This window comes from Paralichthys olivaceus, chromosome 21, assembly GCF_024713975.1.
Source record: "Paralichthys olivaceus isolate ysfri-2021 chromosome 21, ASM2471397v2, whole genome shotgun sequence".
NCBI classification, from domain to species: Eukaryota; Metazoa; Chordata; class Actinopteri; order Pleuronectiformes; family Paralichthyidae; genus Paralichthys; species Paralichthys olivaceus.
Window position 1 is genome coordinate 11,315,947 of NC_091113.1, and position 235,343 is coordinate 11,551,289.

General features: G+C 41.5%; 16 protein-coding genes and 1 long non-coding RNA gene across 38 annotated transcripts; 8 read left to right on the plus strand and 9 right to left on the minus strand.

Annotated features, from left to right (window-relative positions):
* Window positions 1-5,304: 5,304 nt before the first annotated feature.
* dlx4b (distal-less homeobox 4b) lies at window positions 5,305-9,293 on the minus strand. Its single transcript, XM_020082924.2, has 3 exons — window positions 8,682-9,293; window positions 7,599-7,792; window positions 5,305-5,955 (listed from the first exon to the last, which is right to left on the minus strand). Exons 1-3 carry the CDS (start codon window positions 9,004-9,006, stop codon window positions 5,698-5,700), a joined length of 777 nt encoding a protein of 258 aa, XP_019938483.2. The 5' UTR covers window positions 9,007-9,293; the 3' UTR covers window positions 5,305-5,697.
* A 17,470-nt stretch (window positions 9,294-26,763) lies between these two features.
* Window positions 26,764-72,508, minus strand: kat7b (K(lysine) acetyltransferase 7b). Of its 6 annotated transcripts, none has more exons than XM_069517585.1 (14): window positions 72,301-72,508; window positions 71,220-71,370; window positions 70,880-71,128; window positions 70,695-70,777; window positions 70,406-70,489; window positions 69,539-69,637; window positions 69,324-69,413; window positions 68,907-69,098; window positions 68,584-68,673; window positions 68,318-68,458; window positions 68,127-68,220; window positions 67,088-67,234; window positions 66,809-66,915; window positions 26,764-27,076 (listed from the first exon to the last, which is right to left on the minus strand). In XM_069517585.1, exons 1-14 carry the CDS (start codon window positions 72,316-72,318, stop codon window positions 26,921-26,923), a joined length of 1,701 nt encoding a protein of 566 aa, XP_069373686.1. In that variant the 5' UTR covers window positions 72,319-72,508; the 3' UTR covers window positions 26,764-26,920. The 6 variants fall into 6 exon arrangements, with proteins under 6 accessions (XP_069373686.1, XP_069373685.1, XP_069373689.1 ...); XM_069517584.1 differs by having other exon boundaries at window positions 69,303-69,413; window positions 72,301-72,507; XM_069517588.1 differs by lacking the exon at window positions 26,764-27,076 and adding an exon at window positions 64,955-66,008 and having other exon boundaries at window positions 72,301-72,506.
* LOC138406050 (protachykinin-1-like) lies at window positions 64,052-65,552 on the plus strand. Its single transcript, XM_069517591.1, has 4 exons — window positions 64,052-64,332; window positions 64,493-64,598; window positions 64,733-64,762; window positions 64,876-65,552. Exons 1-4 carry the CDS (start codon window positions 64,219-64,221, stop codon window positions 64,980-64,982), a joined length of 357 nt encoding a protein of 118 aa, XP_069373692.1. The 5' UTR covers window positions 64,052-64,218; the 3' UTR covers window positions 64,983-65,552.
* Window positions 72,509-73,196: 688 nt separating the features above from the next.
* Window positions 73,197-79,468, plus strand: LOC109626899 (alanyl-tRNA editing protein Aarsd1). 2 transcript variants are annotated; one of them, XM_069517510.1, is made up of 17 exons: window positions 73,198-73,396; window positions 73,560-73,673; window positions 73,849-73,915; window positions 74,033-74,131; window positions 74,300-74,389; window positions 74,488-74,550; window positions 76,122-76,250; window positions 76,394-76,553; window positions 76,632-76,689; window positions 76,772-76,928; window positions 77,032-77,148; window positions 77,730-77,860; window positions 77,952-78,018; window positions 78,215-78,306; window positions 78,398-78,452; window positions 78,544-78,638; window positions 79,099-79,468. In XM_069517510.1, exons 1-17 carry the CDS (start codon window positions 73,362-73,364, stop codon window positions 79,235-79,237), a joined length of 1,668 nt encoding a protein of 555 aa, XP_069373611.1. In that variant the 5' UTR covers window positions 73,198-73,361; the 3' UTR covers window positions 79,238-79,468. The 2 variants fall into 2 exon arrangements, with proteins under 2 accessions (XP_019938685.1, XP_069373611.1); XM_020083126.2 differs by lacking the exons at window positions 76,122-76,250; window positions 76,394-76,553; window positions 76,632-76,689; ... (6 more) ...; window positions 78,544-78,638; window positions 79,099-79,468 and adding an exon at window positions 74,754-74,940 and having other exon boundaries at window positions 73,197-73,396.
* Window positions 79,469-79,678: 210 nt separating this feature from the next.
* On the minus strand, window positions 79,679-105,653 carry LOC109626898 (myoferlin-like). Of its 3 annotated transcripts, XM_020083121.2 has the most exons (54): window positions 105,397-105,653; window positions 104,515-104,570; window positions 104,057-104,148; window positions 98,475-98,583; window positions 98,269-98,362; window positions 98,016-98,179; window positions 97,312-97,440; window positions 97,070-97,132; window positions 96,930-96,980; window positions 96,796-96,826; window positions 96,340-96,455; window positions 96,090-96,216; window positions 95,825-95,928; window positions 95,643-95,711; window positions 95,500-95,543; window positions 94,887-94,969; window positions 94,390-94,428; window positions 93,938-94,062; window positions 93,494-93,607; window positions 93,106-93,283; window positions 92,893-93,017; window positions 92,609-92,718; window positions 92,235-92,427; window positions 91,745-91,900; window positions 91,518-91,649; window positions 91,196-91,359; window positions 89,730-89,844; window positions 89,305-89,407; window positions 88,743-88,885; window positions 88,238-88,408; window positions 87,775-87,868; window positions 87,611-87,688; window positions 87,291-87,472; window positions 87,006-87,164; window positions 86,682-86,783; window positions 86,441-86,602; window positions 86,157-86,322; window positions 86,001-86,077; window positions 84,873-84,884; window positions 84,686-84,784; window positions 84,429-84,557; window positions 84,002-84,157; window positions 83,813-83,904; window positions 83,544-83,714; window positions 83,297-83,445; window positions 82,647-82,786; window positions 82,453-82,541; window positions 82,282-82,377; window positions 81,894-82,035; window positions 81,566-81,665; window positions 81,290-81,483; window positions 80,772-80,881; window positions 80,456-80,603; window positions 79,679-80,330 (listed from the first exon to the last, which is right to left on the minus strand). In XM_020083121.2, exons 1-54 carry the CDS (start codon window positions 105,482-105,484, stop codon window positions 80,292-80,294), a joined length of 6,174 nt encoding a protein of 2,057 aa, XP_019938680.2. In that variant the 5' UTR covers window positions 105,485-105,653; the 3' UTR covers window positions 79,679-80,291. The 3 variants fall into 3 exon arrangements, with proteins under 3 accessions (XP_019938680.2, XP_069373610.1, XP_019938681.2); XM_069517509.1 differs by lacking the exon at window positions 94,390-94,428; XM_020083122.2 differs by lacking the exon at window positions 84,873-84,884.
* Window positions 105,654-107,142: 1,489 nt separating this feature from the next.
* Window positions 107,143-123,505, plus strand: LOC109626779 (cilia- and flagella-associated protein 337). Of its 3 annotated transcripts, none has more exons than XR_002202556.2 (19): window positions 107,143-107,574; window positions 108,958-109,210; window positions 109,353-109,499; window positions 110,211-110,333; window positions 110,416-110,587; window positions 110,683-110,729; window positions 111,097-111,234; window positions 111,394-111,582; window positions 112,556-112,747; window positions 112,830-113,297; window positions 113,422-113,571; window positions 115,048-115,232; window positions 115,934-116,073; window positions 116,793-116,941; window positions 117,025-117,236; window positions 119,781-119,887; window positions 120,543-120,595; window positions 120,776-120,852; window positions 122,319-123,505. XR_002202556.2 is itself a non-coding variant. In XM_020082939.2 (19 exons), the coding sequence occupies exons 1-18, from the start codon at window positions 107,456-107,458 to the stop codon at window positions 120,819-120,821; spliced, it is 2,934 nt and encodes a 977-aa protein (XP_019938498.2). In that variant the 5' UTR covers window positions 107,144-107,455; the 3' UTR covers window positions 120,822-120,852; window positions 122,319-123,505. The 3 variants fall into 3 exon arrangements, 2 of the variants coding, with proteins under 2 accessions (XP_019938501.2, XP_019938498.2); XM_020082939.2 differs by having other exon boundaries at window positions 107,144-107,574; window positions 120,732-120,852; XM_020082942.2 differs by lacking the exons at window positions 119,781-119,887; window positions 120,543-120,595; window positions 120,776-120,852; window positions 122,319-123,505 and having other exon boundaries at window positions 117,025-117,240.
* Window positions 116,015-119,063, minus strand: LOC109626780 (uncharacterized). The gene is made up of 3 exons (XR_002202557.2): window positions 118,851-119,063; window positions 118,531-118,579; window positions 116,015-116,145 (listed from the first exon to the last, which is right to left on the minus strand). It is a non-coding gene; the product is annotated as an uncharacterized lncRNA (long non-coding RNA).
* Window positions 123,506-125,025: 1,520 nt separating the features above from the next.
* On the plus strand, window positions 125,026-136,859 carry fam20a (FAM20A golgi associated secretory pathway pseudokinase). Its single transcript, XM_020082720.2, has 11 exons — window positions 125,026-125,734; window positions 127,466-127,659; window positions 127,904-127,954; window positions 129,733-129,811; window positions 131,036-131,128; window positions 132,573-132,688; window positions 134,009-134,189; window positions 135,172-135,281; window positions 135,393-135,474; window positions 135,559-135,618; window positions 135,716-136,859. Exons 1-11 carry the CDS (start codon window positions 125,370-125,372, stop codon window positions 135,984-135,986), a joined length of 1,602 nt encoding a protein of 533 aa, XP_019938279.1. The 5' UTR covers window positions 125,026-125,369; the 3' UTR covers window positions 135,987-136,859.
* A 1,397-nt stretch (window positions 136,860-138,256) lies between these two features.
* Window positions 138,257-147,981, minus strand: LOC109627048 (cAMP-dependent protein kinase type I-alpha regulatory subunit). The gene is made up of 11 exons (XM_020083406.2): window positions 147,702-147,981; window positions 145,896-146,111; window positions 144,468-144,638; window positions 143,879-143,970; window positions 143,727-143,788; window positions 143,596-143,642; window positions 143,311-143,469; window positions 143,012-143,072; window positions 142,694-142,815; window positions 141,241-141,322; window positions 138,257-140,856 (listed from the first exon to the last, which is right to left on the minus strand). Exons 2-11 carry the CDS (start codon window positions 146,067-146,069, stop codon window positions 140,684-140,686), a joined length of 1,143 nt encoding a protein of 380 aa, XP_019938965.1. The 5' UTR covers window positions 146,070-146,111; window positions 147,702-147,981; the 3' UTR covers window positions 138,257-140,683.
* An 807-nt stretch (window positions 147,982-148,788) lies between these two features.
* Window positions 148,789-157,492, plus strand: LOC109626866 (WD repeat domain phosphoinositide-interacting protein 1). Its single transcript, XM_020083052.2, has 12 exons — window positions 148,789-149,236; window positions 150,464-150,546; window positions 151,235-151,404; window positions 151,485-151,581; window positions 152,601-152,698; window positions 152,794-152,886; window positions 152,959-153,029; window positions 153,266-153,373; window positions 154,350-154,514; window positions 154,597-154,704; window positions 155,239-155,378; window positions 155,756-157,492. The coding sequence occupies exons 1-12, from the start codon at window positions 149,160-149,162 to the stop codon at window positions 155,875-155,877; spliced, it is 1,332 nt and encodes a 443-aa protein (XP_019938611.1). The 5' UTR covers window positions 148,789-149,159; the 3' UTR covers window positions 155,878-157,492.
* Window positions 157,146-169,441, minus strand: arsg (arylsulfatase G). 2 transcript variants are annotated; one of them, XM_020083050.2, is made up of 12 exons: window positions 169,310-169,441; window positions 168,333-168,451; window positions 166,372-166,611; window positions 166,010-166,245; window positions 164,853-164,967; window positions 163,781-163,927; window positions 161,019-161,230; window positions 160,852-160,932; window positions 159,455-159,563; window positions 159,216-159,336; window positions 158,585-158,675; window positions 157,146-158,237 (listed from the first exon to the last, which is right to left on the minus strand). In XM_020083050.2, exons 3-12 carry the CDS (start codon window positions 166,596-166,598, stop codon window positions 157,915-157,917), a joined length of 1,662 nt encoding a protein of 553 aa, XP_019938609.2. In that variant the 5' UTR covers window positions 166,599-166,611; window positions 168,333-168,451; window positions 169,310-169,441; the 3' UTR covers window positions 157,146-157,914. The 2 variants fall into 2 exon arrangements, with proteins under 2 accessions (XP_019938609.2, XP_019938610.2); XM_020083051.2 differs by having other exon boundaries at window positions 168,333-168,390; window positions 169,310-169,436.
* LOC109626863 (monocarboxylate transporter 7-like) lies at window positions 160,288-172,753 on the plus strand. Of its 2 annotated transcripts, XM_069517885.1 has the most exons (7): window positions 160,288-160,415; window positions 163,631-163,692; window positions 169,632-169,871; window positions 169,985-170,128; window positions 170,219-170,347; window positions 170,788-171,789; window positions 172,363-172,753. In XM_069517885.1, exons 2-7 carry the CDS (start codon window positions 163,635-163,637, stop codon window positions 172,659-172,661), a joined length of 1,872 nt encoding a protein of 623 aa, XP_069373986.1. In that variant the 5' UTR covers window positions 160,288-160,415; window positions 163,631-163,634; the 3' UTR covers window positions 172,662-172,753. The 2 variants fall into 2 exon arrangements, with proteins under 2 accessions (XP_069373986.1, XP_019938608.2); XM_020083049.2 differs by lacking the exons at window positions 160,288-160,415; window positions 163,631-163,692 and adding an exon at window positions 168,020-168,232.
* A 577-nt stretch (window positions 172,754-173,330) lies between these two features.
* Window positions 173,331-177,900, minus strand: LOC109626867 (archaemetzincin-2). 4 transcript variants are annotated; one of them, XR_002202567.2, is made up of 8 exons: window positions 177,765-177,900; window positions 176,549-176,834; window positions 176,246-176,419; window positions 175,957-176,085; window positions 175,148-175,311; window positions 174,783-174,959; window positions 174,085-174,299; window positions 173,331-173,819 (listed from the first exon to the last, which is right to left on the minus strand). XR_002202567.2 is itself a non-coding variant. In XM_069517887.1 (8 exons), the coding sequence occupies exons 1-7, from the start codon at window positions 177,864-177,866 to the stop codon at window positions 174,094-174,096; spliced, it is 1,107 nt and encodes a 368-aa protein (XP_069373988.1). In that variant the 5' UTR covers window positions 177,867-177,900; the 3' UTR covers window positions 173,681-173,819; window positions 174,085-174,093. The 4 variants fall into 4 exon arrangements, 3 of the variants coding, with proteins under 3 accessions (XP_069373987.1, XP_019938612.2, XP_069373988.1); XM_069517887.1 differs by having other exon boundaries at window positions 173,681-173,819; window positions 174,085-174,168; XM_069517886.1 differs by having other exon boundaries at window positions 173,331-174,168.
* si:dkey-21c1.1 (protein FAM104A-like) lies at window positions 177,865-180,762 on the plus strand. The gene is made up of 3 exons (XM_020083055.2): window positions 177,865-178,615; window positions 179,056-179,161; window positions 179,451-180,762. Exons 1-3 carry the CDS (start codon window positions 178,599-178,601, stop codon window positions 179,706-179,708), a joined length of 381 nt encoding a protein of 126 aa, XP_019938614.1. The 5' UTR covers window positions 177,865-178,598; the 3' UTR covers window positions 179,709-180,762.
* A 50-nt stretch (window positions 180,763-180,812) lies between these two features.
* tepsin (TEPSIN adaptor related protein complex 4 accessory protein) lies at window positions 180,813-186,919 on the minus strand. The gene is made up of 13 exons (XM_020083048.2): window positions 186,790-186,919; window positions 186,319-186,391; window positions 185,702-185,793; window positions 185,507-185,600; window positions 185,339-185,406; window positions 185,166-185,247; window positions 184,701-184,766; window positions 184,362-184,550; window positions 184,002-184,188; window positions 183,659-183,772; window positions 183,446-183,524; window positions 183,223-183,357; window positions 180,813-183,131 (listed from the first exon to the last, which is right to left on the minus strand). Exons 1-13 carry the CDS (start codon window positions 186,826-186,828, stop codon window positions 182,454-182,456), a joined length of 1,896 nt encoding a protein of 631 aa, XP_019938607.2. The 5' UTR covers window positions 186,829-186,919; the 3' UTR covers window positions 180,813-182,453.
* A 152-nt stretch (window positions 186,920-187,071) lies between these two features.
* On the plus strand, window positions 187,072-188,678 carry ndufaf8 (NADH:ubiquinone oxidoreductase complex assembly factor 8). The gene is made up of 3 exons (XM_020083288.2): window positions 187,072-187,357; window positions 188,153-188,263; window positions 188,349-188,678. Exons 1-3 carry the CDS (start codon window positions 187,277-187,279, stop codon window positions 188,367-188,369), a joined length of 213 nt encoding a protein of 70 aa, XP_019938847.2. The 5' UTR covers window positions 187,072-187,276; the 3' UTR covers window positions 188,370-188,678.
* Window positions 188,679-189,000: 322 nt separating this feature from the next.
* slc38a10 (solute carrier family 38 member 10) lies at window positions 189,001-208,295 on the minus strand. Of its 7 annotated transcripts, none has more exons than XM_069517884.1 (19): window positions 208,076-208,275; window positions 207,643-207,892; window positions 205,958-206,075; window positions 205,463-205,508; window positions 205,080-205,173; window positions 204,745-204,888; window positions 202,628-202,752; window positions 201,810-201,934; window positions 197,791-197,893; window positions 197,316-197,498; window positions 196,714-196,825; window positions 195,341-195,447; window positions 195,093-195,246; window positions 193,287-193,457; window positions 192,784-193,206; window positions 192,617-192,697; window positions 191,946-191,966; window positions 191,288-191,428; window positions 189,001-191,210 (listed from the first exon to the last, which is right to left on the minus strand). In XM_069517884.1, exons 8-19 carry the CDS (start codon window positions 201,932-201,934, stop codon window positions 189,955-189,957), a joined length of 2,877 nt encoding a protein of 958 aa, XP_069373985.1. In that variant the 5' UTR covers window positions 202,628-202,752; window positions 204,745-204,888; window positions 205,080-205,173; window positions 205,463-205,508; window positions 205,958-206,075; window positions 207,643-207,892; window positions 208,076-208,275; the 3' UTR covers window positions 189,001-189,954. The 7 variants fall into 7 exon arrangements, with proteins under 7 accessions (XP_069373985.1, XP_069373982.1, XP_019938844.2 ...); XM_069517881.1 differs by having other exon boundaries at window positions 202,628-203,055; window positions 208,076-208,270; XM_020083285.2 differs by lacking the exon at window positions 202,628-202,752 and having other exon boundaries at window positions 208,076-208,295.
* Window positions 208,296-235,343: the final 27,048 nt, after the last annotated feature.

Here is a 235,343-nt window from a genome sequence, read left to right on the forward strand (position 1 = left end):
GCAAGTTAAGTATTTAACTATAAGTCATCCACCTGAGCAGTGACAGTCATGACATACTGGGCAGTGGATGAGTCATGCGCATTAAATAAGTGATAGTGTCCACGTCTATTACATTTAATGTTCGTGCACCACTTAGTTCAATATTTTTATTTTAAGTGTGTCCCCATGTTTTGTTTTTAGCAAGATATCTCTTCATTTGATATCTCAAAGGCCTATTTTTAATTTATTATTATCATTTATGTCTTAGTCTCTAAAACCTATCCACTGCGCGCTCTGCCCAGTAACACAGGTTATAATGGCCGCAATGCACCGAGCTGTTGAGCTCACTGCGTGCAAAGCGCTGCAGTAGGAGGCGACACACATGCAGACATGTTGGAGTCTCTCGGTTTTATTACTGTTCTGTTGCCAGAAAACAAGAGGGAGAATTCAGCACGTTGCACAAAGACGCAGAGAGACAGAGACAGAGACTGAGAGGAGGGGGTTGGAGGGGGTTGACGGTGGTGGGTGGGGCTGGTCCGGGGGGGGGGGGGGGGTGAAGCAGTGGCCGGAGGCGATCTCACGCGCACACGCACGCGGACGCAGCAGGATGGATTAAAACAAGCTGCCAAATATTGAAGGTATAAGGAAACAAAACTCCTTTGTTTTTTTGAGCGTTTCACTTCAGACAACTTGGATAGAAGCCGGATGCATTTAGTGAAGTATTCCTCCTGAAAAAGAAAAACAAGAGTGAAGAAAAGCAGGTTTTTGCTCTTGGATTTCTTCACCTGACGACGCACATTTAATCCAACATTCAAGAACGTTGCATAATAAAAATTCACTTTGAAAATAGGGGGGGACATGTATTTCCAGTTCAAGTGAAACCTGGAGAATACTCTGGTAATAATGAAAGTTATGACAGCGACAATGACAAACTTCCTCTTTGAACCTCAGTTTGGCCACACAGCCGCATGGATTATTAAAAACTGTACACACACACACAAAATTACGCGATGGGGAAACCGCTAATGGCGATCTCATCCACATGGACCACCAAGGCGCCATTACGCACGGGGATAAAATGCACTCATGAGGGTTTTTATAACTCTTTTCTAGCACCTTTAGTAAGTGGAATGGTATGCGCCCGGGACCGGAGGTGTTACTGTATGAAACTTTATTGCAACTTTGCACCATAACAGTCAATTCAGAACATTACAGCGTGAGATTTTGAAATCAAGTCTCATAATGTCTCCTGAGATTTTTTTTTTTTCAATTATTCTTGAATTGGATAATTAATTACTGGATTAACGAGGAAAAAACATGTTGGAATAAAACTAAAACTAAAGCCAATTTTTGAATAATGAAATACAATTCGAGACATATTTGTCAGATTTGCATCAGAAATTATGACAACGGTTCAAAATATATCTTTAGTGTAAATAAAATGTACTTATATAATTAAATGATTTCTCTGGACGAATATTTTTACCTTAAATGACCACACTTCAACAGATGCATCACTGTTATTTTATTAAATACTAATAATGGGACATACATTTAGAGACTTTGAACACTAAAATAGAAATTTGGATCAAATAAACATTAAAATAAATTGACAATCCACAATTTCTTTTGGATCAATCGTTTGGACGTGTTATTAAACCATGATTTCAATAATTGGAAATTCATTTTAAATACACCTCTGGACAAATACCAACATATTTCACTAATAAAATAAACCATAAAGTTTTAGTGGACTTTATTGTTTCTTTGAAACCTGTGATTTTCAGCGAAGAAGATCTTCCACCTAACTTCAAACACATTCTCTCATCGTTTCCATAAGTACTGAAATGTGTCACAGCTCCTAATTCTATCTCCCTAATGTTTGTTTCCCTGAACTCAACACCAGTTGTCTACAGCATCTCTCACCACGTCAGTGCACAGTGCTGATCTGACAGAAGCAGCTTGATTACTATTGCATTCTAATATCAATGAAATCTCATCAAGGGCACATGTGACCTCCCCTTGGTGGCTCCCTCAGCATGTGTGGCCCTCGGCTGTGCGCTGTCAGGGGAAACATTTGTGCCGAAGAAAAACGTGTGTTTGCCACAGGCTGCACTTGCATGTGTGAGCTGTCAGACATGTCCATATATGTCATCTCTCAAACATGAACAAGTGTAAGTAGCCATGGAGGTGGAGGTGAACTGCTGAACTTGAATGTGATCCCTGCATGGCAGAGCATCCCAGCACCCTAAATAGAGATGGTGCCCGAGCCCCTATAAGACCACCCTTACCCCTGCAGAAGTCGACAGTGTGGTGTCAGCACTTGTCTCTGGGGTGCTGCGATATGGGGTTGAGATGGAGGTCGGGAACTGAAATGCATCCACGGAAAGACTTCAGCAGCTGTCCGACACTTAGTCCGGGCCTGGACCAAGTTCTCGGCTGCATTAGCATCACTCACTCTGTCCATTCTGCTGTAAACTGGGATGAAATGACGGAGGAAAGGCATCTTTGACAGCTGTGGACTTGTGAACCCTGGCTGACCTGCAGACCAGAGGCAGGACTGGCCTGCATGGGCTGCGTGCTGATTCCTCCCAGCCAGTCATCACATCCTGATAAAGCCTTCGCAGGCCTCGGTGCTGCTGCGGTACAAGCTCACCTTGACCTGGAGACTAAAAACTGGGCCTCCAGACATGGGTCTCAACAAAAAGATGGCGTAACTGTCAACACTGGGAATCAGACTTTGATTTGAACAGGAAAAACATTTGCTCAAGAACCATTCACAAAAACATTTGAGGATTGTCCTGCTTGAAATGGAGATTCTGAAACATTTTTGGGAAAGATAAATAAGATTAATACTGATTTCCTAAAATGAAAGCTCTGTTGTTGGCAGAAAGAGGAGTTACTAATTAAAGCTTGTTAGCACATGAATTGAGGTTAAGTCAGAAAATAATGTGTGAATTTGGTCTTTAAGATGATTTTTTTTTAATGGAAAATAGTAATAAGATTACTAAATGTAAAAGATTTCTCATTTGACCAGAACATTTTTACAAACCATTGTATGTGTGTGTGTGTGTGTGTGTGTGTGTGTGTGTGTGTGTGTGAAACTAAGTCAGGCCTTTCCATTCAGATGAGTCATGCAGCCACTCTTTCTCTAACAGCGATGTTGCTCACAATTACCAGAGATGTCAGATCACTCAAGCTAATAACAATAATCACCCCGGAGACCTGCTCCTGCTGCTCGTCCATTCACTGCAACTGGGATTTAATAACAAGCTATTTTCTCTCACATTGCTATCCTGCAATTAAAACCCATCAGACACCTTGTATCTGATAACCCCCGACTGTCCGCGTGCATTGATACAGCCAGACTTGCCTTTATCATCACCCTTCAACACATCTTCCCCAGCTTCTCCATTCCCTCCTCTCAGCTTGTCTATTTACGCGAGGAGCCTTTTCTCTTTCCCTTCAATCTGCCTATTTGATAATTGGCCCCCGGTTTGAAAGGTTCCACTATTGTCTGTCCAACTCCACGAGCCATTATTCTAATCTGGAGATGTGAAATTGCCTATAATTTTCCCTGATGCCCTGTCACTTAGTTCAGCAATGCTTGCCTCTTCTTCCCCTGTCCCACATGTTTAACAAGGCACATAATCATCAAGAATGAGGAAAAGGGCAGGGGGTGTGTATGTGTGCATTTATATACATATACATATATGTGTGTATATAAGGAGATGTTAATGTATCACAGTGCTTTTTATTATATGAGAAAATCAGCGTGGAGGATGAAGACACAGGACTCTGGTGTGGCTTTGCTCTTCAGTGGAACACAACCAGGCTCCACGCCTCCTGAACCTGCAGGCCCCAGTTCTCTGACTAAGGTAAGACAGGACACAATGTGTAGACATATGCTGTAGAGAGTCGCTTGGATGTTGTTAGTGCAAGATGGCACGTTCCATTCAAATGCAATAATATGTGACACTATGCAGAGTGGTTCTCCTTCTAAGATCCAAGACCTCCCTGTGAAAAATATGTGATTAAAGCTCAGTTAGTTTACTGCTGTTCAGTACAACCAGTTTGTGTGCATGTATTTTTCTGTTGAAGCATGAAGAGACCTGAAAACTAGTTGTGACGACCCTTTAAAATGTGATATAAACAACTGTATTCTAATAGATGTAATTCACATGTAAACATGGACGGTTAGTTATTTCTCTAATCCCTCAGTATGACATCATGTCAGACAAATTGTATCTAATGTTTGCCAGAGAGTCAGGACAGCATGCAGACGAAGTGATGGAGGAGAGAGGATAAAAAAGAAGCCACTAGATGATTCGTGAACGCACTAATCAGCTTCATTAACAAGAGCTTAACCCGCCATTTAATCAAGAGCACCAGCTCACACTGCGGCGAAGTGTCTGCGAAGATGTAAATATCTCGTTTTCTTTGTTTAAACAGTGTACAAGCCAGAATGTGCTGTAATCAGTGCGAACGACCATAAATCAGGCACAGTTCATTGGGGAGGATGGCGCAGCCGTTTGTCATTTTACCGCCGTAGAGTTTGAGCTCCGCTGGAGGAGAAAGAAGTTGAAAGTCTGGCTCGCTCGACCGATTTGCTCCCCTGCTCAGAGCATGTGTCCCCCTCTCTGGTGGAGAAAACAGGGATGTTCCTCGCTTCTCCAAACGCACAAAAATGTAACATTTGAAATATGGAATATATTTTTAAATTTCAAACTATGTTTTTGTTGTCAACCTGGATTCATAATTCAGGGAGACAGTTGGAAAGGCATGCGACGACATATTTTTCTGTTAAAGTTTGGCTGTGCGCAACCACTGTGCGTAAAATTCACTGCAACCCCTTGCGTAATCATACCAGGGACTACTTTTTCCCTCGAGTTAGACGCCCTATGTTGGCTTTAGTTTTAAACTCATAACCTTAAAACATAAAACCAAGACAAGCAAAGGTTATTATATATGCAACCGTTTATTTCTTTACTGGAATCTTTCAATGGATGTCTTAAAAATCACCTCTCGGGGTTTGGCGTTAGCTGTGATGATTTACCATCATTTGTGATATACTTATCACGCTGATGTTATCAAACTCTGCACACTGACACCGGAGATACTGTGTTTTTATCTCCAGATCAGTATCGAGAAGAGTCTCACAGTTGTATCCGGTTGTAATTAATCTACACCCGCTCTTTCCTTGATCTGTGAATGAAAAACAACACTCGCATGTATGCATTTTCAAATATTTCACAGTGGAAACAATACTTCACGGATGAAGGAGCAACCCAGACAAACGTGCCAAACAAGAAATCAATCATAACGTTACGTCAACAGGTATTTATTTGCATAACGCTCGTTTTCTTGGATCATGCAGCTGAAATTTTATGGCCTGTAAGTAATAAAGCACATGAGATATCTTTCACCAGTCTCTTACACCAAATCCACATTTTACACAGATGAGGCCGTGCAATCCAACCTGCAGCGACATTTAACAAATCTATAAAAAAAAAAAAGAAAAAAAAAAAGAAGCATTTAATGCCTGGTAAAATTTTGCAGTGAAATTATGATTCCAAACGCACAAGAAAACAGTGAAGGTCTAAGAAACACACATTTAAACACAGTCCTGTTCTGAGAGGAGGCCTTGAGAGAGACCAGTGAGTTCAGCTTCTCGTTTACAGGCCAGAGCACCGGTGGCATGCCCCAAAAATAATCCACTCACATCATCTGAGGCCTGGGCACCGCGTCCTGATGATGGGCATGGTGGTTTGGGTACCAGTGACCAAAACTGTTCATGTAATTGTTCGGGTGCATCGACGCGCCCTTGTTCGCCATGGATACCTCCCAGAGCTGGGGCATCCCGGGCGAGCAGGGGGAGATGGAGCTGGTGCTGTGGAGATGCTCCCCCTCTGATCCGCTGCCATGCTTCATGATCTTCTTGTATTTGGAGCGCTTGTTCTGAAACCATATTTTCACCTAGAAAAAAAGAGAGAAAATGCACATAAGCGTCACAACCATCAGCGACAAAATCAAGGTAATAACAGTGCGAAGGGTTTTATGAGCATATTTCCCCTTGGTAAACGTTTCAAAATTGGCCTGAAGTGAATGCAATAAAAAAAAAAAAAAAGAAAAAAGAAAAAGAAAACTCTGCATAACTTTAGTCGTCTGTGTTGCTTTGAGAAACTCCCACACAGGCCTGATCCTGGCGCATTGTTATCCATGGAGCTTCATGGTTCAGTGGTATTTGTAATCTTTTAAAAACGGAGCTCCCTTATTATTGTTTTTATGAGCTCAATGGTGCATGAGTGTGACAGCAACAAGCCGAGACGGAGAATGAAAACAGAGCGAGGAGAGCCTGGATGGTGGGACACTGACATTTCTGCTGATTCAGAAGAGCGTTTATATATGTTTTATTTTTATATAGTGTGAGAATCAAAGTGGCAGATGAATAAACATCTGAGCGACAGCAAGGAGAGAAGGACTGTGTGTCATCTGCAGATAATTGGCGAAGTAACCGTTGAGGGATTAAAGACAAAAATGCGCAGGAGGCAGCTCAGATGACAGATGACTGGATTCATCTGTTTATCTCTTGTTTCTAAAGAAGTGTGAAATAAAACCAGACAGAGAGAGAATGAGAGGAAATTAATTTAATATATTGAATACTGATATATGTTATTTTGTGTGTTATATATTCATATTCTCCACACACACACACACCTTCCGCTCACAGTGTTGGTAAAATTGATGTGTGGTCATTAGATATATGCATCTTTTTTATAATTTGTGTTATAATTATTGTATTTTCTTATTCACATATATTCCGTCCTATTAAACAGTAATAATGGTTAATTCGGTGATTTAATATTTTATATTCGAACATTTTGCATCAATCTAAATTAAAGTAGTTTGAAAACAATGTGACACACTGGATTATGTTGAAATAGAGGATATTAAAAAGGTAACTTCTTGGATCATAGTATTTCTGGAGATCAAGTGAAAAATCAAATTGTTGTGATTGTAACTCAATCCTTTAATCCATGCTTTATTTACTGTACTTATGTGAATGAGGCACGACCGCAGTTAATTTCTTTGCATTTTAAAATTTTTTCTTAGCATTAATTCATGATCCATAATTTATAATAAACTTTTGCAAAAACACGTAGAGCCTCTCAGTTTGCAGGCCAGTAATGACTTTATGAATTGAACTGCAGTCATGCCTCATTCACAGGGAACCTTTCATGGAGCAGGTCTGACAAAGGAAATGCAACCTGGAAATTAAGTACAGTAAATAAGGCATGCATTAAAGGATTAAAAAAGAAGTTTGCTTTTCAATTTGCCACAATTCAACAATACCCTTCATTACTCTGTGATATGTTTATGCAGAGTAAATAATAGTCCTTACATAATAACTATTGCAACCCTGATATATGCTGTTAAATAATTATTTACTTTGGCCACATTATTATAATTATTATTAATAAAATTATCAATATTACTATAATAGTTATAATACTACTACTAATAATAATAATACAAATATTTGTTATTATTATTATTATTATGATTATTATTATTACAAGATAATGTTTATAGGAGTGCAGGGGGAGTTAAAGGCCCACCTGAGTTTGGGTGAGCCCCAGTTTGGCCGCCAGGTCGGCGCGCTCAGGTAGGGCCAGGTACTGGGTCTGCTGGAAGCGCTGGTGCAGAGCCTGCAGCTGCAGACTGGAGTAGATGGTCCGGGGCTTCCGGATCTTCTTCCCCTTGCCATTTAGACGAATGTCCCTGTTCTCAATCACCGTGGACTTCTCGCGATCTTGTACATTAAGTCAAAAAGAGCAGAGTTTTGATTTCATTGTTTTAATCCTCAGGATCTGCTTAAGGACAAACAGCTTAAGACACAGACATTGACATTTAAAAAGGATTTAAACTGCTCTAGTCTCCTTAATGTTTTAGACAAACAATTCGTAGTCTGGCACCTCAAACACAAGGAGAACTGCATGGTGCCTGCACTGTAAAGCACGGGCCTTGCACTGCTTACTTTAATATTATCAGATCCCATAAATTATGTGAATATGGTTTTAATGAATTAATGAGGCTTAATGTTTTTGTGAAATATTTCCTAAGTGTTGACATCAAGTAGCCTATGTTGAGTCATGTTGACATTTTCACTCTACACAACACAAAATGCCAAAAATCGTGTTGAAAGTGGGACATCGGTGCACAGAGATGAAAAGGAGTCCTGCACCAACACTGAGGGTGAAATTTAGTTTTTGAGGTAACGTGGACTATAATTGGACTCACCCACAGAAAATTATGGTCAATAAAATTAATGGCGCCGTCTGCCTTCATTATATAACATGAGCGGTAAATAGGGAGCATCCATATGGGCCTTGTTTGGACTTATGAGTGAGAATCTGCCTGCTGCATGACGCGCATGCCTCAAATTAACTTTCAATATAAGGCAAGGGAAGGTACGTTTATTTATATATAGCACCATTCGGACACAAGGCATAATACACTAGAATTGACTTGTGTTTATTAACTTACCAAACCATGAAGTGAACTGTTTTTATCAACAGGGGGATTTCAGGGAAATTGCGCGACCCGTGCGTAATTGCGCACAAGCATGATTGCAAACAAGAATTGTATAGCCTTTAACAACACGATAATTTAGACCATTTATATTCGACTGTGTCACATACCTGTCTGCTCTAATCTGCTGTGGGCCAGGCTGCTGCTGTTGCTGTGATTGCTGTGCTGGTGGTAAGGCATGTACGCAGACGGGGGATGAGCGTTCACCGCGCCGGGGTAGGCGTAGCCCAGAGAGCGGCCATAGGACGAGCTGCCGGGGAAGGGAGTTTCGTGCTGGGAATGGCCGGCGGCATGCAAGCCATGGACTGGATAAATGTGAGAGAGTCCGGGGGAGTGCTGCTGGTGCGCCGGGTGTCCGTGGCCGAACTCTAGAAAGGCCGATTTGGAGGGATCTGAGGCATTCAGACTGTCAGGCATGAAACCCATAGACATCATTAGCTAATGTACGCGAGTCCATAAACCCGTCGCTCTGAAGAGGGTTTCATGAGTTCTGTCGGACAGCGAGGAAAACCACACGGAGCAAATCCACACTATAAGTCCAATTCAGTGTTGGCGAAAAGCCGTTGTGCGCAGTGATGGAAACGGTGTGCATGTTCACAGCTGCAAGGAGGCAGAAAAAAATCGGATTAAAAGCGAAAGGGATCCTTCTTTACATCATTGGAGGAGCTGACATGGTTCTGCCTGCAGAGCCTCACACACACTGCCTTCCATCTGCGAGCTCTGTGATTGGTCTTCAGCAGCCGGCTGTCACTGGAGCTCCACCATTAACTTCATTAACATATGATACAGGATGCAGGGACCTCCTTCTATACATACAACTAAATATAATACGAATCTTACTCCGATTTAGTTTACAGTGCCATGCAGACAATTATATCAAATTTATTCTGCTATGTCGTCCTGAAAATAAACCTGCAGGAGGACATTTAATAGGCAAGATCACGGAAACCTGGATATAATGAGAATAATTATAAAAGTGATACTAAAACTAAATGTTTCATTAGTTACTGTAAATTTTAGTTGTGGTTAAAGAAGCAAAACTCTATAATTACATTCGACGAATATATGCGTAAAGCTCTTTTATGAATATGATATAAAGGGAACTGACAAGTGCAGTGACTAATAAGTTATTAGCAAGTTATACTTAAAATTTAATTTGCTGTCAAGGTCCAAAAGGAAATTTAAATTCCATTTTTCATTTATAAAGTTTGTGTGGTCAAGTCACACCAATTCTTTATTTTCCTTTTATTATGAAAATCCTTTGAATAGAATAATTCTACGTTATTCTTTGAAATTCTTCAACGATGTCAAACACGATAATTTATTTATTATTTTCTGTGTATTAACAATGTACTAAAACAATATATTCTGATATAGCACCAGCTAATGAAAATCACAATACATTGTAAATGATTTATGTGGGCAAACACAACATCCAAAATCTTCATGATAATTTTATGATATTCTAAAAAAATGTAATTGCACAAAGGTTTAACAGTAAATTTCAAGATAATAATTTATCATCAACCAACAGAGGTTAGGTGTTTAACAGTTCACTCTACAAACCATTTAAAATATGTTTGTGGTTGCTCACCACGGTGCCTCAAGCTTGATTCATGTTACCAGATTTTACTGCTCATCCAACACTCAGGCCATGAGTCAACATGCAAATTAGTGACCTTAATTATGAAATTAGGCTGCATTGCATCAGCATTTATTAGTAGAAAAAAGTAGAGCAGGTCAAATACAAGTGCAGGTTGTTTATACTATTTGAATGAACTATTTTCACAGAGAATGACAAACTCTGTACCCCAAAGAATGTTTGATTTTGGTTTTATATACGAAAAACAAAAATACTCAGCCCACATGTCAGTCATATTATTTCTAACTAAACGTTGGGGTTTCATGAAATAAGGGGAAACACAAACTTGCCAGAGGAGGGTGGGATTGCGGTGCACACTGCAGAGTCAGCACAAGTCACAAAGGTACATGTGGATAAGTTGTGGGACGAGGGGGGAGAAAACTGGGCCTCAAAGAGCAACCCTGTCTCCATCTTGGCCCCTTATTGACTCAACCCTTGAGCAGGGAGTCAATCCACAGGTGCAGAGAAACAGTGAAAGGAGGAAGTGTGTGGATATCCTGAGATGTTTTCTGTAAAATCTATGAGCTGCAGAGCAGTTTGATACAGACTTCACCTTTCATCCACATGCATGCTGCAATCACATTAAAAACTGGGTGTTTGGTGGGTTCCAGCGTGGTGCCGAGCTGCAGTCCAACCCAATCATTTTGGTCATGTCCTACCCTGCCTGTGCAACAACTGGGAATCCAGCAGCACTGCAGGCCTGCTGGAGGTTGGACCGCTTCCCGATTCCTCACAGGCCTCAGCAAAGCAGTCGACCAGTACAAAGCCACAAATTGTTATCATAGTAAAATTTTAGTCACAATAAAAAAAAAAAATTTAAAAAGCATGTTCAGAGGCCGGATTCAAATTGTGGGCAAGAAGTTTCTGACTTCACACATGAGGCCTGTAAATCCTCTCTGGGGAAATTACAGATTGTGAAGCTGTGGCTATGTCTATTAGGAATTTACTGCAGCATTATTGGTGGTGGGATTATGGTGGCAATATTTCCAGCATGGCAACAAGTGAGTTGCTTTGGAAGCAGGTGTTTAGAGGCTGTGTTATCAGCAGGAAAACAACCTTTAGTTCACGGCAGAGTCAGATTTTGCTGAAGTGATGAATGGGAGCAGGGAGGCCCAACAGAGATAAACAGAAAATCCAAGCCTTTGAAGACAAAGAGGCCCATGGGCGTATATGAACAGAGCTGAATGCTGAGGATTGAGTCCTGGATGTTCATATCTGTCAGAGATAAGGTGTGGGCACGAGGGGTGTATGAGGCAGAGGAGGAGAGAGAAAGGAAGGTGAGGAGAAGGCTCTTTAAGGCTTGTAATTATGTGTGTATTATGGGTGAGGAACAAAGGCGGGCCCTGCAGTTATAGAGCAGGGATGGGTCCTTGCTGTGGCTCGCTGGATACACGCAAAGGGACGATGGGGAAACCAGGCATACTCCTGAATGAGGCAAAGACTCACTGGTGTCTCCTCTGTACATGTCTGCGGTGTCTTGGACATAGGTGTGTTTGGTCTGTCTTTCTCACACACACACACACACACACACACACACACACACACACACACACACACACACACACACACACACAAACACACACCAGTCGTGTTTGTCGATCATGCAGCTCTGATGCAGAGTGACAGCATTCTTTGTGTACAAACCAAGAGCACATTCCCAGGCAACTGACTCGGCTGTGATCTTCCCCACTTGCACGTCATGTTTTACAAGTAACACTCTGTTGCTGCATGGGACCATCCGAGGCCAAGACTCAGACTGACAGTCCATGACCCTGACAGGATGCCAGGATTTATTATGTTAGGCTCAGCTCCCCACATAATAGACAAGAATAAAGACCCACATGTCCCATTTCAGCTGCACAGTATGATGGCTGTGAGGCTGAGGTGTGGTTTGACAAACTTATGGAGCCCAAATGCATCGCAGAATTAACCTGGGGACAAAACATGAGGAACATGAAAATACAGAGTAAGCACAAAACCTATTTGTCTTTTACTGTGCAAATAACAAAGGGTGGTATAAAGGGTGGTCATGTATATTTACTTTTTTATGTGTTTTTATTTCATGAAATTAATGTTTTGTCCTTATGTATCATGTGCTTCCCTGTTTTGTTCTCATGCAAAAGTGAGCAGGTGTCTGTCACTAAAACACCAATACATTGTACACCTCAGATGTTTTCCAATTCATTTGCATCAAGATATATGCAAACAATAGAACTGACTTTTTTTCTGTCTTGTGTCTGCCTCAGGGAAGAGAGGGGCAGAGGAGGAGCCAGAGCAGTGCAGAGGATGAACGGCCTAATCTCTCCTGTAGGCGCCATCACAGGAACACTCATATCTCCACGAACAGCGTCTCATTCCTCAAGTGCAGCCATGTTGCTGCTGATGTGTGGGTGTGAGTGAGACGCCTGTGCTGGCAGCATCTGAGGGCCCAGAGAGTTCACCGGTGTTACATGATCAGCATCACTCCTGTGTGAAGTCTCAGGAGCAAACAGATCTAAGGTTTACACATTTGGTCATGGAAATATGTGATCGTATAATTCATTTATCTAATCCAGGTAGTGTCCTTTATTCCTACTGTATGAGCATCTACAAAATGGATTGAATTATTTATTGGTTATGGGATGGTGTACTGGAAATGTGTATATATAACATACTAATAACACACAACATACTATGAATTGATAGCTTTAAGAAATACAATTTTGTGTTATGTTATAATATTAATAATATTTGCTTTATTTATTTGTTTAATTTAATATTTGTTATTTGAGGCAATGACTTATTGTGTTGTATATTACACACATACATACATACATATACGTAAACATATATGCAAATGAATGCAAACTAATATTAATGTTATATTTTAATTAAACTTCCCCACTTTCTTACTTATTAATAAGTCTATTTGAATTTGAATTCAGTATTGTATTAAGATTAATGCATTTAGGTGTTTCTCTTTGTGTGTGTAAATATTAAACGTTTCAATACGTGTTATTTTGAAAAAGTAATTATTTGCCATTGGCTTGTTCTGTTTTTTATTTCTTTAAATTACTTTTTCTGTGTGAATTATGAAGTGAATTAATGAAACATTTTTATTTAAATTATTAATTTCCGGTTTTCAGTGAAATCAAGAAAGGAACATTTAAATAGTTTTTGTCACTGTGTCTCCGAAATAAGGAAGATTCATATTGTTCGTGTCATTTTACTGACCCTGTAATTGGGAGTAAAAACTGTTAACATTTTAAACCCAAATTAAATCCCATTTATTTATCGGAGATGATATTTGTCACCACTTTAAAAACAAGACGAGAAAAATTGTTAGAGCTGAAGGAGCTGTGGAAAGAAAACAGTAAAGTAGTAGAAGTAACAAGAAATTTTAAAATGAACTAACTCCCAACAGTAAAGTGAGTCAAATTGAATAGAATCGCGTGGGAAACGTCGGATTGTGTCTGATCTTTTTTGGTTTGAGCTTTGAATTCATTTCTGGTATAATTGTTGCCAGACAGATGGCGACAGCAGCATCGCCCACTGCCGCTGACTGTTGGACTTAAACTTTTAATTGATTGGTTGGATATAGAGGCCTTGGCAAGTCCGGAGAAATAAAAAACGTCTGGACTCCGTTAAGCGTAATACGCACAGAAACCATTCTGCATGATGGTGCTGGTGGTGCAACCTGAGCCCGGTGTCATACGGCGCATCTGATTTAAATGGATTCATTTGCGGTCATATGTCTAAATTACACACTGCTGATTTTTTTTTGAAAGTTCCCCAGTCTTCTCAGACTCAGTCTTCCAAATACGCATTTGGTACCAATTCTGACTGTGGGTGCTGGCGCGCGTAAACACTCGCACGCACACACACACGCACGCACACACACACACACACTCTGAGGATTCACACAGTAACCTGTCTATATGGATGCAGTGCGCGCCCAGCTGATGGACACGCAGTTGGACAGTGGTGGCAGTGTATTGGGTTACACTGGGTTACTTGGTTGGAGCTGCTCCAACAGTGTGTGTGCCTGCTGCACATCTGGAACAAAGAAGCCAGTCTGGGTCTACCCTCGTGTTTACAGCTCTGTTGTTTTTTCACACTCCTCGCAAAATCTTGCCCAAACACACATTCCAGACTCAACAGCTCAACATGGGGGGAAAATATACTATATTTTTCCACTGTAAATCTTGCCCCCACTACCAAAGAGAAGGCGGGTAGAAAAACAAAAGCTGGAAGCTGGCATGGATCAGTGGGGCGACAAGAAGGTGGCAGGGGTTGGAGGAGTGGCTGAGAGTGAGACAGTTGTTTTCTGTGTGGGAGAATCCTGCCAGGCCTGGTGGCTGAGATGGCATACAAGTTCATCAGAGGTCAAAAACATCTGGGGGAGTGGCATCAGCAGCCCTGCATCAGCATCTGCCAGGGCTGCTAATGCCAGTTGGTTAACTGCGTGTTTACAAGCAACTGAGATATCAGAGGAGCCATCTGACGTTACATTCCAGCTGTGTGTCAAAGAACATCTACTGAGGCCCTCTGTGAGGAAAATATATGGAGATGACAGCGACGATGTGTTCAGGCCACAAACCTCCACTGCAAACAATATTCAAATACGATTCCCAATTCCCACAATCTCACAAGAAAGGCCAACAGGTTTAACAAGCTGCAGATGTTTAGACAAGAAAACAATATGAGTACAGAACGGACAATGATTTGCCCAAGGGAGTCCCACATGCACACCCAATCAACACACAATGCCACATGGCTCAGGGTTGCCAAGCTTAGACTGTAGGTCCGTGTTAAAGACAGGTTCACCAGGTCCACGGATTATCCATCTGAAGTTACCTGTCCCTCTGGGTAACGTGAACCCCCTTTTGTGGTCTGTAGGGCAACAGTGTGCAGGGCAAGCGTCAGTTTAAAATGCCAGAGGTGACGCGGATGACAAGCATCAGTGGCCTGGGCAGCCGGAGGGGCCATCCACCATTACCATGCATAAAAAATTGGTCTTGTAAGAATTTCTCAAAAAATACACGTGACCTATACATACACGTCTATTATACATTATATATTTGAATGCAGAATTATTAAATGGTCTGATTTAGAGCTTGCACAGCCATGAGGGTCAATGCCCTTCCTTCATGGCTCTTCAGTGGGAACAACTTGACAGGATCAAGTTCAGCTCCTGACAACAAGCCCTGGCTCTGTCAAGTGTTAAGTTCCATTGTGACCTACAATGGGACACAATGGCCCTGCAGCACCCAGCCTGCACCACGCCACCTATCGAATGACAGCGTCACTCACAGAAAAACTTTGAGGGAGCCAACTGATATTAAGATATGTTTATTGCATGTATTATTTGTTCTTTTACATCGTGCAGCACAGGAGCATGTGAGAAAATGACTGTCATTGCACTGGAAATGCAAATGTGTAAAAAAGGAGCAGCCATTGGTAGAAATTTGCTGGAGCTAGATCGCAGGAAATTCAATTCGGACTGGAGGCAATAAAATTAGAATAATAAGAATAATTCATTATTCTTACTATTTCTTTTATTATTAACAAGGTGTTTTTTATAAAAAAATCACACAGATTTTATGAAGAAAATAATTATATTTATAAGAATTTTAGGGAACAAAATAAGGAGACTGTAGACAAAATACAGGTTACAAGCAATACATAATTATTTTTGCAAAGAGTTGCAACATTCAGCAGATACAAAGCAGAATTCGCATTAATTTGGAGATGAACCTAAGATGAACCTAAATCTAATAATCACTCTTTGTGGTCTCCAACAACTTCTTATGGAAAATCATCAGCTCTTTCGCTGCTATGTTCACAAAGTAGTTGCAAGGTTTGTCTGCCTGCTGTTGAGCAGGTAGTGTGCAGTGAGTTTATTAGAGCTTCCTGTGTGTGTAAAAACCAGGCTGAGCATGGTGGGAATGAACCGTGAACAGTAAAGGAAGAAAAGGAAAACAATGAGTTAAAGGAGGACATAAATCTTTCGAAAGCTGGGGGGAATGTAGATTTGACAATATTCTGTTATGACAAGCAATGCCTTTCTCACAGGAGTAGTTATGTGGCATAGAAATATTGATTATGGCAGCTTTAATTACTAAACAAATGAAGTTCAAGACAAACAACAAAGAGGAGAACGGCTGTGTAAAACATCCATGAATAAGTGAACAGTTATAGTAAACTACAGAGCTTACCGGCATTTAAAGTTGCACCCCTGACCCCAACTTTGTAGTGACCATTTTGCTGCAGTGCTTCAGGTGTTTAACCTTGTCATATTAAAGCTTTTGTCACTGGAGGGCGAGACAACTGGGGCCAGGATGGGCTGGAGATTCAAAAAGGCCTGCGCTCCCAGATCATCAGATTGTCATTGACTGTCTGAAGCCTGCCAAGAAACATCAAAGCCTCAGAGACTTGTTCATTTCATCTTTGAACCTCACCAAAACATGCCCTCTCTGCTCCCTCCCTGCCTGCATTCCTGTCGTACATCACCAGGTTCCTTCTGTCTTAATTAAAAACAAGTAAAATAGAACCTGTGCAAAGGAGGATAAATTCAGACCAAGTGGAAAATTAAAACAGAAACACCTTCAGAGCATTTGTTGTGGACTCATAGCTTTTTGTGATTGTCTGGCATGTCATGCCAGCACTCTGTCAAAGTCAGGAGACAGTCTCAGTCTGAGCAAGCCCGCTCAGAGAGGGAGCAGCCTCCCTTCAGTTCCTCGCCAAGATTGATGGCTACCTGAGGCAGAGATCAAAGTCAGACAGGATACATACGCCTCAGCGTTTAACTCTTTCATCTCCTACCTTTTCTACGTGAGTCATGACCCTTCACCTGAAGGTCTTTTTGACCTCTGACTGATGAATGGTATTGACACTCTATGAGGCAGACATTTTTCTTTATTAGAGCAAAAACTAAATGGGAAAAATTAAAATTCCAAATGTTTATTTATGTTATATGATTTTTCTTTTTACAATGGACCAATACAATGTTGATGAAATTACTAAAAGTGGTATAAGTGGAGGTGAGTCCATCTGCTTTTTTTGTTTACTTTTAATAGTTTTTTTATTCTTTACCACAATAAATAAGAGCTTGGTTTCACAATATGGGGCTCTCCTCATAGTGGAGGCCAGTGGTGGAGGGCTATTTGCATTCCAGCAGTGAGAGTGAGGACAATTAAGCCATTTCCCCTCCAATCTATCTCCCTCCAGCCAGCCATCCAGGCAGCCCGGTAGATCAATGGGAAGTGCAGCTGCACAGCCAATGTGTGCCAGGCTGTGAGACGAGAGAGGAGAAGATTGGGGTTAAAACCCTCCTGGCCCTCAGATTGGCTCCATACCTGAAGCACAGACAAACCAACAGCTGTTGCCCGACAGAGGTTCTCACCACATCTGTAAAAGCATTACATGGTTTCTCACTGCGGCTCACTGTTTATTTTCACATTGATTTGAGTAGAGGTGTTATATTTAGCATCAGTTCACACCTGAGAGGAGGAAGCTCTTGTAGCAGCAGGTTCATCAATGCTGTGCAGCATCAACTTCCATCACAGTCCATTCTTGTTCTCTTTGCCCCCCAGGCACTCCAGACTGGCCACTCCAAAATCAATTAGCCAAATCACATTTCACAAAAGTAGTTGGAGTTCTGCATTCAGTTGCCAGGCCCCTCAGGTGTCTTAGCGTCGGTTTAAAGGTGCGGACTGTGAGCCTCAGTTTAAACTGTGTGGGATTAGAGCAAACAAAGAGCCATAGATATCTAGCCACACCTGTGCAAGTTGCTCCTGAAGGACCGCTAATAGGGAAAGTCTCAGGTCCAGAACTTAATCTCCCGACTCTCGAGCCATTGCAGGTATCTGTTTCAACTGTACCCAGCAGCAGAAACCATCCTGGACTTGGACATAATCACAGAGCCATCACACAACAAGGACTTCCATTTCTGCTCACCCCTTCCAAGCCCAGGTGATCAATCATTTACATGTGTAATTAGGAACGAGTGTCAAAACAGAAACTGTACACTCGCTCGAGGACCCTCTGTGTAGTGGGCTGACATCAGACTTGGCAACCAGTGGGTAAACAGGGTCAGAGAGAGAGAGAGAGAAATGAGAAACTGAGATGTGCAGGTTTTTCTGACACATTCAACATCTTACCACCCAAGGGGTGAACTCCCACCTCAGAATATCAAGTTATGTAAGAGCATACTCCTGCATGTGTGGTGACTTACTTGTGTGGAGCTTTAACTGGATCTTAATCCCTGTCAATTGAGTACAACTAAAATCCTCTAAAAATGACAACAAGTTCAGCCAAGCCATGTTTATTTGAGAAGGCCTTACAGTCTCTAAAATAATCTTTATACAGTGGGAAACATCATGTGAAAAGTTTTGTTATGGATCAGCACTAACGGATCCCCTTCCCCAAACAAGTCAAACTTTTTGATTTACTCAAGTGGCTCAATGGTCTCCTGGGCAGCCAACCAGCCATTTGGTCAATTTGAAGTCATAACAAGGGATTACACTGCAACAACAAACATACTCGAGTGTGATGTGATGCTTTGAAAACAAGCAATAAAAATCAAAGGACGCTGTGGATTTGCTTTCATTTTTACGTTGGGTGTAGTCTGAGTTTGACACCTTAAAAATACTAAAAAAATCCCTGTACAGTAAAAGTTTCTGCAGCTCTTTTGCATCATTTTCCCGCAGTCAACAGGCTGCAAGATACTGGGCAAGAAAATGCAGAAATACCGATGCCCAATAATCCACCTGTTACCTGAGGGGGATAGGTGTGGTGCTGCAGGGCTAACGAGGGGGGATATGTGCAGGTCACCGTGACTTATGTGGACTCATCCAGCCACCACCTCAGTGCCCAGGGGGTGAGTGGGTGTTTAAAAAGGGCCTGTCTGGGGCCTAAGTTTAGAGTTTCCCGGCACAGAGTGGCTGAGCTTTGAAGAGGCAGGTCCAGTAATGAATTAGAGTATTGTCTGCTCGGAGGGAGAAGCCTCTGGGTGGGACATCACATCAAAGAAGGTCCTACTTTATTACTTACAGCGTCAGTTCAGGTATGCAAGTGGACCGAGCAAAAGGGCAAACATACTGATCCCTAAAGAAAGACTTTTGGGACATTTACACGCAGGAGGAAGCCTCAATTTAAGGTGGCTGGTAGAAATGATGACAGTATAGAATTATAAATTGTCGTTGTCTCAGCTCAAACCACAGTACACATTTTTGCTGACCAAGAAATGTATGTCTATCTATTTGATAGGAAGCAAGCTGTGTGATGTTTGTGGAAGTGGCAGCAGGAGCCGTGTACCAAGCATGAGGAGTGAGATGAATTTTCAAAGATGTCCAAAAGTGAAAATCAGGTCACTATTTGTGTTTTACACAAGTGAACACGTGTTTTTCTAAAGGGGACTGACTCGTTTCCCATCGCCAGTAGAGGTGTTTGCGTTTCTGTTTGTTTTCCAGAGTAAGTCATGTTTGATATCACGAATGCACAGGAAATTGATAAGCTCTCTCACCTTGCTATCTTGCCAGTGTTCTATCTTGCATGATATAAAGAAAGACAAAAAAGTGTGTTGAGCATTGTTCCAAAGATGTAAAAAAAAAACAGCATATAAACAAATGGTCATGACTACACACCAACCCCTCGGAAATTCAATAGGTGTCATAACCTTGTGCCAGAAAGCATGCAGCCTTAGCGTCTCGAATGCCAAAATAAAGAAGAAGAAGAAACTAGCGTGTTCACCCAGGTGTCATGTTTTACCTCACTGCTGATCAGAGCAAAAACCGATAAAAACCTGTGGGAGTGATTGCCAATTGTTTCCATTCACTTTGCAGACAAAGGCCAGATGTTAGTACGTTTTTTAACCAGTGGAAAAGTTAGAATGTTGAAAAGATATATTTTGCTTGTGTGTAACAATCATGACATGCTACTAACTGCTGTGGTGTTAATTGCAGTGTGACATCATTGATATCTCAGATGTAACTTTTTCACATGGACATGTGACAGCTTTCTTGACCTACCATCAGGCCACTCAAGCTTTACAGTGCAGACACACAAAGGAATGCACTGACCACACCTCTTAGGTGCATGGCTCTTCACATCGTCCTGAGGCCGGAGAAGCCTCTTGCTCACAGGGTCATTCTCCCATGACATCCTCCTCAGCGTGGAGAGGGAACAACACACCTCTGCTTTGATGTCAAAGTGGTCGTGCTTTAGAGGATGAAGCAATGACACGAGAGACACAAACACCTGGACTGAGTGGAACTAAAGAGGAATGCAGATTAGATGGTGATGGAGTAGATGTCATATCTGCAATTTAAAATATTTTTCTCACACTGTATGGTAATATGCAAATCAGCAAGATAATGTTTGGAGGAACTAGAATTTCAAATAAATTACCAAGGGGAATTAGTAATTGGCTCAAAAATTCACTACTCAAATTAACTACAGCATTGTACATGGTTGCTGGCACATTACAATAATTAAGAAGTAGGTCACTTCCTGTTAAATCTAGCACACACACACAAGGAGGCATGCACATAAGTATTATCTGGACCATGCACACACACACACACACACACACACACACTCGGCACACAGCCAGGTACTGTAGACCAATCCTTCCTGAAAGTTTTGTGGTGATTTGCCAAACACTTGGTGAATAAATCAGCCGAATTTACCTTCTCCACACATCTCATTTAGTTGTTATTGGTTCACATGTCTGGAAAATAGTACCCAAATATCTTCCTTGCGCTTCAAGCAGTTGTGGGAGAAATATTGCAGCACCGTCTCGGATATAACCTACAATGGTATTTGTATTTTACGATTCCTACTGGCATTTTGCATGGTTGAGCTCTTTAATTTGCATCATGGACCCATTGTTTTTTAATAATACCTAATAATACTGAACTCAGATAATGGGCAGAATGAGACAATCAATCTTTGCTCAGAAAACTGGAATCAAATGAAATCACTGTTGGATCAAAGTCGTTACCCCTCTGCTTCCAGAGGAGCGATCCAGCTTCATCGAAAACCCCTGATGAGGACTGAACATACTCTGTCTATGTGGTGGATTGCTTCCCATGCGGGAACAGTTGCTCTCTGGTTGCTCATTCCTTCCTCCAGTTTCTCACCAGCTGGGACTGCTGTTCAGCCACCCAGCAAAAATGTCATAATTGTCCTGTGCCTCTGCTCCTCTTCAGCCACTGGGACACAATGGATGGCATCTTACAGGAAGAGTGTGAATAGGGGCCCCGGCAAACTGGGAGGGTCCCAGATTATTTCCACACCTGCTGCTCACACCTTGGTAATGTCAATGGCTGTCCTGTGCCACAAGGACGAGTTTAAAAGTACTTTATTTTAAATTTTTTGTAGTAATCAGTCAAGTATTATGATATTATGATAGAATGTTGCATTAATGAAATAAGGTGTTATTCTTCATTTGAATGGTTTCCTGTGTGCTTTAATTAGAGTAATCTTCTCCATTGATAAAACATTCAACTGGGACCTGCACGACATCACCAAACCATTGCAAGCTAACATTGTCCTGCAGTGGAGCTCCCCAGGACTCAATTAGCCCTGATGACTTATCTAGTGGGAGCTTGTGTTTAAATCAACCGAGGAAATTATTGCTGGGGAGGTATAATAATTGATTGTGGGCGCCAGAACCACAAAACAATTACTCATTACTTATCTGTGTTTGTCAGCTATGACACAGGGGTGTCAATAAAACAACAGGTGGGGAAAACAAAACGGCTCACTGGGGATCACGCAGGCCTCACACTGGAAAAACTAGACTGGAAATCATCCTGTCAGATTTGTGGTGAATTTGTATTTATTATTTAGCAATCAGTCTTTTAAAATCCAAAATTGATCCTAAGATTTAATAAAACAAAGAGTACAAATGAGTACAATTTGTTATATCAAACATCACCACATCACCATCCCTTGTGAATAACATACAGTCTTGTTAAAACATGACAAACAAAAACAAAACTGACAACACAGGGGACCAGGGAACAGGTGTTTTGAAACCACACTACCATCTGCCATAATCACACGTATCATTTTGTAGGTGTAGTGATTCAAAAGCACAATAAAATAATTTCAGATCTAAAAACGCCTTTGGTGAGTTTAAAGGTCTCGTCTTCTTCAAGATTTCCTTATAAGTCACTGCAGCTCGTTTGTGGTGGACGTGACCGGCGTCAACAGTGGTGTACTTCCTGTGGGTTTGTCCTTCAGTCTAGCCCACAGTGAGATCTCCAGATAATGGTTTAAACTAGGGCTGGTTTCTCGCCAGCTGCCTCCTCTGGTCACATTAACTTGGACCTCATTAGTCATAATCTGCTCCCCAGGGCCAGCTACGAAAAAAACCTCTGCCTGGTAACTGCATAAAAAAGTACTCAGAGCAAAATGTTCCTCTCATGTGCCTCACTCAAAAATCTCTTATCTGATGGACAGAGCTTTGGCAGCTCTCCTGTTTGAATGAGGCAGAAAGGAAAGTCTCTTTCTTGCAAGATAACAGAAATAGCTTCTTCTGAAAATCTGCATGTGTAGACAAATACAGTAGGGCCTGTGGTGGGCAGGCTGAGGAGTAGCTGCACTGTTTCTCTTTTGTGTCGGAGCGCTTATCTAATTTATAACCACAAAATCTGCCAAAGCCATGCATCCAATGTAAATCTACTGTTCCCATATCTATTTGTGGCCACAGAAAGTTTTTCTTTAGAAGGCAGAGAGAGAAACTGGGGAGCAAGCAATAACCTGTGAATAGCAATCTTGGGCTGAGGAATTCAGCCAAGCTTTAGCAGACATTATGAAGTGTTGGTGATAATGCCAGCAGAATGAGTGATCCTGCTCACATACAAACTTGCAACCTCTTCATTGGTAGTGTATAGGGGTTAGCACTTCAAACACATCCATATTTCAGTGACAGGAGGCTCCGGGGTAAAACAATCCATTCACTTGTAATCTGTTTTGAAAACCACCCGAGGAGGAGCCAGACAGGTCTGCAACAATGGGAAACCTGATGGAGGAGATCTGCGTTAGGAGGCTGCGTTGAGATCTGACTGACAAGGTAGCTAGAACTTGGCTCCATTAGTTCTGGACACATCACTTCAGGCAAACTAAGGAATTGTCGTTTTGATGTAGGTCACCTGAAGGGAAGATTTGAAAGAACGTTTGACAAACCAAGCCTTTGAGATGAGCAGAAATGTGTGAACTATAGCAAGTGTGAATTTAAGATGGGCTGGAGAATGAATTATGAGAGGAGTGGGGTTGAAACATCCAAAGCAATAAGCAAACGTCTGAAATCCTGAGGAAGCAAATACATTAATGGTACAAGGTTAGATGCAGGATAAGACGATGACATAATTGAGCTGGAATCTTATATTATCCTTTGAAAACCAATAGTTGATTTCAGAAGTAAGTACATTCATGGGGCCATGTTTTCGCTGCTAGTTTACCATCTTTGTCATGCAGTTTTTTGCTCAAGGCCCTGAAGGCCACAAGGGCCCAAAATGGCTCAGGGGGGTTACCCTCTATTGTTTGCCATAAGATTTAAAAACCCATCTGTTTTGTCATCTTTCCCCCTTACTGCTACCTTTCTCCAGTACACACTCACTGGAGAGCCAGGAGGAATGTTAAGTCTGGCCAACAATGGCAACAAAAAACATCAACAAAAGCCAAAGGGCCAAACCCAACTAAGTTACCTCCCCTGGACATACAATGCCCCTGCTTACCTCTCCCTGCCCTTCCATTTCAACTCAACCCTTGCCCCCTGCCAAGCTAGGAATGCTGGTGACAGCGACCTTTTCACCCAGGTGTCCCACCTTGGTTTCTCAGGAAGATTAAGACATAGAGGAACTGGGAGTGTCTGGTGTTGATCCCACTTGGAGAGGGTTCCATGTGTAGGAGGACCAGATACTGGCTTTGAGAGGTCTTGAATTTCTTTTTCTGTATTGGTACTGAAACAATCACGTAGGCTTTTTCTGCTTCACTGGTTTGGCTATTATTCAAAAATGTGGAACCAGAGCAATGGTTTTTACTGAGCCTTCCATCATGAATAAATGAATGCAGTCTCATTAAAGAGGCCTCTCCTCGGTGGGAGCAGACTGTTAGCAAACATAAAAGTGTGATTAGTGATTTTATGAGCCCTGCCTTCAAACTTGGTTTCTGTTGAGTTCCGTGTTTTTGTTGGAGCGTTGCCCAAAACCGACGCTCCAGCCGTTTGCAAGGATCCTGAGAGGACAGAGCCTCAGGTGTGTTCATCATGCTGAGGCGCCCATCAGGTCGTCTGTTGCTCTACACCAGCTGTCTGGGTGGCAACAGTGGCCCACCAACTGCTGACATCACATGGTCCCCGCAGGGAGCAGGATAACCACAGCCTGTATACTCAAACACACACACAAATGATAAAATGTATAAAACGCCACTTTAGATATTATTTTCTAAGCCACAAACCTTTTTTCTGTACATATGATACATCTTAAAACCAGAATCCAATTTTATTGAATGATGCTGAATACTTTTTTGCTTCTGTGTGTGTGTGGGACTATAAATTATAAAAGAAGCTCTACTGCATGTCTTTACTGCATGTCGAGGATCGAATAATCATGTCTAGAGGAGTGACGCACGCCAAAACAAAATGTCTTCCAGCAAATAGCTAAAATGTGTTGTAACTAAATCTACTCTACATCTGCACGGCACATTTAAGGATTACCTCAACCGTATAAAGTCACTGCATGTTACGCAGGAGTGAAAAGACAAACAACAGCAACAGTGGCAAGAAAAGCTCCTGACGCACTTCAGATATTAGCATCTCTCAACCACAGCTGGGTTTTATCTTAGCAGACCAAACCAAAACCTCTGAGTTCTCCACAAGTAAGGCTTTCACAAATCAGAAAATTTGAAATTCCAACGTTGAGATAAAAGAGTAATCCACAGTGTTCACTCCTGATAGCCAGGGTAGCAGCCATTATTACAAAGTGTTGCCAGATGCCTTCACGACACGATCAGTCAGGTCTTCAGGTTATCAAATCACTGATCTTCAGTTTCTTTATATCACATTTTCCCCATTTTCTGATATATACAATAGTTTGCTTGTACAGATACAAACACATAAGGATCTCTCCAACAATATTCAAATAAACATAAATAAAATTGAACATATTATTAATTCATTATTTTACCTGAAACTAGAAACACCTGTAGTCTTGATACAGTCAGCATTTTATAGGAGCATATGTGAATGACCACAAGCAGTGAGGGAGAGGCTCTTGTTTCAGTCGAGCTGACCGGGCAGTTGGTGGATTAACGGAGGTGTACATGGGTAAGAACTTGCCTTATGGTTCCTACCAAGCTCCAAATACTGTCACCACTGTCTTAAACAGGTATATGGACAACTGAACAAAAGACTACAACAACCGCAACAACCAGAGCCAGAGTTATGAGCTGAATTTTACCACTAGCTGTAAGAAAAAGTTAGCTCGGTATTCTCTTTATGTACATCATGGCAGAGCCAGAGAAGGAACTGATTAGGACATAGTCAGTGGAATGGAAGAAGAGTTGCATTTAAGATTGGTAAAAACGTAAATTACACCTCCCACTTGTAGGGGCACCCCGAGTTGCACAGAGAGCAATTCTTCCATTGCGTTACTTTTAACGTTTCAGGAACTGAGGGGGATCTAATGACATTTACCAACTGTATGAATCAGCATAATTTAATGTATACAGTGAATCAAATATTTGCTCAGGTGCTCTTGTAAAGTCTAATTGTCTACTTACTTTTCTGCGGATGGTATATGGTAGAGGTGTGTAGGGGGGAAATTTTGCTCGTTTTTTTAAGTAAACAGTTTATGCATCCTTTAAAACAAAGGTTTGATTGTGTTGAAGATCTTGTTAGTTTTACTTACATAAGTATGATACAATTTGTCTCAAGAATCAAATGATGAAAATCCCATTGCTGGTCCATATATTCACTAACTACTGTATGTATGATCTTTAAGAAAATTGGCTGTAGTCATTTTGTGTCTGTCTGTGGTGGATGTGGTCATTCAATATCACTTTGTGGTTGTTTTGCCTCTTTTTTGTTCTTTTGTAGTATTTTTTGTCTCATTACCTCTCCTAAGGAGGTTATGCTTTAATTGCTGTTAGTTTGTTTGTTTGTCTGCACGATTACACAAAAACTACTGAGCAGACTTTATTAAGAAGAAACTATCAACTTCAAAGGGGGTGGATCCAGGAATTGTTTTATTATTTTGACATTTTCCCCAATTTCCCATTGAATAATTAAGGTTCTTGAAAAAATGATTGGATGCAATTTGGTGCAACCTGATTGAGTTAAAGGGGACTGTTGAAGGTATATGGTCTACTGAGTGTGTCAAAACAGGTTCATACCTTTCTAATATTACACTGTGTTCAATGGCCAAACAAACATGCATTTTCAAAGCACAACTATTCTGATGCAAATGAATTGCCAGTCATAATCAATACTTCCTAAACTTGCCAGATGCCAGCCATTCTCATTTTCCTTAGGATATTGACCATGACCAGGTCTGCTCAAGTTGACATTTCCAAAGTAATTTATTTGCTCAGGAAACATAACATCACATCATAGCTACCTAACAGGTCTAAGTAGTATAATGCATTGCTCTCCTGTGAATATCTGTTCTCTCCCATGCAGTGATTCATTTCGGCAGGAAGTTGCGGGTTTTTGTGAATCTAGGTGCGTCGGAAACCCAATCCATCAGAGCGGAGCGGGGTGGAGTGAGGCAGAGCCAGGCGGGTGGGCCTGTCCTGTCTGACAATATCCAGACACCTTCCTGACAGCTCCGGCTTCACTGCTGACACATGTGCTACCAGCAACATAAGCTGGCACTGGGTGAAGAGAAGTAAAGAAACAAGTAGATACATATCAGAAAATGCAGACATGACATAGCGAAAGTCAATGGACCTGTATCAAAACACAAACACTGGAAAAGTTACCAGGAAGTGTGGTCACCCATCAACATACTGGATATCTACAGTGTTAAACGTGGCCAAATTTTAAAACAATGAACGCATTACTTCAGACATTGAAGTTTCACCATAATATCCTACAGTATTTTAGTCATAGTTTGAAACAAAAGTGTTGAAATATGTTACTCACTGACATATTTCTGATTGTCATATAAAAATGTCTGCACCTAACAGCCTCCAAAACTAAACAGAAGCATCAATTCTCTCTGTGCAGACCCATCTGAGCTAATCCACACAACCAGCTTCCTACTGCAATCAAACCTTTGTAAACTTCAAATATCAGCAAGATGGCTGCCTCTGCTGCCTTATTTCAACTTCCATGTGACCACATAGGTCTAAATCAACCCAATTACTTAGTGCTTCCTTAAATGCTCAAACCAGATTTACTGATACTTGCCAGAAATGGCTCAGTGAGAGCTATACACTTCATCTGTTGTCTTTTTGTGTATCCTCTGAAATGACAGTGATCATCTTCGCTGTGACTCTGAGGAATTTTAGAACATGCGGCACAACATGACATGAACCGACGGAGGGTAACATGGCTCTGAGATGTACTTTGATTATGAACAAATCCACCCTGAAGATAGTGGTTTTAATGCTTATATTACACTAAATTGTCTCACTTAACAGATAGCTTTCCCAAAATAAAATGTCTACACAAATTTTAACTTGCACACTTGTAAGCCAGCAGACATTGCGATTAATATACAACTCCAGTAAAATGCCAGCATCTTGCAGTGCTACATAAACACCAAAACCACAGAGAGACAGTGAAGGTGACAGATGAGACTCTCCTCTTTGAGTGGTTAGCATATGGTAGCAATCATGAAAAGTGAGGGTCTGCTAGCCCAACAGTAATTAGTGGACGGCCTCATGTTCATGTTTCTTTTAATAGCTCAACACGGCCCAGTGTGGACTAAAAATAAACACGGCAATTAGGGGCGGCAAGGAAGGCCGTCATTTGAGGGGTCTGACCTCTGAACCCAGGTCAGAACCCATATAGAGTTGTCCATGTGGACCACCTGCACCCCTTTGGGTCAATGGGGAAGGGAGCCATGTTGTGTTTATGTTAGGGGTCAGGCATACAGATAGGCTATTGTAGGGTAAACAAGATGTGTGAGTAAATACTGTCTATTTATATCATAAGGAGTGCAAATGCTTGCTCAAGCTTTGGAGCAAAGATGCAACAGTTGCACCAGTTGTTTGAAAAGTTCAAACTTAGCCCAGTTGCTAGCTCCCTATGTGGAGATTTAAGCATCACTTTATTTAAAATGGATTGCTCAAATTAGTTTGTACATGGAAATTAGTTATAATTGAGTAGCTGCCAAGTAGCCTATAAAAGCAGTGTAGCTAAGTGAACCAACCAACAAAGCTAACATTAACTTGCCAATATGTAACCACTTAAGGCTGAAGTAAAATTAATTTAGCTTTGGGATAAAAGTATGGGGTTTATTTTCTATCTTTATCCTATCTTTATTTTAGTTTGAGAGAAGAACTAGTTGATTTCAGATTTTGTAATGTTTTTACTCAAACAGCCCTAGTTGTGTTAGATTCGCTCTGCTCAAAGACACAAAGACAAGTGATGCTTAACGGTTCAAACTTGAGGTGCTGGGCATTGGCAAATAGGAATAGCAGAGAATGAAGAATGTCAGTCCCAGGCAAATATGGATGAAACAAACAAACACTGGAAAATTGCACTATAAGACCCAGAAGTTACACTTGAAGACGTAGAAATTAGCATTTGCATTAGCATGGGTTGGCTACCACATAAGCAAAATTAACAGCCAGCAAATACTGGAGTGTATGGCTGGGGTCTTTATATTCTTGGCAGTGATTGGTAGATGGCCTTCCAGTGTGCAGGAGGAGGAAGCCAGTTTGCCACACACAAAGACAAACAAGAAACAAGTTAGGCCAGAAACACATGGAAATCAAACCTGATGATCGAACAAAATGGGGTTAAATATTGATGTAAATTTGAAGCATTTTAGTTTGCATTACAAAAAACACACAGTACACCTCAAATTACAAAATATTATGCTAATAATGTCTGTTATATTAGCATCATGTTTTGCATGATTTCATATTTCCTACTCTAAACGGAATGAAACTGAACACTATTAGCTCATGTACTTCTCTATGTATCAGTGGTGCTGATGAGTGAGTGAATGAGTTTAGAAGGATGAAGTGAATGAGTTAGTAGAATAAGGAGGTGGATCTTGCACTAGTGACATGTAATTAAATTACACGGCACATTTAATTACAAAAGACAAACAATCAAATTGAATGTATTACTCTGACCCAGTTTGGAAGCTGTTACAGCTTGTGATTATATATCCAGACTTCCTATTTACTGCTTTTGACTAGATGGAATGACACCTGATATACATGACAAACCTTTTCATGGACAAAGACATTCCATTAAAGATTTAAAGGGAAATCCCATTTTGCTGAAGAAAAATATAACCCTGTACTTTTATTTCCCAATCCCCCACCACACCCATGTGTGTGTTTTCTCTAATTGACCCATGTTTTTAGGAGGAATTCAAAGTCTTCAGCTTCTACATGACTATGTTTCTCTGCACTGGCAAGAGGTCCGGCGCAGATGTTCGCATCGTCCCAAGATCAACAACTAAAGCTTTTCACACCTGGCAACTCTCAAACAGAACTTGGCACCAAAGAACCTGCAAGGTTGTCCCAGATTCACCTTTCACCTCTCGTGATGTCAATGATCCTCTCGACCAATTAGATGCTGGAAGCTGCCCTTGGACTTGCCTGGCTCCAGACACAAAGACAAACTATTCTATCAGATTAAATGTTTTTTAATGGCAGGCAGAGAGGCCAAATGTGGGTGTTTCACTGGAGGCCATATGTGTATTTCTTAGGTTATCATTCCAAATGAAGCTCATTTGTAACCAATATGTGAATGAAAAGCTAAACCCTGGCAGAGAAGTGGAGGAAAATTTCTTGTTTGTTACCTCAGGGACAGCACACAAAAAAACAGCAGTGTAAGAGTTTATTTCCTTATGTCAATATCGCTCCATCATCGACATTTTCTCAGATTTGATTGACTATGAGAATAACTGGCAGGCTGTTGAGACTGGCAGTCATTGTATGTAGCAGTGCATATGAAGCAGATTATGGGCAATATGTTCTGACCTCAATCTGCCAAGAGAAACAGCATGAGCAAGCCACACATCCAGAGACCTTGTTATTTTTAAACCCACATTTGGACTCAACGCTCTGCGCCCACCACAGCAGAGGGCTGCTGGAGCCATCATCAAACCCAACACAAAGACATTGTCCCTGAGACTGGAGCTTCAAAGGAACAACAAGGTCAAACGCTATATTTTTAGTCTCATGGTTCTGGGCCACACTGTAGGGTGAACTGGACCTCATGTATTGGTCTTGATAATTTAATATACATGCACAGATGTATGATCACTCAGCCATCATCCTGGTATTCAGAGGATAGGTCATGGGGTACCTCACCTGGCTATGGGGTGACCTGGTCACTCCTGTGACCCCTTGTCATTGGATTAATCCCCCACCCCCTAAGAGAAGAAAGACCCCTGCACCACTTATAAAGCGTTTGTTCTTCCAGTCAGCCTTCAATTGAGGATAATTGTCTCTTTTAGATCTCAAGGGCCTGTGATCTGCCATCCATTGAGCCCAAAAGGAGGTTATGTTTCACCTCAGGTTGGGAGAGTGGGGGGGTTCAGGGGGTGGGGGGGTGTCAGTGTTGAAGACAGTCCCAGATTCAAGAAGTAAGGCCTTGATATTGATGTAAACACAAGGTTAGAACTGAATTTGTGAGAATAATGTGATGAAATATGTTGTGACAGCATTGAAGATATCAAACACATTTTAATGTGAGGTGAAGAATAGAGTGATTTATGCAGGTACTCATGTTGAAGATAGTTGTATCAGGTGTATGGTATTCAATAGAGATTGTATTTTACTGTCTTTCTTTCTGCACACACTTCGTCCCCTCTGGTCCTTCTTCAACCCACACATGCAGAAAAAGGCTCTGTGCACTCACAGCTTTGCTTCAACTTTTCCTCCCATATCCAGTGCTGCTGACATCAGAGAGGGTTTCCTTCGCTTCCTGCCTATACTCTTACACCTGCAGCTGCAGTCACATAATCAACTCCCAGTGGCGGTCCTTTAGCGCAACAGCTGTGCACCAGTGAGAGCATCATATGGGAAATTAGCATAAGCTGAGGCCCTTCAACAGATTGTTGCGTCTGCACAACATAACAACATAATCATTTTCAAACTCCAACAGCAGCTTGGATGTTGCCTCAGCTCTCAAGAGTCATGCACGCACCCACAACAAACATAAACACATTGGCCTCCCCCCTTCTTCCTCTTTATCACTCCATCTCTCTCTGTCTGACACACACACACACACACACACACACACACACTGTCTGAATTGTGGGTCAGTGCCTCATGTGGTGACAATGTGTGTGCTGTGCTGTGGTGGTGTAGGCAGCAGTCAGTCTGTAAAAAGAGGAAGTGGTGCTGTATACCCCGGAGGAGTAGGGTCCCAGGGAAGAATGTTTATCCTGTCCACTGCCTTTGATCTTTTACTGTTAATCACTTCCTGCACACTGTATATGAACTAAGCAGCTAAGCACTCTTCCCTGCCAGGCTGCCGGTGATAGTGGGAAAGGAAGAAAAGCCATTTTGGATTTTATCAACACAAAAAGAGAGACGGTTTAAAAAGTGAAATCATGCTCTCGCTGATGCTTTAATACGGTGGCCCTGAGAGCACAATGCACTGAAGAGAGATCATCAGAAAAAAATATTGCATTTTTTTGTCGCAAGATTATGGAGTACAACAACATCAGCCAGTGGAAAATCACACAATAAATTGAACATGTTTATTTTATACTAAGCACACTTGTTTTGCTGCAGATTGTGCTGTGATGCTCTGATCTTCATGGTTCCTGCTGCCCTCTGTCCCCTCGTCTCTCCGGTTAGTGACCATCGTTGTACACTATTTTTCATGATGCATTATGGGAAACAATGACTGTACATAGTGTATATAGTGCACTCATTGTTTCCCATAATACATAATGGTTATACAACCTTTACTAAACATTCGGACAACACTATAAAATGGTGAACACACTATTTAGAGGACTATATAGTAATTAGTAAGTAATTTCGGACACAGCCTTATTGTTGCCGTGGTTTTAGACATGTGAAATTACTAGTTGAAGTTGCCCATCCCTCAGTGTTGTTGGAAAATGAGATGAGTGCTTATTTTTTAACATTGTGAATTGCATGCTTTCAATATGCTAACTCAGTCTTCTTCTCAACTTAAATTAACAAATTGTATTTCGTCTGATTACTTGAATTGGTAGACTTAAGTGCCCCAGCCGTGTCCATCACCCTTTCAGTGTCCCCTGGAAACAATCAACAATTGATGAAGAAGTGGGGTAACCCATTTGCAGGTGTTTTCACTATTTGCACTAGTTTTCTTAAATCGCAGTGCGTTTAGCTCTCAGGGCCTCCATACTTTTCAATTACATTCAAATGAATGCACTGTCCACCGTAGATAAAATGCATTCAAGTTTAGAGCTGCATAATGGTCTTTTGACATGAAATAGTATTGAACACTTTGTGTGGACTTCCAGGAAGAGCGAGCACAGAGAGTTACAGTAAAGCTCCCATGCTCAAGACTTATGAGGCCATAATGTGCATCTGCTACACCGTGTGGTTTGAGTGGCGGTGACAGTAGTTTGTGGCCAATATAATTCAAAATCCCTGCCAGTTTTACAAAAGTTTCTAACCCTCAATACCACTGATCACATGAGGAGAGACTCTCTCACGTATAAACCATTCGCCTGGGTTTTGCTTTCTATCATTGTCTCTTTGTGTCTTGAACTCTCGCATGTGCACACCACCCTGCATTGGTGCAAGACCCCATGCAATCACACCTAACCCCTGCACACTTTAACCCCCCCCAGCATCTGAGAACATTTATATGGCTTTGGAATTCAGAGGGTCTAAACCCCACACCTGGCGACCAAAATTAAAATCTGCAACCAAGGACATTTGGACTTAAATAAGACAGTTCCTGACATCCACCCAAACCTTTACTCCATGTGTGACTGTGCATGTGCGTGCCGAAAAACACACAAAGGCTATCCACGCAGGGAGACAAAAGTCTGTGACATGTTGAATAGCAACCGCCGCCTGCATTGGCAGTTGACACTTGGTTGGCTCCTGTGTGACAGTGGGTGGATGCATCGCTGAAAAACAAAGAGTGAAAGCTTTTGTCCTCGTGTGAACATTGCGAATTATAGTTACTCCAGTAGGTTGCGTATATCTACTGCTATGATAAAAAAAAAGTCAACACAAGACGAGGAGATAGACAGGAAATGTTTGTGGAGATTCTGCTTTAAAGGGTAGTGAGTGTTTTTACGTGTCTTGTGAGTGGGTGTGTGTTTGTGTCCATGTAACATGCATGTGGGCGTATTAAGAGCTTTGTTATAAAGGTCTCTCCTATCAGTCATTCACCCTGAAGCCTATTCTGAAGCATACCTCCTGCTTGAATAGGTCATGTGCTCTCATGCTTTGAACACACACGCATGCACTCAGACATACACATACAAACCATTTAATAACCAAAGCAAAATCACAGTCATGGAGGATCATTTGCTGCTGTTTTCCTTTGTGAAACACTAGGAGCTGTGTTAACTGAATATGCCATTACAACATTGTTTAATTCTGTAATGCAAATACAAACTTCTCTAATAATGACAAAATGTCCTCACTGGTTCTCTAAGCTTAAAGCAACACAGATACTTCTAAATAAATAAATCAGGGCAGCATTTGTTTTGTGGATTCATTAGACTTTCGAATAACCACACAAACCACAAACAAAGCCTTGCACAACATCTGACTTTACAGTCCTAGGCTTCTCTGACTCATTTTAAGTATGAGGTTTTTGTCTGTGTGTTTTCCTCCTCTCTCTCTCTCTCTCTCTCTGTGTGTGTGTGTGTGTGTGTGTGTGTGTGTGTGTGTGTGTGTGTGTGTGTGTGTGAAACTCTGACAGGGCTTGCGTGACTAGTGTGGAGTGTGAGCAGAGAATGGAGTGGAAAGGTTCCTCTCCTGCCTAAGGGAAATAGCAGTGTGTTGTCTGCATCTAACCTCCTTTAATCCCACAGAAACTTTTAAAAGGCCATGTTAAACAGTAATCCCCTCAGGTGGCTGCACACGCAGGCATTATCATAAGGTTGAAATTGCATAAACTCTATAAATTGCCACAAAGCCTTTGAGCAACATCATGTCAATTAAGTGGAAAGGCAATATCCTTAGTTATCTATGAGATAGAAAATAGAATTTTATCATCTTAAAATTCGGTATAGCGAGTTAACCTTTTAAATAAGTTTTCTTCCTGCTCATCACAACAGTCTCAGCAGCCTTCTGCGTCATGGTGCAGTTGAGGTGAGTCAGACCTGGCCATGCAGGGTGCCTCATTGCTTGTCATCACTCTACCAAAACATTATTTATTATTTCAACCAGTATTTATTTAGTGACACCCTATCACGCATACATGCACTTTCCTAGCGGCTGCACATTGACACAGTAAGTCAAATTCCCACCTAGAGGCTGGCCTGTATAACCGCAGTCATCTGCTGTTGGCTGCATGGCAGCTTCACTGACGCAGCTAGGGGTTAAGTGTCCAGCTAGAAGGAACCACGAAGACTTAAAGGGAGGAGCAGGAGCAGACTGATTGATCAGTTTTTACAAAAGCAGGGCAGGAAATTTAAAGAAGCATGACTATATAATATACATGCTTTTTACTATGGCCAAAGTATTGCAGTTGATAAAGGTTGTTGAATGAATATCACTTCCTGCTTTCAGATCAAATCCCTAAGGATTTAATATAAACAGTCCCCTCTCTGACTGAAAAAAAGGTTAAAAAAAAAGCAACTCAACTTGTAAAAGATCTTTAGATAAATCTTTAAAATAAATGAACCAACACATTGCAAAATGAAAGCATTTCTTGCTATTTAAGTGATGCAGCTGATGATGATGGATGGGAATTAGAGCTAAATAAATCAGAGGCAAATAGGAGTCCACAGCAACACAAGTAGAGTTCCCACTAGTTGTACTCAGCCACTGTGGTTCTTTGAGGTGGATGCTAACATAATTTAATTAATATGTGTGTTAGCAAAACCAATTTTTGCCAGTAAGTACAAACACAAACAACTAGTCCTTTAATCTGAATGACCAAAATATAATTTGTTCCTAAACACTCACAAGACACCAGGTTGTTTTCTTCAAATAGCGGCCCCTATAGCTATAAGAATACCAGATGTAACATCATGGTCACAGTGGTGGTTGAGCTTATGGTGTGGTTTAGTTAGGTTAAGAAAAAAAAAAAAAAATCACGGTCTGGGTTAAAATAAGTACTTCCTTGAGGTAAGACAACCTTTGTCATTATGGTTACGATGATGAACATGCAGTTAAGGTTGTGGAACAGTTGTGGATAAAAGAAATCGGTTTCATCGGGAAACAAACATCAATCTCCTGTGTGAAAGTCACAACCTACTCATCACCTGACATCCTCCTTTGCTCCATCATTGTTATGGCCTCTCGAGTTCACCTGACAATAAAATGTAGCTGTGTTGATATAATGATAAAACAATAATAATCTGCTGCTCAGACAACCAATGAGCTTGTTATTTTTTTTTTTTTACAGGAAGGGATTTGCTTTACTGCAAAACTTTTGTTTAAATTCCACATTTAGAGCATTCTTTAGTACTTAGTAGTTGTGGTGTTGCAGTTCACATGTTAAACAAAGAGTGTGGGCAAAAATGTGGTAGTTTTTTACATTTTATGTTAATGTTTGAGTGGGATTTTCTGCAGATGTTGCTGCTCACGCTAACGGCTCTGCCACTGTTTTGAACGGCAAAAGAAAAGATCATGATGAACTGGGTCTTCATACGGTTGAATTCATATCAAATGTGATACAAACAAAGGGAACAGGTGAATTTTATCCAGAGATGTTACAAAGTGACAAGGAAAGAGGTAGAGCACAGGTAGCCTCAAGCTGATGGGATGGGACAGAAAAGAGGGGATGTAACAGACATGGAGGTGGGTGAAAGAGGGTGGGATGTATGAGGGGGAAACCTGCTGGTTCCCAGTCCAAGTAACAGGTGGAGGGGGCTGGCTCGTGTGTGTGTGTGTGTGTGTGTGTGTGTGTGTGTGTGTGTGTGTGTGTGTGTGTGTGTGTGTGTGTGTGTATGGACAAATGAGAGCAGGGCCTTGGGGACGGGGGTTCACCTGTTCTGCTCATGTCCTGACAGGTAGAACCCCCCTCCACTGCAAGCAACCCAACCCCCCCAGTTTAACCACTGCCACCCAGTCCCTATGCAGCACCCAACAGTTTCTTTTATTCCATCTCAGGCTTCAATCTGGTCGGTGCAGGCTCCTTATGCTCCCGTATGTGGGTGGATGTGTGGCAGCTTAAAGATTCCCATCTGCTGTCCTTGACATGGTGCCAGAGGAGTTGGGAATGGCTGTCTCTGATGCAGGAAGTACAGGGAATTGTTGTGGTTTTGCTTCCTAGTTGATTTTCACTCTCAGGGTTAGAGGATTACATGATATTTGTGTTGGAAGCAGTGAGAAGTATTGACACTTATACCATTGCAATTGAAACTACAAATGAACTCACTGAAAGTAATGGAAATGGGTGGGATAGTTTTTGCTTTGTGCAACTTATTTCTCTTAAAAATCATGGTAATATCAATAAAAATTTGTGTCCAATTAGTTTTAAAAGTGTCACCCAACTCCAGTTTTGAAAAAAACATACACTGTGCCCATAGACAACTGTAATTCTTCACCATTGTGAAGACAAATGTTCCTCAAGGATCTATTTTGGGACCAATGACACTTTTTAAGAGCCTTTGTCTTCATCTATTTAGAGAGAAAAAAATGCTGCATTGTGATTTATTATCACATTATTCAATCTCATATAAAATTGAATTCACTTTGCCCAAGGAGAAAAACACATATGTTATCTTTTACTATAAAGCTTTAGTGTGTAAATATCTCTGTAAGTATTTAGTTTGCTTAAATATTGTTCCAGTAGCACTCACTATTAGAGGAAATTCTCCTCAATTGTCTCCTTCGCTTTTTCCTTACGTGCACCACAAGCTTGGAATGACCTGCAAGGCACACTTAACTTGGAATCTTTATCCTCTCTTGACATTTCAAAAAAATATATTTAAATCACTTTTACAGAACAATACCATCACCCTTTACACTTCATTATTGTTTTATTTTTAACATGTGACACCTCTTCATTTGCTGTGTTCAAGTATGTTATTGTGTTGTTACCTGTTGTTGTACCATCATATCTCTTTTGTTTTACTAATTTTGCCATCAATCTTGATCAAGACTCTCTGGCAGAAAATATATTTTATGATACATATGCATAGACATAAAAAAGTAAGCAGCAATTTCACATTATTTTGCTGCAGCCAATCTATCATGTAGTTGTGTGTGTGTCTCTGTGTTTTCTGCCCACAGGAGACTGGGAAGTGGTGGCCTGTTGCAAGTAAACACAGAGCTTTTGTGGGAATCGGCCTCAGGTGCAGTTGACCCCTGACCCGTCGGCCTGCAGGTTGAACAAAGGGCCATTAAGTGGAGCTGGGCATGTCTCCACTCCAGAACGACTGAGACAGAGAGGTTTACAGAAAGTGTGCAAAGGGTCAGGACTTCAGACAGAGAAAGACATGGATATTTGGGATTAAATTTTAGACATTTTTATAAACAATACAAACACATTGTCTATCCTTAAAAAGCTCTACCTAAAAACGTGCTAAAATTATACCATACACATTTCTTTTGTCACTGATTTCTAATATTAATCAATTCACTGGTCTTTTTTGAGGACAGCCACCCATCAAAGAAGTGCTGACAGCCACTATCGACACTTGTGAATCCAGACCAGATCACTTTATCATCATCTGATCACTGAAACAAGGTTCCCTTGGAAGTATCCTCTTGTCCCCCAGTCACAGCCATAACAAAGTGGAGACAGAGGCTTGTCCTTTAGGCTATAGCTGGTGACAGGTAAGTCCCTCTGATTCTGCTGCAACCCACAATGCCCTCAGTCTCTCAGGGACCCCCGAGGGAACAATGGGGTCACTCAGTCAGAAAGGTTCGGGGTGTGTGGGGTGTCCTCTATACTGGTTGCCTTTACACCAGAAACTGACAGATGGGTGATGCTGAGGGAGTAACATATGAGCATGGGAACAACTTGAAAACATAAAACTCCAGGATTTGCATCCTATTGTTTGTGTTTAACATGTTAATCCAATCTGTTGTGGACATACTGTACTGCAAAGCCATGAAGCTGGAACATAGTCCTCCTCTAGTCTCCTCTAGCCTCCATCATCCTCCTTTCTGGCTCAACACTGCCACCAAGTGATCACACGCAGAGAAATAACATCACTCAGTCAGTCATCAGGCTTCAGTCCTGAGGTCTGCGGTTAGGTAGACAACATGACCTCATTGCCAGGGAAATACATAGGACAGGACGGGATTTTCCATTGCATCTTGGAAGGAGTATGCCCCCCACCCCCCCTTTCACACTGTCAGCTAACAAAGACAAGTGCGTGACATATACAGAAAAGGCTACAGTGGACGATGCCTGACAATATAAGATTTAGGGTTGAGATTCACTCTCTGTGTTGAAGCTGCTATGATTTTGTTAGCTGGTCATTGACAGGTTATCTTTTCTTTCATCATAAATGTCAAAATCAATGTAGGTAAAGCACAAGTCTTAAATTCTTTCCTAAGTAAAGATGGAGGGTAGTGTCTCTTCTTCTTCTGTTCGGTTTATTGGCCGATGGCGATCAACATCAAGGTGCCTTACTGCCATGTACTGGTTCAGCTTACTTCTTCTTAGTTCGGTTTATTGGCGGGCGTCAAGGTGTCTCTTGTGTTGTTTTTTGTAATAAATTATGCCATCACAGGATCACAGCATCAAAGTGGCACAGCGAGACAGTGAACTTGTACTTTATGGCTTTGGTGTGTCAAGAAAAAACAACAGTGTTCCAGCCAAGTGTGTTTAATGTAAGCTATGAATATGCAAATGATTGTTCCCTCGGATGACAGATAATAACAGGGGTTGTATCAATGGTTAGACATGCAAATTAGATTAGTCACGAAAGTCATTTAGAAGCCATTGCCAAAGTGTTTCTGTCTCCAAAGACTTGTTGTCGTGTTGAAGTTGATGATCATCTTCTATTAGCTTAACACTTCATTAGCGGTTCTCCTGAGGAGCAGGGTGGCCGTCTTAATGTATATGTAATTAGCGATGGAAGGAAACAGGAGCTGAGGAGGGTCAGCACACCTCCAGGAGATGTGAGATACTGTACTGTGTAAGTAAAGGTGGCTGAATAATTCACAGTGGATGGCTATAAAGCTGCTGCTGAGGATGGAGTCTGACACACGTGGCAGGCCTGGGCAGTATATCACACACTGTCACGAACAAAATGAACGATAAGGGGTACCTGAACTTCCGCCACTTCTTAAAGTTGCACTAATGAGTGTTTCTATGATTACATGAAAAGGGGTCACTCACAGTGATGAACCCAATGACAATTCAACCCTCAGAGCGTTAAGAGCTTTATAGCGGTTTTTATCTTGCTGTTCCAACTCCAAACTACCTTATCAGTGGACAGGCACAGTTCGCAATTGTGAAAGTACAAGTGAAGCATTTAGCGAATAAAAAGCTACAAGTTCATTTTTAGGAATTAACGGAGAGCACATTGGTGCTAAAATAAAGACTGATTATTATATTATTATATTTGTTCAGTGGTGAGAAATATGACTCCAAATGAATAGAGATGTTGCTCTGTATCTGCTGATTTATAAAGAGGTCAATTTTAATGTTAAAAGATGATTCTACAGCTTTTTTCTTTTCATACATTGTTGCCCAGTTATTGAGGGTTAACCTGTTTATAAATGATCTAAGAACATTACATTTCACTTTAGATTCCAATCAGGGTCAATTCTATTTTTTCAAACATAACATCATTCTATAATGCGCCTCCGCCGATTGGAAAGAAAATTGCAATAAATATACAGTAAATTACCAAAACAAAAAAAAATTGTGAATTATAATTTGAAAAATACTATCCAATGTCAATTTTACATTTTCTAATATCTTGTCATCACCATTTTAAATTCATGTTTTCTAACCTGACTTTTAGTTTGTCTTGGGTTTTCTATTAATTTTAACTGTTTATTTTTGCTGCATTTTATATTCCTTTTATATTTGATAAGTTTATTATTTTCTTCAATCCAACATTGACCCGATGTAAATGTGGAATGTTGGATCCTTTAAACAATAAAATAAATTCACACTAAATGTATACATATACTAACTACTTATCATTTTTAATGATGGTTATCAAACATGTTTTTGCATGAAACTGTGGCCATGTCACACATGTCTTTGCACGTGAGAGAACACACATCCCAAAAACACGCTTGGGTCTCAGGCAGTCTGATCCTCCGCTCCTCTGCACCTTGTAGGGATTACAGGTGTTGGTTTTCTTTCCACTGTGCAAGAGGAACCAGGGTCCCGCTCCAGTGTGCCTGAGCATTTGTATCTACACAAGAGCCCAGGAAACCTGATCATATTTAATAATTCATGGTGACTCCGAAACCCCTTCATCTGCATCCATTAGTTTCTCTAAGACCTCTGGCCTAACGCTACTTTGTAATGTCTTCAACACGAGAGAGCGTGACTGCCCCGTGGCCTCCGCTGAATAAAGTCAGCCTTACATGGACTCTAACTTTGTCTGAGAGACCACTGATCATTTATATCCTCATGTATTGGACATTTACTATGATTGTTTTAACCGGATCATCATGGGCGAGCAGCACACCCATATGAAGGAGGTGTCGGTGCTGTCTAGCTACACTTTGTCTCCATTTCCTTAATGAATGTGTGTTTCTCTTTCCTGCCAGCTCCACCAGAGCTATAAATCCTACTTAGCAGGGACAGCAGGGTGGCGTTAGGGGGGCTGGAAGTGACAAGAGAGCCTGCTGATAAATAATGCACACAGTACACCTCGGAGTGTGACTAATCCAAACTCCTTGACGTGTGATGGCCAGGGCTTACCCACGACATTAGCCTTGACACTTTCCATTCTTCAGTGCCTCTTGGCCTTGGATGTGCATGGAGTAAGTGTGACTGTTTGTTTGTTTTTGTATGTGAGTGTGTCCCAGACTGACAGAAAGCATCTCAACAATCATATAAACACCAGGACTGATCGTGTATCTTAACTGTTTTGCATCCCAAAAAAATGATTCTGGCAGCACAACAAAGAGAGACCTCTAATTGGACCATTGCCTTGAGCGGTCTGTGAACTGTGTGAGTAAGGTTCACCCAAGGTGAATATTTGATAACAATGTGTCGATGTGTTGGTCGTGATCCAACGTGCCACCCTGTTTTCTGTCAGTGGTGACGATGGTGTCGTTGGAAGAAGAACACACAAAATCACCACACCCAAAAAAGCATCGACTATTGAACATTTAATGAGTCTTAATCCCTATTTGTCCAAGGTTGTAACCTATCCTATATGTTAAAATAGCTAACACTCCTATTTAAAATCAACCGATAAAAATACCACTCCGCTCTCCTGTTACTCCAGCAACTGACAGAGATGAAATTGAGCTCCAGTTGTTTGTATTGTTGTAATCCAATGAGCAGCTAATGGCAAAGTTAATGTCATAACACTCAACAGAGCCCTGTTCATTCTACCACCTGCTGGAATGCGGGTTTCCCTTGATAATTGGGGCAATTAGAGTTTCCCCCCCTTCACTATCCCTGGCCATGGAGGAACTCTGCTATTACTATTACACAACTTGACCAGGAAGATTCACCTCAGGGTCTACAACAAGCTTATCTTAATTATCATATCAGCTTGCCTCACTTAAGCTTTCGCCTGAGTCAGTATGCAAGGGCTAAAAACACAGTGCTAATGTAAATTATTGACAAGAGAAAGTGAGTCGATTTAAACAAAGCTTCAGTGATTCAAATGGGCATGTGCATATGTGAAGCCAGTCGTCAGTTGACCAGGCATAACCCACACAGAGGAACATGTACACAAAGAGTATGTACCGACAAACACAAATATGTACACAGGCAGGCCAATGCACAGGCGCCACATAACTGAAAAAGAGAATGCGCTAGCACCTCTCTATTGTCACTTGAGCACACAAAGGCAAGAGTGACAACTGAGATCAAACATGAAACAAAGTGCTTAGGTGTGGCCATAGCAGAAAAGCAGCAGCAGAAGTTACTCACTTCATCTGCCTTGAGTAAATGTTTCATCTTGCGGCTCATGACAGCTGATGCCAATTACTTCTTTTGTTTGTCATGCAGTGACAGTCGTCACTTTAAGACCCCCCGTATACTCACACGCAAGGCTTGTCTCTTATCGAGAGGCCCATCTCTTGTCTCCAAACTGACAGAGTGAGATTAATACTCCTCACGCACCTTTAACTCGCATTTCGGGCCACCTTGTTGCTGCTTGGGCTTGGGAACGACTTCAGAGAAAAGGCTGGAAGATGATATTTGAGGGGAAAAATACAAGAGGAATATTGTGAGTAATACAGTATTGTTTCAACATGACCAAAACCGAAAACAAACAGGAGATATGTAACAAAAAGCTCAGGACTGTGTAGCAGCCCAGGGGTACCCCTTCGGATCCAGTGTCTCCACCAAAGCTCTTGTTTTCCAGTACACAGTGATGGAGACAGCAGACACAGTAGGTAAGTGTTTGTGTCGGGCCAGGCCTAAGCCCCTTAGACTCTGTTAGTCCCCTGACGTCTACTCAGGTTCCTCAGGTTCTCAGGGTTGGACCTGTGTTCTGTTCCCTGAGCGCTACCATGACACTGGCCCTCAGTGGCCACAAACACAAACAGTAATTGTGATAGACTCACGCAAACAGGCATAAATGCACACACACACACACGCTTGGTGTAACACCCATCGCTTTGCATAAAGAGCATCCCACTGGAATGTAGTGGTGTGTGTGTCTGACGCCACGCTAAGCCACCTCAGTCCTGCTGAGGAGTCTACTTTTGCAAGCCCTATCGTCTGCGTCTCGCCATCACAATCATGAGAAAATCACTAGGTGCCTGCAAGGCACATCTCCCAGGTTACAGGTATGCCTGTTGACACACGCTAAATCCCCCTCTTTCTCCCAGGTCTGTGGTGAACACGCTGGAACGCCCTGTCTAAACCACAGACATCATACAGGCCGCTGAGCAGGGCAAGACATGTTGGGTCATGTGATGGAACCACTGGCTACGTAGATGCCTTGTAAACATGCATGAGCACAAACCTGTATGTTGATCTGTACCTGTGCAGCACACACATAAACACACGCATACTAGCCGATTTACCAGGTAAGGCGCTGCTTCCCCGGGGCTCTTTGGGGCCTACAGCGGGCCACAGCCCTGCCTGTTCAAGTTGAGCTGCTGATGGATGGGAGTGCTGGCACATTCCTCTGACAGGTGATGGGAGCAGCCCCTATTTGATCTGCCACAGAGTGCAGAGAGAAGAGGAAGAAGTGCAGAAAATAAAATTGGCCTACATACGTCTCCAGTGAAAAGCCTGTGATATTCCAGCATGTCGGCCGACAAAGGCTGCCAATAATGCTGCTGCAAAGTATTTCTACTACATGTCAGTGATCAACAGTGAAAAATAATACATATACACTGATATAATAATAATAATAATAATATTAGTGTACTGTACTTAACTTACTACTTACTTACTCATCGTCGTATGCATTGCTATGTTATCATATATAAAGTTGTTTAAATAACCATTAACTCAACCCTACAACATAAATAAGCTGTGTTCATGTTAATGCAATGTCATTGTAAGATAATGTTATATAATTTAATATAGTAGCATTCACAGTTTGTTGCTAACCTTCTTTTAACTTTTTTAGGTAGATTTTCCAAACTCTTGCTGAGATTTAAGGACAGAGGATGTTACACCTTGTTAAACCCTATGAGAAAAACTGTGATTTGTGAATATGGGCTATATACAAATACAATTGTATTGATTGATTTTACTTAAGTAATGGTTTAAATATACTTTTACTTGGAATGGACTGGTCTGAAATACATAACAATTATTATATAGTTATAATAAAAGAGGATGCTGTACTTAAACTTCAAGTATGATGTTCCTCTTCATTGTATTCTGAGAAATCTACTGTCATTTCTGGCTTGACAATGACTTTGATTCAAAGAAAAACTCTTGAAAGACCCAAAACCAACATTCAGCCAAACGTGTTGGTCTGTCATATCATCTTACATAATCATTCACCGACTCAGCCAGCGGCATTTTTACATTTTACCGTGTACCTCTGACATCACAGAAATGTCCCATTTATTCCCTGTTACACTTGAAACCACACTGTGTACATCACAACACACCCTAAGACTACCAACCACAAATGCAAACAATGCCACAATACATTCGGTGCGCCTTAAAGCACCTTTGTCTCCACTCAGAAACCATGATATCCTTTAATGTGGGTAGAAAATGCAGGGTTTGTGATCGAAATGCTACTTAAGATGCAAGTATTTGTTTTGCCGCCATGGTGACTAAATCCAGGCGTAGGAAGAAAACAAGAAGAAACGCGGAACCAGGAACAAGAGGATTTAGATGGGCAGGTCAGCATTGTTTAAAACCAAAGGGAGAAAATTGCTAATTACCACACAGAACATACTGACACACAAATGTCACAAATGTCCTCTGTGCCAGTGGAGGAAATGTACTGTGTGTCAATAAAGTATGAGAAGACTATAGGTACTGTTTATCTATGAGCAGCAGCTCTGCTCTCATTTGCCAGAGACACAGTAAGCAGACTGATTGTTGTTGAGAACATTCACACCCCCTAAATAAGTATTACATTTCAAAGCCAGGCTTGACATATAGACAGGCAAGAGCAAGTCTGAAGCAATATAAAGTTCAGTGGTGAGGAAAAAAATAAAAATAAAAGAAGTCAACTATTGCTGCAGTCTGTTTTAAGAGGTGTTTAATTAATTCAACTCTCTTGTGGTACCAGTCTCTCTGGTGTGTGAAGCTGCTGAATCCAGCTCTGTCCTTGTAAACAAGGCCATCTTGTATTTCCTGTTGCCTGCCTTGCACGCTATATCTCCCCGGATCCACTGTGCTGCACTGACAAGCTTGAACCGAGTCTGGGGAGTTTTTGTGTACAATATGCACTCATGTGCTCATACGCTCCTGCTAAAATGTGCGCTCACATGTACATTATGTGCGTGTTTGGTGGGGAGTGGGGTGGATGTCGGCTTGTGGAGGGGGAAGGTGGTTCGGCCACCGCCCTGACTGACTTCCAGGCTCCCCTGCAGAACCGCAAACCCCCCCGCTCCACTTCCCCCCCTCTGCTCAGCCCTGAAGAGGCCGATGCCAGATTCAACACAGCATCCGCGAAACAAACACAAACTCCCACAGTTCTCCTCTACGTGGCCTGCAGCGGTTGTGCAACACGTATGGTAGAAAAATCCTTGTTTATATCGCAACCATAATACAGCAAATCTACAAAGAGAAACTCCGGCCCACGCCAGAACCACTCAAAACATTACTGACCACCTTCTAAACACAGAAATTGAGGCTCATTGCAATGTAAAGGTTTGGGGCTAAAGAGGTTTGGCTCAACTTGGATAAGATCTCTTGAAACTTTTAAATGCATAAAATAGATTTTCATATTGTCAAACCTACTTTTTAAGTGTCAGTGAAGTTTTGATGATGCTTGTACACTTGACTTTCCAAATGTGTGGTATCTGAGTCCGTACGTCAGGTTGTAAAGACTCAGGAGGACTGGTCCCCTCATGTCCCCGCTCCCTCATGTCCCCCTCCATAAACCTTCAGCACGCCTCCCAGTCTAAGCACTGCCACTCTGTAATTGTGAAGAAACCACAGCACACAGCCCCATATATAAATACCCTATTCTCCCAAGCCTTGTCAAAATAAAGGTTGTGTGGGGAGAAAGAAAAAAAAGGCTTTTTTGGTGGCCCTCTCCCCCACTTTGGAATTATTTTTGAGCAAACTAACTCTCTACCTTTGGGTGGATCTATGTAGATTTGAGAATGACACATGAAGATTTCCTTCATTGTCAAGAAATTCTTTTTTTTAGCACAGTTCAACATCAAGAAAGCTAAAAATAAAGCTGAGGCCCTGTGTTAAAGTTGTGAAACATCCAGAGCCGACTGGGAAAGGTTACTACATTTCATTATGTTGACACTGACGCTGTAGCATATTTACATGGCATTTTATTACAACATACTAGGTGAGCTGCCGTGACTTGGTAGAATAAGGCTTCAAACACACACGCACACACACACACACACACAGATCTGTAAAGAACTGTCTGAGATACATACAAACAGCAGCCTGTTGACATGCCGTCTGCTTTGATCTGTGTTTTCAGTGTGCAGAGACTTCCTTGTTGTCTTTGCAGTACACTCACCTGTCTGCTTCTGCAGCAGGTCTCGTCTCCTTTGAACATGTAAAAATGCTTTAAAAAAAAACATTTTCGTCGACCGCTGTGCAGCCAATGACCAGGTTATATAAATTAAAAACCTCATTACTGAACTTGCTCTAAGAATAATGTCCCACTTCCTCCTAAAAACTGGGCCAGAGCCTCATAAAATCAAGCTCATCTTATTTTGCCATATAGGGAGCTGCAAGAAGACAGAGAGCGGATTACAACTTGTAATTCTCTGAATACATTCTCAGCACCTCTTTTATTTCACTGCACAACACAAACAGTGCACTATGTATTTGTTAAAGAAGAAATACACACTCTAAACAGTGGTAGTCAATTAAAGTCTTAAATGTCGACAAGCATAGGCTCAATGTGCTTCGAGATAAAAAGCAAAGTTAAACGACAAATACATGTTAGTGCTCAACGGATCAGATCAGCATGCAACAACATAAGTATGCAAATCATTTAAGGTTATTACAATAATAACTGATTAATTAATTGAATATTTAATTGGGTCAAAGTTTGCATTATCAATAAGATAAGATAAGAAAATCATTTAGTCATAAATAGCACCATACACTTCTTTTCAGTGAACTTACACGGAAATATTTACAAGATTTAAAAAACCAAAACCAAAAAATTAAGTCTTACTAGTTCAAACAAACTTTTTTGTTGTTTCATTAAAAGACAACGTGTGTCAAGTGTAAAAAGTCTCAGAGAAGAATTTGAAGAAGTTTGATCTCATGCCCGCTCGTACTTGAATATAAATATCTCCTGTCTCTTTCAAGTGTGTGTTGTCCTGCTGCCAGTCTGTCTTGTCATTACAAAATAAACATCCACAGGGAAGAAACTTGAAAACATGGTAACTGAGTTTATATGAAGGTGAGTTCCAGAGCATAGGTTGGGTTCTCTATACAAACGTTCACTTATTGAGTAAAGCTTGGTTTTCAGAGAATCATTCTTGCCTCTAAAAGTCTCTTTGGAATTATCATATAATAGTAGAAGATCTGCTTTTCTGTCCTCTGCCTTCAGGACAAAGTGTTTCCTCAATCGGGAAAACATGAAACTGAGCCTTGCTCTGGTTTTTATGAGTCCACAAGATATTAGCTCTGCATGTCAAAATCATTCAAGAGTTACTTATATAAGTGTGCAAAAGAAATATGTCTGTTTGGTGAAAGCATTTTCATCAAGGACTTAACTTCTCAACTCTCAGCTCAGATATAATGATAGCTCTTCTTAGGAGAGATTCTGGAGAGATTGATGCTGTTTTTTTTTAGCATTGGTATATCCATACAGCCGGATGTAAAACATGCACACGTAATGTGTGCATGTCTTCGTGAACATGCGCGCACGCATTGCATCTTTCACTCATATTCCTCCCTCGCTCTGTGTCTCATACACATGCACACATACAGGCAGGCAGCCATGGGAGGAGGGAATGCGAGGAATGCTCCAAACCCCGGGCTGGTGTTCTGACTCGTCCCAGACTTCATGCCGTCACCACCGGGGTCTGTGGCCAGACCTCCCTGTGCCAGACCCACTGGCTCCAACACCCGCCCAGGCCAGCCGAGCTGCAGCTCGCGACCCATAATTAACCAGCAAGCCGCACTGCAGTGCACATCCCCTCCCCCTCCCCAAACTAGTACTGCAAGGGCCCCTTAGAAAACTCAATAGGAAAACTATCTAGCCTAGTACAGCAGTTTTGCAGGCAGATGAGGATGCTCTGGACGATTTCAAAGGAGGAAGAGGAGATATTGATGATGTGTATTGACAGCCTTCTCTCAGGCTAACAGCCATACTACTTCATTTTCGTTTGAAAATGGCACTTTCCATCTAAAACAGTCTCTGTCCACATTAGCATTTTGTATCAGTTTTAATTCACCGTCTATATAGGCACTCACCAGACCGCTCATGCACACTGGGCATTTGTTGGCTGATATACACAGATTGCCTATTACGTATGTTAGCAGTTTTATCATTGTAAAATGCAGAACTTAACTGCACAACAGCTATCAGCAAAGACAACAGGTCAGCAACACTTGTAATTGATTATCTATGTTACATTCTACACCGGTAGCTATTGCTGGTGTTTTTCTTCTGTAGGGGGGGTTATGCGATAGGAGCCTGACCAATCAGCAAAGGCTACATGGTGAAAACACCCGATCAGTAAGTGGTTGTGAGTGTCTACATCACTATTATCAAACGTCTCAGTTTTTGGCTGTCCAGACTGAAAAGTTGTGTTGGAGTTTTCAAACTAAAATGGGGTCAGCAGTGTTTCCAAACCCTTTAAGCAGCTTGAGTTAACTAACTGCTGTTAGTTAACTCAAGTAGTATGGATACCAGGCGTATATGCAGCAGAGTTGATGAGTTTTCAAACGAAAACGTAATATTGTGGATGTAGCCTTAGTCGCTATCCTTCAAAAATCATGAATTCTATGATTGCAAACTAACGTGTGATGTTTTACACATAATTACAGCCAGTGAAACACTTGGCAAAGATCAAAATGGTTTTTTCTCAGGAGTCTATGAATTTGAAGCACAAGATATATAGCACCTTTTGATAAAGAAGTGTTTGTGTATCTTAGTGTATTAAAAGTAATTCCAGGGTAGCTGTAATTCTCCCAGACTGGCATAATTATGGCTGAGACCTCTGAAGGAACACTTCAGGAGTAAGCAGTGATCATCTTCGTTCCTCTGAAGGCTGCTGTCTTGTTCAGGCAGGACAGATCTTTATTCAGGGTGAGGTTTCTTCACATCTGCCAGAGGGTCTTTTTCAGCAAATCTTATACCAGCCAAGTTCAGTATGCGGGAGCATTGCTCTGCTAAACGGTGACAGGAGTGCCCAAGGTGGATGATTTATCATTTTAGTTTCTTTGAAAAGCAGAGCCAAACTCAAATAACTTCTGATTACCTGCTCTAAATCTGACAAACACACACTTTAAGATGTTGAAAAACAGCAACGTAGCTCCATCAAGTGCCAGACATAAAGTTATAAAGCTGCATCCATGCCTCCTCTTCCCTGTCAGAGGAGCCTCCTTCCCGCTGATGTGGGGTCATGGCTTGTAAATTTAACAGGGCTTCCTCGAGGAATACCTCATCCTTTGAAAGAGAAACAGGAAAATTACACGGTGGACAGCCCACTTGGTTTTTCACCCCCTTTCTTGCACTGTAATTTGCCTCTGGAGCGGGTCGGCCTAAAATAACCTTAACCTAATATTCACAACATAGGGCGACTTTGAGAGATGCTGGAGGTCTCCCCTTGGGTGGCGGTGGACCGTTACCAGTCTGTAGGCGTTAAGAGATTGTTTACTTGCTTACCTCTCTTAGATAGATCAAGAAAAACACAGCACTTGAGCTCCTGTACAAGAAGCATATCTTACCGCAGCTTTTGATATGGCTGTAAATATGTATATCACGGTGTTTTGCCCAATTCAAATAGGACTCATGTTTGTACGCAGTTGGCGTGATGTGTTTTCATCACTGAAATACTGTGAATACACATCAGATCCTCGGCCTCAAATGGATCCACAGTCCTGTTTCAGCATTATTCCCCAAGTCTGCAGAGCTCGACCAGAAAACCACTAAACCCAACTGATGGGCATCAGAAGCGAAATGCCCATGATCTCACTTGAACCGCTTGAAGTTTCCTACAGGCAGGTTTCTCATTAATCTGAGGCTTCGCTCTTCTCCGTATCCTCATCGTATTTCCTCCATCAGCAACCATGACGCCCCAGATGTTTATTTAGGCAGCGTTAGAAAAGGGTCGCCTCGATCTCAGTGCCGGTATTAACTCTGTAGATACAATATCCACGAATCTGACAGTGATTTATGATTTGTGATTCATGGAATATGCATTTGTGGTTTTATGTTCTTATTGTGCAGCAGCGAGAGTAAGGGTGAGTCTGAGCCTGTAAAGGTTTTTTGTTTCTTTTGTTACAAATTATTCCACTTACTGCAGGTTATAATCAGTGTGTTTACATAAAGTGGCTACACTTTGATAATGACTGGATATATACTGATAATAGGATATAATAGGTTCTAATAAAGCATTTCATGCATTTGTATGCCAGGGCACACCATACGCCTGCAAGCATAAATGAGAAAACTGCATTTCCTCATAAAAGCACATGTATTCACATACACAAGCACACACAAACGTACCCCCTATACCTCCCCCACCCCCAACGCTCACACACACAAAACCACAGGCACCACACCAGTTCTCATATGGAATATCGTGGGTGGCGCTGGACCGGTAGAGGGCTCTGTAAATAGCTCGGGAGCAACCCCTCCATTTGAGCGACCCAAATTTCCTTTTCTGAGGTCGGCTGCCTGGGCTGGAAGTGCTGTGCAGCAAGCCTCCAGTCGCCACGGGAGACCGCAACGGCCACGCTGACAGCACTTCACAGGGACCTCGGCAAGGCAGGGGTGACCAGATGGCCCTCCACACACATCACACGGGAACACTGAGCCCTCACACACACACACACACACCTCATGCATTCATAAACTGTATGCACTGGTGCATGAATGCATGAATGCATGGCTCCACATCTAGATACAGTGTATAAATCTGTTGGGTTTTGAATATGCACTTTAACACACTCCCTGTGTCCATGTTCTTAAGCTTACGTGGAGATAAATTGGACACACTGCACACACAAACGTGAACACAAACCTACTGTACATTCTGTCAAAGACTTTGACTAGGAGCGAGTCAGAGGTGGAAAGATGAGCGGATGTGTGTGGTGCGTGTTTATGTTTAGCTTGTATCTGTGTATTTAGAAGGTGATTAGTTTGCATTACTCTCTGACTTTTTGTTTTTGTGAAGTTAGTTTGTATAGTAAATTAGTGTTTGTGTGTTTATTGGGGGAGGGGGGGAATCACCATGGAGCTGAGATGGAAAAACATTGAAAGGAAATAGGTCCTGCACCTCCACCACATATCACTTCAATTTCACGGATAGGCATTTACACTGCAGGTATTCTGTTCATTGGTTAAATTGTAGCAGTCATTTTCAGGTTTTGAATTACTGGCTCGTAAAAACTGACCTGGCAGTTTCTCAATGTTTTTATGTCTCTAACTGTGCTGATAGTTTACACAACACATTATGCCCCTGTGCAACAAGTAAGTTCATAACCACCACAGCAATACACAGTAGTAACTAAAGAAATAGTTTGACACTTTACGAAATAGACTTATTGGCTTTATTTCTGGGAGTGAGCTGAGAAGATTGATACCACTCTCACACATAACATCAATCTTCTCATTAAACTCTCTGCAATGGTGGATCAAGGATTTTTCTAAATCAGGGGCCGTAAAGGGGCCAAACTTTCCACAGAGGGGGAGGTGCACATTCAAGTCATTCCTCCATCCATCATTCCTCAATCCAGTCACTGTTAGCTCTATATCTTGAATTCAAAGCCACACATCATTGGATATATTTTATTTCTTGTTCAAGCACATTTAAAATAAAACAATCTTGAGGAATTGTCATATTTATTGTTAATAAGTGACAAGTTCATTCAAAAAAAGATTACTGTAAGGACAGGGGCTCCTCAGGGGCCAATCAGATTTCAGTTGTCCCCCTTGTCCCAACCCTGGATCTGCTTCTGACTCTCTCCACAAAACAGGACCCCTAACACAAAGTCTTATAAAAATGTGTAAATGTTCGTTATTTTTAATATATGAAACACTTTGGCACAATGTTGCCCACAAAGTAATTTCGACTTTTAGCAACCTAGTAGCTCCACTGGAGAAAGTTGAGGGTTTGGATGTCTTGCTCAAAGGCAAGTCCAAAGTATAAGCGTATCCCATCCTCTGAACTAAGATTTTCCCAGATGCTTTGTGGATTTGAGGCAGGGACGTTCCAGCCCCGCTTGACTGATATCAGATTAAACTGTGGTAGTTGAAATAGTATGTAACTAGAGTCATTGGTTGAGAAAATCATACTGACATATTATAACTAAACAAAGTATTTATTTCCAAGGGTTTAGAACCTGATCTGTATGTGTATTAGAAATGGCTCTATATGCAGGGATAGTGCTGACAATACTTATATTCAATGGTATTTCCAGGTCATTTGAAACCATAACTACGCCAATAAACAGTTAATGTACGGTTATTACACTTTATCATGAACCGTGTCTCTGCCAGGAAACACAAAGCACTTACTAGAAATACGAATGAACTATGAAAACCAGTAAAACACAAAGTTTTGGGCAACAAAGGGAGCAAAACCAGCAGTTACTACTGGTGTCTCTGCTTCAAAGGCCTTTTGTTTGCAGTGGAGGGACTGAATGTTGCCATTCACATTGGCCATTTTTACCCAGGACAATATTTTATAAGCCCTTCATAGAGGACCTTTCGCTTCCTTTTCCTGTGGTTTGGCCCGGGCTTAGCTGTCGGGAGAGGGGAACAGCCAAACCCAAATGTAGATGAACAACTTGGCAGGCTCTTGGATGAGTGTCCTGACCAGACAAAAGCAGAGAGAGAAATACAGCCATTTATTTATATTCGCTGTGGTTTTGCGTGTTGCGTCCTAGACTTCCAGACCCCGGGTGGATATTCCGTCTGAGGACGAAGACAGATGGATGGCTTTCCATTGACATACGTAAAGGAACCTTCAGGATTAATGTCAGATCCATATGTGTTAATCGCGTGTGAGGTTTTTGATGTGTGGTCCACCCCCATCCCCCAACACTTTTTTTTGGCTGAACGCTGTAGGTCCATCTTTCAGAACAAGTTATGGTTGATGACAGACTATCCTCCTGTGAAGACTTGACATTTTGTATGATGGTCTATAATGACAGCAACAGGGAAAATATGAAATTTGATCATTGTCAGAATCACCAGCTTCAGACTTTTTTTCTATGGGGGATGACCTCACCACTGTCAGCCAAGGAATGGAACCAATTTAGAAGAGCTCCCCTGAATTGCTTGTGTGTTCAGATTTGTCAAACTCCAGTACATCTGGACCCACCTCCACTTCGGTTACATGTATACATTACTATTGAAGGGCAGAGGATTGGGGGGTAAAACAAAAACTGACAAGTCTTCCAACAGAAACTTTGCTCAAGCCTTTTCTGACTCACACCTAGGTGCTCTTTTTTATGTGGGAGAACCCATAAATTAGACAACCCAAGCTATTTCTATATAGGTTTAGAAGTTGGGATGGGGGAGGGCTATATATGTTCACACACAAACACACACATACACAGTGGCTGTGGCTAGCTAGACCTCTCTGGTCAGGAGCTGGTGCCAAGAGCAAGCCGAACAGTGGAACACTGGGAGTCTTGTGCCTGATTTTGGAGCCTCTGGCTCTCTCCCGACCTTGCTTCAAAATACACTGCGGCTTCGAGGAACAGCACTCTCAGCAGTAGGGAGGCCAGGCATGGAAAATTTAGACGCAACAAGAAAGACAGAGGGGGAGAAAAAAAAAAGAGGCAGACGAAATTTATGTGCTCATTCACATTTGCGGCCGTGAGCATTTTCTTAATGCCTTTAACACACTCACTGTACTGTAAAGGGAAGAGTTCTCATTGAAAATTTAAAAAACCTGAAAGTGAAAGAGAAAAAAACTGCACTGTAGCAGTACTTTGTGACTTTAACCAAACAACAGTGTTGCAATGTGATGACAAGTTACACAACCAGGCATCGGAAAATGTCACGCTGTGTAAACGTAAATCAGGAACTTCAAACGGGAAAGCAGAAAATTAAAATCCCAACTTTCAGAAAAGATTTATAGGTCAGAGAGCTCTTTGTTAATGTGTTTGTCTTACTCACTTGTTACTGAGTATGCCTGCTGATCCAGCAATTGTAAGCATGACACAGACTAGCTGCTCTGACATCTCACCTGACACCAGAGGCATAATAACACCTTGTCTTGCTAATAGTGTGTGTTATTGCTGCAGCACCCTGTAATCTCTTCCCTTTCTGACGCTGGTAATGACTCGAAATATCAAACTGGCCTGCAGTGATACAATCCATACAAACAAATGCAAACACAAATAATGTGTCATACGGTGACAAACACAAAGGCACACACACATTTCAGCATCGACTGAGCTCATCTAAGCCAGAAAAGGCATCTTACTCTTACTATTGTTTTTATCTTCAGGCTATTTGCCTGCAACTGATCCTGTGCTGTCTGTTGATCTGAAAAGTTAAAAAATAAGACTTGAATAGCCCACACCCTCATTTGGGATAAAAATGAAAAGTGGTTCGGTGGCTCTTTGGGCTCTGATTGGTTTATCTTCTCTCTATACTTTGAAACGAACCATCTGAAAAGTCCCTGTTAACAGGATGTTTTACAATGTGCAACTTTAGTGCGATCACTTTGAAAGAACACAGGTGAGACGGCAGCCACATAAGAAACAGCAGGTACGGTTGAAGTGCCATCTGAGGCTCATATCAAAGTCAGTGGAAACTTTTTTTATACCCCAGTCGAGGCTTCTGTTTCCCTTTCATCATTTTATTTGCTTCACTGGGAGAAATCACCATCTTGTGTTTTCAGTGCGAGTCAAACAAACGATACTCTCAACAGGGCATATCTGAAGAGAGGATGTTTGATCGTTTCTGTGTGGCCCCGTCCGGTTTGCCTCAGTAATAATCCTGCTGCTCTGATACACAAATTAGTACACAACCACAGCATTCCTTCAGTGGAAATATAAACACCTGACAGCCCACAGTTCTAGGTATTTCATTAGGCTGTGTGTTCTACTGTTTTATTGAATGTTTGCAAGACCCATTTACAAGTAATTTTCACAACACAGGCCTGCTCATGTGAAATTGATCAACTTTGAATTTACATAGAAGCGACACTCTTGGAAAAATACTGGTGGATGAGTAATGGCTTAGGATCTAAAATCAAACATGTTTTGTCTGCCACTCACTCACAGTTTACACCTCCACACACCTCAGCAAACTTAACAGCCGAGTGAGTTATGATGCACAGGCACGCCTACAGGTGAGAGAGACAGAGGCATCGAAAGAAGGGGGGGGGGAATTACATACAACAGAAACTGCAGGGCCTGGAAAAGGGAAGAAGGAGTGTGAGTGAGTGGAGGGGTGGAAGGTGTGATGGAGAAGAGGAAAAAGGGGGTGGCAAAGCAGGGGATTCGTGTGGAGTGAGTGAGTGAGTGAAGAGTTGAAGGAGGCTAGGAGAGGATGAGGGGAAGGGGGGGATGACTTCCTGTCGCCATTCCTGCCTGCCCACATAGACGGTGCAAGAAAGAGAGAAAGAGAATATCTGGGCTGTACTGCAGGCCGCATGACATTCTCTCTGGGTCCCTTGCTTTTCCTCCGCGCCGAGTGATGTGCTGCTCCCTCCTTCTCTTCCCGTTCCCTCCCCCTCTCCCTCCCTTCCCCTGCCCTTCAAAGCTTTGACATGTCATCTCCCACCACAAAAACAGAGGTGGGAAGACTCGCTGGCGCTACCGCTGCCTCAGGGTGTCTGGCACTAAAGCTGCCTGCAAATACAGCAGGGAGGAGGAGGAGGAGGAGAGGTAGTGAGGAGACAGAGAGAGAGAGAGAAAGACAGAGAGAGGGAGAGAAGGAGGAAGAAGGAGGTAGAGACAGAAAAAGCAAAAGAGAGACGGAGAAAGAAGGAGCAAGCAGGACGGTGTGCATTAAACAGAACTCGTAAAGCCCTTGGCATCAAAGTGTGTGTGTGTCTGTGTGTAAGCTGTTATTAAGGTAGAGAGACTGAGGAGGATGAGTCCTGTCTGTTTTTTAAGGTGACACTGCTGCAACCACACTGTCTGCTTCTCATGTCTCTCACACAACAGCAGCTGACTGAAGCTTATGAAGAGGGATTGAAGGGGAAAAAAAATCTATAACTACGTGGGGGAAACCTCTGAGACGCAGAGTTCTCGCTGTGTGGCCTGTACCGCCATCAGAAACGCCAAAACACAATGATACACATAAAGGTTGAACAAATGGTACGGATTGTACTAGGATGAATGTGAAATGTATGTAAACCACAGGGCCATAATTCAATGTATCTTCCCTGACTCAAATATAATTTTCTCCAGGACACTCTCCCTGCGACTCTAAATACATACCATGTAGAGCCTTTCCTCGTGAATAAATGATTCCAGGCCAACTGTTTGCAGCTCGGATACCGCGAAATTTGCAGATTGATTTAAGGGGCAATTATGCACTTGGCTTTTGAACCTCTGAGGCTTTGGGAATGAATTGGTGATTGGCTCCTCTACAAAGTAAGCACATCTGACTGAGCGAGGCCTTACCATAGGCTGAGAGTGTCGAAGAAGCCACAAGAGCCCAGCAAACAAGAACATCACTAACGTGGCCAATTATGGGCCTCCAGGGACCCGTGGGTTCTGACCTAAGAACCAACAGATGAGCACTGTAGAGAGGCTATGAAAAGACAACAAACAATTATGCTGAAAAAAAGGGATCCAACATATCAATGACCCACTTAACGAATAAGGGATGAGATTTAAAGAAAACAGTCAACATTTCAGGAAATAATTACTTTTATTTGCTTGCTGAATGTTAGATAAAAAGATTGATACCACTCTCATGTGTGTACATCAAGGGTTAGGGCTCAATCGACAGTAACTTAGCTTAGCAAAATGAACTGAAACAGCGAGCGTGACTCTTTTTAAAGGAATGTATGAAATTAGCTTAAGGGCCTGATCATTTCAGGATTCACACAATGTTTGCAGAAAGGGGAAAAGCAACCCTCACTTTGATTTGGGAATGCTAACTAATTATAATGTTTTTTTATTATTGTATTTGTATCATGTATTTGTTGATTGTGTTAATATATCTTATCTATTTTCCAACTTCTTAAGTGGTAGATACCATCTGTGTTTCCCATTATCTTCCTCATTCCTTAATCTCCCCGTTGAAATAGCAAGTCAAAGACTAAGGTGAACATTTTTTGGCACTGCATGTAATTATGGTTTAAATGACTGATTTTTTGGTTGTGACCGGAGACATTTTGACTGGTCTCGATTTTTACAATTCAGTTTTTGTACATTTATTTTGGAAGATGCTGTAAGCCTTTGCCATCGCTACAAGCAAATGTTAGCATCAACAGCTGATCACTTACCAGTCAAGAAAAGGTTTTGTGAGTTCAGTGACAAATTCAAACCTTTCAAAACTTGTGAAGCATCTATTTCTATCACTTTATTGACAAATGTGGTTGCTTGTGCTCTGGGCAAGTCTTCATCCTCTCTTGAGAGCAGACTGGATAAAACATTAACTCATTATTGCCTCTTGAGGAACAAAGTGGTATTACAAGGTGTCATGGACCCGAGCTAGCTATTTAGCATGCTTATTGTAGTAGATATGTTCTCAACACAATCATAGACTGTATATGTAAATGGACGACATGATTGCACCTAAAAGTGAAGCCAAAGCCTCTCAATCGCCATCTGGTTGGCTGCAGTAGACTTCATAAACCCCCGCCTCCTCCATGTTAGTGATGGGAACTTGGACCAAACCAAACCTGTGTCCAAATGCAAAAGATGGTGGTGTTCATCCTCCGGAAGGTGGGAGGAATGGCGATACATTGTCAATCTTTATATACAGTCTATGGTAGTTACCTGCAACACAGTATGTGACATGAGTCAAATTTGTATTTCTTCACATTCTATTAATAATTTATTTTAATATATTTTAATGTTTTCAACTAAAATAATTACATGTAGCAGCTTTCAACACACGAGGAATGTGTTGTTGAACTTTAGAGCTTTTATATGGTGGATTTTGTCAACTTTGGAAAGAGCTGTTTCCCTTTTAAGTCTTTGTGTTCAGCTCAATTAGCAGGCTACTAGCTGTAACTCTTATTTAGAAATAGGAGTGGTTACAGTCTTCTCATCTATTACAATCAGCCAAAAGATATGTAGTCACTTTCCCAATTATTGCATTTGAAGTTACATAACTACTAAATGTCTCACATGAAAGTCATCCAATCACTTGGAAGTAAGTTAATTGCCAGCCAAAGAATAAAACAGGTCACTGCATACCAACATCCGGTGGTGACAAAATAATGATAGCTCAAACACCCAACCCGTAATGTGACGTTGTAAATGTTCAAATATGCAAATTCAAAATTACAATAATCCAGGTTAACGAGCATTCAGCAATGCAGGAAATGATGCCAGAATAGTAACAGAGGACATGGTGGCATTTCAGGGGACATCTCCTCAGTCATGAGATAACACTGAAACATGAAACCATGTTGTTTTTCATTAACTTCAGAGCAAACAATTGGCTCCTTCGAGAGTAGTAACAACAGCGAGGACATGTTGGTATTTTACAGAGCGCCTCTTCGAAGTCATGAGGTAACAACAAAACACGAACCCATCACAGAGATTTTTTGATAAGTTCAAAGCAAACAACTGGCTGGGTCTACAACAGGCCCCTCAGCGCAAGTGTGCTTGTTCCTGTTTGTGTTTGAGGAAGCTTCAGTGAACCTCTGCCACCTGACATCACCTCCAAAAGAGCGTGACCGCCACGATAAGACATCTGACACAAGCTGCCGATGCCTCTGTGTGCAGGCAGGGGGAATGCCTTTATCACCTGGCGCTCCTCAAGAGAAAGTTGACATAGCTCACACAAGATATATTCTCATGCTCCTCTTTATGATGCAGCCATGATACCCACACTGCTGGATACATAGAGACAGAACCACCACAGAACGAGCCCGAAGCCCCCAGTCTGAGCATGCAGAGACAGACAGTGGTATTTCATTCTCAGGGAGCCTTGAAGAGCCAAATTTATGCCTCTCTAGAAAAACCACACTAAAGTGCCACAGGGCACCAAACGGGAAAAACAACTCAAGGAGCAAGAGAGTGAGGAGCCATTCAGACTAAGAAACAAACAAAGTTAGTTGTATACCATTGTGGGGATGGACTCCTATTCATACAGTGTCTGATCCACTCTGGTATGCAAAGTTTTACATGAAAACAATTAGAAACTTTCCACTGAAGTTAATGTAGACGGATGAGTATCTGTTTAGAAAGTGTTTGTGTTGCACCTGATAGAAAGAAATGTATTGATTTGTTTTTGTTTCATGTCTCATCAATCTGTGCTGTAGATCTGAAATAATTTCACATCAGCATCATCTCCTATAATGATGGTATTGTGATGCTAATTTTGAAAGTTTTTCCCCCATTCTGCATTGTGTCTATTGTGGTCACAGAATATGTCATTAAGCCCCAAGTTTTTCTTTATTCACGCTAAACAAGAATTTTGCAGCAACAAGGTTTTCATCTTTTAATGGGGGTAATTTAATATAGTGAGAACTGTTTCAGTTCACTGTGAGCCACAACAAATATCCAGATTTCTTTGTGGTGGCAAAAAAAATAAATATTGCAAGCTGACAACTGAAAGTTTCAATTTTAAAACTTACAAAACAAAACACAAATGAACCACAAAAATCAAAAGACAAATCATAATGTGTGTCACATTGTCCCTAGCCAAGACAATGCGCATTTGTTCACTTTTGAATGTGTCGGCAGAGCAAACAGACAAAACAAGCAAACACGAAATAGATTCATCATGCGTGACTCCAGTGAGGTGGTGGCAGCATTTTTGGCAGAGCTTCAGGAGCACTGCAGGTTCTGCTGCTCTTAGTTCATTTGTTAGAGAGCACTGCCACCTCCTGTTTACGATGCAATGTGTCACTGACTGTACAGGTATATGTATTGCAGCAGATAGATTTATCTCACACATCTTACACATATGTTTAAACGTATATATTTACAGGGTTAGGGTTAACTTAAGCTCATTCATTGAGATGTACTGCATTTACTATAAAGTGAAGCCTCCAAATTTAGATCTGATGATGAAATGATTTTCATTGTTTCTACTTCTTTTTATTTATCAGAGTCTGTAGTTTATATTTCAACTGGGCACACGTTCAGGTGAAAATCCTTCAAGTATAAGCAGTAAAGTAGAAATATACATATGTCATGGTAATATAATATGAAAGATGCAGCATGGACATTACAAACTATTGACTATCAATGATATTTATATTAATAAACTGTATAGTATTTAATTTTACTTCCTCAAAGCATTTCATAAACATGTATTTAAAGTAATATAAATGTTTGTTATGCAGACTCTCTACTAATACCTTTATCATTTACTGTTTTTGTTCTTTTGTTCGGATTTCTTATTTATATATATATTTATGAAGATAAAATTGTTCTTTACTGGCTTTAGAAAATCCCACCACTAGAAAAGTTTTTCCACAGGATGTCGATAAAACGTTTTTCATTACTATTACTATTACACCTATGTAATTGAATGCTCTTTAATAGTCTCTATGGTGTGCTATAACTGCAGAGCACACAACACTTCCTCCACTGACCAGCTCCAGTTAAGCCCACTTAGTCCCATGAATGGACTCATTTGTCAGTGTTAAGACGGATTCTGATTGTGTGGAGATAGCAGGTCTAAGACTCGTCCTTAAAGCCGCTCTGTTAAGCTGAAAGCTGATGATATCAGGCATCCAGACTGAACTCACCACATTGGCTCATCTGATAACACGGTATCCGTCAACAGGAGATTATGGCCCTTGGCTCCAAAAATAAAGAGTCCTTGCTTGTTTTTGTCAGGTGTATCTATCTGTATCTACCTTCATTTCCTATAATGTGATGAAGACTAATAAATATAACAGTTGTTCAGTGTACTGTGGAATTGACAACACGGTTTTATTTAGGCCATATGAAAGCGGTTATAACACAGAAGCCGAGAATAGAAAAGATCATGGTTTCTATTAGTTGAGACCACAAAAAAATTGTTTGCAGATATTGAATTTGTATCTGTCATGTGCAATTTTCCTGTCTGCTGAAGATCAGTGTGATATAGTAGACTGCATTTCAGTTGCAGTGTAAGTGAATTAGTGTCTGTAAGTCAATGAAAGATGTTTGGACTCGTGTAATAAATCTTTGAGATGACGCAGATAAAATGTGTTTTCTTAAAAAGTACTGAACGCATCATTTGAAGCCTGCCTACTAGACTGATTTAGTATCATGCTTTATTAAGTTGTAAAATTGGGGACAGATTGTCTTCTGTGTGGGTCAAGTTACAGACACACTGTTGTTTCACACTTTACCTGCAGATTAACTCAAAATAATATTTCTTTAGAGCCACTCTGCCTCCTGAATGCTCAATACATTCAAAGTCTAAATCCTCAGCTTGTAATGCACTGCTACTGTTTAACATGCTAAAGCTACTGGAGAGCCCTGGTGACCCCGCAGTCCAGGCACCAACCATTCAACATCCCCGGTTTGTGTCCAGATAGGGATCTTTGCGGAATGTCTCTCACCTCGTTTCCTATCATCTGTCCATCTCAATAACATCATTACACTGGGAACCATGTACTGTTTCCCTGCCTGCATTCAAATATTTATCCGGATCTGCACCAAAATTTCATGGGTAAAATTTCATGGAAATTGCTTGAGTTGTTTAAGTGTGTAGAATGTAGTGACATCTAGTGGCGAAGTACAAAACATGGCCTCCTCCATAGACAGTAGGGCTCATTCTATGGTAAAGAAAACAACAATTCATAGAATTTAGATGAAACACACAAGTGAAAACATCACTAGGATTATTTTATGTTTAATTTCTGCCAATAGATCGCTTTCACCTAAATCTTACACACTAAACCTTTATGTCTAATCCTACTGAATAACCAACGATGATGAAAACATAATTGGCTGAGGTAACCATAGAAATACATTATACCAACACTTAATATTGTCTATGTGGATAAACCACTGCCAATAAAACGAAGCAAAGGCGACCTCTTCAATCATGCATGCCCCATGATGCACCTGTAAAGCTGTGATCCCCAGAAATCAAGTAGACATGTTTCTTGTCTCATCAGGATTGGAGGACAGCTACGTCTGTGACATGAATTTGCTGCAAACCTCTTGAAATGTCATATAAGATTAAAAATTCAACAAAAAAAACACTAGAAGAGTCACATAAGATGAAGGCGGAAAGGATCAGAGATTAACATCAGTCTCAACACCCTGCAGTGAATCACCAGCAGTGAGCACCCACACCCGGCCACTTCGCTCTGCTGCGTCACATGGAAATAATGTTCTGTCATTGTGGCAGCTCTTTGTGACTCAGCCATTTCATATGCAAATATTGTGCCTCTGATTTCTTTTGATTCTGCACTTTACGTTAGCCGTGGATTACACTGTGTGCACACGAGGGCTGTTCATGTGTAATTGCTTTTAATTGTCCTGGGCCTTTCTTGCTTTTTCCAAAGCACCTGTGCACGGATCAAAGCATGTGATGCGCGTGTCAGCTTTGTTTCGAGTGGGCATCCTTATGGCGCACACAGATTGTCAAGTAATTGCCTCTCCAGACATTTCTATAGCCAGTGTTGGGGAAAAGAGCTCAGCTTCCATTCAAACAGAACATTTAAATGGTTAAGTAAGCAAGTATCATGAAAAGGTTTAATAACACTGTAACTGTCTCAAGAGATGGAATATAAATAGTGCTGAATCAAAAAATTAAAATGTCAACTGATATATTACAGATGATGGTGTGCAACCAAATTCAGACAACACTTGTCTATTACCAGGTATTCATAAAGAATGAACACATTTTTCTTCACCCTCTGCTTCACTCCTGACCATCAGTGTCACAAACAACCTGTTCTTAATCTCAATTTGTTAATATACATCCAAAGGTCACATCTGTGTCGACCTGTCCAATAACTCCAGAGGTAGCAGTCAGGCACAGAGTCGCTTGCTCAACCAATAAAGCTGTACCTTCAAAGCAGATGGTTATATTTGCAAAGGCATTGCCCGGCACTCCCACACGTCCTGCCCCGCTCGTCTGCCATATCAAAGAAGCACGTACACATCACAAGGTCACAAATGAGTTATATTTTTAGACCAACAGCAGTGCAGCTGCCCAGTAAAAGTGGACATGAAAGGTGAATGCTTCCAATGTAAATATTTAAGCTTTAATTTTACAGAACATGAGGGTCTTGCTTTGAATTTGAGACGGTCGATAAAATCTTCAGAGGACAACTGAAGAAATACAGAACGTTCAAGCATCTTTAATTCACTGATATGTAAGTCAGGTTTTCATTTGTAATGGCTGCAAAGAACTTTATAGAGAAAACAGTGTTTAAAAATGCTGTGATATGACAAATCTGAGGGTTTTTGATGCGATGATGAAAAGTGTGTGATCATATTTAGTGGGGAGGGGTCTAGCAGCAGGGGTACAAATGTATAAATGCCCCCTGCTGCAGCTGGGATACACACAATAACACTGGACCACATCCTCCCAGCATCGTTTCGCATTCTTTTTTTTTTAGCTTTTACAGAAAATAGAGACATAAGAAATTATTTATCTATTCATTGCTTTGATTAAAGATAATCAGAAGCAACAGATTTTCTGTTCGATAAAGAAATGGATACCTGGAAGATGCAGCTTGTTGTTGTGACTTTTTGCACTTTGTTGCAAACCTGTCAGGGACTCACTGGTAGTGTGGAAGAGGAGAGAGGATTGTCTACAGACTGGCAGGTGAGCTTCAGTAATTTATATACAGTTATGGACAAAAATAACTTGATAAGACATGCATCAAATGTTCTGGGATTTCACAATGTAGGAAATATTTCTTAATTTAAAAAAGTGTTTATTTTATTTTTTATTTTATTAAATTAATAAATGTATCATCTGTTAGGACGATTCACAGACAGCGATGGAAACGGATGTGAGCCACCTGGTAGCCTCCCTGATGAAGAGATCTAAAGCCCTCCGCTTCTACGGACTTATGGGAAAACGCTCAGGTGGCATCCATAAAAAACATTACATGAAAATGATCTTTTGTGCTTTTTTTTCAATAAGATTTATATAAAAGATATAATAAAATTAAGATCAAATTATCCACTGGTAACCTTGGTCTTTTTTTTTTACCCCACAGGTGTTAAGAAACCTTTCAAAGTTAATCGACGTAAGTAGCTAAAAAATAAATACTTTCCCAAAAAAGTCATTTCTGGTTTCTTATGATGGCATCAAGTTTAGATTCTGACCATAAAACTGTTTTCACCTTCCTTACACTCTCAGGGAATAAAGGAGAGACATTCGTAGGCCTGATGGGAAGAAGCCTCTCCAGTGGAGGTAAAAACAAACCACATCTGATTCATTTCAAAATAACAATGCAGCTTTATTGATATTAAAAAATATCAAATCCATAATACACATATAACAGCTATGATCCAAAGTACAAGGCAAAGATAATCCCATTGATCCGTTTTCTGCTTTTGTTACAGAGTCTTTAACCAGAATAAATCCGTCTGCAACAACCACCGGGGTCGATGTTTCAGAGAAACCACACAAGCAAGGTATGATTGTATCCGTATATAAAAACCTGAGGTTGCATTATTTCTATGTGCATTCTCGCAGTGGTATTGTCATTATTTCCATTTGATTCTCATCAAATTAAAAATATCTGAATCCATTATTTGGCAGGTTCATCTGAGGAATGGATCCAAATCCTGTATTGATGGAGTCACGGGGGAAAATACACATTACTATGATCTATACAATTTTACACCAAAGAAGACGCTGCATATATCAGACTCCTTGAAATACACTCTGCTTGCAGCTCCAGTTCATGCTAACAATGACTGTATTAATCCCAAACTTAAGTAAAGACCATCTTCAAAATGCACATTTCTTAAAAGAAATAAAAAAATAACCATCTGCCAAATATAGGTATGTATTCTTTTTTTTTTTTGCAAGAATAAAGCAGAACATTCATGTTATCCACCACACTGGACAATTTATCATTTAACATTCAAAGCTTGGTTGACAGTTTTAAAACAAACAGGACAAACAGATTTTCTACCATTGACTGTTTGACAATATCTGAGTAAAGAATCATTCAACTTTGAACGTATGGTGCTTAAAATATGAATGAAAGTAAAATATAAAAGTTAAAAAAGGTTTCATGACAAAAAGAAGCAGATTTAAGCATGAGAATTTAAAAAAACTGAGAGAAAACACTGATCTTTATTGACAGTTCAGAGGTCGAGGCTACTTGTGGCTGGTGAGGCTGGAGGTGAGTTCATTCAGTAGCCTGAGGTTCTTAGTGCTCATGTCCCTTTGGGAGGGGTCCACTTTAGAGAGCTCGGGTCGATGGTTTTGTTGCTGTTGCCTCGCTTGATCTCCTTCGCTTTCCACTCGTCAATCAGGTCCTGAGAGGAAGAGAAGGTCACAGAGTGAGCCGTCAAAAACAGGGACCAAAAAACAAATTGTACTGTAATTATTGTTTTATCTTGTCATAAGGGCGAATAATTACTGATATATTTAAATCTACAATAGAAAAAATTCAACTCAGGTCCATTTTAGTTAAATGACCTGTTAATCTAAAAATAACTGCTTTTGATTTTCAATTTAAATGTGTGAATTTTGTAATATGAACTCACATTAACCACAGATATATAAAGCTGGACAATGTGTCTCCACTTCCTCCTGTTGTGCAAAAATGAAGCCAAAATATCTCGGATGCAGGAGCCACCATCTTGCGCTTTTGACACCATTTAGAGCCAGAGTCTAATCAGTGGTGAGCAAGGAGTGAAGTGAAGCCATGGCATCGAGGTCCCGCAAATATACGCGCGAGATCCACCGCGAGCCAGTCTCAGCTGTCAATCATGACATTTCACCTCATCTTCACAGCACGAAATGAATAATTAAAACCAAAGCTGCCAGGTTTTCAGCATTTGGACAAACTTCAATGTGATAAGAGCTATTTAAAATAAAAGAAACATCTTTAAGAAAATGTATTTTGACACTTTTTAAAAGCAGGCAGGTTTTATGATCTATACTAAAACCAGCCACCAGGGGGCAATCCAGATGATTTGGCTTAACTTTTGGGAACCTGTCAAGCTGTCTGTCTTTATATAAAGTCCACGATATTAACATTTTGTAACTATGGCATTACTTAAAGAGATGATAAACTTCAGGAACCACACGGGCTGATGAAGCAGCATCTTACCTGTCGCTTCAACACCAAGTGCTTTCCCTTCCAGTACTTGAGCATCTGAAGAGACTGCAGGGTGCTCACAATGTCCACCGGATTCACAGCAGTTTCCTGACTGATCTCTGTGCATCAAACAAATATTACAAGAGTAAATCGTTTTGAATGCGCGTGAATATGTATTAACCAATATCAATCTTTACATGCGGCAACAAAACTCCAGTTTAATTTTAAGCTGGAATGTTTTTGAGAAGGATCAGTACAAATAGAACGTCCACAGGAGTCCTGTGTTCTCACCTTTGATGGAGATCTCCTTGCCTTGAAAGTTGTACATGTATCTGAGTAACACTTCTTTCCAGTAGCTACGGTAGCTGATGAGGCCCAGATCAGACAGAGGCCTCTCTGGTGAGCCCACCTTCTCTTCCACTTTGGACAGCAGGTAGCCTAAACGACAAGAGCACTTGTAATGAATCCTGATGATATTAATCGATCTAATTGCTGTGGACTGTACATTAATATATAATCTCAACAAAACTAAAAAAAACGAGTTCAACTGAACAGGGTTCAACAATCTGCTTCAATCACATTCACGATGTTGAGATGTATGAGAGGAGGAAGGTTTTTTTTACTAAAAACAAATTAAATTTAAGACTTTCAATTACAGTTGAAATAGATTTTAAGCCTGAACTTGTGACGGAAATACACACCAAATGTGAAAATAAACTGTTAAACACAATGTTAAACTCCACCGCCTTGATCTCTACTGTCCCAAGTTTGAAACACACAGCAAAGTTTGCTCCAAAAGTTTTTCCCGTCAGTGGCTTTAACCAACATGAATACTGATCATTTTCAAACCACTCATTCTTAGACTTGCATTTCCCCACATCCATAAACTGACTATGCCGGCTAAAAAGGCATTTGTATAACATAAAAACTTTAACCAGGACAGACTAACGACGCCGCGCATAACTGAAGTTATAATTCCTGTTCTTAGGTCTGACAGACTAGAGACATTTTTAGGGGGCGGACATCTCATCTGAATTTAAGGACCTGTGGCCACCCTTAATTTAGCAAAGCCTCCAGCAGAACAAGACAGTCTCAGTTGCCATCTGAATTTACCTCAGCTTTCATTGTTTAGAACTCGGTTTCTCAGTCTTCACATTTTAAAAAATATGGTCTTTTCCTTGTAAATATTTTAAACAACACCATATCGAAACTGACTGAACAATATTCCCCATCACTGATTGAACCTATTGTTTGGGCTGTCTGTCTTCCTTCCAAATACTGGCAAAGTAAGCAACAGAAAAAATTTGGAATAAAAATATCATGTACATACTGAAGTCAATGAGCATTTTGCCAAAGCCCTGCCTCATGTACTGCGGCATCGTCAGGATACAGGACACGTTGTAATTCAGGAAAGAATTCTTCTCCTTGAAATGAAAAATGGAAAAACATTTTAGATTCTCCTGTTTATAAAAATGACAAACTATGATATACTGTAAATATGCATCATACATATGCATTCACCTTAGAAAAGTATCCCACTAAATGGCAGCCAGTGTTGTCGGCCTCGGTCATGACGTAAAAGAGAAACGGCTCCACATCGTAATACAGCGTTTTGTGGTCCAGGAAAAGTTTGGCAAGTAAACACAGGTTCTGGCAGTAGATCTGGGAATAAATGATTTCATTATAGTCACTTATTTGACTGTAGGTGTCACAGTGATACTTGCTTTACAAGACGTATACAATACAACACAAAGGTAACAGGCATTACTATGTCTGAGTTTTCCTACCTTGTTCTTTTTACCATCAACTTCAAACACAGATATTGCTCCCTTTCTGTAAACTTCATCTCCTGGAGGATGCTTCCACACACACTTTGCCTGAGAAAACACAATAAAAAAACACATCAGTATTATTCGAATAACTGTGACCAGATATGATAAATATATAAACATGAAGGGTAGAATGCAGCATCTATAGGCATGATATGTATACAGGATATGATATGTATCTTTAAATCAACTGTTTTTGGCTTTAATAATTATAAACAATCGTACAGCTGGTCAGACATCCGACTGTTCTCACGTCACAACAAAGAGAATGTTGTTCTTACCATGTGCCGCCTGAGGATGGTCTGGCTCTTCATGTACTTGAGGCAGAACTCGCAGACGTAGAGGCGACCCAGACGTGCGTACTCCTCAGGATAGGGTGAGTGGTACCAGGTGTCCAGCTCATAGCGGCCAAACAGGATGGTTTTGATCATGTTGCTGCCCTCTGTGATCTGACCCTGGATACGCAGCTTCTCCTGTCCGACGGTAGACGAGAAGGAAAACAGTGTAATTACTGATCTTAGAGTCAACTCTGCGTGTGCATTTAGATTTTTTTCCCTCGATGACAGATTTTTTCTGTTTCAAATTTACAAAGCAAAAAATTATATTTCTTATACATTAGTTGATATTAATTACACATTTTATTGCAGGAGCAATACTGATAGAAAACTGTCCATTACCAGGTCTTCAGATGCACGTGCCTGAGCTTTTCTGAAAAGTTCCAGATCATATTCACTGGTGATGTTCTCCAGCAGAGGTTCTCTGGTGTTGCCGTGTGTCTGCCGATGCTCCTGTGGGTCAGGAGGTGGTATAGAGGTGAGAGAACATACCAGCAACAGTATGTGATGCAAAACAGATAATAGTAAATTGTATAGTTGAAGCAAATGTACAACTGCAGTGAATGCCAGTGATGTACCATGTGCTTTTCTTTCTGCTCCTTCTGCAGCGCAGAGTTTCGCCCCTTCCTGATCTCGGCCACCTGCTCTTTGTATTTGCTCTGTTTCGATGTTGGTGTCTGAAAAGCAAGAGAGAAATGTGAGCTGGCCAATGACATCTAACACTGGGTGGATGAGAAAAGCTGTAGTGTACCAGGCCCTGATCAGACAGTGTGTGTTTTGTAGATATTAAAACGCAGGGAACACTGTGTTGCCTTTATTGTTGAAGCCTTCACTGCGGTGCAGGGTTGCTTTTTTTGCTGTTGCTAGGCAACCACTGAATCTGTGATTTTATTGTGCAGTAAACTCACAGATCTGTACATTTTTAAATATACACATTGCAGGTTGAGGACATTTGCTCTGGATCTGACGGTGAGAGACACAGACAAAGGGAGAAAAAAGAAAAAATCCTGTTGGAGTGCTAATTTGCCTCCAAGCCTGTTATCTGTTCAAATCATGGTAACTGCAGTTGGTCAGGTCATATTGCTCCAAGTACGTACAACAGCCACCACTAGTCTCTCCTGCACGATTGATGTTTCCAAGGGAAAACCTGCCTCTCAATTCATTGGATTGGACAATGAGGGATAACACATGTATTAGCACATGTGTTTTTCTGCTCCATGTTGAACTTGTTTCATCCTGAGGGATTCAGAGCCTTCCTGCAAAAACATCAGGCGTTCCAAGCCCCTAAAATGCATAAGCATTACACAGAATGCTAATTGCCTGGTAAAGAAGCATCTCACTGAAACACTGCAGACTGTCGGATCAGGGCTTATGTAAAATATGTAAGATTCCTGATAAAAGTAAACATAACTGATGTCACGCATATCTTTAAAAAAAGGAACTACCTGGTGACGAGTTGCATGGCGCGAGTGGTTTTCTTCCTGCGCTTTCACCTCCTCTTCTTGTTTCTCACGACTGACAGCTTTCACCTGAAATGACGAGGCAAGTGGGATTAGTTTGCGTAAAAAAAGGGAAAACTTATCTGCTGCCAGTTTCCTTACTTCTCCTTGAAAAGGGAAACGCTGCAAATGGCATAGTGTAAGATAGATGTATTAATATCACGTATCATATACTAACGTGATTCTATTGTGAAAGGATAACTGAAAGACAAATAACGTATTTCAAGATAATCACCTTGCATTCATCAGCAGAAAGATTGTGGTAAAGAGGACAACCTGATACAGCAAAATGGCGTTCATGTTTCCCTGTGAGGTGACCTGAGCAAACAGAAAAAAGGATGTTATAATATTGTGATAAAGGGGGATCTCCCAGAATACAATTCAAAATCAATACAATTTGTATAATGGCAGAAATTTTACCAAGTGAGTTACACCCCGGCGTAGGGCATTTCATGTTAAAGTTGTAGGTCTCGTGACAGCGGCGGCGCTTGGGTCGATGGGAGAGGTCTTTATCGGAGTCCCTGTTGGCTTGGTCTTTGGCCTGGCTCTCGTCGTGAGATGCATTGGGGCTGGAGATGTCCAGCTCAGATTCAGAGGACGGGGCATTTCCTGTGGGCGTCAATGGCGGAGATTCGTCATGGTCCGCAGCTCGTTTCAAGTCTGGAGCATCTGAAGCAAACAATCGCCACGTTTAAGAAACAGCTAAGATGAAGGAAGAAGATTGTGATTTATATTACATGAACAAGATATGTTAGCCCACCCTGAGAGCTTTGGCTAAGACGTGTGGAGGCTCTGGTGAGACGCTGTCTCTTGGGCATGTTTCCATCACTTTCTGAACTGTTGGTCTGCTCTCTTTCAGCAGAGGAGTCAGAGTCTTCAGTTCCATCTGAACCACTCCCAGGCATGTGTCTCTGTCAGAGGGGGGATATGAAATGAGAGTCATCCTACACTGATTCCTAATAATCAATGAGCAACAACATTAAAGCTGATGTAGATCTCACATGATAACACTGGGGTCTGTCACACAAATCAACGAGGATCAACGAGATTAGCTTAATTATAGCTGTTGATTATGCTCTTACAAAATCAGGTACACAAAAGCTTTTTCCACTGTTGTTCTCGAGCCATCTCATATCATGAAACACCACAGATATCTGACAGCTGCTTGATGTTAGCTATGTGTGTTGCGAGGTTAAGCTAAACTCAGCCGCGGCTAATGTTAACAAACATGTCCCTACAGTTAGCATTTGCTACTTTTGAAACAGCAACTGATGCTAGGTTCATCGGGTAATGCTACACTTCCAACAGATCAGTAGCTAGCATGGTCAGCACCTCAACAACCGGTTATTATCATCGTTAACGTAGCCGGTAGCATTAGCCCCGTTGTCCCATACGGCTAATGGGCTGTGGCACCAAACTGCCCTGACAAAACTGTGAATTTCAGGTGCAGTGCATTTTAACGAGAGTTTCTATCGGTGTTATTAATATTTTAATCATATAGGAGCAATTATTGGGGTGTTGTGCTCCGTTCGGCAAATGCAGCGCCAACAAAGCTTCGTTTTAATCCAATAATATACATGTTACATTTTGAGATTTGGTTGAGCTGCTTGTTACCGCCCAGCTGAAATTATTCATAAATTGTCAACAAAACGAAAGTATTTGAATATGACTGGTATCTATGACCAAACTCGTTCTGTGTGCACGACTAACGTTACCAACACCAGGCGTTCAGCGTGTTAAATTGTCGGATTATTGAATGGAATATGGCGGAACCCTCTCCCTGGACATCGGCGCTAACTCAGCTAACGTCTCCCTCCTCAGCGACCTACATTTGTTCTTACCTGTCGTCTGCGCGGCATTTTAACCTCGATGATCGCTAATCCCGGTGAACCTGAAGAAGAGAACGTGATAAATCTCCCAGCACTAAAGTTAAAAAAAAGGAAAGGAAACTAATTATTGATTTTTCATCTTTTTAGGGACAAGTTTGTGTGTACACAGCGTTGCCAGGATGTGATCGCGCCACATCCTTCACAGGCGGAGCAGAGAATTGTACTTCCGGTGTGAAAGGAGCTTCCAGAGCAGCAGGGGGCGATACTGTGCTGCTAGACGAGATTTGCATGGTGCTTCGTTTATATATTGTATTTATACTTGCAAAAATACACCACAGCAAATTTACTTGTATGTGTAAATAAAACCCTATTCTGTTTCTGATCAAAACTATTATCTTGTGTTTTGTCCCACTTCCCCTAATATCCCAAGTTAATTCACCTGAAGTGACATATGTTTGCACTGTGTAGTTTTACTGTGTTATATATTATATATATAAGTCCAGTGCTGCTTGATTATGACACCTCCATGTCAGCTGATTCACATAACTCCAATATAATGTGTCTCCGGATTTCTTTGGTATTATTAATTGCATTTTCCCAAAAATGACACCAAAATGTTGTATTAACTGTTACATGTATTGGTTTATTAGTGTAGTCAAAATAATACATAAGCTGAGCTCTTTATTTAGATTGTTTAATACATTTTTATTTATTTATTTTTATTACGTCAATGTCTCCAAATGCTCTTTCTTCATTCCCAAACCTCTCATTTGTTGCCATGTCCTTTTTGGTTCACTGTCTCCCTGCCCCCCTAGTCCCCTTCACGCTGTTAAGCCCCCTTGCAGTCGGGGGTGGCTGAGGTATTCGAGACCCCAGAAAATGCATCTGTTTTCTCGAGAGTTCCACTGACAGACCATAAAGGGCAGAGCAAGTCAGGCCAGCAGCTGATACCAAATGCTCTATAAATAGCTGGCAGGGCCTGGTCACTGCATCAGAGCGCACAGCCCGAACAAACTTTTACAGACAAAGGAGCAAGAAAGTAGTTTCTGTTTTAGTTTTGTGTAAGAATTAGAATGAACAAGCCCAAAATTGTCAGACCAGAGGAGAGGTAAGTACTGCCAGTCTCCTCTCTTTACTAACTACTCTTTATTAATCGTGAACAAAACATGCTTCTCTTTACAAGTCTTTTTGTTTATGAGGACTGCTAAAGGAAACTAACACAAATGGCCATATAACATATTCACAAGTTTTACTTTTCTGTGTGTTAACAGCCAGCCAGCGCATGTGCTGTGGTTTGACAGAAAGAAATATGTCACCCTCAACTTCAGGGTGCAAAAACCTAAAGACGTCCAGGTCGATATCCAGCCAGACAAACTGATTTTGTGGTGAGTTATTTGTTTTTTTATTTCTTCTTCTGTGTGATACTTATTGTAGCAGGGTTTTCTGAAAACCTTTTTAAAATCTATTTCTTCAAGGGTGTGAAATGATAAAATGATGCAAATTGTGTCCACGTTGTGCTGAATTGTTAACCTGAACACCCTGTCCTGTCTTTACAAACAGCTGCAAAAATGACACTGATGATGTGATATACAATGAGCTGCACTTCTACGACAAAATCCAAATCTATGTAATCGTCTCATTTTTAGGCATGATGCAATATACTCAATATTATATGCTGAAATATACATTCATTGTGATGTTGAATATAGACTTACCATGCTTCCAAATATTTGCCACTTGAAAGGATTCCAGAGAAAGAGTCTATGACCGCACCATCAACTTCTTGCTTAGGAAGGTGAAGCCTGATTATGCATGGCCGCGTCTCCAGAAGGATGATGCCAAGGTAAGTTTTACTTTGCCCCAAATTTACTTTTGAAAAATCCCATGATCTCAGCAGAGTTTGAAGTATTGACGGGTGTGTGAGAGTAAAAGCTATGACGTACTGTGCTCCTCTGTCAGCCTCTCCAGGCTAAATAAATGGAAGTGTGTATTCTTGCCTTGTTCTTTGCAGCCCAGTTGGATTTCTGTGGACTTTGATAACTGGAGGGACTGGGAGAATGAGGAAGATGATGGGAAGGAAGAGTACGACAGATACATGGACGTAAGCGACGTGATAAGATCATTCTGATAATGTTAAAGAGCTAGCATGCACAATATTCATGTTATTTTTCTGTGTGTCATTGATGTTGTTTTTTTCAGATGATCCAGGACATGGCTACAACTAATAAAGGAGAGACGCCAGACATGGGAGATCTTAGTGATGTAAGTACAGAGCTCTCATAGACCAGGAACTTATTTCTAAAAAAGTTCCAACAGACTCAGGGTTAAAACTATAATCTATGAAGCCATGCTGAACATATATTCATTCCAAGTTATATTTTTATGCTGTGATGTAAACCGGAAAAAGTCATAAAGTATCACTTTAAATGATGATATTGATCGAGTTCTTCTCTTCTCCTCCACAGTCTGACTGAGACTCACTGTCACTCCCCTGGGTTTGCTGAAGCTTGTAATATTTGTTGATGATGTGATTCCCCCAAAATACTGTTTTTACACAATGTGACGTTTTGTATGAGATAATTTATTGTTTTTGTCCACTGTACACTGACGATTCACTGTCACTTTGAATAAAATACTTTATATCAACTGTTATCTGGTGTTTGGGTGCTTGTTATCTTTCATGTTGAAGGGAAGCAAATAAAGAGCTTGATACTGGAGCGTGAAGATGAGAAACACAAAGAGGTAAAGCAATTTTTAAAACTAAATAGCTTCAATGAAAATGCATCTGCATAATCATGTATGTGAAAATATATTTTTAATTGACAAGCTTTCAGTCAGAGACTTTCTTTCATGCAGTGTGGTGCAGCTTTTTTTTTTTCATCTTTCACCTTCGGCAACACAGCCAAGCCTGATACTGGATGAGTGATCAAAAAAATATTTTAAATACAGATGATATGTATTTTTAGATCTCAGTTGGGAATGTGCAGGGACATTTTCAACCACTATTTTGGATGGAGATGTTTGGATGCACCCCAAGTTTTACGTTAGCCTATGTACAGTTGTTTTTTGTACACATTTATTATTTAATAATGTTTATAAGAAACGTGTATTGTTTGATATTTGACATTTCTTATATTGGTATAAAAAAAATTTTTAAACTATTTATTTAAACTATTCTTATTTATGTATTTATTTAATTGTTTTATTCTATTCAGGAAGAAAAATAACAGGTTAAACCTTAAACCTTAAAAAAAGAAAAAGGACCCTCTAACTCGATGTTACTAAGTTTGGACCTTGTTTGTAGCCGTACCCCCCTGACAGCTGATCGCTCATATTTGTACAGACTCGTGCTGCTGCAGTTTTACTCAGAAACTTTTCACTATGGCTTTTCAGTGTCAACGGGACTGTTACCTGCAGGAGGTGAGAGACTGTGGATCAGAGAGAAATCATTTCATTACAAAACATCAGGCGGTAGTTGTGTGCAGACGGGGTTAGCATGGTGGCTAATAACAGCCAGCTAACGCCGAAGCTAACTGAAATGCGGTGAAACCATAGATTTATGAAAGTGGACGCTTCTGTTATGCTACTAAACATATATACAGAATAGAAACAGCTGGATTGCCTGTAATGAGGCCGTCTAAATGTCATGGCTGATACACTGCAAACACCAGAGAGTCAAGTGTATGTACATGTTATGACTGCTTGATCTAGATAAAGCAGCGATAGACATACTTGTATATAAACAGGGCAACAAGGCTGCACAGTCACCTTTTGTCACAACACTCTTCCCAGAAAGAGGAAGGTTTTCATTGCATTTCTTATTTTCCCTGTAGTTTGTCACCTCCGTCGTTTCCTGCTGTCCCGCTGAGTTAAAGCAAGAAGTCAGTGGAAAGAAAGAAACTGTCAAGGGGTTCAACGTCAAGCTCCAAGACACCGTCTTGTTTCCTGAGGGAGGTGGACAAGTATGCTTCTAATATTTTTTTAATATCAATCATCTTTTCAAACTTATATGTTGACCCTTTTGGATATGCCTTGTCATCAACACCTAAAGTTATACAGTGTAGTATTACAGAAATGTTTCACAGTATGTTGTTTCTTCCTTCAGCCAGACGACCACGGACTGATCGGAGATGTCCCAGTCTTGAGGGTGACGAGGCAGGGACCAGAAGCCGTACACTTTGTGACTTCCCCCCTGGAGGTGAGCCAGGAGGTGCATGTGAAGGTGGACTGGGAGAGAAGGTTTGACCACATGCAGCAACACTCAGGTAAGAATCAATACAAAAGAGATTGTGACTGATCATATATTGTTTTAAGATACACGTCTTCTTCTTTCCTTCTCTTAGGTCAACATTTGATCACAGCATTGGCAGATTCGATGTTCGGATATAAGACCACATCTTGGTAACCACTGCACAGATTCTTTTCACTGTACATGTTAAAGACTTGTGAGTTTATTTGTCTCCTTTGGCTGTTTTCTCTTCAGGGAACTGGGGCGTCAGAGAAGCACCATTGAGCTAGACACTCCCTGTGTGAAGCCTGCGCAGCTCCAGGCTCTGGAGGAAGTTGTGAATGAGAAGATCAGAGCTCATGTTCCTGTCACTGTTCAGCTGCTCTCTATAGACGACCCTGCTGTAGAAAAGGTATGTATATTGCACTTATTTAGATTTGCTTATTCTGTTTCAACACTGTATCTATGAGAAGTATGATTTTACATGAAAATGTTGTGTGATGGGTTTGAACAAGGTGAGGAGTCGCGGGCTGCCAGAGGACCATGCCGGTCCGATTCGGATCATTGATATCGAGGGTGTCGATGCCAACATGTGCTGTGGGACGCACGTGTCTAACCTCAGTCACCTACAGGTAAAACATTACACACAGGCCAATACACAAACACAATGTTTGGATGGGGTGCTGTTTGCTACTATGTTGATATGTCGCTTTCTCAATCATCAGTTATTGCTCCTTCATTAATTTTTTTCACTTCCTATGTATCTCTCCTTTTTTCTCTGCTCTGTCTTATAATCTCAGGTTTACCTCATTGACTGTGCAATTCAGTGGCTCATGTGCAATCTGTTTAACTGTATATATTCTGTTTACAATGTCTTTATTATTTCCATTCTGTTTGTATTTTTTGTACTTCTTTGCAATTATATAGCAGTTATTATACTCATTGTTACTTTTAAGGATATTTCTATTTTGACCATCCTCTTTGCTCTTTGAAACTGCAAATTTGCCTGTTGTTGTACTGATAAAGGGTTTTCTTATCTTAAAAGCTTCCCAGTATTTAATCATGCAAAATGTAATTTTAAATGTAAGCAGTGATACACCACAGTTGGTAAATGGTCAGAACTAAAATGTCAGTTTAATACATTACTCAGTGATGGGAATAAAACTTGATTGAAAAAATGATTTTAGTAATCAAAACCTTATCTGTACTTTAGGTAATCAAGTTACTGGGAACTGAGAAAGGAAAGAAAAACAAAACCAACCTGATCTTCCTGGTAGGAAACAGAGTTTTGAAGTACGCTGAGAAAAGCTACAGCACAGAGCGCTCGCTGGTGTCTCTTCTGAAGTACGTGTAAAGGATAAATATCATCAGTATATAATCAAGCTGATACAGGAAGTTTAAAATGGAAAAAAATTATTTTGTCACTCTTCAACAGGACTGGACCTGATGAGCATGTTGAGGCAGTCGACAAGTTGCAGAAATCTGGAAAGCTGCTACAGAAAGTAAGAGAATCTTCATTAATGTTCCTTTACTGCTCATACTGATTCATGATTGATAACATAAAGACAATTATGTGGTATTGATGTTGTTGTAATTCCTGGTAATTGCCAGAAGAGGTCATTAACTTTTACAGGTTCCTTTAAATGACAAACACTGTATCATACGGCAGATCAACTCTAACCATCACGGCTTTTGCAGACGAACCTGTCCCTGCTTCGAGACATGGCCATCCTCATTGCACAGAATTTTAAAAACACCCCAGAGAGAGGAAACTTCTTCACCTTGCACAAGTAAGAAATTCATAAGGGCTGTTTTGTATGTATAGCAGAATACACCGGCCTCATACAACCACAGAGAAAATGTTTGTTTTTCTTTCTATAGGAAAGAGGGTGACAATGAGTTCATGAATATAATTGCCAATGAACTAAATACTGAGGTAAGATCATAACCCATCCTTTGTTGTTGGTATTTTTTTACATTCCCCAATGAAATATGTTTCATTGAAGCTTGTTTTTGTCTGCTTGTAGGAAACCTTGGTTTTCCTCACTGTTGGAGAAGAAAAGGGACCTGGTTTGTTTCTGCTGGCTGGACCCAGTGGACAAGTGACTGAGATGGGGCCGCGGTAAGAGACACCAACCAGTATTTATTTAGCTTCTACTGCCACAAATGATGTAGGTTGGTGCTGTATCGCTGCTTTTAGACATGTACTGAAGTACAGATGTTCTCCTGAAATTTCCAAGACATTTTCCAGAGGGGCTTTGTGACAACACAAATGTCCGACTCAGTTGCTCCTGACATTTTCCAGAACCTCTCCTAGGAGCCCCTCTGGTAAAATGTCAAAAAAATGTGTGAGCCCATGTGAGAATACAACAGAAAAATGTCAAAATTGACCACAAGCGAGTGGGTGTGTTGATGACATTTCCAGGCGTGTCGTGCACGCGCCTGAATGTTCTGTAACGAGTCTGACTGTCACTCTCCTGCTGCATTCTTCATATGTGAAATGCAAACTCTGGAAAAGGTCCAGACCCATTTTTCCAAGAGATCATGTCTGAAAACCGTGCACAATTCTCTGTGTTCTCCAGGGTGTTGGAGATGCTCCAAGGGAAGGGGGCGGGCAAGAATGGACGTTTCCAGGGTAAAGCCAACAGTCTGTCTCGGAGAGGAGAGGTGGAGGCTTTCCTGCAGCAACACTGCAAACATCACACATCAGAGGAAGAATAAAGCCGACAGTACCCCAATACAAATGTTATAGTTTAGGTGATTGTCCTAAATATTCATATTTTGCGCTAAACGCTAAAGGATGGGTATGAGATTAATCGTCCATGTGAAAATGTATATAACTGGGACTTTGGTATAAAACGTGCTGTACATATCTGAACGTTTAATGTCATTTGCTTTTCATATTCATTTAAAAGCTCATCCGTTTAATTAAAAGTCTTATCAGAGAAAATACCATTTGAGCTTTTTTTTTTCTCACCCCAATCAGGTTAACAATTACAAGTGGGAGCTGGATTTCCTTAACTGCCTGGCTCAAGAGCATCTCAATCTTGAATTTAAAGATAATGTAAAATCTCCAATGAAGGGTTTCAGAGTTCTGCGGCTCACCCTGCTGTTTGACACACACATGTACTTTCCCATGGATAAATAAATACCAACACCTGGTGAATATATAGTATATGATTTAACATGCAGAATATGGACATATTTGACATACTGTTAAAAAATCTTTGGCAGGATAACGTTGAGAGATAGAAACCCTGGTACACTGAAATGCTGCCTAATAGAACTGTCAGAATAAAGTAGTGAAACTGTCAATAGTTGTCACCTCATGTACAAACATGCATTAATATTAGAAACCTCTTATTTCATTGTGCAACCCAGTAAAAAATTACCACCAAATGCCAATAAAATCAGTCAAATCAAATACTTGTTGCATACAGTGTGCTTACATTTTTTAAAGTATGACAGGACTGTTGTATTAGATTGCATTGCAGTGTAGAGGAAGATTAAAAAATTGTGTGAGTGTGTTTAAAGCAGTGGTTTAGAAAACAAGTATGTCACAGTTCAGCGGTGTAGACAAAGTGTTCATGGTAAAATGTGTAGATCTAATAGTGTAACAGTGCAAATGTGCAAGCCCCCCCCCCCCTTCTCCATAAACAAAACACTTGAGGCATAATAAACTAAAAAGATATGGAGATGTTTTGTAACTGCTCAATGTGTTCCTGGAGACATTTCCATTGTCTTTTTCAGTTCCTGCTCCTCCTCCACAGTAAATCTATGCCAGAGGTTTCACTATCTTCATCGAGATGTAGTTCTGAAAAAGAAAAAATAGCACAATCAGACAAGCACACACCACAACCTCACAATATCCTCTGCCTCACAATGTTTACAGCCTTTAGATAAGTCTGACCAATATCACTGCCGTCTGTCTGTCCTTACCGGTAAAGAGTACAACAGGATGGCGATGAAGAGAAACACTATGGTGAGGATGATGAGTCCAATGAAGAGGCACCTGAACCGTCTCCAGACAATGAACTTCATGGTCTTACATGGGTTGGTGAACCAGAAGAAGGAGGTTTCTGGGCGTCTGGAGAATGACAGCGGAAAGAGGCATTAGAGTCTTGAGAGACACCTTTGTAATGAATCCAATCTGCACAATGTTTTCTAATAATCACCTTGACAGTCAAAATTTTCCTGCCAAAGTTTCTTAAGGAGCCAAAAGTTTAGTTTCACATTCATTCTAATGAGTCCTTACTTGGGAGGATCCAGTTTTGGGTTCATGTTGGGTTCGTCTCTGGCTTTTCCTGCAGGTCTCTCATCGGCATCTGCTTCAGGTATGATTTCCAGTGTCATCTCCACTTTACCCTACAAACACAGATAAATAAGCATGATACCACAAAACGTATAGCAATGAGGACGTCTGAAACACCAGGCCTCTTAGTGTAAGTAAGACTAATGAATATGAAACGCAGGATTCGGGGCAGAGTAACGTCCTTATTCCAGAAAAGGACAATTTTAAATTTTAGTTCAGTCACTTATCAAACTGAAGCAGGAGGCATGTCAATTATGTTGTTGATTTCCCTAGAAAATCTTTTAAATCAACAGTGTCTGTGATGTCATTCCAAAATTCTCGCAGCTAATTAAGTCGAACACTGAATATCCTTGTCATCCAAACCGGTTATTGCTCATTCATTTGCTCAACAGTTTAGGTTTGAATATACCCCCCCCCCCCCCAAAAATGCACCCACTTTTCTGTGGGTTGCTCATACTTACACCCAGCACCTTCTTTCCATCCTGTTCAATGGAGCAGGGCCACCAGCCGCGAACTGACTTCTGTGCAAACAGAGACTTGGCTTGCTCCGGCTTGCGTGGGTGTCCGATGTCCAGATTGTTCATCATCGCCAGAGAGCACTTCTCTGGCGTCTTCGCAGGAGCAACTACGTCACGCAAATCCAGCTCCAGAGTGCCTGGGATCACAGAGTATTATGTGGTCTGTGGTCAGGTTTTGTAATGTCTCCAGGTAAATACACCTTAAATGTAGTATCTTACCGAGGTAATCGTCCAATGAGAATTTGTCGTTATCCCATATTTGAACTATCAGCTTGGGAGGAATCCTGAACTCTGTTTGGTCAAGACTCCAGAAGTGCTCCTGTTGAAAAACATGTGAACACAGGTTTTAGATGATGCATTACAGCAATACAGATACTTTATTTTTACCTGTGTGAGGGATATTTTCATCTGTCTGTTTGTCAGAAGGATTACGCAAGTGGATTTCCCAGTGGAAAATCTGATGTATTTAGGGAACTGATATATGAGTCTTTGGCTAAAATGAATTTAAGTTTATTCTAAAATGGTCAATAGTTCAGACGAGCCTCACCTTCTTGGACACGAGGCAGAGTTGTTCAGCAGGCAGATAATCAAAGCCGAAGACGAACCTCCAGTTAAAGTTACCATCTCCGTCCAGAGACCTGTAGTGGACATCTGTCTTCTGCTTGTCCTCCTCCATGCCTGGCATCCAGCTGGGACAGGGAACAACAAGTCATTTTCCCTGTCCAGTTCCACAGTAATGTTCTACTACAGTTTTACTTAAAAAGTCACCAATATTGTGTACAATATAATATGAATATGAAGTAAATAACCAACGAGTACTATAATCAACGATTTAAGGTACCATTGTGAATTCTAAGGGAAGCACTGGTGTTATCTGTAGAGCAAACTTCCAGAACGTTACATGTAAAGATAACATGATGAATAATCAAAAATACCCTTTGACATAGATGTCGCTCATGTGTTCTCCGGTGATGCTCGTCTCATCTAAAGTCACATCGGTGGTGTTCCAGACGACAGCGCGCAGGAAATACCTGAACATCAGACAGAGTGGGTGTTAGTCCTCTGGAATCTGTACCTCACGTACCTCAGAGCTGCACAGCACTCACTTCTTAGGTTTGCGTGGTGTGATGTCAAACGGAGGACCAGGGGGGCCGATGCTTTTGGGGAAAACATCCACCCACATCTGAAGCTTTCCCTACAACAACACAACATGCGTGTTACACATAATAGCAGCATCGACAGTGTAGGTAGGTGGACGTGCATTGTGCAGATACAGTGTATGTAAGTTGTGACACTGAACCTGCGAGATATTCGGCTGGAAGGTGCTGTAAAGGGTCCGGGTCTCCACATGTTCATGGACAACTCCCTGCGTTCTGAGCACGTGCAGACAAAGTCGTTCTCGCGCTGGACCCAAGTGTTGGTGGACTTCCTTTGCGTTCTCTGGATGTGATGAGATTTACACCTTTATTATATTTAACAGCCAAGCTGAGTGTAGACTCAGTTATCACCTCCATGTTGGTCTTGTTTGTAGTCTAATTACAGTGGGCCAGTATCTGTATCGCTTTTTTTAAACCTAAAATTTAGATGATAGAGATTTTACATTTTTCAAACCCTGCAGAAGCCCTATATGACCAAAGTGAAGATATCAGGCTATTCAGCATTTTGTTCCTGACTGAAATCCATTAATATTTGTTCCTATTTTATTCCTGAGAGGATAAAGCCCAATGTCCTTGGTGAACTCTGGAGTTTTCGGTTTGTAAAAAGCTTCCTTTACCAATTTGACAAACAGGCACACAGAGTTGCAAACAGGTCCAAATAACTTCTTATTTCCTGCTCCTTTAAAAATAAAGTTCTGCAGAGAGCTGTGAACAAAACCAGTCTAACTGAAAGTGATTCATTCTAACTAACCCACAGTGCAATCAAAATCATCATATCACTTTAGTTCATTACCAAACTGAACCAGTGTGTAGTCTTTGCCATTGAAGGTCAGCGAGGTGCCGTTGTCTTCAGTCCTGGGTTTGGACAGGCCTTTTAGACGGGCCAGGTTCTCCAGGATCTGAGACGGCTTCAGCTGGTCCCTCCACTGGTTAATACCAGAACTGAGAGGGCAACAGAGATACATCCATAAGAGACTGATCATGATCGAACTCCTTTTTTGTTCCTCTTAATATCACCCTTGCCCCTGGATTTTCCTTACATGCAGTATGTTTGTGGCAGGCCGCAGTAGGAGTTATATCTGGACAGGAAACGGTTCTCCAGGTCGATCACCGTCTTGCCAACCTTCTCGTCACGGCTCAGGAGATCAAAGTCATAGACGGAGATCTTCAGGTCCTTGTCCTGGGGCAGGAAACATGTCATCTCAAACATCCTAAACCAAACCAAAGAAAAAGTGTTTGAATAGAATTCAACTTTATATTATCTATATTATTTCTTTATTATTTAAAAATGTTCATTCATAACATTTACCTGCCAAACACAGGGTTGATGGTGTTGGGTAAGTAATTGTCTCTGTCTTCAATCGTTTTCTTTCCCAGCGATATCTTTATGTATGGATCACACTGAACACAAGAGGGAAGACATGTTAAAGCAGCAGGTGGAGACTGGTGCGTTGAAGTATGTTGACTTTTAACACTAGCAACACAGATTCATTCTCACTCTGCCGTTATTATCTTTGGGCTGCAGGTCTATGGCCTGGACCACATAAATCCTGACCAGACACTCCTGAGGTCCACTGTCTGGCAGCTCTCTGAACTGTCGGGGGGGAGCAGTGACATTTGGGTCGTCTGGCAGAGGATACACCTTGAAGGAACCCTGCAGGGACAAGGAACACACGCAAAGAGGATTTGACTTTTCCTGCTTTGTACATTAACTGGATTTGGTCCTGAGCTGAGGAGACTCTGCATATTTTGGAGCTTTACAAACTACTATTCAAATTATTATTAGCAAATAAATCATCAGATACTGATGAATCTCTTACACTATTTTTGATAGCAGTATATCTACACATGTTAGGGCCCAGTCTTACATCTGGCACCAAGTAGCATGAAGCTAGTGTCTTTGGTTCTGAATGGTTTCAAACTACCTTGAACTCTCCAACCACTGTGGGGTCATGGTCTCCATTTTCATTCTTTCCCCGCTGCAGTTTGAAGGTGCTGCAGAAATCTGTCAGCCCTTTGAATTCTGGGACGTCTTCCAGTTCACAGTCATACACCTGAAAATGTCACGTTCATGTCATCAATAGCTAAGAGGAAAATCTGTACAATATACAGCACTTAGTGATGCTCACTATTTACACAATGATGATGTTCAGCACTGTGGGAACAAATGACGCTGACTTACTTTGAGGGTGTCGTATCCCTTCTTGATGTACGGGCCACATCTCTCCTGGTCTCCAGATGAAGCATAGAATTTGCTCCACCAATCAACTGTCTCTTTTTCCTGTTGATTGAATTGCACATGTTCAATATTCACATGTTTAATTTCCGGCATTTTGTGTGAGAAACTGAAATGTCCTGTTAACTCTCACCTTCTCTTCAAGCTTTGGAGGAAGAAAATGCAACGTGACACAAAACAGAAAAGTCACTTCTCATACAGCAGTAACACAAGCAAAAACACATATATACAGTATATACATACAAGGTACAAATATTGGAAAGAAAGTGAAACGGTGAATTATGGTGAAGGGTGGTGAACAGATCACAGCTGTAATTTCACATTGAACAAATTGGTGAAACAAGGGCGTAACACAGTGGATTACTGGGTTAAGGTCTCCAGGCCTGTAGGGGGGGTCACTGAATAACTCCACCTCTCCCTTAAAGTACAACATGGCAGCGGAGATTTCGTGGTATTCGTGCCTTTCATTAGTTTTTGCCTTGTCTGACAATTGGGAAAGTTGTGTTAAATTGGAGACCAAAACCGGACATTTGGCAAACCAGGCTAAAACTGGCTGTAGCTTCATATTTAAAAGGAGGAGCTGCAGCAACGACAGCATGACAATATGAGGAAAGTGATGTTTTCTGGTTAAGTTATAACCCAAATTAAAATCATGAACCTGGATATGAGCATATGTCAACACAAACAACCAGAGAGCTAATATCCCTCCTTCCCAAAATGTCAAACAGCTGTAAACAGAATAATACTTCCAGCCACAACATCAGTGATGATGTTTTAATAGCAATCTCTACTTCCATGTGTGTAACATGCCTGATGGCCTCTTTACATGTTACGCCCCTGCTTTGATCATTAAAATGTGCTCATTCAATTAGTGACAATTAAATTAGGTACAATTACAGTTGTTGTGACGATTCCGACATAACAGCAATGAGTCATTATTAGGATGCATACGCCGGCTTGCTGTAGCTCTGTGGATTAAGTGATCTCAGACTTCCAGTGTCATTGGTACCCAGCCACGTGAATTAGAAAGCTATAATAGGTAACCATACATACAAAGTGGGAGGTAGGAGAAGCCATTTTGTTGACAGCAGCAGACATGCTGTACATGAACTGTAAGAGTGATACAGTTTGAATTTGACTGAAAATTTCAGAGTCAAATTCTGGAGCTATTTAACTGATGTTTTTAGTGTTAAAAACAAATTATATATAAAATCAAAACAAGGAATTAGTGATAGGTTGTGGTAGAAGGTGGTGGAATTACCTGAGCTTCTAGCAGCGGTCTCTTCTCATCCATGTTAATCGAGAGATGTTTGCGAGGGGAAGACATCATCAGGGCCACTGTTGATGGTAAGAGGACATTACAGCAAGTCATCTTCTCTCAGAGGCATTTCTGATTTCTTTTTGGATGCTTCCTTACTTTTGGAAGACATGGCTCCTTCTGCAGTGATGACGTTTGGGTCACATCTGAACTCCTCCAGAGAACTGATGGTGCACTGACCAACCACCGGCTTCCTGCCAAATGGACGGTGATCGATCACCTTCAGGACAATGGGAGGTGTGTACATCTCATCCCTTGGAAGGAGCTGGATGGAGCAATTAGAGAAAATGGCAGGAAAGAAAACCGTAATGAAGTACTCCATCCTTGGGACTTCGCTTAATCCCCACAGACATACCCTGTGACTTGTGTAACCCCGACTTTACCACTTTGATGAAGAGAACAGAGCTGGGGAAGTTGGGGCTCTTTTTCATGTTCTTGATGACGGCTGACTCCACCCTCTGCCCCCCACACTCCACCACCAGGCTGGGGGATGTCACTGAGGCCAGCTGGTAAGATTTCATGTTCCTCAGACCCCATGCCAGAATCTGATCAGATACACAGAGGAGGATTTAGAGCCATTACATTTATCAGTTCATGGTAAGAGCATTTAAGGTAGCGTATTACCTCCACAGCGGTGAGCTGCACCACGGGCCGGATGCCCTGTGGAACCATGAACAGGTTCTCGGCTCTCTTTGGAGGAGCCAGAGGAAGATCTGACTCGCCTGACTACAGAGACAAGACAATGGATTTACCTTATGTTTTTTTTATTTCTCTACAATTATCAAGCTAATATTTCATGATGTGGAGGCATCATGAGATAATTGACTGGATATGAAAAACTAAAAACCAGCTGAAAAGTAAAATCATTGCTTTTGAAAATAAATGAGTAGAGTTGTTTTGTGTTAAATACTGTAAAATAACCTATCCTGGATTACTTTAACTGCTAACCTTGTCTTTAAGGATGAGTTCAGCAGCCAGCAGGGCCTCCCCTGCCCTCTGACCCTTCTGAGTGATGGGATGCCACAAGAGTTTAGGTGTCTGATCCATCCCTGGAGCCAGTTTCACCATTGGGACACAAACAGTGCGGCCCAGCAGCTCATCCTTCCCCTACACAGAGAGTAACACCATTATAATTTAAATTAATCTTCCAAGATTATAAGAATGAGGAGTGCTGAGTCAAAAGAAGAGAAATAACATAGATTGGTTGTATTTTATATCTCGTCCATGACCTACCACTTGATCGTGGTCGTAGAACTCCACCACGACATCTGGGGGGCATTGAACAACGTTCTGGGGGTCTCCATAAATCTCCACATCACTGAAAATCAGAGTTTGGTCCCAGGTTGGGTTCAACGTTGATCGTAGCTTCTCAGTCGTCTTACTGACGTGCAGGAAAGAGACATGTGCATAAGGATCTGTGAAGGAAAAAAATAGATGGTTTAATCTTCTTGAATTGGAGAGTTTGTAACAATTTTGCAATTAAATTCATCTATTTATTATTATCTACGTGCAATGCATTTATTTATATTTTTGACCATCAACTACAATCTTACCTGAAAAACTATCCTTGTCCATAGATGTCATGTTCCGTGCCTGATAGATGTAGACACGCAGATGGTAGATGTATGACCCTATAGTGGGGGAGGAATTGAATATTCATGCATATGTATGCAAGAGCATGTTGATTTGTATGTTCACCGGCATTTGCGTCACTCACTGTCAAAGGAGCAGGATACAGTAGGCGTGTTTGCACCAAACAGCTTGGAGACATCTACTTTTGAGCCTTTCTCCTTCTCCTCAGTATCAACTCCCTGCAGAGTAAAACAAGCAGACGTCTCAGAACTTCTACATGTACATGACTCTCACTCACACACACACACACACACACACACACACACACACACACACACACACACACACACACACACACACACACACACACACACAGTTAAATAAAAGCACACCATGGCACCCTAGATGAGTGTAATACATGAGTAAATATTTGAAAATATTAACTGACTCACTGACATCAGATCTGATTCATGCTTACATCATTTCTTATTTATTCAAGTATTGATACTCATGTCACTCTGAATTCTGTCCATTCATCAGTATCTCTGCCCGTGTGAAATCAGCTGTCGTCCACATCAGAGTATTTTTTTTTTCCTTTCTTAACTCACCAGTGCACCCTCGAGTTGAAAGATGGCAGATGCTCCGAGTCGGTCCTCTGGTCCCATCTTGCGCCTCCAGCGCCTTCGACGGAATGTGTCCGATGAGCGCTCCTTCCTGTGGAACTTCCAGCCAATCAGAGAAGAGAATTCCCATCCCTCGGGGTCACCCTGATCCTGCCTCTGTGATTACAGATAAACATGTAGCTCAAACACTTTTTCATGAGAATCTATTCGAATCATCAAATAACTCATTAAAACCAAACATGTAAACATGAACATTAATTTTACGTAACTGACTGAGGTGGGGCTTATAACCTATCTTGCAGCCAGCCACCCTGGGGGAGTGATCAAGTCTCTTTGTCTTCCCTTTTATGGATCTGTCATGTCGTCCATCTTTATATATACAGTATGTGATCCCAAATAATCAATTGTGTCATTTAAAAACTGAATCTGTCATGACATCAGACCTTGAATGGGGCTACATCACAAACTGCCCTAACTGTCCCATACTGACCTCTACAGAAGCTCCTGCTGGCAGAGCAGCTCTCTTGCGTGGCCTGACCAGCCGTCGCCTGCGGTGGACGTGGTACACCTTCTCTGTCGGGACCCAGGATAGAGGCTTGTTGTTTGGAGGAATGGTCACTCCATACTCCCAGCCTGAAGTGTACATGCAAGCAGACATGCACACAATTATAGTTAATATACAGACTTTATATTAAAAATAAAAAAATAATTAAAATCACAATCAAGCTATAATAAGACAGAGTCCAGGAAAGCCAAGACGGACGTAAGACATTTCAATCCTACATTGCCCATTTGAATTTACGTTCTACACTTGAAGGAGAACAGCTTGATAAAACTACTTTTAGCTTTAAAGGTTCAGTGCTTAAGATTTAAGTGAAAGAGATCTATTAGCAGAAATGTAATATACAAATATCCTACTAATGTTTTCTCTACCACAGGTTCTCTTTCAAGGGGAGGGTGAGGTGAGGGTTATTAAGCTGCAACATGCTACTTTACCACTAGATGTCACCAAATTCTACAAACTGAAACTTTAAACCTGTGTATATCTGCACCTTGATCATCCACAGCTCTGTTGTCATCCACAGTCCATTCGTCTTCCCACATCCAACCTGGAGGACAATCAAACTCTCCAGGGTTACGGCTCTTTTCTCCATTCTGCACAACACAAAATTTCTGTTAGTTGTTCACATTCATTTTTTTATTTTATTTACTTATTTTAAATCTCAATATTTGTACGACTTCTATGTCACTATAGATTCTCACAAGCTAATCCATTAATGACGTTTGGAGGAATGAACAAGGGGAGAAAAATTTAAAAAATGAATGTGTCTGTCTATAAGAAAACAATGCATGCTGTGTGAGTCTGGGTAGTATTTATAAATGTACTGTAATCATATTCATACATATATTTGTGTGTGTGTGTGTGACATTTAAATCCACCAAGCAGATTACTTGAATACGAGTGTGGCGTTCTCACCACATCAGTGAAGGGCTCAGAGGCAGCCTTCCACTCTCCGCCAGGAAAGCGAGTCTCATTTTGGAATACCTCATCCATGAATTCAGTGTGTCCTGCATCTGCCTCTGTTAGCAAACTGAAACACAATGTCAAACAAATGTAATATATGTGTGTAAAATATATATTAAAAATACTTAGTCACTGCAACAAAACGTTGGCACTTGTCGGTAGTATCAACTAGAACTACTGCCCTGTGGGTGTATGCTTCCACCAACCACTGCAGTTTTAATTTACATACTTTTTTTTCTAGACTCATATGAGGTCACTGTGACCTTTGACCTTTGAAAACTGCTCAGTTAATATTTGTGTTGAAATGACTGAAGAAATGAAGATTTGTTTTGTGAGGTGACCTTGACCTTTGACTACCCAAATCTAATCAATTGATATGTGAATCTGAAGCCGTTTTCAGGCCTGACCGCCGAGTAAAATCCGGATAACTGGCTCCGGAGTTTACGTTTTACACATACACAGGAGTCTTCTACGTGTGTTGCCGCTTTTTCACTGGTAGATATTTGTATTTTCATAGTAAATATATCCAGATGAGCTGCTTAGTCCAGGGCATGTCTGAAAGCAGCTTAAGTGAACTTTTGTGCCAAAATTGAAATAATTATTTTAATGTGCTCCTGAGATACTGTGTTTACAAGGCGTTCTGATGTTCTCACTAGTGTGAAGGCATGAAAACAACAGCCTGGTACACTAATGCAGGCCGCAGCTTTTGTAAGATGACGTTAGAGCAGCATCAGAGAGAGGGAGGGGCTTGTTTGTTTTAACAGGGACTGTTTACATGTTGGGAGTAATCCTGCTGAAATGTTTTATTAAGAACCAACTGTCAAGGTGCATCTATAAAGGTGTGTGTTCCTCTCCATGCTTCACACAGGCACTTTTACTTTTCATTATTTGTATTGTATATTATAAACTGACAAATAGTGATAATCAATTAGAAAATTGTCCTTTCGTGCCCACTATGAAGAAATCTGCATTTGTTAGGATTCTATGTACAAAGATCAACAGTCTCATGAGAAGAACTTACGTCCAGAAATGTACAGATGATATATATATACAGTACATGAAAAACTATTTATCTTTTTACTATTTATCCAAATGTACATATGGGGTAGTGATCAAAGTGCAGAGTGTGGTTGTTCTTGAGTTGAGGGAGTAGATAAAACTTCCAGCTCACTAATAAACTTTATTATTAAATCTTTTTTTATGGCATGAGAGGAATGTAAACGGCACAGTAGTCTACACAGTCCAAAAAATGTGTGTATTCAGTGGGGGAAAAAACCCATGTTCAAATATAATAACCAGCAGTGAAGCTTACATTAAGACAAATTAGTTTCAGTCGTCAAACATCAAATCATAAACTCATTGTTTTGGGTCAGAGAAGAGCAGTGAAAGGTCAAATCCTCATCTTGAATTACACTCACGCTTTCTCTGGGTCAATCAACCAGTCGGCCTCCCACTCCCATCCTCTAGGGGGCATGAAGTACTCCTGCTTCAGCTTCAGTTTGCCTGTTACATCTGAATATTTGTGGCGTCCCACCAGGCCTGTGGTCCCCCACTTCCCAAATACCTTGGCCTGGTTCTCATACTGTAAAAGCAAATAGAGGACATGTTTTGATTCAGATGCTGATTTCACTCAAGCAACAATTATCAGGAACAAGAACTTTAACAGTGACAATGTGAAACACAAACACAACATATACACAATTCACACTCATGCCCTGCTTAGTTTTTAAAGTGACGCACCAACTCAGCAAACACGCTGAAGGTTCCCTCAGAGAAGGAGTTGAACTTTTTCTCATGAGCAGACAGACCCAGCCACATGTTGACTCTTATCTCAACTGGCACCTTCAAGCCCTTGTCCTTGTCCATGGGGTACTGAGGGGAAAAGATGGTGTAATATCTTTCATGCTTTCGATGACGACACATTACTACATCAGTTTTTAAAATATTTCCTTGATGCAGATGTGTACCTGTAAGAAGACGGTCTGTGTTTTGCCACAGTGTTGACCACAGGCCTGCTCGCTATACGTGGAGAAAAGGATTTGGTGAGCAGGGATGCGACTGTAGGCCACTCTCTTCTCGCCCCGGAGCATCCAGATGATAACATCAGGCATGCTGTTCTGGGGCTGGACACAGTGGGAAGAAGAAAACATAAACAAATGCAGCATCATGGATAGACTGTCTACAAAGTGATATATTAAACATGTCGTATATGCCAGTGTGTCACCTAATTACGATTCTTTTTTTCTCATTTTTTGACTGAGCACATGACTTGAAACATGATGCAACAGTTAATACATGCACCATGAGCCCTGAGCCAAGGCCACAAGTTTGTTTTTCTCTGTTCACTTAATAATAATTACCAAGAGGAAAATGTTGCAATCGTCTTTTAAATTCTGACCTATTTCTAAACCCCCAAAAATCGAAACACATTTGAGCGAAATCTTGCAGTGTTTTTACCTCCTCAGCCAACATTTTGAGTTTGTCCGCCCAGGACTCGATGTCAGACAGAGTGTCTCGGATCTCCATGGCTTCTTCCCTCATGCGCCTGGCTCCGTTTTTAGTGGCAGTCAGGGCGCTGTCTCGCAGCTTTTTGACTTGGATGTCCAGGGATGTCAGGTTGGAACGGCCCTCCAGCTCTGGTGTTGGGAAACTGTCGTGATAGCAGACAACAACACATTACATCAAAACAATATGTTAACTGAGAGAACACCAAATAAAAGATTAAAGATAAAAAATTATTGCTTAAAACCATTTTTTGGTTCACGATTTGTCTATAATTAAAAATATTTCCAGACTCTCCAGTTTGTATAATCAGCATATCCTCTGTTCACCTCTCCAGGTCTTCAATCAGCTGATTGAGCAACTTGAGCCACACCTCTACGAGCTGGTTTTCGGGGAGTTTGGCCAAGATGGCAGTTTTAAAAGCCTCCAGGTTAGATTGCTGGAAAACAATAAAATAGGAGTGAGAATTACCCTCTCACACACTCATGCTGGAACATGTACACACACGAAACAAACTGTAGTTCAGTGCTTTATGATGTAATTGCCGCATTCCTGCATGCGTTTAACCATAAGTCAAACTTTGGGAGGATTAGAGAGGATCATGCGGTTATACCAGCCGGTGAGCGATGTAGAGGATGATGTTGACAGTGTCCAGGCGGTGGCTGATGTCCTCCCAGAATGAAGTAACCACCACCACAGGCTTCGTGTTGGCCCAGGGCAGATAATAGTAGTGATTACCTGTAATAAAATCATAAAAAAATCATCCCGACAATTATTTTTCAAGTATAAATCGAGCATCACATCATATTGTAGCTTGGTCCCTCACCATCAAATACAGCACAGCTATACTGAGTGGTGGAGGCCAGTGGTTTGCAGGTGGTGTCCAGTTTGTTGCCGTAGTTACCGATGCTGACCTCAAACTGGATTGGCTCTCCGGGTTCCTGAATCATGGAAGCGCTGTGGAAGACTGCACACAGACAGTACTTCCTCCTCCTCTGGTATTTCTGATGCAAAGAGGAAAAAAGAAATGAGGAAGTAAAAAGAAAGAGAAGTAGAAATATTTTAATCAAATAAAATTTTGCATCACTCCATCTGCATTTAAGAACCCGAGCACATCCACTCATCCCATGTCTCGACTTCACATCTCATCACATCCCAACTCTGCTGTCATCCTCCACCACACTTGTCAGTTATCACTTGGGGGGTAAAGGTACCTGTGCCACCAGGATGTCATCACTGTGGATACTGTCGACTGCTTTGTCTGCTTTCCCCTCCAGTTTCGTGGACAGCTCCACCAGGATCCTGCCCCTGAACGCCACTCCTTCTCCCTGTGCAATAAAAACACAATGATATGAAATATTGAGAGGACATCTAAAGGAATGTAGGAGACAGATAAAAATTTAGGGGAAATTTCAAATTGTAGGTGTATCAACCATGCACTGGACACTCTTGAACGTTTTGGCAGTAGGGGCAGTCAGCAGTGTTGATGTTGCATCCTGTACTCACCCCACACCTGAATGCTGCAGATATTTTCTGCTGCTTTCTTCATATATGAAAGGCAAACTCTGGAAAATGTCCAGAAGGGATTCTCCAGACATTTTCCAGGGTTCATGTCTGAAAACAGCAAAGATATAGGAAAAATAAAACTGATACTTTACCTTGCCATAATTGAGATCCTCATAGGGGTCTGGCAGACCAGAGAACTCTCTGGGGCTGCCGTACAGGTTGACAAAACAGGGGCCGAAGACAGGCAGAAACCCGACCTCAGACTCCCCTGTCTTCGCTGGAGAGAGAAGGACATTTTCATTTAAATTGAATTAACCTCATGAACAGACTCAAGCTAAATCAAAGCAAAGCGTCGGTGTTAGTACTTCAGGGATGCTTTATTTGAGGCTGTGGTGAAACAGTGAATGCCGAGAAAGCAAGTGGCACACACTGTTAAGACAAAACGATTAAAACATTCAAATGCTAATGTCAAAACTAGAGCATAGCACAGGTTTATTTGCAGTGTACACACACAAAACTAAACCTATTCAGCAACTGACGTGCAAAACATGCTTTATGCGTCTCATCTCATGCAAAACAGAGCAAAAAAAGAACATGGGTGAACCTTCATACGATGTCATTTCCCCATTTCCTGCATGTTCCTCTATGCCAGGAGAAAAAGGACAATTCAAGTACCATTTAGAGGTTAATCCAAACAGGCACATAAGAGTAACAGTTATAGTTACTGCAAAATGAACTTTTTCATACAGTTGTGCAACAGTAAACATCTTAGCTGAGACACAAAGGCTATGAACCTTGGGTTTTCATAGAAGACCAGGACTCATTATCTCCGCCAAAGTCACACTCAGGGAATCAAAATAATTCAATTTAAACATTTTCTAAGAATCTGGATCAGACGGCAGATCTAGAATATATATTTAACATTGTGAGATTTGGCATTTGTCAACATTATGGGAACTGATATCTATGAGTGTGTGAAATTTGGTGCAGCTTGATTGAATTTAAGGGGACTGTTGGGCCTTGGCGCTGGTATGCGCTCTATTCTACTCTTATTTCAAGTCAAAATCTTTTCATGTTTTATTAAAAAATCCCAAATAATACCTTCTATCTCGCCACCAGAGGAGGCTATCTTTGCCAGGTTCAAGTACGTGGTGCCAACAGCATCATTCCCTGTCAAACGATCCCTGCAATCACACAGTTACTTATACACACAAACTGCATTCAACTATAAAACAACACGCACATTTCACAAAGTATGTGAAGTGTTATGAAAGAAAGAAGTGCATGAGATGGAAAAACAATGTCTCTTCTTGTTTATGTATAAAGGTTTTTCAGGGGGAATATTATTGGCTCTAGTTTTCAACACCTTCTTCAGGGCACTCATTTTCTGTAATCTTTCTTCTTGCACTCATTTCCCTTCATCCTTCCTGGACCCAAGTTATGCTGCTGCTCACTCACTCGGAAACGCACTATGATAGAAATAAGCTGTAACACGGTGCCAACAGGATCCCTGTGTTTTTAAGGGGAAAGGGTGGAGCCTGCACAGCCTGAGTCATATGCAGCTGCATTATTCTCATGTGGTTGGTGATGACGGGGCATGGACACACACCAGAAATATTGAGAGACCAAAACAACACTGCCTCCTCACATTTCTTACTTCTTGAGCAGAATCTGGAAACTGCCAAATGGAAATTGCAGTTTGAGTTTTACTTACCAATCAAACACTGTCAGTTTGACGGACTCACACATGGAGGGGAACTATAGATGATACAAGGAACAGTCCGTTAATGATGTCCATCACTTTCTTTTGTCTCAGGTCTGTGCTGTAGAAGGATTTTCATCCTGATGACCTCTTACCTTGACTTGAAGGTGCAGAATTTGGTTCCACTCAGGGTTTGCATTTTTCTCAATTATCTGAGTGCACAGCTGCAGAAACAAAACAAAAAACACACATCAGCACTTCTGCTGTCAGAAGACGATATAATACACAGCTTCCGTTTAACACTGCACCTATAACAGGACAAATGATCAGAAGAAACCTTTTTGCCTGCGAAGCCAGCTTCTAAGAACGGATCCACCAGGTTCTTCTTGTTTTCATCTCCTCCAAAGATTTCTCTCACGGCCTGAACGAATGCATCATCCACTGAAATGAGAAAGGGATTTAATCAATCATCAATCATAACCTAATACACTCTTCTTGCTTCTATTAGTTCAACTTCAGCTTACTGTTCTTCTGTGTCTTTAGCTGTGTGTGTTGCATGCGTTACAAATTCTAAATAGAAGTGAATCTAAAGCGACTCTTACTCTGAGGAATGTCCTCAGCTCTGAACACCTTCAGGGACATGGTGGCCCACCGCAGAGTCACACCAGCCGGCAGCAGCAGGTTGCTCTCTATGTCGTCCTGGTCATCATTTAGCTCCCTCTTCTCCACCTTCATCATGTTGGATAGAAAGAAACAGAGTAGAGAGAGAGATAGAGAGCTATGGATGTAGCCACATTATTTACAAGTGGAAAGAAGAAAAGAGCCAGTGAGAGTAAGTGTGTCCTTTTTTACCGGAGGCTCATCTCCAGCCCCAACTACGAAGAGGCTGACTTTGAGGTAGCCTTTAGCCCCAGAGCTGGAGTCGTCTGGATCGTTCAGCAGAAGCCACTTCCTCAAGACACAGTGAGCTGCAACAGGACAAACATATAAATCCATCACATAGACGTGACATTTCATAAACATTTAACAAATCGTGGTAGATTCATTATGTTAGACCTCCTCACAATGCACAAGTATTATATTGATACATATTGGACCTAAAATATTGCTTTTGATATTAATTATATTGCAATAATTTTGTTTTAAAATTGTTTTAAATCCGAGCCCTACCATTAACACAGGTGCTATTTAAATAAATACTGATAATAGCTCATTTAATTTTTTTTAAATGGGGAAGAAATGCAAATCATGTAAATAGGCAACTTTTCATGTTGATCACATTTATCGCATTTCTAAAAATAAACTTACCTGGATCATCATAAACATAACCAACGTCCAGCTGTGAGACAGAAAAACACAAGATGAGCCAGACTCCAGTGAACACATTAACCAGATGTTTTAAATATTAACACTGATGTGAAGAGAAAAATGAGACCAGGCACCTTGAACTCCCCCATCAGACTGTCGGCCCTCAGAGAATAGGAATCGTACACCTGCAGGAGAGGAGAGCAACAGCACAGTTTACATATGAATACATACTGACAGAGGACAGGAGGTCAGAGGTGAAATGTGTCATCCTCACCCGCAGACTTATGTTCTGATCAAACAGATCTGATGGTAGCATGTTGACATTGTAGAAGAACATCTGCAAAAAAGCAACATAGTCAAAATGAACATCCCAAAAAGTAGCACTTATAAGTGGAAAAACTGTATTTTTAATGGCCAACCTTTTCTTAAATTTAAAAATTCTTTAGAGTAGAATGACAAACCTGTTTATATTACAAACTGTGTCATATAGCTTTACTGAGAGTGAAGTGATGGTACCTCATCAAAGAAAGGGTTGTTCCCTCTCTTGATCCTCGTCCTGTGGGTCTGTCCACACACGTTGACCTTCACCACCGGTTTGATGTTGTTCCCAGACAACTGACGAGCCTGGATGATCCGCACACGGATCTGAAAGAGAAACAGCATCACAGTCTCAGTGTAGATTAATGTACCCGAGCATCCGAGTCTGTGATCCCCTTGTATGTTGATAAAAATACACATTAGATCAGTATGCAGATAAACAAGATAGGTCAAAGTAACTAAAACTACTTAGATAGCATAGCGAATGCTGCAGCCACCGGAAACTGACCAGAAACTTTTAATTTGCAAGGAAATAAACCTCTATCTTGTGCTAAAAAATAATTAATTTTACTTATTTCAGATTGTGCAGAATTTGTATTGCTTATTTCTAAATTTTCAACCCAAACATATCCCAGGATTACAGAGAAAGACAAGTAGTCTTTGAAGGAACCTGTAGTACATCATTTGGTTGTAATGACGGGAATGGAGAACATGTGTATGAACTACTTATCCTAAACCACGAGCAGCCCTGTAGTACTGTTCCTGTTCTTATCAGCAGAATAACTGCATTAGTGGCGTGCAGATAAGAAAGACTTTGCTCTTGACCCATGCATCAAACATTTCAAACTTGCAGTAGCTGTTGATAACTGAGTGGCACCAAAGTGAAAAACAATCACACTGACCTGGAAATCCTGCGGTTTATTGACCAGTCGGTGGCGACTTTGCATCCTGGTCAGACGCTGCCGAGGGTTAACAGCCTTACCAGAAGGTGAGGGCCCCCCAGCTGAGCCACTCTGGACCCCGTCTGGTTGAGTCTCATCACCCTCCTCACCTCCACCTCCACCTCCTAATCAACAGAGAGGCAAAATAATCAACAGAACAAAAAAAGACACAAAAAAGTTTTGCACTGTATCATTAATAACAACATAATCATACCAGCATCCATGGTTGCATCCCCTGCTTGAGGGTCGTTGGGGTTTGGTGTAGCATTCGGTGGAGGGTCATAGCTAACCACAAGGTTGATGGTGCCCTGGAAGGAAACAATTGGCTGGTCTAAGAATTCATTTATCTCTTTAAAATCAAAGCAACTTTCTGGTGCTTGCATTTTTTGAATAATTCATACTGACAGAAAATAAACTTACTCCAATATTCTGTCCACTTTCATTCACTAAGGGAACATTTTTGGATGGAAGTGATCTCACTTGACCTGAGGCAAGATCTCGCAAAGAGATTTTGGTCGATCCAAGGAATCTGTTGGGGGTAGGAAAATATCAAGGACACATTAAATACAGATATAGATTTATATACATTATTAGATAGTTTTTTTAATGCCTAATATGCTAGCTGCTGAGAATAGCTTCTAATGAGGGAACATTGATTTGTATCATAACTACAGGAATATATTGACCCTTGAGATATCAACAAATCAGAAGCCCGTTTCCAGAGAACCTTATTAATAGGACTGCTCTCAAAACGTTCTACTGGGGTCAAAGCGCCTAAGTCTATTCTGCTGTTCACATTAATTTAATTTAATTCTAATTTACTCATTCTCATTTATTTAGTCCCATTTGACTGGTCTATTTCAGAGAGGTGTTGAGTCCGCTGATTTTTAAGGCTGTAGTTTGTGATGCTGCTAAATTATAATGCATTTAATCAATTAGTCAATTTAGGTGAACAAAATATTAGAAATACCTCTCGGCCTGTCTTTTTAGTCAGTACTAAAGCTGAAGAGATGAACTGGAGTTTGTGTGCTGAAGTCACGTTCACAAATGGGGCATAGACGTCACCACCTAGAGCTAACAAACCGTACCTCCTCAGACAAACAAACGCACCTCATGAGCCAGCACACAGTCATCACCGCTCAAACGCTACCAACCAGCAATTTGAGTGTTTAGATCACCGGAGTGACATGAACAGAGTCTCTAACCCTAACCCCTTTTCATTAGGAGGTTCTTTAAAAACCTGCAATGAAGAACACAACCAAGACAATGTCATTTTTCCAAGATGTCATTTACAACACCGTAAAATTAAATATTACAATTTGATATAAATAACATTCCTGCAGCTGAAAATCACTGGACACTAGAAACATTATTCCCACCATCTCTACCATACCTTTTCCATTAAGGTATTTGCTTCTGCATGAGTCAAACGTTTTCTGTACAGATTATTAACTACAGCATTTCCTGAAATTAGAATGGCACTAAGTAGAGTTCATTCATCTGTCAAGGTCCAGCAGTCCTGTCTATGAATTATTCTCTTGGAAAACAATGTTGAGAAGAGCCCTTTCTCATAATGTTAAAGAAAGCCAAAAAAAAAAACAGGATCCGCCCCAAGATTGGGATCTGCACCAGAATTGTATGGGTTCTTCCCTGACCCATAACACATCCTCCCATTAGTAAAATATGTGTTTGGTTGTTTTGGTGCAATCTTGATTAAAAAAGTACAAGTCAATCATTATCTGTAAGGAATATGACAGTATTTCATTAACTCACATTAACTTACATAATTAATGATGAAGAGAAAAAACAAACTAGGTCTTCGGCCTGTTCGCCAGATCAACCAATCAGTGAGCTCATATTAATTCACTTTTGCGGCTTTTCCTGTGAATCGTGAGTTAACCTGCCCAGAATCACTCTGAAGCACTTGTAGAAGTATTGCATGAGGTGGATTGTTGTGTCTTGGTGTGCAGCCAAAAACTACAGTTTATTGTGCTGCAGGTTTGCACTCAGACACTTGAAGAGTAAACACAAGCAAGTAAAAATTGAAACTAAACCATTAGGTTGGATAGTTGGAACATATCTCTGGATGGATTAAATTATATTGTGTCCAGAGTAATATCGAATGGAATGTCGTACATCATGTATAATGTATCATTGCTTGGGTGGACTGAGTCATAATGTTTTGGCAGCATTCTACTGATAGAAGGAATTTAATCTGGATGAGAATCACACACTTATTATGGACATTTAGTTCACTGACTCAAACAAACAGACACAAGACTAATGACTGGACCCAAATCTGATATCAAGATATGCTTTGGATTGCTAGAGGTTTTGGGCTCAATCTCTGTTTTTAAAAGTGAATTTTTTTAAGACTAACATGAAATCTTTCAATTATTCATATAGAGCCGAATGCAGAGATATACATAATTAGAATACTCATGATTTAGTTGAACAGCTGAAAATAATCTTTTATCATAATTTGAGATGTATAGTTGTACTGTATCCATAAAAGTGGATAAATCATTGATTGTGCTGTACAAAATTAGTCTTGCAGGATTTTTCTTAAAATGTTGCATATCACCTTACCACCAGTGTAGGTCACTTGGACAGAAACTTTGGAGGAGAAAGGAAAGAGCGAGATAGTTTTGGCAGCATCAGGAGGCTGACTCAGGGATTCTCCAGGGATTAACTGATGATATAAACCTGGTATGTAGCCTCAAAATCACCATCACAATACTTCTGCAGTTTTACTATGGCATCTTCAAAATGATGAAACGTCAAACAGTGGCTTCAGCTAGGTGGTGAACGTGAATGGTTTTTGATTTGCATCTCTTTTGTATTCAGCGGGGCTACATCCTGATATGTAAATATGAAAAGAGTCTGACTGGACAGCATCAACACTGACAGCAGACAATTTACTTTCAGTTGTAGGAAAGCTATTACTGCACAGTGTGTACTGTGAACAGATAAGGGAGGATATGCTCGGACTGATAATCTCCACATTGTTTCCCATGTAAACACAGTGGACTGACCCAAAAAGACTTGTGAGCAGTGTCAAGCTGGGTCTACACACACTTTTCTATGCTTTTGTTTTGGCTCTTTATCATCTACACTGGTAGCCGAGGCTCATGCTACTTCTTTTTTTCCCGAGATCCAATCAGCAAGTGTCATTTCTACCTTTCCAGACTGAAACACAGCCTCTGGAGTTTCCAAAATTCTAAGTTTTAAAACTTCTAAAACTCTGATATGTTAATATGTTTTCAAAAACAAAGCAGTGGGAATGTAGCCCGAGTCACAGAGAACGAAGTATCCCCCATTTACCAGTGATTGCAAACACTCAACCTCCAGCTGGATTAGTTTTCCCCATTGTCAAGGCGTTAAAGTATTCTATAGCCAATGGGACAATAGATTTGTAATCAAACACAAATTAATTCAACTTGTTAGCCTCTCCCATGTTTAAAAGTAAAATGAAGCTCTCATTTATCTCAGCCCAGTGATTATATTTACATATCTGTGAGGGAGCAACTTTTTACACACGCAGCTCTGACGGTTCTTGGCTGAGATTCAGTTCAAAGAGTAAACATCCTCTCCCTGTTAACATTAAATTGGTCTCACAGATCCGTGAAGATGGATGCATGAGATGATCATGCAGCTCATGTCAGATCTGCGACGAAGGTGTGAATATCAGCGATTCCCTGACAGCTCTTCAATTATAGCTGTTAAATATTATTCATCAACAGTTCCCAGCTCTGCAAGGAAATATGTTTCGTTCAGTGAAAGTGCAGTAGGTGAAATATTTGGACACTGTCTCACTTCTCTTTTTTATAAGACAGGATATGAAAATATACTTTGGTTTTGATGTAAAATAATTTCTCGAGCTATATCACATGAGGATTTTTACCCGCCCCTTTTTATCATCCCCTTATTTCCACCTTTCAAATCTGTGCCCAACAATAATTATCAATGGTTTTATCACTTTATAACATCATAACAATTCATTGATTTTTAAAAGTTACATGCCTGTTGGAGAACTTTGCAGTTTGTATTTATATATCTCTGCTAGGAAAATACAACGTCTTCAGAAACAATCAAAGCAGGTGTAAAATGAGAGTCCAGACCACAGCGTTTCAAATGGGTTTCACAAAGGCTCGTTTTCAACCAAGAACTATATGTTTTTGGGTAAGTCTCAGCAATGATTGGATGGATAGTCATGAGATGCACTGTAGATATTCAAGGTCCCTAGGATAAAAAGAGGAGAGGATACATTCTAATGGCTATTGTGATCCTTTCACTTGCAGCACTCTCAGTATCTACTGGAGGTTTGACATACAATGTTTGTACAGACATTAAAGAGCCCATATAGGCAACTGGGCTTGGTAGTGTAAGAGGCTTACTTGTACAACTCCTGAAGAGACATGGATGACGTAGCCGGTCTTCACTAATAAATATCGGCCATTTACAAGTTCCTATAATAATACATTTGGGAGTCAACTAGAATAGATAACTGTTGTATCAGATCAGATGTTGCCATGGTATCGATTCTGTGATTCACAGTGGAATGTTTTTATTCTCTTAAATTTCACATGATACATTAAGATCATGTGATTCATCTGCATCATGGGGAAAACTGCATGTTATATGATGCACTACAGGACAGGGGGAAAACCCAGAAGCCCAATATGGGCACATTAAATGTTCCCAGAATGAAGATAACTTTTGCAATGTTTCATTGACACACTGTCAGCTGCACTACTGGGAAATGCACTATTCATATTCATGATCCCAGAGGATGAATTATTACAAAATAAAACAGCTTTAGCTCTTGAAATAAACTTTGAAATAAACAGATGAAAGAAAAGAGTGAGGAAATTAGACCCTTTTCCCAGTGTCTCACTGGCACACTCACAGTGTAACGTAAAACTAAACTTCCTTTAAAAAATCCTCCAAAAAAATGTCTGTTGCCACGACAACATAAAAAAACCAAAACAGCAGTTGGAGAACCATTTGTGAGCGAGCAAGAGAGAGAAAGAGAGAGAGAGTCCTGCTCTGGTCCCGTTGTGTAGATCTTTAGGGAGTGTGTCAGACGGAACAGCCCAGTGGAAAACTTTACTCAGTTTAACATGGACTCCTGTGCCGGAAAGTCTCCTCCCTCAGTTATGACTGTCCCATCCAGGGAAACTTTTACTCAGTAATGCTCATGAACAGATAAAACATTAAAGTTTGACATTTTTGATTCACTCTAAAGAAGGAACAACTTTTGTGTGATTTGTTTTCTCACCATAAACTAAACTTTGATCACAGCAATTGGTGATGTTGTGGAAACATTCTTTGCGGTGGGTCTAAATTGGTCCCATATGGGATTTTGGGTTTATCTGGAAGGAACAATCTTGAGCTGGTTTGCACAGCAGCACTGCTCCTCACGCGGTATTAAAGCAGTACTTGTAACTTTGTCTGCAATACATACATTTTGGAAAGTAACTGAATCATCAAGTTTTTTCCCTGTTCTCACAATGCCACACATAACGCAGCGAGAGAGAAGACAAACAGCAATTCATCCCTCCATGTTGCCCAATCAGCATCAGACAACCCACACAGCCCGACAAGTCTCAGCATGGCAAACAGGGTGTGAGGGGGCAGAGAGAGTCATCGACATAACTCAAACACTGGTTCAATGGGGAAATATCTCACTTAGCTTCCTTGTGTATCACTATGTCAAGGTTTACACTAGTATAGCTCTTTACCAGCAGGTTGGTAGCATGTGCAAATCATTGTTTAGCAGCCAAGGTAGTTCAGACTGATGACAGCTCATTATTGATGAAAGGCCTGACATGCAAACACCTGAAATGCTGCAGCCTAACCTGCTGCCTCACAACTTTGTTCAGACAGGAATAAGGTGCCGCTGTGGTTCAGCCCAGAGCTCCTCGTTCACCCAACGTGATCCCTCTGTTACACAAAGTTAAAGAAGAGCTCAGTCTCACTCACACCCTTGTTGCACTTACTTGTCTTTCCCAATGGTTTCATAGTCTTTCACAACTACGTCTATGTAGGAGCTGGCGTCCAGTGGAGTGCCCTTCAGGTCGAACTCCAGCACCTATGAGTCGAGACAAGGGGCACATGCATGATGTGTCAGATACTACACTTCTACTGCTGGGGCGTCCTGATGAGGCCACATCTTATCTGAGATGCTGATTCGACTTCTCGATCAGAAAGATGCACGACGCCAAAACAGTGACATCAAACTCCTTCTTATCTATATTAGCCACAGCCAAATCTATTGATATAGAAAATACACAGCGTGTGGTCATGTGATAATTGACACACAATATTTTCACAATGTGCTGTCTGGAACTGTATCATAAGTATTCTGTAATCAACAAATCAATCAATCAATCAATTCCTGCTTCTCCAATTCCAGCAAATCAAACTTATCTTTGTGTGTGTGTGTGTGTGTGTTTACCTCATTCCACACAGGATTCACATCACTGTCAATTGATTTTGTTTTCTTCTTTTCATCTGGAAGGAAATATATTCAGTGAAAATGTATTCTTGTCGCCACTTCTCAAAGACATAAGCTTGTCTTTACAATGAAAATGTACACTGAAAAACACTTTCAATGGTAACAAATGAATTAGGATTGTTCAGAGTAAAGTAATACTAACAGAGTTAATCAGTAAAAAATAAATAAGTTTGTGTGTTTAAATTAAGAGTTGGTGACATGTTTCTTTAGGAGACACATTATGAAACAAAACTCAATGATGCACCAATAGTCAATTTACCCATTAACTCAGCTGACAAAATTAAGGAAAGGCTATTTAAGGAAACAGATTGTTTTTATGTCGGCTTTATTTCCTCTACAGGCTAACAGGGAAACAGGAGAGAGAAGCTGCCACACCTGCAGCTGCTGATGAGGACAATGGCAAAACTAAACAGCTGACATCAACCAGGAGAGATCACCCCCCACCCCTAACTCATGTATTCCCTTCATTACTACCTCCCCTCTGTATCATACAGATCCAAACATGTCACCCACCATCCCCTATGCATCTTAACTTGCTGTGACATGTGATTCTAATATGGAAACATGCAGGAACATACTGCATTCAAGACTTTCAGTCAAAAACTCAAATCTCAAATGGTTATTAAGTTTTAAGTTGATGCACAAATGGCTACAGAGGAGGACTGATGCATATTTTTATAGCATTGGCTACCGAATAAAAATCACATTAACTGTTGTGTCCACAGAGTGATGTCATGGTAGATAAAAGTATGATCAATGTGTGCCACAGGTTTCCAAGCAGTTAGAACTTTGTAAAACTTTTTTTTTTTAAACAACACTTACCTTTAAAAATCACAGATGTAATTGGATCAGGACTTCCAACCCTCTTTTTGGGCAGAGCCCTTGCAGACTCTACAACAACCCGCAACATGGCAACACACACACACGCTCACACACACGGTGGTTCATAAAAAAACCAATCAGTGAAGCATGGAGTCAAAGGTTAAAATAAGAGAAGAAAAGGTCTCCACAGGAGCGTCGAGCTGTGTTAACCTCAGAGCTCCATCAGTGAGACACACAGACACACACAGAGAGAAAAACACAGACAGGGCAGGGCTAAGGAAACCAGGCGGATCATGAGAGAGTGATTAGAATGAGCTGCTGCTGCTGCTGCTGCCATCCTGTGAGAGAGACAGAGAATGAATGGAGGTGGATAAAAACATAGATAAAAACAACAGCGTGAGTATGGAGGGATGATTTTTAAATAAATAAAAAGAACTGTCTAAACCAGTGTTAGTTTACAGAGGCTGTATGTAATAGAACTATTTATAGAGACAGCATATAAAAGCCTTTTTATCGCTCTAGCTCTATCTAGTGGCTGTGCTTGGACATTACATGTACATTATCGAAATACAGGATATAGTTTTAAAATGAAGGACAAAAAATGAGTATAATGAAACAAATAAATGCAGGTATGAATAATATATATATATATTAAACTATCTAATGATGGAAAAATACTAGATCTGAATGTATACATCAATTCATTTTCAAATGAATACTATGTGTACATTATTTATTTTTGTGTGCATTCATTCATTTTACTTATTTATATATTTCTACATTTATTCTTTATGTATTTCTGAATGTATTCAGTCGTTTATTCATCATTTTTAATATTTATTAATTCACGTATTTATTTTACATATATAAGTTCACTATTTATATATATCCACATGTATTTATTTATTTGATTATTACATGTCAGTCATTTCTTTGTATGTGTTTTGATTTATTTATTTATCTCTGTATTTGTACATGTTTACATGAATATACTGTATTCATCATTTAGATATTTCGAGTAGTATTTATTTCTGTACTTCTACATGTATTCCGTTATTAATTAATTTTTGTCTTTCATACTAAACAGTCACAGGTCATGGTCACAGAACCAAAACGTCTATCCACAGAATAAATATTAAATGAATTACCCGACCTTGCTTTTTTGTCTCTATACTCAGCATGACTTTCTATTTTTGTGTCCTGTTCGAGATGTTCGAGATGTTGGTAATGACCCCCTGACGACCTCACAGTAATGACTGACATCATGAAATACTCTGTTAGAATTATATAGATATCTTGGCAGGTTTCAGTAGAGGCTACTGGTGTGTATTAGGCCCAATGTTACCCCAGGGACAAGGAATTTCCCAGCAGGCCACACTCCACAGGGACTTGTGTTCCTTCATTAAACATGGTAGAGGGCCACTCTGGATACTTCCGGCTCACTGAAGTGGCTAAACTTCACTGGTTGCCTGGCAATGATTAAACTGCATATGAGACAAAGGTGTGAGGTTTCAAGAACATGACAAATTATTGTTGCATTTTCTTTTTACTATTTTTCATTTAAAATATGTTTGCAGAGAAAATGCAGTAATTTATGATTTCATTTCTTTATAGTCGTCATTATGTCAGAGCAGCAACAGTTACCAACCCTACCTCTCCTTGGTGTTGACTAACTTAGCCTCTTTAAATGATTAACCCTCTGAGGGCTTGTCTGTGGGGTTAGTGGCTCTGTTACCCCCAGCAGACTCACAGTTAGTTTGGCAGTCTTCTCCTCAGTGGACGTGTTGACTCCCCTGGTCAAACACTGAAGACGGGGGACTTATTGATCCATGGAGGTGGACATTCCTTTCCTGTCTGGATACAAGAAGCTTTGTTTGAGTAAATTGGGTTTGCATGAAAAGACAGAGCGAGGGATGGAAACAAAGATCTCAGATTGGACCAAACACTCCCAGGGGGAACTTCTCACTAGGCTGCGTATGGAGCTAAAGAACACAAAATACTGACTCTGGATTAAATGTGGATTAAAACTTAAGCAGGAAAAGATGGAGCAGTATCCGGAATGAAGAATTTAACAAGGAGTTCAGACAGCGAAGCTCAGGTCATCAGTATGGATACCTTAAGAAACCAGAAAAATCCATGGGTGCTTTATGAGACAGAGGTGCCACACAGCAGGTTTTGGTGAGTTATCATCAAATATTTTATACTGATCATTGTCATCTAACTGTTAAATGAGAATAATCTGTTTCTACACACAAACGCAACTCATTCAATGCATGCAGTAAATAATGTGTAGGCCGCATTTCAATATTTATTTCATACCATACCTGCCTGTAAACATCTAATATCTAAATAATAATAATAAATATCTGGCATCTTATCACTTCAAATAGCCAAACAAATACCTCAACTCCCAGTAAAATGTTGGTATTGATCATAATTCTTTCATCCAAACAATCTCAATGTAGTCTGAAGTTGTACATTAGTGTCACACTCTGTCCCTTAATTCACAGATTTCCTCCTCTCAAACACTCCAGACACTGAAAAAGACTTTCTCTATCTCCATCCGTCGTCCCCACACAGCAGTCTCTTTCAGATGCATCTGTGTTTTAACCTCCCTTTACAGCAAACCTCTACACTTTTACTACTTAATTATTTTACGGTTCCATCATGTTGATTGTGAGAAATGAGAATGATGTTAAGGGCCGCTCATGCATGTCCTAATGAAGCTGGAATAAAGAGCTCACATGTGATTTATTGTTTCAGGCCGTATAGTCTCCCTGAGCGACAGGGCCACACAGGAGCTGCCAGCGTGAGGAACAATGAACTTTCAAACACAGCATCTCCCAAACCTGAAGGACTCCCTCATCACTTATTCCCCATTTTCAACTTTCACCAGACACACACATTGGTAGTGAGATTAGATTAGAGTTCATCCATCCATCCATCTATACTTTTGTATGGCTCAGTTGTGTGTTGTCCATATACTGCCACTTGGAAGCGCTGCATTCATTCGGAGCCTTTCACCCATATGCTTTACCAGACAAGACTAGATTAAATAAATAGAATATTTATTTAAATAACAAAGATTAGAAATAATAATCCTAATAATAATCCTAATTAACTTTATTCATATTGCACCTTCCAGAACATGGTTACAAGGTGTTTCATGAAAGACTGAAGGCCAACAATAGGAAACAATTCTAAACAATTTGAAAATAACAGAAAACCAAAGCACAAATTCAAAAATAAAAAGTGTTATAAAAGAGAAGTGAGTAAAAACACAATAAAATAAAACATTGTCACAAGTCAGAAGTGTGTCTGGAGTGGAATCAGGGGCTGTAGTCACATAACTAAGAATAGCTCCTAACTTGAGACAAACTTTATACATCACAAAACATTTAACTATAGTAGGACAAGCTCCTACAACTGTAGAAAGTCAAGATGTCAGTGATCTCCATAAGTGTTAAACACAGCCCTAAAAGTGGTTCCTAATGAAAACAGTCAAAATATACAGTATATGCCCTAATTAACGTTTTCATTCATCTGATTCTCCCCCTGCAGTGATCCAGGCTGCGGAGTCAGTCCTGCAGAGAAACTGAGCCCCGAGCAGCTAAAGCTCCTGAGAGATGCATTCACTGTGACTCCGAGAGCTGGAGAGCAGCAGATACAAGAAGACAGGCCGAGTGCAAGGAGAAGAAACAACAGAGGAAGAAATGAGGAGCAAGGGATGAAGTTTGAAGAGTTTCTTCAGGTTTTGAGGAGAGTGATTGGTCCGGATATTGAGGACACATGGGTTGAAAGGTTTTTCAACGAGGTAAAAAGAAATATAGAGATATCTATATGAAATTGTAGATAAATAATATCACTTTTCTTCAGCATAAACTCATTGTATAACATCCAAAATCCTGTTTACAATGATGCAGGGGCACTAATGTTGTAAACTTCATGACATCCAGGTAGATATCAGCTGTACGGGTCGGGTGAGGTGGCAGCAGCTGTGTTCGTACCTGCTTCTGGAGTACACTGAAAGAGAGCGCGCCTCCATCCCCACAGCTGCTCTGCTGGACTCCCAGCCACAGATCACACACTGCACTCACAACAAGGTACAAATTCACCAGCAGACAAGTGAACGAGAGGGAAATGTGCATCTTCGTAGGATGTTTCATTGAACAATTGAGTTCAAAAGTACAGACTGTGTTTTTTCTGGACGACAAGTATGAATCCAACTGTCAGATTTTGAGTCATAGGATGCACCCAGTCCGCAACTGCAGAGGTAGAGTAGCAAGTAGCTGCATTTGGTACAAAGCAAAGATTGTATGTAAAGATGGACGACATGACAGCTCCCTGAAATCGTCATGACTTCCTGGGAGCAGGTTGCAATGTCGGTTATAACCTCCATGTTAGTGGCTGGGACATGGGCCAAATATGTATCACATTGATGATTGTTCAAGAGCTCATTTTTCATAACTTGATGTTACCAAGTGGAGTGATGCTTGATTGCAGACTCTGTCTCCAAATGACGTCATCAGTGGAAGATGCCAGGTCATTTCTGGAATATTTTGGCTTCATTCGTGATCGTGAGAAATCAAAATTTCTTCCCCAAATAAAGGCTCCTGGCATTGGGCCTTGCTGACTTTTTTAATATTTTCACTAGGACCCGCAAAATAGGCATTAACCTAGTTTACAAGTGTACTCACTAAATCTAGCTATACTATCAGCTTCTTCTCTGCACCCTCCTACTGTATATACTTTCTCCAACAATAGGTTATTTCATCCAATAGCCTGTTTTATTGATTACATTTCTTCATCTGCAGCGGGAGCCAACTGTGCGTGTGGTTGCTGTTTCCCATCCACCCCCACTCCGCTATATAAGTGTCAGCAAGGGAGGTCAGATCACTGTCTGGAACAGCGGCCTACACATCCTCAAAACTGTTGGAGTGAGTGACATCATGGTCCTACTTTTACATCCACATGGAAACACAATACACTCACACATTCTGTTTTAAATTCACTCCTCAGCTTACTGGAGACCCAACGGAGGAAGTGGCCAACACGAGGAGGTTCAGAGGCTGGACCACTGATGCGGTTTATATGGGCAATGTCCATAAGGTCGCCATAGCAACTGACAGCAGGGACCTGCACTTTCTCGATGTCTCAACAGCCAATGTCTTTGAGGATGTCCACCTGTTTGGTACACTTGATTGCTTACATGTTATAATTAGCTGATCAGTAATGAAATGATTTACTGTGCAAAAAGGTGAACTTTCAAATCTTTGTCTCATCAAGGGTTCCGAAGCGTCCCCACTGCTCTTTGTTACTGGCATGATGTCCAGGTAGGACAACTTATTCTTTAAGATGTTGGATGAATTCACTCTAGAATCAGATAAGATAGGATTAGTCCCACAATGGGGACATTTGCAATATTACAGCAGAAAGAGTCAAAAATAGGCATCAGTAAGTAATAATAAGTAACATGCAGTACTTAAGAAATACTAAAAATATAGAAAAAACGAATATATACAGTGTAAAAACAAATATGTACAATGAATGGATTGCACATAGCACAGACAGTTAAGAGAGTTAAACCAGAGTTAAAGTGCAGTCCATTAAGGGTGTGTGTAATTACTGGGAGCAGAGCTGGTTGTCTTACTGTTGCAGGAAAGAATCAAATATTTACATAAATGTGATTGTTCCTCCAAGTATCCAGAGCGTCCCCCTCTGCTGCTCCTGGGGGATGAGAAGGGAGGAGTCCACCTGATGTGGTTCCTGAACCCCTCAAAAGGTCTTTTTAACAATCCCCCCAAGAAACAGAGCGGCCCACATAGGATCTTTTTTCCAGTAAGTTACCTCATTTCTCCATTTAATTACCGAGCCCAGTCTTTGGTTTATTTTTGTACCCAGCAGAAACAGAGGCAGGCAAACAGCTTTGATATGCACCTGTTAAATATAATTGAATTGGAACACTCACCCTTCATTTGTTATCCATCTTGACAACAGGACCTAAGCGAACACAGCAAGATGGTTTCCCACCGTTACATCCCCAACATCCACCAGGTACCAATCAACAGGGTGATGTTTGAGCCCAGCACCAGTGACATCATGACGTCCTCTGAAAGTGACACCAGCTCTGTGGTCTTTCTGAATGTGACACTGAGGCGGGAGCCATACGTGTGGAAAATAAACCAGGTAACTGCCTGATGATGGATTGAGGGTTATTACCTCTGCCAAGTAGGTTATGTTTTTTTTTTAATCTGCATTAGTTTGTCTGTCTGGTAGCAGGATTACACAAAAACAAATGGAAACGTTATCAAGAAACTTGGTGGAAGAATGCAGCATGGGTCAGGAAACAACAAATAAAATGTCGGAGCATTGCTCGATAGGTTATTTTGGAAATCTTTAATAGAAGAACTCATGGAATTTGATATTTTGTGATATTTATGATAGTTAGCAATTTAGTGGAGATCCAAATAAAAATCTGTATAAAATGAATTTCAAATTGGTTTCATCAGGGAACTGTTGGTCCTTGGCGGTCTGTGCTCTCTGAGTGTCATTCTAGATAAGAGTTGTGTATTCTCTTTAACTAATAATGTACTTGAGTGAGTATATATTTTCATAATGTAGAAGTGTACTTGCAGACTGCAATTTGCAAGCTATCATGTAAAATAGCACAGATTAAATGACCTTTGTATTTGAACACAGCTCAAGATCATATGTCTACGTGTCGGTCACAGTCCTCTGATCGGGGTGACCCTGACAAAACTGGGTGGGTCGAGGTTTGAATAACTCATTCGGTGAATTACCCCTGGCCAGTTTTAATCTCAAAGAGCAAATATGAGTCAAGTTACTCATTTATATAGTTTCCTTCTACCCAGCATAGAGGCAGACAGTGTCACTGAATGTGGAGAATAGAAGTAATGCTGTTGCAAAAAACCTTATTAAAGTGGGTGGGCATGCTTCCTGTTATGCACAATGGCTTTTTTTTTCTTTTTTGAACGAGCACAATAATTTTACACTCCAATTAACTGCAGACATTTTAACAATGAAGACGCCTTTTATAACTCCTCAGTGCAAACTCATGAGACCGGATAACCAGTCAGTGTACATGTCTGTCTCTTGACTTATGTAGGTTTTTATGAAGGTCTTTGTGTCTAATTCTCAGGGCGCCAAATGCTTTGACTACAGTGCATCTCTGCAGTTGATGGTGACAGGAGGTTGTGGCCGAGCAGTCAGACTCTGGACTCGATTCGTCACCACGCGTCCTGTAGCCACACTGCTGGGACACTGTGCCACCATATTGGATGTGGCAATCTACCCACCTGTCGGGCAAATCTTCAGCTACTCCAGAGATGCTGTGAGTCATTAAAGATACACTGTGACAACAAAGCTTGTGTGTTCATCAGTCAATAGACATGTGTTTTTGTTTCTTTTCTCAGGAGCTGAGGGTGTGGGACATCTCTACGCATCTCTGTCTGAAAACACTCCGCCTGCAGTTCCCATGCCTGCAGCCGGGTCGAATCACAGAACATGGCAACTTCCCCTTCCTGTTTCTAAGCCCTCCTCTTCCGGTAGAGACTCTGCCTCATTTAGTCGTGGGATGCAAAGATTACCTGGCACGGCTCTATCTGGCCGAAACGAGAAGAGGAAGAGGTGGATGGCTGACAAGTGAACAGTGGGAATATGGACCAGAAATTAGTGTGGCCCTCTCCTGTGCCCTGTACAACCCCACCCTGGGACAGGTGGTGACGGGACATGCCGACTCGTCTGTGTCTCTTTGGGACATAGAGACGGGTCGGAGGCAGCTTCAGATCTTAAATGCACATGGTGAGGATGAACTCCTCTGCATGACACTAGACTCCACCCACAGAAGACTGATCACCGGGGCTCGCAATGGCACCATTAAGGTTTGAACCAACATCTTGTTACTATAATTTATTAAAAAATGTACAAGAAGTTGCTTGCACCTTTGAGAGTGTTAAAAAGAGAGATTGTTGATGAGTAATTTTTCTTCACAACCACTCCAAGTAGGTATGGAATTTACTAAACGGCCTCAACCTGCACAAGTTGGAGCCCGTCTCCAACTCTGAAGTCACTATGTTGACCTGTCTCCATGACAACAAGCTGCTGGCTGTGGGATGGAGCCAGCGGATCGTTCAGTATGACATTGGTGCAGCAAAGGTAAAATTTAAATTGATAATCCACAGCGTCACATAAATAAATATTATTTAATTGATGATAATTTACAGACTGAAAATCATTTTTGGTGCAAAACATTAATGTCTGGTGGATCGTTGTATTCAGGGAAAATGGTCAGCTGAACATTCCACTAAACTTAGTGGAAGGACGGGACATAGGCCAAGAAAGAATTTGGATTGGACCAAGGTGCAGATCCAGTATTTTTTCTTTTTAAAGATAGGATTTTGGACATTTTCTCCAATTTTCCAAGAATAATCTTAATCAGGTGGATTCAGAGTACTGAGTGTCACTTTTGTTTGTCTTGCATCTGTCAGTTATGACCGTATGTTTGGAAATACAGAAGAATAATAGATTAATTTATGTGACCATCAAAACAGATCATCTTAAAAAACAGAATCTCAGCATTAAATACAATAATCAAGGCTTTTGACTGGCAGGTGATAAATGCGTGTATATAAGATGTAAAGTAAAAACAAAAATTGTCAACCAATCAGTACCTTAGGTTTTAGTCTTTTGCTCTACCACAACTTCTTCCCCACATGTTGAATGCTGGATGATGCTGGTCACACAAGCTGTCATCACGGTAATCTGTCCGATGTTAAATATTTCCTACAGCAGCACAAAATATATCCAATTAAATCCAGTAAATGCTTTGTAACAGTATGATATCTTAAAATCGGTATTGCAAGTAAAACTGTGATTACCTTTTAAAGGGAATGGATACATACTCTCATCCAACTACATATTTGTTCACAGGTCATAAGAAATACAGATGAAGTGTTGCCAGTGCCAGTATAAACTCAGACTGAGCTGCAATGTGAGAGAAAGTCTGGGTGTGCACACCTCAAAATTCCTGTGCAACACTTAGCCTCTCATCCTTTAACTACCATCTGCTCTGTGGTTAAATTCATCCCTTAAAGAACACAGCATTAATGCTTCTCCAGCAAATTCCTGAATCTTTTTTCTCCTAGTTACAATGTTCCTCATTGTAAAGCCCCCTGTGTCAGCAGAGTCAGGTTTCTGAAAAAAAAAAGGTCCAAAAACACTGGTGGGGAATGATTTGATAGTAGTGAATTATGCTCACATTTACACATCCACCTGGTGAGATCAGAGACGCCTGTGCTGCAGAAGACATCTGCACGAGTATCTGTATGACTTCCACCATGCTGAGTCTGTGTTTAAGGGCCGACCACAATGTTGTAGCAGAGGTGTAAACAAAATCAGTAAACCAGAGAAGGAAATGGAGCTGCTTTCCATCAGGCAACACAAACATTTACATGTTATTTTAGACCACTTGTCACACAGTGGGAAGTGATTACCAGAGTAAGAGTTTTACAGTTAAAAATAGCAAGGCCCATGCACACTGCAGAGGTTGCACTGTTTTTGTGGAAAACCTTTCCCATGGTAACAGTAAACTGGGGATATTCAGTTTTAAAACCATATTAACTGTTTCTGCAGGATTTGTATGTGAGAGCAGACATGTCATGGAAGTCCGGCGGTGTCCATAAATCGGATATACTGGCTGTGTGTCAGTGTCCGGCTCTGGGGGTTGTCGCCACAGCGAGCCATGATGGGGAGGTCGTCATCTGGAGGCTGGAGACACAAGGGCCCCTGCTTCACTTACAGAGAGAGGGACAGGCAGGGTGAGGGGATACAACCATGCATTTGTGTGATATGCTGAAAGTTAAATACTGGTGTTGTCAATGTAAACTCATGACAATCATCAAAAGTGATGAGACAATCATAAATTAAACAGATGAAAGATTTGATAAACTGACATTTAGCTGCAGGGGCGGATCCAGAAGAAGGGGGGCACTAGTCCCATCTTAAATCTGATTGGCCCCTGAAGTGTCCCTTTCCTGTCAGTAGTCTTTAAATTAAAAATAAGAAAAATAGTCACTTACTAATAATACAATTTGTTGTATTTGTTTTATTTTCTAAGCTTTTGCTTAAGAACAACAATTTTCAAGATATATTCAATTTTGTATGGCTCAAATCTATAGAGCTAACAGTACACAAGTAATTACTTAAACGTGCACCTTGCTGATTCAGGTATTGGACATATAATTGGCCCGTGTGTTAATTGTGACCCCTTTATGGCCCCTGATTTAGAACAATCCTAGATCTGCCACTGGATAGCCGGTAGTGTGTTCATATTGGTGCATGTAATTCTATCCAACATTTACAAAGCGAGATTAATAACCACCTAAAAAAAATGCACATGTCGGTATTTGGCAATGGCAATTCTTACGCTAATATGATGGTCATCAGATTTTTGTGCATCCTTAATGGGAGCCAACATAAACATTGTTTTTGTGTGCATTGTTTTTGTGCGTGATTTCAGAGTGGTGCCCCCCGTGGACAGCCTCCTGTTCTTGCAGCATCGAGCTGCGAACAGAAAGCTGAGGAACAGAGGCATTCTGGTGTCGTCCCAGGCTGGCTGCCTCTGCTTCTGGAGCGTCACTGGAGAGACACACACTTATGGTGAGTGAGACGCTGAAGGAAAAGTTGCAGGTGGAACCGATGAGGTGTTTTTCAGGAAAACTGGATATAAAACTGAAATGCATAAATTCAAAGTAAATCTCTAAGAATCTGAGGAGGTGGAAACACTAATGCAGTTGACAAGCAGCTGTCAGTTTTAATGATCCTCCCATGAGATGGATTCACACACAGCCAGACCAGTGACAGTTAGACTCAACCGTCGACTTGGACATAGTTGTGGGCTGCCATTCCTGGAAGCCCACAACTATGTCTCTTTCCAGATCCCATCTGTGTTTAGTGGTGTGGGACTCATCCACTGTGACCACGGCATATGTGTATCAGCGTGCACAGATGCATGTGTGTGTGTGAGTTGTGCAGCGTGCATCTGTCTGTATTTGTGTTGATGCATTTTTCTAGCAGGGAGGAATTGGGGATTGTGACATAACAGGGAGATTTGTGACATAACAAAAAACATTTAAAAAGTAGCAATTTGTCTCAAAAGCACTTTTGTCATCTGAGTCAAAATTGTTTTCTTGAAATTGGCAAGAGGTCGGAATATAAATAGATTTGCTTGAATGGAGTGAACCAAGTGTACTCCCTGTGGAACCTCTACTGCTTATAAGAAAAACCACAGGAAACATTTGCTAAAATAAAAATTTTACTAGACCATTTAATTTTTCAAAACTGCCTTTTTCAAATTCTGATGTCTCTCCTTATCCCAGGTGAGTTTTATGCTCCGGAGCAGCCAGGTGCACGTGTGCTGAGTCTGTGCTCAGATCAGCCTGAAAACACCATCCTGGTCTCTGGAGACACAACAGGCTGGCTTCAGATCTGGGGTATTTCTCACTATGCACTGGAAGTCCAGCACGAGGTGAACTGGTGTGAAATCAAGACAACTAAAAGGACTTTGTAAACTACGCACACATTTACTTTATGTATTTTCTTTCCTCACAGTCAGTTAAAGAACGGCCTACGCTGCTGCAGCGTTGGAAGGCACATGAGAGAGGAGTAGTAAGTGTGGAAGTCCTGAAAGTGGCCGACCGACTGTTCGTCCTCACGGCCTCAGCTGACGGCTCTGCTGGACTGTGGACGAGAGACGGAGACCAGGTGGGATCTTTTGGACAGGAGGTGATGTGGAATATCTCTGATGCAGCTGCGTACCAGAGGTGAGTTTATGAGCATATCTCAAGTAACAGGAAGAATGAAAAGTATTTGGAGCGAGCTTGGGATCAGCAGCACACGGGTACTGTACATCCATGAGCAAGTTATATTTAAATGTATGAAACTGAATCACAACAGAAAGGAAATAAAAACCAAAGCTGAGCAAAAAATGTATTTCCTTTCTCAGCTGAGCTCTGAGGGTTCACAGATCTACTGCGTGTTCTTCATTGGCTCACTAACTCTCCCATAGTTCACATGCTGTGAAGCAAATTCATTCCAAAATATGAGGAGGAAGTGTGTAAACATGGCACTTTTTTGGGATGAGATCATTCACTTCTGCCAACACATAGTAAAATGTACCTGGCATATCCATCTTGCCAGTATCTGATACAGGACCTGTCCAAGAATGTAATGTTGTCCAGGAGGGAGCACTAAATTATATTTATCAAATCTAATTCAGAGAATGTTGTGCGGAGGAATACATCAGGACGCTCGCTCGTTGTTTCCACAGCTGTTTGAGTCTTTTATAGAATTTAGAGTCTGGTTAAAGGTCATAAACTCTGGCTTGGCGGGAGCCTTCGCTGTATTTCTCTTTCACATTTGAGGTAACTCGGACCAGACAGGAGAGAACAGTCTGAAGTAATCCTGTTTTAAAGGGACAATGAAGCACAGTCGAACTGACAGAAAGTCAAAAAAATATACATATGAGGCTCACTGAGGAGCATAACCATTACATCCTTTAATACTATGTTTAAACTCTTGTGAAGACGTGCTGCAGATGGTTTCTCGTGGTCGCTAAATGAAGGCGTACCACGTAAATGATTGTACTGAATTCTAAATGATTGGTTCTAGTGATTTAATGCATGCGTGTGTTTAAAAGAGTTAGAGAGAAAAGTTAGTGGTCAACTGCTCTTCTCGTCCCATCTGTCTTTGTGGCCTCTGATTGGTCAACCACCTATCAGTCGATATATTAACCAGTTTGAAACCAGGACATAGTTTATTTACCTTCACATGGTTACAAATACATGGATGGATATTTTATGTTGATTTGAAATTGAGAAATATCTGTTTGTTTCTCTCTGTGTTCATCTCCCTGGTGGGGATGTTGCATATTTCGGCGCACCAATCAAGTTTTAGTAACACTTCAATCAAAAGCTGACATTTGATCTGATGGTAGTGGAGATATGACCTTTTAATCTTATATAAGAAAAAACTGAATATCCCAAATTTGCATCGACAATTTCCATTTACACATCACTCAAGATAATGTCCCTGACATTTGTTTAAACCTGTACTCACCGTGGTAATATTAGAAATCTGGTGCCATGTCAGCAGCTCAACATTAGATCTGAAGGAGAGAATAAAGTGGATTATTCAGACAAACATACTCTTTGTAAACATGAGTTTACAACAGTTGTTATCAGTTGAACCAGGATTTTAATTTGACTTTTGCATTGGTTTTAATTGAAGTTATACACTTCTTATGTGTCATGCCTCATCAGACTACATTATCTCAGCCACTATGTCAATATTAACTTAATGAGAGTAAAGTGAGGACTCAAATGCGACGTCACAGGAGGACCGATTAAATCTCTTTAAAAGTCTTTAATCAGACTTACAGGTTGGTTGCAGAGATGGAAGGAAATCAGGAGAGCTGTGGTATCCAACACTCTCAAGCTGAACACACAGACAAGAAACTAAGCTTGGTAAAAGACTCAAACATTATAAACTGGAGGAGTAAAAACTGGGACAACACAGAGGAACTGACTAAGACAAAGGAAAACCCAGAAGATGATCTCCACCAGGTTAACATGATACAGGTGAAACTAATGAACCAGACAAAGATAGGAAGTGAAGTGCTTTCAAATGGGAAACAAGGGTCAATAACAAAATAAAACAGGAAGTGATGAAAAAAAAGTGCAAGAAATTAAAACAGGTGAATGAAAACAACAAGACCCAAGGAAGATAACAAGGCTAAAGTCAACATAAACACAAAAAGTCCAACAAAAGATCCATAAAGAAATAAGACAAAAGTCATTGAAAAGTTAAAAACACTTATAATTATGACAAAACTAAGATCTTATCCTTTTGAGCTGTTCCCACAAACCTCCATCGATCCAGAAATTCCTCTGTGGGACTTTATTAACTTGTATATCCATAAAGTTGAGCTCTCACATATGTTTAAATTATAAAAGTCACATTTAATTTACCAATAAATGAGTCCTCATATACACACATGAACATGCACGCACGCACACACACACACATAACACACAGGAGCATGCATATTACTGAAGTTAAGGCTCACTGCGCCACAGAAATAGAGAACAGCTAGACTTCTGGTTTGAATCAAATCTAACAACAAACATTCTCACAGATATCTCTGACAAAATATTATCCAACACAGTCACTGATCTGAGTCCTGTCCGCTTTAAGGACCTTGACATGAGCCCAGCTGGGAAAACTCTATCTAAAATAAACAGCTGTGTGTTTGCACAAGTGAATACCCTTCAGCGACTGGTGACATCTTTTGGCTCTGACACCCGCAGGGAGATGCAGAATAACCTGAGGGAAGATATGGAAGAGGAGGGGAGGACTGAAAGTGATGGGGTGGGAGCCAGCAAGGTCAAACCTCAACAAACTTCACAGGAAGAAGGTAAATATTGCCAACGCGTATTTTAAGGAGATATGTACGGCAGCTAAGACGTCTCACACAAGCACATTAACTGGAAAGACAAATGCAAATATCGTAACATGAATGCAGTAAGAGATTTCTTGGTCACCATCCATTGTCACACACTTCCGTTGTTCCATAGTTGTGGCTTTGGTAGTTATGTTGTGGCTTGTGCATTCATGTCGTGGCTTTTGCATTCGTGGTGTAGCTTGTGCAATCACGTTTTCCGTTAATTTACTTGTGTGAGACATCACAGCCATTGTAAATATCCATAAAGGTATTTACACGTCCAGGTCAGAATGGTCTTCCAGGGTAATCAAACTCCATACTTAGATTCAATCATGTCCAATTTCACCACATCATGAAGAGAAAAGTCAGAGCATTCCTCAGATTCTCCTCCTCTGAAGTCTAGAGCTCAGTTTGAGAACATTTGGGCGATGTTCAGCTGCAGACAGACAGACAGGCCAGACTGTTGTGCACGAAGGCTGAAGGTTTGTGTGTTGCTGTGTGTACCTGTTCCCATACTTCCCTCTCACTGTCTCCCTCATTACTCAGTATAATTAACTGTGCTTTCTCTGCAACCACACCCAGCAGACATGCACATTAACTCCCATAATGTTGTCTTTTGTCACTTCAGCTTCATGCACCAGCCCAGCAGAGAACGACCATGAGCAGCCTCAGCAACCCATGGTAAACTGCAAACACACAATCAGCTGCTGATTAAATACTGTTCACATTCCTAGGTTCACACACATTTGTCATTCTCATCTAACTTGTCTTCTTTCCATTCATCCATCCAACCATCATTTGTGCATCTGTGTGTCAGTATGTGTTTGGGGACTTTTGCCAGACAGTTGCTTCTTCTCATAGGAGGGGACGCCTCTTTGATGACACTGATCACAGCAATCACTGTTGATCTGCTGATATCGCCTCATTAGCTCCTGCAGGTGAGTGTCATCCTGTTTACTGATTTGTTTCCTTTCATTTTTTCCCCTTCTCCTGCATCGATGAATCTCTGATGTTCATTCATGCAGCTATACACAACGTTTCTCTATCACACACTAGTCTCAAACTGTTTGAAAGTCAGGGGCAACTTTAAGGCTCAGAATCTTGCCCAAGGATACTTCGGAATGCAGACTGGGGGGTGTTGGGAATTGAACCTCTGAACTTCTATGTCCCTCTGTGGATGACCCCTTTGAAAAGACCATTACAAATAATAAATGCAGTCCATTTACTTCTCAAAATATTGAATCAATCTTCTGAATCTTCCCTCTGTGCAAAGGAATGATCAAACTTGATATTGAAGAAGAAGCTTGCCATATTGTTCAATAATAAAGAATTTTGTGACATGAAGCAACGGGAAGTTTTGAAAGAGGATGTGACACATTCTTCCTGTTCCAAAATATAACTTCAACTCCTTAACTGAACTCAGTGCACTTTGGGGTTTGCTAATGTTCCAGGTAGATCGCTGTGTGACAGATGTTAGCAGGTCAGTTTGCTGACTTTAAGACTTTTTTGCAACTTGCGCTGCTATGAAGCCACATTTTAGCATTGGCATTTGAACATATCATTATCTCTAATGTGACGTGGCTGCAGTTCAGTTACAATGCCACACTTTGACTCTGAATGCTCTGCTGCAATGACTCATATCCCTAAGTAATCGATAAACTAATTATTCCTTCAGCTCTGCACCAACAAGTCAGTTTGTCTTATTAGTGTGCTCTACCTGGTACAATACTATTTTCAAAGTATGAATAGAAACCCCTATAAAGCGGGGGGGGGTTGTATTGTTGGTGGCCACTGAGGTTTGCAGACATCCATACGAGGCACATGTGGCTATAAAACGCTCAATCGATTCCACAGTTCACGCTTCTTTTCATCCTGCCGGTGCAGTGACTGCACCGCTCCATGTTCAGGCTGTAGTTCTCCAAAAACATGTGATTGATGGGAAGGGATAATGAAAGGGGGATTAAAGAAGGAATAGAAGAGTAGTGCCATTCTATTTTAAATACATCTGATGGGAACAGAATGATTACTTTCATTTGAGGATATGAATGCACCCACATCCTCCTTTTCCTTTTTTGTCTTAAACGCTGTAACTACTGAATCTGTTCATTGTCGCTCCATCTTTTTCTCCCAACTGTGGCCTTGTCCCTTTAAACTGTGTTTTGCTGCCACACAGTGCATTTGTGGCCCAGACATTGGAAGACATTTCCTGTAGCTGTCGATGTGGACTGACCGCTGAGAGGTCATTAATCAAATGATCCATCTCATGACTTGACTTGACATGTTTTCAGTGGGAGGGATATCAGAAAAGCCTTGTGTCACTGCTTTGTAAACCTTACATGTTACAAGTGAAAATTGTGAAAGTAAAACAATTTCTGTCGTTTTTTTTACATTTACTCTTTTCCAGGAGATGCCTCCACTGTGGATTTACCCATAATCCCCCAAGTGTGGTATGGTACTGGCAAGAGGAAGCTCAGCTTACAACATTTGGAGGGAACTGTGAGCCCTCCATACCCGTCCAGCCAGATAAAGAGATGGAGGAAATACAGACACAAATTCTAGTTTTATGTCTCTGTGCAGGCAACAGCCAACTGGCCAAAGGCATTATGTTTTCCGTCCATTCGTCCTTCGCATTTTTCTGAAAACAATAACTCAAGATCGCTTCAATGGAATTTCTTCAATTTTTGTAAAAAACATTCAGTTGGACTCAAGGATGGACTGGTTAGAATTTGTTCACAGTGACTTAACAAACCATGTTTAATGTCATGTGAACACAACATCTCAGTCACACCTTGAGGAAAATTCTTCAAACACATTATATTTCATCTGTAAAAGGTCAAAGGTCACAGTGACCTTGTGTGAGTCTCACAAAAATGCATGTAAAATTGAAGTTGCCTTTAAATTGTAAATCAAATATGTTGCATGAATATTGTTCCTTCTGGACTTTTCTCTTTCAGGTATATGTTGCCCTGTTTTTTCTACAATGCATCAAATGTATATTGAAAACCTTAGTTTTCTCTCGTCTTTAGTTACATGATCCTCTTGTATTTGTGCAACAGAGGCTTCTCTTCCTGTATGTTGCAGTTATTTTATCAGTAGTGAATTTTCCTAATATTTGAGATTTCTCAGACAGACATCTGAGTCTAAATTTAGCATCGCACCTCTGCTGAACTGTACATATTTGTGACACAAGTCTCTGTGACCTATTTTTGTTTGTTTTCTTTCCATATTTGATTGCAAAAACCTTGCATGCGCTCACCCGCTCGTCCTTAAAAACTGGGGTTATTTTGAGCCTCTGGTCTGGATGTTTAAGTGAGGCAGGAAGCGAGCACAGAGCCTGTCCTCGTGTTTGTGTCTGAAGGGATAAATACAGACACAGCCGGGACAAACAGGGTAAGTCATCGACATCGTCTGCACTTAGGTCCCCTCTGGCATCTGTGAGATAACACAGTGTTACTGAATCCCATCAAATAAGTTTAATATCTTATGTCTGCTGATGACTTTGATTTGAAGTAATAGTAACTGTCAATCAAGGAATTGAATGTATGTCTCCTTTTTTGTGCCATGCAATAAAAACTAAATGATATACCCTTACATTTTTGTTTGTTGGCCCTGGGGCTATAGCAGGACATTTATCTTAAAAAAACTATAGTTTCCAAAGACCATATGCAACAACAGAAACTTTAACAAAGCTCATTCCGTTAAAAAAATGTAGCCTCTGTGTAAAAGCAGATTTTCATTTGAGCATTTGTTTTTAAAGAACAACTTCTCTTGTTATTGTTGCTGGGGTCGAGCAGTCGAGCAGGGAAGAAGTCACCCACTCAGTGTGTGTTTGTGTGTGTATGCGTGAGTGTGTGTGTATCCTTTCACTAATTTCGACCATCGGCCAAGGTTTCTCTCGGCCTGTTTTTTCTTCAGAGAGGACAAAACACCCTGGAGAGCACCTCCCAGACACACATAAGACTTTCTCTCTCACACACACACACACACACACACATACACCCATACAGACGACAGATGTTCCAAAATACCACAGTAACAACAGTGCAGATGCAGGCTGGGAAATGCCCTGCAATATCCTTGTTGCCTTACTATAGAGTTGCTCAGGGCTTTCAGAGCAGACACGGGGCAACAAGCAGCGTAATTTATACACTTCACAGGAATCAAAGAGAGGAGGGGGAGTAAAGACAAGGTTGCCTGATGTGAATGAAGGGAGGTGTTGATTTTTCCTTTTCCTGCATTTCTAAGTGCTGCAAGAACTTGTGTTTTCATTTTCCAGCAACTCTGAACTCTCGGTGTCGCTCTGCAGCTCAGCAGAAAAGTGAGGGATTCACGTGTGGGAACTGCAGCAGGAAGGAAAGTGCAGCTGGGAATTTTTGCCTGGAGGGAGAGAGACTGGAGGTCTGTGGCAAAAAAAAAAAAAAAAAAGACAAGGTGGAGAAAGGAAAAGAGAATAGGAGGGAGCGAGGCAGGTAAGATGATGGAGGAGCAGAGGAAATTTGAAGCAGGGATGAGAGGAGGAGGAGGAGAGGGGATTTGATGAGATGAAGGAGTGAAAGTTGATTTTACTTGATATGGGACAGCAGGGGGAGACGAGACGATGACAGGAGGGGAGGGAATCTTGCCTCTGTGCATTCTTGAACATGCATGCTCACAACTGGCCTGCCACAAATCAGTGAGGAAGTTTGCTGGGCATGGACACCTACAGCTGCACACACACACACACACACACACACACACACACACACACAAACACAAACACAAACACAAACACACACACACACACACTTTGCATCAGAGTGGAGACATCAGCTGGATGTGGTTTCATTGAGATCCGTGATAAGAAAAAGTCTCCACCCCTTACTGTTACTAGGAAGAGAAAGAGAGAGAGAGAGAGGGGGACAGAGAGAGAGAGAGGGGGGGGGGTCTGCATCCTCGCTGCGCACACTCAGTTTGAAAACCTGTCATTTTAAGTTTGTGTACATACCTGCGCCGACACACGATCAACACACACACATGCGCACACACACTCCCCCCTTAGTGTCTCTCACATGCACACACACTCCCCCTTCACTCTCTCTCTCTTATATACACACACGCTCCCTCGCCCTCTTGTACTCGGAGCACCAGGTCCCTGGAAGCAGCCGAACTGTCAGTGACTGTTGCAAACACATGCTCGCTCTCGGCTCGGCTCTTTCCTCTTCTGCTGCTGCCAAGGGAGGAGGAGGAGGAGGAGGAGGAGAAGTGAGTCTGGAAGGAGCAGACTAAAACACAGACAGAAAAGAGAAAGAGAGAGAGACTGGGACCAACCTCTGGCTGCCTCCCTCTCGCCTCTGCCTCTCTGTCTGTGTGGGAGACTGCGAGTGATGCCTCTCACTCTCTGCAGCTGCACACACTCAGGACTTTCTCTAGGTTTCTCTCCTGCTTTTTTCTCCACAGTCCTCCTCCCTCTGTTTCAATGATGAGGAGAGACCGTCTCCTCTTGGCCGCGACCCTCACAGCCATCCTCTCCGCCGACCTTTACTTCATTCTCCTGCCAAAGCTGCGGAGCGTGGGATCCAGGCACTTCTGCTCATGTGGTCCCGACAACCTCAGCCTGCCGGTGCAGGGGGGCCTCGCCACCCCGCAGCTCTACAACTGGACTTCCTCGTCAGCCCTGGCCCCTACCACGGCTGGCCCCAAGGGTGGAGGCTCGAAGATGGAGAGGCTGTTTGCTCACCCACTGTATAACATCCAGACTCCGGTGCTGGGGCCAGAGGAGAGGCTGCTGCAGGCCGAGCTGCTGATGGAGTACTACAGGAGGAAGGTGTCACGCTGGGAAAGGTCAGTTTTTTTCGACTCTGGAGAAGAACCACACGGAGACACTGTTGATTTCAGTGCAGACTGTGATTGATTTTGCAATGTCTGATTTTAGCATCTTTAAATTTGACTTTTATCACTGTTGCATTACTTTATTTTGAAAGAAGAAATCTGAAAAATCCCCTCTCTGAAATCACATGCTGGGGCTTGACTGTGGTCAAGAGCCAGGGTCAGTGACATGACGGCCAAACACACACACTCACACACACACATCCATGCACATAAACACACTGTGTCCATGATAACAGATGTTTACCCGCAGACAGGCCTCAGGGTGTGTAGTTCTGAGTCATAAAAAGTCCAGTGTGGGGCTGGTGGCAGAGAAAACCCTCACAAACATGTTACTCTGTGTGTGTGTGTGTGTGTGTGTGTGTGTGTGTGTGTGTGTGTGTGTGTGTGTGTGTGTGTGTGTGTGTGTGTGTGTGTGTGCACACTGCTCTCTTTAAGGTAAACAAGGATTTAAAACTGCTTAAGCTTATCTTAATCTGTGGGAGCCGGAGCTGTCTTGGCTTGTGAGGCTGTCTATCTATCCAGTCGCTCACTCCGAGAGACAAAGATTTTGGGCTCTTATAGTGGAAACTAAGAAGAAATACGAGCATAGGATGGATCTCCTCTCCCTGCTGCTGCTGCATAAAACAACAAATAGCCCAAAGGCTCATTTAAGACTTGCAATATCATGCAATATCCTCTCAACTGCAGCAAACACACCTAGTGCGAGCTTAATGACGGGAGCTTTCAGGTGAAGCCAGTTTGATTTTCATTCTGGAAGAGGAAACAGTCTAGTAATTAATTTCCTGGTCAACCTGTGAACATATGTGTGTGTGTGTCCCTCTTAGCAAACACTGCATGTTATTGACACTTGCACGGTCTCCATGTTATTAATATTATGTTTAGCTCTGACCTGATATGATGAGTCGGAAGGATGACCAATGCACAAACTCCTATTCATAACCCTTTTTGCTCCATTATCGCAGTTAAATTATACCGTGGTGGGAGTTTGTTTGGGTTGGCTGATGACCGTCCCACTCAGCGCGGTCAGCTAGTCTGGTGATGTGGTGCCGCTCGTACCACAGACTAATTTGTGTTGCACTCAGATTATTCTTGCTCCAACTTTAAGTATAGCAAAGAGGAGAGGAGAGGAGAGGAGAGGAAGAGGAGGCCGTGGACAAACTTATGTCACAGCTGCTTGTAGGAACAATAGAGAGCCTTTTTTTATTGCTTTTATTTCTTTTTTTTATCTGTGTGAATGCATTTTTGCAATCGCCACTGCAGTTTCCCATTTCTGCTTTGTCTTAAGTGCAATACAACTTAAACTTATACATATATTATTAGTAGTATTATTATTAGTTGTAGTAGTAAGAATAGAAGTATAAGATAACTAATAGTTGTCTATATGTGAGAGAAAACTTGGCCAACAGGGAGAATCGGTCAAACAGAACATGTTATAAAACAGGGCGTATGTAATGAATTACGTAAATGTCTGTATCATCACATACTTCCTCATATCCTCTTTGTTTTAAAACATTCTTGCAAAATCTACTGCTCTGAAAACCTGTTGAACGCACTCTGCCCTCTTTGGTCTTTCCAAAATAAAACACTGCCCATAAAACTGTCTGTGTTGTGTAAAGTATACGGAGGACGGTGGTTTGGCCTTGGTTACTGTACGCTTTGTTCGACATGTCGCTCTGCATGTAGGCACATGAAACTCTACAGCGAGGCGGCGGCTCTCTCCAACACAACTCTGACTCAACATAAAGTGACCTTTGACCCTGACGCCAGCTGGCTGAAGTTCCACCTGGGGATCAGCCGCTACGCCCTGTATTCCCGCGATGACCTGGCCGTCCCACAACTGCTCAAGGACATGGGAAGCATGCCAATTGTCAACGCAGGTCAGGGATGGATGAGATTAACAACACCTGTATGTCTGTAAAAAATGATTAACATCGGTTTTGACTAAAACAGACGTTACTCTCTCTGTTTCTGTTTCTCTATTTTTCACCATCTTACATGTGTGACACATTCTGCAGGTTTAGCTCCTTTTTTTAGAGGCTGATAGAGATGCTACTAACAATGAACCCATCCAAGTCAGAGGTGGTTGATTGTTGATTATTGATTATTAATTACGTCTTGCAGATTACACCCAAGATGAGAAGGCCCTGAAAGGAAACTGCGATTGTACCCAAGGTATGTTCAAGTCAAGTCAGAATTTTATATTGTAAGACTTGATGTTCTTTATCTCATGTCCTCATGTTGCGTAGCCCTATATTTTGTGTATAGCGTGTTCGATTCCTGACTGGCTCCTTTGTTCGGCCTTTATTATGTTTTGCTCCTCTTCTCTGCTGTGCTTGGCGGCACCGTGACACACAAACACACTGCTGCCTTTGTGATAGTGAGGATTTTGGTTTTCATTTGGCACCAAAAGTCAGATTTGTATAAGACACATGCTCCGGGCAAAGGAAAAAAAAGGAAAACAAAACAAGCTTTCATTTATGTTCAAAAGCAGTCTTAATTAAATGTTGAAAGCTTGCACGTTCAGAGTGAAGCCTGTATTCAGGCTTCAACCTACAAACCAACCGCCACCTACGCTGTCATCTTTTGTTTTCGGTCCTCTTTTCTATGACCTCTCTCCTCCTTCCCCCTGCACTCACAGGCACTTACAGGTTGTCACTGTAAATGAGAAAAGGTTCTGAATGACTTGCCTGGTAAAGTAAAAAAAAGATCTCCGTCTGAGCTTCTAAACATGAGGATGCAAACCAAAATTGCAAAATGTATGTTACTGGTACTGTTGGTAACAGTGTCAAGAAATCTTGCAGTGTTAATGAAAGTGAAAAAAATTCTTGATCTGTAAATTTCATCACCAAACTTTTGTGGGTTCACTCTTGGCCCATGTTTTATACCTCTACCAAGTTTTGTGTAAATCTGTTCTGCAGTTTTTTTCATAATCCTGCTAACAAACAAAGAAACAACCAACTAACCACAAACAAACTTGGATGGCACATGTACCAGCACCAGGGTCCAACAGTCCCCTTACATTTAAACAAATTGCACACACTCATAGGTTCTCTAAACATGCAGGATTTTCATCAAGATCCATGAACTATATTTCCTGAGAAAACCTTGAAAAACATTTTCAATCTCACAATGTTAAAGAAAGTGAAAAAAAATGTCAGGATCAGCCCCCTGATCTGAGTCCACACCAAACTTCAACAGGTTCTTCACTAACAAACCAACCAACAAACAGATGGACAGGAGTGAGCACAGAACCTGGTGGTAATGAGACTGAGACTTTACTACAAATGCATGTAAAGGCTGCAGTACACTTTTCAATGTAGAAATATAAATAGTTTTATAATTTGTATTTTTCTCCCAACAATATATCCTCACCCTGCCTCTCCAGAACTGCTGCACAGTAATGTCTTACTAAACAGTAATGTTTTACTGTGCAGCAGACCACACATCCCTCACTGCCAAGAAGAAATGCAACAAAAAAATCTGTTTAAATTTAACCTTCATAAGATTTTCATTACTTCAGTCACCAAAGAGCGAAAAAAGGAAGAGATTGTAAAGTTTTTATGATTTTTATAACTATTAATACTCTGGAGTTTGACTGCGTGTGGTCACAGGCCTCCTGTTGTGACTGTGCTATGCAGCACGACAGAGCATGATATAGTAGCAGAGAGAGTAAAAACTGACTGACCAACCCCCAATTACTGTATCACAGGGAACAGGCAGAGCTGGAAACTGTTTGAACTGACATCTGGGGATTTAAGCTAAAAAACTAATAATGACTTTGTTACCTGTTGCTCAGTGTTTGTCATGTTTTCAGGATTCAGTAGTAGTCTGTCTGTTTCTGTAAACTGTATTGTACAGGAAATGTGTGTATGAAGTTGCTAAACTCCACTCGTGTACTCAACATCACTGAGGACCTCATGCTTCTTGTTTCTTCCGTCTCTTTATTACAGTGGTGAAACCCAGTGGACATCACCTGAAACTGGCTCTGAAAATGCAGAACTTCGCCAAGGCCATGTTCAAACCAATGAGGTGAGGACTGAAGCATCATGTAAGGGGGCTCTTTTTCAAGATTCAAGGGTTTTTTTGTCATATGCACAACAATTACATTTAGCAGTTGAAATGCTTGAGTCCCAGGCTCCCCTTTAGCCATGCTCAGTAGTTACACATGGAAAAAATAATAACTTAATAAATAAAAAATAAAAAAGAATATAAAAAATGAATAGAATATATAAAATAAAAATGTAGTGCAAATATTGTAAGGTGCAGAAAGATGAATTATGACAGATGGGAGAAGTTTAAAAGTCTTATGGCCTGGAGGATGAAACTGTCTCTGAGCCTGGTGGTGCGGGCCTGGATGCTGCGGTAATGTTGGCCAGATGGCAGAACAGTTTATGGTTTGGGTGATCAGGGTCTTTAATGATCCAGTTGCTCTTCTTCCTACACCGCTGGGTGTAGAGGTCCTCCATGGATGGCAGCTCCGTCCTGGTAATGCGCTGAGCAGACTTCATCACCCTCTGTAGAGCCTTACGGTTCAGGGCGGTGCAGCTGCCATACCAGGCGGTGATGCAGCCAGTCAGGATACTCTCAATGGTGCACCTGTAAAAGTTGCAGAGAATCATCACAGTGTGTCAAGTGCATGCAGATGAGTTGCAGTCATGCAAACAGCTTATTTCAGTTTCAGGAACCAGGATATGGCGGCAGGTACACACCTTTCTAAAATGCCTGAAGGGTAGAGACATATACTTAATGTAAGGATGTTTTGTATTTTGTTCCATGGCTTAGCTCCAATACCTAAGGCTGATTTTCGAAACAATCTCATTGGATGTGAAGCAAAAGCCAGTTGGTCGGGGGAATAACCTGTTTTTTCAGGTTACAAATGTGAAATTGTGAATAGAAAAACTGGATTAGGGAAGAAAAACTGGATTAGGGAAGAAAAACAGGATTCTAATGTATGAAAACACACTCTAGTCCACCAATAAGATTTTTTGTTGGGTGAAGCATCAAGATGTCTATCCCACCAACACAGACAATATGTGGTTCTGAAGCTTGTGTCCATGAAAATGTTACATATCATTCATTATATTACGGGATATTATCTCAGGGTGTGTGCTATATAGTTTGTCTGAGGCTAAATCATCTAGTATCTGTTAAAATTACAGTATTTGTTGTTGTGTTTATGTGTGTATGTGTGTGTGTATGTGTGTGTGTGTGTGTGTGTGTGTGTGTGTGTGTGTGTGTGTGTGTGTGTGTCAGGCAGCAGAGGGATGAGCAGACTCCTGAGGACTTCTTCTACTTCGTTGACTTCCAGAGGCACAATGCAGAGATCGCTGCCTTTCACCTGGACAGGTGCAGCCTCATTAGCTCCTATTAGTTTTTTCCCATTTTACTATAGATCTCTGTCACACATTCACAAACAATTGAATCTTAATTTTTATTGTTTTAGATGCACACAGGATAAGTTACCAAGTTGAAATTGTCTTTGTTCAGTGTCTAAAAACCTGAAAATACTGTGTTTACTGCTAATAAGCATATAATTAATATATAAGATTATCATATAATATGGGTAATATGGTAACCATTAGCTATACCTGTTAGCATGCTGACATGAGCATGTATTACACTGCTTTGGTATAGCCTCTAAGTACTGTTAGTATAGCAATAGACTATACAATTTATAAAATTACCATAAAATAAAAATGCATTTGTAATGTGTCTCAGAGGAGCAGGGATGACAATGCAGAGATATTGCAGCATTCTTGTAACAGGATACCTCTGATAAACAAAACAAAATACATTCTGTTAAAAATGCACACACTTGTGGGACCACACACACACCTACAGACACACGCTCAGCATATATATATCTCCTGGTGCTGACAGAGAAACCACCCAACCCAATCCACAAAGATTGCAACATGTTTGCGATCATTTTTGCAACCTAGGATTTCTCAACTCGCTAATCTGAGTAAACCACAGTCCATGGACACACACAAGGATACACAAACACACACACACACACACACACACACACACACACACACACACGTACATCATTGTGTAATTGTACATTAGCTGAGATGAGGTGATTCACTGTGAAATACAGTCATCCGAGCCAGACAGTGTCATTAAGCAGCCAGTCATCACTTCACCACAAAAGACACGTCAACAATTCAATCACTGTAATTCCACCTTAAAATATCATTGTTGCACAGTATGTATCTGCTGATATTTAAAAGTCGATAAGGTTTTTTATGTAAGAATCATCAAGTTTCTAACTGTCTCCCAACAAAAACAAGATTGAGATCACTTCTCTGCTCTTTCCTATTTGTAATTTATGGACTTGTGTTTTTAATCTGTCGCAGTGTGTCATCTCTCTGTTGTGTCTGACTTTTCTGCCAGAAGCCTTTATCATTTATCGCTCGCAATCAGTAGCTGGGGAATGCTGGGAATTTTGAGAAACAGCAACTCAGCTGCGCACAGTGATTGTTGTGTGATTACTGTGAGACGTGAGTGAAATGTGGCCCTCGGGGAGGTATATGTTTTTAGTAGTGTATATGAACCCAGCCAGTCTGGCAGAGGATGTCAATAGGATACATTCATTGATAAGAATCAGTAAAAACCCACCGTGGGCTCCTGTGAAATGAGGTAAGAGATACCATCATCTCCAGGGGGTTCACATTACACTTACATAAGTGTAAACTGTGTGAACTATAAACTTTTCCTTGCACAAAAGCAAAAAGTAATTTTTTTTTGCAATAGGGTTTCTGAATTTCATCAATGTTTTTAATAGGATCCTAGACTTCCGGAGGGTCCCGCCCGTAGCTGGCAGGCTGGTAAACGTCACAGGAGAAGTCCTCCAAGTCACGCTAACCGAAGACCTTCGAGCTGTCTTCTTCACCTCCCCGGGTAAAGCACCAGCAGACCGTTTTTTAAGTTTGACATTTCCCAAAAAACCGTAGTTGGATGAGCAGATCAGCACCACACTTATGTCCATTAAATATAAAGCTAACCGTTATAGCAAGGAGGGAGTTGGTTTAGCTTGGCATTAAGACAGGAAACGGGGAAACCACAGTCGACAAAGATGGACGCTGACATTTTGCACCGATAACATAATTTGGAGCTGATACATGCACTCAACCAATCCTGTCAATCATGATGGTTCAACCTTTTTTTATATCATGAAATAACTTAATAGAACTAAAGTTACCAAAAAAAAAAAAAAATGAGATCAGAACTATTTAAAATGACTTTTGTGTTTTTTTAGTTTGGTCCATGTCCCATCTACTAACATGGAGGGGGCAAGGTTTATGAACTATATTGCACCAACTACCAGAGGGCTATCTCTACATTTTGTCTTCACTTTTGAGAAGCATGTCGTCCATCTTCATATACAGTCTAAGGAGGAAGCAGCTAGCCAGCCCTGTCCAAATGTTGAAAAGACAATTTCCATTAAAGGTCACTAATCGAAACTATATATATCTTCGGTGTAAAATCACCAAGTTGTGCTTTGTGTGCCAGACTATTTCTTGGCAAGCAACTGTGGCCTATAGCGCTGCAAATAATCTCCAGTAAAACCACAACTGTTTATTTTTTTAATCGTTTTATAAAATTTCAGTTTAAACAAATCAGATATAATGCGTTAATAAGTGAGATTTGGCTTTGCTGTCAGTGAAAAGGAGCCAGACTAGCTGTTAATGCTGAGCTTATTAGGCTTACCATCTCCTGGTTATAACTGTGAGTGTCATATTTAGCAAACAAATATCAGAGTGGTATAAATCTCCTCATGTGAACAGTAGCTTGTGTTGTTTATGTTAATGTGTAAAGCCGTTTAAAGAGATGTTTAAAGGAGTTAGGGGGTTTATATGTTTTTTTGTTATAGATTTCTTTTGCAAAACAATTACAGTCATATATGTTCTTAATTATGGCGAGGGTGAAAAACTGAAGAATATGTTCACCAGCAAGTGTATTCTATATTATAAATAAATGAGACGGATATTTGATTTTCAGTAACACTGTAATATCTGCAGTAAGCCACTCAATGTTAACAAGCAAAGCACATACAAACCTACGCTTCACTGTCACTTCTTTTGGTTCCAGTTTTATGTTTCTTCTCACTGTTGATACCCAGCTGTAGGGGAAGGCCGTGCTGATCAAAAAGCGTGTAATTATATGTGACCGGGAAACTCATTTTGTATTCCACTGTTTTTTGCTCCGCTCCCTAAACAGCAAACAACACGTGCTTCTTTGCCAAGTGCCTGTACGTGTGCAAGACAGAATATGCAGTGTGCGGGAGCCCTGACCTGCTAGAGGGCTCCCTGTCTGCCTACCTGCCTGGCCTCAGCATCGCCCCTCGCATCTCCATCCCCTACCCCTGGGTACGATCGTACACTTTCACCGGACAAGAAGAGTAAGACCTCAACCTCTGCAGAGGAATTTCATTTTATCTCACGAGTGCAGTGCCAGTTTGGATTGGGCTGTTTTCTAACATGAGTTAAAGCTCCTGAGCTACTTCAGAAATATTCCTTGTACTCAGTGAGTCCTCCTCAAACAAATCTACAACATACTGTCACTTTTTATTGTTTGTGTGCTTGACGTTTTTTGCAGAGCTTTTTATAAACAGTCTGATGCAGAGTGAAGTTAGAAAACTTTGTGTTCATCCTGCCTGGTTTATCTGCAATTATATTTTTATATTTTTAATGTTTTCACCATTTTATCTCGGCCATTTCAATGGTCTGTTAAGCAGCCAAGTGAAAGCTGCCTGTTAATTCAAATTTTAATAATATTTGTGTGTTCAATTCGCACAAAATTCCACATAGCACTCAGGGATTCGAGTCACACAGACAGACAGACAGACGTTTGGAATTATTTGGTGGCTGAGACGGTCGGTGGCCTTTAGCAAGATTATAAGAGCTAGTATTTTCAAAATAAAATGAAAGGCCACATTTCCCATAAATCCTGTTAATACTGGACTAAATTGGATGTTTGTGTCTTTGTTCAAAGACTTTTTTTCTCGTTTATGCTTTTTCACTCCACTGTTTTTGAAACCCACGAGGACCAGACGACCTGAAACCTCTTCCTGTTTTGTGCAATAAGTAAGCTAATCGGCACCTAGTGACACATAACAGGAAATGCAGCGTATAGAAGCCCCTCATTATTTCTTAGATGCTGTTGTTGTGGTGCATCATTATGATAATTCCTCCGAAACAAAATTTGCCCGGCCATGATGTAAAACACAGCACGTCAAACCAAATGTTGCAGGGAAAATGTTGTGAGGACATAAAGAAAAAATTATGGACGCTGTTTTGTCAATTTGTTACAGATATGTTTGTTCATATCACATAAGAGAATATAATGTTCTCATTGCTCTTTGTCTGTGTGGGATTTTAAAGGTGGGAAGCAAATCCGTTCTACTGTGACACCATAAAGCAGCTGTATCCGTATAACTCTGGCAACAGGCTCCTCAACATCATCGACATGTCCATCTTCGACTTCCTTACAGGTTTTTTATTTCTTCACCACTTTATCTGCTCTTCATATATCCAGCAGGTCTTTCATTATCGGAACACACCTCACCTTGTGTCTCAGTAAAAGTTGTGATGCTCGGTTGCAGGTAACATGGACAGACACCACTATGAGGTTTTTACCAAGTTTGGCGATGAAGGATTCCTCCTCCACTTGGACAATGCTAGAGGGTGAGAAGAGAAAATTGTTGTGGATTAACATATTGTGAAAGTGTTTGATAGCATTCTTCATGATGCACAACATCATGTGTTCAGGTTTGGGAAGCACTCTCAAGATGAGATGTCGATCCTGGCCCCTCTAAATCAGTGCTGCATGTGAGTAAGATGCAGCAGGACCAGCTTTTATTTCTGTCGATCAAAATGAATTCACTTGAAACAAAAAATCATTCCGTCTTCTCCACTCCCTCCTCAGGATAAAGCGCTCCACTCTGCTGCGGCTCCAGCTCCTGGCCCAACCAGAGTTTAGGCTCAGCGACGTGATGAGGGAGTCCCTGGAGGGAGACCCTTTATGGCCGATCCTGATGGAGCCTCACATCTTGGCGCTGGACCGCCGTTTACAGAAGATCCTGCGGGTGGTCCGGCGGTGCGTCCGACGGCTGGGGGAGGACGAGGTGATCACTAAGGACTTTGTCAAATCCACAGAGAGACCTAAGACTGTGACAGAGATGGAAATGGACAGGTAACAGAGGATGACAGGCTCGCCTCATGGCACAGAGGACTTCATGGTGAAGCTCAGTCACCTGGTGAGCAAACAGGGCTCACATGGTTTTGATTTAAGGAACAAGCCATAAAAGGAAGACGCTGTGAAGACTGATTGAGGAAGTTCAGAATGTGAATCACTGCAGGCCTTGAATTCCGATCACTGAGTGAGCTCATGCTTTTATTTCCTTTTGTTTCTCTCATGGTCATAAATGAATGAAAACCTTTTAAGGATCGTCTAAAGACTAACTTGACCTGAAGAAAGCGGTAAAGCTGTTTTCAGGCATGCAATGAACTCCGGATAATCTCCTGTGTGAGACTGCAAATGTCCGAGTGGGAGGCTCCAGACTTTATCTTTCTGCTTTAGTAAAAACTCTGGAGAATGTCCAAATTAACCCTGTGAGATAAAGCAGACTATCCTCCGCTGGATTCACTGCAAAGGAGCAGGCGACAGAAGCAAAACTGAAAAAACTCATAGAAGACACTAGTGAAGATGACAAGAGAGCTTTAGGTGACAATGGTGTTGACGTGCCGTAAAACAAAAACGCTGGTGTCATTGCCAACGCCTGAGCGGAGAATCTCCTGGCGCGTTGCTCATGTGTGAAAGTCAAACTCTGGAGAAAGTCCGGACCCAATTTCGCGGACATTCTCTGGAGTTCATGTCTGAAAATGGCTCCATCAATGAATGCACAAGATTTCACACCCTCACTGTCAAACACATTAAGATCAGTTACAGAGTTCATGTGAGAACACTGTGATGCACTGGATCAGTTGTTTGAATATTCTGACTGTGGAAAGACGGATTTTTGTGGCGTCAATGTGATGTTATAAAGAGGAAATAAAGTTATTTTAAGTGATGACTGTGTGAATTTTGTAGAACAATCATCACCTGTAAATAACAGTGTCAGAGAGAAAAGTGCTCCCTCCTAAACAGTCATTGAGTTCACTCCACCCTAGTTTCCAGACTTGTAATCCCTCTCTGTCTCATCAGAGCGTTTAAAGAGCTTTACGACAGCACTGTCAACTAAAACAGGCTAAGACGGAGACACGGCAAACCCAAAGCAACCCACACATGTGTTATATTACAGCGCTGAACCAATTATAAATGTGTTTTCATGTCTGAAATTTTATTTGTTCTTACTCAAATTAAGAAACAACCACAGCTATTTTAAGGAATATCAAAGAACAGCCTGGACTTTTCTCAACCCAGAAGAACTACGAGCAACAACTTTAAAGCAGCAAAGTTGCTTTTTCTCAAAAACAATTAACACAGTTAATTATAATCAATTCAAACTTTTGCTAATCATTAGCAAATATCACTGCATGGAAATATGACCTCAATTGTCAGAAGTCATAAATATCCTCCTTAAGGAACATTCAGAGATGTACAAGGTGAGCACACATAAAGCCAAATACAATTAAATTTAAGAGTTGAAAATCATACAAAAAAAAAATAGGAACCATTCGATCCGAATTCAAGAAAATTGTATTCTTCTCCTCTTAAGGCGTTTTGTTTGTTAAATTGAAGAAGACATTTTGGGGACCCATATCTACCCTGTTGACCAAAGTCTTTTTAAATAATGACTTTACAAGAGCAGAATGATAGAAGTTGTGTATTTAAAAATGTAGGCATCGATTTTAATACACTAAGTATTTTTGAGCAGGAATGAGTGAATACAAGAGGCTTTAGATTCCTTAGATTTAGGGTAGAATTAGGTTCCCCCCTGGTGGACAAAATTCATATTACATCTTTTTCTAAATGGTACAAGCAGGTACAAAACAGTTTTTCACCCTTAGCACTGATCTTGTCCGTTTCCTTTAAACTCATAAAATTAACGAGACTAGAGCGAGAAATATGTTTTGAATTATCATAGTTATGTAGTTACTTTGCAACTACACTGATTAATCATTTATTTGTTTTATATCCTTTTTATTCAATTTCAATTCATATTTTGATCGTTGGTCCAACTTATCAAGTCATGAGGGTGTCAACTTAGACACTAGGAAACTAGGGTGCACATTTTTCACTGCTATAGTTTACATACCAAACATATCAATAGAACAGTGATTAGCAGATTAATCACAAATGCAAATTATTATTAGTTGAAGCTGTACGTTTCTCACAAATTGCATTTCATTTAATTAAGTTACATTATAAGCACAGTTTTGACAATAAACATCATGAACTCAACCAAGTCAGTGCAACAGTAACACAAGTATTAAAAAAAAGAACGAAGCGTGAGACAAAACAGAATCATTTTTACTTTTTTATTGCTTAAACTGCCATCTGGAACAATCTATACCAAAAGGATAAACATCTTTGCACATACAGGAGGTCAAACTGAATACAGGGTAGAATAGAAAAAGAATGGTCCTCTGATCGCCTGCTGCTCTCTCTCTCGAGCGGCAGGTCTAACAAACTCACTGAAGGTCGGGCTAGCAGGAGTGACCGACTACTACTGTAAGCCCAGGTAAGGTAAGCTAAGGCAAACCGGGACGATTGCAGTGTGGCTAGAAACATTTTGGAATAAAACCGGTGATGTCGCTATTTACAGGAAAACAATACGGCGACAAAAAGGTGCATGAAACCCTCGCCCCTAACACAGTCACTTCCTGTGGATCAGGATAAACATTAATCCACATGTGACCACATCCACAAGGACAACCCGAGGGCTGAGGGAGGAAACACGTGAATATCTCAAACAACTGTAAAGAAAAAAAAAACACTAATGTCTGTGAACAAAAACTCTCATCGCTAATCTGACGACCCTGCAATCGGCACCAAAATCAAATCGTTTGGGACGTACAAACACACATCTCGGTTCTGAGCGCGTACAAGTGCTTTGAATGAGACAAAAAAAAAAAAAAGAAACAGATGTGACTGGTTCTGGGTGGTTTCTGGTATCAGACAGTGAAGCAGGAATGATGAGTTGAGCTGAAAATCCAGAAGTCAACATTGTGTGATTTGGTAAAGATCTTTTAAAAAAAAAAAAAAGGAAAGAAAAAAAGAAAAAGACTTAACATTTTATCTAAATAGTCATGAAGCAGTTAAGCTAGGGAGTAACAAACCAAATATTTGACAGAGTTCCTGCTTCTGCAAGCAGCTGCAGGACACAGCTTTTTTTTGTTTTTCTTTTTAAATTCACGCTTCCATTCATACCGGATCACTGGATGCCTAAAACATCATGCCAAGTAAGCATAGAGAACAGATCACAAGCTACTCTGATGAGAAGACAGCCACCTTTTTCAAATAGGCAATAAGCAATGACACTAGTTTTAAATAAATATCTGCTCACGCTGCCCGTCAGCTCACCTGTGATGCTTCCGTACATAAATACTTCGGATGTCCTGAAAATCCACAAACCACCTGGTTTGCTTCAACTTTTTTTTTATCTTCTTCCAAGACGTCACTTCAATAAACCTGTATTTACCCTTTGATCTATTGTTAAAAAGTTTGAACCCATGACGTTTTACACAATACAATTACATACTGTTTTGTCAAGAAGAAGCATTTATTTACTTTGTGGCACTGGACACCTAAAATAGAATTTATGGAAAAATAAGTGTTTACAAAAGACAGTTAAACATATTTTTTTAAGATCACCATCACTCCAAACCATAAGTTTATCATTTAGTCAATGATAGTAATAGAACAATGATCGTTTTTTCTATACTATTATAATATTTTGAATACAAACCATAGCAGAAGAGTGACCAAGTTATTTGGTATATACTAAAAAAATGAATACTGAAATACACTTAATACTCTTGTTTTTTTTTTCCTCTCTTTTTTACTTTTTTTCCCTCAGAGTAGTCAAGGCAGTTCTTGTATGGTCATTCTACCGATTAAGAGGATGATAAGGGTAATAATAACTACTTCCTGTTTTTTGGGCTTCAAATAGCCGGGGGAACAGAACACACACTGCATTTCCACAGCTATGCATCTTTGCGTTTTAAAAATAACCAACATTTGGCACTAGCCTGGTAGCTGCACAATTAAATAAGAACCTTTAAGTTGCACAAGCTCTCCCAAACTAAGCAAAAATCACCAATCTCATCATACCAATCACAACGGTAACCTTAAAATAAGAAACGGAGCTTCAGGTCACAGCTGAAACCTAAAAACTAAACTCGAAGCAGTCAAATACTTCCTGCCTCCTACAGTTTCTAGGTTCTGCTCTACACTGGTTATCTAACTGATGTCAAAAAGGAAACTCTTAAATGGGGAAGAATCAGTCCTCTTCACTTCAACATAAATCTGTAACAAAGCGCCATGTAAAGTTTGATTGTCCTGTCTCATCAGTGTGAGACCCAAATGTCTTTCAGATCTAACAATCCTGTTATGTGTTTAATTTGAAAATAAAACCATAACCAGCAAATACATTTATAACATAAGAAACGTGATGTAACTGTGCCTACAAGGTAGCGTACAGCAGCTGGTACAAGCGCTGGTGAATGGCTAAAAGTCACCTCTGCCTGACGGGTGGTAACAACGAAATCATCCGCGTGTAAAACAAAGAGGGAGGGGGAGATAAAGTGAACAGAAAGAAGAAGAAGAAGAAAAGTGACAAAAAAGCAAATTGCATTGGTGGACCCTGGGTCTAAAAGGAGAGAGGGAGAGGAGAGGGCAGGGAGTGGAGGGGAGGGAGGTAGGGATGGGGAGGGAAGAGACGCCCCCCCTTCAGACAGACAGCGAGACGAAGCTGTTGTACTGCTGGATGTTACGTTTGAGGATGTCGGAGCAGGGACCCAGGACGCGCTCGAAGCGAGGCCGATCGAGCTTCACACACTTGAGGGGCCCGCGGGCAACCACGGTGGCAGCACGGGGACGGTTCATCAACAGAGCAATCTCACCTGAGGAGCACGGACAAACACACACTGTAAAATCTAGCTCTGATTTAAAGATTTATATTCTTTCATTTTAAATCTGTTTTAACTCTTTTCTCATCTGTAACATTCTTATATTTGTGCTCTCATGCTTTGTGAGCTTTAAACTGCTTTTAATTATTTGCTTTCAATTCTTCCTCTTTAACCTGTAAAGCACTTTGCAACCGGGTGTTTAAAAGCTGCCAGAAAAAAAACTTTTCGTTGATCACAAGAAGCAGGACTTTTCTCATACTTTTACCATTTTCAAACATATTATCGAGACTTGCTGTCCTGTTTCCACTTAAGTCACAAATTGACAGCACCAATCGATTAAAAGAAATCAAAGACTGCTGTGACTCTGTTAGTTCTTACCAAAGTAGTCAGATGGTCCTAATCTCCCCACTTCCACAAACTCCTCGTTCTCTGAGCGACGCTGCAACACAGCTGCAGAGCCCTGAAACAAAAAGAAAACACAGACACACAAAAACAAATGGATGATTAAGGGTTCACCAGCTTCACTCAGAGGAAAACATATCTTTATCTCCATAAGAGTGTATTATTTTAACGAGCTCAACGGCTAAAAAGCATCCGACATTAGTACGTTGGTTCTGAAATTGGAAAAAAATGACTGAGTCACAGGTTCATTAATCATCAATTAGGCATCAACCAATCACACGAATTCCTCTCAAGGGTAAGCAACAGGAATTAATGACACATCCATCATTACGTGTAAATCATCGTGAATCGTGCATTAGTTAGAAAATACAAACGCATGTGTGGTTTCTATTTGTTTGTTCTTTTTTGATAGTGTTGCCAATTAATTTTAGACCCGGAGTTTTCACATTCAATCAATTCAACACAACAATGAGAATGAAAATGTCCATGTGAGAATACAGCAAGAAAATGTCTAGAAAATTCACAGGAAGCAAGTTGACGACATTTCACATGAACAGAAAATCTCAGGATGAAAAAGAGGTGCAAAGAAGACAGAAGAAGTTGTCAACTTGAAAAGACAAAGAGATTTGAGAGTTTTTGGTGATTAGGGCCAACATATACAAAAACATGTGATTTCTGCAGTGGAATTTACAAGGAATGTCCTGCCTCCTTCAGGCTCCACCCTGGCACCATCCCTCGCCTCAATGTTCCAGACATTTTCCTGTTGTTGAGAACACGTCTGACTCAGACAATCTCCTGCTGCGTTCATATGTGAAAGGCAAACTCTGGAAAATGTCTGGATGCAATTTTCTGGATATTTACCAGAGTTCATGTCGAGTGTCACCAGTTTAATACCCTTAAGCAATAATTAATTTACTGCTTGGTTTTATCTTTATTTGATCAAATTAAGGCTGCAAGTAAAAGGTGATTTATTTCTGCCAATAATTGCCTTGAATTATCGATTATTCAAAACTATAATTAAACTTAAGCGATTAATCAATCATGAAAATAGTTCCTGATTAATTTTCTCTAGAATGAAGAATCATTTAATCAACTATATCAAATAAATGTTGAAGGTGAAGCAACATTTTCCAATCGCCACCAGAGGGCACGTGTGCATGGATAAAATGTGGATTGAAATAGTTCAACAGAAAACATGAAACAGCTTTAAGTCACAAGTGGATCCAACACTTTCTGAAGTGTTTGGTGAAACTGGGCCAACGGCTAAATACAGAACTGATGGAACCAAACGAGCAACAATGATGGACGCCCCATCAACACTAATTAACTTCACGTGACATCTCCTCACACTTCAGAAGGGAAAATCTTGGAATTTGGGACAAAACTATCTCGCTTGTATGTGGAGAGAGTTAATGATCGAGCTTTATACCTCTAAGATAATGAAGAACTCGTCTCCAGGCTCTCCCTGCACGACAATCTTCTGTCCATCCTCGAACTGGACGGGCTCCAAGGCATCAGCGACTGTCAGACGCTCCCACTTGTCAAGGGACTCTGAGGACAGAGAACACAGAAGAAAGTTCTAAACTGAGACGACGGACCAAAAAAAAGGTCTCATCTAAAAGTTTTGTTCTTATATGAGATATTTTTAAATGCTCTTTCAGGTTATTTGAATCCCAAATGCGAACACAAGTGGCTTCTCTTCTTCTATTTTTACCTTTTTTCTGATTTCAAAATAAAATGAACCCACCTAGAATGGACACTTTCCTGAGGAATTCCTCATACATCTTCCTCTTTCTCAAAGTGCTTCCCTAAAGAGAAATATATTTGTATTAGTGTAATTGCATTAAAAAAGCTTGATGTAGCATCTCAGCATTAGAATCAATAAAAGTTAGATGATATGAGGATATTAGTTAGTTACAGCAGGAACCAAAACTAATGTACACAGAAAAAGAAAATTTTGAGAAAAGAAAAAACATGTTCCAAACCTAAATGAACAGTGATCTTCCTTTACGTCAGACCCACAAGAACAATAACATGTCTCCTCACCATGAGTATTCTCCTGTAGCTGTCTCTGTCGATGCCCCACAGCTTGACATTGGTCTTGGCTCTGACTGTGGCCGCCCTCGGGGTGCCGTAGATCAGGGCCAACTCTCCAAAGCTGCCTCCTTCTCCGATGCTGGTCACCCATTCGTTGTTCACATAGACCTGTCAAATAAGCAGGGTAGAAACCAATGTAAAAAAATCAAATGGCAAAAAGGGAAAACTTAAAACTTCCCATTTATTTATTGTTTAAACATTAAGGTCTATCCATGCTCAGAATCACATACTCACATCCATCTCTCCTTGGTCGATAACATAGAAATTGTCACCTTCGTCACCTGAACGTATACAATGATAGTGTTAATATCACAATCACACAACTCTCAATCTGGAGTAGTTTTTGTTGAAAGATAAAACTTTACCCTGCAGAATAACTGTTTCCCCAGCGATGTAGGTGACTGGAAACATTGCATCGAATATGTCACTGGAAAAAAAAAAGATTTGTGAGCTGATTCACTGAATACAGTTACACATATATCCAAAGTTGAAAAACCAAAGACGGTTTCACGCATACCTCCTCTCATTGTCATCCAGGTGGGAGAAGAGCACATTCTTTTCAATAGCTTTGGCCAAGGCTGCCATCGTCTTGTAGTCTTTAGGAATGACCTTAGAAGACAAAAAACAAATGTTTTTGCTCATTTAAGACTTTCAAACAAATCTAAAGCAACTGAACTTTTCAGAACAGTGACGGTATCAGATTGTTGTCGATTTAAGTGTTGCAACCATAGACTTTAGATAAAGATGGCAGCGTATCCCAGATATGAAAGCCACCATCTTGTGCGCGTGGAACCAGAATCTGTGCAGTAGTGTTTTGGAGATGTAGCTGTGGTAGTGAGGTCCCTTCGATACACGCTTGACCAGTCTCTAAAATGACATTCTCATTGGAAAATCAATTTGGCTTGTACTGATTTGTTAGTTTGGTCCATGTCTCATCCACTAACATGGAGGAGGCAGGAATTATGACCCCTACTGGCAGCCAGCCATCAGGGGGCATTCAAGACACTTTTGGGGAGCTGTCATGTCCATCTTTATATTCATTCTATGGTTGCCACACTCTTGTAGACTCCAAGGCTGTTTGCTCATGTGTGTACGTGTGCATCTACCTTTCTAACATATGAGGCTGCATCCTCCTCTGTGTAAACCTCTGCGCTGAAGGCTCCTCTCCGCCGGCGACCTTTTACCACCGGGTTCATGGGTGGAGACACCTCCTCATCACGTGAGTCTGAACGGGAACTGCTGGCCTTCTGTTGGTTCTGAATCTGCTTGGCCTCCTCCTGAAAGGAAGGAAAGGGATGGAGCCGGTGTAAAAAAAGAGCAGCATTAGGCAACAAGGTTATTTGCTGCTGCAGTTCATTCAGGTTAATTTATGTTAAAACATATGAAACACATAAAACACAACACAACATAAAGAGAAAACTAAAGTGGTCAAAAGAAAAAACTGATAAAAACTACAGTGAAGTTCCTCCTTAAAATAAATGAATGTTTTTTTAACCACCAGATCATCTAAAGGATACAAACATATACTACAGTGCATATAACTTTATATATGCATGTACTGTAATACACTTCAAGAGGATTTGAAGTCACTCTCAGGTGAGTATCCTAAAAATAATCAGATAAATAAAAAAGTGACGAACCATATGCAACCATGATAAACCTATTTTTGATCAAATACTTTGAATATGAACAATTTTAGATTGCATACATAGTTTCAGAAAACCATTAAGTTTTTCATAGTAATGGCAATTTGTGAAATGTCATTTGTTGTATGTGGACTTGTTTGCATTAGTTAAATTTAAGGAGTAATTTAATCACGAATTAGTAACTTTGCCTATCTAGATTTTTACTGATATAGTAAAGGTATCTGGTTTTGAACATGACTTCTGCAACCCTGATCCAAAAGTGTTCATATTCCGACCTTGCATATATATTATAGAAAAATCACAGGACATAACGTTAGGTTCACTTTGTACATTTGAGCAAACAAATCAACATAAAAAAGTGGGAAGAAAAAATGTCATACTTAATGCATATAATTGTGCAGAAATGTAACCATGTTTGACATTAAAGTGGTGTCAGCTTTTTAGATAGAGAGCTAATTATCTTATTTTGAATGTATTACTATAACCTACTTAATTATTGCTATGTGGCTCTTGGACATACTGATGTACTCTATCAAAACATTTGGAAAAAAGCTCAAATCCAAAAGGTTAGCGCAAGTATTGATGACATCATATAAAAACAAAGTGCATGAACCTGAATGTCTGAGAAATCTCCCTGTCTGTGACATCTTCTGAGTAATTCTCAAAATTATTAAATTGAGTTGGCTTTTTATTAAAAATAAATATAATCTTACCAGATGTAAATAAATATAAATTATGATTATGAAAAGATTAGCAGTCCTATGAGACAGATAGTAACTGTGTGGCGTAACATGAGTATGTGATGCTCAGCTTTCACTGTATAATGATTTTCTTTCTGTCCACTGACGAGTAAGGACAACCAAATCAAATCCAATAACACACACAAACCTTCTCCAGCCTCTCGAAGTACTCCCTGAGGAAGGCCATGGGCCTGTCTGGCCTGGAGGTGCACAGCTGGACAATGCAGTCCTTCAGCAGCTGTTGAATGTTGTGTTTCTGCACGTACTGCTCACACTCCCTCAGGCTCCGCTCCTCCTCACTGTTCGTACTTCCAGATGCCATGACGACAACTGCGACGCTGCTGTGTGACCTCTGACCTTTGTACTGAAGAGAGTGGACAGTAACGAGGAAAAAAAGAGCTTGGTTTCAGATCATCCCTGAACAACACGGACTAGGTGCGTTACCAGAGAGCGACACTGAATTACAGTGTCCGTGTTTCATGGTGAGACGCGGACAGACAGACAAACATGAGAATGTGAGAAAAATCGAACCAGAGTGAGAAGGCACAGAGAGATGGGGGGGGTTGTTTTGGCTCTGAGCGCTTCTACATGTAAGGATAAAAACTGGTCATATGATGCGATCACACATATCTGTCTAGAGACAACAAATTGGGACAGCACACACACACACACACACACACACTTTAGTTGGGTTTATTTATTCAAAACAATTAAGAGTTTTTCACCACCCTGAATGAAACCCTCTGTCACAGAGACAGTAACTAGCTACAGCTGAAACATTATCACAGCCGAGGCCTAATTTTAGACGAATGGTGAAGGCCAGTGAATCAATCCAGTGTGAAACAGACCAAAGCATAAAAGAAAGTGCATTTGCTCGAGGTTTCAACATTTCAAGACACAACACTGTTGCTGAGCAAAACAGCCTGACAGATCCCAGATCATCTGATCGGCCTCAATGATATCAGCTTGTACAGAGAGTGCTCTGAGGAAAAGGCCTGTGCTGTAACCAACAATAAGTGCATTTAAGATGAGAAACTGTAAATGAGTAAATGTAATTATGCCAACAGAGTCTTGTGGAGAAAACCCGTCTCTGCAAGTTCATCATGCATGTGCATTAGTATAATAGGATTTGGATAATTTCTAATCTGACAAGGTCTAAAGGAGATTACTAGACATGTTATCAAAGATGAGGCTGGCCCAGGCTGTCACTAAACACACTTGTGGAGGAAACTTGGCAGGGTGGCTTTAATCTGAACCTTATACAGAAGTATATTCAGACCATGTGGTATAAATTACCAGCTCCAGGCAATAGGACTCACCAGCCTTATACATTAGTTATTTAATCGTCTCAGTTATTTAATGTAAAACATCTACATTATACAGCTAATATGTGAATTGGTTGGTTCCTGATCTGCAGCTTCCTCCCTGCTGACACTGAGAACAGGGCTGTCAATTCAATCTGATACAACACGGCGATGCACGAATGACCTTGCTGAAAAAGTGACAACAGAGAACAGAGGAGGATGAAAGGTGCACAGGAACGAAAGGTGTTCAAACTGAGTGAATGTCATCGCCTTTAGAGACAACGTGAAGCAAATGCCCTGTGTGAACCATCGTCTAGGTCAGGAAGGCTTCACGAGGAGGCTGACGGCTGCAGCCAAGTAACTCACAGCCACAGAAATACCACCGAGCCCACATTCAAAAACACAAGACGACAACAAAAAGGTGATAACAACGAATGTCGTGCACTTCAGCTTGAATGTTTTTGACGTGCGTAACGTGAGAGAGCGCGTCTGGTTTGATGCCTAGCTTGCTAGCTCCGTGCAAAGGCAAAGCTCTCCTGTAATGACGCCATCTTGAGCTCTATCATAAACAAACGAGCGACGGAGGAAACACATTTAAGCCTGTTCAGAGGTCACGCGCTCCGCGAACTGGAAGAGACGCGGATACTCACGGGAAAGTGTAAGAATTCCTGCCGAGTCCTTCGCTAGAGACTCGGGATGGACGATGTTTTTCAGGAGCGAACCGTTACCAGATCCTCCTCGCTTCGATTTTTTTTCCCCGAGCCCTGGACCGCTGCCCCACCGGATACGGCCAGCAGCCAATCAGCGGCCGCCACTGACGTCAATTCTCCTCGTTCTGACATGTGAGCCCGTAACCCCTGGCAACCTTAAAGGGGACCGCGCGGAAATCGTGACGTCAAGGAAGTCGTTCAGCAATAAAAAAGAAAAAAATCGATTAATAACCTGATTAAATGTAACCTTGATTATAGGAAACTCTACTCGCTGTTTTTATTTAGAGATTAGTGGAGATTCCTGAAGTTATTGCATTTAAAACAAGAGGGAACTCTTTAATGGGATAGTTCACCCAAAAACGAAAATTCACTCATTATCTATTAACCAGTGCCTATGGCGGGGTGGATGAAGTGTTTAAGTCCACACAAATAAGTATGTACTGCATTCAGGATGTTACTCACATAAAATAACTGAATTGTTATTAACAAAATCTAAAATAGTCCATGCACAGATATATAAGTGTTTAATTATTGTATACAATGTTACTGAATCGATATTACAGTGTAAGAAGGATTTGAATAGCTTTCAGAGTCAGAAAATTTACTTTGACAGGAACAAAATACTTTTTTGCTCTGCAAAGTATCTGCAAGGTAGCTAAAGTTATCAGTCGACTCAAAAGCACAGTATTTTTCTCTAAAATATAGTGTTCAATATGAAGTAGCATAAAATAGAGTTAAAACATACATTATGAATAACAAATACAAAACACGTTAATAAGTGAAATGAGGTTTTAACAACAACAAGACGCTTTGTCCCACAGTTGGGAGGGCTGATGTGCCGCGGCAGCTTGCTGCGCGTCTTTCATCCAATGAAATCATCAAAACAATTCCTCGTGACAAGACTGAAAGTGAAACCGGCCAATAGACAGCTTCTTACCTCCAACTGGGCGGTCCCTATTTGATTGGCGGTTGCGCAATCAAATCGATCCTCGGCTTTAGGCAGCTCCACCAATAGAAATCCAGGAGAGGATGTGTCGACGTGCAGCCGCCAGCCAATCCCCACGCAGCTCGGAGTGACGCATCCTCCCATCAGCTGTTTTTGTTTTGCAGTGAGAATATTGAAAGTTATTAACACAATAATAACACCGCGCTGACCGGAGGAGGCGGCTCGGTGAGGAGGGGGGTTCTCGGGTGTTCTGTTCGGGTCAGTCCGCTCGGTGTGTGTGTGTGATGTGTACCACCTGAACCTCAGCCCCGGACATTCCTCTCCCCGGAGAAGAGTGTGAGCGTGGCGCTTGGAGTCGGGGCACCAGAGGAAGGGGGGGAAGCGGGGATCGACCCGAGCCCAAAGGCCTCCGACCTCGGCCGACGAGACGGGGAGCGAGCTCGGCGGCTCGGATGGAGTCCCAGGACGCGCCGGAGGGCCCCGCGGCGGACAGAGGCTTCATCTGCGCCTCGTTCAACCAGGACACCACGTAAGCGACCCCGCGGCCCGGGCCCGGCGTGAACTCAATCTCCCTCCATGCACCTTACTGTTGCATAATTGTTTTCAATCGTATCGACACTCTGCGGGTCATTTTTAAAACAGTGTGGATGTGTGTGTGCGTCAAAACCACACAACAAGCTTGTGTATGCTTATAAGAAACTTCAGCCGAAAGTGAAGTAGGCCACTGAGCTAATCTTCTGGGCCTGTTGCACATTAAACTACAGTTAGTAACCAAATACAGTTCAGGCTATGTAACTCCAACATGATGCATAGTAATGAGAAACGTACAGTTAATAATTAACATGCAACAGTAGCAGTAAATGTGTTTCATCAATTTTTACTGGAAACAACTTTCCTGTGTCATTTTTGTCTTCTCCACTAATGTCAGCCAATCATATATGAGCTGTAGGTGTCCATTATCCATGTTAATGCCTTATTAGAGGGTACAATACAAATTAACAGACACACCGAGATCTGTGTTTTTCTTTTACAGGTACATAAACATCCACCCTGGTGCTGCTTGCAAAACTAAGCAGGTGTTCCAACACTCAGCCCGGTCTTCTTATCCCTTTGTCATTCTATCACTCATTGTCTTCAGCCGTGATAAGATAAGGGGGAAAATCTCTGAGGCACTTCTCAGGTTTTTAATGGAAGATGCATAACGGCTAAGTTGTCTAATAAAGATAAGATAGACTGGAGGGGGGGGACCACACCACCTTTGGATACTGAGCACCTCCTCAGGTGAACTCAAGCTCAGGTCGGACCCAGTAACCGTCTCCTGTCAGTTATGGCGATTTGCTACTATTACACCCACAACACTTGCGTTATCAGTTTTCTTGTAAAGAAGTCACGTCAGCTCATGTAGCACATGCCGCAAGTATGTGATGATCACACTCATCCAACACCATCGGAATAACTCTCTAATGGAAGCTAACAGTCATGAGGCCAGTGTCTTATAACATCCTTTATATAGATTTCACTCCCTGTTGTCTGCAATATTATACTACACTGATTGTATGTGAGTGCATGGACAGTCATCTTTTAGTTGCACACCAAATACATTTATCCGTTTACAGACAATAAAAGTTTCCTGGAATTTCACCTCAAATGCAGTATCAATAAGTCAGTCAGTCAATCACAGTATTGTTATTTTTTTACTATAACTGTGGAGGATGTGGTTTATAACATGTTCTGTGTTTGTGTGTTTATATTGTAGTTCTCTGTCTGTGGGCATCAAGACGGGCTACCAGCTCTTCTCAGTCACTGCTGTGGACAAACTAGATTGCATCCATCAGGGAGGTAGGAAGAAATCTGCTCTGTAGACTCTTTTCTCAGGAACATCGAGTGCATGCGTGACAGCTCCCACATCCACGGTACAGAATGTACATGTTTGTGGGTGTCCATGAAATCTCCTGTTATGCGTACACACCAGCATCCCCTCCCTCAGAAGACATGTCGTTAACAGCAAGGTGACAGACTTAAAGAAGTACAGTTCACCTTGGTCATACATCAGCTCAGACGGGCCACAACATGTTCTGCATACAGGGGTCAATATGGAGGAACACTCAGTTTTCTAATACTCAGAGGCTGCAATAAGAGAAAAAGTTTGTATTGGTTGGCAAAATGCAGAGTTTATAAAAGCTGTTAAAGTGTCTGCCAATGCATCAGTATCGAACAGAAGTTAATGCAGCATTCTCCTATGTGTTATTGGTAATATAAGCTTACATTTAATCATTAAATCAAATTTTAATTGTATAGCCCATATTCGCAAATCCCAAGGGCTTAAAGATACAGTGGATATCCTCTGTCCGTAACCCTAGAGTGATGAAAAACTACCCCCCAAAAAACCCCAGAGAGTCACAGTGAGGGGTTCCTTCTCCAAGGATGGTCAGAAGTGCAATAGATGTCAGTAGATTTAAGTTTCCATAGCTTTTCCAAGTCAAAGTACCCAGCTGTATCCAGGCTCTTCCTCTCGTCCCTCTCCCAGTCGAATGTCCGGACGTGTATATAGTGGAGCGGCTGTTTTCCAGCAGTCTGGTGGTGGTGGTCAGCCTCTCCATGCCACGGCGAATGAACGTCTACCACTTCAAGAAGGGTACAGAGATATGCAACTACAGTTACTCCAACAACATCCTGTCCGTCAGGCTCAACAGACAGGTGAGAAGTAGGAAATAGACCCGTCCGCAACCTGTAATCTCTCTGGTTCCTTACTAATCCATGTGTCACTGTCCCCTCAGCGGCTGGTGGTGTGTTTGGAGGAGTCCATCTACATCCACAATATCAAAGACATGAAACTACTCAAGACCCTGCTCAACACACCCACCAACCCCTCAGGTACACCCAAGACAAGGGGAAGCACAGAGACTTATATACACAAGGGAGGCTGGGGAAATTGGACACAGGTGAAGCACATGAGCAACTGGTGCAGACAATCACAAGGGTGGGAAATAGGACAAAGACAGGAAGCCAGGGTGGAAAACACACAAGGAGCAGGAACTACAAAATAAAACAGGAAGCAGAACTCATGGAGAAAACATAAATATAAACACAAACATAAACACAAGGAGACAGGAAAAAGGCCAAATGAATAAGGAATCTATAATTTAATCATAAACTCTCCTGACAGTCATTAAGTAGTAATGTCAGTTGTGGAGCAAAATCTGTCTTTAGTGTGCTAACATTAGCCACCAGAAGCTACTGGTCACACTGCTCAAACCACATCCACTACAGCTGTAGCAGCAAAACCAGTAAGTGAGCGTGAGTGCAGTTTTTTAGGACTATATACACTTTTCATTTGGAAGATGAAGACTGCTGTTGCTTTAAAGCTACTCAGAGGGGTGCAGAGTATTGTAAGATAAATACTCATAATTTAAAAGAAGTCTTAAATTCAATTTTTAACAGTATTTATACATATTAAAAATGTTCCTACAATTAATTTTAGGTGAATCTTGGCAAGCATCCCTCTGTCCGACCCATTATTATTTTGTGGGTATGTTTTGTATTTACAATAATTCTTAAGCATGTAAATTTAGATTTAAACATGGAAAAATACAGAAAAATCAAATCATTCAACTATTTATATTATATTGATTTAAGCATTTGTTCACTTTAATGTATTATGAATTGGTTTACCTGGTAGAAACCCCTTGACAACTAACAACAAATATGCTGAATAACTGAAGACATTTTATACTGTCATCAGTCTCTATTGAACCTTTTGAGAAAGACTTTTTTAGTAATGTCCCCAGATAGATAACAGATGAACCAGCCTTCACAATTGGCCCAAAAGGACTCTGGAAGAAAGCGAATAAAGACATGAAACGGCTTAAATCATCCTCTGCACTCCCTCGTAGGTCTCTGCGCTCTTTCCGTCAACCACAGTAACTCCTACCTGGCGTACCCTGGCAGTGCCACCATCGGGGAGATCACAATCTATGATGCCAACAACCTGGTAAGGCTGCATTGAATTTTCTAACACAACCACTGATGGAAAGAAATACTGCTGTTGTCATGTGTCATGAAAAAGCACTTGTTTGCTTTTGTTAGAGCACTGTGACACTGATTCAGGCCCACGACAGTCCATTGGCAGCCCTCACCTTCAACCCCTCTGGCACCAAACTGGCCAGCGCCTCAGAGAAGGTGAGGACTTAACCCCCCCCTTTTTTCATTTTTGCTATCCCCCTGTCTAACCATCAATCCTCTGCAACATAGGGTACTGTTATTAGAGTCTTCGGCATTCCTGAAGGTCAGAGACTGTTTGAATTCCGGCGAGGGATGAAGAGGTCAGTGCTCACATCTTCACAGTTAAATCCGAAACAAGCAAACTGTGCATAGACAGTGATCAAGATGATACACAGGCCTAATACTCAATACTTAGTGTTTATATGAGTAAGACACTTAACTCCTGATGCTCAGTAGCTGGAGAGGCTGTTGTCACTCAACGTTTTAGCACATTATCAGATTTCATCTTTGTGTTTTCAGTAATTGATGCTCTCCATGTTTGTTTCTTGTGTGTCAGGTACGTCAGTATTAGTTCCTTGTCCTTCAGTGCTGATGCCCAGTTCCTGTGCGCCTCCAGCAACACTGAGACGGTCCACATCTTTAAACTGGAGCAGCACAGCCCAAGGTAAATGCTGTCAACTCTTTGACCACGATTAGACCTGATACTAACATCCGTCCTGAGTGAGCTGATCACAAGTGGTAAGCGCCAAGTAAAGGTCCGCTACAGTTAAAACGGTTATCGGAAGCTTCTCAGTAGTAGCCACTGATATAATATCAACACTGATCACCACATAATGATTGATACTTTTCTTGAATTGGTCAAATCAGTCTTTATAGCGGTGCACACTCATGAATTCAGTCCCACTCATTCTCAAATTCTGTCTTTCACTCACACTGACACAGTATCATGTCTGTAAACTCACACTGGGTACAACATCATTTGCTTTTCACTAACACAAAGGAAGTTTGTGATCATTTGCATATTGAGCGGTGTTACGCAAGAGGAGACACATTCTGGATTCATTTTAATGCCAGGTGTGAACACACATATTTAATACTTCCCCCTTGTGATCGGATCTCTCGCACAGATGTTTACACCTGGTCTGAACAGGACCTTTGTTTCTACATGACACATTAAATGCGCATTTTGTTTTCTATGGATCGAAACATGAATTTACTGACTAACCAGCTTCAGAGTGCTAATGATGCTGTTGTGGTTTTGCTGGTGCTTTCATCCAGGTCATAATTAACCTTGTTATTTGGATTTTTTTTAAATCTATGATGAAATGTTTTCCCCTTTACATAACATTACAAATATTTTGCATGTGCATCTTTCCCAAAACAACTTGCAATGACATGATTCCGTGTATTTAAAGCCTCCTGTGTCCTTTTCTGACCCCTTCATGGTTCTTCGAAGGACAATTGAATGAACAGCACCATCTGCTGTATCGCTGATGTAAAACAAGGCAACGTGTTTTCAACTAAAAGTGCCTTAATATGTCAAATTCATCTGGACAGAAAAAAGCTCCTGTAGTGATTTATTAATCTTAAAATGCTATTTCTTTACATTTTAAATCATGACCCCTCTTTTTTCCTTCCAGTCAGGATGAGGAGTCTCCTACATGGTCAGCGTATGTGGGTAAAATGTTCACAGCAGCCAGCACCTATTTGCCCACTCAGGTGTCCGACATGATGCATCAGGACAGAGCCTTTGCGACTGTACGACTCAACATGTTCGGCCTGAAGAACATCTGCGCCCTGGCCACGTAAGACAAAGAGAGAAGCATTTGTTAACAAGTGTATGAATGTGTAGGTTCATTGACATCTCATGTGTGTTTTGTTTGTCAGGATTCAGAAGCTCCCTCGCCTAGTGGTGGCGTCCTCGGACGGATATCTCTACATCTATAATGTGGATCCACAGGATGGAGGCGAGTGTGTCCTTGTCCAAAGACACAGGTGTGTGTGCCTTTATGGGCTGCATCATGCATAAATATAAATGTAAAGTTAAAATTATTTTGTTAGGTGTCCCTCATTACTATAAAGCTGCTTTATATTTTCCTGAAATTTTCCAGTTGTGCTGAATGTGAGCACCCAAATGTCCGAGCCAGTTGCTAACATTTCAGGGTTAGTAAAGATATCGGCAAAATGTCTGAGTGAGCCCAAGAGAGAATACGACTGGAAAATATGACAGACGTGAAACTGGAAGAATACAAATAGCTCAGGAGGAAAAATTGTTTCCATACATGTAGAAGATGCCTAACTCATGAAATCTACTGGAATGTATTGTACATTTACAGGAAATGCTCTACTTATTACTTATTTTTAACACAACAACATTTAAATAGGACAAATCAGGCAAATCCAGTGTGTGTTAATGTGTGACAGTGGGACACTTTCAAGTTTCCACCTCTGCAATCTGAACTTGCCTTATATAATCACTGTGTCGTGCGTTGTGATGTTGTGGAGTCTCAGTCCGCTCTGTCCCCGCAGGCTGTTTGACTCCTGCGAGGAGCAGGTGGAACAGAGTGAAGAGGAGAAAACAGAGGATGTCCCTCCCCAACCAACCAGCCAATCATACGCTGCCACTGTGGCACTCCCTTCAACCCCACCCTCTGCCACCACTCTCATGGGTAGGCTACCACCCTAAAACCTTTTCAACATTCAACACTGGCATCCTGAAACACATACATAACAGTCAAAAGTAAAATCCTAAACAAGAGAGCAGATTTTTAGAGAAGTTATACTATAAATATTTTCTGAATATTTATGTGTTTTGGATGAATTTTACCTAGGCTTCAAGATATAAGTTGTATAATTTGATTTGTTTAATTAATAATGTTCACGAGTGCAGCACATAAAAGACACGAAACCTATGATCGATGATTAGAGTCTGATTGGCTTCATTTTAAGAAGCTCTAAAATTGAGTTTTCTTAGGTTTTGTGAATCCAGACCTGAAACCTGTAATGGTACAAAAACCTCAGCTGCCTCCTTACCTCTCTTCCTCAGGTTACTCTGAGGAAGGCGGAGCCCAGAAAGGCGAGGTCATCCCGGAGCATGAATTCGCCGAGAGCCCCGTCTGTCTGGATGATGAGAACGAGTTTCCCCCAGTTGGCAACCAGAGTAACTGACCAAACCCCCCACCATGAACCCTCCCATCCCTGCGAACAGTCCGACTCAACTTGCTTTGGAGCATGGATGCAGGCTGGAAAACTTCAAACATATTCCTGACGTGTTGAGACGTTGTGGCACCCCCCCACCCACTCCCGTACATGTACCTCTGCTGGCCTTGGGTCAAAACGTGCCAGAGTGATGTTTCGGTTTAATCTTCATCCCTCTCACGTTTTGTAAGGAATATTAAAAAAAAAAAAGAGTCAGTACAGATTTAACAGACTGAAACAGATTTAAAGACTGTCCCACTGTTAGCTCTCATATTCCGCCATAAAAAAACAGTTTTTAAAACTTGTCTTTAAATAAGGACCTGACATCGTGGTGACATTATATTATTATGGTAGCAACCAGTATGTGATTGGTCCAGCACAATATAACACCCGGGCCACACTGGATGCATGAGCAGTGCGTGTGCATTGCGGAACATCACGCCTATTTTCTCCTCATGCTGTGCGCGGTTCACAGTAAAATAGATGGTGAAACGATCTTTCTCCAATGTCATTTGTTTTAACAAGGATTCTATTGTAATTGGGACTGGAGGATGCACAGCTTCATATCGTAATGTCCTGACATTAAGTTGAATACATAGCTCTACTTTTATTCCAGGAAATACAGTCGTCATACCAGAAATACCTGTGTGGGGCAGACATGCTCCCTGTGTGACCAACAGACGTGTGTCCCACACTACACATGCACCCAGTGTGGCCCAGGCATTCGTGAGCAGACTGAATATACCAAGGTATTAGTAGAGTTTTGACCAGCAGCTGTTGTGGAGGAGCAATGCCCCAAATTCTCAAAACCTTTATCTATGAAAGATACTAAAGTCGCTTTAGAAGCTTCGTACAAGCCAAGTGCTATTGACGATAATCTGCAAAAAGCAGTGTAATCTTTTGTTAGTATTTTCTTTCCATCACATACAAATCTTTAACATCTGAATATCTGTCATCAGGGCATTTTTATCAATCAGGCTGCATGACATTTGGAGCTTTTTGAAGGGCATTAGAGTGAAATAAAGATGCTGTAAGCGTGACACACTATTTAAACCCTCATACATGCAGTAAGTATGACTTGCAGATGCTAATTAAGGTAGCGACAGACTTATATCGCGGAGTCACAAACATAACCTGATGATACGTGTGTAGGAGTCGTCTCTGTGGCCGATCCCAAATGTGAAAATCTTGACGACGAGCTGCCCGTGACGAAAAACGTACACGTCCGTGGATTTCAGTGATATCCTGAAGACCTTTTTTATTTTATGACGCAATGCTGAATAGTGTGTTAATGTGCAAGTCCAGCTCATTTTTACTTTACATTAAATATTCTTTTGAAAAACGTTTTGAAGTATTACACATCAATGCATAGACTTACCATGCATAAATATATATTGAGGATTTTGTGTATAATGTGTATATATATACATATATATATATATATAACATTTATATATAGTACTGTTGTAATAAGTAATATGGTAATACAATTTGTTGCCAAAAGGTGGCACTGTTAGGACACCTTTCCGCTGCATTGAGCTGTTCAGTTCACCACAGAGACTCATTAAAGCTGAGAAATGATCAACCATTGCACTGTCTAATTAATATTTGTTAAAAGTAACATATACTAAGTTGTGATGATATTAAAATACCCCATTAAATCTCATCAAATACCAAATGCATGTGTTTATAGTCTGCAAAGTCCATTGTTAAACAAACAGCGTGGCTTCCTAATGATTAACATTGCAATAAATCATCCACTGACTGAAGCACAACTAAGCTGTCATGTTTTGATAGATCAAATTATTGACATTATGGAGTACTACCTGACACCGACCTTTTCTCCACCACCTGGCCAATCACAGGCCAGAGTTCTTCTATTTGCTCTCTCTGCTTGTTTACACATTTCCTGCTGCGTCTGCACGTTGAACCTCCAAAACAGCTCATTCTACAAACAAACAACTGAGCACATCCTGGAGCTGATATTTGTCACCACGTGTTGTTGTCTCACATCTGTGTCCTTCTCTTTCTGTGAGTGAGTTCCTTTCCTCGGCCTGGTGCGTGGCAGCGGCAAACAGCCTGACTCGGGTCACAGCAGGGTGCTGCTGATTTGTCCGTCCTGTAGTCAGCTGCAGACACAGACTCATCTGTGGCTATGTCCCACAACAGCTCCTCCCTCCCGCGGGCGACCCTCTCTGCTACCACCCGGTGCTCATGTGTCCCGGCGTCCAGGGGTGTTTCCTCGGCCTTGTCACGCTCTAGGTCAAATATCAATGGTGGGTCATGGAGCTGCTGGATCCCTGTTGCACCGCCACATGCCTCAGCTGCACCTGTAATGGGACAGAGATGTGTGTTAGTATACTCTTCGCTGCGACTCACATTTTTGTAAAAAATTGTCATTTTAACTATCTAATACCACTTATGACATATGCTAATTTCTAGCATCTCATTTTACATTCATATTCCTCCACTATATAAAAGCAGCAGCTTCTTGCACACGCTGTCTGTTGACAACCACACTGACATAATGTTCTGCATACCATCCAACATGGTGGTGAGGCACCACCAACATGCATCATCATCACTGTACAATCATTTAATTTGGTCAAACATGTCTACTAACTTCACTAAGTGGGACTAAGTGAGGTGGAAGCTAAGTGAGGTCGAAGCCACTGACCTGTGATGTAGAACGCTTTGTGTTTCCCTGATCGAACTGTCTGCAGGTCACCAAACTCCCCCGCAGCGCCACTGTTAGGGTGAAAAAGAAACTACAAAAAAAAGATGAGAGGAATTTAATGTCTGCAGCAAGATCCTAATGCACGCCTACATTGACTAATCTATGATGTCACTCAGTAGAGCACATACAGTACCTCCGCCAAGGCCCGACAGTCCCCTTAACTTCAATCAATCTGCGCCAAATTGCACACACTCATAAATGCCAGTCGTCTGAATACGCCTGATATTTCTTAATAAGATCTATGATTTATTCTTTGGGAAGTTGGGGGAAGAAAAAAAACATTCTGGGATCAGCACTAAAATGTAATGGGTTCTTTCTCGGCCCATGTCCCATCCCCTCACCAAAATAGTTAACTAGTTAACCAACAGACAAACCAACAGACAGGGCTGAAAACATTCTCTCCCTGGTGGAGCTTTAATAAACCAAAGTAAAAAAACATCCATCCAGTATCTACACCACAGATAATGTTTTATCTCACCACAGTGAGGCAGGGCTGGGACCGATCCCAGCTGACATTAGGCTAGAGTCAGGGAACACCAATATGAGATTGACAGCAAAAACTAGCTCTTACCTCATGACCGCTGTGTTCACCTCGCAGGAGGATATTTGTGGCATCTATGCCATCGTAACGTCTGTCTCTTGGAGGTGTTACCCCTGCCAGAGACAAAAGAGTTGGGAAGATGTCCATCCCACTGCAAGAGAGCACAAAGATGAGAAGAGAGCACTTTTTTGCCTGTAGACAAAATTCTATATTCCAAAAGTATTTGAAGTGTTTGAATCTCTATGTATCAGTAAAATAACTTAAAGAACCTGAGCAGGGCAGAGCTGGTGGTGTTAGCAGGGATCTTTCCAGGCCAATAGGCCACTGTCGGCACCCTGTGACCTCCCTCCCACGTGGTCCGCTTAGCCGAGCCTCCACCTCACACGCAGGAAAAAGATCAGTGTAGGAATATGAGGATTCACAGCAATATGATGTGCAACAGCTCCAGCCACTACCATGCAACTGAACACAGTTAAGGCAAGCACCACCCCTCTGCCACCACAGCCTGCTGTATATTTAAGCTTTAGGCCTTTACTACTGTATCCTCAGCTCCACAAAACATGCATCACCATGTTACTAACCACAGCACGAGATTGTCTTAATTCTCCCTGGTTGAATGAGCTACAGTGAAGTCATTTCTCACCATCCATTTGCTTGAATTTTGGGGCAAGTGTTCACCTCATGCAGCAGCTTTCTGTCTGGTGGTAGCAATAGTTTTCTTGTCATTTACATCTAGGGGGTAAACACTACCCCCCTCGCTCCCCCACAACACACTTAATGCCTTAATGACGTCCTCTGTGGCCATTGAACAACTTACAGTCAAATTGTACATCCTGCCGCAACTCTAACCTCCAACTGCTGCAACACTGCAGTAACATATCCCCTCAAGACAACCACGTTCAAGTCTGCTCTTTTCCTCTTTGTTGATCAAACCTGAACTGATCAGCCTGGTATGCCCCGAGCATCCAGAAAAACCTGGTAGTCAGGCTTCCTGCACTGAGACCTTGAAAGACTTGTACACTTAGCAAGCTTACCGTCTACACTGACATGACAGAGACAGATATTTCAGAGTCATACATCAACATTCTCGTTTGGAATAAAGATCCCTAAAGAGTGAGCTGCTAAGTCTGTGCTTCACTAATAAGCCTTTACAAAACCACAGCACATCTGGAGCAGTTCTACAGGCGCCCCATTAGACCCACAGGCCTGTGGGGGACAGATCTCATATAGGTAATGCAGCTCCACACCTACAGTATTGTTATTTTATATATTTGGTTTGTTATAATTTATTTCATACATTTATTTTATGTAAATGAATAAACCTTTAACTGCATTGTTTGTTGTTAACCTACCTCATTATTTTGCAATTTATGTGATGTATTCATCTACCCTGCTCTGGCTCCACTTTCCTCTCTTCTTTAAGCTGCTGAGCACATTTCCTGCTGCCGACTTGACTTTATTACCTCTAATGGTACATTTCTTTCTACTTTCACAAACTCCCAACATTTCCACAACATATTGATTAGGTAAATCATCTCTACATCGATCATTCATAGAGCAACTGTCAGATCTAAATTAAGTGTTTCCTTTATGTCCTTCTCATAGCCTTAGGGCTTAGACCAAGTTATCAAACTACTTACTTTATTATAAAACTATGTTTCTATACCTCTGCTGGTCTGCCACTTCCCTATGAAAGGTCCCACACTTCCTGCGAACTGGCACTTCTGTTCCCAAGGACCATTGTCCCCTAGAAACACACAAACACAACTTTTCTACAATAACAGTTCCAACAGCAGTGTCTAAGAACAGACATAACTCATCCAGTGGACTCACCAGTGAACCAGATGAGAGTGTTGTTCTTGTCTGTGTCATCAGAAGTGCCCTTTACTGCCCCCACCAGGCTGTCCATCTCTCGCAGACTGGCACCGTACACCCTGCCGTCATTTGGATGGTTAGATGTGGTGGCGTCTGGAGAGAGTGGAGGAGCCAGGGGAACGTGCATGTGAGCCAAAGCTATGTATAGCAGATAGGGCTGCCGTCGCTCACTGAAAAGACAATTAATAAAGTGTCACATAGTTTATATGGACAAATGCTTCTCTGAGAGATCTTATGACAAGACGTGCTCTTGATTTAAAGATTTTGTCTTCTTGCAGCACTATAAGATATAACAATAACATTATCCTGGAGCTGAACCCCTCAATGGAAAGCAACCATTTCCTGTTAGCCTATAAAAGTTTAGGGGTAAAAAGTGTAAAGCAATAATAGCATATAACACGTAGATGTGAACTTTAGTATATCAAAGTATATTTTGTGGATAGAAATTTGTTGGAAATATATATATATATATATATATATATATATAAAAATATATAATATATATATATATATATATATTAGCTCAGGCAGTCTATTTTCCCAGGCTTTATATGCTACTGAATCCAGCTGATGTCATTTTATCTTTTTTGTAATAACAATTAGCCAAAGTCTAAGCAACTCATGTGTATTAACTAAAGAACTTTTCTATTTCCCCCAAAAAGAAAGAAAGAAATTGTGACAAAGGAGGACACCCTGATTGGTTGTAAAACTCTAAATACGCTCTTGCATCATTTCCCAGCTGGATCATTTCCCAGCCCACAGTCATACCCGTGCATGTGAAAGGCAGTTAACTGTAGTTGGGTGCAACTGTACAAATGAATATGTCCGCAGGTAATATTTTGGCAAAAACAACTACAACCCAAACAGATTGAAACTAAAGTGGGTTTGATTGCAGATCTGCAACTGTAAAGAAACAGCCACAGACCAGAATGTATTTATTATCATTATTATTATGGTGTAGAAGGTAATGGAGCATAGGGTTGAGAAAGGGGACACTGACCTTGACCTTTACATGTATAATTACAGTCTCTAGGAATAAAGTAGCTCTGGTTCTGCTGTGATCAGGTTACCAATTTTTACTTGACAGGGGAAACAACATAGCAGGTAACCTTTTAAAAATACATCACCAGAGTGTGTTTGTTTCTCTTCCTCGTGCCTATATCAACAAATATGTTTGACTTCCTCAGCAGTCTCTTCTGGACTAATAATTGATTTCTTTCAGTTCTCATGTTTCACCCTCACACACTTTCTGTAAGAGAATCAGAAGCGCTTGACAGACCAGGTTTCACCGGCCGCTGAGTAAAACGAACAGAAGATACACGTTTACTCTCTGTGTTGGAGTTCCTCAAGAGTCCGTTCTCTGACCTCTTTTGTTCAACATCCACATGCTCCAATTACTCAGATTATGGAATACCATATCATCATAATTTGCAGATGACTAATCTCTACATTTAAGTGCCACCACATGATGGAACTAACTTAACATCTTCTGAATTAGATCATTGAACCAGTCAGTGAGTGGATGTGTCAGAATTTCCTACAGCTAGAAACGAAAGAAAGCTTGTTTTTGAGTCTGACTTTGGGTCTGCTAAAACTGCCAGTGTATTTATGAATACACTATGTATAGAACTTCTGATTAAATCCTCCACTACACCCACCAATGAGGTTATGTTTTCACCCATGTCTGTTGGAGGATTACGCAAAGTCTAATGAATGGATTTCTATTAAATTTTGTGGAAGGATGGGACATGGGCCAAGAAAGAACCCATTAATTGCTGACCTGGATTAAGGAATGTTGTTTTTCACTTTCTTTATCATTGTGAGTTAGGGTGTTTTTTTACACTTTCACCAATTTGCCAGGAAACAAGGATCTTAATTAAAAAAAACAAAAACAGGGAACTGTTTCTGATGAGTATGTGTAATCTGGCGCGGTGACAGTTGTTACTGTATTTATGTGCCTTTGTAAAGCACTTTGACTCGTGCCTGGCCTTGAGTGAGAACGGTGTTATATAAATAAACCAGCCCTGCCTTGCCCTGCCCTGTCATGATAATGATATGTGGACCAGTTTGACTAAAACAAAAGCTGCTCGATCAGACTCAGTAAATCTATCTTTAATCCCTAAAGCTTCAGAAACATCAGAGAACCACTCAAGCGTTTAAGTCACACTCTGGTAATGATATCAATTGAAATCTTCCATGCTGTTTTCTCAGTACAAGAAAATAATTTGGCATCACATTGTGATCCAGACCATAGTATATGAACATGTATATACCATAATAATACTTTATAATGTCAGATATATGATGAGGAAGACAGACTTTCATCCTGAGCCTCTGCCCTCTGCTCTCCTCTGCTTCCGGTCTCCAGCCTCCCCTCATCTCCCTCTTGTCACCCACCAGATGTCCTCAAACTTTCCTCCATGTTCCCACTTACCTGTCCTGCCCCGCCCATACACACAAACCAGTTTCTCTACTCCAAATCAACCCGGCACCTCTCATTATCGCCCTTTCTCTATTGTTTTTGACAGGTTATTTGACTTTTGTTGGTGATGTTTCCTTGTGTTCCTTAGACTCATGTCCGCTCCTACGTGCTGTCTTTCAACTCATCTGCCTAGTCATCCACTTGCCGACTGTAAGTTTTCTTCATTAAAATGAAACTGCATCAAGCTCTGTTTGTGCATCTGTATGTCAAAATGTCAACTGTGCCAGCTGTATTGTACCTTGCATTTTGTATAATCCTGGCTGCAGCAGATTTGTACTGCTCTGTTAGCGTCCATAGGTTGAGCGGCTGCTCCACAATACTGCGGTTTTCAATCAGAGGTAGACCCACTTTGGAATAACAGGCTTCATGCACACTCCTCTTCAACCTAGAACATAACAACATGAGTGGAGAATGTGTGTGTGCAAGAGTGTTCGTGTGAGTAATGTTGTCAAGTGGTGAAATGATTTGGAGGTGCAGGGATTTACAATCCAGAGGAAGCACTTGATGCTTTATTGTCGGATTCTGTTTGTGTTTGCCCAGATGTAAACAAGGTTACCTTCAGGAGAAAAGATCGACAGCATGTTCTCACCTGACCTGATCTCCTGAAGCATCCTCCAGACAAATCAGATTACAGAAAAATAAATAATTCCTCCAGGATCCTGACTGGGACAAAAGAGCTTCCAACAAACGGAGAAAGAGTTCATCACCCTTAATTAATGTGGAAAAACGATCACAGAGAAAAAGATTCTTTGATTGTGACAGTGTCAATGCTTTTATTCTGAATCTGTCACTGCAGCTCAGAACAATATGAGGAGAGATAAAAACTGAGAACGTAAACAAAAGTAAGCACATCCAACGTTGAAAGACGAGGTGCTTGAAAGTGATATGTAGTATCAGTATACAGTATAATAACAGAACAAGAATAGGAAAAAGTACTAGAAGCTTTTTCCAGTTAAGTCCAAGTAAGGATATACTGTAATTATTCTTATTTATAGAGCAGTTTAGTATTTTCGCTTTTTTTCAAACAAACTATTAACAATATATTATGCAGATGAAGAAAAGGATTTGTTACTCTTTTGTCTCTGTCAGGATCCAGTAGGAGTAATTGGTCTGGTTATCCAGTGATGTGATTGATTGTCAGTAGTCAGGCTGAAAGGTTTTGATCTGAAGTAAACCAGCGTCGTAACCCAAAAGATCCAGGATTAACCCTGGATTGTATTGTGTAGAAACAATTTAACTGTCAAACAAAACAGCATCCGTCAGTAGAACAACTTCCAGTAGGATGTGAGAGTGTGAGCGCAGAGCCACACCTGAGCACTTGAGGTCCAGGTGTGTCACAGGGGAGGCACTGGGGCAGGTTATATCCTGGTATGTCAGTGCAGCCCATGTCATTACTGTATGGAACACCTAAGTAGTAGTCAAAACCTGTCCGGGAGACAAAAGGAAATGTATTTTGTGTTGTAGTACACAAACTCAATACACAGGAGTTCAGTCTTGTACACTGTGTGTTATTATCTATTAACCCTTGCAACCACACTGGCTTTTAATGCCATTATGGTAACCACATGGCCTTGACATGGTGCTCACTAATCCCTATTGGGGTGGGGCTGGGTGGGGGTTGTTGAGTCAGCTAAAGGGGAATGACCGTGTTTCGTCTGTCCCAGGCAGCGAGGTCGATGGACTCGCTCACACACTCGATGGAAAAGAGAGTCTCAGCAATGAACCGGAAAGATGCTGTGCTATAGAAAATGGAGTATGTACGAGTGTGTGTTAACTTCTATCATAATTTTGTGTCATATACATTTTTTAAATACCTAATTTAAATGTGACAGCATTTCATTTGTATCATAGGAATGCTATTGTAAATTATATTATGGATTTGAACAGTAGTCTATCTGTGTACAGTAAATATATGGGAAGTTGTGGCTCAGGAGATAAAGCAAGCTGCAACCTAACTGGTGGTTTGTCTGCGTGCTGAAGTGTCGTTGGGCAAGAGGCTGATTTGCCTCTGATGGCTCTGTATGAATATGTGTGTGAATGGGTGGATATGGCCTGTACTGTAAAGAGATTTGAGAGGTGGATAAGACAAGAGAACTCTAGAAATAAATCAATCTACCCCAACCCAAACACATTCTCTTTAATCTTTTATGAATGATACCATGGCCAGCAACAGCTGAACTTGCCGTTTCAGAAAACTTTATCAGTCTCACCTTTATGTTGACAAAAGCGTCTTTGTTTCTACTGTAGCTTAACAAATTACATCAAAGACCATTAAATTGAATCTATTTTTATCATCCATTCCTGTACAGAAAAAAACCCAGAAATCAATCTCTATGCTTTCACTTGAAAGGATGAATGTTTTCTTTCAACCCAAAAACCTCTTTGACAAAATCCTGCCTGATCTAAGGCTGTGACGTTTAGTGAGGTCCTCACAGATAAACGGCGTAAATGTCAAGCTTGCACTTACCTCTATGAGTTGGACCATATGGGCCGTTGTGGCCCAGATGCCATTTCCCGATCATGGCAGTGTAATATCCAGCTTCCTGCAGCAGCTGGGGCAACGTGACTTCAGAGAGGGGCAGACCGGCCACAGAGCCCACTGCGAAGTTGTGCGTCACTCCGTTTCTTAGGCCGTAGCGGCCTGTCAGAATGGCGGCACGGGAAGGGGAGCAAGTAGAGGCCGGGGAATGGAAGTCTGTTAATCTGAAGAAAAGAAGAATATGATTTTTTAAAGAGAAATGAGATGAATGAACGTAGATTTACACAAGACACTGATAACGTCGCATGGTATTTAGAGCTAGATAACAAGAATGATATGAAGGATTATACTTTAGTCCTTGCTCAGCCATCAGGTTGAGGTGAGGAGTATTGTTTGCCTTCGCTTCAGGCTGGTTAGCATCCAGGTCCCCCCAGCCGACATCATCTGCCAGAATGATGATGAAATTGGGCCTCTCGCTGGGATTATCAACCCTGGCTCCATGTTGGGACACCGTGTGGAGCAGCAGCCCACACAGCAGTATCCCAGTCAGAAGAAACTGGGTGAAAAACTCGGCCATTTTGGGTCAAAACCTGCCAAATGTTGTATAGGTAGCATTAAAAACATACATAGCATATAAACACACTGCGAATGTCTCACCGTATTTAAAAGCATTAAGGGAATGGATTCATTCGGGGTAGATGTTTATTTTGTGACCAAATGATGTGAAAGAGTGCTCTGTAGCTGAATGACTACATTATTTACCTCACCAAGTAGCTCCATTTATAATGTACAGTAAACATAAGGAAAACGCTGAGATACAGGTTCTATTTTTAGACCAGCAGTGCAATCGTTTACCCACAATTTGGCACATTCTGTCCTTTTTACAGCGACGAAAACACATCTCTGTTAAATACACAGCTTGCAACATGATGCTATGTATGTGACCTGAGCAGGTGTTGCACAGTCTTGCGAAATGTCCAATGAGGTGAATTTGTAAGGTTGCAAGAGGATAAAACAACATTGTGTTTGTTAAGGGTGGTTGGGGAAATTGACTGAGCGATATCAGATAGTTCTCTTACATTACATTTTCTGAAAAGATAGCCCACATTAAATTTGACCTCTGAATACCTTTTATTCAAAAATAGATTACTTAGATTCTTAAAAAAGTGGGAGCTGCTTTAGTTTTCCTACAACTATTTGGAAACTCTGCGATGGTAAACCAAATTTCTTTAAAAATGCCTCATAAACAGGAAACATGGTTCCAACCCAACCTCCTCTTCATCAAGTGTAAATATTGATGAAAATAATCAGTATTTACCCCCCATTCTAAAACGAAAGTTAATGTTTCACTGATGCAATCTGAGAGTTGATTTGAGTCCATGGTCAAAATGACAGTCACAGTGATGGAATATTTAGTGGGGAGGCTGTGGAGTCAGAGATTTGGACAGCAAACAATTATCTTTGCCACAACACAACGATGGAAAATCCCTTCAACATTTACATGATCTCAGGTCCATATGGAGTCTGAGGGAAATAAACAACTGAACATGTCTGTGATATCTTAAAAAGACAGTATGGCAGCGGGCAATATGGCCAAAAGTTCAAGATTCTATCAATGTGGACTGAACTTTTGTTGTATTGATATTGATGGAAAATAAATTGCAGAGTGAAGCCCTTTGCTGAGAGTAAATTATGTAAATTGGGAACATGGAGAAATGGTGTCTTTAGAAATTAAAAAAAGTCTATTTTTGACATTTAATAATTGAAAACTGTGCATTTTGAGGAGTTACTTTTAGCTTAACGCTCAATCACAAAGTTTCTCTGGCACACAGGGCTGAGTGTGTGTGCGCGCACCCCCCACGGTTGCAGGGGGTTCTGAGGAATCTGCAGACGCACATGGAGCGAGGGGGGGAGAACTGGTTGTAACCAGATCTTTAGCCCCTCTGTCCTCCCCCCTTCAGAGGAGGGGAGGCTTGGGGGTAGTCCAAGAGACCGCCTGCCAGGCCCACGGGGCATGTTCGTGCGCGTCCTCGTGTGCCTCCATGTGTGCGTATGTTTGTGGACACCGGCACGCGAGAAAATGACCGTGCGTAAAACCCGGCAAAACCTGCTGCCGTTCATTGACTCAGCGCGCGCAACAGCAGACCAGTCGGACCTCTGGAGCGAGAGTCGAGCGGAGAGGAAGAGATAGTGTGAGAGGCTGCTGCACAGGTGAGACACGCTGCTACTGCTCCACTCAGCTCAATCTAATCCAACACACTTCATTTCCTCAACTGCTGCTTAAATGTGAGGCTCAGCGCCAAGTACTTACAGTTTGACTTGTTGTTCGAGTCGCACCGAGCCGCCAAACACCCAGAGCGTTGCGTCAGCTGCACGAGGACGAAACATACGAGTCCGATATGTCAACATAACCACTCCTCTGAGATGAATCTATACAGTGATCGAAAGTGGAGTTTGAAATTCTTGTTGTTGGATTCTAAGTATAAGTAACAAATGAAGTTGTAATTTAGTAATCCAGTATTGATAATGAAAATAAGCAAAAACAGTTTTTAAACATGTCAAAATGACCACTCCTCTGAAATAAATCAAAGCAATGATCAAACATTTCAAATATTTTTTCTTTTGTTTGTGGATTTTAAGTAACAAATTAAGTTGCAACCTAGTAATCTAGTATTGAAAATACAAATTAAAAACTGACAAAGTAAAAACGGTTTTTAACATGTCAATATGACAACTCCTCTGAAATTAATCAATACAATGACAAAGTAAAACATTTCTAATTATTTATCAGTGCAACCTTCTGTTCAAATTGTGTCACTGTAAGCAGTGAGTCAGTTTATGCTTTGATTAACATACCAGAACAGCTTATGAGTGCCACATCAAGCTGTGTGTTTGGGGTGGTTCTAAGTCTAATCTGATTAAATATGGGGTCAATCTAAAACAACATAGTTAAGTGTTGCTCTGAAGCAAAAGGATAGAAAGAGGTAAACTATTACTCACGCCTATTCCTTCACATTCCTTCCTAATGTGAGTTTATCTAGGCCAAAGGTTGATTATCAAGATTATCAAGGTTGCAGATCTACACCTAGAAAAGTGATTAGTATCAGAGAGGCTGGACTTCAACTTCTACCTCGACCATCTTTAGTTACAGCACTAATGGTGTTTGTACACAAATCTTGGTGAGGATGCACAGAATCACCATTTAAAAAATAATTAGCTGATAAAAAGACGGAGGGAAATAAGGAAGAAAGTTCAAATGAAATCAGCGCAATACACTGCCCGACTCACCTGAAGCTGACTTGTGTGCTGCGGAAAGGTCGGAGGCGCACACAGCTCCGTTGATGCTGGAGTGTAGTGATCCTCTGCCAAGGTTGTGTTTTCACCCCTGCCTTTTTGTTTGTTGGTTGGTTTGGGCTCTGCTGAGCACCATTCTAGTTTCTAGTTCAATCTGACCTGGGTTATGTTCACATTTATGAAAACCTAATTTTTTGACCCTTATATTTTTATGTATTCCTCAATTCAGAATTCAAATTTAAATATGTGTTTAAGTTTATTTTTGACATTTTCAACAACTATACCGGTCACTAAAACTGCCTTTTGGTTTTTCCAGTCATGGTACTGTGTGGCACCAAGGTACCACGTTTCTTGGGGCCCAACGTGTACTCAGAGCCTCCCGATGGAGGCTGGGGATGGATGGTGGCTGCGGCCTTCTTCGTGGTGGAGGTTTTCACCTACGGTACCATCAAGAGCTTCGGCATCTTCCTTCAGGACCTGATGGAGGAGTTCGGGGAGACCAACAGTCGAGTCTCCTGGATTGTCTCCATTTGTGTCTTTGTCATGACCTTCAACGGTGAGTGCAGGGGATACAGGGGCACAAAAACAAAGTCAAAAGATGATGACGTTTTGAGAACTACTGCTTTGCTGCTGACTCTAAACAGACCTGTGATCCCTGTTGGTCCTCAGGTCCTCTCTCCTCTGTGATGACAAGCCGCCTCGGCTTCCAACCCGTCGTCATGATTGGAGGATTGCTAATTTCCTCGGGTACCATTGCCACCAGCTTCACCAGCTCCATCAACCAAATATACATCACCTATGGTTTAGTTGCGGGTATTAAATTGCTTTCCTGCTCCTTTGTCTCCATCTATGATCCTTAACATGAAACTGCTCTTAAACACTTGCATGGTTTCCACTGTGCAGGTCTGGGCTACTGTCTGACCTTCTTGCCCACTGTGACCATCCTTTCCCAGTACTTCTCACGTCGACGGTCTCTGGTCACAGCTGTGGCATCCACAGGAGAGTCCCTGTCCATGTTTGCCCTGGCGCCAGGTGAGTTAGAAGATAGAAGATGAAGAGTAGTCTGTTTTAATTTGTTAAGCACTCAATAACTTTGTTTTGAGAAGTGCTATGTGAATAGATACTAAAGCTATTAAAGGCTCTCTGTGTAGTATTCAGTGCCACTCTCACTTACCCCTTCCATACATGTAGGAAAAGTTTTATAGTCCTTCAGGTAACATAGAAAAATTCTTTCTAGAGGGTTTTGTTTCAGGTTATTATACAGTAATATCACTAACATAGTTATTATTATATATACATTCAATTTATTTAATCTCTGCCCATGAATCTTCCAGAAATCCCACACACTGGGCTTTTGATACAATGATAGCAGCCTATTTACAAGCCAGATCTCAAACTCCTCATACTTAATGCTCCATGTGCAGTTTTTTTAGATGAAAACTCCCTGATGAATATTCTTTCTTGATTTTTAGCCTTTTCTGCACTGAGGGACCACATTGGCTGGCGACGCACCATTGCAGTGATCGGAGCGATGCAAAGCACCATCATCATCTGTGGTGCTTTGCTTCGGCCAATCGTTATCAAACCCAGAGCATCCCACAAGAGAGAGACTGACGGAGCATCCCCAAAGGAACTGGAACACCTCAGCGCACAGAAGAATGTGGAGGACACAAACCCAGAGGACTCAGTAACAAACAATATCGCAAAAGCAGCATACAGTCTGGACAAGGAGTTGACCAGAGGCTCCGTAAGCACCGGAGACTCCGGTGTACAGTCTCTATATGGTGGAGATAAAAGCAGCACAGAGGAGAAGACCTTACTGCACAAACACGCAGGGTCAGAGACAGAGAGGGATTATGTGGAAAACAGTGAATCAGGGATTAAAGAAGCTGAGACTGAGGAGGAGAAAGATTACAGAGATGCTGAGAAACAAACTATGAAAGACGAGGAAAATGAATCGGGAGGAGATACGCTACCTCCAAAGAATTCAAAACTTCTAGATTTCTCCATCCTCAGAGAGTGCAACTTCATTCTCTACTGTCTGTTCGGGCTGTTTGCCACACTCGGCTTCTTCGCCCCCCAGCTCTACATCATCGAGCTGAGCGTGAGTCTGGGCGTGGAGCGGGACCGCGCCGCCTACATGCTCTCCACCATGGCTGTGGCTGAAATCTTGGGCCGATTCTCCATTGGGTGGATCCTGACGCGAAAGCAGTTCATGAAGAGAAAGCTGTATGTTCTTTTGGTGTGTGTCATTGTAATGACAGCAGATCTGGTGGGATTTACTTTGGTCACGGAGTTCTACGGGCTGGCTGTGTGCTGTGCTTTGTACGGCTTCTTTATGGGGACGCTAGCCTGCACCCACATCCCCATACTGGCTGAGGATGATGTCGTCGGCATAGAGAGAATGTCTTCGGCTGCTGGTGTCTATGTTTTCATACAAAGCTTCGCCGGGCTCGCCGGACCCCCACTTGGAGGTAAGTGTTATCTCTTAATTACACGTTTCAAGGATACTGAGGTTCCACTTTACCACAGGTTTTATCTTCTGATCACTAAAGGATAGTTCATGACATGACGAAAATCTAATTTTGACAACCGTAGCACTGAAAACCGTACATCATATTTTGCACTATGTTGACTGTGTGAAGTGATTGTAAACATAGTGGACAATCAAAGTAAGATGGTTGGTGAAAGTGATGCAGTGACTTCAAGAGCTACATGAGATGTGTAATGTTTTCTATGTAAAAGGTATACTCCGTCATCTTAGTGTTGCACTTATTTAAAGTAGGAGAACTTAAAAACAGTCAAAAGAGAACAACATGCATTAACCAGAAATATCACCAACGGTTACATACATTTCTACATTACAACTGTTCAATTGTTACATACAGCCTCTCCAGATAATTTTAGGAAAATTACTTCAGTTCATATCAGCTACAGTCAGAGACATTACACAGTGGTTGAACTGGGTACTACACTTCACAAACGTGACTTGTGAAATCTTCCGACTGCTCCTTTAATGCTTCTTTTTACTCCTCCTCTATCCGCAGGTGTGCTGGTGGATGTGACTCACAACTACGGCTCGGCCTTCTACTCGTGTGCAGCCGGCATGGCGCTGAGTTCCCTGTTCCTCGGTTTGGTAAAACCTGCTAAGAGAGGACTTCTTTGTAGGAAGAGGACTTCAAAACAGTTTGAAGACGTATGTGCACATGAAGAGGAGCCAGAGGAACAGAGCAAGGAGCATAAACGGGACAGAACTGACGGCCCTCGCGACTGCTCTGAAGTGGGGGCCAACTCCGACCACAAGGGGGCCACGGGAGACGTCGAGGAGGTTATACTTTTTGCTTGAGCTGATAAAAGGGGATGAGGATAATTAAAGGGTCAAGCTATACATGAATAAAAGGCTGTTTAAAGACTACTGCTGCCAGAGTGCTGAAGTGACACAAATACAATGAATGAGACCAATGTTAACTGTGAAATACAAGCCTCTTTAGATCTGGCGTCTGAGAGCGAGTCTTGAGAAGCTTTAGATTACAATATGGAGGTGGCCATCATGCCGTGAATCACTAAAGCACCAAACAGTGTTTTTACCAGATTCAATACTGTTACAATTAAAAAGAGTGGCTATTAAATTAGCTTTAAGTCAGTATGCTTTTGATACCGTCTTGTTTTAATGGATGAAGGTGTGAAATATTTCTGAAATGAATGGACCTGTCCTGAAAGGACTTTGAGAGTTGCTGTAGTTTTAGATTTTCCAGAGAGAAGATGCAGCGTTTTAACACTAATAAACTCATCACCTGCTGGTCATCAATACCATGATGAACGCCAGAAAAACTGTTAACCAAATGTAGCTGAAAGGAACAATGGGTTGCACAGAAAATGCATAAAGCTCAGGAGTGTGTGATTAAAAGATTTTTTTTTAAATCAAACTGTCACCAAGCTTACAATGTTGTCATATGCTGTGTCAGACACAAACTATTTTTGTAATGAGTTCAATCACAATAATGAAACAGAGTCGTTTGTGAATTGTGTGTAGTTTTTTCTTATCGTAAACTTTTACCTTGAAGAAACTGTTCTTGTACATGTGACATTTTCACTGCAAAAATATGATAAAGAAGTTGCACAACATTAAGACTTTATAGTTTCTTTTCTAAACATTCAAATGCATCAACCTTAGAAATAATAGAAACTCAAATAGAAATTTTAGAGGCAAGTTCATTAATGAGCACAAAGATTTATAAGTTAGCTGTGAAGTGTCCCAACCTGGTTCACCACATCTTCACAGAATATTTTAAACCTTAAACATACTAATTTAAATTCAACTGAACATTTTTTCTAAAGGAGGTTATGTTTTCGTGCATTTCTTTGTGTGTTAGCAACTGGATAATTCTGATCTTTGCCTTTGGAACGCAGCATTAGTTCACTGAAAGGTCATCAGGGATACCAGGGGTCAAGTTTAATGTGAAGTTTTGGACGCCCTCTGCTGGATCACATGGTAAACAGCTTTCTGCCACATTCAAACAAAAAGTCAAACTTTATAATAAAACGTGTCTTACTAAATTCACATCTACACAATTTCTGTGTGTTTGTTTTACTTTAACATTTTAGTTCTACAAATACAACTCAATATATTCTGGTATTGAGTCACTCTCTTGTCATATGCTGTGTATTATCAGCCAATATCTGTCAGGTACAATGTCAGAAGTGGTTTTATATCAAAAAGCAGCACATATCTGTTGCGTGTTGCACATGAAAAGTGTCGGGCTACATACATTTTGATGTCACTTTCTTCTCTGTTGTTTCCAGAGCCACTGGAAAACACTGTAGTTCATGTTTTTTCCAGTACATCCAGGCATCTGTGGAGCCAAAGTGTAGAAGCATGAAAGGCTTCAGTGGGTTTGGAACAGGAGAGTGTAGACTGAGAGGCAGAGGCCTCATCTGGTCTGTATATTGATCTCTGATCCTCCTCCATCCAGTGCAGTAAGGCCTAATAAACACAGATAAACATTCATTTAATTAATTCAGTTAATCTCAGTGTATTCGATTACAACTGTGCATTTAGTAATCTGATTATTTGGGCCTGGATCGAAATGAAGGTGCAAAGAAATGTCTTTTAATTGCTCCAATTCTGTGTGCATTCTAAGTGCATTACCATGGTAACATGTCCAAAGTCATCGAACCAGCAACAAGTAAGTGAGCCACCAGATCAACTTGTACTGTTTTTGTATCAAGGACATCATGACTGCACCTCCTGTACTTTTGAGTCTTTAGCACAGTGTGGTGTCAACTGAAGCCTAGAACTGGTGCTGTCATAACTAGGACACACAATTAGATATTGTTTTCAAGAGGAAACCTGATGATAATTACTGTAAGTTAATATACATTGGAAAAAAGACAAATAGGAAACTAAGGAATCTGGTTTTAGCTTATTTTTGTTATTTCAAAAGTTTTTCTCTGTTGTTTTTTTTACCTTGTATCTTTCAGCTATTTTGAAGCCGACTGAAACTTGTAGCTTGCGAAGGCAGATGGGACAGAAATCCAGAGGCCTGCGATCAGACTCCTCGAGATGGTTGGAGCCCTGCATGACGCAGCTCAACCACTGGCAATGCCTTATTCCAAACATGTGGCCAATCTCGTGTGTCATTGTCTGGAAAGAAATGTTTCACATTAGGGGTTTACTGGTAACTCCACAGTAAAAAACAAGCAGAGAAGTGAGATGTTTTAAATCAGCAGTATTGAGGGTTTTAAATCTCCTGATTAAAGTAGATAGCTGGATGACCTTTGGCAGGACCACTCAAAAGTGCATAGTATTAAAAGTGCGTGTTTGTTGGAAACCTTGCAGGAACGAAGCAGCAGAGTGCTGGAGATGGGGGGAGTGTAATATCCGTCAAACACAGAGTAATCCCCCTGCTTTGGCTGCAGACGTTTTTTCAGTCGTCCCGCATAATTTCTGCTGTAGAAGTTGTCTTCATACCTGGCGAAGCTGAAAACACCCATTCCTGTGCACAATTGAGAAACAATAATGAGGCAGAGGCAACAAAAACTCTCCTGGATCGTTTGTATTTCACTTTAGCACCATCTAGTGGTAGTACAACCACATTACTTAATCAGGGACCAATTATCATGACTATATGACAACATATTCTTCTGCAATTTACTTTTTGTTTGTAAATTAACACTGTGCATCAGGGTATTTAAAAGCCATTACAATATGCTGTGAATCAGTATAGGAGGATTATTATTAAGTGTTGTGTGGAAGCCTGCAATAATAATCAGAGAGCATTATGGTCCATGCATGAAGTAAAATTCTTCTGTATTTGTTCATGCTGTAGGTTAAAAATGTCACTGTACAGATGTAAATGTATCCAAACGCTGTTTAACATATTTGCCTGCGCTGTTGTCACATCAAATGATGTAAAATTGAGTTCAGCACAACTTGAACAATGAAAATTGAACAAGGAAATGAAGAGGTAGGAACAGAGACAGCTGCCCTTCAATTTAAGGAAAGAGAAACTAAATAAATAAACAAAATAGCCTAAATAATGAATATCATGATTTACATATATACTTCTGATCCTTCCCCCACAACATCATGCATGGACCAGTTATACTTTCTTATTTAAGGCCTTGTGGTAAAATCTCACCCATACTGAGAGACGCCTGTCCAAAGACAAAGTTCCAGGAGTCTTTGGGGTACAGGTCAATCATTGTGATTCCGACAATACAAAAAGCATCTTTTGGCTTCCTGTTGCCCAGAAATCGTAGAAGATCACCTTAATTTTAATAGAAAACCGTAATGAGAACGCAACATCATGGACAATGATACTTTTGGATGACTGTTTTTACTGTGTTTTTCTCCAACATTCCCCCTTTTCTGAATGAAACACAGAATAAATGCCTCAAAACACAAAATTAACAAACTGCCTAACTCACCAGTGAGGATCTGAAGGTTGTGTGAGTTGCTGTTAACACGGAAAGAGCATCCCGTTTCAGCCACAGTAACTGCAGGCAGCAACTTGACAGAAAGCCCATAGAAGAAGGCCTGGCAGTATTGTCTGAGCCACTCCACATACTGGTCTGTCTGGACCCCTGCCTCCCCAAAGGAACCTACAAGAAACAAAAGATAGAATAAAAAGCCAAGAGTTAAAAAATTCCCACTGTATCCATCTGTATTTAAAGGACATCTATTGAGGACAAGAACAGGAAGCTAGCAGTATTTGACACAAACATACTCACCTATGGTTTGAATATATATAGTGTTGTGGCTCGCAGTTGGGGTCTTCCTGTAATGATCTCTGTAGAAGCTTTCAAAGTCCTGACACTCCTCAGGGTGAGCAGGGATCCAGTCTGAGTCAGAATGCACTGCGATGGGTTGGAAGAGGGAACCCTGCCCCTGGAGGAATCCCTCCTCCAGAAGACACCTTTCTTCTTTGGTGTACTTCCTGTAAAGTTTAGCCAAGTCCTGGCGATCCGAGACCAAAGCTGTTTGCAGTGTTTCTGCAGAGTGCTGGATCACCTTCATCTGCGGCAAAGAAATATTTGTATTTAATGAATTTTAAAAGGCAGTAAGATTGGAAAATTGACTGATTACATCACTTGCAGCAGCTAAATAGTAGGATGCTAGCAAAGTAAAATGTGTGAAATCCATCCATCCATGCATTATCTAAACCTCTTTGCCTTCAGGTTCCCAGGGGCAGTGGAACCAATCCCAACTGACACAGGGCAAAATACAGGACAGACCCTGGACAGGTTTATGTGTAGGATGTCATAAAAAAGATATATACACCACATATTTGATAGAAATAGTGTTTGTAAAACTCCAGCAGCATGAGGGTATACGTAAAACAAAAGAGATTTATAATCAAACCTTATATTGTTTATAATCTAGAATAAAATATTGATTCCAGAATTCACACAATATGAAAATGTGGGACCACTTTTTTATGACTAATGGTTTATTTTTCATTATTAAGATTAGAAGTGGCTGGAGGTCCTCAATCTTTTTAACCTATTCTATAAATTCATTAGCGAGATCCCTCTAATTGACTGTTTGACAGCCTTATAGAAATGTTCTATTAAAGTCTGGTATTATGAATATTGATTGTCTTCATTTGTTTTTTGAAAGTAGGATTATGCAAAAAATACTAGGACAGATAAAATGTATGAGCAGATCTGGATCAGGGGGCGGATGCAGGAATTGTTTTCCATTTTTCTTCAACATTGTGAGCAGGGTGTGTTTTTCAACCTTTTCATCGATTTCTCAGAAAGTAATTCAAGGATCTTGATGAAATAATCAGTGTAAATGCAGTTCATGAATTGATTTTGGTCTCGATGAGCTACTTGTGAGCTAGCATCGAGTCAGTAAACAACGCGTCGCAGCACTTCCGGTCGACAGTGTAAACGACCTCCTGAACATTCTATCAGAATGTCTGTTTCTCTGTGAATGAATTACCTCGTTAATGTGGGAAAAGGTGAAAATAAGAGAACGTCCCAGAGGAGACGAACAACTTCTCCATGTTGTTGACACCGGAAGTCGTTTCCTCTGTGACGTCATGTAAACAGAGGGGCGGAGCTTCGGGCGACACCGACGAGCAGCAGCGAAGAAGACGAACCTGCTGCGATGGCTCAGCTAATAGCACCGAGCTATCAATGACTTACATCTGACCACTTTACTCTGTCATAGTTTATTAACTTTACCTGTTTGAGTGTCCAACGGGAGACTGTCACCAAGTCCCGGCATCAGCGAACGGCGAGAGAACGTAGTACGAAAGCGGAAGAACTTTCCGGTGCAGTTAGCTTAAGTAGTTAGCTTCGGCGCCGCCGCTCACTAGCAGCAGCAGCAGCTAGCGGGCTAGCCTAGCTTAGCTTAGCCGGCTCTCTTTGCTGTCCTGCCTGGAGCTCCTCGAGATTCCACTGCGTAAACGAGAGTACCTAGCAGCTAGCTGGTTAGCTGGTTAGCTCCCAGGCTTCCAGAGACCGGCTGTGGTGTCACCGGGGCGTTGGGTGGTTGGTTGGCCGGTAGGTTGGGCTGGACTCTGAGCAGTGACAGGGCTGAAGTAACCGTCAGCGGAGGTTTGTGTTGTAGCCAGCCGGAGGCTCACTCTCTCTCACGTCCTGGATTTCGTGATGAGATGAGAGGAAGCTTGCCATATTGATTTTTTTCTACGGAATGATTGTGGAGCTGTAACATAGTAAGGGCATCGGATCCGGCCCCACAAGAAGTGTCGACCTTTCTGTTTGCCCCCCCTCCCCCCTTTCTAAAAACACACCCGACAAGACCGGAGAAATGCTGACTGACAACAGGTAACCCTTTCAACACGAACCCAGCCCCTTCATTCCACACAGGATTACAGTCAAACATCTTAACTGTACTGCAGCATAGTGTCCAGATCATTCCATACTACACTAACCCACACTGTTCGATCTAACAAGGCCGTCTCAGTATGTTGGATTACACTCCTGCTAAATCCCAGTGAAGTTATGTTAATCAATTTGTTCTCATAATGGGAGTCCCACATTTCTATTCATGTAACTGCTCCTGTGTGTGTGTGTGTGTGTGTGTGTGTGTGTGTGTGTGTGGTGCTATTTTTGGTTCCTCATGTTCTCTCCTCTCTCGATGGTCTGCCTCCCTCACTCCGATCGCACTCCCCCTCCCTGCATCATTTCTGTCACACTATCGCCTCCACTTTTGTATACACCTCAGCATTTAACAACACGCCCCCTCCATTTCTGTTTTTGCACAGGAAACGACACCGTAGCTGCAACAGCGAGGAGGACCAGCAGCTCAGTTCTCAGGCCAAGAGGTCAGGAGGGGGTCCCAGCCTGCTTGTGTCAGATTTGGACTCAGAGGTGAGACCGAAGTCCATTCATCTTTAGACCATTACACAGACATATGTTTCATGTAAGGTGTCCTTTGGGAGAGGAGGAATATGCAAAGGTTACATATTCTCTTTCTTCAAGCATAGAGTCTTTGTATTTTTGGATGAAGCAAGCAACCTGACATCACACATATGAATACGTGCCTCTGCAATCCAAGTGCAATGCACCACTGTCAGGAAAAGCACTTAATGTTTTATTTAAGGATTCTCCATCCATTCATGGAACTGCTCCTCAGGGCCCCTCTGTTTTGTGTTTGCAGTCTTCCAGCAGTGACAGCAGTAACGGGATCAGTAGTCCAGAGAGAGCAATAGTGGTCACTACCAGGCCGTGTATACACAGCCAGAACAACTGCATCGCCCAGCACTCCCTCAGCCCAAAGCCTGAAGACTCTGCCAGCTCCATGCAGCATGGTTTCCATGGCAACGGCAGCAGTGTCTCCTACGACTACATCAACAGAGTCCTGAGGGAGGCGCACTTCAGCAGTCTACAGACCAGAGGGCGTCCAGGCTCGACATGACCGTGACCTCTGGCCCTTCTCCTGACCATTTGTCCCTCACCCATCGGTGCAGACGCCACTGGCACTGTGGCTCCTCTTTGAAAGCCTCAAGCGACACACTCGGGTCAGGGGGAAGGGGATGTCGTGTGGGGAGGTTTACAGAATTTGGGCACAAAGGCTCATCCCCACCTCGCCATGTACCATTTGTTGAAACCATAAGCACATCCGCCTTTCCATGGCCCAGCCACTGTGGTTTTCTGTGCAGTATTGATGTGTAAGTGTGTTTGTGTGAGTGCATGTGTGTGCACGCACCCTGTGCACTTTATAAAGAGTTATCATTCTCTTTACATGCGTGCATCGATGTGTGGACATTTTCATTGGTGCTAATCACAAGAGAAGTGTGATGATGATCCAAAGTGCTTGCAAAACTAAATAAAGCTCAGCACTTTACTCAATAACTCATTCTGTTTACTCTCGACAGGGGAGGTCACTCACACGTTTGTGTCTGTGAAGTGGGAGTTGTGATCCCATTCACCAAATAGGTTGATGGAGGCCGACAGATTCACTCCCAAGGAGCACTATTAAAATGAATCAAGTTTAAAAAATTTTAGGCCTTTTCTGTTTTCTCTAACCAAAGTAATATGGTTAGAGTAAACTGTATTTTGCAGTTATTTTCCCTATCTAAAAACTTAGGTGTGGCAGGTCAGAAGGTTCAAGTTAATAGAGCAGTGGTTCCTCATGAGGCACATCAACCTCAGATTGAACCCTGGCTAATTACAGAGCTGAGAGTTGGCACTGCAGGCTATGCTCCACTAGTAAACTCAGCACAGTGCATCTAACAAATCAAGCCCCTGAGAAAAAAGGCTGTTCAAAGAAATTCAGAACCAGGTTTTACTTCTTTAGCATCTAACACATGTGTATGAGCGTGTCATAAGACTGTCAGCCATACTTGTTTATGGACAGTTTAATATGACCAGTACACTGTGTTGCAAATAAAGTAAGAGGTGTGATAATGATTCATATTTTGTGTAATGTTCCAAATCATGACATTGAAATAAAGTGTTATTGGAAGTGATGTTTGAGGCCATTTACATTTTTGAATTTGCAGCATAGTGAGACTCACTCTTATGTACAAAAAACGGCATGTTTTATTCTTCAACATGTGCAACAGCGTGGCTTGCATTCACTGTAACAAAGTGACTAGCAGTAATGGTACAGTAGCTTTCACTTTATGTACCAGGAGGTTTCCATTATGGCATGTCGTTTGTACTAAACACGTGTCACTGAAATAACCATAGTGAATGCAGTTTACATTTTATTTAGGAGTGACTGTTAAGTTGAAGATATTTTTTCATTATGCTGATTGCAGATGTTTCACACATTGGTTATTGCACACAGATGTCAGCGAAAAATGTCCACGTTAGTTCTCCTCACCCAGTTTTTTTTCATTAAAGACATGCACTCTATTCTCATGGGTATGTTTCAATCAATACAGGGTAGAATTACTTAATAATTTGTAAACTTAACACAAAATACTGATATTTTAGTACCACAGAATATGGAAGACGACTCCGCATTGTATTTTCATGAGATCATTAAAAAAAAAATCAACTAGTGCAAATTACAAATCAAGGGATTCTCCCTCAGAAGTTCAGGGGCTGCTGCAGAGGTGTAAGAGTTGTTACCTAACATAAATCCTGAGATAAAACAGCACTCAGAACCTGTAATTCAAGACAACCATACTTTTCTTGAGAAATTCAACTTAAGTCCCTCAATGACTACAGCTCAGAGTCCTGGATCTGTCCCTCACCCAATCTGCCGGTTAAAGGAGCAGTGTGGAGGATTCAAAGCAGTCCGTTAGCACAAATTGTATAAATGAATATAATAATCATAACCATGTTTTTATTAGCTTAAAAATTAACCAGTCATATCTAATGGAGCAGGTCCTCTTCTGAAGAGTCTGTCATGTTGCATCACATTTTTTCTCCAGTAGCCCAGAAGGGTCAAATCAAACACTGGCTCTGAAGGCCAGAAATCTCTGTAAACAGATTCTGCATGTGAAGATAGAGCTGGAAGCCTTCTGGTTTGCATTTCAAGATCATCACGTTTGAGGAGCCTTCTGTTGCCTGCAGGTAAACTGTTAATGTGAAAAGCAATAGACACAGAATACATTAACTGAAATGCATCAGCTATCTGCTTTTAAGTTTATCTGGATTCATATGCAGATATCTGTTAACAGAGATGAGCCAAATTGTTGTCTGGACCTTAAGCAGTTACTAAAACTGTCACTGCTTGTGTTTTTGGTGGAGAAGCATTCGACTTGTGTGACATTAGAAACTAGTCGAACTGTAAACAGTGTCAGGTGAAAGAATGACAGAGTCTTGGCCCTAAAAATCAATTCTGTCTACACCAGAGCCCCAAAGCATTGGCCGCTTTCCCCAGAGGTTAATTCATCACCCGATGGGAGCCAATGGGATGTGAGGATGATTGGCGACTGCCGATCGAACACCGTCGAGTGGGAAATGAGGTAAAAATCATGTAGTGTGAACTTGGCATTAATTCCACACACTGGTCTTTTAAGTACAGCTTCAATAGAGCCACTACTCACATACGAATAGACAACTTGAACATAATATGAATCTGCTCTCTATACAGTATAACCTTGCAGATCTGACCTTGTTTATAATTAAATAGATTTCCTAAAATGATATAGATATGTGATGACATCATTGGTTTAGGTAGAACAGTTCCAGCAGCAGTTGTTGGTCAAAATTTGAGAAATGAGAAGGCAGATACTGGCTGGCTGCTATCAGATGCAGCCGAGTTGCAAAATGAAGAAGAACTCTCGTTGTTTTTACTGGTGACAGGGGGAGTTGAACGTTCTGCATCGTCAGACTTGTGCTCAGCTGTATCCTCCTTTAAGTCATCATCCTTTCTGTCCGTGTCAGTCTGGTACGTTTCTCTTTCCCTCTCGCACAGCGGCCTCCCCCTGGTCACCAGCTCCATACCACTAAACAGAGACACTCTGCTTAGACAGGGCTGGTGCCTGCTCTGCAGATCAGAGAGAGGAGAGGAACCTCCGTCTCTGATAAGCTCTGGATCTTCGACGTCGATCTGAACGTCAGCAGTCCTGAAGGGCTCTGGCTGAATGGAAGAAAGTTTCACCTCATCACCGTCATTCATCAGGTCTGCTGAGTCTTTCTGTGCCAAAGCAAGACTAGAAGGGGAAGATGCGCGATCTGGTAGCTGAGTGACATCTATGGGTGTGATGTCAGGCTGATGATGGTTGAGGTTGCTGCTGTCAGCAGAGCAAGATGGGAGTAAAGGGTCTGAGTATGAAGATGTGTGAGGCTGAGTAGTTGTAGCCTGGTGGCTGCTGTTTGCTGTATCCTGCTTGGGAGCGTTCAAAGATCCACCAGTCAGAGCTTCAAACTGTCGCAAAATCTGTTCGGAGAGAAGAGACTGGATCTACTCATCTGGTTCTGTCATTCACCATATTCAACACATTGTTGTTTTCTTTGTCAGTCTCCCTTACCTTGGTGGCTTTGTTTGCCACAGGTCCTGGGGGCCCCTCACTCAGCTGGCGAAGCCTCCTTTGTGTGGCTCCAAACATTTGCTCCAGGGAGAGAAGGTCAGAGGTCATGAGGCATGCGACAGCACACAGCGCCCTCTGCCAGATTGGAGGAAAACGTGAATGTTAGGACTGCACAATATCATAAAGAAAACCTGGATTATCAGTGAAGCCTTTTCATTGTTACCATCTTAATGGTGTTTGAGGGATCTTGAAGTTTGCTTGAGAGCAACTCCATCACAACCTCACAGTTAAGAATGGAGCATCTGAAAGATTAGATACAAAGACAAATATTATATCCCTTATTTAAAGAGCAAAGATAATAGGCAATTACCATATTATATAAACAGTGAATCAGCCACAACAGCTGTATTCTCAGGCTGATACTATGTGTACTAACTCTTTGATGAAGTGTTGGTTCTCCTCTCTGGACAGGAACACTCTGGATCCTTCAGTCAGTCTGCTGATAAGTGCCATCTCCTGGCCACAGTCCCCCAACTGCAACGCTTCAACCCTGGAAATCAGACTTCAGTCAGTCAGTGTTTGAAAGGAGAAATAAAAATAAACCTTGAAAAAGTAGAAAATCTGTGCATCATCTCAGACTAACATTGCACAGAAAAATTACTTATGTAAGTTGTTAAAGTCCCAGTACTAGTAGAACTACAGTAAAACTATATGGACACAAATGGCAGAGAAACCGGTGTCTCCTCACACAGCTCTGACGGGCTGACACTGCCACTCACCGTTCCGATAGGTCCCCACTGCTCTCTCTACTGGCCCCCGATTGGCTTCCAGTCCCCGCTGACTTGCTGCCCACTGAGGCCCTGCTGTTGGCTGGGATGTCCTGAGAGGAGTTGTGAGAGGAGCTGTTGCCGCTGTCGGTCTCTTCCCAGCCGCCTCCTACCTGCCCCGGGCAGCGCTGGGTCACCGCTGTGGTGAAGAGACAAGATATTCGAGGGGAGAACATTTATGGATTTAAACTGGAGTCTCGATGCCACACCTTGAGCTTGTCAGTGACTCATATACTGCACCTGTGACATAAGGTAATAGTTTGAGATTGAAGCCTGTAGTCTGTGTTTTCCATCTCACTGTTAATGTCTGACCTTTTGGTTTGCGAGCAGGCAGGTTATAGGCACATGCAGGCACCGCAACCTCTATGGGTGCAGACGGCGCCACTACGGCCCTGTAGTGGTTGTCTTGGAGACGGATGCCCTGGTGTTCAGTCGGTGGAAGGACAGCACTGGCCACTACCTCTGCAGCTTTCTGGATCTTATCCAATAGTGAATCACTCCCTGTTGGGAGGCACAGGCACAGGTACAGACATAAACTTGATTTTATTTGTGTGTGTGTGTGTGTGTGTGTGTGTGTGTGTGTGTGTGTGTGTGTGTGTGTGTGTGTGTGTGTGTGTGTGTGTGTGTGTGTGTGTTGGGCGGATTGCTCACCTATCCCCTGCTTCCCTGGACTGTAACCAAAGCCCTGCATTCCTGACCTGTGGTCAGAGCCCATACCTGAAAAAAAGACACAAAACATCTATTGTACCTTTGCTTTCAGCTCACAAAATTCAATGACTGAGTTCTGTATTATACATGTTTACATATATTGGCACTCATGTAACCTTTTAAGGCAAAAATGTAATGGTTCACTGACTTGGAATAAGGAGAATGATGCTGCTTTCATTGCAGTAGAGGATCATGGGTATCATTGGTGGTATTTTAGTTTTGTGAGTGGGACAACACACTCAAAAAAATGAAAGATTTTTTAAAAAATTTGAAAGATACATACTGCTGCTTTAAAGGAACACCAGTGCATTCATATTTAATATGTAGATTTCCTACTGGCTTTGGATTCAATAAAAGGACTTGTGTATAATTACCAATTATCAATAAGTTATTATTTTTAATGCTCACCCATCGTTGTGGGCACTAGGTTGAGTGGAGAGATGCCGCTCTTGGTGGACATTGTATCTGTAAAAAGCAACCTGGCCACTTCCTACAAACAAACAAAGACAAAAAACTGAGCGAGTTTGTAACTTTCACAGATATGTAATGATCATGATGAAGAAATACAACTCATGTCTCACCTGTGCTGTATTCCTCACTTTCTGGTACAATGCTGTGCCATGAATGGGATCAGGTGGGCCACTATAAACTTGGAGAGCAAAAAAGGTCGAGTAGCAAACAGTGAATATTCAAGTAGCAGATCAGCCACAGAATACTGAGAGTTAAATGGAGGTAAAAGCAATAATAACCTGACGCTTGCTGGATGAAGGTGGAATTCCTTCGAAGTTCTACGAGGAAATGGTTTGAACCATGGCTACAGAGATGGACAAAGATCTTCAGCACCTAAAAAAAAGAAGGAAGAATTGAATTTTGAGTTACTTAAGCATTTATTTGATTTAAAGTCTCACTGTCCAGGCAGAAATGTAAAAATACACAGGGCTCACCTTTAATTTAACGTGACAGGACTCAGCTTGCAGCCTCTCCAGAAGGTACTCCAACAAACACTGACCACAACCTGAAGATTCATGGGAGATTTCTAATTTGGTGGTTAAGGATATCACTATGGAGTAATCAATACGCCTGATCTGGGTAATGGATAATTATCCATTAATGGAATATCTATTCACCAATTATCTAAACCGCTTATCCTTTAACTTTGGGTGACAGGCGGGGTACACTGATCAACAACCATTGACATTCGGGCGGGTATCACAGCACCAACATAGAGAGACAATCAACCAACCACACATTTACATCTACAATCATTATAGAGTCTCCACAGTATTTGGACTGAGGGAGGAAGCTGGAGGAAAACCAGGAGAAAATGCAAACTCTGCACAGAAAGACCCTGACTAAAACTGGATTCAAACTGGGAACTTTCTTGCTGTTGACCCTGATCTCTATTTGAGAGCTCCACACAAAAAGGGAGACGTGCCACTGAGGTGAAAAGATATTGTCAACCCTTAAACTATAAAGCTCACAGTACTACCATTTAATGTATTAATTATTATATTATCTGTATATATTGTATATATACACAATAGAAACAGCCACAGGATACTTCCAATCTCCTGGAACAAGTAGCCAGGACAGGGGGTTTCATCATCTGCTGTAGCCTTCATCAGGGTGGGCACCTGAAGAAGGGAGTCAGAAGAGATCATCAACAAATGGTCGACGAGTGTCTGGATCACACAAATCCATCCACAAATCCTGAGTGCAATGTTGTCATGTCGCTCTCGTGTCTCAAGAAGCCATTCATCAGTTCATTTAATTAACGGTGAAACCGATTGTGACGTGGATAGGTATGGTTTTCAATCAAAACTTTATCCAAACACTCCGGCGTGTCAAGAGAAACGTAACAAGATATGACTAGATGTGTCTTCATGTTATTAGCTTAGCAGGCTAATAGCAAGCTGAAGGTAGCAGAAGTTAGCCGGTTGGAACAGACAGGTGGACGCTACGTGGAGCTCGAGCCGCTCCGGTCAGCTGTCGCTCGGCTGCTCTCGCTGCTCGGGCTGTGTCCAGTACTCACTTTCTGGAGGAAAGCGAACCGCTCCATGAATGTTGCCATGATTTCGCAGTCCGAGCTGCGGGTTCCTCATCTTCCTCTCAGGGCGGAGCGGGGAGAGGCGGGGTTCGAGGTGACAGCTAGCCAATCACGGAAGAGCAAGAAACAATCCTAAAAGCGTATTGGCTCTCGGGTGCTGGCGTTCGGTGACGCCCAACGTTGGGTAAAGGCGAATCAGCTTTAGGGAAGCTGGAGAGGACATTTTGAGTGACAGGGAGATAAGCGAATCACACTGACGGATGCTCCGCTGGGACGTTTCCTTGATGACAGGGTCAACAACATGGCGCTGCCCATGGTTTAATGTGTGGATCTGTTCGCTGACATGAATTTCTCCAGTTTGCCGTTTAATGTGAGAAGCAGTGACGCAGCGCGGGTGTCGGAATCATCGTCTCCTCTCTGTCGAACTCTTCATTTGACTTCAAACACGTAAAGGACGTCAGTGAACGGCGCCATGTCCGGGTCAAACGTGTGGAGTCGCAGCAGAGAGAAGCTGCGAGTTTTCCCTGAACTGCTCGCTCAGTGTTCAGCAGAGGTGAGAACCGACAACATCCACAGATAGAAGGAAAGAGGTGGACAACAATGGCAAGAGAATAAAATCAATTAAAGATACAGAGGATGTGTACGTAAACACATATCACTACAGACAGAAATATTATTTGGAGAGATAAAGTGCAGGGGCAAAGGATGATTGCACGAGGATGTATACTATATTTATGCATTTTTAGTAAGGATATATTGGAATAAATGTTTACTTAAATCAATCAATCAAATTTTATTTTTATAGCCCATATTCACAAATCACAATTTGTCTCTTAGGGCTTAACAAGGTGCAACAACCTCTGTTCTTAACCCTCAACAAGAAAAAAACTACCGAAAAAACTTTTATCAGGGGAAAAAATGTTCTATCTATCTTGATCTGTCATAAATCACTTGATTATTTGATTTCTTTAAATCTAAAATGTAATCAGTATATTTTTGCACCAGGTTAATAGCTTCAGTCATTACTCAATACAGGATTGCACAAAAAGTGATAGATCAAGAAGACAAACATGCATTCAGTACACACACAAGATGTACTATAGAATGGCTGTTGGAATACTATATACCTCCACCAAGGTCCCAACAGTCCCCTTTAATTTAATCAAACTGCATCACATTTCACAGTCTTATAAATGTCAGTTGCCTTAATGCACCAGATTTGAATGAAGTATTCCCTTTTCAACCAAAATCTCACCATGTTGAAGAAAATGAAAGTAATAAAATATTGGATCTGCCCTTTGATCCGAACTGTTTTCCTCTGTCTAATGTCACCGTCTGTGTTATTCAGGCAGCAGCATATGGGAAGTGTGTGGCAGCTACCACAACAGGCAGTAAGGAGTTGAAAAAGGACCTTTGTGCCAAGGAATTTGAAGCACTGAAGACCTGCTTCACAAATGCAGTAAGTGGACAGTCATCCTCCCTCTGGTCTTTTGCAGATGGGATTTTTGGACATTGTTTAAAAATCATTATTTTTTGTATTACAGGCCAAGAAAAGAGCCAAATAAATGGAAACCGTCCTCCTTATGTTGGAGGAATGAATGCAGCGGAGCAGCCACAGAAATCAACAGTTCAGTGCAGGAGACATAAAGTGCTGAGTGGCTTGTGAGGCTGATAGTGACAGAACATTGCTGCTTCTTGATGCTGAGAAGCAACTGACTGTATCACGGCTTGACAAAGGACACTGTTAATGTAGACACTCTACATCACTGCCACCCATCAATTATGTATTTTTCAGCAGCGTATCTTTGCCTACAATAGGTACGATTGATTTAACTATGTACCATAGAGATGTGAATAAACTAGAATTATTGCCCTGTGGTTGTATTCCTCTGCCAACCAGTGCAGTTTCAGTCTACATACTGTACATTGACCATAGAAATCTAATTCGTTAATCTTTTGAGTCCAAGTGACAACTGGTCAAAATTTGAAGAAATTCCTCAGACTTGAGAAATCATGTTCAAGACACCAAAAATATATATTTTAATCCACCTTTATCCACCCCAGTTCATCCTTGGGTCCAAGTGAAAGCTTCATGACAGAACACATCATGCCTTCAGCCACTGGGTGTCGCTGTTGCGGGGGGTCAGGAAACTGCTTCCATCTGTCTATATTATGAACAAACACCCACAACCTCCATTGTATTTTAACCTTTATTCATTCATATCACCAAAATGTATAGAAATACAATGCACATAGAAAAATATTCAGAAAACAAAATAGCCTCTTGTACAAAGCAAAGGTGATGAGTGTTGAAGTGCTGAGTGATGGAGTCTTCAGAAAAATTGAAATATAAGAAACACTAACAAAAACAGTCCATGTTTCCTTACACCCTCCTGAACACAACCTACAAATAGTTTTATATTGAAATAAATGTACTGTACCATTTACAGTAAGAGGGGTCATGGAAAAGAAGACCACAAATATGAAGATACACCATCACTACTGCAGCATGTGGATAGGAAGGCACTAATAAATTTTAAAAAATGAGGAGACGGGGGAACATGGGAACTAATGATCCAGGTAGTCTAAATCAAGCTGCTTTATAGTAAGTTTATCAAAGAGTAAGGCTTCTCTGTTCAGCTCCATCATTGAGTTGAATGTGAAACAAGGACGTGAATCCACATTACATCCAATATGAAGGTTCAGAGACATAGAGATTTACAATATTTACATCTCAGAGTAACACACAACATGACCAGAACCTTTAGAAAAAGTCAACACAAACATACATTGTAGAGAAATGAAGTGAATAAAAAATAACAATTTTAAATGATTTGCATTCAAACAATAGATTTGCCTTGTCGAAACACTCCACATAATGGTATTTGCATAGTTTTATATACATTTTTCAACAAAGAATCTCCCACAAATCCCTGCCACAAGACAAAAATAAGTTAATATTTACATACACTTTGCTTTAATAAAGACGTATTCAAGAGCATTTCAAGAAAGACAAACTCTTTGTCCAAGAAGAGACAGAGAGAACATAAGGCATCGGTTGTCATGGTCCACTGTGTGAGGAGGTCCTGCAGGTATAACAACATGTGAACTCACTGTCTGACCACTAAATGAGAATCTGTGCGTCTGATGTTATTTCGCTCTCTCGTCCTCTGAGGCCTGTTTAATCTGCCGCGAGTGCACCATGGCCCCGGCCAGCAGCTGCTCCTCCAGGGCAGCGTGCAGGTTCGAGCCCCCCAGCTGCAGCAGGGGCTCCAGGCCAGGCACCCCCCTAGACGCCCCAGTGTCCTCCGGGGGCCCTCCAGCCTCTTTAGGTCCCACCGCCCTGCGCCTCCGCCTCAGATCCATCTCTCCCTGGTCCCTGACTTTCTCGTGGGAGCCCTGGGGGTGAGCCTCGGATTTGACAGCTCTGTCTTCTGCACCTTCTCTGGGGCTCGGCTGAGCTGCAACTTTCTCTTTGAGGTCTCGTCCTCCTTTCATCAAAGCTTCGCCGTCTTCTCTCTCAGGTCCCTGTACAGCAGCCTTTTCAGCCTCTTCTATGGCTGGCTTCAGCTGGGCCAGCCTCTCTCGAGCCTCCTCTGCCTCCTTTTCTTTCCTCATTCTCTCAAGTAATTCATTGTCTGCTTTCTGTATCTCGGCAGCTTTTTGCTGTTTCTCTCTTTCTGCTCTCTCTTTCTCTAGCTCCTGTTCTCTGGCCAGCTTATCTCTCCTCTCCCTGTCCAGTCGTTCATTTTCCACCCTTGCCTGCACTTCTTTCTCTATCCTTTCTTTCTCTAATCTTTCCTTCTCCAACTGCTGCTCTTTGACCAGCTTTTCTTTTTCCTCTCTTTCCAGTCGTTCTTTTTCCACCCTTGCCTGCACTTCTTTCTCTATCCTTTCACTCTCTGCTCTTTCCTTCTCTTTGACCAGCTTTTCTTTTTCCTCCCTTTCCAGTCGTTCTTTTTCCACCCTTGCCTGCACTTCTTTCTCTATCTGTTTAACATTTATCTGGTTTTCATTATCGAGGAGTTTTTCTTCGTCTTTAAGTTGAGCTGCAGGATCGTTTTTAATCACAGGTTGATGGTCATCAGATCTTTTCTTTCCCAGTGGCACTCCCCTCGCTCCCAGCTCGATCTGTTTCTGACCCTCTCCTCCAGGTGAAACGTGGGAATCCTCCTTGTAAGCAGCTGGGACGACTGCTTTAGGTGTCCCAGCCACAGCGACTTTATCCACAGCCTGAGCTTGATTCTGGACCACTCCACCCTGTGGAACTCCAGCTTCAGCTCCAGCTGCCTCCTTGGCAGGCTTCAGCTCTGGGACCGGTCCAGAGTCTTTGGGCTTTGCTGCTCCACCTTCCATCACCTCCAGGTGCTCCTGGAAGCCTTTCTCTGCCTCGCCCTCAGCAGCACCTTTAAAAAAAATGTAGTTTAAAACTCTTTGCCTTTTGTGGGCAATAATATCTAAATAAAAGAATGTGTATACGAACCAGCGGGTATTTTCTGGTGGATTTCCTTGTGTTGCTCTTCTATGACAGCCAGTAGTTTTTCTTGCTGATCTAGAAGTCTCTTATGTTGCTCTTGTTGCTCCTTAATCACCTGCAGTAGCACCGCATGGTCAAGCTGGCCCTCTGCACGGAGACACAAACGTTGAATTAAAACAAGACAACTCACAGACTGCTCTGAGAAATACGCACGGGTAAGGGAGTGAGAGGTTCAGTTAGGTTTATGTAGGGTCAGGTTCTATGTAAAGCTGCTTTCAGACATGCACTGAAGTCTGAATATTTTCATGAAGCTTTCCGGAGGACCTGTATGTGAGAATGTCCGAGTCAGTTGCTCCAGACATTTTCCGTAAAATGTTAATTTTATTTATAGTTTTAATTTAAAAAAACACACATCTCTAGATTAAAGTGCATAAACTGGAATGGGCAGCTGTAGACAAACATAATCTATGTTAAGAGGTGAGGTGAGTGGGTGGATTCTACACTGGTGCATTATTTAGTTAAATGATGAAAAACACAAATTACCATATGCACTGTATGAATGTGCAAATATATAGTAGAGAACAAGTGGCCTGATAGCTGAATAACAGGAAGTTTGAATGACAGGACACGTTAGGCAGACGATAAGGCAAGATGGAATTCATACCTGCAACCAACTTTTTTATCACTGTGATAGGAATCCAGCAGGGAAAGAAAGAAAGAAAAAAAGGAGGTAAAGATGGAGGAGGAGATAGAGGGCAAAAGTAAACAAAAGAAGAAGAGTCAACAAAAGCCAACAAAGACTGCTGAAAGTATCAAGAAGGGTCAAGAAGTGTTTTACGCTTTATGTTTGAAAGAACAGAATACAAAGATGATATCTCATAAGATAACACAAGCAAAGCGAAATGAGGAAGAGAGTGGCAGGGGTATAAACATTGAGCATTAAGCATTCAGCCGACCAGAGCAAAAAACGTTAAATTCTATTGTATGTTGGTCAGTGTTGATATCGTGGTGGTGGCTACAAACAACTCAATGTTTGGAATAATACTTTAAACTGTGGTGGGTCAGAGGAAGCCAGGTGAGTGGGCGGTCCTTCATATGTGGCCCAGGATGCATTTGCCTTCCCACTGTGTAAAGACTGAGGCAACATGCGCCTGAGATCACCTCTGAATGTAGTCTGAGTGATCAGATCCCAGGACACATTCACATTTGGGCAGCTGTAATTTAGATTACATCCAATCCAATCCAAAGAGAAATCATCTAATACCAAAGTTGCCATTCAGTTCAAGTGCTTAAGTCTGGATTTGTCTAATTTCCCCGGACATTGTCTTTTCTTACCCTCCATCTTTTCGTCCGCCGTGTCTTTACTGTCTGCAGCGGCATCTGCAGCAGGATGAGGTTCTCCTTCAAGAGGCTGAGCTGAGGATTCACCAAATGTCACAGAGTCAATCATGCATTTTTTCTAGATCTTTCCTTCCACCACAAAGTTGAGGACAAATACTCACATTTCCCTGCAGCATCTGAAACTTTGCCCACTTTTACCACCGCAGCTTGATTGGCTGCACCGACTGCATTCGCTGCCAGATCTTTCACAGAATCTAACTTCTCCCCTTCCTTTGGCAGGGGAACGTTCTGTTTCTTTCCTCCGTCTTCCTCTGGGTTCTCCAGCAGCTCATTGGACAAGACTTCACCTCCACCCAAATCCACCTCCTCTTTCCTCACAACATCCTCTGCAGGCTTTGGGTTCTCTACCTTGTCGTCTACCTTCCCAGGCTCCACCAAACCACGCTCTCCATCTCTTTTGGGTGCTTCATCTACTCCTCCTCCATCATTCTGTTTCTTGACCTCTTTTCTTGTGTCTATTTTGACCTCGTCATGAGGGATGGGTGGTTCGTGGCGATGGGCCTCTCCCTCTGGCACCGCAACACCTGAGCAATAAGAAAAAAATCCTCAGTGATTCTACAGAGAAAATCCAGTGAAGATTACTGTTTTGGTTCCGTTTCCTTACCAGCATCAGGTCGGTCCAACTGCACCTCCTCCCCCTTCTTCCCCTCAGGTAATTCCACTGGTCCTTTAATCTGGGGGGGCTCGGCCTGGTCCCTCGCCACAGGTTGGACCCCTGCTGCAGCTGGGAGGTCAGGCTTTTCAATTTCCACTGGCTTCTTGTTAGGAGGATTGTCTGCATGCAAACACACAGAACATAAGTCATTTTAATCATAGATTTATACAACTATAAAAGTGAATTCCTCTCATTAAGATATGTTTTCCTCTTGTTTAGTACCGCTCCTTGTAGTCTTTTTATTTGTCTTTGCTGTATTTTCTCACAACAGTCTGAAAAATATGAGACACATTACTGCGACTACATTAAGAAACCATAAATGTGACAGCTTATTTATTTTCGTATTTTCTCTGGTCTTAGAAAAGTAAAATGACACTATCTGAAATGTACTCTTTATTTTCCTGTACATTGGTGTTTATTGTACACATTAACTACCACCATTAAAAATAAATTTAACACCCAGGAATATCTTGCACAGATGGCACGCACTGGTCCACCAGGTGGCAGCAAACACTGCAGGTGGCAGGACGGACACACTAAGTTCAGTACAATAAAATGATTGAGGGAGAAGAGAGGAACAGGGGGATGCACTGAAACCGAAACAGACAGGAAACAGGTCTAAGCACATAAGTTTCACATGATGCAAATTTTAAAAAAATCACAAAGATGGAGCAAAGATGCGAATAAAGAACCAAGATGGAAGAAAAGGAAGTGAAACCGAGGCTACGTCCCCACTACTCTGGAGTTTATGAGCCCCTAAAACGGAGCCATTTGTAAACACTGCTGGCTCTGTTTTAGTTTGAAACCCGTGACCATGAAGTTCACACTCACAACCGCTTGTTGTCTTTTCAGTCATTATGTGACACATGACCTTCTTCCAGAAGAAAACTACCGCCATTAGCCCCGCCTTCCAGTGTAGAACGCAACAACTGCTTACATGCGTGGGAGACAAGCTATGTCCAGGGTGGGTGAGCGGTCACATGATACCCATTTCCAGACGTGTAAGTATGGATGTAGCATAAAGCCCTTCCTGTTTCACTCCGAAACTCAGATTTCCTTTACGGCTCATCTCCATTTGTTTCGTCCACCCCACTACCCTCCCCAAACCCATATAAACCTTCCCTTCACACAGCCAGAGCTCACAGGCATTTTATAGCTGCCACAGGAGATACGAGAGGAGACAAGGGTGGGGTGGGGGGGCTACACAATGTATTTTGGGGGAAGGGGGGTGGCAGCAGAAATGAACAGAGGCAGAGAGAAATTGCTGGAGTTTGAAGGGCATCACTCTTGCTCCATCAATGTCAAGCACACAGTGCTGCTCTCAGATATTATCAAGAGGTTATCTCTTCGCCCTGCCTGTCTGTCTATTACTCTGTCTGTCTCTATCTTTTGTTCTCAAACAGATAAAAGAAATCCTTTCTTTCACTGTGGCTTTGTGCTTTTGTTTTAGCGTCGCTGGCCCTTTGCTACCGGATCATATTCTCTTTATGTTGCTGTTTTAGTGTGTTGCATTCAGTCCACGACTTTGGAAATAAAAACAACAAAAAAAATCAAGACAACAAAACATTTCTCTTGTGGCGCTCGTGCTTTTTGCAAAAAATAATTACATGCTGTCCAATTTCAGACACTGCAAACAAGCCTGGCACCAGCCCGCTGAGGTAAATGTTTCCATGGCTCATTAGTAAACCACTTTCATCTACACTCCGTCAGGTAGAGAAGTGATTGCCAGATGTGAAGGCATGTCGTGATCTTTACCGTGCGGTTCATGGGGGTCCGGAAGTGGCTGGTTGTTCTTGACAGGAGCTCGAGGAGAAGGGGCCTGGACCTTGGTGCCAGGGCTGCTTGCCGAAATGGAGAGAGTGGTAAAGGTGCTGATCAGCAGGATGCCCAAACCCACACAAAGCACCAACTACAGGACAGAGAGAAGGAGAAGAAGCGCAGAATGTCAGTCAGCGAATAAACTTGGAAAATGACTACAGAAGTGCAAATTCAGAATATGTTACCTGAGCGATGAAGCTTTTCTTCTGGATTTTCCTGTAGATGAGAGCAGGGCATATGAAGCAGATGAGACTGCCCATGGTGGCTCCAGTCAGACCTAGAATGGTTTCCACTAAGACAAGAGAAAGATAAAAGTGGGGATTATCTTGTGGTCCTATGGAGCAGTGATTACCAGCCAGGGGTACTTGTACCCAAGGTGCTAGTTATGCAGTTGTCAGGGTACATGTATATCTACCGATAATAAATAAACACTCAACTACTGACCAAAACTAAATGGATAACTGGTGAAATGGTGATGATAGATGATTGATAGATGCAGCTCCTGCTCCAGTGTCAAGTTTATCCAATAGTAATGTTAGCATTAGGTTGGGGGCCACTGCTGTAGAGCTCACTAGGCAAAACATGGCACCAACACTTGGTCAGAGCTGAAACATTTTTGGTCCACGGAGAGCATTCTTCCATTTTTCATTATTATTTCTGCCACATAACCCAAAGCAATGCTCAACAGTCTCTGTCCTACATAACCAGCACCCGTCCATACCCCTGCAGGCCCCACATCCATGGAACCCTGCTCCTGGCAGCAGCCTCACCCCTGTAGACTGGGCTCGTTGGGCATGGGGCCTGGAAACCCATCGTTCATCTGGAGGACAGACACCATATTGTCTCCCTCTGATTTAGTGTCCATTCTCCCCAGGGTCCTTACCCCTCTTCTTCTCAGTCTATTAGTCTGATTAGACATACAAAGAGCCTTCAAAACCCTCTGTGTGTTTATGTCCGTGTATATATAATATACTGTATGTAGATGTGTGTGTGTGTGTGTGTGTGTGTGTGTGTTCCTAATCAAAAGTTCACCAAACAGCCACCATATAAAAGGATGAATAAAACATATACTCATGCTAACCTTTACATCTCCACCATTTTGGATTTTGTGAGAAGCACAGAGAGACTCAAAGAACCAGACCAAGAGACAGTGGTGGTGTGTACATGGGTTTTGTGAGTGTGTGTTTAAGTGTGTGTGAGAGAAAAAGAGAGAAAAAGAGGAAGAGAGAGAGTGTGGGAGAATAATAGCCCTATCTTCCCATCTGCCCGTCTAAAAGGAGATAAAAGTTAGGGCCCTGATTTAAGGACTGTGTTAGAGTGTGACAGTCACTGACTCGTAAAGTCACATTCACACATGTCGTAAAGCTCCACAGCTACTCCGCCCACATAAAGGAACACATGCACCTTAAAGACCTCCAGTCTGTGAGCTGCACACGTAGGAACACATATACAATTTTAATTCATTCAATCCAAGCCTGATTGTTCTCAAACACACACCCACACACACACACACACACACACACACACAAATACATACACAGACACACACAGGACATACCGTTTGGAATCAGAATGCCTCCCAGCATGGTACCAAACACGATGCAGAGGGTGATCATCTTGAAGCGCAGAGGGGGCATGTATCCCCCGGCAGCAAATGTCCCATCCTTCTGCTGTGAGACGGAAAGAGAAAAATAAGAGGGAGAAATGAAGGGAAGACAGAAAAAGAAAAACAGATTCTAGCAGTGAGTTCAAATTTTAGATTTTCAGATTAGATTTGTATTCCATTGGTTTCTTGATGATACAAACCACACAACTGCAGTGTATTATGCCAAAATACCCCCAGTATAGGCAAGAAATTCATCTAAATTAAATAAGGAATAGTACATACCACAAGATTTTAGTCTTAAGTCATCTTAAAGTCAGATGTGTTTATACGCCTACACTCACATCTGGATGTGATGAATATTCAATAGACGTCAGAGTTAAGATCCACAACAAGTGTCTCCAGAGGCCTCTGTTTACACAGTAACACATTTTTTGCCTTTATAACTGTCTAAATGCACTACAGAGAGGATGAGTGCCTGCTACTTCCAACGTACTGAGTTAAAGTGTTAAATAAAATAGATTATGACTTATTTATTAAAATGAAAACGAGCTGACCTGCTGTTCAAAAAGCATGGTGTTGATGGCCTGGCGACACGGTAAGATCATCATCGGGAATCCGACCGCCACGGACATCATGAATCCCACGCGGATCATTTCTGTCACCAGGTTGGAGGGGAAATTCATCAGCACGTTGCCTGCAATGTTTTCTGTGAAGCTGACGTAGCCAAAGAACCCCACCTGGTTCAGAGGGAAGCGGGGGAACAAAGCAAAAGGTTGGAAGGAATGAACATGTCAGAATTTTCCTAAAAAATGTCTAAATAAGACTGTGTGCACATGCAGAAGACAGCCGCTGTGCTGTCTCATGGAAACACCACAACATTTTTAAAAATCGTTTAGTAAACGGTCACTGTGACTTGAAGATGTCTGAAAAAGAGCAGACGTAATATCACAAAGGTCACAAGGTTTCCATGCGACAGCACCAACAGAGACAAATGTGACCGGTGTGAATGGCGGTGGCATCTCCACTCACGGTGATGTAGAAGATGGTGACTACATTGAGGGCGGAGGTGAAGATGGTGCTCATGCGTTTGACGGACGGCTCGTCCAGGCTGTCGTAGGTCGGCAGCACCTGCCTGTGAGAGACAAGCAGCCTAGAAGCATGCTCTATATGACGCATTACACATCAACAGTCATTGTGTGCATTCATGTGTTGTCGGAATTATCAGACACGTTTTTAGCAACTTTATCATATCGTCTGGAGGAAAGGGCAGGGAAAGTTGTTGTAACATGATTCGACAGAGTTGTGCTTCTTCTGTTCAAACAGCTGCTCAGTCATGGTCTACATAGCTAGTTACTTAAAATCTGGTGCAGGAAACTGCTCTGTAGATTTTCTTTAATGAGCGGCCATATGGGGGCCCATTTGTGCCACTCAATAATCAAATGATGCATCACTGTCCTCGTGTCCTTGTCAGCATCCTAAGACAAGTGATTTCTTTATGCTGTCTTTTAGCCCATTAGAGTTTTAACAATGTAAGGCAGTCATCAGTAACATTAAATTAAAATCTGTATTGTTGACTAAGCTGCTGTCAGATCGGATTCAGTAATCACACATGTTGATGAGGATATCTACAACTTGTATGAGTTTGCACTAAAATATTGGGGGTTTCAAAGAGAAACATGTAAAAAAAGAAAGTAAGTGTAACTTGGACAATTGTTATTTAAAAAAAATTAACAATGGCTTCAGGTGGCATCAACTCCTTCTTTATATCTGTGGATGGGACATGGACCAAACTAAAAATTCAAAGGATTTGTCAAATAAACTTTTCCAAAAAGATTATTTCTGCCATTTCAGGCAGTTATCTCATACTGATATTTGTTTAGATTCTCATTTTAAATCTAAAAATGGGGTGAAAACGTCATGATGGACCATTGACTCGTTATTGGTCGAGCAGATTCTGTCTCCAAATGTGCAAGATGGCAACGCTTGTCGATTTTCAAATTCAAAGTGTCAGTAGGTGGAAGTAATGTCGTGGGATTGGGGGGGATTAGTTAGAAGTGTAGATGTGTGTGTGTGTGTGACCCAGAATAGGTGACAGAAGTGAAAGTAGGCTGAGGTTGAACCTGAGACGTGTCTTTCTCTCTCTGTCATATTTTCTTCTGTGCTGGAAGAGTGTGGCCAATGTGAAGGCAACCGTCGGCACTGTAACGTTGGGACAGTAACCAGTGAATTTACAGGCTTTATATATAACGCCGAAAGGCTGGCAGGTTTTAGAGCATTATAAACTTTCCTGGCAGACTCTTAGCGCTCACCTTCTCTCTTTCTTTCTCACTTTCTTATTTACAAGTGAAAGGGAGAAACAGAGAGGAGACATGAGAAAGAGAGAGAGAGAGAAAGAGGGAGAGAGAAAGAGGGGAAGAAACCATAACTTTTTCTGCCCCCCGTTCGGTTTTGCCTGTCTCTCTTTCACACACTCTGGTTTTATGAGCAAGCACCGCCCCGTGGTGCTATTCCTTGATGCTTGTTTAATCCGCAAACCAGTAAATCTCGGAGCCAAGGTTAAATAAAACACCATATTGTAAGCAGGGAGCAAAAGCATCTAATGGTCACCCAATAGTCGCGACTCCGAGGCTAATGTGTTTTTATTTGCTTTACCGCTGCCCTTTAAATGGAGAAAATATGACAGAGAAGCTCTTTAAAGTGAATACAAGTGTGTGTGTGTGTGTGTGTGTGTGTGTAGAGAGGGCTGGAGTGTGTGTGTGTGTGTGTAGCTAGTATCATTAACTTGGAGTTGAAAGCATGCTGACAGTAGCATCACAGAGGGACATTTTCACCACACATGTTTTTCTTATGTCCCCTCTATTATGAGCTAACTGCTCCGCGCAATTCAAAACGTGCAGCCAAAAAACAACAGGGCCAGCTCCCATTCCGTCATAATGTTGATGTTAAGTAATGTTTTAACTGAAAGTAAACACATTTCATGAATGTAATAAAAATCCAATGTGCTGAGAGCTGTTTAATCAGCCTGTGAATACATCAGTGTGTGTCTGAAAGATGGCGGCAGTCCAATGTGTTGATTAGTGGTTTGGCTTGAGCTGCCTGCCGCCTGATGGAGCGCTCGCCTCGCTCGGCCTGACCACAGGCCAAGAAATCACCCTGCCAAATATCACTCAGCAGCACTAGTGGTAACCAGCACACAACACACACATACATAAACACACACAAGTGCACACTTTCTTCCTCCTCTAACACGCACACACCTCACTTAGTAATGAACACGTCTGACATACCATAATGTTATGTTGGCTTTGTGCATTTACATTAATTAAAGTCTTGTTTCAGTCTCGAGTCTTCGGTCGCCCACTCCTGCCACTTACCTCACTCACTCTCACACAAACAAACACATACACCACCTCTACCACCACCCAAACATCTGGGCCCTGATGACCTCACCAAAACACTTCCTACAACCTTCCCCTGCGCTGCATTCAAATCCAAGACAAGTTGTTGTACACACGGACTCTGCAATCCCAGAGCAAGCACCAAAGAGGACAGACAAGAGAAGCAGTGATGAAACATGCAGACGAATGAAGGTGGAGAAATAAATGAATGATGAAGATTCAGCTCCTGAGCGGCTGATGCTCAGGAGGAAGAGTGGGTTGTCCACTAATGAGAAAGTTGATGGTTTGAACCCCAGCTCCTCCTCTCTGCATGTCTTAGTGTAAAGACACTGAACCTAAAATATTATCCTGATGCATTGTCATTTCTGCGCCTACATGATCAGGTTGGAGCAGCCATACTGCCGTGTCTCAGGGGCTCTTCTTGAGAGTTGGGGTCTGCCTATTTTCTCCACAAATAGTGCTCAGTTCACAGCAAAACAGACAGTGACAATGATCTTTCACCACAGTTTCAATATCCAACATGTCACAAACATAAATATTTGCAACACTTCCTGTACCTGTTTCTAAGTAAAAGCACTAACGTTTTTGAATCCATTCATTTGTTTTGACAAGATTTTTATTGTTATTATTGCAGGAACAGAGGATGCATGGCTTCATAGCGTAGAGTCCTGGAATTTAGTTGAGGACATAGGCCAACTTCTATTCAAGGAAATACAAATATAGTCATACCAGAAACCCCACAACAGACGCAAGCAGGAAGCAGCAGATCAGAAATGCTGCACACATACCGAGTGTGGCACGGGCTTACTGTGTTTGTGTTCGAGAAACGCTGACTTTAGAGCACTTTGGTCTTCAAGACCAGAAAAGCTCTGTATTAGAGAAGTCTGTTTTTGTTAAACGATGAGAAAAGACACGTAGTAGTGTTATCTCTGCTGTCACTGTGGGGTCTGCATCCATGTGTGTAGTGTTTACTTTATAGTAATCTCAGCCCACTGTATATTTTGCAAATTTTAATGTTTCAAATTGGAACAGCTGATGAAAAAACTAATGTACCAGTCTATATGTAAGCATTTTATACATTTTCGGGAATAATGTTCTTGCAGCAAATTCCACTTGATAACTGAATGGCACCGTTTACCAACATCGATTGGTTTTTCTATAACTGCTAGATCGGCTTTTACTCTCATCACATCAGATAAAATCAAAAGCAGCAGCATGGACAAGCACTTGACATCCCAGGTTAATTCTCGAGAGCTCAGAGCAAACGATGAAGCAGAAACAGATGAGCTGATTGTGAGAAGCACATTAGTAAAATAAGCAGCCTCCCTCAACCACGAGACACCCCTTACCCAGCCACCTCATTTCCACCACAAATCTGTGAGTCTCTATACATGGCAAACTCATGCCAAACTCTCCACTGTAAACAATATGAGCAGAACTGCACTAATTGTGACATTAGATCAGTTACTTCATGCACAAATTAAAGATTCAATTCACTTTGTTGCTGAGCGGAAAAGCCCATATTTAGGACTACTATCTACTACTATTCTGAGTCAATGAGCTTTCAGCTAAAGATTTTTATAGTCTGATTTGACATTAGTTTTATTACATGGTCCCTGTGCGGGTGGAGGGGGCGGGAGGAGTACTTACGACTGACAGGCGAAGGCCATCCCACAGATTGGGAGGCAGCGAAACACACCCTCCCAGCGCACCACATTGACCTGACTTAGCCACCAGCCGCTGAGCAGCCCGTGTTTGAACGAGGACACCACCATCTGAGGGGAAGGAGGTGGGGGTGGGGGTTACAGCCCGAACCAAATGAAGACAAGAGGGGGAGAGCATGAGGAAGAGGTGGCGGGCTGCACCCATGCTGACGGGTAACACACAGGTAATAAAAGTAATGGAACAAGGAGAGAAAAACAAAACTAAGAGAAGTAAAGGAATGTGACAGGAAATCCCATACTGAACAGAAAACCTGTATGTGATGAAGATGATGAATAACGATGAAATTGTACATTTGAACCAAAAAAAGGTAGGTATTCTATACAAAACTACACCACAGGTTTTCAATCAGCATGCGTTTCCTACATCTTGCTCCTTTAATTACCTGAGAAAGTCCCAAAGGACGGCAGAACACTCCATAACCCTCCAGCCTTCCACACCCAGGCTGCTCATCCTGGGTGTGGAGCAGTGGTGGGAACCCCACAAAGATAAAACTTCCTCTGCCTTATTACTACTGCCACCAAACAGACACACACATACACACAGACACACTCTGAGCTGAAATGGCTCAGACCAAACCCGAATTAATGGTGAAAAATGAAGGATGATTGATAAAGCGTGGGCGGAAGGTTCAGGTAGGTCAGAGGGGAATTTAAGGAGCATAAAGTTGCAAGGTACATATTGCCCCCCCACCCACTGCCCTAACAGTGGTGTTATTCTGGGGGTGGTTACCATGGTTTACTTACGGGTGACAGCAGAAGGTTGTGGCGATAATGGGCAGGCACTGAATGACGCCCTTGAAGCGCCACAGGTGAACCCGCTCCACCCAGGAGCCCGAGATTATGCCGTAGCGAAGAGATGACAACACTATCTATAGCACCAGCAGCAGGAACAGAAGCAGGACAGAGGGGAGCAAACACAGGGTGTAGAGGAAGAGGAGGTAGTAAAGGGGTGTGAGGAAGAGCAGGCGGGAAAATAGAGGAAGATAAAGTAGTGCATGAGCAGAAGGGACAGGGAGAGAGAGAGATGAAGGGTAGGATGAAAAGGAGGGAGGAAAGGAGATACATCACTGTTAGAGGGTCAGGGGTCTGGACTGGGCCAGGCTGGACCATGCCTGGGTCTAAAGCCAGACACACACCACACCACCGCTCCATGTAATCGCCATGCTATGGAACTAAAGGTCATATCACAACATTACACTTTAAACAGCAGTTTGACGTCTGTGGAAGCAACACTACAGGTCAGTAGAACAGAATCACATACACAAAGTATGTGTGTGCACATTTAAAGAGTAAATGAGCTGAATCACATGAGGCAGAAAAGTGTTGCAACAAACCAAATCTATCCGCTCTGACATTTTAAATCAAATATCTTTATGCTTCAGAGTCCAGGTATGAGAATCGGTACTGGGAAGGGAAAAATGGTATCGGAACATCTCTAGTTTAGACTTTAGACCCCAGTTCACACCATGACAGTGTGCACAGTGGTAAGAAATATTTGCGTTTAATCATATTTAAAAAATGTTTTTCAATAATAAAAAACCTGTATGGTTTACAGTCCTCTATGCAACTCCACAAACCTGAATCTTATTTCATCAATTCCAGAAGGAATTAGGGCTTTTATTAACCTCAAACATTTTTCAACTGCCATAGTGTTTTTGGGGATGAATTCTGATTGGCTGCGGCAGCAAGGTATGTACAAGCAGAAATATATAAGACCAAGTAGAACAAGGTTTTATTTTGCATCAAATGAGCAAGAAGAGAAAGATAAGTCCCTTAAGATGCAAAGGTTTGTGATTTAGTGGAATTGACCATCTGGCCACCATTTACTTTGCACTTACAGAGCTTAAAATGTCTCTGCTGGCCAATTTCCAAGTGGTGTCTCATTCCCATGGGGAGAGGCTTTGTTTAAACCTACAATAAAGAGCCATGCCGCAATTGTTTTCTGCCTGATGTGATTTAGTGTAAATTTGCTCTTTTAAAAAAGAGGAGCAAGACAATTTTGTCGGTGAGGAAGATGTACTTTACGGTGGAGCGGATAAGAGATCAACACAATACAACATGACATCAATATGACCAGTATTGAGAAAATCAAAAATGTTTCATGTTAAGCAGAAGATTAGGTCAATGAGCCACTAGGGTTATACAGGAGAAACCTGTTAAAGTCAGTAATATTCATATGTACTACAGTAACATTACAGTCACTCATCTCCTGCACACAAAATACATGAACAAAATGTCTATTAGCATTTTACATTATCAATAAAGTAAATACTAGGGCTGGGTGATAAAACAGTATCAATAATGTTTGCGATATAATTTTATCTAAAGCAATATTAAAGATCTGATATATACATATAGCACAAAGAGGGGGAATAAAAACTAAATAATAATGTGTGATTTAAAATGGTAATTATTGATATTTTTTCTTGATTTTTGGTCACATCACACAGGCCTGGTAAATTCTCAAAATGCTGAGAGAAAAACTGTCCTCCATTTCTGTGGTAGATTGGTTTGATCCATATTTCAATCCACCATAATTACATTTTATTGATACATTTTCTCAATGCACCTAAATTTGAAAACTTTTTATCACTGCTGACCACTTTTTAACTGTAGCCAGACTCAATTAAACAAACACACGTCATCTTTCAATGCAGCACAACATCCTAGTGCTTCATTATACTGTGAACGGTGCTGCGCTCCATCGCAAACTCAAGGAGCTTTTCATCTTCTCCCAAGGACAGTTCTACCTCATGCATTTTGATTGTTAGGCTTTGGAAGCACAGCCAAAACGTGTTTCCTCTGCAGTCTATTCAGATGCACTGTGCAGACTGTCGCTGTCTGTGTGATGGTGCGCTCACCGTGAACATGAAGAGGGTGTAGAACATGAGAGCCATCGCAGAGAAGGACTGGATGGAGGACATCATGTTCCTCTGCAGACTCAGCGGGAGCACGATGAAGAGAGACACGGCGATCAGCAGCAGCACACGAAAACTGCCCGTCACCTTTAAAGGATAGTGTAACACCACGATACAATATTATTGTCCTTTTGTTTGCTTGTTGCTTCGAACATTTCTTAAAGTATTTTGACTAAGAAGTGGAGGAGGCAATGGAGATAAAAATGTATACTTTGATTAATGAGAGATGCGAAATATTCAAAGATTGTCATTTAGATATACAAGTCATAATCTCAAACCTGTAAACCCAAAAGCTGAGCGAAGAAATTTGAGCCCAAATCAGCGATGACGACATAGAAGGCAATGCAGGTCCCCAACATCAACCCAATCATACTGCAGGGACAGGGAGAGAGGAGACACACACACAGGTGGGATCTCAAATGTTATATGTGTCCATCATATTGAAAACATAGATATTATATCTTATCTTTACAACTTTATATATTTGCCATGTTTACTTGTTTACTTGCTGTGTTTACTCTAAAAACAAAGGCTTTTCTAAATTAACCCCCTTAAATGTCCCAATGTTTAAGTTCTTTAACAATTACTTGCATGAAAGGAAGTCATCATATTCACTTGAACTACAGCAGAATGTGTATTGAGGATAAATAATGAGACTTGCCTCGTCTCCACCAATGTTTTTCCTGGTTTCCCGTAAGCGTGGAAGGCTGCAGAGAAAGACAGTGATGTCAGTGTGAACAACATGAAGCAAAGCAGATGGCAGTGTCCTAAAATAGCCTCTTTTGATAAAAACAAAATAACATACCTACACTTATCTTCTATTCCCAACACACATCCTGTTTTTCTGTGTGCAGGCACTTGAAGTTGTAATCTTCACATTTCTTGTTTATTAATACTGTGGGCAGCGAGGCAGTTTTCTGTGCATGAAGTTTAAGTTTCTGTAGCTGACACAATTGTATCTGTCTTGTTTATTGCTGCGACCAACGTCTTCCTCTTTTTTAAACAAGCAGCCAACCAATATGCAAAATACATCACTTTACTGGATGTCTTCCCAAAAACTGGCACTGACAACAGTAAAAGTGGTGAATACAAGCCTATTCATGAACTGTATATAGACTACTAAATAAAAATGTCAATAATAACAACTTGAACTCACCCAATCCTGCATACGTCCTTCGTTTGGTGTTACTAGCCGTGTGAACCAGGAACATGCAGGACTGGTGGGTCATCCAGGAGCAGGAGAACAACAGTATTGTTCCCAGCACTATCCCACACTGTGAAAGAGGAGAGTTATCATATGCCGCATTTTATAAATACTTTTAAATAAATCAGTTCTTCTTACTGAATCATAAAACGTCAAATAACCTCTTGTAGTTAAGTTATACAAATGTCCCTGTGGAAGCTAAGTAACCTTAATGACCTGGCAAACAATTAAAATCGCATCTTATTTATTCTGACTTAATTTAGTCTTCAACACTTCCTAGGAGGAAACTTTTTTACATATTATAATTAAAACCAAATATCAAATGAACACACACCTTGTTAAAACCTTCTTAAATTTCACTTATACTAAAAAGCCTTTCCAGATTTAATCTGAGTTGTTTATTTTTAGTATTTCATTTATACTGGTAAAAAGTACCTCAGAACTTTTTTGATTTTATCTGAATGTTTTAATTCTGTGTTTGTATTCCATTTGTTGTTTTGCTTATTGTGAAGCACTTTATAACCGTGCTTTGAAATTAGCTATTAATAATGTTTATTATTATTATCATTACATTATGATTCAAAAGAGGAATGAACAAGTTATGCAGGATCTACAGAACATTTATTCAGCCAACAAAGTAAAGCAAATCAGATTAATCCACGACAGGAAGAGAATAATTAACTTCCAGAGAGTGTTTGATAAAACATTAACTGAGAGCTGTGTGACAGTATTGCAAGGCTATGCTTAATTTAGCTAATATCCAATGTCTTTCTCAGTAGAAAAGGAATTACTATAAGACTGGTGTTGTGCCATCTTATTCTTGTGACTAGCACAAGATGTGAGTACAACAACTTGATGGTGATTGATGATGTGAGACTCACTGACACTAATTCTCAAAATGACACACAAACAAATGAAGACTTTTATTTAACTTTATTGTTAAAAAGTTACTGTATTCCTAAAGTCTGTTGTCATTATTGCTAATTTGCTATGGTTTTAATTTTTAGTTTTTGATTTGTTTTAGAGAGGTGGTGTGTTAACTTTATTTGTTTCTACCATTTGTTTCTAGCACTTTCACATCGATGTGGTTAAAGTAGACAAGAGAGAACCCTTCCTGTAAAACAAACACACTAACCTCAACTACAACTGACTCTACAGAATACTAGTTTAGAATACATTGTCAACCTGAAACCTATCAGTCCCTGTGGTTCAGATTTGCACAATTTGATGCGGATCAAGTGGTTTCATGAGGGGACGGTTGGGCTTTGGCGGAAACATGCACTTTACTCTACATGTCATTCTGACCCAAGCACTGTACTAAAGTTGTTTAAGGTATCTGTGTTAAGTGTTAACTTTCTTTACAGTTCACCGTGCTACATTTTAAAGAGGAAATGTGGCTATTACTATTTTAAGACATTTTATTTAACAGTTCATAACTTTTAATATTTACATTTTTACAAGTTTAAGTTATTTTCACCTTGATTAACGACAGATTTAAGTTCCAGCTCTCTTTAAACTTCTGATGTAGTGAAACTTAAACTGCGGCGCGACTTCGACTGAAGTGAATAACCCGGACCCAAATGAAGGGGTCGTGTTTCCCGGGAGGCATTTGGCCGCAGCACCTGCAGGTGACCCACCTGTTTGAAGCAGAAGGGCATGGTGAGCACACTCACTCCCACGATGCTGTTCACCACGTTCATGATGAGACCCGAGTTGGACGCCGTCATTGTCCACCTCTTCGTCACTGACCCTCTCTCGGTAAGAACAACTCGAAACAGTCCAGCAAACCCAGCAGCACACGGGGGTTAAGTGTCGCCGTCTAATCTCTGGCGGGCTGGGACTAAATCCCGGGTGTGTTTTCTCTGACTCGACCAATGACGTGGCGCTCTGAGGGGAAAAAGACACAGACATCACACATTGACTCACTTTCAGCTTTTCTTCGTTAAGTAGCACAAGCACAAACAAAACCTCAACACAAAACGAACAAACACGAGAATCGCCAGACTGTGAACACGGTAACATTTAGCTAGCGGGCTAACTTTAAGCGTTTGTAGTTTCTAACTAACTCACCTCTCTCTGACAACTCTGCGCCGCCCGCCTCCGAGTCTGATTTCACGTAATCATCGATGCTTCCTTCATATTAAACGGTTATTTATCTCCGGAATGCTCCGTCTTGTTTAGTGTAGTTAAACCACAGGTTGAAGGAAACTCTGCGAGACGATGATAACAAATCCAACCTGGCTGTTTTTCTCAACGCGTATCCAGGAAGTAAGGGTTGTAGTCGAGGAGGAGACAGAAGACGAACCCGCCTGTCGAGTAATACTGCTGAAATACTTTGGCGCCCGCTAGTGGTCACAGAGTTTTACTGCTGTTGGATAAACCTCTAGGTCAGTTTTTAACTGATATAATGTCAATATTCATATATTAATATACTATATGTGAAATCATAGAAAATACCTAAATTAAAAGGGAAATGAGAGACTTAAATGTTGATCTAGAATTTCATATCTATAAGAAATCAGCTTTGTTTGCCATGTTTGAGTACACTTACCTTACATTTGATTTAGCTGAGGCTTTTTAGCAAGGTTTAACCATGTCCACATACAGGGATTTGACTCTTGTTTAGTTCAGGCTACCACAAACTGGCAACATAAGCTTTGACCACTATGTGCAATAGAGAGAAACTGTACAAGACAGTGGTGCAACGGGAGACGAGGTGTGTGAGGGTGGACGAGAAACATTTAACTACTAATGCTGACCAGAGGACAATAGTGCAAAGATGCTCAAACAGATTTGGATCGATAACATACAAGTTACTTATATTAGGTATGTGAATTTATGTTGACTTATGTTAAACCAACGCAAAACATGACTTCCATTGGTAGAAACTACATTTATGTAAAAACTATTTTATGTATATACTTAATCTGCATTTATATATTTTTTTTTTGTGTTGCTTTTCTATACTTCTGTACCCCTGTATTAAATATAAATAATAAGATAATCATTATTATTTCTTACTTCACTGCAGTTATTTGACAGTTCTAGTTACTTGTTTCTTTTAAAATTAAGATTTTACAAAAGCCTGTAAGATTTAACCACCAATTCACAAGCTTGCATCTGCATCAGTTGTTAATAAGTTAAGAAAAGTTCCACCAAAGAGTAAGTTTAAACTTCTCCGACACTTTCATTTAAACTTAGAGGTTAAAAACTTGCAATAAATCAATTTTTGGGAGCATCTACATTAATCTTTCCTTCACCATTAATAATCTCATGACCCATCAAACTTGTCTTGTGACTATTTTGGACAAGGTCAGACTCCTCGGTTTGGAACCCCCGCGCTAAACTACAGTGAGTGCGTATAAAAAGTTTTAAATGAGCTTCCACTCGAACAAGAGTATTTACAATCTCATCATGCAAGAATGATACAGTATGTCAGTAACACTCGTTTTAATGGGTTCTGATACTTTTGCTTCTTGAAATATGTTTTATTCACAACATTCCTTTTGCTGAAGACATATTTAGAACGTTGGACTTGAACCTAAAATGGAGCATTTTTAAGTTCCTGTATTGCCACTTCTGTAACTTTGTCTTCCACCGCTGGTGTGCTGTGTAATGATAACAACACCAGTAGACACGTATGAAAGCTGTTTTTCCAGATGCCTCAGACATTCCCTTCCGGAAAGGGAAACGGGCAACAGGGGGGATGTGAGGGCTAAAGGTGCGAGGAGGAAGACTAAAAGAGAACAGGCCGGTCGGGGGAGCACCTGAAGCTCTGCTGCGTGGCACGGTTTATTTCCATCACCCGGTGCCCTCTCTGATAGATGGCTATTGTGTTGTTTGACCAGGAAAGAGAATAATGAGTGAGGGGTTGGAAGGGAGGGGGTGGTGGACTGGCGGGTTGACCTGGGCGCTTTCCCCCACGGACCTAGGATTTGCAGAAGCAGGGATGTGATGAGGCTTTTAGAGGCAGGCGGGGGGAGGGGGATTTTGAATTAATATAATGTGTGTGTCTGTGGAAAAGAAGAGTCCATACATTTTTTCATTAACCAAAAAACAAAACATGTTTATAGACTTTAACATCCAACCATTTTAATCTTGGGATTTCTTTTTTTACACGCTAACTGTTTTTCCTCGTGCTTTCTATATTTGTCCCTTCATTGTTTGCTATTCTTTTCCCCACCCATTGGGCACCTTTCCAGCTCTGCCTCTCACATATGTGATATAAATAAAGTTAATTGTCACTGTTTGTGTGTGTGTGTGTGCATATGAGTGTGTGTCTGTGCATATGTGTATGATCAGAGGGGTTAAGACGGGAAAACCCTGGCCATTGTGCACTAGTGACCCCTCAAAATCAATGTGACAGACCGGTTGATTGGCTGGAGGGTCCTGTCTCTCTGCACCTAATCCCTCAAGGTAGACCCTCAGCCAGGCCTGCCGCGCTCTTTAAGTGTGTGTGTGTGTGTGTGTGTGTGTGTGTGTGTGTGTGTGTGTGTGTGTGTGTGTGTGTGTGTGTGTGTGTGTGTGTGTGTGTGTGTGTGTGTGTGTGTGTCCGAGCATGCATGGATGTATCTGTGCTTGTGTGTGTCTTTCTGCACCTAATCCCTCAAGATAGACCTAAGACCATGGGATGGGGTATTAGTGCAGTTACAGGGGGTCAGGCCTGTGTGTGTGTGCGTGCCTGTGTGTGTGTGCCTGTGTGTGCGCGTGTGTGTGTAGGTAGGATAGAGCTTGAGTGTGAGCACTACTCCACAGTAGTCCAATTAGACTGCAGAGTACTTATGTATTTCTATGGGACTCAGACATGTGTGGAGGTAGTTGTGTTTTTTCCTTTTTGGGTGGGGGGCATTTTCGTGCAGATTTGGACGGATAACCCAGTCGGGGTGAAATTGGACGCAGGCATCTGGATTTGACCTCGGGCCCTCGCAGCGACCCCCAGGTCACTCGGGGGTCACGGGGCACAAAGCAGAGCGCTGACCCTGCACAGGTCAAGCATGCGGGCGACTGAAAGGACGCCTTTGTGGGGTCTGGCATGCTCACTATTTCCCATGAGCACCAGGGGACTGTGTCTGCCCAGGAAACTGGACCGGAGCGCAGGCCAGACAAGGTGTGTGTGTGTCTGTGTATGTAGATGGAAACCATAATTGATTTTTGTTTATATTTCTGCGTGTTTGCCTTATGATTATCACTGACTGAAGGTCATAGTTTAGCCTGATTTTTATTTACCGCTGCACGACTCGGTATGTGTTTGTTTGTTCTTGTGCGTTTCGGTGAGATTTAACTGTCAGGAAAAAAAAAAAAAACCTGCATCTCCAATTTCTGTTTAAACTCCAGTTGAAGGATTACATACCCCTCGCCTAAAAAAATTCTGCCACCCTTTGGGCAAATTCCCTTTCAAATCCAATCCTGCTTTTGTCCGAGCCTGAAAAGTTGACATTTTGGAGATACGTGATTTTTTTACTTGTGTTTATGTTTGTGTGTGTCAGGGAGAGAGAGATGGCTTAGCTTTTTAGGTACGCCCGTGGCCGTTGCTTGTGTACATCTGTTAGCGCCTCCTTAATGAGCGCATGCACGCTGCCTCCAGTCCTGTGTGTGGCCCTCGGAGAGGCAGAGAGGAGCCCTCTGCTCCAGTAATCACATTTAATTACGCACCAGCATTAGACAGCCCATGAATAGGGTTTTTAGGCAGGCCTCTCACACAGAAATTGGCTGCATCCAGCTGAACATTGCCCACCTTTGTCCTGCCCGTCCCCACTATATTCTATTAAGACTTTGTCATTTGACCATCAGCAAAGCACTATGGTCTAGCACTAACAACTGCCGCACTAATGCTTCACATTAAAAAACGGGGAGGTATAAGGGAACAATGGGCGTTTTTCTTGGCTGAGCCGGCTCGCGTCTGCCCCATTAATGAAGCAAATGGACCACACGTTAGACTCCATCCACAATTACACAGCACCTACGAATCACAGATAAAGGATGTGTAGTCTCAAGAAAATCCTCCACGTCTGCTTATCTGAGGTTTGAGTAAAAAATCTGCGTGTGCGTCCTTAAGAGGGGAGAAGTGGAATTTGCTTTGTTAATCTCCAGGGGAGTGGGCGGCGTTCGTGGTGTGAAATCAATTTGGAAGCAGAGCATTTTGAAGATGACGTGGGAGTTTTTGCATCACAGAGAGCGGAAGATGCCAAGTCGCCGTTTGCACTTCTCAGCTCCGTTTCTATCGACATTAATCACCATGTTCATGTGCAGGATTCTGATCTTACACTGACAACCAGGTTCTGGGTCGACACATGAAAACATCACAACTGGAGATGGTTTACGCCCCTGAACTAAACCTGTTACTGTGGCATGAAAAAGTCATTTTTACTTTCAGCGCTTGCACGAACACTGATTCTTTGAGACATCTTTTATTTTATTCCTCTCTTTTTACAGTATAATAATGACTGAGTGAATTAGTCAGTCCTATTTGTCCCTTGAGGGTAATAAGACATCCATGATCTGCCTCCATCCGGGCCTGTCCTGGGCCCATGTCAGACATATCTCTTTCAGCTTGGCCGTCACACTTGGCCGCCATGTTGCTTTGGGCTGACCTTGTTTGCGTTTTCCAGGTGGTGTCCATCTCTGGGCGATTTTTTAGGTATGCAGTTCTGGTCCATTCTGAGGACATGTCCAAGCCGTTGAATCCGCTGATCTCCAGCACCACACACTGGCTCTTAGTGTAGTTGTAAAATTCTTCTTTTGAAATCTTTTTATTATATAATAATGAGAATGTCATTTATCCTCCTTGTGTGTGATGTAAAATATTAACCCAGCTGAACTGCACACATCTTCCTCCATCCTCACATAATGTTTTGCTGTAGATAGTCGAACTATTTTTGATAAATCAAATGTTCTTCTACCTGGTTTATTCATTGATTAGTTACCGCCTGCATTTATACTCCGAGACGAGCGATATATTAGCTGAATGTTGTCAGAATAATACAGTAGATAATTCCCAGTGGCACCTTTACTATCTCTCTCTCTCTCTCTCTCTCTCTCAGTGTAACATACCGTAGCGTTGAAGTAACACATGGCGCTAATAACCCTCTCGTCTCTTTAAATGTTTATGTGTTTAATTCCTCGTTTGACAGCAAACAAGACTCATTTTCTACATTAGGTCCGGTGTTCGGTTTTCAGGGCTGGGGGAAAAAAATATATTTTTCTTGACTCAACACTCTCTGTCGCACACACCGTGTGGGAGATTGCGCCCAAACTGACTATAAATCCAGTGTGTTTTTAAAAGACTAGACTCATAAAGAGAGGAGAGGTGACAGAGCAGCACTGATGGGTCAATATGGAGCCCATCCTGACACACACACACACACACACACACACACACACACACACACACACACACACACACACACACACACACACACACACACACACACACACACACACACACGGTATGTCACGTATGCATGAGAACACACTCAATCACATTCATATATGCATATTGTATACATGTCTGTCCACACATGCACATACTGAAGCACACAATGTACAGTATGTAGGGACACACACACACACACACACACACAGGCACAGAGTGTTGTGAATGGTGTGTTTGAGTGGAACAGAATGACTGTGGGGATTCATGCTGGCTTTCCTCTATTAAACTCTGCAATAAGGCTCACTGTGTATGGGAGTGCTGACGTCCCTGCCCACCTCAATGATCTACAGCCTGCGCATGTGTGTGTGTGCGTGCGTGCTAAACTCTCTACCTGTTCCCAATGATCTATAGCTCCAGGGGATTTTATATACCATATACGAACATTTGTATGCATTTGTGTGTGTTTAAATCAATGTTTGAGCGTGTCCACAAGGGCGTGCAGCTGCATGCTCCATGGCTCCGGCTTGCAAAGGCTTGGGGTTTGGCACACAGAGGGAGGGAATTCCTTCAGAATCGGACCGAGACAGAGCAGGGTCTCACTGGTGACTCCAAAACCGCTGCAAACCTCGGTAGGGGCGGGGGGGGGGGTGATAATTTACAGTCCGAGCGGGCTGCAACTGAAGGGGGACTCAGTGAAGTGGTGGAAATGGGCCGGCCCCGTATATCTCTCAGTAATTGACGACGTTTGAGCCCAGTGCAGAGTTCAGAGCCAGGAGAGAAGGTGTTGTCCCGGGTTCTCCTCAGGCCTCCTCCACAGCCCCTCTCTCTCCCTCTCTCTGTGGCCGCCTGCGGCCGCTCGGCCAAATAGAGGCCTTCTATTTGAGACGCTGCTTTATACGGCTCTCTGCTGCTGCTGCCAGCAGCATCATTAGGATTTTAGGAGTGGCACTTATCACATGAACAGCCAGGTCCTTAGTACCCAGTGAATATTAGGATCATTCCTGCTTTGCTTTTTCTTTTATTATTGCTTTATTTGATATATTACAGACAGAATACCCATCAGCCTGAACACCCCCAACAAACTCAGTATGTAGCCATGGATGATGCAGTCATGACAGAAAAGAAAATCATATCAAATCTTTCTTGAATTGCACTTCATCTGCTCTGTGCACAGGGAACACAAAAAACAGGAAGCAGTTTGATTTGACGGCATAAGTGAGTCTGAAATCTGCTGTCAGCTCTGTTGACCATTTCCAAATCAATGCAAAAAAGTTGTTCTACACGTAACATTTGAATGTTCTCTGTCTTTTGTGCATCTTGTGAGTTTTTCCACATGGAGGCGCAGAACACTGATGCTTCGGCAGAGAAAGGGGAACAAGAGGTTTCAAAGTTAGTGTTAGGGCTAGTAAACCCTAAACCTAGCTTTGGTTTAATGCCATCTACCTGAGAGAGCCACGCTAAAGACTATTTTGCACTTTTCCAATACGTAATGGGACATGTTTGGAGTTCAAATTGTCAGTTCCCCTGTGATTATCTAACTGTACAGTTGTGGTTTCATTTGCCCAGGTTTTGACTTCTCTGGCTTTGTGATATTTACTGCTTTACCAATACAGAAGAGGTAAATGCAATATTGTTTATGCTGCTTAAAACTGTGAAATAGAATCATAAATAAATAAGACAAATCAAAATAAATAATGAAAACGTGTCTTTGCACAAAGATTGTCCTGGCCACTGTGTGTGTGTGTTGTGTGTGTGGCAGAGTGTGTGTGTGTGTGTGTCTCTGTGTGTTGTGTGTGGTAGAGAGTGTGGGTGTGTGTGTTGTAATAAACAGGAAATCTCTCTTCAGTCCCAGCTAATAAAACGCAGGCCCGGGAATTCACTTGTTAGCAGAAATTATGGTGCAGATGCTCACAGTTACGGATGATAACTCATTTCAACAGCACACACACACACATCCTAAACTACACTCATGCAGATTAATTTTCAACTATTTTAATTGTAGTTTTTTTTGCACAGTTCACTCACACCCGTCCATTTTTCTACATAGTTTTCCACATTCCTCCCATTTCTCTTTTTTCTTCCCCCCTCTTGAAGGATATACTATCCTTCTTCCCTCTCTCCCTTTTCACATGCCTTCCCCGCCTCTACTTGTTCTCCCTTCCTCTTCCTTTCTTCTGCTCTCATCGAAATTCAGCTGTGTAATTCCCTCTCCGAGGACACCATTGATCTCTCCCTTCCTGCAATGTTTTGAGAAACACTGGGCGGGCCGAGCCGGGGGTTTTAGCGTCAAGACAGGAGCAGCAGGGAGGACAGTGAGAGGAGGCAGAAGGGACGAAGAGGACAGGGATGACAGAAATGAACTGCAGAGAGAGAAACAGGAAGCTGAAAGAGAAAGCTGAAAAAGGGGGGGTTAAAGTAGAGGAGGGGGAGGTCGTGGAGGAGAGCCAGACCCCCCCCCCCTCCTCGTCCTCCTCTCTGTAGTGGCTGAAGAAGAAAAGACACGGGCTTTCCTCGTGATCGCATCTTCCGCCCCTCTTTTTGAAGCCCAGAGAGACAAGAGAGCAGCTATTTACTGGAGCCCACACATAATGGCCACTTTTATTTACTTTCGTCCATTTAGCTTCTGCCAAGGCCTCTCTGGTGTGTGGGCCAAAAACAGAAACCTGAGGTGTTTTACAAAGTACCAACGTCCCCTCCTCCTCCTCCTTTAGATGTGTGTGTGCGTTCTTCATTTATTTACGTATATTCCAATCCATACCACCCACAATACAGAACAACGAAAAATCCCAATTCAGATACGATATGTATCCCCAGCTCAACATGTGGGCACATTTATATATGACCTGCCTTCAATCCTCCCCCAGGCCAGGCCTCATACACACACACACACACACACACACACACACACACACACACACACACACACACACACACACACACACACACACACACACACACACACACACACACACACACACACAGACCCCTGCTCTGACACCAGAAAGGTCAGCTATCCAGGCGGCGACGGCGCTGACCCTGTGTCCCAAGGCGAACCTCCATAGTGACCAACCGGTCGTCTCCGCGGAGTTCACCGTTGACCTTTTATAGAGCTTTTTTGATACCAGACCTCAGACAAACTGCTTTTTTTTTTTACGCGTCTCTTTTGCTGTTTATAAATCTGACTTTATACCTATAACTATTACATATGACCTTGTTTATAGAGTTGTTTTCATTTGTTTCCTTTTGTGCAATTAATCCTGAGGTATAGAAAATATATTTTCTAGAGAAAATTCAAATTCATCAATTTTAAACGGACAAATGTTACCTTGCATTACATATCACTTAGCTGATGCTTTTATCCAAAGCAACTTACATTAAGTGCATTCAATCATGAGGGTGCAAACCCACAACAGCAAGAATCATGTTAGTGGCAAAACTACAAAGTGCCATATATAAGTGCAACTAAAGTCTATTTTATTTTTTAAATAGGAGAAAAGACAAAATTAACGAGCAATGATTCCAATAAGATTTATTATATACCTGCTAATTCTATTATAATGCTAATATTACTATTTATGAGAATAGTATTGGCATAAGTAAAATAATATAAATTATGAATTGAGATTTTAGTTTAGGGACAGTGTTGTATAAAAAAACATGTTTGTATGTCATTACAATTCAATGCAATTTATTTAAAAAAGAGATTTTGGATTAATTGTTTTTATAGGACAGTGAATTAACTTAAACAGCCTTTTTTTTATTTTGTTATGTAATTTCAATAAAATCCAAAAGCATGTGATAATTCTCTCTCTACCATTTTTTAATGCTTCCGTTTCAAAACATTTGGAGGCATCATGTCCATCACATGGGTTGGGATGTCGTCAGCGGGATTAAAAAAAATACTGAGGTCATGAGTGCAACTCCTCCCCCGGAAATATTTGAGTTAACCACATAACAAAAAGAGTCTCTAAACTTTGTAATTCTTTATTTATTTTATAGTTTATCAACGCGACTAACTGCTCTGCTATGTTATCTGGAAATTGTATTCCCCTGAATGAAAATCCAAATGTTTGTATGTCTAGACAGTCTGCAATAATATCTTGGTGGGGAAATAGTAATTTTTTTCTTTTTGTCTTCAACTTAGTTACATGAAAATTAAAGATTCAAAATGACTGGAATTGGTCTGTAAAATACTCACCATATGTACAGTCATTTCAGTTGATTTATGTAAACTCTGTCTTTGCCTAAATTTTACAAATCCTCACCAAAAATACAACTTTATGTTCCTAAACATTTGTCTTAACTCTGCTTCCTTTTATATTGAATGTGTTTCTTCAGATGTTGTCACTGTGAGGTCTCTCACTTCTCACACACTCCTCAGACTCTTGATCTTATGAAACTGCAGCCAGCGTGTGACTGATCGTCCTGCTCTCGCACCAAACTTGTTTTCTCCCAGAGAGAGAAGCTACTTTCTCACAAACGAAGCTCACAAGGGGTTGATCACAAGACAGAGCAGCCTGTGCTTTGCTCACTCTTCCTCTCGTTGTTCTGTGTGTGTATGTGTGCGTGTGCGCTGACAGTGCAGTGACGGACGCCCTTCTTGCATCGGGCCTGATGCCTTTAGTTAGGGGGCCTCTGAGGCTCCTGCATTCAAAAACAAATAAGCTGCCACATAAAGATCATCCTTCATTTCTTCTGCAGTCACTCACCCCGCGCTGACACACACACACACACACACACACACACACACACACACACACACACACACACACACACACACCCACACCCACATAAAGAAGCACCATCACTTAACATGCACCGACTACCATACCTCACCAATAACTAACAACGTCCTTTTTAAAAGTACACGCCGCTAAACACACACGCCCAGGCATGCACCAGAGGCTAACATCTGTAAGGGATTTGTACAGTGAGATGATACCCAATAATAAATAATGTGAACATTTGAAACTCATTTCAGCCTCCCTCTGTGTGACCCCAAACAAGGTCAGAGGCGTGCGCGTGCATGTGTGTGCGTGTGTAAAATGAAGAGAGAACAAGGGCCCAGCATGCACATTTACACTGCATTATTCATGCATGTCTATGATATGACGACTCCCACAATCCTCCAGGTGTTCCCAATTCCCCGTTGCTGCGACGACCCCGCCTCAGTGGCCCCCTCACCCTCTCACCCATCACCCCTCACCCTTCATCTTCTCCCCTTAAAGATTAAAACAAGCCAAAGCTCTCCATCAAATCTCGCCTCCTCTGCAGACCTTTAATCACATGGATCCTTTAATTGGTTAGTTGATATTTTCAGACAATTCAGGGTCAGTCCCTTTTTTTATTTTTTTCCCCCATGAGATTGTGGTTTGGTATGCGTCCAGTAGGGGAGGCTGTAGCTCATCCTTTAAGACCTTTCCTGTGGCTTCCCATAACCAGCTGATCCTGCGGGTCAGAGGTCAGCGGAGGGCCTGCGAGGAGGGCCGGGCGTTCCAGTTGAGCTTGTGCAGAATTTAACAGGGATAAAACAGAAAGAGGCGAGTGAAAGGGAGGCGTGAAGTCACTGCAGTGGTTGAAGTTTACGCCGACGGAGGATGTGACTCCTGATGTCCTCCTCCACCTCCTGCCTTTGAGCCCCCCCACCACCACCACCACCACCATCTTTCCCCGCTCTCAGGACAGCCTGTTTGATATTTTGCTTTTGTCATGGCAGCAGAGGTTTGTTTGAGATGTGATGGGATCATCCATTATGTCACCTGACCCAACTCTGAACCTGCACACACAATTGTCGTGGGACGTCATCTCAAAGAGGACCACCTTTAACTTTATGTGTGTGTAGCTGAGATTTTCTGTGGAGTGTAGAGGTGTGTGTGAGTGGGTTGGGGTGGGGGACAATGGGGGGGAGACAGAGGTGGCATATGACAGGTATGTCAGCTACAGGGGGGAGGAGGGGGGAGTAAATCTGACCCAGGTGACACACCCCACCACGTAAACACACACACGCAGTCAAATGCACACACACCTTCACATCTGGTTTGGCCATCGGTCTCAGTTTGACGTGCCCCTCCTCCAGCTCTCTCTTACACACACACACACACACACACAAACACATTCACACACACACATACACACACACACACACACACACATTAATTCTCCCTGTAGTGCTGCTGCTCCTCACCCATTTTCTATCACTGGCAAAGTAAACCCACCATGTGAGAATGATGAATGGGCTATCCTGCACCGGAAGCACACGTTAGACCCCCCACCCCACACACACACACACACACACACACTCCTACCACAGCCCTGCTTCATGCACACCTGCCAAACACAGACACACACACTCACTCCCCTCCCTTGCTCTCCCCAATCCACTATCCTTTTTCCTCCTCTTTCTCCCCTGGTGACCTCATAAGCCTCCTTGCTTCCTGGTCTACCCTCCCCACACACACACACACACACACACACACACACACACACACACACACACACACACAATCCTGATGATGTGTGTGTCTAATACAGAGCGCACAGTGTCTTGTCGACGGTGTCCAGTGTCATACACACACCTGCAGGTCATGTGCTTGTGTTTATTGTGTGCTTTGTGCGAGTGGATGCCTTTAAACGCACTGCAGGTTTGTGTGCGTGCTGAGGCGGAGGCTAAAGGATTACATGTCACACAAATAGAAAGTTAAAAGATTTCCCTTTCCATCCTTTATTTAAAAGATGACATAAAACAGCTTTTTTTAATAAAACACAAAGTAAACGACTTAGAATTTTAAACTCAATCTGGGCAACATTACACCAGTTTAGCATTGCAAATGACATGTTTTTCTTTCTTTTTCTGCAGCTACAGACATCACATGTATAGTTGACCTGAGGGAGTCTGAAATCAGCCAGGGGAAATGTTGAAACTCCAGGTGGTCCACAACCAATTAAATAAAGCATCACTGTGCTTCTTTTTGAAACACACACACACACAATCTCTCAATAGAAGCCCTCTCGATGCAGAGAGAAAAGAGGGGGGGGTTTGGAAAAAGAACTATTTTTCCTCCACAAATCCCCTAATGTTGGAGAAAAAAAAGTGAGGGGGGGACGAGTTTCATTTGCTGTCAAAACATTTGTAGTGAAATTAAACATATGGATGCCACAGGCAAAAGCGAGGGTAGGAATATTTTAGAGCAGCACGATGTTACGCTAACCCCTCCAGTATCTTACACACTGCCTCCAGAGATTAATGGAATAAAGGGGGGTGTAGAAGGGTGGGGTTGAGGGTGAGGGGGTGTCCTGTCTTTCTGAGGCCACCGCAAAAATCTATATTTCCTCCATGCTTTTACAGCTCTACCTTTTGGCCGTATATACACTCCCAGATATCCCCTCAAAAACCTGTAAATATTAAATGTCCTGAGCTGCAATCAGACTTCCAAATTATTGAGACGTGTGTGTTTGAAATTGTTGTATTTGATTTGTTTTTAAATAATTTCCTCACAGGTTTTTACATTTTTACACAAAAATAAAACTCATAATGACTCCATAGCTTTTTAAAACACTCCTGCAAAAGTATAACTCATTACTCACTTAGTAGATACTTTGCACCTATACAGTTCTTAAATGTTTGGTTGTGCTAGTGTCTCTAAATAGATGAATGAATAGATAAGACGTTCTGTTCTGTTAAATCAGTGTGTTTCAGGACCGCAGCGAGGTCACTGGGTGAAGCTTGTATAAGGAAATGTCAGTGCGTGAAGATGAAGATAAAGAAAAAAACAAGGAATGTGCAGATATGTTCACAAATGAATGGTGCGCTTGTTGTTTTATTCCCTCAGTGGGGAGAGAATTGAACTGAATGTCTCAGAGTGAGCACAGCCTGGTGGGAGGGGTACGTTCACCAGCACCGGTCCTGTTTTACTCTAAAGTTGTCTAATCTCTCTCATATTGTCAGAAGTTAACAATTTTAGGGGCTTACGAGCTCAGAAGTGTCAGACGTGTGATACCACCTGCTTCCTGATATTTGTTACATGAATATCAGTTAAAGAAAGAGTTTGACCAGCAACGCTTTCACACACTCACAGTAGAAATCTATCATTTCAAATGAAAGTGGAGCAATCGCTTAATTCACACCCAAAAGCACAAGTATCAAGTCAAATTATGTTTTATTTATTTAGCAATTAAGTTTGATTTCTCCTATTCTCCCCTTGAGGTGGTGTTGTAAGCGACAAAAGAAATTTACTGAAATTCAAATTTAAGCTTTCGAATGATGCGCATGGATATTTGCCATGAATATGAGAAATAATTTCAGTTGTTTGATTTAAAATCTATAATTTTGTAGAAAAAATATATCATTAATTCATACCCAAAAGCAGCAGTGTCATTTCAAATTAGAGTTGAATTATTTATATTTTTAACATAAAATGATAAATTACTTTTTCTTTTTCCAATTTTTCATCCTAAAGGTTTTATTATGAGCGACAAAATATTGCAGAAATGTATAGTGAAGCTTCTAACTCGTGATCAAAACTGACTGAGATTGATATTTAATCATGGCATTAGACTTGGTGCAACATTTTCAGATTAATATAGATTGTAATACTTTTATTCACATCCTTCAAATAAAATGCTTATTAAATGTTTTGAGCAACAGAACAAAGGCTTTTTATTGTGTTTTGACCCACTATGAAATGAAAAAAAAGTCCTTTTCGTATAGAAAAGTAGAGCTCTTCACACAAAGAAACCTTCAGTTGATAAAGAGATGGGATTTTCTTCCAATAGAATTAAAATCCCCCATTTTTCTATTCCTTCATCAACTTTAAATTGTTTATTTGTTCTTTACCTGTGACATTTGACCACATTTGTAAAAAAGAAAAAGAGTGTAGCCATCCGCTGATATATTTGCATACTCAACACATAACTCTTTTTAAAAAGCAAATATAAATATGTGAATGATTGTCAATAGGTTTAACAAATGTTTAAAATGAGTTTACGTGGTTTTGTTCTCATGTACGCTCCAGAGGCTGCAGGTGAAGACCCCCCCCCCCCCCATCCTCTCTCTCTGTTCGTAATTATTGTTTACACTGTTTACTGCTAAACTATCTTTTTGCTATGTACTAATTTCACGCTAGACGGCCACAAAATTATTCAGCACTCTTGCAATATGTGAAAGTCGTGAGTGCGTTTTTATTGTGCGGCGAACGTCCTCTCTCTCTCTTTTTCTGGGTAACAATGTGGCAATTTAGCCCATGTAGCAGTTTGACCTTAACCACACGCTTTTTGAGACAAACCTGGTTATTTGAGCAGGAATTTCCCAACAAAAGGCAGCAGACGCACAAGTTACCCCTCCCGGACCAAATTTGGTAAATGAGCGCCCGCCCGTGCATATTTTACATAACGATTCTTGCCTATTATTGCAATTTTCGGAGATCCTACGGTGTGAGAACGACGAGCAATTTATCATTCATTGCAGTAAATCGCAGCGGAGACTGCATTTAATTGAGTTTGTATTGTATTTTCCTAGCTGGGTGCCTTCTCGCTGTAGGTTGGGAGGGGAGGGAGGGGGGTGTGTCTCTCAGGCTGTCCCATGCAGTGCAAAGAGGGGAGGTGGATGGAGAGGAGGGGGTTGAGAGGAGAAGGGACCCCCGCCACCACCTCCTCCCCCCTCTCAGCTCCGCCTCTGTCTTGACAAACTATCAACTGGTAGAGAAAATGGACATCAGCAACAAGAGGCTGCATATTCACACACTGTATTCAAGGTGTGGCTTTGAATCAAAGGCATTTATCAGTTTTCAATAATGATGGGAAATTGTAGAAAGTGAGTGAACCAGGAACCTCTATGAGAAAACATCTACTCTGATTAATCTTCAAAACTATTAATGAAAGAAAGAGAAACCAGGTTTAGGTTTGATTGATCTGGAGCTGAGCTGGGTTTGTGTTATTGCCAGTCTGCAATGACGAATGCACGAGCGCAGTGTGAATTATTGCGGACACATTGCACGTCACCTGACTCTGTTATATTCCACTTCATGGGCCCACCACTTTGTTAATTTGCGTCTTAATTGTCTGCCACGCAATTATGGAGATGTGTATGTTCTGCGTGACGCCCATCAGGGCTGCAGGAGGAGCGTGCACGAAGCTAAATCAACTCCACTGACACCCTCGGTCCCCGGTTTGACTCCACTAAACTTTGCTGTTTTGTGGCTGCGAACATTCACCATCACCCCACCGAGAGCCACCACGGCTGAGCACGGACACATCCCGGCATGCTCTGCTGCTGTGGCCCCACCACACCCCAGTTTCTACCCTATGTACTGACTGTGAGTGGGAGTGCGCTTTTAAAATTAATCAATCTACCTCTGTTTGCACTTTGGGCTGCATTCAATAGGAGGCTTCAGCTGCACACACACACACACACACACACACACACACACACACACACACACACACACAGCTTGTGTGTCTTGCGAATTTCTAAATAATTCAGGTAGTTTCTGAAACCATTACAATCTCATCCACACAATGTACACACACATGCACGAGCATCGTTTTATGTGCAAGTATTACAACGGAAGATTCAGAATCGTATTTTTACTACATGGCCTAATTTCCTGAATATTCATGACGTGTCCAAATTAACTAATTTCTGACATTAAATAAACAAATGATGCTCTAATCCACAAAAGAACACACTCCACAATATCCAAACGGTTTCTTAAAGATACTTTAATTTGTGACAGAGATGACAAAACAAAGAGGTACAATGATAAAACACCTTTCAAATAAATTCTGATAAAGTGAATATGTAGGTTTATTGAAACTCACACAATCAGTAGAATCATTCAGAGAGTAACGAGGAAAAAATACAAATAAATAATTATCATATAATCTAAATTGTTATTCACATTTTAATTAATTGTATTAGGCCTAAAGCTAGGCAATGCACCCTAATAATTTGACCAAAATTCAAAATTTAATTTAGTGAAATAAATAAATTTAATAAACAACTAATATTCGCTCCTGAGTGAAGGTCGTGGTTTTAAACCTCTTTATGAGCAGATGATAAATGAAAAAAGATTTTACAAATTTGAGTTATATCCATTTTGATTGTGTCAAACTTCCTCACTGTGCTTGGACAATGCATAAGCAATAGATCTATATGTATAAGTTTAATAATTGAAATCGTATTTAGATAATAACAGATGTTGCTTTATTGCCCAGCCCTAACTGTCCAGTTGGCCTATTTAGGAATTTGTTTGTTTATTCATTTCACTTGCTCCTGTTTATTTTTCTTCATAAGCGGTATTTCTAGAGGCATTTTATTTCTTAAAATTGAAATTTTCCATATTTAATCTTCCCTTCCCTAAACCCTAACCCATTAGTACTTTTCTTATCTTCCTATTGTATATTTTTAAGCATCATCAATTCATATCAATTAATTAGACACACATTTTCAATGCTTTAACTTTTTAGAATAAAATAGATTATTTTTAATAAATATATTGTTAATTGTTGTTATTATTGTTATAGTGTAGTTGTAATTACCGTGAGTCTCAGTGCAGCTTCATCTATCAAACATCTATAACAATAATACGCACATTACTACTAATAATAAACTAAATATAATAAAGAACATGCACATAATAAACCAAATGAAATAAAAGCAGTTGTTTACATTCATGCTCGTTGCTCTCTGTTGTAACGTCAACATTTTCTGTCTTGTTTTTCTTGTTATTATCGCCTGATCGTGCTGCCACAGAAAAGCTGCCCGTCCTGCTGAATTAACTTCACCACACACACACACACACACACACACACACACACACACACACACACACACACACACACACACACACACACACACTCCTTCACACACACACGGTGACACTGTGTTGTTCTCCACTAAATTTCAGCCAAACGCAACTAAATACAAACCCAGGGTTTACTTCTGTTTTCCATTATTGCAGATAATTTAACAAGAAATAACTCCAGGCGACGGTTTGTGTCGAGATGTAAAATAACTGAACACACAGAACAAATCTAAATGTTGCCAAAAATGCACGAGCTGAAAGACACCAAGTGCGAATAAGATAATAAAGATAATATGTTTGCAGTGGAATGAGCTGCTGTGGTTCACACTGTGATGATGAGTACAAGTAAAAGCGTGTTGTTCAAAGTGAACAGACCAGTCCACTGTGTGTGTGTCATTCAGTAAAACAGGCCTGCTCCTGCAGCCAGACTCTAATCTCACATTATTATAAGGCTGCAGACTTTAAAACAACACACAAGACATGGTCAGACATTTAAAGAAAAAAGGAGATTTAATTTCAAATAAAATCTATCAGTGTGGAGAATACACTCACAATCTGTTAGAAAAAGAAATAAAGAGGAACAAAGCTGTTCTAACTGGTGTCACATTCACTGAGGCGTTCTGTCTGATTCTGTCATTTCTTAAAACAAAAATAAGAACAATTTAGTTTATTTATTATATTTTTACATTAAAATCTATAAATGTTAATATATATATTAGTTTATTTTTGGTTAAAGATAAAGGTTGAGGACAAATGATAATAGGACCTCTGGACACACACACACACACGCACACACACCAAAAGGACCTCAACATGGCTGTATGTGTCTCGCCCACCCCGCCAATGATCGATTTAAGGTTTTATTGGTTTGGGTTTTTTCAGCCGTGAACGCACCACGGAGTGTTTAAAATTGATTTAAAATAAAGAGGAAAAATCCATAACAGTTCTAATATATTTCACTATTTATTTAATTATAATTATATTTTGAGCAAAACATTAGAAGGCAAATCTCTTAATGTTTTGATTTATTTAGTTGTATGTTTTTTGACTCTATAAAACGTAATTACCTAAAATAAGTCTTAAATTAATTTGACTTGACTCGCGTGTTATTTTATTACTCTGTGATTAGGGACCTAATAATAATTGAAACCGGGTAATTTTTGTCAAAATTTTTCAAATAATTGTATTATCTTCAATTTATTTACTTCTTAAGTTAAATTCAAATGCTGTGCAAATTAATAACATCATCCCAACTTAGCCTAGATTCATTTACTTGTTAATACATTTCCAAAACGTCATGTAAAAAGGAATACATAAAACGCCTCACCTTTTCCCAAAAAAATAAATAAAGGAAAAATCTCAGCAGAATAGACTGAATAGATTGCAGGTGTCCAGATGTCCAGTTGTGCGACTGCTCGGTCCTCGGTGTTGTTGTGCAGAACTGTGTGTAACATGAGACGGCAGCAGGAGGCTGAAGCAAAAAATAAATCTCATATGCAAAAGAAGGCTTTTTTGAAAATGGCGCCCTGCAGCAAACACCTCCCTGTCAGTGAGGAGGAGAAGGAGGTGGTGGCGAGGAGCGGTAGGGGGGGGCGTGCCATGTGCGTCGTCGCTTGCGCGCAATGGGGCTGTAGTTTCTGCTCCCGCGTCGGTTGTAGTATCTGGATATGAAACCGTCCCCGGTTATTCGCCGGTGCAGCCTCACACGTTGAACACCGTCCGTCCCCCTCCGGAGAACAGCATGCCGGTGCAGCCACCGGGGAGACGGATGCGTCGTGTCATTACGCACCGAATAAAAAGCGCAGTTCTCGGGCATCGTCCGTGGCTGTTGTTCGGGCTTCCCCCATCCCCCCTCTTCTGTCTCACCGCGTCGCTCTTTTCGAAAACACGGAGCTGCTTCCCGTTCCTTCCACGATTTTCACTAGCAAAACGATCCGCGGCGCGCGCTTTCGCCGTCGTCCGTGCCTTCGCTTTGGCGTAAAACGCAAAGAAAAACACCTCTCCACATCCGTACAGCCACCACTCCGGCGCGCAGACAGCCCGTGTAACCGCACAGTGTAGCCAGCAGCCGGGGCTTCCAGGGGAGAGCTGTGGAGAGGGGATCTCTCTCTCTCTTTTCTCTCTCTCCCTCCCTCTCTTTCTCTCCGTCCTTCCCTCCTCAGCGGAGCAGCAGCGAGGGAGCCGAACGGGGGAGGGAGGAGGGGGAAACCCACGCTGATAGCTGGAGGGAGCCCCGGTGCGTTGAGCCTGTATATGTGTGTAATGTGTGTGCGCGCGCATTATAATCGTTGCTAGGAAATCCTTTCTGTGGAAGTGTGAGGGAGGATCTACAATCTCAGGGTGAGAAAGCAGCTGCAGAAAAAAAAATGAAATCTTCGTGCAAAAGTAAATCAACTTTTATCCTGTTCTCAAATATAGATGTTGTTCTTTTTGTTGAAAGTATAAGGTATGGATTTGTTGAGCAATAGGTGTGTGTGTGTGTGTGTGTGTTGTATGCTGCTGTTTTTGTGTACATTTTTCACATGTATATGTGTGAGTGTGCAGCTGCGACTTAATCCACGCACACAAATATCATTCACAGTGAGGGGATTGATTCAGAGCAGTGTTATAGATGTGTGTGTGTGTGGTGGGGGTGTTACTGGTGGTATTTTCAGATAAATCACTCTCGGCTTGCAGAACAGTCAGTCCTCACCTATGTAAACGCACCCCTGAGGGCAAGAGATTTATCTGCAAGAGGACGGTTCACCTCTCTCTCACTCTCTCACACACACACATCCCCCTCCCTTTCTCCCTCCCTCTGTTACCCCCTTCCCCTCAGCGTGGAGATGGATGGCCCATGTCCCTTTTGTCTAGATGCAAATGGACTTTAACCCTGAATTAATGGATAACTCCCCAGAAAGGCCTAATAATGCTCCGCTCACATGATGCACACACACTTTAACACACACACTGGCAGTCACTATCATCTGATTTGATAAAACATGTTGAGTTTGCAGAACAGTGACACTATATGCATCGTCATCATCAGTAACTGCTATAGTACATTAATTACCATTAATCACCAAACTAGTATTTGTTTTACTTTCTGGCCTCTTCTCCACATGGAGCGCTTTCTAAATTAAATCAAGCCCTGCTGGGGGAAATCTGCACCAACCGCACAACCACTGTGACCAACCTTTCCTCCTCAACCATAGACGAAACCCTGCAAACACGCTCACTGCCTGTTACTTCCTGTATAACCGCCGTAACAGCAGAAATATCACATCGTTGTAATTCTGTGTTTTAATGTGGGGACATTTGAACTTTCCAGCCTGTTGTATCCCCTCGCCGAGTGTCACGGGATGATGACAGACGCTGGGGGTTTAACATGGAGCTGGGTGCAGGAACGGGGATGTAGATATGATCCCCCATTAGCTGTGGCGCCATGCTGCTCCGCAACATTACCACGGCACTAAAATTTTATTTTAGTAGCCTGCTCACTCAGGTTGATCATGAGGAGCAGAGGGGGAAAAGAAGAGAAAAGTGAGGTGTGCGGTGTATTTCGGTGCAAGTGTGTGTGTGCACTTGTTATATTTTGTGAACAATAAACCCACTTCCTCCATGTATACCTGTCACCCCTGAGCACAATCAATGAAACACCCCCATTTGCTCATGTCAGGAGCAGACTGCATTACCACGGATGTAAAAATTCATCTGGGGAAGAGGCCACTTGTTGCTGGAGATGACGATAGAAGAGACAAAGGGAGAGAGAGAGAGGTAGAAGAGGTGGAATAATTTCATCCAAGTAAGATGGATGTTTTAATGCATCTGCTTCATGTGAAGTCCTCTCCATAACATGTCACATAAACACATGTGACTTTATGGACACGGATGATACCAGGGGACGAAAGTGGTGAAGAGTTAGTGTTGTGAAGAAGCTGTGTGTGTGTGTGTGTGTGTGTGTGTGTGTGTGTGTGTGTGTGTGTGTGTGTGTGTGTGTGTGTGTGTGTGTGTGTGTGTGTGTGTGTGTGTTATTTTTAACTGATTTATATCTTGGATAATTCAACACAATCAAAGGGATTTCTGTGATATCTGTTAAACTGATTAGCTCTGGACGGATGAAACCAAAGGGCAATTAAGGGGTTTCTTCACCATATTTGGTCAATGCAAAAGCAAACACAGCGATCACGATTATAGAAGCTATGAACCAATAAACCATCTCATTATTCGAAATGTTGCTCAGCTCCCACGCAGCAGCTCGGTCAACTTTCCACTCAGCCCCTGGTATTGCCACATTGTCCCACGATTAACAGAGTGTGAATATACACAAGCTGTTGTTTTTGAGAGGGGAGTCAGTGACGGAGCTCTGTCATGTGGAAAACAATACATCTGTACTTCCTGATACACTTGCAGCTGCATCAGGCTTCATTTGACTGTTTTTTCGTTTGTAAACAGCATTTTTCGAACTAAAATGATCACTGTCCACACAAGCAGTTCCATATCAGTTTGAATCCCTGTCCGAAAACACACATATGAAACACACTCATGCACGTGCCAGTGTAAACACATTGCTCGAATAACAGCTCATCTTCATGTGAGCGCCTGTATCATTGTAAAATGCAGAATATAACTACACAACAGCTGTTAGCAAAGACAACAGGGTCAGCAACGTTTGTAATAGATTATCCATGTTGGTTCTACACCTGTAGCCGAGGCTAATGGCGGTTGTTTTCTTCTAGAAAAAGTCATGTGATATGAGCCTGACGTATCAGCAAAGGCTACATCGTGACCGAAATGACCCAATCATCAAGCGGTTCTGAGTGGCGACGTAATCATTTCCAAACATCATAGTTTCTATCTGTACAGAGAACAAAACGCAGCCCCAAAGTTTTCAGCTAAGACAGGTCCAGCAGCGTTTACAAGCAGTTTCGTGTTGGCATCTCTAAAACCTCTGGAGTAGTGACAACACCAGAATCAGATGTTTTCAAGTAAAATGTAGTTTACAGTTGCATTACAGCAGATCCACCTGTACTCACCTTGATACTTCTCAGAAGTTTAAGGTTTTACTTATTTTCTGCACTCAGTAGAGCACACCCCTCCGCCAAGGCCCCCACAGTCTCCTTATGTTGGAATTCGAAAACCAAATAAAAGACATACGCGTTTTAACAGACATTCAGGTGACCCATGAAGGTCTGTCTCTATGCACTGGGTGAGTGTGTGTTTGTTTTATTGTTTTTACATTTTGTATACGTGTAACTTTCTTTGGCCTGTGAAAAGTGCTATACAAATAAATTACTTAATGTCAATCAAGCTGCACCAAATTGTACATACTTGTAGATAATAGTCTTCTAAATAAGCCTGATTATTTTCATCAAGATCCATGAGTTATTCATGGGAAAGTGGTGAAAATGACTAAATATACCCTATCTTGAAACACTAGAGAAAGTGATTGAAGAAAATTCCTGGACTTTCCCCTTTGGCTGCATCTGTTCTTAAATTCCATGCTTTCTTTCTTGGCACATGTCCCATCCTTCCATCAAGTTTAGTGACAATCCATTCTGTAATTTTTTTTAATAATCCTGCTGATAACCAAACAAACTAAGGGACAGGGCAACACAAACATAACCTTTTTTTTATAGTGACCCAGATTTGGCATTTGTATCATTCGACCTTAATATATAATGTTGTCTATAATCAAAAAGGTAACAGCAATTTAATGGGAACAAAGTCCTGTGTTGCTTCAGTATGAGCAGTTTTTATTCTTTAGTCATTTCAAACTCTTTAAAGCTGCTTTCAGACATGCACTGAATTTTGTAGGTGGGGTTGAGGTGTTGTAGGTCAGAACGCTTATGTCAGATTCAGCTGTGGCAAACATTTTATGGAACTTTTCCCGCCAGCCCCCCAGCAATATGTACGGAGAGTGTATGAGTGAGCCCATGTGAGAAAACGGCAAAAATACTGTATGTAAGATTCTGTGTAAGAGAGTGGGTGTGTTGAACCCAAACGCAATAACTGATCAAACAAAAAGAATACAAATATCTCCGAGTGAAGACTCGTAGAAGATGCTGATGAAGATGTCAACTTGGAAAGAAAATGGGATTTGAAAGCTTTTGGTGAAAAGGGCTGATGCCGGTGTTGATGTGCTGTTCATAAAAACACGCGATTTTGGAGGTGGAATTTATACGTCATGCCCTCTGTCTGCTGTGTACCCCTCGTTTGAATTCTCGGGATATTTTCGTGTTATGAATGCATCTGACTCGGACAATGTCCTGCTGAGTTCATGTTCATCTCATGTCTGAAAATGGCAAATGTTTTAATAACTTGAAAAATGTGTTTACACATTGCTGTGCTTCTTCCCTGAAAAGTCAACATCCAGCTCTGGGCCTTGTTAGGGTGAAGCCACTGATATTTTGGTCATGTTTGGGTTTACTAGCTCCATCTGCAGATCTAATAGCAGTCTGCCCCAATCGTCAAAAACAGACATTTTGGGTCAGACCAGAGGCCAGAAAGCAAAGAAGGAAAGAAAGACGGCACCAAAAAGACAGAGTAAACCTGAGTTGGCCCTTTTCTTGCTTGAACTGGCTGGATCAGAGTTGAGTTGACCTCTGACCTCTCAGCTGGGCCAAAAATCGGTTCCGACACACATCTCCTTTTTTCCTCTCCCGAGGCTACAGCCACTGTGCCGATCACATGACTCTCTCTCCCTCTCCGGGCCCGGCCATGCCAGGCCGCGTGATGCTTCTGCAGATGTGGAGAGGGAAAAAAAAATTATAAAAGGAAGAAAAGAAGTTTTTAGTGAAAGATTGGAAAGGGAACAAGGGCTAGGGGGTGACACGGAGAACAAGCGAACGCGTCAGCAGACAGCGAGGAGGGGAGTGGTGGTGGGGGGGGTCCACAAAGCCAGCTTTGTTTCTGTTCTGGCTTCTGCATTAGCAGCTGCAATAAAAAAAAAGGCTCAGAGAGAAGAGGATGCGTGGAGGGGTGAATGGCCTGGCATGACGTTTAAGAGACGTCTCTGTTTGTCACTTTAGCACACTGCGTTTTAATGTGGCTTCATGGAATATGCATACTTGCCATAATTCATATGGAGAGATGAAAACCTACACGACACATCGGAGATAAAGGCGACACTGTGCGTCCAGTGATGTCACGCTCTTTTATGACTGATGTGCATTACAATATGAGAGAGCAAAGATGAAAGAATTTAGTGCCTTGGCAAGAAGTCATATCCCAAGATGCTTTGCTCTCTTAGCTCACCCCTTTGTGGCCGTCTCAGTTATGCAGCTATGCTCACCTGTGGGGTCACTGGGCCTCTATAAACCCGTAGGACTGTGTGTGTGTGTGTGTGTGTGTGTGTGTGTGTGTGTGTGTGTGTCTCTGTGCAGACGTACATATGTGTGTGTGTTTATGTGTGTGTGCAGTGCACTTGCCTCAGGGGCGAACAGTCTGCAAAAATCAAATGACCATGTAAACTGCAGAGACCGGCACCAACTTTAGGTTCTGGTGGCACCTTGAAGTGTTTTCCATTTGCTAAAGAAGGAGCTGGCCTCAAATTGGAACCAGACACCAGTTTAATGTCTAAATCTTAACCTATTGCAGCTGTGTCACTTACACACACACAAATATCAGGGGTTCACACACACACACACACACGCATTCTCTGAACACGGTTAAAAATGAGCAACTGTGTTACACCGCAGCAAATGAGAGGCATCACGTAAATCTCAAACATTTGTCCGCATTTATCAATACCCCCATATGCGTGCAACATCAGCTTAAAAGCCTGTCGGAAACGTACACGCCAAGTGTCGTAAAGGGCAAGTATTGTCTTCTCTGCAGCTGCCAGGTTCTGTAATGAACGTTACAGATGTTTCCTGCGTGAATGTGTTTACTGCATAATGACACAGAGCGCGACAATTTTCGGTAAACAACCTAGAATATGATGCTATTTAAAGATCTTCAAAACCCCACAGAAAAGAATGTGTCCCACTTAAGATGTTTTAGAGCCAAAAGACAACTTTGCTCCAACAGGTGCAACATATAAGATCCACAGCGTGAGAAGGAATCCAGGAGTGAAAACCAGCAGACACCTCTGATAGCATCTCGGTAAGGAAAGTTTACCCAAAACAGGCTGCGTGTGAAGCTGACAGGGGCTGGGACTGGTCTGGGGTTTCGCTCTCAACTGGTCTTGTCATGTTCAAGATCGTCCTGATGATTTCAGGCTGCAGGCGTTGATGCAACAGAACTATTTGTAATTAGAGGTGTAATAGATGGAATTGCATGGCATCAGTTAATTTATGAGATTGTCCAGGTCAGTGGCATTCACAACAGGAAAATATTCAGAAAAGTAAGGCAAGGGCAGGAGCCTGGATAGAACATGCAGGAGGCCAGACATGACGTGTAAATTCTGCAGGAAAAATCACCGTACATCGACACACGTCGTCAAACTCTCTCAGATCTTTGTCTTTCCAAGTTGACATCATTAGCGTCTTCTATGTGTATGACACCTTTTTTTCATAGTAAGACGTTTGCGCTCTTTTTCCGTTGTCTTAAAAATGTCATCAACACATCCACTCGCTCTTTACTCTTTTCTCACATTGGCTCAGTCATGATAATTTCCAGACATTTTACCAGGGGGGCTCACAGGAAAGGTTTTGGAAGATATCTGGAGTATCTGACTTGGAGCAGTTTCTAATGGGGTTGATGAACAGTTTGTCTTATTTGGAGACGTTTCCAATAAAAATTAAAAAAACACAGCTGAACTATAGTAGCTTCAAAAGAGAACAAGTTCCCAACACAGAGTGTAAAACGCAGAAAAGAGAATTGGGTCAAACTTGAAAATATCATTCATGGTTGGGAAGCATTCAACAAATAACAAAAACATTTTTGTCAGAAGTGACAGAAATAGGATTTTCAAATAAACAAAACATTTCTGTGTAACTCTTAAAAATGTGGTAGTTCCAAGGAGAATCTAAAATAACACATAATGGGATATTTAGAAGAATATATAGACCAAATGCATGACCCACAATGCAGCAGTAGGTCATCAGAGAGACAAATAAAGGTCACGTCCCTTGGTGGGTGGGGTCTGCTGTGACCCTCCCACTTCCCCTTCCCATAAATCCTTTCAAAGGCCAGGCCCAAACCTTAGTAGAAGGATTTATGTGTGTATTGTTACTTCTGTTCTTGGGAATAGTTTTTGGATGGGGACAACAATGGTTTGGGAAAAGTCACAGTTAGAGTTATTTAGCTTGAACTCTGGTCAGTTTGTTTAAGTGGGTTTGCCTGCTGGGGCCTGGTGGAGCATATTTCTTTCTCGCTAAATGGGAACGTCTGATGACACGTTGAAGTTCTCATGTTTGAGCGCAGTTCATGGACCTCCAAAATATTATGTACCCAAGGAAGCCTGTGGGCCGCTGTGTGCTGTTGTGAGCTTATATTGTTCCATCAGGGCTCTTGTGTTATTTGGGTGGTTTTTACTCTGGATTGGGCTGCCACATTAATAATTTACTTTTAGATTTATTGGAAAATCAAGTCTGGATGAGGAATCATGAATTAATAACATCTAGATGTTTGAAATTAGAATTTGTTTGATCTGAGATTTTTTTTGTATGAGAAAAATAATGTATTTGAATGTGTGTCTGCTCCGTAACTTTGTTTTTTTAAATTGCATTTATTTGAAAATTGCAAATAGGGAAGTGTTTTATTTTTTCTAAATTCATGACCACAGCTTTTACACTGTAGACACAGAGTAAACCTCAGTAAGTGAACCCATGCAGACTAATTAGAGCAGTTATTCTAATATGGGCTGCATGTAGGGCGAGTTTGCAGCGAATTGAATTAAATTGAGAGAAACCTGTTATTCATTTTTGCCAGACCCCCTGGACCCGCCCCTCGGGGCGCCTGGGGCTCCCCTGCACCCCAATTTGAGTATCCCCCTCCTCCACCCCTGAGCACGACCCCATGGTTCTCTCGGCCGCGCGCTTCTGTACCGGACGCGGCCACGCAGGGGTTAAAGTGGTGACGTGGTGCTCCTGAAGCGGTGACCCGCGGGGGCAGCCAGCGGGGGCTGCAGGGGGAGAGGAAGAGAGATCCGAGGCTGGGGTCCTGTTTGGGAACAGAGACTCCAACAAGCACTGCAATTATTCCTCTGCGTGTATCCAAGACGCAGCTCGTGTAGATTACT

Coding starts and splice junctions, on each gene's coding strand:
- dlx4b (XM_020082924.2), bottom strand. CDS start 9,006: ATGATGTCTATGGGTTTCATGCCTGACAGTCTGAATGCCTCAGATCCC. Junction 7,793..8,681: donor CAGCAGATTAGAGCAGACAG/GTATGTGACACA, acceptor TTAATGTACAAG/ATCGCGAGAAGTCCACGGTG. Junction 5,956..7,598: donor TGGGGCTCACCCAAACTCAG/GTGGGCCTTTAA, acceptor CTTTTTTTCTAG/GTGAAAATATGGTTTCAGAA.
- LOC138406050 (XM_069517591.1), top strand. CDS start 64,219: ATGGATACCTGGAAGATGCAGCTTGTTGTTGTGACTTTTTGCACTTTG. Junction 64,599..64,732: donor ACTTATGGGAAAACGCTCAG/GTGGCATCCATA, acceptor TTTACCCCACAG/GTGTTAAGAAACCTTTCAAA. Junction 64,763..64,875: donor ACCTTTCAAAGTTAATCGAC/GTAAGTAGCTAA, acceptor TTACACTCTCAG/GGAATAAAGGAGAGACATTC.
- kat7b (XM_069517584.1), bottom strand. Junction 71,129..71,219: donor TCTTAGCCAAAGCTCTCAGG/GTGGGCTAACAT, acceptor TGTTTGCTTCAG/ATGCTCCAGACTTGAAACGA. Junction 66,916..67,087: donor CAAGGAGATCTCCATCAAAG/GTGAGAACACAG, acceptor TTTGATGCACAG/AGATCAGTCAGGAAACTGCT.
- LOC109626899 (XM_069517510.1), top strand. CDS start 73,362: ATGAACAAGCCCAAAATTGTCAGACCAGAGGAGAG. Junction 74,390..74,487: donor AGTACGACAGATACATGGAC/GTAAGCGACGTG, acceptor TGTTTTTTTCAG/ATGATCCAGGACATGGCTAC. Junction 78,307..78,397: donor AACTTCTTCACCTTGCACAA/GTAAGAAATTCA, acceptor TTCTTTCTATAG/GAAAGAGGGTGACAATGAGT.
- LOC109626898 (XM_020083121.2), bottom strand. CDS start 105,484: ATGTTGCGGGTTGTTGTAGAGTCTGCAAGGGCTCTGCCCAAAAAGAGG. Junction 83,715..83,812: donor ATCAACCCTGTGTTTGGCAG/GTAAATGTTATG, acceptor GGTTTGGTTTAG/GATGTTTGAGATGACATGTT. Junction 82,542..82,646: donor TCCAGCCGAATATCTCGCAG/GTTCAGTGTCAC, acceptor GTGTTGTTGTAG/GGAAAGCTTCAGATGTGGGT.
- LOC109626779 (XM_020082939.2), top strand. CDS start 107,456: ATGAAGAATTTAACAAGGAGTTCAGACAGCGAAGCTCAGGTCATCAGT. Junction 111,235..111,393: donor CACATAGGATCTTTTTTCCA/GTAAGTTACCTC, acceptor TCTTGACAACAG/GACCTAAGCGAACACAGCAA. Junction 116,074..116,792: donor TGGAGAGACACACACTTATG/GTGAGTGAGACG, acceptor TCCTTATCCCAG/GTGAGTTTTATGCTCCGGAG.
- fam20a (XM_020082720.2), top strand. CDS start 125,370: ATGATGAGGAGAGACCGTCTCCTCTTGGCCGCGACCCTCACAGCCATC. Junction 127,660..127,903: donor CATGCCAATTGTCAACGCAG/GTCAGGGATGGA, acceptor TACGTCTTGCAG/ATTACACCCAAGATGAGAAG. Junction 131,129..132,572: donor GCTGCCTTTCACCTGGACAG/GTGCAGCCTCAT, acceptor TGTTTTTAATAG/GATCCTAGACTTCCGGAGGG.
- LOC109627048 (XM_020083406.2), bottom strand. CDS start 146,069: ATGGCATCTGGAAGTACGAACAGTGAGGAGGAGCGGAGCCTGAGGGAG. Junction 143,073..143,310: donor GCTACAGGAGAATACTCATG/GTGAGGAGACAT, acceptor ATTTCTCTTTAG/GGAAGCACTTTGAGAAAGAG. Junction 140,857..141,240: donor AGGACCATCTGACTACTTTG/GTAAGAACTAAC, acceptor CGTGCTCCTCAG/GTGAGATTGCTCTGTTGATG.
- LOC109626866 (XM_020083052.2), top strand. CDS start 149,160: ATGGAGTCCCAGGACGCGCCGGAGGGCCCCGCGGCGGACAGAGGCTTC. Junction 151,582..152,600: donor CACACCCACCAACCCCTCAG/GTACACCCAAGA, acceptor ACTCCCTCGTAG/GTCTCTGCGCTCTTTCCGTC. Junction 153,030..153,265: donor TTCCGGCGAGGGATGAAGAG/GTCAGTGCTCAC, acceptor CTTGTGTGTCAG/GTACGTCAGTATTAGTTCCT.
- LOC109626863 (XM_069517885.1), top strand. CDS start 163,635: ATGTCCGCTCCTACGTGCTGTCTTTCAACTCATCTGCCTAGTCATCCA. Junction 163,693..169,631: donor TAGTCATCCACTTGCCGACT/GTAAGTTTTCTT, acceptor TGGTTTTTCCAG/TCATGGTACTGTGTGGCACC. Junction 170,129..170,218: donor CACCTATGGTTTAGTTGCGG/GTATTAAATTGC, acceptor TCCACTGTGCAG/GTCTGGGCTACTGTCTGACC.
- arsg (XM_020083050.2), bottom strand. CDS start 166,598: ATGGCCGAGTTTTTCACCCAGTTTCTTCTGACTGGGATACTGCTGTGT. Junction 164,968..166,009: donor ATATGGTCCAACTCATAGAG/GTAAGTGCAAGC, acceptor TCTCCCGGACAG/GTTTTGACTACTACTTAGGT. Junction 159,564..160,851: donor GAAGTGGCAGACCAGCAGAG/GTATAGAAACAT, acceptor CCTGCGTGTGAG/GTGGAGGCTCGGCTAAGCGG.
- LOC109626867 (XM_020083053.2), bottom strand. CDS start 177,866: ATGACGTCACAGAGGAAACGACTTCCGGTGTCAACAACATGGAGAAGT. Junction 176,420..176,548: donor TATATATATTCAAACCATAG/GTGAGTATGTTT, acceptor TGTTTCTTGTAG/GTTCCTTTGGGGAGGCAGGG. Junction 174,960..175,147: donor TGCTGCTTCGTTCCTGCAAG/GTTTCCAACAAA, acceptor ATTTCTTTCCAG/ACAATGACACACGAGATTGG.
- si:dkey-21c1.1 (XM_020083055.2), top strand. Junction 179,162..179,450: donor TGTCAGATTTGGACTCAGAG/GTGAGACCGAAG, acceptor TTGTGTTTGCAG/TCTTCCAGCAGTGACAGCAG.
- tepsin (XM_020083048.2), bottom strand. CDS start 186,828: ATGGCAACATTCATGGAGCGGTTCGCTTTCCTCCAGAAA. Junction 185,794..186,318: donor CTTGTTCCAGGAGATTGGAA/GTATCCTGTGGC, acceptor CCACCAAATTAG/AAATCTCCCATGAATCTTCA. Junction 183,525..183,658: donor AACCAACACTTCATCAAAGA/GTTAGTACACAT, acceptor CTAATCTTTCAG/ATGCTCCATTCTTAACTGTG.
- ndufaf8 (XM_020083288.2), top strand. CDS start 187,277: ATGTCCGGGTCAAACGTGTGGAGTCGCAGCAGAGAGAAGCTGCGAGTT. Junction 187,358..188,152: donor TCGCTCAGTGTTCAGCAGAG/GTGAGAACCGAC, acceptor TGTGTTATTCAG/GCAGCAGCATATGGGAAGTG. Junction 188,264..188,348: donor AGACCTGCTTCACAAATGCA/GTAAGTGGACAG, acceptor TTTGTATTACAG/GCCAAGAAAAGAGCCAAATA.
- slc38a10 (XM_020083285.2), bottom strand. CDS start 207,732: ATGACGGCGTCCAACTCGGGTCTCATCATGAACGTGGTGAACAGCATC. Junction 197,894..201,809: donor ATGGCCTTCGCCTGTCAGTC/GTAAGTACTCCT, acceptor TGTCTCTCACAG/GCAGGTGCTGCCGACCTACG. Junction 192,698..192,783: donor TTCAGATGCTGCAGGGAAAT/GTGAGTATTTGT, acceptor GTGAATCCTCAG/CTCAGCCTCTTGAAGGAGAA.